The sequence below is a fragment of the Mauremys mutica genome, chromosome 7 (genome assembly GCF_020497125.1).
Source record: "Mauremys mutica isolate MM-2020 ecotype Southern chromosome 7, ASM2049712v1, whole genome shotgun sequence".
Taxonomy (NCBI): Eukaryota; Metazoa; Chordata; order Testudines; family Geoemydidae; genus Mauremys; species Mauremys mutica.
Window position 1 is genome coordinate 45,775,884 of NC_059078.1, and position 288,358 is coordinate 46,064,241.

The 288,358-nt window shown below is 46.8% G+C and overlaps 5 protein-coding genes and 1 long non-coding RNA gene across 14 annotated transcripts; 4 read left to right on the forward strand and 2 right to left on the reverse strand.

Annotated features, from left to right (window-relative positions):
- The first annotated feature begins 2,268 nt into the window (after window positions 1-2,268).
- Window positions 2,269-32,261, forward strand: ALAS1 (5'-aminolevulinate synthase 1). 3 transcript variants are annotated; one of them, XM_045023760.1, is made up of 11 exons: window positions 2,269-2,490; window positions 21,538-21,753; window positions 23,450-23,668; window positions 24,854-25,003; window positions 25,160-25,382; window positions 26,078-26,262; window positions 27,380-27,559; window positions 27,711-27,875; window positions 29,248-29,516; window positions 30,177-30,339; window positions 31,565-32,261. In XM_045023760.1, the coding sequence occupies exons 2-11, from the start codon at window positions 21,555-21,557 to the stop codon at window positions 31,723-31,725; spliced, it is 1,914 nt and encodes a 637-aa protein (XP_044879695.1). In that variant the 5' UTR covers window positions 2,269-2,490; window positions 21,538-21,554; the 3' UTR covers window positions 31,726-32,261. The 3 variants fall into 3 exon arrangements, with proteins under 3 accessions (XP_044879695.1, XP_044879693.1, XP_044879694.1); XM_045023758.1 differs by lacking the exon at window positions 2,269-2,490 and adding an exon at window positions 20,702-20,825; XM_045023759.1 differs by lacking the exon at window positions 2,269-2,490 and adding an exon at window positions 20,713-20,830.
- A 24,584-nt stretch (window positions 32,262-56,845) lies between these two features.
- On the reverse strand, window positions 56,846-66,565 carry TLR9 (toll like receptor 9). Its single transcript, XM_045023533.1, is given in 8 exon segments — window positions 56,846-57,324; window positions 57,327-57,558; window positions 57,561-57,839; window positions 57,965-58,079; window positions 58,081-58,804; window positions 61,264-61,363; window positions 62,755-63,000; window positions 66,509-66,565. Coding segments are annotated over 8 exon segments (1,938 nt in total). The 3' UTR covers window positions 56,846-57,139.
- A 3,632-nt stretch (window positions 66,566-70,197) lies between these two features.
- On the forward strand, window positions 70,198-96,042 carry LOC123374216 (hyaluronidase-4-like). Of its 2 annotated transcripts, none has more exons than XM_045023909.1 (4): window positions 70,198-70,282; window positions 90,002-91,010; window positions 93,156-93,245; window positions 95,127-96,042. In XM_045023909.1, exons 1-4 carry the CDS (start codon window positions 70,263-70,265, stop codon window positions 95,517-95,519), a joined length of 1,512 nt encoding a protein of 503 aa, XP_044879844.1. In that variant the 5' UTR covers window positions 70,198-70,262; the 3' UTR covers window positions 95,520-96,042. The 2 variants fall into 2 exon arrangements, with proteins under 2 accessions (XP_044879844.1, XP_044879845.1); XM_045023910.1 differs by lacking the exon at window positions 70,198-70,282 and adding an exon at window positions 81,549-81,591.
- A 4,324-nt stretch (window positions 96,043-100,366) lies between these two features.
- WDR82 (WD repeat domain 82) lies at window positions 100,367-241,079 on the reverse strand. 4 transcript variants are annotated; one of them, XM_045023904.1, is made up of 15 exons: window positions 240,501-241,079; window positions 225,972-226,069; window positions 221,937-222,003; window positions 221,592-221,691; window positions 218,952-219,068; window positions 217,303-217,458; window positions 215,422-215,491; window positions 150,949-151,026; window positions 128,923-129,101; window positions 126,307-126,402; window positions 124,178-124,282; window positions 107,798-107,923; window positions 107,501-107,651; window positions 106,643-106,764; window positions 100,367-105,488 (listed from the first exon to the last, which is right to left on the reverse strand). In XM_045023904.1, the coding sequence occupies exons 1-15, from the start codon at window positions 240,659-240,661 to the stop codon at window positions 105,321-105,323; spliced, it is 1,794 nt and encodes a 597-aa protein (XP_044879839.1). In that variant the 5' UTR covers window positions 240,662-241,079; the 3' UTR covers window positions 100,367-105,320. The 4 variants fall into 4 exon arrangements, with proteins under 4 accessions (XP_044879839.1, XP_044879842.1, XP_044879840.1 ...); XM_045023907.1 differs by lacking the exons at window positions 215,422-215,491; window positions 217,303-217,458; window positions 218,952-219,068; ... (2 more) ...; window positions 225,972-226,069; window positions 240,501-241,079 and adding an exon at window positions 183,537-183,576; XM_045023905.1 differs by lacking the exons at window positions 215,422-215,491; window positions 217,303-217,458; window positions 218,952-219,068; ... (2 more) ...; window positions 225,972-226,069; window positions 240,501-241,079 and adding an exon at window positions 181,746-181,880.
- On the forward strand, window positions 189,964-205,046 carry PPM1M (protein phosphatase, Mg2+/Mn2+ dependent 1M). The gene is made up of 10 exons (XM_045023911.1): window positions 189,964-190,323; window positions 196,529-196,652; window positions 197,647-197,901; window positions 198,739-198,851; window positions 199,703-199,787; window positions 200,486-200,604; window positions 201,588-201,651; window positions 202,077-202,184; window positions 202,819-202,967; window positions 204,349-205,046. The coding sequence occupies exons 1-10, from the start codon at window positions 190,094-190,096 to the stop codon at window positions 204,494-204,496; spliced, it is 1,395 nt and encodes a 464-aa protein (XP_044879846.1). The 5' UTR covers window positions 189,964-190,093; the 3' UTR covers window positions 204,497-205,046.
- Window positions 217,643-222,196, forward strand: LOC123374218. 3 transcript variants are annotated; one of them, XR_006581036.1, is made up of 6 exons: window positions 217,643-218,212; window positions 219,290-219,428; window positions 220,695-220,788; window positions 221,199-221,354; window positions 221,434-221,730; window positions 221,890-222,196. It is a non-coding gene; the product is annotated as an uncharacterized LOC123374218 (long non-coding RNA). The 3 variants fall into 3 exon arrangements; XR_006581034.1 differs by having other exon boundaries at window positions 217,644-218,212; window positions 220,652-220,788; XR_006581035.1 differs by lacking the exon at window positions 220,695-220,788 and having other exon boundaries at window positions 217,646-218,212.
- Window positions 241,080-288,358: the final 47,279 nt, after the last annotated feature.

Genomic DNA, 288,358 nt, shown 5'->3' on the forward strand with positions numbered 1-288,358 from the left:
CTGTAGTGCAGGGGAGGTGCAGCATTCCAAGGGAACAGGTGTGTCCATGTATCCTCTATTAGATAGATAAAGTCTTTGAATTAGACAGAGGAGCTGGGTTTTTCCACCAGGTGTTTCCTCTTCCTTCATGATTTGAGACAAGAGCATCACATTAAAACTTTCACAACCCTTTAATTAACTTTTGGAGCATTGGCTGGCTTCCCCTCGTGACCCTGGATGAGTGCATGGGTGTGGGCATGCACTTTCAGAGCATGTCTTTTCCTTTTAGGTGGATTTCCATGAACAAGTCTATAAACCTCGTACATTGTGTATGTGGCACAGCTGGAATAAGTCCCTAATTAAACTTATGTGATAAGAAAACCACAGCATCTCAGTCTCCTTCTATACTGGAATTAGGGTTACCAGAACTAGAGTGGACATACTTTCTATGGGCTAGATCCAGCAACTTTATTGGGAGGCATTCCATTGACTTCAACAGTAATTGGATCAGCACAGATTTAACCAAGCTCCAGTACTGCACAGGTTTTTTTTTTAAGCCCTTGGAGGAGAGCCCACCATCCTAGTAAAGAAGCTGAATGTAGATTTGTGCTAGAACTGGTCTGCCCAATTCAGATAGGGCAGTGAAGACTGGTGAGCTGACCTATGGAAATGGACAGCTAAATGTACCCCAAGGCCTCCAATTTCATTTCAAGTAGGGAGTCAAGATCATATTGTATCCATCTTGAAAACAGAGAAGGCAGCTCTGTCCCTGAGGAGCCTCCACTGGGGAAAGAGAAGCTGCTGAATTTGTCAAAGATTCTGAATTCCAAATCTGGAGAGAAAGAAATCAGAGGTTCCCACACTGGGAAAAAAATATTGCAAGTGTGATGCAACTTGGAAGTTCCCCAAAGAAACACAACTCTCATTCCTCTGAGCCCACAACTCCTTTTGAGAAGTAGCCCAGCCTATGAACTCAATGCAGTGCCCCTTTCTGGGATGAAAGGGAAGTGCTGAGTCCAGCTGAGCTGCTGGCACATAGGAGGCAAACCTAGCAGACAGACTAGATGTTCTGGAGCTGTGGGTTCAATAATGGATGTTTTAACCAGTATGCTGGGCTCCAGTTAAGTACAGTCACAGCTTGACCTGGCATAATCCACCCCACACCTCAATGAGATATAAACAAACTTTGGAATAAATAAGCTGTCAGTACACAAATTAATAGTTGAAAGAATCACTAGCACTTTCACCCCTCGATCCTGATTTAGCACATTGTCTCTTACAGGTACCTAGCCACAATATAATATTTACATGCCATTTCTCCACAGACCTTCTTGGTTAACTACACACAAACAGACCTTCAAATACCACCAGCCCTGGATACTGTGGGTTTCTTCACCCAGGTATTAGGTACAGTGTAGGTCACATCAGAGACTGCATATGTTTCCTCTGAACTGCCACACTAATATGCCTCAAATCCAACATGGCTGGGCCACTTCTAGAGGTGAACAGTAGTTCAGTCTTCATATGCAGTCAGCTCTTGGCCTCTGAGACTGCTAATCAGAGCTGTTATAACAGTGTTTTTTGTAGAGGAACTCCTGTCCATTTGGCCCTGGATTGAGACACACTCTCCCCCCCAAAAAATCAGTTCACCAAACAGTCATCAGATAACAATAAGCACTCACCTACTCCTCCAAATCCTTCCATAGCAGGATCACCTTGCTTCCATCCCACATGGGAACAGCTATCTCCAGCAAAACCATCCTCCCTTCTCCTTAGCATTACTAACTGACAGATTGTAAGATCTTCAGGACAGGGAGCACATTCTGTAAAGTGCCACATCAATAGGCAGCAACATAAAAGTGTTGCAGATCATTCATCATATTAACACCCTTAAGCTACTTGTGGAGAGGGACAGATTTGGATAAGCAGCTCTAAAGTGAAAGGGTTTATAGCCTAATCCCTTGAGCCATCCAATCCTCTACATAGCACCTGCAAAGACCTTTAAAACACTTTGGCAGCTGCCTAGATAAAAAGGCAATACTTGACTAGATCACCATCATTCTCACCAAACTGCTTGCCGCGTTACTGTTCCCCAATAACCACCCTTTCCCTGCCTCAGGGAAGTCTTACAAGTGATGTTCATTAGCGCTGCCTCCAGCCACACCTGTGCTGCTCCATTTCTTCAAAAGGACTACACCCTGCATAGGCCTGGCCCTTAGAAAGCAACCTTTGAAAGGGGGCTGTTATACTAACTAACTGCTGATCAGATCCCTGTGTATGATGGCAGATAAGTGCTTTGTAGGCCTGTCTCATTGTAGGACACCCCTACACACAGCCCAGAACTGAGGCAAGACATTGTACTTCCCAGTTGTTACAGGAAAAACATTTCATTTTGAGGATAATCTGTTTCAAGGCCATACTAGACCTAGGGAGTGAGAGAAGCCAACTCCAGAGGGATGGAAACTAGAGAACCTGGAAAAATAAGAGAGTTCAACTGACAAACAGAAGAAGGTAAGAACAAAATAATTTCTGTCAGGTTGCCTCTCAGCTGTATCCTTCTATCTGCTCTGGGTTATGTACCTTATCATGGTAAGTGCAAGGCCGTCTGTTTCTTATTGTACCCAGAAATCTAAGCTTGATGGCCCCCCTCCCCTCACCCTGACCTACTTAAAAGTCTAAAACACAAAGATTATTATACAATGTCACTCATAGGCTATTGATCAGGGAAAGGGAGTCCTACCTTTACAGAAATCTATGTGGTATTGCAATACAGTATTTACATCTCTGTGTGGCTTTGACTATATTGTGCAGAATCCTAATCAAGTTTTTTGGCTGTTTGATTACAAAGCTCTTCTCCAATGTGCTGGACACATTATTGCCTCTTTCAGTCTGCAAGACTAACTCATTAGTGCTGAGAGAGGTGCAAATTTGTTGCCCTCACACACACAAAAATTCACCTATATCAATTGTGTGACTTTCAGTGTTATGAGGACTAGAGTCTTGTCACGCTCACAATGGAGTCAGAATCTAGGTGACCCAAATGAATCTGAATGTTGTGCCTGTGGAAACACAGAGTTTCTGGGTACGTCTACACTACGGGACTATTCCGAATTTGCATAAACCGGTTTTGTAAAACAGATTTTATAAAATCGAGTGCGCGCGGCCACACTAAACACATTAAATCGGTGGTGTGCGTCCATGGTCCGAGGCTAGCGTCGATTTCTGGAGCGTTGCACTGTGGGTAGCTATCCCGTAGCTATCCCATAGTTCCCGCAGCCTCCCCCGCCCCTTGGCATTTCCGGGTTGAGATCCCAGTGCCTGATGGGGCAAAAATCATTGTCGCGGGTGGTTCTGGGTACAGCCTCACCCCTCCCTCCCTGAGCAGCAGACAACCGTTTCGCGCCTTTTTTGCTTGGTGAACTGTGCAGACGCCATAGCACAGCAAGCATGGACCCTGCTCAGCTCAATACCGCAATCGTGAATGTTTTAAACACCTCGCGCACTCTCATGCAGTCTATGGTGAACCAGGACCTTCAATCCGAGGCGAGGAGGAGGCGGATACGGCAGCGCGGCGATGACAGTGATGAGGACGTAGACACAGAATTCTCTCAAACCACTGGCCCCTGCGCTTTGGAGATCCTGATGGTAATGGGGCAGATTCTATCCATTGAACGCCGATTTTGGGCCCGGGAAACAAGCACTGACTGGTGGGACCGCATTGTGTTGCAGGTGTGGGACGATTCCCAGTGGCTGCGAAACTTTCGCATGCGTAAGGGCACTTTCATGGAACTTTGTGACTTGCTTGCCCCTGTCCTGAAACGCCATAATACCAAGATGAGAGCAGCCCTCACAGTAGAGAAGCGAGTGGCGATAGCCCTGTGGAAGCTTGCAACGCCAGACAGCTACCGGTCAGTCGGGAATCAATTTGGAGTTGGAAAATCTACTGTGGGGGCTGCTGTGATGCAAGTAGCCAAAGCAATCACTAAGCTGCTGCTACGAAAGGTTGTGACTCTGGGAAACGTGCAGGCCATAGTGGATGGCTTTGCTGCACTGGGATTCCCTAACTGTGGGGGGGCGATAGATGGAACCCATATCCCTATCTTGGCACCGCAGCGCCAGGGCACCCAGTACGTAAACCGGAAGGGGTACTTTTCAATGGTGCTGCAAGCACTGGTAGATCACAAGGGACGTTTCACAAACATCCACGTGGGATGGCCAGGGAGGGTTCATGACGCTCGCGTCTTCAGAAGCACTACTCTGTTTAAACGGCTGCAGCAAGGGAATTACTTCCCAGACCAGAAAATAACAGTTGGGGATGTTGAAATGCCTGTCGTTATCCTGGGGGACCCAGCCTACCCCTTGATGCCATGGCTCATGAAGCCATACACAGGCAGCCTGAACAGTGGTCAGGATCTGTTCAATTACAAGCTGAGCAAGTGCAGAATGGTGGTGGAATGTGCATTTGGCCGTTTAAAGGCGCGCTGGCGGACATTACTGACTCGCTCAGACCTCAGCCAAACCAATGTCCCCTATGTTATTACTGCTTGCTGTATTCTCCACAATCTCTGTGAGAGTAAGGGGGAGACCTTTATGGCGGGGTGGGAGGCTGAGGCAAATCACCTGGCCGCTGATTACGCGCAGCCAGACACCAGGGAGATTAGAAGAGCACACCAGGAAGCGGTGCGCATCAGAGAAGCTTTGAAAACGAGCTTCATCAATGGCCAGGGTACAGTGTGACTGCTGTGTTTGTTGATGAACACCCAGCCCCCTTGATTGACTCAGTCCCTGTAAGCAACTCCCCCTCCCCCTTCGAGTACAGCTTACTTATGCAAATAAAGTCACTCTCATTTAAAAAGCATGAATTCTTTATTAATTCATTATAAAAAGAGGGAGAGAAGTAAGGGTGTGGTTTGGGAGGAGGATAGGAGGGATGGAGAAGGCCATTAAAAAAAATTCACAGTAACGACATCCTTCTGGTTGGGCTGTCCACGGGGGTGGAGTGGGCGGGTGCACGGAGCCTCCCCCCACGCGTTCTTACACGTCTGGGTGAGGAGGATGTGGAACATGGTGAGGGTTGAGGGTGGTTATACAGGGGCTGCAGCGGCACTCTGTGATCCTGCTGCCGTTCCTGAAGCTCCACAAGACGCCGGACATGTCAGTTTGATCACGCAGCAGCCCCAGAGTTGCATCCCGCCACCGCTGATCTTCCTGCCGCCACCGCTGATTTTCCTGCCGGTCTTCCTGCCGCCACCTCTCATCTCGGTTGTCCCTCCTGTCCTCACGTTCATCCCTCCTGTCCTCACGTTCACTGGCCTCTTTCCTGTAATTTGATACCACGTCCTTCCACTCATTCAGATGAGCTCTTTCATTGCGTGTAACTTCCATAATATCCGAGAACATCTCATTTCGCGTCTTCTTTTTCCTCCGCCTTATCTGTGCTAGCCTTTGGGATGGAGGAGGGATGGTTGAAAAATTTGCAGCTGCATGAGGGAGATAAATATTTAGAAAGATACATTTTACAGAACAATGGTTATACTCTTTCACAGTGAACAGCACTATTCACCTAGCACATGTGATTTCCCTACAAGGTCGCATTTTTCATCTTAATAGTGAGTGCTTGCAGCTCTGGAGTTACAGATCTTACAGACACAGGTCCAGGCATCAGAATTCAGCTTGCATGCGGCCATGGTAAGCCACTGTCTTTCGGCTTCTGTAGTGATTTACCCCCTCCCCCCCAACGCATGGCTAATACCACGCTAGCTCCCTGCTAATCAACACCCTTCCCACCCCCCCACCCACTGCGTGGCTGGTAGCTTGGGGAAGATCGCCGGTGACCAAACACAGAAAAGATCATCGGCATTTCACTCCTCCCCTCCCCCCGCTTCGCTACGTGCAGGAAAGTTTTTTTTTTAAGCTGATGCAGTCCACGAACCCAGTAGAAAAATGGCCACCCCCCTTACTTAAATTCCTGATTTTTAACCAGGTTATCCTGAACGATATCACTTTGCTGAGGATAACAGAACAAGATAAAGAGCGGATGCTTCTTGAATGCCAGCAGTCACCGGGACCATACGCTGCTATGCTTTGCCACGCAATGATACCTGATTACTTGCTACATGCATGGCGTGGTAAAGTGTCCTACCATGGTGGGCGGAACAAGGCTGCCTTGCCCAGAAACAAAGGCTTCTGGAGTACCTACAGGAGCGCTTCATCGAGATGTCCCTGGAGGATTTCCTCTCAATCCCCGGACATGTTAACAAACTTTTCTAAGTAACTATACTGTCTGCGAATGCATCCCAAGTCCTCAGGGCAAATCAATCATTAAAAAAGGCTTGCTTAAAAAACAATGTTTGCTATTTGCAAAGGTACACTCACCAGAGCTCCCTTCCATGGCGTCATTGTCTGGGATAGTGGCTTGTGAGGGCTGGGAGGACGGTAATTCCGTCAGGGTGATAAAAAGCTCCTGGCTGCTGGGGCTCACGGAGTGCTGTGTGCTCTCTGCTAGGTCTTCCTCCTCTTCTTCATCTTCATCTTCCCCGTCTGCATAATCCTCAGCCATGGCAGAGATTACAACCCCCACCTCGGAATCCACGATCAGGGGTGGGGTACTTGTGGCGCAGCCCCCTAAAATTGCATGCAGCTCAGCATAGAAGCAGCATGTTTTTCGACCTGCCCCGGACCTTCCGTTTGCTTCTTTGGTTTTCTGGTAGGCTTGTCTGAGCTCCTTAACTTTCACTCTGCACTGCACTGAGTCCCTGCTGTGGCCTTTATCCGTCATAGCCTTAGAAATTCTTTCAAATACTTTTTCATTTCGTCTTTTGGAACGCAGTTCTGTTAGCACTGAATCCTCTCCCCAGATAGTGATCAGATCCAGTATCTCCCGTGCAGTCCATGCTGGGGCTCTTTTACGATTCTCAGGAGACTGCATTGTTAACTGTGCTGATGAGCTGTGCGTGGTCACCTGTGCTGATGAGATCTCCACGCTGGGGAAGCAGGAAATGAATTTCAAAACTTCGCGGGGCTTTTCCTGTCTACCTGGCCAGTGCATCCGAGTTCAGAATGCTGTCCAGAGCGGTCACTGGTGCACTGTGGGATACCGCCCGGAGGCCAATACCGTCGATCAGCGGCCACACTAACCCTAATCCGATATGGTAATACCGATACTAGCGTTACTCCTCTCGTTAGGGAGGAGTACAGAAACCGGTTTAAAGAGCCATTAAAATCGATATAAGGTGCCTCCTAGTGTGGACGGTTGTGGCGTTAAATCGGTTTTACGCTCCTAAAACCGATTTAAACGCCTAGTGTAGACCAGGCTTCTGTTTGAGCCAGTGACATATAAACTCCAACAGGAAGGTGTGATCAAGTCCTTTCTTTCTCTCAGGTCTTTGCTTCCCCTCCAGCACTACTCTGTTCCCACACTGCTGTCTAGCCATATCCATCTGCTTGTGGGCATGGGTGAAAAGATGGGCCTTGCAGTGGGCCCTGAAGATTATTCGGTTATTACAGAACAGTGGGAGGGAAGCATGCTTCAAAGGCATGAAACAGTAGAGAACAGCCTGCCAGCAACCCCCATATCTCTTAGGCTGCTGGGGACAAAGCTCAGATACCTCCAGTTGCCCTAACTGTGGCAGTAAGGATCTCTTAGGTCAGTCCCAGGACATTTAGAGCTTTATGGGTATGTCTACACATGCCTTCTACACAGCAACTAGATGCCCGCGGCTGGCCCGTGCCAGCTGACTTGGACATCCAGGGATTGGGCTGTGGGGCTGTTTCATTGCTGTGTAGCTGTCCAGGCTCAAGCTGCAGCCTGGGCTCTAGGATTCTGTGAGGTGGGAGGGTCCCAGAGCTCAGGCTTCAGCCTGAGCCCAGAAGTCTACACAGCAATGAACAGCCCTGTAGCCCCAGTCAGCTGGTATGGGCCAGCCAAAAAGGGTTTTTCTTTACTGTGTAGACATACCCAATATGTCTCAAACTCTCTAGGCCCCAAACCGATACTCAGCACTTCTCACTCCCTTCTGGACCCACGGCAAACATCAACTCCCCCTTTTCTTCTGGTTCCTAACACCTTGGCCACTTTGCTCCCAGGTCAGTACATGCGCCTTGCCAAATCCTGACAGACCCATTCCACTTCCTCAGCTGTTTTAAAAGATAAATAGATTTTCTTTAAGGTTTCCTTCCTACTACTGTGCTGATGTCTCCTGGCCTTACTGCCCTAGTGGTGATGCTGTGGCAAACCAGGTGCCTGCTACCCATCGCACTTCCCCATATTACCTGACAGGATGCGCTATGTGTGGCATGAAGCAATCACTGATACAATAGAAGGCCTGGGAAACATCATACCTACAAAGGGTAGCACCACAGGAAATATTGAGTCCCAGCTTCATAAGATCTAGTTCCCCACAGGACACGGTGGGGTGATTGAGGAGTGGGGGACCGTGGGGAAGAGAAGGAGGGTATCAGTTACATACAGGCTTGTCTTTCAACGACAGCAGCTTCAGTGCTGGTGCAAAGAACTGGCTAAGTTCCTTCTCTGTCCATAGAGGTATCTTTGTAATAGCAGAACTTTCCCATTGTCTTTTCCCTTCCATCCATCCAGACGCTGTATGTAAAATCAAACTAAAGTACAGAACAGCACCAGTGATAACCCTGATCACCAGTCCATACACAATGTAGCTGCAAAGATTGTTCTCCTGGTTCATTGCACTGACTTCTTCCCTTTGAATACCTCCGCAGGCTTCCCATTTTTTACCAGGTCATATTCGAGCTTTTCATCCACGTCTTCAAGGCCCTACACAATCCTGTCGCCTCCCTACTTATCAACTCTTCTCTTACTGGATCGTCTCTCCTGCCCTCTGCCAGTGCCAACCTAGAGCCCACACTTCCCATACAAACCCCTCCATTCCACCATCTCAGCTACCTCTTATGCTTGGAACCCCCACTAGACACAGCCACTGTACCCTTCTCCTTTAAATCCCTCTTTGCAATCCATCTATGCTGAGATGCCTAGAAAAAATTACCGGAGCCAGTGTTAGTTGGCTCGTGGGCCAGTCCCAGATAGTTGATATTTGTATACAAACAGAGAACTTTGCCTGATTTGCACTTCTCTCTCCCTTGGTGTGAGCTCTTCAGGGCTTATGATATAGTGTATTGAGTGCTATCCTAATACAGAGAACCTCCCAAATACTGGTGGCCAATAATCTACATATGGCATAACGCCTGCTGGGTAGCTTTAGTCCTTTAGGACTAGTAATGAGGGCATTTCATTTCTGAGTATTATGGTATTTCTTACACTGAAGTGGGCCAACGGTTGCATGAGGCTTTATAAGAAAGTTAGAGATTGCCTAAGAAGTGGTGTTGAGCTTTACCAGGGTTTTCCGTCAATTTGTATCTGAGTTTGGTCAGAGGAGAATATGGGATCCTAGAAGTTTACCGGTAGATGGAGTCAAGGAGTAGTAACTGAGTTTTTGCCAACTTAGAAATATTGGGCCAGAACCTCAGCTGGTGTAAACTGGCAAAGCTCCACTGACGTCAATTGAGATTCACTGATTTGTGCCACCATTCTCACCCAATATTTCTGCCTTATTAAGAACACTCATAACTTTCTGTAACACCTGGCAGGAAAACAAATCACTGCCACTTTCATATGAGATGCCAAGGTGGCATAGACAACCCAGAAGGGTTACCTATTTCCTGGAGGGAAAGATGTTCAGTACTTTAATGTATCTTCCTCAGAAGAAAAGTTGTACTACTGGTGACATAAATAGTGAATTTCCATTCACTTTAGGAGGAGAAATGCCTACAGAAGCACTCACTGTCCAACATGGAACAAATAAAGGAAGCAAGTAATACACACACAAAAAAAGGTACAAGCACAGGCCAAAAACAGTCCTGACAATGCTGAAAATTACACCCCATACTCGAAAACCCACAAACATGTCATTCGAGAGAGAAGGAAGAGAAACCGACCCTGCAACTTAATAGAGAGGAACAAACTATAGGGAGTGACTGTATATGAGAAAGTATGTGATAGAGAAAAAACAAGGGTTGCTAAAAGCCCAGAGAAAAGCATGCCTTCTACAAAGCAAGATGAGAAAATATCTTTTGCACTTCCTTTGGGGAACATCAAACCAACAAACTGAGAGTGCTGTGCACATTCCAACTCAGAAAGAGCTTGTAGAAAAAAATATGGAAACCCGAAAAAACAGTAAAATGATGGATTCAAAACTATTTGTAATCATTCAGGGTACTTGTGGCAACCAATTCAACAGCTAGCACAGACCCCACTTACTATATAGGTAACTACTGTGATATTGAAGAAGCATGGATCTTTCACAGCAGTGAATACTATTTACTGGGCAGAATCCTAAATACCCAGTAATATTTCAGCCTAGCATGCTGATTGCAAGGGTGTTTTGTGTACTCCTGCTGTGAAACTGTACTGCTTCAGTCTAATAAAGAGCAAACCAACCGTATAAAATGGAAGATTTCTGGTGAGAACAGTGTTCTTTTGACAGTGTTAAAACTATCTTTGTAATCTGGGGCTGTCAATGGGTATTTGTTCATTTCTCCACTGGGGGATGGGGAGCAAAGTGTTCGCTCTCTGGTGGCATGATATATATTTATTTTTAATGATGGATCAGGTATGGCTTACTTCTTTTGATGAAAGTTCCATTGTGTTCTGTACAGGGATCTGCCCTTCTTGGGAAAAGACTGACTTTCCAGATTTTGTCATTTTACTGGGTTAATCCACATAGAGGGATATGTTCCATTTCATGTGATCTATGAGGTAATAGGTGTCCACCAAGTTTGTTTTTAAAAGGTTGGTACTGAGTGGGTCATTATGATCTATTTTTAGTGGCCTGAATAGTTAAGCTGATGTGTCACGGGTAACATCGTTACTGGGTAGAATTTTGGATTTGAGTATTTCTCCTACATACCATATGTACAAAACCTTCCTCAACGCACAGCAAAAATATATGAAAAAAAGGATGCTTACTCCAATTAACTGACTTTCATCCTGCCAACTCCGCTACAATTCAGATGTTTAAAATATTATGGTCCATGTCCTGGATCATGAAAATGTGCATCAGACCATTCTTCAGTGTAACTTACACTATTACATACACTTGTCAAAATTGCCAGCATCACAAACTATCAGATCAGAACAGTTTTTTGACTGCGAGAAAGTCAACTACACTTCTAGAACTCAAATTCAAATGAATTTGAAGATCCAAGTCCAAAACGTAATGACTTATTTTGCGATATTCTGACCTTGCTCTCCACTTGTATATTTCTCCTGCTTTTCAGATTGAACAAGATTTATCAAAAATGAAAACACAATATATTAACTTCAATAACCAGAGTCATTGCTGCCACCAACTCCTACAAAACAAAAGCAATTGTCTTCCACTCTGGGGCTGCTGTCACCTGGGTAAGAGGAGAACATATTTGGCATGAATGCAATGATTCTGTTATTACTCCTTGTCTCCATCTACCAGTAAAACTCTGGGATACATATTATCCCCCTCCAAGCAAACTTTACATACAAATTAACTGCAAACCATGATCAAAACTTCTTATGCCATCTCTAACTTTCTTGTAAAGCATCATGCAACCGTGGAAACCATTTATTATAAGAAATTCCATAGAAAACTCAGCTGAATATTCCTGATATAGTTAGGGGTTGTTGTTGTTTTCCAAAATAGACCAAATTAGTATGTTTGTTTTTTTGTTTCTGGACCTATTATAAAGGCCATCATTTTCCTTGTATTCTGAATCTATTAAGATTCAAATTTGCTGTTTCTCCTTCTTATATACACGTACACATGGGTTTATGTGCCTCTAAGAACATAAGAATGGCCATACTGGGTCAGGTCAAAGGTCCATCTAGCCCAGTATCCTGTCTTCTAACAGTGGCCAATGCCAAGTGCCCCAGAGGGAATGAACAGAACAGGTAATCGTCAAGTGATCCATACCATCACCCATTCCCAGCTTCTGGCAGATAGAGGCTAGGGACACCATCCCTGCCCATCCTGGCTAATTACCATTGATGTACCTATCCTCCATGAACTTATCTAGTTCTTTTTTGAACCCTGTTATAGTCTTGGCCTTCACAACATCCTCTGGCAAGAAGTTCCACAGGTTGACTGTGCGTTGTGTAGTTCTTGGTGGTTCTGACTGCAAGACCTTTCTTCTGTAATCTAACCCTTTCTTCCTCCTCTTTGATACCCTATTCTTGGTTGCCATCACTCATTGCATCTTTACTAGGGCTGTCGATTAATTGCAGTTAACTCACACGATTAACTCCAAAAAATTAATCATGATTAATCTCAGTTTTAATCACACTGTTAAACAATAGAAGACCAATTGAAATTTATAAAATATTTTGGATGTTTTTCTACATTTTCATATATATTGTATTCTGTGTTGTAACTGAAATCAAAGTGTATATTTTTTATTATAAATATTTGCACTGTAAAAATGATAAATGAAAGAAATAGTATTTTCAGTTCACCTCATACAAGTACTGTAGTGCAATCTCTGTTGTGAAAATGCAATTTACAAATGTAGATTTTTTGTTTGTTTGTTACATAACTGCACTCAAAAACAAAACAATGAAAACTTAAGGGCCTGCAAGTCCACTCAGTCCTACTTCTTTTTCAGCCAATCACTAAGACAAACAAGTTTGTTTACATTTACAGGAGATAAGGCTGCCCTCTTATTTACAATGTCACCAGAAATGAGAACAGGCATTTGCTTGACACTTTTGTAGCTGGCATTGCAAGGTATTGATGTGCCTGATATGCTAAACAGAAGTCTTAAAAGAGCAACACTCTGATGCACAAACTACATAACCCAAACCACCAAAAAAGAAAAACAATTTCTGCTGGTGGCAGAATAATGGTGGCTAACTCAAATAATGAAAATGAACATGCATCGGTCTGTACTGCTTTGGATTGTTATCGAGCAGAACCCGTCATCAGCATGGACCCACGTTCCCTGGAATGGTGGTTGAAGCATGAAGGGACATATGAATCTTTAGTGCATCTGGCATGTAAATATCTTGCGATGCCGACTACAACTGTGCCATGCGAACGCCTGTTCTCACTGTCAGATGACATTGTAAACAAGAAGTGGGCATTATCTCCTGCAAATGTAAACAAACTTGTTCGTCTGAGCGATTGGCTGAATAAGAAGTAGGACTGAGTGGACTTGCAGCCTCTAAAATTTTACATTGTTTTAATTTTGAATGCAGTTTCTTTGTATATAATTCTACATTTGTAAGTTCAACTTTCATGATAAAGCCATTGCACTACAGTACTTGTATTAGGTGAATTGAAAAATACTATTTCTTTTGTTTTTTACAGTGCAAATACTTGTAATCAAAAATATAAAGTGAGCACTGTACACTTCGTATTTTATGTTGTAATTGAAATCAATATATTTGAAAATTTAGAAAACATCCAAAATATTTAAATGGTATTCTGTTCATGTTTAACAGCACAATTAAGCATGATGATTTTTTTTTCATCGCACAACAATTTTTTTCATTGCTGTCAGGGTTTCCTCCCCACTCTGAACTCGGGTACAGATGTGAGGACCCGCATGAAAAAAACCCTAAGCTTATTTCTACCAGCTTAGGTTTAAAACTTCCCCAAGGCACAAATTCCTTCCTTGCCCTTGGTATCACTGCCACCACCAAGTGATTTAAACAAACATTCAGGGAGGGCCACTTGAAGCCCTATCAGCCCCAAAATATCCCCCCAAACTTCTACACCCCCTTTCCTGGGGAGGTTTGAGAATAATATCCTAACCAATTGGTTACAAAGTGAGCACAGATCAAACCCCCTGGGTCTTTAGGACACTAAAAAACAATCAGGTTCTTAAAAGGGGTGTGTGTGTGTCTGTGTGTGTGTGTGTCTGTGTGTGTGTGTGTGTGTGTGTATTAAAAAAAAATCACCTCTGTAAAATCAGGATGGAAGATAAATTTACAGAGTAACAAAAAGATTCAAAACACAGAGGATTTCCCCTCTAGGCAAAATTTAAAGTTACAAAAACAGGGATAAACCTCCCTCTTAGCACAGGGAAAATTCACAAGCTAAAACAAAAGATAATCTAACACATTTCCTTGCTATTACTTACTATTTCTGTAATATTAGGTGCTTAGTTCAAATATGGCTTAGGGAGATGTATTTTCCCTGCCCTGGTTCCTCGCTGACCCGGAGAGAACAAAGGAACCCAAACAAAAACCTTCCCCCACAGATTTGAAAGTATCTTCTCCCCTTATTGATCCTTTTGGTCAGGTGCCAACCAGGTTATCTGAGCTTCTTAACTCTTTACAGGTAAAGGAGGGATTAACCCTTTGCAGGGTAAGGAGGGATTTTATGCTACCCTTAGCTGTATGTTTATGACAATAAAGATTAGGGCTGTCATGCAATTAATATTTAGGCCGAGATCGTGAAAATTACTCAATGCAAGCAGATTCTTGTGCCCACACAGAACCCCATTGACCTTCATGGGGCTCCACATGGGCACAGAGTTTGCTCGTATGGGAAAATTTGCAGAATCTAGCTCTCAGATTGTAAATTCTTTATGGCAGGGAATGTCTTTTTTTTTTTTTTTCCCTTTTCCTTAAAGCACTTAACACTGTTCTGGGGGCTGTATGAATAGGTCGTGCATTTTTAAGGTACTCTGCATTTTGCAGTCTAATGGAATAAGAACATGGATGGGAATTGGGAGATATGGGTTTGGCACTCAATTTCTGACATTGACTGCATGACAGTGGACAAGTCGCGTAACCGCTATGCATCTCTAAAACGGGAATGGCTCACTTTTGTAAAGCATCTTTAGATCTGCTAATGAGAGAGCTATATGTTCAAATATCATTATTCTGTGTATCCTCTTCTAACTCGATAGGGGTAGAGAAAAAGCACAATTGCTTTTACTTCAAAATTTTCCATATGGACCAATAGGGCAGAAAACCACTAAGGACAAAACCACTTATATGGAGGAGGGGAATGAATCCTATTAGTAGCACTGGGCCTGGGTTTAAGTTTTGCCCATGTTCCTGTGGAGCTAGTAGTTTATATACTGTCTTGGTCTATTAAAGCAGGAGGCAGGCAATGGTTTTCAGTCTAACCGTCTTAAAGAAGCTATTGAAATCTCTTCTTTGGAAGCACAAAAATCCCTCAGCACCTACCTCACTAAAAAGCAGGGTATAGAGGCTTTAATCACTAATAGGTGTATCTGACTGGAGTGAGAGTTGCAAATTTGCTATTCAAGTTTTTGTTTCCAGGAATATTAGACAAACCTGCCTTGAAAAAAGGGGCAGTGCTCCTATAGGCCTCTTTTAAAAAGGCAACATTCTTCTGAACTATTTTTACACTGTATGCTTAAAAAAAAGGTATCTTCAGCCGTGGTGTTTTCTGGATTCCTGCAGCATTCTGGTTGGCCCCAGCCTGGGATTTTCCCCTGCTGACTTGGGGCCAAATCTTGCAAGAAGTTGAGTGCCCTCAACTCCAGTTACTCAAATGGGGAGCAAGGCAGAATTTGGCCCCTGAATTCCAATTCACATACCAAAACAAACATTTCCTTGTATGTCGTTGCCTCATAAAGAATTGCTCAATATCTTGGATCAAAGTCTGACCTATGTTACACCTGTGCTACCCCAGTGAAATCAGTGAGTAGCACAAGAGGGACTAATGTCAGGGTAATCTTTTTATAAATGTAGCTAAAAAGGATCCAAAACTACAACCTACCTTTGCGTCTGGGAGAAGTGGGGTGTGGGGTGGCAGCTGAATTTTACAGACTATCTTTTCTAATTACAGGAGTCTTCATTTAATAGGTAGAGCTGGATGAGAGACCATTTTCTCATCCTGAGTTTTTGAAAAACTTTCCCATTCTGAATTGGGACAAAGCTGAAATCTCAAATTTTATGAACCAAAGCTCCTGAGAGTTTTGTTTGGGTCTATCAAAACATTTCATTTTGATCTTTTAACCTTTTCTAAATTTAGTAAAAATCTCAAAATCAAAATAGTTTTGACTCCATGCTAAAACTTTTTTTCAAAAATGTGAGGATTTGATAACTTTAAACTTTTTTTCCAGTAACTTTTTGAGTTGGGAAATGTATAAAAACTGACCATTTTGCAAACAGTTTAGGCTTTGACTCATTGACAGTTTTTGGTAAGAAAGGGATTGTCGAAAAATTTCCAACCAGTTCTATTAGTAAAGCTTTTTTTCCATCTTAGCAATAAAAGCAAAAAAAAAAAACCCCAAATGAACTTGTCACCAAATCACAATGAGCTTTAATTAAAACCCCTTTGTCACCTTTAATAAATTTCAGCTTTTAGTGTCAGCTTTACTGGTACTGGTTTCACCCACAACAGCTAAACTCTGGGAATACTACAAAATGCGATCACCTTACTTTTCTTTTTTTCTCCCTTTCTCTGTCTTCCTGCCTGCTTTCCTTTCTGCAGACAAGCAGGAAGGTAGAATAGTAGACGCATTCCCCTCCCACCTACTCTCATTAGACGCCCTGACCTTCCCAATGTGACGCATTCTTTGGCAGCCCTCCAGGACCCAGCAAGTGCAGTAAGAATCAAGTTAACTGTACTCCAAAACTATTTAACTTTGCTCAACTCCGGTCACTTACAACGTTAAATATTTTTCTTTCACAACAGATATTTTTATATTTAACCACCAGAATCAATGTTCAAATCATGTATGGGGAGTCTGACTTAAGACCACAGAATCTAGGAATGTTTAAAAATATAGCTGAAAGTTTCCTTGCTATTTGGAGATCTTAGTAACGTAGCCAAGGTCATTCTAACCCTGATCCAACTTTTTTTTTAACCAGGGTCCATCAGACCCTACCACTCTCCCCATTTTTGTTTAATTGACCAGATATCTTTGTGGCTTACTTTGCTTTATTTTTCATGGATTCAGAGACTAAGGCCAGAAGGGACCATATTTTTAAATATAAAAACAATAGTTGATGGATTGCAAATAGCACAGTGGGTTAGTTCACTAGCCTTTTATCTCTAGACCTGGAGATATAACAAGATGCAGCTTGTTGGGATTGAGAAGCATTGTAAGATTTTTTGTGAAGGCACAGAATCAGAGTAGCTGGTGGTAGTTACAACTTAGATTTGAGATGCACTGGCAGAACACTGCAAGAAATTTTTGCATGGCACTTGTCCTCACAGTGTATCCTGCTCTAAATACCACTAGTCTCTCTAACTTCATGAACACAATGTTTTTTATTTTAAAGGGAGTGTGGAAAGGGGGGAAGATGTGTAAATCCAACAAATCCGAATCAATATCCATATAAGAAAGTCCTATATGCATGATCTAAAATAATTCTTGTTTTACTTAGGGTCAGCTGCTTCAACTGTAGTTTAAATTCCGTTAATGTTTCAAGACATTAGTGGGAAGAAAATATCTCTTCACAATTAAATTTGGCAACCAGTATCCTCACAAGTGGGAAATATTTTCCCAAATAAATTGCAATGACGGAAAGTTTGATTGAAATTTTTCTTTTCTTTTTATTTCTAACTTTTTTTAAGCTTTAATAGGGAGAGGAAAGGTCACTAGTCCAGAATAAAGAGCAAGTCCTCTTTAAAAGAAGTGTTTAAAAATACATTCCAACTAACTCTCACATTTTGCATCATTTTAATATTGGAAGCATGTCACTACTGCAACTGGAGTCAAACTGCTTTCTGTACATGACTGAACTGATGAGGAATCATGGCCAGGGGGACCTTGTCCTGATAATACCAAGCAGTGAACCACTGTCCTGTTTTCATGCCCCCATCTAATCCATACAAAAATACCTTTTGAGGTACCATGTTAAATTAATTTCTGATATCCAAGACCGCTTTTTATTCAATAAAACAAGAAATCACACTTGATTTTGAACAAACTTTTGAATGCACCTAACTTTGAGTCTGACCCAGTAATAGGCTTTGATAAGAGACTTGGGCCTTGCATTCAGCTCATTAATTTACTTGTCGTTCTCATTTTGTTTCTCCTTGTGGTAATTTAAGTGTAAAATCGCCATTGATGGCAATGGACTGTAACCTGGTGGATAGCTTTGCATTCTACAGCCAAGAGTGCGTTCAAATCCTGTTTGTTTTATTGGTATCAAAGATTTTGACCAATGTAGTCTAAGATTCTTACTACTTAAGCAAAAAAGTCATTTAAACATTTTACATGTAGAAAAAACTTCAATCATAGAACATTATTGATCAAGAGGCCAAATTCCGTCCTGGACAATACTGATTTTTATTGGAGTTGCATAAAGTTTAAGTTGGGAGAGAATTTTGCCTTACTTTGTCCCCCGTTTCCCCAGTTCAGTGTTCCTGGACAGCTGGAAGATGAGTTAGCCCTGATTCTTAATAGCTAGCTCTTTTAATGAGACCTCTTAACCACATACCACATCATAAAGTTGAAAAGCTGGAAGTTTTTCAACAACTTCTGGAGTTGTAATATAGCCTCAGCCACTAACTGGGTGGTATCAGCAAATAGCCTGTCAGTTTTCCCAGTTACAAATGGGATTTTTTACTTTAAGGATCAGCCTGTAACATCTCCGTATCTCTTAGAAAATGTAAATTGCTCTGTAGGGACAGATTATCAAGTATTCAGGACCCTCAATTCTACGTACGTTTTTACACCACCCTTCTCATCACCATAATATCCAAGCACCTCCCCAAAGTGCATTAAGGTCACATTTGGTTCAGTTGGGGTTAAACTTTCAAAAGAGCTCAGCTCCCTTTTAGACACCTAAATTAAGTGTTCAGGCTTTTAAAGTGAGGTGCAGATCACTTTTGGAAATCTGGCTTCCTCATCTTAAGAATTCTTGATCTCAAAAAAAAGACAATATAGTATTAGTCAAAGTAACATTATATTCCATGAAATTATCCAGGCAAATACTTGTACTGTTGAATAAAAACAGAACCAAAACTGCATGGTCATTATCCCACCAATATTAATGATCACTTTCACGAGGCCAAAAAAATACTGAAAGTTTATGGAGTGCTTTTAAAAACCTAAATGCTAGTGCCAAGGAAATCACCAAATGTGATATATAAAAGGGTAGATTGCACTGATGATTGAAGTGACATATTTACTAAATCTTCAGAATAACTGAACTGTAAATTAAAAGATAATGCTGCAGTGGTCAGTTAACCATGAAAACAAACGACAGCAGTAAGTTATCTATCAATTCCCCCTTTCTTGCTCTGTCCTCACCCCTAGACAATGGTGCAGAGCTGCCTGTTTTCTCGTGTTAGCACATCAGAGTTTAACAAAAAGTGTCAATGTTTGAACAAAACAAATCCTTGTTTACATTAGCTGTAGCTTGAATGAGGTAAATAGTAAAGATCCTGTTATTAATGCTGAATACTATTTATTTCCTTAAACATAATTCAAAATGAAGCTCTCTCTTAACTAGGAACTGGGAGGAGTGTCTTACAGCAGAAGTAAACAATAGTTGGCATTGTTCTAGTGTGTGGGGGTTTTGTTGTTTTTAATCCAAGGACTTAAAGCACCCTACATGTAATAAGCCTGGCAGTGCGTTAGACTAGGGGGGATGGAAGGACATGAGAAGCAACAGTACATAAGCCAGGGTAATGGTCCTTAAAAGAAAAGACTGGATATCCAGTCTTCCTGTATCTATGAGCCGGGTTTTGAGGAGTGGAGGAGTCACCTATCTATCATCTTCCCTCATAAATTTGCTACACAACAGCATGGGCAGGTGCCATATTCCACCTATGTGTCTTGCTATCAAGTCTTAGACCTACATATGGCTGATGTGATATTTGTTATCCCACAAGTATCTGTCCATAGCACCTTTTATCGTAAAAGTTCAAAGCCCTTTATTTACTCCTTGCATGGTAGCAGTGCCGAGAAGCCCTAGTCGCACACATGAAGCTAGCTCACTACTAGCTCCATTTTACAGTAAATAAATCAAGCCCTTCAGTTCAGATATCTTCCCAAAACTGCACAGGGCCCCAGTAGATGACCCAGAACTAGAACTTGGGAGGTGATTCCCAGACCCCTATTCACCTTTAGGTCACATATTACATCACCACTTCTAACATGGAAACACTGAATCACAAAGCTGAAGTAATGAAGTGCATCTAAATGGCAGGAAATGTAGCCTGCAGCCTCCCTAGTTACTACCCTGCCTCTCAATGTGGCTAGTGCTGCCTCCAGGTGGCCCCATGGAGGGGAAGGGACAGTGCCCCTCCATTCTCCCCATACTAGCTTGAACCGGGGGCTGTTGCTCCCTTCTTGTGGCAGATCCACGTGCAGCCACCTTTCTCCCACGACCTTGTCCAGTCCCAAGGCCCTAATTTCCAGGCCAAGCCGCTGCCACTGAGCAGCCAGGTGGGTCCCCCTTTTCCTCGCCCAACAGGTCCTTGTTCTCTCCCCTCTTCTGCCCCTACAGAGGCAGCGCCTAACTGCATCGCACCTCCAGCTTCTGCCCCAGCTCTCCCCTTCCTGCCCCCCTTCCACCTGCCTCTGTCCTTTCCCCCCTGCCCCTGCCCCTCCGCCCCTGCCCCGCCTCTCCCCCCCCCCCCGCAGCCAGCGCTGCGCCACTTGCTCCCTCCTCCACACAGCGCGTAGGCACTGGCGTGAGAAGGCAGGAGATCGCGCGTGCGCCATAGCGCGGGAAGGACTTGTGGGAGGGGGTGCGCATGCGCCTCTGCCTTGTGTATGGAGGGGGTACAGCTGGGCGTCGTCCCGTAGTGCGCCTGCGCGGTGCTCGGGGTGATTATATAGGTAGCAGCGGACCGAGGACACCGCGGAGGAGCGTCGGAGCCGGAGAAGCGGATCGGTAGCGGGTGAGGTGGGGTCCTCGCGGGGCCCGGGACTGGGGACGCTGCGCCGCCCCGGGGAGCGGGCGGGGACGTGGGGGCGCCGGGGACCCCCGGGGGCACTCAGCTCCCTGCCGCTTTCCGCTGGCCCAGGGGCCTCTCCTCCGTGCGCCCCCTGCGGTCCTGGGCTCCCTCCAGCCTGCTGTGGCGGGGACACGGTCAAGCTGAAATCGTATCCGTTACAAATAGTCGGGCGGGGCGGGGGCTACAACTGCCCCTCGGGGCGACCGTAAAATCGCATTTCCGTGTTGGTTTTGCGTTGTGCTCCCTCCCCTGGGGTGTGCGAGCCCAGGGAAACCAACCCAAAGTAAACCCGGGGGGGGGGGGTATTTTAAGTGTTGTCTTATTACAGTAATCTTACAGTCAGTTAAGAAACCCAGCAGTTCCGTGAATAGGCTGCTGATGTCCATTTAAATGTGCCAGGGCTCTCCCTCCACTTCCTTTTGGAAGACTGTTGCACAACCCCCCTGTTAAGAAGATATTTCTAATACTCTACCTGGTTCTTTGCTTAAGTCATCCCATTATTATTAGTAAATACCACACTGTACTGCTTTCCATCTGCTGTAACCTAATTGTATTGTGTATCATTCAACTCTGAAGTAGTCTGGAATACGGTTTTATATGTAAGAAATGATCTAACACTTGCATTTAACATTATCATTTCTGTATCTTGCTACAGGATCAAAAAAAACAAAAATGGAAACTGTTGTTCGCCGCTGCCCCTTCCTGTCACGGGTATCCCAGGCTTTTCTGCAGAAGGCTGGCAAGTCACTGCTCTTTTACGCTCAGAGCTGCCCTAAAATGATGGAAGTTGGGACCAAGCCTGCTTCCCGTGCTCTGGGTACTTCAGTTGTTCACTGCCAACAAGCTGAAGAAACAACCTCATCCAATGATAGTCAGTGTCAATTTTGTGTTTTTTTTTATAGCTAGTTAATGATGTACAAGCTACCATACCCAGAAGCTTATTTATTTTAAACTAATTTTAAGCTTCCTCATCAAAAGGCTTTTTAGATTTTACTTACAACTGTATTTATGTTTACTATTAGATCCCATCCTTTTCCTTTCATTTGTCAGGTTATGATGAAAGGTTGTACAGTAGAACCTCTCAATTGCCCCTAATTTTGCTTTCTCCGTGACTGGCATGAACACCTCAAAAAGACTGAAATGTTTACCTGTAAACATCTCAAAATGTTGTCCTTACTTAGTGTTGCTTATGTTCTTATTCAAACACTTCAGATGTGATGGGTTCTTTTAAAGACTCATCTCTGATTTTAATCTGTCTGGTTTGTTAAACTTTGCTTTGAAAGTAAACTACTTAATCCTGTAAAATTCAGTGCCTTTCTTGTTGCACTTAGAATAGTGTTATGAGTTTGGAATTCCAAACTTTGGATTTGGTAACACATCTGAATCTTGGCTTTCTTGTAATACAGTAGAAGTGTAAATGAAATCAGTTTTGGTGTGTGCTACACACTCAACAATTGAATGGCAAATTGTGCGAGGGGGAACCTGGTTGTTAGAGGAACACACCACCTTCCAAAAACCTAGGAAATGCAGAGAATTATAACGCTCACCTTTTGCTGTGGGAGCAAACGTGAAAAGATATGCAGTATAGAAGAAGCAATGTTGCCTCTACAAGAGGAAAGTGAATTGTCCCTGGGGCTGTTGTAAAGCAGACAGTAAATTATTACAGGACAACTTTAGTTGGATATAATTTGCTCTTGTCAGACAACTTGCATGCTAGGTGCATTATTCTACAACATTCCTTCCTTTTAACTTGCATGTACGTGCACTACATTAATCTTCACTGGTAATGACCATAGGGTCACTTGTTCCATAAGATTTCCAGGTTGTCATTTTTATTCACTTGTTTTTCACAATAACAATCCTTGACTTGTTTAATAAATGCTTCCTGCTTAAGTAGACAAGGAAGAACTTTTTCAAAACACTTCAGGATCTGCCCAGCCAGAAGGAAACTTCTGGAAACTGTAACTGCCTGAGCTGGTGTACTCTAAATATTTTGCTTAATCTTCTCAAACACTTGTTGCTTAAAACTTAACATATATGGCTTCTTTGAAAATAATTGGACTATTTTAAAACTGAAGTTCATACTCTGCAAACTCTAATGTAATATCTGAGAGCAAAGTTCTGCTGATCATAACTATGTAATTGGTGCAAATCCAGGTCAGTAGAGTTCTTAGTCTCTTATGATTTGTGGCTGTTTATTGACCCTGGTTGAGAAAATTTCCCTAGAGGATTTATAATCTGAGATAATAGGGGAGAAGGGGCAACTGAGAAACTCAGCTGAAAAAAAATTTAAATTGAAATTAACTCATCCACAAAGCACACTGTCTCCTCATTTAGGGAAGAGGCAATAGTATTGCATTCTTCAAGAAAATTTGGCTTTAAATGTTAATCAGATACTGAGACTTCATACTTTTGTGTGATAATACAAGTACAGATGGCTCAGTTGAGCAATTCTGGCTGGCTTGTGGTTTAGTGTAATAGATAGTTGTCAGAAGTTTTATGTTCTTGTGCAATCAGATCACCCCAGTTTCTGTTTTTTAACCCTTGTTTTGTTTCTCCTATCCAAGAGGCCAAAAATTCCAAAGATGTGTCCCAGGAGAACATCAGTGGATCCCAGCTGCCTATTAGCCATCCACCTGCTGTTACTAGCCAGAGCACTAGTCCGAGCTCTGCCACTAAATGCCCTTTCCTGGCAGCTCAGATGAATCCTAGGAACAGTAATGTTTTCTGCAAAGCCAGCCTAGAACTCCAAGAGGATGTTCAGGAAATAAAGGCTGTAAGGAAAGGTATGTTTTTATGTATGCTGCAATAGATAGTGAAATATAGACTCTTGTAACACTCTGCTTGCTCGCACTAGTCTTAGAGATAAAAGCCAAGGCTGACACAATTGCGACCTTATAGGCCAGAGGGAGGGTCATGGGACAGTGCAACAAAAGGATTTTATTGCAGAATATGGAGATTTTAATTGTGCTCATGCAGTTCTGTTCATATTACTAGTTTGTTGTGGTATCTTATCTTATACCAACTCTTTATGTCTACTTTTTTTTTTGCAGCTGGTTTTAGTGAGAATTATGTTCTAATTGCAAAACAAATAATATATGTCAAGCTACAGCACTCTTTATCAGTTGGCTCTAAGAAATAGCTCTTGATATTGCTTATAAAAATTCAATGGTAAGACTTTTTGGTGAGGATAATGTGTAGAACACATTAGCATTGCTGCCTACATGAACATACTCAAAGAATTAAGCAGCTACAGGCTGGAAAGCGCAAAGCAGGACACTAGAGACAAGAAATAATTTAATAAAAACCACCTCCCTTCCACCCTGGACCATCTTCTCCTTAATATTTTGATTATAGTAGTGCCTTATGGCCCTGATCAGAAATTGGTGTCCCATTGCATGTGTCACTATACAAATAAGACTGTTACTGCCATAAAGAGAACAAAGTTACTTTCAGATTAAAGTAGTTTTGTCAAAGCATTGTGTTAAAGGAAGCCTTTTCTTTCACCAATACTAAGTCTTGCTGCTTCCTCTGGAAGAAGTCAGTTTGTTCCTTATCCATTCACTCCAGCTTTTCCAGTCTGCTGCAAGCCCTAGTAACAACGATCCATAGCAGTAGAACAGAAGCTTGGAATAATAGAGAAACACTTTTACCTACAACTAAAGCATGTGTTTGGCTCTCGTAGCCTACATACCAATTGGTCCCAGGCCATTATTGAATCTTCTGAATTGGACCTCAATTTTTGTTAGACAAGATCTGATTTCACAAGGTCTGAGGAAAGTATGACTTTCTCTTCAGCTTCTGAGTCTTATTGCTGTGCTTCAGTATCTCAACTAAGTTTATTTTGAACAATTTAAGATACTGGATTCATAACTTTTCATGGCATACAATCTTTTGTATTTTTGATATAAGATGGTGTGAAACTGACTTTAATAATCACTGGATTTCTTTGCAACATCTCAAATGTACAGAGTTTACTAAAACACCAGTGAATCCCACTGTGATAAACACCAAGACTTCTGGAGAAGAGCAGAATGGCTTGCTGAAGAAGTTCCAGGATATTATGTTAAAGCAAAAACCAGAAAGAGTGTCTCATCTGCTTCAGGATAATTTGCCAAAATGTAAGGATCGTTCTTTTTTGATTAGCAAAATAAATCTGAGTCTACTATTAGTCTGCTAAATCCATTTTTGCAGTATCCAACTGCAGACAGATCTTCTGACATTCAAAAGTGTTAATTCTTTCTTGTATTTAATAGCCTCTCTCCTCCTCCTCCTAGCTGTTTCTACTTTCCAGTATGACCAGTTCTTTGAGAAAAAAATTGATGAGAAAAAAAAGGATCACACATATCGTGTATTCAAAACTGTGAACCGAAGGGCACAGGTCTTTCCCATGGCAGATGACTACTCTGATTCCCTTGTCAGCAAAAAAGAGGTGTCTGTATGGTGCAGCAATGATTACCTAGGGATGAGTCGCCACCCGCGAGTGTATGGAGCTGTTATGTAAGTAGTTCTATCACTTAAATTAAAAGTAAAATGTTTGGTAACCACAAGGTATGCAATGATCTACAGGAAACTAACTCAAAGCTATGACAAGCTCAAATTTTTCCAAAAGAATGTAAATTCTAGGGAAGGTAGTTTTGTATAATTAAATTCCTTCTGCTGTGTAAAGGGTATTACTTTTTAGCACATGGATAATCCTCCCTTCTCACACATTCGACTACTGTCATAAAACAACTTAAAATATAGTTGGCTGTAGTGCTGCAGCACTTTAAGTGGTGAACCCCTGATATTCCTCCTTTCTGTATTAGTTATATGTGGGGGCTTATGGGAAAACTGCTGGACAGCATAATTCTTATGTCTCAGTACCTATTAAATACAGATAGCTCAGCATAAGGCAGTGGAGTCCTACGATTTTTGTAAGGGGCACAGCTAGTAAATAGCATTAGCTTTGAGCTCATGAAGTTCCTTACGAAACTTAGTTTTGGCCTCCAAGATCCTTACTCAAACTGTAAACAAATACAGTTGGGCACCTCTTGTACCCATTTCTCTTTAACTACTACTGCTTTTATGTAAGTTATTAAGGAATAGTGATTTGTTATAGAAGATAATGTCCCTTTTCCTGAATTGTTCACATGCAGCTGAGAGTCAAATAGTATTGATTAATGCTTCTCCCCCCTCTTGAACATTTCTTAAAGGGATACGTTGAAACAACATGGTGCTGGAGCAGGAGGCACCAGAAATATTTCTGGAACAAGTAAATTTCATGTTGATTTGGAGCAAGAGTTGGCTGATCTCCATGGAAAAGATGCAGCATTGCTGTTCTCATCATGCTTTGTAGCTAATGATTCCACTCTCTTCACATTAGCTAAAATGTTACCAGGTGAGATCTGATGTATTACATTGCATAGTATCCAGTACTACATTCTGCAAACAAAATACCCTGAAATTTCATTGAAAACAAACTTCTTTCAGATGATACCTGAGATTCTGACCATTTTTTGGTCATGAAATACCACTTTTTAAAAAAGCAATCTTCACTAATTTCTATTGTGGTGGCATCTAAACACCTTGATCAGGATTTGGAGCAGTGTTCTATATGCCATATTAGAAGTTATCAGGCTGCACCTGTATCAGACACAAAGTGGAGGTACAACCTATGAGCAGAGTGTCCAAGGTGGTGGTTGGTACATATCTCAGTTCCGTTTATTCTCTTTAATATAAAAGTGAAGAACTTTAAAAGGTAGGGAAGGATGGAGAGGAGCAGGGAGAAAGGAGACTGACAGTGGAGGGATTGAGGGAGAAGGACATGAGTAGAAGACAGAATCAACCAGCAAATGCCAAGTTCAAACTGTAAACGCAACCCGCTGATATCACAGGGGCTGAGGAGGTATTGGAGGGATGGGTGGCAGCAAATGATGCCCCAGTTGAAGGTCTTCCTGCCCGGTTGCTGTAACTTCCTGCTGTTTCCAGAGGCTGGTTTCACTTCTGGAAAGTCCTACTGTTTTCCCCACCCCATGTAGCTGCAGGTGAAAGAATGGTTTTTCCCCTGCTATAGTCCAGGATGTGGTTAACGCTGGTAAACTGACTCTTTCCAATCTTGTATCTGCTGTTGCTGGAGAAATGTCTACAGTTAAGACTTCTGTAACTTCCAAATGTAAAATTTAAAGTATATTCTGTTTGGGATTGGGTGTTTAAATTTGCATAACTGACTTAAGGCAAGTAAAGTTGTGAATTCCTGGAAATAAGTGTCTTAATTTCAGAAGCGCTCCTAAAGCAAAAATAAAAAATGTAGCTATTTCAGTGGGTATTGTCTTAAATATGTTGTTGCAAAGTTTCTGATTTAACAAAAATGTCTATAGCTACTCCTCTCTTCTGGGGCTAAAACACAAATTTACCAGCACAACCCTATTTCATATAATTTTTAGGTATCTGTACAATCATCTGTCTGCTCTTTCAGTACAGCCATAACTACTAGTAACCTTTGGTTGTCCCCTCAGGCTGTGAGATTTACTCAGATGCAGGAAACCATGCCTCCATGATTCAAGGAATTCGGAACAGCAGAGTGCCTAAGCACATATTTCGCCATAATGATGTCAATCATCTCCGAGAACTACTGAAAAAATCAGATCCGTCTACTCCCAAAATTGTTGCATTTGAAACTGTTCACTCAATGGATGGTAAGTCTGCTTTAAAAAGCATGTATCCTTTTGTTAAATAGGTGCCTTACTGAAACACATAAATTGTCTTTGTTTCTTTAAGCTACAAAATATACATATACCATCAAAAGCAAGAACTTGCGATTAATTGTGATTACTGTTTTGATTTCAGGTGCAGTATGTCCACTGGAAGAATTGTGTGATGTAGCTCATGAGCATGGGGCGATCACTTTTGTAGATGAAGTACATGCTGTTGGGCTGTATGGCGCTCGGGGTGGTGGCATAGGAGATCGGGATGGAGTCATGCATAAAATGGACATAATCTCTGGAACACTTGGTATGTGTATCTTCTGGCCTTTAGTTACAAAAGTGTATAAACTGTTTTTGTACAAATGCCAGCAAAGTTCACGCTGCAGACAAGATGAAGGAATAAAATGAACTCGAATCATGTCAGTAAACTGACTTGTTTCTAGGAATTGAAGCATGGGATTTTTAAAACAGCCTGAATGACTTAGGCTCACCAGTTCCATTAACTTTCAAAGGCACTTGTGCTAAGTCACTTAGGCTGTTTCAAAAAATGCCACCTGAAATGGTAAGTTAGCAAAATGACCCTAGTGGCATAGTCACTAGTCCTCTATCAGTGAATTCATATGAGAGAGTTAATTGTGGTGCAGTGCTCTATATTTAGATCTTAACTCTCCTTTGTGTAAGGTGGAATGTTCCTAATCCAGAAACCTGAGATGGGAGTTGTGTAAGGAGATTTGGCGAGAACTGAAAGAACCAATAAAATTCTTTTGGATGCAACGCAGACTGTTTTCTAACTATTGGAGTTCAAATACTGGAAACTGAAAATCTGCTTAAACTATGTACTTAAAATATAGAGCAAGAGTTGAAACTCTACCTTAGAAAAACATGTGGTGGTGATTTGGTTTAAGAATTTTATTTGCAATCTCAAACCTCAGCATGATCTAAACAAAAATAGTGCAATAGGCTTCAGTTTAATTTGGCTTTGTTTTGGCCTTTAACTATTGGGTAGTATCCTTTGAAATGGTGATTACTGTACATACCCAGTAGATTGCATGAAGCACATAAATAAGATGCAAATAGAAGACAGGAGTGAGGGCTATTTTTAGTTATCTCAGGAATAGCTCACCCACCTAAACCTGCTGGAGAGAAAAACCGAGGGAGTGGAGTACAAATAGTGGTCCCGAGTGTTTAAACTCATTGGAATATATTTTATTACTCCAATACTTACTGAATTTGTTTATTTTTGGGTAGGATTTACAGTTTTCTTCACTGGTGTTAAAATATAGTGCAAGAATCTTTTGTCCTAGGAATCAGTAGTAGGTGCTGTTTGTAAATTTTTTTTGTCTTAAACAATACTCTCATAGCGGTCACAAGGTTTCTTCATAACAGGTTGGGATTTTTCTGGGGTGGGGTGGAGTTGGATTAACCTTGTCTTGTGCTAATTTACCATTAATTTGGAAGTTGTAGAATAAAATTGAGGTGCTTTACTGTGTGCTAAATTATTGGAAAGACCTAATTGTGTTGCTCATAGGAAGGTCAGGATTTGGAGTCCTACTTCTCCAATGTTTTTATGTCAGGATGATCTCTGATTCCAAGAAAAAAATAAGTACAACTGTCAGATCCTGGCTTGCAGTTATCTTTTCTAAAGGATAGAGTAAATCTTGACTGTTTCTTATTTTCAGGCAAAGCATTTGGTTGTGTGGGCGGTTACATTTCCAGTACAAGTTCTTTGATAGACACCGTACGTTCCTATGCTGCTGGCTTCATTTTCACAACATCCCTGCCACCCATGCTGTTAGCTGGTGCGCTTGAATCAGTCAGAACTCTAAAAAGTGCAGAAGGGCAAGTTCTTCGACGCCAGCACCAACGCAATGTTAAACTCATGAGACAAATGCTGATGGATGCTGGACTCCCTGTAGTACACTGTCCCAGTCACATCATTCCAATCAGGGTAACTAAAGATTATGGTATCTTTTCTTTTTAAGTTTAGTGAAAGATGTTCCACAAGAATAAACTTGTTTGTATTACAGAAAATACCTGAAGCTGAATCGGACTTGCATTCTTACACAGCATGTAAAGTGCATAGCTTATTTTAGGTTTATATAGTATGAAGTAGGCTGAAGCTGAGGGTTTTCCTTAAATGACTAAAACCTGCTGTTCTTATTAAAAAAAAAAAAAAAAAAAAAAAAAAAAGTGCAGCAGGGTGTTAGCCAACAAACTGAACTGGCAAATGCTATAAGTTCCATTCACACTTAACTAACTTTCTGTGATGTACTTTACTATTTGTACAATATTCTAAATTTTTAAATATCTTCAGGGGTACAAAAATGCATACTAAAGAAATTAGTCATTGGAAGTACTCTGGCAAGAATACTAGAAGGAAGTTTTAAATTTCCCTTCTTATACCATGTTCTGTTCTAATAAGCACAGGGAGGACAAAATGATTAAATTCTGATTTTTGTGGGTAGTCCATACTTAAAATAGAATCTTCCACAGATTGTGGCTTTTTAACTAACTTTTCAAACCTAGAAGGTTGGTTGGGATTATGTATTCTGATAATTACACATGCACAATTCCAGTTACCATGAACTTGACCATTTTGTAAATCTAGGTTGCAGATGCTGCTAAAAATACTGAGATCTGTGACAGACTGATGAGTCAGCACAGCATCTATGTCCAGGCAATAAACTACCCCACAGTTCCACGTGGAGAAGAGCTGCTGCGTATTGCCCCAACTCCTCATCACACACCTCAGATGATGAATTATTTCCTGGGTGAGTGAATGGACTCCAACAGAGTTAAGAACTCTATAAAATGCTCTAGTGTCTTCATTCTGAAGATTTACGATATGATCCCTGATCTATTGCTAACTTAAAGAAAATATCTATCTACACTTTGAGTCCAGCTGGGAAAACTCACCTTGGAAGAAGGTGAACTATTGCTACAAATGAAGTGTTAGAAAGTGCTGTCAGTGTTTCCCATTGATTTGCCTTTGAGCATGAGTGGTGGTAGCATTTTGTAGCTTTCAGACAGAGGGCTGCAGTACAAAAGCCCAGAGCAATACTAAACCAGTCTTCAGTCATCTTCTGGTTCTTTTACGCATTGTAGTTTAAGGATTGTTTTTTTGTTAAATTAAACAGAGGTATTGTCTTATAGTGGGAGCTTGTTTAATAGTGCTGCTCTGTGATTTTTGCAGTTTCCATAAGAAATCACCTAGTCATCTGTACATTTAATCAATATTTGTTACAGCAAAGTAGCCTGGTTAATTTATACTAGTTAAAAGCTGGAAAATGAGATTTAGGACTCCTGGATTTTCAACCTAGTGAGTCTAGGCAGAGCTGAGAAGTCTGCACAAGTGAGCCTCCCAGCCCAGGTAACAGAGTTGGCATGGCTCACGCTAGTACTCTAAAACTAGCTGTGTAGACAGCATTTTAGAGTTGCAGCTTAGGCTGGAGCCTGGGTTCCGAAGGTTATCGTGGGGGGGAGGCTTCAGAGCCTGAGCCACGCCTTCAATAGTTGTATAGACAGCATTTTGTAGAGCACAAACCCAAGTCTGTTGACCTGTGCTGGGAGGCTTGCTTCCATGGTCTGCGTAGACAGACTGTGGTGGCCATGGGAAACTCTTCCATGATTTCAGTTTAGTAAACGGTAAAATGAGGTAAAGGCTGTGAACATGATGAAAGGCTTTAAGTGCTTTGAAGAAAGGCAATTCCATTTTATTATGGAATAAGAGTAATGGACTGTGGATGGATGGCTAGATTCATAACTTTGAAGGTGAACTAGTTTCAGTATTTGAGCTCCCTCAACACCTTTCTTTGCTAAGCAAAAATTGTCAGGCATTTCAAGTAGGTGGCTTTTTGTTGGGTTATTTTTACTTTCCCCTCACCTCTAAACATTGCAAGTGATGAATTACAGTACTCAGTATGTAGAACTCTTTCCAAAACACTGAAAGCTTATTAAAATCAGAATATTCTTAAATGTCTTCCTTTTGTCTAACAGAGAAACTGATGGCTACATGGAAGAACGTTGGTCTGGAGTTGAAACCGCACTCTTCAGCAGAATGCAATTTCTGTAGAAGGCCTCTGCATTTTGAGGTGATGAGTGAACGGGAAAGATCCTTCTTCAGTGGCATGAGCAAACTAGTTTCTGCCAGTGCTTGAGAGCAACCTGTTAACCCTGTCTACGTCTAGTCCTCTCTAATATCCAAATAGCCGGGGTAGCCTTTTTAAATTGCATATTAAATTATAACATTTTAATCAATAGTCTAAACACAGCTCTGAAAATAAAGTTCAAAACAGGGTGTCCTGCTTCTGTCCTTTTAAGCTCTTTGCTGTTGTTGTGTTAGCGTTTACAGAGAAGACTGTAGGATTAGTGGTCAGAAAAATAAAGTGGAACAAAAACAATCTCAATTATAATTTAATCCATTAGTAGGTAGTGTCTGACTTACCATCTTATACCAGTGTGACTATTTCAGTGAAAAATAGTATCATTAAATGGAACATTATATAAAGTCTGTCATCCTAGCCTCCCCCCACTCCCCAACATGAAAGGGAAAGTTGTAGTGAGAATTAATGTGGATGCAGACTTGACATGGTATAGGTCTTCCTAAGTTCAGGGCACTGAAACAGATTTAAGAGTGTAGTACTCTATTTCTTGACAAGAACTTTTTCCACCTTGTGTAGCTTATGCAGGTCTTGAAAAAAAAAAGTTGGGCCATGTGATTAAACATTTAAAAGTATAACACTTGTACAATAATAAAATTAAAACATTTACACACTCTTCCCAGCATTACCATCCCTCTGGCCTTGAATCAACAGGGAAAAAAATAAGCTTGCATATTGTCCACTTGATCAATTTCCCTGAGGAAATTGCACAGTGCTTTTTCCTTCTCACACCTCCAGAATTACTTCCTTATGCAAATACATACAAAAAACCCTTAGGCAAATGTTCTAGTAAATAACAGTGTCAAACATTCTGTGAACAAAGGTTTGGGATTATTTGATATCATTACATATACACAGGGTTGGAGTGATATAGTCAGCAAGAACAGCCTGGGGGAGAGGGAACAATGCATGTGGTATATGCCCCTCTACGGTGTATTTACTTTCCTGACTCAGCAGTTTTGACTGATAAGGGAAAAGTACACCTAGTTCATCCAATTTACTTAGTAGCAGTGATGCGTGCAAAGGTCTCCACCTAAATAAGGGAAAACTTACATTTAAACCCCACAATTTGCATTCTCTAATCCAAACAGACTGCAGCAGATCAATAGTGTAATAAAAAGCTCACATATCTACCATATATTATTTAAATCTGTTTGTTTCAGTTATTTTCTTTAATAAATACTGCTCTCATTAGAATGTTGCTGTATCACCACCTCTAAAATCAAAGGGCTTGACTGTTATGTAATATGACTCTCAGGAAAACCTTTATGAACCATGCCATAAACCAGGGGTCAGCAACCTTTCAGAAGTGGTGTGCCAAGTCTTCATTTATTCATTCTAATTTAAGGTTTCATGTTCCAATAATACATTTTTAGAAGGTCTCTTTCTATAAGTCTATAATATATAACTAAACTATTGTTGTATGTAAAGTAAATAAGGTTTTTAAAAGTTTAAGATGCATCATTTAAAATTAAATTAAAATCAGCTTGCATGCCGCTTTGGCATAACTGCATAGGTTACCTACCCCTGACATAAACTAATGTTCATTGAAAGTCTGTTTAATATAATGTGCCATGGCTGGCCAGAGGAAAAATCACAATATTTCACCATGCACACAAATACCCATGGAACTTAGATTTAATTCTTTAGGTGAACTGTCTAGAAAATCCAGCTGTCTTCCTTTTCCTGTGAAACTGAATATGAAATACAGACATTATCTGTGATACACAGAAATGATTTCAGAGTACAGTCATAGCCTACTATCATAGAAACAAAGGGTGGTAAAACAAATGACCTTAATGGAACTGGGATTCACTAGTCAGTGTAGCTTATACTGTATCTGCTTTTTTAATAAAGTAACAATCATTAATATTTTTAAATGATACAACATCCAAAATACAGTGGGGCCAGCAACATAGTGCCCCTTCAACACCATTGTGAGTTGTTGAGTCAAGTCTCCATAGAAAAGAAGAACATCAGTTTCTATAGAACCAACACTGCTGCTGGCAGAAAAGTGAACTTTCATTGTCCTTTTCCCCTTCAAATACTGAGTTGGCCCAACACTTTAGTGTGAACAAGTGTAACCCTTCTACCAGGTGCTGTCAGCAGCAAGAAGGGCCAGGTTTGTTAATCTAGAGATTTCTTCAGAAAACCTAAATAATAGCAGCTTGAGGCCCTGTCACCAGGGCAGTGCTCTGGAACTACTCCATACAAAGCCGGTCAGGACGCTGGGAGAGCGTGCCTCCTCTCTCTGAGCATACTGTCCCCAGGGCAAGAAGCTTACTCAGCTTTGACCTCCCTGGGTTTGAGCTCGGAGCATTCAATCCCCTTCGACATGGCACGCCTCCCACAACAAGTCTGCCTGTGTAGGGCTCCCGGGGAAGCCAGAGGGCCCTGCACCTGAACTCCACAGTCAGATGTGACTCTCAGCCAGCTGGTAAAACACAAGGTTTATTAGTTGACAGAACCACACTGCAGGACAGAACTTGTTAGCACAGAAATTAGTGACTTTCAGCCAAGTCCAGTTTTGGGGGAGGGGAGCCCAAAGCCAGGGGTCTGGCCTTCCCCCTGCACTCCAAGCCACCTGAGACCGATTCACTTCCAGCTGCCTGGCCCCTGCCCTGCCCATTGCTCCTCCTCCTGCCTTTGTCTTGCTTCCTGGGCCAAGAATCACCTGATCACATCCCCCTCCTGGGTCTCAGGTTACAAGGGGCGGGCATAGTATAGGTGCAGGCAGCTGGAGCAGCCCCACCCACAAAAGTCTCACACCCTTATTCCTACCACCTAGCCAGGGAAACTGAGGCACACACAGCATTCATGCAAAACAGTAAGGTTCACATACAACATAACAAGGGAAAATCCCCACTACGTCACAGCCCCCAATCCCAAATCCTCTGCTGGGCACCCTTGCTAGACAATATTCCCCACTCACCCACTAGCTCCAGAGGTTTAAAACAAGACAACATTATTTAAAGGAGGCAGTCAGGCGGGGAGACAGGGAATGGGACAATAAACTTGAGGAAGTACGCAATTAACAAATGAACAGCAAATATTAACTAAGATTCCCCACTCTCTGAAGTTTCGTGGCAATAATCTTAACCTTCTTCTCACAGTGGTGAATGGCTAATACATTCTAGCCACTTTCCTCCCCACCCTCTGGCTCCCCACTCATAGTTGGTTGTCCAGGGTTGGCAGAGTCCAGCCCATAAGGGCTGCCTCGGCAGCGCCAGACGCTCTTCCACCCTGACCCAGCTGAAGTAAGTTCAGCTTTGATTGTTGAGTAGGGAGGCCCACCCTGTAGTCCCTCAGTGGCTATTCTCTGCCACTTCAGGCCAAAACACCGGCCTCGGTACTGCCTCTGGGCCATCTACCACCTTAAAGTTGCTTCAGCTTTATACTACATCTTCAGAGCAAAAAAATCAGCAGTACATAAAATCCTGAGGATAAGAGCATTGTATTGCCCCATAACTGAAAACTTAACTGTTCACCAAAAGATGCTGGCAGACAGATCCCCTCTCCTGTGGAGTCCCTGTCCATTGGGAGTTCTCAGCTCTGGGCTGCTCTTCTCCTTGGTCACTAACAGTTGTCAATAGTGAGTTCCCTACTCTCTAGGGCTTCAGGCCCCAGAGCTTTGATAAGAGAGTCCAGGGTTTTGCTGTTACTTGTAATTACACTGCATTAAAGTGTACAGGCAAATAACAGAAAACCCAATATGAAAAAATGTACCATGTACCCTTAATAGTGACACCCTGTAGCTGACTATTCTCAGTCAATTGATAACAACATGGGTTTAAAATGGACAATATTTACATAGAAATAAGTATGTCCAAACTTGACAGACAATGATTTTCATTTATGAACACATATGTCAAAGACGGTAACAGCCACTTTTATGCTGATAGACTTGGTGCTTGTAAATGCAGGAGAGAAATCTGAGACAGACAAGCCACAATAGAGATGGAATCTGCAGAAAAATGTCATGGCTGGTGAATGTGAAGAACTGCAAATAGCATGCTGAAGAATAGGAAGGATCAACTTTCTTTGAGACGAAGAGGAGAATAAAGAAATATAAATGTCATTGTTCCTGTGCAAACAAAGCTTGGAAAATAAGGTTGCATAAATGAGGTTATATAATTCATTAGTTTGGTTTACAGATCCATGGGGAAACTAATTGGAAAGATATTAAATTACTAGACTAAAAAGCCCCGGGAAGGAACAGATCTTGGGGAGCATGTTTATGAAAATCTAAACGAACTTTGGGAATGTCTATGCAACAAACAACCCCCCCTGTCTCTCTTAAGTAGTTAAACTTTAAGAAACAAAAACGAGTACAGGTGCAGGAACAAAAACTGAATGCATGTGAAAAACACACTCTACATCCCACTGGAAAAAGGAATTTGCTTTATATAAACAAAAAATAATTAGCAATGCAAGGTGACTGTGTGCTGCATTATTGACCTTAGGTAGCACAGATGGGTTGCTTAAGTGGATACCACAAAGTTAAGTAACAGTAATAAGAGGGAAGGAGAGGGAGGAAGATTAGCCATAGAGGGCACAAAGGAGGAAAGTGGCTGAGCAGAGATGCGGATGTGTAGGTGGATGGTGATGCAGCCATACCTTGATTCATGGTCTTGCAGAATGCCACAGGAGAAAAGACCCCATCCCGACTCTTGATTCTGGAGAGGGTATTTGTCTCACTAGGCGCTGAGCTGTGTTCTTCATGAAGGATGATTTGGGCTGTTTCAATAGCTTTCTCTTGAAAACGGTTATCACTGCTGAGGCTGATTTTCTAAGGTGGACTGGAAGAGGGATGTCTACTAGCCACAATTTGGCTGATGGGGTGACAGTTTGTTTAGGATTTGAAAAGCAAGGTGACAGGTTGTACCAGAGGGGGTAATTTTGTTCCAGGACAAGCGTATAGGTGATGGAGATGCCATGGAGTGCTGCCATCTCCACCGAATAGCTGAGCAGATTCTTGCTGGATCCCAACAATATCAATTTAAGCTTTTGTTTTGGGATAAGCCAAGATCAGGTGATGGAGAGATTAGGCTGGCATTTTGCTATAACTGAGGCATTGTCTACATGGAAAGGTTGTACTGGTATAACTTAAGGTGTGAATTTAAAGCTCATTATACAATGCAATTCCATGTGTGGACACAATTATTTCAGTAAGAGTGTTTTTTTGTGGTTTAGCTTAAGTCAATTGGGAACAGATTTAAAATACACTTTAAAAAGAATGGCCACATATGGGGTTGCATTGGTCTAGTTATACTGGTTCATAAACAGATTTAAGTTAAACAGGTGCAACTTTCTCATGCAGAGAAAGCTTTAGTCCCAATTTTCATCCAGCAAGATAAGATCAAGTTCTTCCTCCCATTTTTTCCTTAGTAAAAGCATATTTGATTATAGGCATTTGTAATAATTGCCAGCAAACTGAGGCACCCATGTCTTCTAAAGGCAACAAGCTGACATCTATGTTTCCAGTGACAACAGTCTGTGCACAGATGTAGCCAAAAGGGGAGACATAAGCCCAGGAGTTGGTATTTTTTCTTAATTTAGGAGAAGGTTATTTTTGGAGGCACGTCTCCTATGCAATGAATACGATGAGTTTTCTGGTCCCATGGTCCTGTTTATAAAGTGGCCTTAGAAGAAGTGTGTTGGATTCCTCTTGGGTTAGGGCAGAAAATGAGAAGGTTCTTCCTTCATTGTACCTCTGAGAGAAGCTGTGCATAGCAACTGACTCTGTGCTGGATTCCCTCAGACCTGGCTGAGGATCTGCCACGTCTAAATATCACTGTGTCACAGACTTTGCATGAGTCACATTATTTCTGGTCTCGATCCAAGCCATCATTCATGTAGGCATATGCTACATGCAGTCACTCATCCACGAGCGACTCAGTGTGTTTCTGTTCCCTATTCTTGTAATCAGCTCTTGGAGAAAAATTTCTCCCTGTATGAGGGACCATCGGGGAATCAAATGGGGAAGCAGTAGATGTGATATATCTCAATTTTAGTAAGGCTTTTGACATAGTCCCACATAACATTCTCATAAGCAAACTAGGGAAGACTTGCATCCGACGAAGTGGGTATTCACCCATGAAAGCTCATGCTCCAAAACTTCTGTTAGTCTATAAGGTGCCACAGGACTCTTTGCTGCTTTGACAGATCCAGACTAACACGGCTGATACTAGGGAAGAGTGGTCTACATGAAATTACGGTAAAGGGGGTGCAAAACTTGTTGAAAGACTGGCTTAAAGAGTAACTATCAATGGTTTGCTGTCAACCTGTGGGGGACAGATCTAGTGGGGTCCTGCAGGGGTCAGTCCTGGGTCCAGTACTATTCAATATTTTCACTAATGACTTGGATACTGGAATGGAGAGTGTGCTTATAAAATCTGTGGATGACACCAAACTGGGAGCAGTTACAAGCACTTCGGAGGACAGGATTAGAATTCAAAACAACCTTGAAAAAATGGAGAATTCGTCTGAAATCAACAAGATGAAATTCAATAAAGACAAAAGTGCAAAGTACTTCACTTAGGAAGAAAAAGAAATCAAATGCACAACTACAAAATGGGAATGACTGCCGAGGCAGCAGTACTGCAGAAAGGGATCTGGGTGTTACAGTGGATCACAAATGGAATACAAGTCCACTATGTGATGAAGTTGGGAAAAAGGCGAATATCATTCTGGGGTGTATTAACAGGAGTGTTGTATGCAAGACATGGGAGGCAGTTGTCCTGCTCTCTCCTGCACTGGTGAGGCCCCAGCTGGAGTATTGTTACCAGCTCTGGGTGCCACACTTTAAGAAAGATGTGGAAAATCTAGAGGAGAGCAACAAAAATTATAACAGCTTTAGAAAATCTGATCTATGAGGAAAAGTTTTTAAAAATGACGTTTAGTTTTAAGAAAAGACGACTGAGTGGGGACCTGATAGTCTTCAAATACGTTAAGGGAGGATGGTGATCAATTGTTCTCTATATCCACTGGAAATAAGACAAGCAATATTGGGCTTAATCTGCAGCAAAGGGGAATTAGTTCAGGTATGAGGAAAATGTTTTTAAATATAAGGATAGTTAAGCACTGCAATAGGCTTCCAAGAGGGGTTGTGGAATCCCTGTCATTGAAGGTTTTTAAGAACAGGTTGGACAAACATCTGTCACGGGCGGCCTAGGAATACTTGGCTCTTCCTCAGCACCATGGGCTGAACTACACAACTTCTTGAGGTCCCTTCCAGCCCTGCATTTTATGGTTCTATAGAAGCTTGTGCTTTAGTCACTCATTGGCTTAAGAAATGGTACTACAGCACCAGGAATATAGAGGACAGTGTCTGCTTCCAATTGCCTCTGGTACAGATACAGTGGGGAAAAGTGAAGCTTCAGGGAGGTCTCATCTGTCTCTTCCACATGTGGTTGTAATGAGGCAGCACAACCTAATTTTGTATCAGATGCCGTATAGTGATAGTTGTGTGTGGGGGGCCACCTCTTCCAGCCCATCTCTGCTCTTCTGTCCTCTCGCTGTCATGGGCTACTTACCAGTTCTGCCTTCTGGCTCGAAGCTGCAAGGACCAGGATGTCCTAATTTCAGATTGATCAGGAAGGCTGGAAGAAGTGCTGTCTATGAGACAATGTATTTGTAGACAAAGGGATGCAGTGGCTTCTAGGGAAAGGCAAAGACTTGCAATCAATCAGTCAGAAGTTTTTGCTTCACTTTCCTTTCTCACTCTCTGTCTTTTCTGGTCTTCAAACAAAAAGGCGGGAAACCAGACATGGTCTGACAGAACAGGGAGCGGGGGGCCAGGATGGCCAGGTTCTACCCCAGCCTCTGGCACTGATTTGCTGTGCAATATTCAGCAAGTTACTTCACCTTTCTGTACTTCGGTTCCCACAGCTGTAAAATGAGGACAGTAATTCTTACCTACCTCTTGCAAGTATGCGGAGCGAGTCTCAATTAATGTCTGAAAACACTTCAAGCTCCTTAAGGAGAAGGGTGATATAAGAGTACAAATCACAACTTTTAGTATGAATAACAAAAGTTACTGTTAGAATTCCAAGTAAGTCTGGAAACTTGAAGCTGTTTACCTTGGTACGTCATTCCAAGAATGGATCCAATGACTGACAAGCACTTTGAGCCATGTGGAATTTGTCCACTGCATTTAAGTTGTTGATTAAATGTAGCCTTTTAGCTTGTCCTCTTGTAGATGGCAGTTATATTGCTGAAAAAGTGAAAACATTAATGAGACCACTAGTGAGGGACTCCTATGTAGAATACAGCAAACAGATGGTTTAATAGTGCACCACAATGCTATGCAATTGCCTCTGGCAACACCCAAAAGATAATACCCTACCTGATCAAAGCTGCAGGAGGAATTTGGCTGGGACACAGAGGTTAATGGATGCATTTCCCTTCTCCCCCTACCCCCTTCCTCACTCAAATGGCCAAGTCTGAAAGAAAACGAGGTGACATTCACTACCCAGCCCATGGTTCACAACAATTCAGTGGTAGAATGAACTTAGAATAGACAGTGTTGAGAACGACAATATGCTCTGTTGCTATTTTAGAGGTTGCCTTTACATACAGTGCAGCATAGGGAAAGTGGAGAGCACTTACAGATCTTTTCAGCAATGTCTGTCTTCGTGCGTCATTACCTTCTATTGTGTATACAGCTTGGTAACCGTCTGGAACCACACAATTTAACAAGCCAGGCTTTGTGCTCAGGCCTCCCACACAAAATGGATGGTGCCGCTGAACTTATTCTGGCTTGTCTTCATAAGAAGACAAGAACATAAGAAAGGCCGTACCGGGTCAGACCAAAGGTCCATCTAGCCCAGTATCTGTCTACCGACAGTGGCCAATGCCAGGTGCCCCTGAGGGAGTGAACCGAACAGGCAATGATCAAGTGATCTCTCTCCTGCCATCCATCTCCATCCTCTGACGAACAGAGGCTAGGGACACCATTCTTACCCATCCTGGCTAATAGCCATTTATGGACTTAGCCACCATGAATTTATCCAATCCCCTTTTAAACATTGTTATAGTCCTAGCCTTCACAACCTCCTCAGGTAAGGAGTTCCACAAGTTGACTGTGCGCTGCGTGAAGAAGAACTTCCTTTTATTTGTTTTAAACCTGCTGCCTATTAATTTCATTTGGTGACCCCTAGTTCTTGTATTATGGGAATAAGTAAATAACTTTTCCTTATCCACTTTCTCAACATCACTCATGATTTTATATACCTCTATCATTCCCCCCTTAGTCTTCTCTTTTCCAAACTGAAGAGTCCTAGCCTCTTTAATCTTTCCTCATATGGGACCCTCTCTAAACCCCTAATCATTTTAGTTGCTCTTTTCTGAACCTTTTCTAGTGCTAGAATATCTTTTTTGAGGTGAGGAGACCACATCTGTACACAGTATTCGAGATGTGGGCGTACCATGGATTTATATAAGGGCAATAATATACTCTCAGTCTTATTCTCTATCCCCTTTTTAATGATTCCTAACATCCTGTTTGCTTTTTTGACCGCCTCTGCACACTGCGTGGACATCTTCAGAGAACTATCCACGATAACTCCAAGATCTTTTTCCTGACTCGTTGTAGCTAAATTAGCCCCCATCATGTTGTATGTATAGTTGGGGTTATTTTTTCCAATGTGCATTACTTTACATTTATCCACATTAAATTTCATTTGCCATTTTGTTGCCCAATCACTTAGTTTTGTGAGATCTTTTTGAAGTTCTTCACAATCTGCTTTGGTCTTAACTATCTTGAGTAGTTTAGTATCATCTGCAAACTTTGCCACCTCACTGTTTACCCCTTTCTCCAGATCATTTATGAATAAATTGAATAGGATTGGTCCTAGGACTGACCCTTGGGGAACACCACTAGTTACCCCTCTCCATTCGGAGAATTTACCATTAATTCCTACCCTTTGTTCCCTGTCCTTTAACCAGTTCTCAATCCATGAAAGGACCTTTCCTTTTATCCCATGACAGCTTAATTTACGTAAGAGCCTTCGGTGAGGGACCTTGTCAAAGGCTTTCTGGAAATCTAAGTACACTATGTCCACCGGATCCCCCTTGTCCACATGTTTGTTGACCCCTTCAAAGAACTCTAATAGATTAGTAAGACACGATTTCCCTTTACAGAAACCATGTTGACTATTGCTCAAGAGTTTATGTTTTTCTATGTGTCTGACAATTTTATTCTTTACTATTGTTTCAACTAATTTGCCCGGTACCGACGTTAGACTTACCGGTCTGTAATTGCCGGGATCACCCCTAGAGCCCTGTATCAGGCGGGTCCGGGGCTCATCCCTCTGAGGGGAGGAGGGGAGCCACACCGGCCCGCTGGTCTCACAGGGGTGCTCTGTCCTGTCCCTTTAAGGCGAGGTAAATGAAGACAGAGTCAGTTGGGGCTCAGTCCTTTTGCTGTCAGGCTGAGCTATAGGCAGTACTAACGGTCTGGCAAAGGCCCAGGCCCTCTGGATCAGGGGCTGGGCGACAAACAGTATAAGGGCAGGCCTCTTGTGGCAGGCTGCCCGTAGCAAACAGTACAGGGGCTCAGGCCTCTTGTAGCAGGCCGAGCCAGTAGCAAACAGTACAGGGGCTCAGGCCTCTTGTAGCAGGCTGAGCCAGTAGCAAACAGTACAGGGGCTCAGGCCTCTTGTGGCAGGCTGAGCCAGTAGCAAACAGCACAGGGGCTCAGGCCTCTTGTGGCAGGCTGAGCCAGTAGCAAACAGTACAGGGGCTCAGGCCTCTTGTAGCAGGCTGAGCCAGTAGCAAACAGTACAGGGGCTCAGGCCTCTTGTGGCAGGCTGAGCCAGTAGCAAACAGTACAGGGGCTCAGGCCTCTTGTGGCAGGCTGAGCCAGTAGCAAACAGTACAGGGGCTCAGGCCTCTTGTGGCAGGCTGAGCCAGTAGCAAACAGTACAGGGGCTCAGGCCTCTTGTGGCAGGCTGAGCCAGTAGCAAACAGTACAGGGGCTCAGGCCTCTTGTAGCAGGCTGAGCCAGTAGCAAACAGTACAGGGGCTCAGGCCTCTTGTGGCAGGCTGAGCCAGTAGCAAACAGTACAGGGGCTCAGGCCTCTTGTGGCAGGCTGAGCCAGTAGCAAACAGTACAGGGGCTCAGGCCTCTTGTAGCAGGCTGAGCCAGTAGCAAACAGTACAGGGGCTCAGGCCTCTTGTAGCAGGCTGAGCCAGTAGCAAACAGTACAGGGGCTCAGGCCTCTTGTGGCAGGCTGAGCCAGTAGCAAACAGTACAGGGGCTCAGGCCTCTTGTGGCAGGCTGAGCCAGTAGCAAACAGTACAGGGGCTCAGGCCTCTTGTGGCAGGCTGAGCCAGTAGCAAACAGTACAGGGGCTCAGGCCTCTTGTGGCAGGCTGAGCCAGTAGCAAACAGTACAGGGGCTCAGGCCTCTTGTAGCAGGCTGAGCCAGTAGCAAACAGTATAAGGGCTCAGGCCTCTTGTGGCAGGCTGAGCCAGTAGGTAGAGGGGGACGGCTGCCACCCGTGAGTGGGGTGGCAGGGGGGACACAGGCCCACCCACTCCACTGTGTCCCGGCCCGGGGCCCTAGGCAGCGGTCGTCACCGCTGACGGTCAGTGGGGATCCTGACCGCAACACACTGACATGGGTTCAGTCTGGTCAGCAGCCTGACTGAGGTCAGCTGCCCCCGGGCCACTTCCACTATCCCCCTCTTGCCCTACCTGGTCCACGGCGTCTGGCCCCGGGAAGTCCCACTGCATGGGCTCGTCCCCGCCCGGGCTGGGAGGTAGGTCTGGTAGGCTCGTAGGAAAGTCCGGCCAAACCGGGGGCTCCTCAGGGTAACAGCACGACAGCTGGGGCGCTCCCCCGGGCTCCTCGTCGTAGGTGGCGCGGGGGAGCTCCGGCTGGTCTTCCCAGGAGCGAGGTAGGGTGCTCTCCGTCCAGTTCAGGCAGTCGCTCGGGGCTACTGTGGTTCCTTCGGTAGGAGCTCCCTCAGGCAGGTCTGCTCTCTCCGGTGGCTGAGCCCTGACTGAGCTGGGAAGCCCGGCTTTTATTCTTCCGGGTCGCCGCCTGACCCTCTGAGGGGCGGGCTCACCGTGCTGTAGCCCCGCCCCTTCCTGTGTCCGGGGCTCAACCCTCTCCGGGGAGGAGGGGAGCCACACCGGCCCGCTACAAGCCCTTTTTAAATATTGGCGTTACATTAGCTAACTTCCAGTCATTGGGTACCGAAGCCGATTTAAAGGACAGGTTACAAACCTTAGTTAATAGTTCCGCAACTTCACATTTGAGTTCTTTCAGAACTCTTGGGTGAATGCCATCTGGTCCCGGTGACTTGTTAATGTTGAGTTTATCAATTAATTCCAAAATCTCCTCTAGTGACACTTCAATCTGTGACAGTTCCTCAGATTTGTCACCTACAAAAGCCAGCTCAGGTTTGGGAATCTCCCTAACATCCTCAGCCGTGAAGACTGAAGCAATTAACCCATTTAGTTTCTCCTCAATGACTTTATCATCTTTAAGCGCTCCTTTTGTATTTTCATCGTCAAGGGGCCCCACTGGTTGTTTAGCAGGCTTCCTGCTTCTGATGTACTTAAAAAACATTACCTTTGGAGTTTTTGGCTAGCTGTTCTTCAAACTCCTCTTTGGCTTTTCTTATTACACTCTTGCACTTAAGTTGGCAGTGTTTGTGCTCCTTTCTATTTGCCTCACTAGGATTTGACTTCCACTTTTTAAAGGAAGTCTTTTTATCTCTCACTGCTTCTTTTACATGGTTGTTAAGCCATGGTGGCTCTTTTTTAGTTCTTTTACTGTTTCTCTTAATTTGGGGTATACATTGAAGTTGGGCCTCTATTATGGTGTCTTTAAAAAGGGCCCACGCAACTTGCAGGGATTTCACTTTAGTCACTGTACCTTTTAACTTTTGTCTAACTAACCCCCTCATTTTTGTATAGTTCCCCCTTTTGAAATTAAAGGCCACAGTGTTGGGCAGTTGAGATGTTCTTCCCACCACAGGGATGTTGAATGCTATTGTATTATGGTCACTATTTCCAAGCGGTCCTGCTATAGTTACCTCTTGGACCAGCTCCTGCGCTCCACTCAGGATTAAATCTAGAGTCGCCTCTCCCCTTGTGGGTTCCCGTACCAGCTGCTCTATGAAGCAGTCATTTAAAGTATCGAGAAATTTTATCTCTGCATTTCGTCCTGAAGTGAAATGTTCCCAGTCAATATGGGGATAATTGAAATCCCCCACTATTATTGGGTTCTTAATTTTGATAGCCTCTCTAATTTCCCTTAGCATTTCATCATCACTATTACTGTCCTGGTCAGGTGGTCGATAATAGATCCCTACTGTTATATTTTTACTAGAGCATGAAATTTCTATCCATAGAGACTCTATGGAACCTGTGGATTCGCTTAAGATTTTTACTTCATTTGAATCTACACTTTCTTTAACATATAGTGCCACTCCTCCCCCTGCACGGCCTGTTCTGTCCTTCCGATATATTTTGTACCCCGGAATGATTGTGTCCCATTGATTGCTCTCAGTCCACCAGGTTTCTGTGATGCCTATTATATCTATATCCTCCTTTATCACAAGGCACTCTAGTTCACCCATCTTATTATTTAGACTTCTGGCATTTGTGTACAAGCACTTTAAAAACTTGTCCCTGTTTATTAGCCTGCCTTTTTCTGATGTGCCAGATTCTTTTTTATGTGACTGTTTATCATCTGATCCGGCCCTTACATTGTACTTCTCATTCCTCTGCTCCTGACTATAACCTAGAGATTCTCTATCATCAGACTCTCCCCTAAGAGAAGTCTGTGTCCGATCCACACGCTCCTCTGCAGCGGTCGGCTTTCCCCCATCTCCTAGTTTAAAAACTGCTCTACAACCTTTTTAATGTTTAGTGCCAGCAGTCTGGTTCCACTTTGGTTTAGGTGGAGCCCATCTCTCCTGTATAGGCTCCTCCCATCCCAGAAGTTTCCCCAGTTCCTAATGAACGTGAACCCCTCCTCTCTATACCATCGTCTCATCCACGCATTGAGACTCTGAAGCTCTGCCTGCCTACCTGGCCCTGCGCGTGGAACTGGGAGCATTTCTGAAAATGCCACCATAGAGGTCTTGGATTTCAGTCTCTTCCCTAGCAGCCTAAATTTGGCTTCCAGGACATCTCTCCTACCCTTCCCTATGTCATTGGTACCTACATGTACCACGACCACCGGCTCCTCCCCAGCACTACACATAAGTCTATCTAGATGCCTCGAGAGATCCTTCACAGCAATTTTAACCTGGTGGGAGAGCGTGTTATAGCCCAACAGTCCCCAGAGCGTGTTCTACCACAGTCGAGTCTTGTATGTGTAGATGACACCAACACATGATTTAATCAGCTTACAGAAATGTGTTCCTGTAATGCCCGAAGCTGCTGTAGGTTTGGTGATATGGGTTATAACAACAAGGGATGTGTCCTATCGACACAGGCAAGACCAACCTGTGTTAGATAACTTGAGTGGCCTAACGAAGGGCTATCTTTCTAAAGTGGATTGGCTCCAACCCCAAGTGTATACGAGGCCACAGTAAAACACAGACAACAAACGGTTAGGCAGCTGGTGTGCTTCTACAGCACCTATCCCACTGGGTCCTGGTCCTTGACAGGGTCTCCTAAGGGCTATAAATAACAACAACAACAAACAACACAGAAGGTTCCAGAGGAAAGAACGAGAGATGAAACTGTCTCCAAGACTGACGGTGTGTCAAGTTCATGGAAGTCAGTGGTGTGTCAGTCATCAAAATGCTGCCTGGAGCACACACAACACACAGGGAGGGCGTTCAATGGTAAAAAAAAACCTATCCATAGCTTTGAGAGCAGATGGCCAAGGCACTGTGCACCATTTCTGATTTTATCCTCTGGTGTGGCACTCTTATGGCTCAGTGTTAAAACCTCCATGCTGTTAATAACAGGATTGGGTCCCTTTAGCTATCCAAGAGCTGCAATGTGGCCCTAACTGTGACCACTCCAGTTTTAAACCAGCAAGACTCTACTGCTTTCAGTGGCTTTATTCCAGATTCACACTAGTGCGAGTGACTGGAGAATCAGGATCTTTAGATATTGCTTCTGTATTTTTAAAGCAATAGGAATTTGAAGCAAGCACTCAAGAAGTAATTAGGTCATGTTTAGGTAATAATTGCTGGGTTAGTCTGCCATTCCCTTCAGTAAAAGAAAAGCAATGCAGCTGTATTCAGAGTAGCAAGAAGGTGCCTGTCAGAATTACCCAACAGCCTGAGATTGAAAATCAGCGCCGGATGCATATGTTTCCCTTTATGCATTATTATGCAAGGGCCTGGTGAGGTGACTGTTAATTGATCTGCATCTTTGCTATTGATTAACTTATCACCAGCCAGTGTTCCACTTCCTCACTGCAACAGGAAGCCAAAATGTCACTTTAAGCTTGGCTAATTGCTGGTCTTTTCTGGGAAGAAGGAAGTGCCATTGAGCGACTGTTGAAAGGCCGTCATGTGACCAGAGAGCAGAGCAGAAACTGCATGAAGCAGAGGCTGCCTAAACAGAGTCAGCTGGGGTTTGTTTATAATCCATTAAATGTCAGCTCAGCTGGTCTTTACAGCTGACATGCAATGGGATCAAAATGCCATTGAGAGAGAGTAAAGCCTGGTCTACACTACGCGTTTAAACTGAATTTAGCAGCATTAAACCGATTTAACCCTGCACCCGTCCACACAACGAGGCCCTTTATATCGATATAAAGGGCTCTTTAAACCGATTTCTGTACTTCTCCCCGACGAGAGGAGTAGCGCTGAAATCGGTATTGCCATGTCGGATTAGGGTTAGTGTGGCCGCAAATCGACAGTATTGGCCTCCGGGCGCTATCCCACAGTGCACCATTGTGACTGCTCTGGACAGCAATCTGAACTCAGATGCACTGGCCAGGTAGACAGGAAAAGCCCCGCGAACTTTTGAATTTAATTTCCTGTTTGGCCAGCGTGGAGAGCTCACCAGCACAGGTGACCACGCAGAGCTCATCAGCACAGGTAACAATGCAGTCTCCTGAGAATCGAAAAAGAGCTCCAGCTTGGACCGCACGGGAGGTACTGGATCTGATCGCTGTATGGGGAGAGGATTCCGTGCTAACAGAACTGCGTTCCAAAAGATGAAATGAAAAAACATTTGAAAAAATTTCCAAGGCCATGATGCAGAGAGGCCACACCAGGGACTCAGTACAGTGCCGTGTGAAAGTTAAGTTGCTCAGACAAGCCTACCAGAAAACCAAAGAAGCAAACAGAAGGTCCGGGGCAGGGCCGAAAACATGCCGCTTCTACGCTGAGCTGCATGCAATTCTAGGGGGATCCGCCACCACTACCCCACCCCTGTCCGTGGATTCCGAGGTGGGGGTGGTAATCGCAGCCATGGCTGAGGATTCTGCGGACGGGGAAGATGAGGAGGAGGAAGAGGAGGACGAGCTTGCAGAGAGCACACAGCACTTCGTTCTCCCCAACAGCCAGGAGCTTTTTCTCACCCTGACGGCATTACATGCTCCGGCGTCTGGTGGAGCTTCAGGAACAGCAGAAGGATCACAGAGTGCCGCTGCAGCCCCTGTATAACCACCCTCACCATGTTCTACATCCTCCTCATCCAGACGTGTAAGAACGCGTGGGGGGAGGCTCCGTGCACCTGCCCGCTCCACCCCCGTGGACAGCCCAACCAAAAGGCTGTCATTACTTTGAAATTTTTTTAGTGGCCTTTTCCTTCCCTCCTATCCTCCTCCCAAACCACACCCGGGCTACCTTCTCAGTTCTCTCCCTCTTTTTATAATGAATTAATAAAGAATACCTGATTTTTAAACGATAGTGACTTTATTTCCTTACAGCTTGCTTAATCGAAGGGGGAGGGTGGGTTGTTTACAGGGAATGAGTCAGTCAAGGGGGGTGGGGGTTCATCAAGGGGAAACAAACACAGCAGTCACCCCGTACCCTGGCATGTGATGAAACTCGTTTTCAAAGCTTCTCTGATGCGCACCACTTCCTGGTGTGCTCTTCTAATCGCCCTGGTGTCTGGCTGTGCATAATCAGCGGACAGGTGATTTGCCTCAGCCTCCCACCCCGCCATAAAAGATCTCCCCCTTATTCTCACAGAAATTGTGGAGCACACAGCAAGCAGCAATAACAATGGGGACATTGGTTTGGCTGAGGTCTGAGCAAGTCAGTAATGTGCGCCAGTGCGCCTTTAAACGGCCAAATGCACATTCTACCACCATTCTGCACTTGCTCAGCCTGTAGTTGAACAGCTCCTGCCTACTGTCCAGGCTGCCTGCGTATGGCTTCATGAGCCATGGCATCAAGGGGTAGGCTGGGTCCCCCAGGATAACTACAGGCATTTCAACATCCCCAACTGTTATTTTCTGATCTGGGAAGTAATTCCCTTGCTGCAGCCATTTAAACAGAGTAGTGTTCCTGAAGACGCGAGCATCATGAACCCTTCCTGGCCATCCCACGTGGATGTTGGTGAAACATCCCTTGTGATCCACCAGTGCTTGCAGTACCATTGAAAAGTACCCCTTGTGGTTTACGTACTGGGTGGCCTGGTGCTCCGGTGCCAAGATAGGGATATGGGTTCCATCTATCGCCCCACCACAGTTAGGGAATCCCATTGCAGCAAAGCCATCCACTATGACTTGCACATTTCCCAGAGTCACAACCTTTCGTAGCAGCAGCTTAATGATTGCTTTGGCTACTTGCATCACAGCAGCCCCCACAGTAGATTTTCCCACTCCAAATTGATTCCCGACTGACCAGTAGCTGTCTGGCATTGCAAGCTTCCAGAGGGCTATTGCCACTCGCTTCTCAACTGTGAGGGTTGCTCTCATCTTGGTATTCTGGCGTTTCAGGGCAGGGGAAAGCAAGTCACAAAGTTCCATGAAAGTGCCCTTACGCATGCGAAAGTTTAGCAGCCACTGGGAATCATCCCAAACCTGCAAAACTATGCGGTCCCACCAGTCTGTGCTTGTTTCCCGGGCCCAAAATCGGCGTTCAATGGCTAGAACCTGCCCCATTACCAGCAGGACCTCCAAAGCGCAGGGGCCCGCAGTTTGAGAGAATAGTGTGTCCATGTCCTCATCACTCTCGTCGCCTCGCTGCCGTAGCCGCCTCCTCCTCGACTGGTTTTGCAGGTCCTGGTTCAGCATAGACTACTCGATAATGCGTGAGGTGTTTACAACGTCCATGATTGCTGTCTTGAGCTCAGCAGGGTCCATGCTTGCCGTACTATGGCGTCTGCACAGTTCACCCAGGAAAAAAGGCGCGAAACGGTTGGCTGCTGCTTTCACGGAGGGAGGGGTGAGGCTGTACCCAGAACCACCCGCTACAATGTTTTTTGCCCCATCAAGCATTGGGATCTCAACCCAGAATTCTAAGGGCAGGGGAGACTGCGGGAACTATGGGATAGCTACCCACAGTGCAACGCTCCGGAAATCGACACCAGCCTTGCGGGTTACTTCCATGATATCCGAGAACATTTCATCTCGCGTCTTCTTTTTCCTCCGCCTTATCTGAGCTAGCCTTTGGGATGGAGTAGGGAGGCTTGAAAAATTTGCAGCTGCATGAGGGAGGGAAAAAAAGGAGATAAGTATTTAAAAAGATACATTTTACAGAACAATGGTTATACTCTTTCACAGTGAACAACACTATTCACCTTACATAGCACATGTGATTTCACTACAAGGTCGCATTTTGCATCTTAATATTGAGTGCCTGTGGCTCTGGTGTTACTGCTGTTACTGCTAATCACCCCCCTTTCCCTCCCCCCACCACGTGGCTGGTAGCTGGGAAGATCCCTGCTAGCCAAACGTGAAAATGCTCATCGCTATTTCACTCCTCCCTTCCCCCCGCTTGGCTACATGCAAGGAAGGATTTCTTTTAAGCAGCAGGCCACAAGCCCAGTAGGAAAATGGCCATCTCTGTCCCCTTAATTAAATTCCTGATTTTCAACCAGGTTACCCTGAACGATATCACTCTGCTGAGGATAACACAGCGAGATAAAGAACGGATGTTACTTGAATGCCAGCAATCACCGGGACCATACACAGCTATGCTTTGTCATGCAATGATACCCTATTACTTGCTACATGCATGGCGTGGTAAAGTGTCCTACCATGGTGGACGGAACAAGGCTGCCTTGCCCAGAAACCTTCTGCAAAGGCTTTTGGAGTACCTCCAGGAGCGCTTCATGGAGATGTCTCTGAGGATTGCCACTCAATCCCCAGACATGTTAACAAACTTTTCTAAGTAACTTTACTGGCCGCGAATGCATCCCAAGTCCTCAAGGCAAATCAATCATTAAAAAACGCTTGCTTTTAAACCATGTTTTATATTTACAAAGGTACACTCACCAGAGGTCCCTTCCATGGCTTCACCGTCTGGGCTAGTGGCTTGGGAGGGCTGGGAGGGTAATTCCGTCTGGGTCAGAAAAAGCTCCTGGCTGTTGGGGAGAACGGAGTGCTGTGTGCTCTCTTCCTCCTCATCTTCCCCGTCCGCAGAATCCTCAGCCAGGGCTGCGATTACCACCCCCACCTCGGAATCCACGGACAGGGGTGGGGTAGTGATGGCAGATCCCCCTAGAATTGCATGCAGCTCAGCGTAGAAGCGGCATGTTTTTGGCCCTGCACTGGACCTTCCATTTGCTTCTTTGGTTTTCTGGTAGGCTTGTCTGAGCTCCTTAACTTTCACTCTGCACTGCACTGAGTCCCTGCTGTGGACTTTTTCCATCATAGCTTTGGAAATTTTTTCAAATACTTTTTCATTTCGTCTTTTGGAACACAGTTCTGTTAGCACTAAATCCTCTCCCCATACAGCGATCAGATCCAGTACCTTCCGTGCAGTCCATGCTGGAGCTCTTTTTCGATTCTCAGGAGACTGCATTGTTACCTGTTCTGATGAGCTCTGCATGGTCACCTGTGCTGATGAGCTCTTCACGCTGGCCAAACAGGAAATGAAATTCAAAAGTTCGCGGGGCTTTTCCTGTCTACCTGGCCAGTGCATCCGAGTTCAGATTGCTGTCCAGAGTGGTCACAATGGTGCACTGTGGGATACCACCCGGAGGCCAATACCATCGATTTGCGGCCACACTAACCCTAATCCAATATGGTAATACCGATTTCAGCGCTACTCCTCTCGTTGGGGAGGAGTACAGAAACCGGTTTAAAGAGCCCTTTATATCGATATAAAGGGCCTCGTTGTGTGGACGGGTGCAGCGTTAAATCGGTTTAACACTGCTAAAATCGGTTTAAACGCGTAGTGTAGACCAGGCCTGAGAGACAAGGTGGGTGAGGTAATGTCTTTTATTGGACCAATGTCTGTTGGTGAGTGAGGGAAGCTTTTGAGCTGCACAGAGCTCTTCTTCAGGGCTGGGAAAGGTACTGAGAATGACAAAGCTCGATTCAAGAATCCTTTATTTCAGGGTGTGCTGCTTTAGCTGTCTTCCCTCTTATGAATTGCACCTTGCTATGTGAAAATAAGTAGTTAGCACAGTGATATTCAGACCTCAGTGGTTCAGGAACCAAATGAGCAATCAGTATTGCCCAAAAGACCCCCAATAGTGTGAATTCAGTGTTTCATTTACTATAGTACTAAATATTCATATTTAAACAGTATGACAGGAAATATTTAGTGTATATATATTATTCTCACAGCAAAATGACTGACCAAGTATTATTATTTAATCAACTACAATTGGTTAATAATATAGTAAAAGCCTCCTGATTGGTTAAAATTACACAGTGTTTTAAATGCTGCAAACAGCCGCAGGACACATTAAAGAGTCACTTGCAGCTCACAAACCTCAATCTATCACTGAGTTAGCATATATTCTAAAGGACCATTCAAGATGAAGTGACCTGTTAGCACCTCTGCAGTCAGTCATCGGACAAAAAGCAGGTTACCGCGTTCCAGGTTGTTGTAATAAGTCATAAATCCTAGTGTTGAGCAAAGTCATGAATTTAAGTGCCCAGGCTCGTCGTTTGAAAGTGTTGCACGGGTTACCTTTGAGGATCTATCACTCGATGTCTGACCCCTTTGGGATCACTTCTTCTCTTTGACATTTTAAAGCACACAGATTAAACATAGCAAGATGCAATTCATAAGAGGGCAGCCCACTAGAGCGCCACACCTGCAGTAAAGGAATGCTGCTTATTTCTAAAACTGCAGAGTCACTGCAAGTGCTTACTTTGAATATAAATCAGTTTAAGGACTCGCTAGGCAAACAGAATGGTTCTCTTTTTGGTGCTGTCCCTTCCTATTCCTAGGTCAGGGAGCCACCTGGTGGCCATTTTCCTCTCTTGATTTCCAGCTGCACTATTTTTATATAAATAAAAGTGTCTCTTGAATGTTTATAACGTCCCTTATAGCTGTTGGGACCAGATTTCTCAGGTGAAAAGCCAGGACCACTGGACAGGGTGCCAGTGTGTGCGAGGGAGTTGAATCATTTTTTCCTATGCAGCCCACTCACCATTTCAATGTCCCCATTCTCCCAAACCCATGGTGCCCTCTCCTCCAAACTAGTCCCTACCTCCCTGGAAACATGCTGTTCCCCTACCTGGTTGCAGATAGTATCAGTGCTGCTGCTGGCCCATCCATGCTCCTCCTTCCTTGGTCTGCCAGCCCCTCCAGGGAGAACAGTGCCTCCAAACCAGCACAGGCCCAGTAACAGGGAGGGCTCTAGGCATGTGACAATGGAAAGTAATCACAAAGGGCATGGCTTTCTTCTAGTACTCAACAAGGAACTTTGTTACAATAAGGGAAACACCCTGAGCCCTAAAGCTACCTTGTCTGGCTCTCCTTCAGTGCAAAACTTCTGCCTAGAACCTTTCCCAGCCCCTCTCTTGCCTGGCCTCCTGCTGCAGATTTAAAGGGCCAGGACACAGGGTTCTCACAGCTGTGTCTGTATTTCACTGGGCCATTCAGAGAACAGGTTCCTTGCTCTGGGAACACACCAGGTTCATTCTGCTGTTTCTTCACGGGTGACATGATTTTGGCTGGGGCTAGTGACTGTCTGACAATGACAGGAGACGCTCCATCTCTCCCCCAAATTCCAGCTAGGGCAGAGCTGAAGAGAGGGAGGGGAAAGGAGACAATTGTACCAGGGTCCAGAGCTCTGGGTGGGTCCACAAAGTCTACATAAATAAAGTGAAATGGGAGGGGGGGCCCCCAAACAAACGTGTTGTACTGGGGCCCCAAATTTCTCTTGACTGGCCTGCCTGGGTGGATCCCCTCTCTGACTTGCCCACCTCCTGGGGAAGAGCAGCCATCCCAGGATGCTTTGGGAGGCAGGCAGGCAGCACATTCCCCACAGAGTGAGATCAAGACAGCTGATGTTACAAATCTGGGCCCTGTCTAGGGACTTTACTTATGTTCTTTCCTGCTGTTATTACTCTAAGGCCCTGTCTATTTACCTATGGAAGAGGAATAAGCTATAGTGGGGTAAGACCCTCTTATATTGGTAGGTATATCTCCCCCTGAAGCAAAAGGACAGTGCTCTCCCATGGGGTAGGAGGGGTGGGCAGACCCTTAGCTGATCCCAGTGGTGCTGGGCTATAGTCAATGGGGCACACTGGCAGGTGCTGGCAAGTGAGGAGGAAGTTTGCTCTCCTCATACCATTAGGGATACACAAAGGAATCTGTCCCAAGGGGCCACTCACCCAGTGCAGGCCTTTGCAATCCCCGTGCACCTATCCCAACCTGTGCACCCCCTAAAAGGAAAGGGCTGTGTCACAACCGCTGCCACGGCCAATTCTCTAGAGCACAGATTCCTCCCCGTGAAATCTCCAACAAAGCACCCACCTCGCACCCCAGTGAGATGAGGGATCCACAGAGACTCTGGTCCTCCTCAGAGGGATTGTTCGCCCCTGAAACTCAAGCTTGCAGGGTCAGGAAGAGCCCCTCCCCCCCCAACCCAAGGCTCAAAGGGGTGGAAGGGCTGTGAGCTGCTGGGGTGGCTGTGAGGGGGAAGAGGGAAAAAGAGGGTGAAGGGTGGTGGAGGGTGGGTAGGGGTGTCTGGAGGGAAGGTGAAGGTCAGTGGGGCATGGGCAGGGGCTGAAGACCTGTGAGGGGGAAAGATTGTGGAGGTTATGGTGTAGCTGGAGGGGGAAGGGCTGGGAGAGGGGCATTAGGGTGACTGGAAGGCTGCAGGAGGGGAGTGTTATGGAGGAGGACGGGAAAAGCACCAGAAAGCTTTTCCCCAAGCAGTGAGAAAGGAGGTTCAAAGGGCACAACTCCCCCGGGAGGAGAGATGAGAGAAACTCCGGCCCAGGGGCAGGGAGAGAGATGGGCAGGGCTGGATTACAGTGCTGGCAGCGCTTGTGATGTTATTGGGAGTCTCATGCTCTTGGGGGTTTGCTTTGTTTTTTCCTCAAAGCCCCAGCTCATGGAGTCATGCAGTTATGTGAGACTCTGCTTTCACTTCAAACGAAGTAAGTTGCTAGCCCTTTGGTTGCAGAAAAAAGCTGGCAGCATCAGGCTTGCTTTATATACAGGAAAGCAGCCTTTCAAGTGCTAGCATCATCTGGGGGTATTGCTAAACCACCCTTGGCGAGGGGTGGCTTATCCCCTGATTCATATTGATGCTTCTGTAGACCCACTATCTCCTCTTTGGAATGCAGCAGATACCAGGGATGTCTAGAAGGCTGAGCCTGAGTCCCCTCACCCATTGCAATGGCTTCACTCACAACATCCCCCACACACACACGCACGCACACTTCCACTGGAAGTTAATCATGGGGATACTAAAAATATCAACTTGCAGGAGTCTTCAGTTACCTGAAAGCACATTACAATCCTGAACTGGTAAAGGCTCCAGAGCAACAATCAGCGAGTCAGCAACATGCTCGAGTTTAGCACGGTTAGAATAAAGCTGGACGGGGAAGAAATATTTCCATTTTTTCCCCTGAGTTTTAAGCATTCTTCTTAATGTTCACTACATAATATTTCCCAATGCACAAAACCCCAAGAGGAGATCAGCACCACAGCAGCTTGAGCTTGGTGGGTTTTTTTTAAATTGATCTTTTTCATGCTTTAAAATATATATCTACAAAGGCAATGAAAATGCACAGGCATCGTCGTGCACTGTTTGACTTGACAGGAAGTTGTGGCGTTGATATGAGGTATGTGAGAGACAGGTGAGAGCCATTCATCCTGCTATACTGTACAAATCGGTAAGGACAATCCGGAGGGCTGACATGAACCAACCTAAACCAGGAAATGTAGAGTTAAGGACAGAATTTCTTCCTTGGCTCACCACATAATCCAGTACACTTGGTATGGAAAAGTGGCTTCCTGTACTGATCTGAGATCCTCTAAGACACCAAGTCACAGAAATGAGAGTTATGACTGGAGCAGCAGCCTTACCTCTATACATTTCATTATGTTGGGCTTTTAGCATTAGAGCAACAAGAGTACTGTTTATTTAACGGTCTTTTCCTCCTGCAGAGATTCAGGTGCCCCAAACTTTACAGCACCACGTACACATCAGATGCCTCATATTCTTTGTGTCTGAACCCTATTGAAGCCTCAAAGCATGGAATCGAAAGGATTTCCACCCTCACTCTCTAGTCTTTTCCCCCGTGAAAACTGGTACCACCCAGGTAGGACTCCATGGGACAATGGAGGCCTTTATTTACATATCCCCATTGGTAGAACATGGTACCAACCACTGTTCTTCTACCCTCAACACCTGCAGACATGTAGCATTGTCTCGTCCCCTACTCACCTTAGCCAAACATCATTAATGAATCATCCTCCTATACCAAAGGTCAGGTATCTCTCTGCTGCTTCCCACTATTGCAGCTCAGAATCATTCACAGAGCCTAGTGCCATTGACCCATCCCCTTACTGGAGCACAGTAATACTGCTGCTTCCTTGCACTCAACTAGAGTCCAAAATCTCAAGCATTCCCCAACCTTGAGCCCATTCAACTCTCACTGTGGCACAGTAACCTCTGCTTCCCCAGCCCTGGCTATAATCCAGTAGAGTTGGTGTGTTTATTGTTTTGACGGCAGTCTGGCATTTTTGCACGCTTCCCAGCACAATAGTGTATGCGGAGACACAGCATCTCATTAATATTAGCAGTCAGGTGTGTCAGTCCTGGTTCTCATCAGTAGGTAGACAGTTCTCCCCAATAAATACTAACTTCCCTCAGATCGAGTTTGAAATCTTAACCAAATGATCAATATCATCTTTCTGTGCAAGATCTTTTGATGGTCATATGCGGGACAGCATATATTTTATGACCCTGTTGATAGGATCCAGCAAAGAGGACTTTTCCCTCACTCCAAAAAAAAGTTAAATTCTATTTGTCCATCTTAAAAGCTCCGGCTGAATTTTTTGCTGTACAACCTGTGGTTATCCTTGCCCAAGACTGTTCATAACTTGCCCTAAAAATACTGCTGCCCACAGGGCTTTTTGGGCCAGAACAAGACTGTCTTCCTACAGAGACATTTCCGAAGCTAAAGGTACTTGGATTTCTTTTGCATCTTTTCCAGCACCACTACATCCTTTTTGTCCTCCAACAACCGCTGCTGCGCCAGGTGAAAGGTAATTCTCAGGATGCTACTCACAGACTGGAACTTGGAAGCACAAAAATTATTTTCTTGCTTTTGTGGACTGAATCCCACAAGTTTTCCATCAAGGATCTCCCTGGAATCCAGTCTCTTTCTTCAAGACAAAATTTGAGCCGAGCGAGGCCTCTCTCTTCCATTCTGACTTGGAGTTTGTTATAGACCCAGTCGGTTACAGCTTTCTGATCTTTGTTGAAAGCCACAAAGGCATCATATTCCACCTCTTCGGCACTACTTTTCTTCACTGAGCATGCCTGGAAATGTGCCAGCACAGATAGAAGGTGTACCAGAGGTCCCAGCCAAAGAGGCATTCCATGGTAGGCACAGCCAAGAATGCCAAGGTGAAGAGCACAGAAAACCCAAACAGGCAGAGTGAGACAGAGTTTTCAGAGCAGAAAAGCAGTTCATGGGTGAAGATGCTCTTGCCCTTTACCTCGCATGGAGAGCCAAAGGTGACTTCATTAGTCAGGTTGGGTATTGTGATGTTCATGATGATGAAGTCAAACAGTAAATCGACCTGCAGCACAATGGGTTAAATCTGAGGTCCACTTCCATCAGGTTTGGAAGGCACTCTGCGAACTGATTCCTATCAATATTTTGGAGCAAATTGTAGCTTAAGTCCAAATGAGTGAGCATGGTCACATTGGCAAAGAAGTATTTGCAGATATCGTCTATCTTGTTTTTGCTCAGAAACAGCTTTCGAAGCTTGGCCTTCCTGGGAATGCTGCGGCAGGACAAGAAGGGGAGATCATTACCAGTCCAGCACCTCCAGGTTAGGCAGGAACTGCAGGTTGGTCCAGTTGAAAAAAGTGATGTGATTACTCCTAACACACAAGATCTTTACAGTCTTAGGCAGGTTTTCAAGAATCTGTGAAGGGAGGCCCATCAAGTGATTACTGGAGATACCTAACTTGATTAAATTGGTCAGATTCTGGAAAAACCTCAGGTAGATGTATTCATGCTCTCACATCATCTCTAATTGGTTTCCGTTGAACATCAGAACCTTTAAGGAGGTGCTGCTGATAACCAAATTACAAATAGAATCAACAGAGCTATGAGCCAAACTAAGGTACCACAGAGATTTGAGGTGTGCTATGAAATTTGGGTTGTGACCAATACCCTGCATCAAGAAGTGGTAACTGTTGTAACGGAGATCCAAGGCCTCCAGGAGGGGGAGCTCAGTAAAGGCAGTTTCAAAGTACAAATTAATTTTATTGTAGGAAAGATCCAGCATGAGGCAGTTGTTCAAGTGGGTGAACTGCAAGCCATTTATAGATTGACTTAAGCTATTTTGTGATAGGTCAAGGCACTTAATGCGAATCAAGTTCTTAAACATCACTGCTTTCACAGCCACAAGATTGCTTCCTGCTAAATTGAGAATCTTGCTGTAATTCTGGAAAATTTTAAACCCAGTTACCAGACTGGTGGAGTTCATATCAAACTTTGTATTTGTTGCTGCCTCTTCAAAGTCACTTTCTGTGTCTATTGACACAAGCAGTTGCCTGCTTAAGCCCAGGAGATGTGGTTCCCCAGACGTCCTGAACTCATTCCTATTGTTCAGTTCTGTGATACTATTCTTTAACAGATCAATGTAGTTTAATCTAAGAAACTGGCTAAAAATTGACATCTCAATATGGCTGATAAAGTTCAAGCTGAGGTGTAACTTAGTGAAATTCTTTAGCCCCATTAAAGGCTGTGTGTCCTCTTCAGTGAGCAATTGGAAGAAAAACCCATTGATCTCCAGCTCTTGCAATGACTCCAAGTATTGGAGGATTGGGTCAGGTTGAGCATTGTAAAGGTGTATTTCTTTCGGTAATTAAAGATAACAAAAGCTTTTGGAGCCTGGTGAGCCATTTGAATGCTGTGCTGCTTGTGATGGTGTTGTAGAGATAGTTATCAGTCAGGTTAAGCATCTTTAAGTTCCCCAAAGACCGAAATAACCAAGAATCCAGTTCATGCAAGGAATTGTCCAACAGCACCAACTCCTCCAGGGACCTCAGGGGAAAAAAGGAATCAGGGCGTATTTGGAAGGAACCATTGCACTCTGCACACAGGTTCAGCACGTGGTCACATCTGCAGTTCCCCTTCACATCCAATGTCTGGAGATTGGCGAGGTTTCCAAAAATCACATTTTGAGATGTGAGTAAAGGAGAGAAAGATTTTCAAGCCGGCTGGAAGGTTCTGTGGCACACTGGTCAGTTTGTTATAGTTGAGAGAGAGCAGGGTCAGGTTATCCTAGGTGGGACAGGACTCCTTCAGGAACAGCCACTGATGTGCTACAGGGATTTTTGTAGTAGCAGCTCATCCGTGCTGAGCATTCTCAGGCTGAGCAGATTAGTAAACACCTTGGGTTCCAGCCTCAGAATACTGTGCTTAACAAGTTCAGATGCTGCAGGGTTGGAGGTAGAAGTGGAATGGATTCTAAACTGTGTTCAGACAGATCCAGCTGTTTCAGACGCTGCAGTCCAATGAAGGCTCCCAGCTGGATGGTTATACAACACAGGACAGGTGAGATGCTCTGCCCTGGGGGTAGACAGTCCACTCTCAGATTCAGTTTGACCAGGTTGGGGAGATGAGAGAAGGAATCATTAATCTGGTTGTCCATTAGCAGCAGGATAATGATGTTAGCCACACAAGAAGAGGCAAAGGATGGGACGCCCTCCTGTGCTTTCTGCAGTCTATCTTATTTGGGCCTTTAGCGAAGCGACAACGCACTGATGTGTCACCTCCTGCTGGTCGTCTTGGGAATTAGCTCAACTCCAGCTCTGGAGCACCCTCTGCTGGCCAATGTCTTGCCTGCCTCTGGCCCCATGTCCCACTCAGACCCCGGTGCCCTTTTACCTCAGGGTTCTGCCCCAGCAGTACCCCCACACTCTGGGTCTCCCCTCCCAGGGGAACCCCCAATCCTCTAAGCCCACCTTGCCTCAGGGGCCACTGCCAGTCATCACCTAGCCCCCTCTCACTGGGGCAGACAGCAGTCTGTAATGGCCACTCATCATTGGTAAGGGGGTTGGACCAGCTGCCTCTGCATAACCCTGGGCTGCACCTCTGTAGCCCCAATACCTGCATAGGCCTTTATCAAGGCCTCAGCCTGGGGAGTTGCCAGGCTGGAGCTCCCCAGGTCCTCTTGCCCTTCCCCAGCACTGCTCTGCTCCAGGTACCCTATTCCCCAGCAGCTAGGTCCTTCCCACTCCAGGGCTAAAGTGAGATTTGTAGGAACTTTACACTTCTTAAGCACTAAGGGGGTAGGAAGACCGCCCCCGAATTTAGAGCGGCTGAAGTGGTTCCCCCACCCCCACATCCGGTCAGGAGACACACTGATTAAGCGCCGACCAGGTGTTTACCACTGGAATACGCAGTGCATAAAGCACCAATCAGGAGAGGGGGCGAGAAGTTGGATTGAGTTAGTACATGCGCATAATAGGATGATTTATGTAACCGATTATAATAAAAGGACGTGGAAAACCCCCGTTCGGGGCGCTCCACTGGAACAGACTGACGGACTTGGCTTCATTTATTGCTACATCTGGTGACCCCGACGTGATTCCCCCTGCTCACCGGCTGGAATAGCCTTCGGTGCACCGAACCTCGCTGGAAAGCCCCGTTCCGTGAGTATGGGGGGGGAACTGTCAGCTCAGCAGAAAGTTCATGCGAAAGAGCTGCAGGCTATCATACGACAGGCTGGCAGGCCAGTCTCCCTGGGTCAGTTAGAAGAGCTACTTGCTGAACTCAATCGCCAATGTCCTTGGTACCCGGATCACGGGTCACTGTCGGTAGATGATTGGATAAAGATAGGGGCGACACTGCACGCGGAGCCTCGAGCCGCGGTGCAGTGGCTCCTGCTTTGGCAGCGATGTAAGGAGGCTCTGGAGACAATCGGGATTGGAGCGTCCTCCAGGGCTATCCTTCTCGCTCCCGCGCCTTCGGCCCCTCCCCCTTACCCTCGGATCTTGCCCCCCAAGCCGCCTGAGGCGGCACCCGAATGCCATGATGCATGTCCGGGTGCGGATGGCTCTTCACGGCCGACTTCTCGGCTGTCCCCTTTTCAGGCAATGATACAGAGGGAAAAGGAGAAGGGAGAACTGAGCGGCGAGGAGATGGGGGAGTTATTAGCTGCGTTCCCAGTGACACATCGTCCTGGCAACGCAGAGGGAGAGGCTGAAGTGGAGATCACAGCCCTCCCCTATTCCGTTCTCCGAGAGGCGAGACGAGCGGTTACTGAGTCGGGATTGAAATCCACCTTCACCCGAGGCATGTTAGAAGGGATTGCAAATGGATATAGCATGCTCCCCCAAGATTGGAAGGATCTTTGTAGGATGCTTTTAAGCCCCGCGCAGTATGTTATTTGGGATACTGAATTTCAACAGGAAGCATTACAACAGGGGCGGGCATCGGGGGGGGCCTATACTCCCGAGCAACTGTATGGAGCAGGACAGTTTGCCAGCATACGAGAGCAGGCTGCGAATATCCCTCTCTTAACGCTCCAAGTTGTGGGGCGTTGTGTTTTAAAAGCCCTGTTTAAAGTACCGGTGACGGGAAAACCCTCCCGGTCCTTTACCGTCACCCGCCAGGGCCCTCAAGAGTCGTATGTGGAATTTATTAACAGACTACAGGAGGCTATTCAGAGGCAGGTAGATAATCCTGATGCCCAGTGGGAATTAATGAGGAAACTCGCTTATCGGTATCCCCCTTGAGGGGTTGGTGGATACTGCAGCTGACATTACAGTCATCTCCGCTCGGCAGTGGCCGTCCACCTGGGACAAATCCGAAGTGCCAGCCATTTGGGGAGTGGGCGGATTGCAGGCTGCTCAACAAAGCACCCGATGGATTGCTATAACTCCGCGAGAAGGGGGAAGGAGATTCTCCTTAAACCCTATATCATGGATATTGCTGTATCCCTATGGGGAAGAGACTTGTTAAGCAAATTTGGATCACATCTTACCATTCATGACTGAGTTTACTGCCCTTCCCTTTTTGGCTAACATATTTTGCTATTGCCTGGCCGAGTTCTGCCGCTCTCATAGCTGCTTTTTTTGACTGTCCGCCAAGCCCCCCTTTTTCTTGGCTGTCCGCCAAGCCCCCCTTTTTCTTGGCTGTCCGCCAAGTTTTAGCTGTGAGCGGTGTCCTTGACTGTGGCCAGTGTCTTATTTTTAGCTTTTTTTAGTTAATTCATTCTGTTCTTTTCGGATCCCATTGATAGTCATGCATTTTTTCATCAAAATGCTAAAATGCTTCGCCAAGGATTTATGATCCCCCTAATTCAGGCCCAACGTATTGTTTAAACCTGTAATCATTGTGCAAGTCTTCATCATTATCCCGAACTGGGTGTTAATCCCTGCGGCCTTCAATCCAACCAAATTTGGCAAATGGATGTCACGCTTTACCACCCTTATTCTCCCTGGAAATATTTACATGTTACCATTGATACCTACTCTCATTATATTTGGGCCACCCCCCAACAGGGCGAACAAGCCAAACATGTGATTAATCACGTTCTTGGTGCGGTGGCCGTTATGGGCCACCCCCGACAGATAAAATCCGATAATGGCCCCGCCTATATTTTTCACAGATTTGCGGATTTTTGCACGCAGTGGCAAATTAACCACGTTTTTGGTATTCCGTACAATTCCACTGGTCAAGCCATTGTGGAATGAGCCAATCGTACACTTAAAGAGTACCTAAAAAAGCAAAACAAAAAAATGGGGGATGATGGGCCATCCCTGGGCGCCAAGCAAAATCAATTAGCGATAGTATTGTTTATCCTAAATACTTTAAATATTTTTCAAAATTTTACAGCCACTGAACGACATTTTAAGACAGAAACCCTGCTCCCACGCCCATCTGTTAAATATAGGCAGAGCCCGGACCCTAACTGGTATGGCCCCGTTCCGTTGATAACCTGGGGACGGGGGCATGCCGCTGTGCTTACTCCCACAGGTCTGTTGTGGGTCCCTGCCAAAAATGTGCGACCGTGGCACGATGACGTGGCATCAAAGCCCCAAGAACCCGATACCCAACTTCAATCTGAACCTAACCGAGACCTTTCCAGCGTGCCGAGCCACAAAGACGGCACCAAAGGTTACCTGGGGGCAGGTGAAGCGACTGGCGCAGCAGGCTCAGCAAACGCTGGAGAATAACAAGGCCGAGCCTACCCCCAAAAATTTTACTGCTGCTATTTTTGCCTGTTTGACCACTAATTCTTTTATTATATTGTTGTGTTGTTTTTGTGTATTACTGGTTGGGGCCGAACCCGAATTGCATAGCCGCATGCGTTATAATATATGGGCTCGACTTGCGGTCCTTGCCAATCAATCTTCCTTTTGTTTACAGCAGGCCCCTGAGATGCATGGCCTGTTGGGCACCTGCCTGGTCCCAGTATGTAAGGGGCCAGGCAGTGCTGCACGTGCAACGGGGATGTCTAATTTTATAAATGCCACCGAAATTCAATATTTTTCTATGAGCCTATGGGGCCAGGCCACTTATGTGAAACCCGCAAGTGCCTTGTCCCTCTTTACCCCACGGGTAGCCAATCACGCCAATCTGACCTGTGTACGGATGATTAATTGCACACGTCACAGGCCCCCAAAAGGATGTTTGCGGGTGGGTACCCCAAAATGGAATTGTACACATTTTCAAAATGTGTCCAGCAATTACGGGCACATTTTGTTACCAGAAGGTTGTTTTTTTACGTGTGGTCAGAGGACCTTTAATTATATTCCGGCCAATATTTCAGAAGCTCAATGCTGCCTAAGCAGGCTCACATTGATACTCCCCACAAGGTCAATGTTGACTGGCTCCCAAACTAATGAGGCCCGCACCCGACGCCGGCGAAGCTCAACCCCCATGAGATCAGAATGTAATGCCAATGTCAGCCTTTTCAGTCGGGCTGAGTACATCTCTCTGGCTGTTTCCTTGGTGGGTCTCCCTGCGTTGGGAGTAGCCAATCACCAACAGCTTAGTCGATTGGCATGTGCCTTAGCGAAAAATATTAATTATACGTCTGCCGCCTTGGCCTTGCTGAATCAAGAACAGGAGGCGCTTCGCAATGCCATATTAGATAATCGAGCGGCAATTGCTCAGCCATGTGGGTTGTGAAGAGGTATATGGCATGTGTTGTTTTAATCTGACAGACAATTCTAAACGGATTCAAGCACACATAGATAACCTCCAAGAATTGGCACAACACATTCAGCAGGACAGGAACCCATCATGGTGGGATGACCTTTGGGCGTGGCTGCCATCCATGGGATGGGTCTGAACTGTTTTGCAATATGCTTTGATTGGTATCGCCTGCTTGATTGGTTTTTGTTGCTTTGCTCAGTGTATTCCTAATATAATTAGGATGTGTTTTACACCCTGTCGGCGCAAACCCCTGCCTACACCCCAAGCCGTCATGTATGCATATAAAATTATGAAACATGCGGACCAGGCACGGGTCGACAAAACAGAAAAGGAGGGGATGTAGGAACTTTACACTTCTTAAGCACTAAGGGGGTAGGAAGACCGCCCCCGAATTTAGAGCGGCTGAAGTGGTTCCCCCCCCCACATCCGGTCAGGAGACACACTGATTAAGCGCCGACCAGGTGTTTACCACTGGAATACGCAGTGCATAAAGCACCAATCAGGAGAGGGGGTGAGAAGTTGGATTGAGTTAGTACATGCACATAATAGGATGATTTATGTAACCGATTATAATAAAAGGACGTGGAAAACTCCCATTCGGGGCGCTCCACTGGAACAGACTGACGGACTTGGCTTCATTTATTGCTACAGAGATTCCTCAGTGCCTGGCTCACAGCCCCTTTATAGGGCCAGCTGTGGCCTGATGGAGCTGGCCACACCTGTGGTCAGCTCCTCCCTCCGCTGCTCTCACTCCTTTAATCCCAGCCACAGCCATCTCCAGAGCTGTTTTTAACCCCTGTTCTGCAGGAGTGGGACAGCCACTCCACTACAGGGCCATTGTAGCTGCAAGGCAAGAATTCTGAGAAGCCACATCTAGCAACGTCACAGGGTCACTGCTCCAGAATAAAAGTGTTCACACAGAGCTAAATCAGGAACAACTCCATGTGTAGACAAGTCCTTATATTTGCTAATGCAGAACTGTCCATTATGGAAAATTTACAGCTTCCTCTGCAGAGACTGGTACTGGTTTCCCTCAGTATCCATCAGTGGAGGAGATGGAGCAATGATCAGATCAACAACAGTCCTATGTTCCTACGACCAAGAAAGAGGAATGTAGGCAATACCATTATTGTCCTGAGATGCAGAAAATCTATCCAGCAGACAGCCTTTCCAGCACTGGGTCCTCCAGAGAGCTCCTACACACAGGCAAGTGAGAGCAGGTACTAGCAGGCAGATGGTTCCCACACTGGGCTGCTGGCTCTCATCAACGGGGCTCTCTCTCATGAGACATGGCAAAAATAAAATCTACATCCATTCAAGAGGCTGCATGTCACCCCTCTTCAGTCCAAGTTAATCACAGCTTTATTTGACGTGGTTCATCACCGCTACCCATGCATGGATGTTGCACTTCTCCCCACACACCTCCTGCGCCGTTCAATGCAAATTACTCCCCCCCTCCCCCACAAACTACTGGTCACACTTCTCCTTCCACACCCTTTTTCTTGGTATGGTTTGTAATGCTTGGGAGAAGGGACTTAACCCTTTGGTGAATGCTGGAAGGCACAGCAGCAGTTTTCAAACAACACGATTCATTTGACTGACACTCCACAAGAAAGTGCCTGGTTAGATCAGGCCACACTGGAAGTCAGCAATGGTACATTTCTGGCCACATAAGAGCCCCCTTTCCCTGTAAGACATTTCCTGCCTTGAGGATGGGTGCATTCCACTGAACAACATGGAGTTCCAGTACGAGGAGGGCCTCTGAATGGACAGGACTGCTCCTGAGTCCTCATTCACACTTGAGATTAAATCCCAAAGACTGTAACCCTCTTTACTCCCAGACAAGGTGCAAGGAGAATGGTCATACACCCCTCAGCACACAGTTACAGTTTCAAAGCCTCCCCAAAGCTAACAAGTACCTTTATCCAATGCCCACATTCTCTCTTTCCAGGTGCATCATCCAGGGCCTTTCCCAGCTCTGCCTGGGTACGTCCAGGTGTTCTTGTTTTCCAGATATGCCAACTATGTTTTATTACCCTGAAGGGTCTCATTTTCCATGTCTACCTGGCCTTTCTGGATGTAAGGGAAGAGCGTCTTTCTAGGCTGAACCTTGCTCATCATGAGCGGGGTCAGCCTGTTCTATTAATGCAAGGTCAGGAATAGGATGAACTATCTCGTTGTCAAACAGTGATGATGAGCCCATGTTAATAAATGAGCCCGCCAGGATGGAAATGCATGTCTGGGCTGGTAAACGTTGTCCCATGGGCCTGTGATCTAGCCCAGCTGCAGGAGCCCCACCCTGCCTGGTCCCAAGGGGATGGACGGGGCCCTGCGGTTATCTGTCTCTGTTCCTCTTTTAGAACTCTGCTCTTAAGTAAATACACCCATAAAAGGACTGTTCTAAGCTGCTTGAAATTTTTGTAACAATTGCTCATCTGAACGTCACCGTGAGCTGAGCACATCAATGGATCCATCCAGGTTCTGTTCAGAAAGGTGTGCTGCAATAAACAGTTGGTCCACAAGCAGCCCGCTAGGCACCACGACAGCACATGCAATCCCTCTCTTCCATGATGTGAAGAGACAGGAATAATTCTAAACACAATCTCATTTTAAAATGTAACAGAACACGGCCAAAACCATGAATAGATCGTTGTACTGTCTGCAGTGCTTGTGTCAGCAGGTGGCGCCATAGAGCTGTTTTCCATGAAAACCTGCTGTTGTGTCCTGCTTGAGAATTTCAAAGCTCTCTACCAAGGTATAGGGCTGCCAACATTGTATTTCAAAATCATTATTAAGAATAATAAGCAGCACTCACCTACATTCGCCAGAGATATTTCTTGCTGCTTTTTGAAGCTCACAGCAACTCCCAATTTTGTTGTACAGAGATGAAAAAAAAAATAAGAGATGTCCCTTGAAATAAGGGACGGTGGGCAACCCAACCAGTGTGATAAATCAGAGACCCAACAACCAGGCAGCTAGAGGCTGTGGCCATTTTACAGATGCGTAAATGGAGTCATGGAGAGATTAGAGATCAAATTTTCAAAAGCAGGGTTCTAATTTTAGGTGCCTCGAGTGTTGGGTGCCCAATGCGTAGGTCCAGATTTTCAGAAGTGGACAGGACGTTGAAAGCCTTGAGACACGTTAACGTAGATAGCTGTATTTATGTAGTAAAATGTGAAAGTTCCTCTTTAAAGACTTGTGGACTCCTGACAGAAAAAAAAAACTGTGAGAAACAGAAACAATTCTGCCAACTCAGTCTCATTTTTCTTCCCTTTTTAATTTTTGTTCAACCTTTGCATGAAAACAGGATCCTTTCTTTTATGAGAGTTTCATCTGCTGCAGCTGCTTATTCCCCTTATAATGTCATGATCCTACACTTGTAACATCATAATCACCATAGCAATTAACTATAGTATTAACTGTAGTAAATAGATTGTGGTAACTTCAGCTGGGACATATGCATCTGAAGCAGGGAAACTTTTATTGATCCAAGTTCCTGGGCTCAATTCACCACTGCCTTGACCTTTGTGCAGCCATTGACACCAGAACAACCAATCAGAATGGTAACACTTTTACACCCACTTTGCACTAGTAGGAGTGTCTATGCAATAGGCAGAGCAATGCGGAATTACGGTCTCTTTTGCATGCAAATCTTAACAGATGGTAAGTGAGAAATGAATACAGAAAAATATAGTTGTCCCTAAAAGGGATGTGTATAAAGGGTGAGCTGCACTGAAGTCAATGAAGGTATGCCCATTTACAGCAGATGCAGATCTGGCTTAATGCTTGTTGAGAAGTTCCATAAAGTCCTATTGACTCTTTAAATCAGGGGTGTTGTTCCCAAGCCAGCTCTTTGAAGCAGGGACTGGGACCGTCTTTTTGTTCTGCTTTGGTACAACGCCTGGCACAATGGGGTCCTGGCCCATATCTGGGGTTCCCAGGTACTATGGTAACACAACAATAAGCAGTCTGGAGAAGGAGGGGCAGTAAGGATACTTTGAAGTGAGGGTGGTGGACAATGATATCATTAGGAAATCTTTAGAGACAGGAGTGGTAAGAACATTAGGTGAATGTTATAGCCAAACCCTGCCAAAATTAGATTCCACTTTTCAAATGATGTGTAGTTCCCAACCTTAAAACTACAGGGCTTTAGCTGTGAGTGCTCAAGCGATCAGCTGCTGATTAAAATCACAGTTCCTTTTCTGTGTTGCTTTGTTTTCTGGACCCAGTGATGTGCCTTGAGAATGGCTAAAATGTCTTTTAATTTAATTCACTTGGCACCTTTTCTCCTTACTACTCTCAGCATTTTACAAACGTTAATTACTCCTCCCAACAGCCTCTTGAAGTATTACTCCCCATTAACAGATGGGGAAATCAAGGCAGGAGTTCAATGACTTGCTGAAGGTCAGAGAGTTAAGCCTGGCCTACACCTACAAATTAGATCGACCTAGCTACATTGCTCAGGGCAGTGACAAATTCTGTGCACTGTGCAACATAGTTAGGTTGGCCTCACCCCCACTGTAGATGCAGCTCCATCAATGGAAGAATTATTCTGTTGACCTGCCTCTCAGAGAGGTGGATTAACCAGGGCCTGGTCTACACTACAGGGAATAAGAGTGGGGAAAACAGGACAGATCAGGAGCTAGGAGAAAGTGAAATGACTCTGCTGGGTGATCCAAGAACCTGCCCAGGACAATGAGTTTGTCCCCAGCTAGTTGGATACTTTCCACTCCCCTCCAACTGCCCACTCTGTTCTTGGGAGCAGGGAGATGACTCAAATAGGTAGAAAGCCTGTTCTGTGAAGTGTTTATAGTCAGTGCCACTCAGCTGAAAGAGCACCACCCAACATCTAGCCAGGCCCTTTACTCACACAATCAAATTGTCCAAAACAGGTTTCCAGCCGCATTGATGGAAGAGGGCAGCTTTGTACAACCCAAGTGTCATTTCACAAACTTTACCTTAAGGAATTAGCAACAGGCCATTATCTTTAAGAACCAGCTATTAAAGAGAGAGGCAACACACACTGAATGAGCAGGTGACACTCCCATCCAGTTTAATTCCCAGAAGGATTCATACACGCTCTTCTCAAAACAGTATCAATGTTGTTCAAGGTCATTCAAACAATGCTTTGCCAATGAGGTGACATCACACAGCATGGACTAGAAAGCCCCAGAAGAACAATCCTGGCCAACAGCTTGTGAGCAATCTACAGGCAACACCTTCCTTGAATTTTGAATCACACTTGTTTGCAACACAGCATCCCTGCCTACAAAGTCAGCTGGTTCCACCAGGTCACAAGCAGAGAAAGTTGACTGAATGGCTACAATTCCTTTGCTCTGCTCTGCACTGAAGTGATTAGGCCAGCCTGTGTGTCTATGCGTGTGCAAAACATGCTCAGCCTTTTCTGCACCCACTTTGCTACCTTTTCATCCTCGCCCTCCCCCGGACGCTGCTCTCTCCCTAAGGAGAGCTACTTACCTGTCCCTCTAAACTCCCTGGTCACACGACCGTCCTCTCTGCAGCCCTTCCTGCCCCCGGGAGCCCCCCATGCCCTTCCAGGTGCAGGCTCTCCCATTTGCCATGGGCTCTATTGCAGGTGTCAGGTGGAGGCGCCGCAGAACACTCCCGCCACCCCCAGGAAAAGGAAGGCGAGGCACCAGTTCACAGGCAGGTGAGGGCTAGAAGTGGGCGTGTCTTGGAGCGGGTGGGCGTGGCCGGCAGGTGAGGGGCCGGCCGCAGGTAGCCGAGGCCGGCATGAATGGCAGCGAGAGGGGAGCGCGCGGTCATGCTCGGCTGAGCCCCGGAGCCGGAGGAAGAGATGGGGCGGCGGCGGCAGAGGTAACGTGTGCGTGGCCCGGCCCCGCTCCTGCCCCGGGGGGGGGCGATGTCCGAGCCCTCCGCAGAGCCCGGCTGGGGCGCGGATCCTTGGCCGGGTCCTTTGTTTGGGGGAGCAGCGACCCCCTGTTCCAAAGCCTTAAACCCCAGAGACTGCAACGGGGGACCCCCGCCAGAACAGACACAAAACGCAGCGAGCCTCAGCTTGGGAGTTTGTGGTAGTGCAATAGCCAGACACTCAGCTGCCAGCCTGAGGGGTGCTCCCTTATTCCCCATTGTCACCACCCCCGCCTCTCCCGGAGCCCTCTGGGCAGGGAGCCCTTTGTTGGGTAGGGGGATGGATCGACCCTGACTCGAGGGGACTGTGTTCCAGGATGGAGGGAGGGTAAGTCCATTGCAACTTGCTGTTGAGCTGGGGCTATATTGGAAACCCTTTAGGTGGCTTCCCCTCAATCCAGCCCGGAATGTCACAGCTAAGGCCCCGATCCAGCGTGTGGAGCCACTGACCTCAATGGGGTTTGGAGGTTGGTCCAAACATGGAGACTCCATAGGTGCAGGAGCTGGGGGTGCTCCTGCACCCCCTGGCTTGAAGTGGTTTCCATTAGATACGGGTTTTACAATTTGGTTCAAAGACTCTCAGCATCCCCACTTTACAAAAGTTCCAGTATCCCTGGCAGTCAGTGACACAGGCCCTGATCCGAACACCTCACACCAAAGTCAACTTTGTGGCAGAAAATCCCTGTGCTGTCTCGCAGCCCCAGGCTAGCCCTGCCCCAGCGAAGAATTGGTGGTGGGGCGTGTTAGCCTTTTTGAAACACCTTCAACAGAAATGGAATCTATTAAAGACCAGCTGGTTCTAGAGGAGAACCTGCTGGAGCTGGGAGAGTTCTCACTGGTACTTACTGCTGGAGGACCTATGGCTGGTCTGGATGGTTACATGAAGCCAAGATACTGATTGCATGTCCAGTCAGTGCTGGCCCATGCAGTTGTTGGGGCAGGCTGCATAGAGATGCAGAAGGCATGTTTTGTCTGTAGGTACAGGACACAGGGGATGGGCAATAAGGCATCACAGGATCTGGTTAGCCACAGCTGGACAGGGCCAAATGGCAGAAGTCAGATCAGGCTCTAGAATGCCCCACAGGTCAGGCACTGCTTTCCAGCTCCCTGGTTTCAATTAAGCTCATTTTAAAGATAAGGGCCAGTTGCAAACTGTGCTCCCAGCCTCATCCCATACACTGGGGGGGCCTGGGCGTCCATGGGGGTTGCCGCAGGTGCTGAGGGCCAGAGTCGTGCTGCAGTTCCTGTGCCCAGTTCAAAACCGATCTGGGTCTCACCACCATGGTTAGGGTAGATTTCATCCAGAAGTGAACAGCTACTGAGACAACTTCTGCCCTCGCGGCTGCTTAGAGTTCAGCAGGGCTGCAGGGGTGGGACTGAGTGCAGAACTTAGCCCACGAGTTCTCTGCAGTTAATGATGGTCCTGGTGCTGTTCTAACTCGGGGCAGTAGCCAAGACGTCATTCTAAATCCATCCACTTCTTGGTCACTCTGCTCTGCTCCCCTTCTCCAGGTGCTTTTAAACCTGGCTCCAAAATCAGGCACCATGAAAAGCAGAGGAGTTTCATCTGATCTTCCAGATGAGGCCCACCCCTAGTAACCTGGCTGGTAAATCACTGGAGTCTTGTACATGGGTGTACTGGTGATTCTGGAGAGCGGTCACTGTGCTCACAACAAGAGGAAGGGGAGTAATACAATGAAGTGTAAGGAAATGTTCCCCTGGAAAAGAACACTCTTCGGAGAAACAAGAAGAGCAATAAATAACCAAACCCCAAGGTGACAGCTACATTCCTTCAGGTTTCAGAGTGGTAGTCGTGTTAGTCTGTATCAGCAAAAGGAATGAGGAGTCCTTGTGGCACCTCAGAGACTAACAAATTTATTTGAGCACAAGCTTTCGTGGGCTGAAACCCACTTCATTGGATGCATGCAGTGGAGAACACAGTAGGAAGATATATACAGAGAAAACATGAAAAAATGGGTGTTGCCATACTAACTATAACGAGAGTGATCACTTAAGGTGGGCTATTATCAGCAGGAGGAAAAGAAAACTTTTGTAGTGATAATCAGGATACAAAAGGTTTTTTTTTTCTCCTGCTGATAACAGCCCACCTTAAGTGATCACTTTTGTTATAGTTAGTATGGCAACATCCATTTTTTTCATGTTCTCTGTGTGTGTATATGTATATATATATATATATATATCTTCCTACTGTATTCTCCACTGCATGCATCTGATGAAGTGGATTTAAACCCACGAAAGCTTATGCTCAAATAAATTTGTTAGGCTCTAAGGTGCCACAAGGACTCCGCATTCCTTTTACGTTCTTTCAGTCACTCAGACCCTAAACCTTTGGAAATGCTTGGGTGCTTTTAAGACCCTGCTGGAATTCTGCCAGAGGCCTGGGTCCCTACAGTTCAAGGGGCAGCCTCGGTGCCTGCTATAAAAGTATCCATGACTGTGTCCAGAGCCCTTCAGCTATTCAGGCCCAGACCAGCCTGTGATCAATTGTCAGAATCTTCCTCTGACAGCCGCCTGTATTCTCTAATCCTGGCCACCAAGCAGGAGTGAGGTGAGCAAGAGGGGATGCTAGATAGAATGAAGCTTTATGAGTGCATCTATTTTGTTTCCCTTGCCAGAGTGTTTGAGGAAGGCTACCTGCAGCCAAAATAGCTTGGGGCAGGTATTTTGCAAGAATGGTCCAGAATATTAAAAATATTAAGTGGAAAAAACCAAAATGCAGTAGGGAGTGGGGTTTTTTCTGGTTAAGGTATTTTACAGTTTTGCATAGGTCCTCTGCACATGGGGTGAAATCCACTTCACCCACACTGAGCCGGAGTAATTGCTCTGGCTTTATAGTTGTTGAAGTGTAGGGAGCTGGGGAAGCGAAAGCCATCCCCTCTCTAACCCAGAGCCAGGTGCGGAGGTCTCATTCTGGAGTTCTATCCGCTGGCTGCTTAATAAGAGTCTTGCATTTTTCAGCAGCCATCCCATGCATGTTTAAAGGCCCATGAGTAGCAGAGTCAGGAACTGAAGCCAGATTTCCTGGGTCCTGATCCAGTCACAGAAGCAGCTACTCTAGCTCAGCACACAGTAGATAAGAATTTTATCACAGATATTTGAGAGATTCAGGCAAATATCATTACCAAAGAAGTCAGGGCTTGTGGCAAAGGGAAAAAAAAATAAAAAAGCAGTAGTGATGAATTTTACATTACAGAGCTAGCATCTACTACAAACATGAAAGCGATTCCTTGCTGAATTTCTGGATAATAAGCATCTGTTTAATTTTGAATTAAAAGGAATCTGATGAATTAGGGTAAAGGATAGGGAAACTGAAAAGGGTACCAGGGTGTCTAAATAAGGTTAAATCTATAAAAAGAAAGAATCAGTGTCAGGGCAGGTGCTACCAAATTTTAGAGGCAGTATTAGAAATGCCAGAGGGTGGAGGTAATAATGGGCCTACATATGTGCAGTGATGGACCGACTCCTATTCTCTGCACACATGATTCAATAGGAGAAGCTAAGTACGGCCATGAGCCTGCATTTGGATCCACTGAAGCCAGCTGGGCTCTGCAGGGGCATAGAGGTCTGCCCACCTGGACCAATTGCAGCCTCAAGGCGTAAAGAAAGAATCAATGCTCCTACACTACTTCAGCCTGAGCTGCGTTTTGGTTTTGAGTCAAAACACTGTGGAGCTTGGCAGATTCAGGGTTAATCCAGGTGAAATGATGATTTGGGCTGAGTTTGGCATTGACCTTTGGGGTTTGTTTAAAGCTGAAACTCAAAAGGAGCCATAGGACCTTGTTGGTAGCACCATGGTTAGAGATGTATGCCAGCAGCATCACACTGTTTAGTTGAGTTTAAGGTGGAAAATAAGAACCTAGCAGCAGGTTTTGTTACTACATCAATTACTACTTTGATTTATTAAAATTTATTAAACTGGGATTGGCTTTTTTTCTTTGGGTCTTTTGTGGAATTTGCTTTAATGTTTCTATATTACTGAGATTTGCATCTAAAGGCTGTGCATGCTGATAAGCATTTTTTAAAAGGCTAGTGTGCATGCTGGAGAGAGAGATAACTTTAAAGGGGCATTTCTGTAGTTTAGGTTTTGAGATTATACCTAGGGAGGCAGAGGAAGCTGAATCTGGTTTGAATTAGATCCATAGGACCAAATTTTGGTCCCTGGCTAGATCCACATTAGAAACTTTTGCCCATATAGTAATGTTGCCAGTGTCTTTTTGTATGACATCACAATGCTGGCAAAAGCCTCAGTGTATAGGCAGTGATAGCAGCTAGAGTGCTTTTGCTGGTATAGCTTATTTCATTCAGGGACTGGTATAAACTGCAGAGGCAAAAGCACTCCTTTCCAGTATAAACTGTACCTACAGTGGGCAGGTTTGCCAGTATAGTTGCAAAACTGTACCTGCAATGCTTTTCTAGTGTAGACTAGACTCAGTTGAACAGGTGTAACTCCAGAATAACTCTGAAGTCAGTGGAACTATTCCTGGTTTAAGGCCCATTGTTTTAACATCTCTTTTAAAATTGCTCAGCAAGCAGTGGCTTTTCCTCTGTGTCTTTTATGGTTGTTTACTTCCTTGTATGTCAAAAGGATCTTGTGAGGCAATCAGAGATGTCAAAACTGTTCTGGTAACAGGGTTCATTACCATGGCTGCCTTTGGCTGGCTGCCTCTGCAGCAGAGCACAAAGCTTGCTGTCATCTAGTATAAATACAACTTCTTATTTCTCAGTGAGACACCAGAAGATTAGAAGTTAGGTGATTGCATATGACATTTTGAATTAGCTCAGATGCAAAACTTGTCAAGGTCTCCCAGCTGTTCCTCTCTGCACAGAACGCTTTGTTGTAGCCTATGCATGATGAGAAATAATTACTCATTCAATATGCACCCCACTGACCAGATTCTAAATCAGTTCTTAACCAACAATTGTAAGTCAAAGGTAGTGCTTATATTTAAGTTGCTACTTAGCTTACCTGCAATGCTTTTCTAGCATAGACTTGACTCAGGGTGACCAGATGTCCTGATTTTATAGAGACAGTCCCGATTTTGGGGTCTTTTTCTTATATAGGTTCCTATTACCCCCCCACCCCCATCCCAATTTTTCACATTTGCTGTCTGGTCACCCTAGACTCAGTTGAACAGGTGTAAATCCAGAATAACTCTGACGTCAGTGGAGCTGGGGGGATGCTTTCAGTACAAACCTGTAACTTGGGGCAGGTTTGCCAAGGTCTCAGGACCTGTCGTGAATGCATGTGGCCTGAGTTGCAGGAGAAGGCTGGCCCATTTGCGGGTCAGCATGAATCTGGGTGGTTTCAATCAAGTTTTGCTTTGTTTGAAAAAAACAAACCAATTTTTTCTGTGCCACTTCTCTGTGCTGGGCTCAGTTTCCAAGGGTCTGACTCACCCCATGTTCTGCAAACACTGGCTTCTGAATTTACTTTAGGGGTGGGGACATAGCTTTGCTCAATGATATGTCATCATGAGATATTACTTTGGCACATGGTAAAGGAAAAATAGGTGGGAACCCTCCTGTAAGTGCCTCTTTGATACTAAACACTTGGACATGCAATAGCCAAAACCATTTAAAAAACATAATGCCCACCTAAGTCAAGCCTGTTTCAAGTCTATTTCTATTGACTTCAGTCAGTATTGGATCAGACCCTCATCTTGTACTATTATGACCACATTGTGGGGAGAGCCTCCCACTTCACAGGGTCCTAGAGCCTGGGCTCCAGCCAAGCCCAGATGTCTATACTGCAACGAAACAGCCCCGCAGCCCGAGTCAGCTGGCATGGGCCAGACGCAGATGACTAATTGCATCTATAAGATACCTTTAGCATCTATAGGATGGAGAATGTCAAGATGTGAATGAACTTGAAAACTTCTCCAATTATAACTATCCCAAACCTCAAAGGTTACTGGAGCTGGAAAAGCTGGATTTAAATCCAACTCAATAAACCAGAGCACAGTGCCATGCACAAAGATCCTTCCACGGCGAAAGGGTTCTTCTAGGAATTGGCATTGACCTGCGATAAATGCCCCTCTTTGCCACAGGGTTAGGTTCAAGAATCTTTCTCTATTGGCTGAGTGGCTATGGGGACTGTGCAGATTTGGCCTGGATCATTAGTCACTGAAAGCAGTTACTATATGGCAGCTGCTAAAAGCCTTTTTGAACTCTTCTCCCCCGCCCCCCCCCCGCAAACACACGTAATCTAGCACTCTCCTAGCTATCACCTCTTAAAAAAAAAAAAACCAATTGCATCTATTACCCTATGCCTGCCCTCTGATAATAAAACCACCAGCACGTCACTGACATATTTAATGGAGGAGTACTAAAGGCCACCCAGACTCCGGAGAAAATAAAAAACAAGCAAACAATAATGATAAGTAAATAAAAAGATTTTAGAGTCTGTTTAACAGCATCGGATGGTCCAGATTTGGCCCACAGACTATTGACTATCTCTGTCCTAAGCCATTCATGCACCTCAAATTGAACACAGAAGTATGTTGGCAGCTAATGGGTAGCACAAAGTCCTGGGAGTTTATACTCATGCCAGCCTACCCAGGTAAGAAGGGATGGCATTTGCCTAAGCTTTCAGGATCCAGCCAAATAAAGCTCATGATCAGAATCCACCCTGGCGGTGACAAAGGCTGAGACCTACATGGGAGAGGATAAAGGCAGGTAAATCTGTTGCTGAATTTAGCTCAGCTCAGCTAGCTGGGCCCAGTTCCCAGCTAACACAGGCTGATTTATGGCTTTGCATCCCTACAATACATTGACTGTTTCCATAGGCAGGCCGCTGACATGAGATTGTGGGTTCATTGGAAACCCAACTTCAAGGGACACCTAGGAGGGGAGCGAATCCTTGAGGCCTGAAATCAAAGGCAATATTCAGACAGAACTGCTGCATTTGTCACCGCGCTTAGCCCCACAGTGCTGCTGGTGAAACCAAGGCACTGTTAGGGGAAGCGACCTGTCAGGTAATGCCACGAGACGATGGCAGAGCTGGGAAGACAACCCAGACGTCCTGACTCTACTTGACATGCCTCTTCTTTGCTGGGTGCTTTCCTTGCTCTGCTGCAGCCTGATCACCTAGCAGATTTTTATGCCTCACTCCTGGCAGAAAGCACTTGGCTACAGTCTCTCTCTGCTATTATGTGAAACTAACTCCCTAGACAGCTGCATTTCCAGACATCTGTTAAGAGATCTCCATTACAAAGGGAATCACCGGCACACAAAGGCAGCAGAATATTGTTGGCTGAAATTGACTGAGGAAATTACTCTCTCCCTCTAGAAATGTTTTGCATAACTGTGCTCTCCAAGATCCAGTAAGTCTCCATCCCTCCCCAGTCCTGGGGAGACAAGAGAACCACAACTGGACAGGAAGTTCTCCTTCCTGTAGCCACATCTCCCACCCCCAGCCCTGTGGGGGGGGGGGTCCACTCCCATGGAAGCGCATTGCCATTCACACTCCTACATATTTATTATCTGGCCCATCACTAGGAGCCCGAAGATTGCTTTCTAGTGAAGTACAAAGCAGTTGCAGGAGGATTCAAAAGTTGAGAGGCAGATCAGTCGCCCCATCCCCAAAGTCATGAGTGATTTAAAAACCAGATTCCAGGTTCTTTTTATTTGTCTTCTGCTTTCTCATCCTACATCTACGGCACTGGAACTGTGCTGCTTCCTACAGCAGCCACAGGGTTTTCCCATTCACTGTAGTTAACTCACCTCTCCAGGAGGCGGTCGCTAAATCAGTTTCAAAGTGATCAAAATGAACGTTCACTTTCCCAAGCCATCGTTTTATGCGGAGTTCTGGTGGACCAGCCGGGCCTTGTAGCAACTAGGCTAATGGGACCTGTGCCCTGGGGCCATGGCCAATTGGGGGGGCCTGGAAAAATGGATGCACCCCAACCCACTCCACTTCACCCATTACTCCTCCCAGGGAGCAGGGTTGGGGCACGGAGGCTTGCCTTGTTCCGCTCGCCCGGCGTGCCTGCCAGGGAGCAGGGCAAGCCCCCAGGCCCCGACCCCACCCCTGGGCAGGAGCACCAAGGGGGTGCAGAGGGGACTGCAGGTGGAAGGGGTGAGGAGGGGGCTCCCACTTGCTCTGGCCCAGGGCCCCATAAACCTATAATCCACCTCTGTTTGTAGCCTTCCAGTACATCAAGTGCACCTAGACTCAAACCTCCGAAAGCCAGGAAATAGAGTTGTAGGAGGCTGGCCTGGACTGTAACTGGGGTCTAGAGCAATCTGTGGGTTAAAATCAGCTCCTCACTGGGGAGCTGAATCTGAGGATACCCTTGCCCAAATGACTGCAAGTTTGCCCGTTAGGGCACAGCAGTCTCCAAGGTGATCTTACGATAGATGTGAATTACAGAGCCTTTAGAAAATTAAAAGATACTCACATGTGGGGGACTGAGTAATGAGAACCCCTTGGTCTAATGACCCCAAATTTTCACCACAAACACTACCCCAGCCCCAGCTGTGGCATACCAGTTTTCAAGACAATCTTCCTCTGTATGTGGATTTTACAGCACTTTTATTTTTAAAGCGTTCTTTATTTAATTTAATGGGGGGGAGGGGTTTGCATCTTGGGAACCCTTTGACTAAAGGACTTCAGCTTGCACCCCTAATCCTATCCCTTACCCCAGCATGACACATCAATGTTACATGGGGCAGTAGCATACCCCAGTTAAAATGGAAATTTGGGTGTAACCTTAACAGGGGTGAAAAATTCTCCAGCAATCCAGTCTTTTGGGTCAAAGTATATTTAAGGTTTAGTGTAGCTTGTGCACTGCTTGATTTTTCTATGGCCGTTTGCGGGGGAGGGGGGGGCTGTGTCTCATTTGCTGTTTGCTAAGACTGCTTGAAAAAGGGCCATACAACTAACAGAAAATACAGTACTTTGAAGAGTGAAATTGATAGATGTGAACACTTGCATCAAAGGGCATGCCTACCCTGTAGCACCCCCTTCTGGCCAGCACGGTTCTGCCAAGGCTGGCCTCACTTTCCCCTTCACTCAGGGCCCCTTACAAAGGCCAAACAGTCCAGATATTCAGAACATTCCCCTGCTGGTATCCACTTGATTAAGTCCTGCACAGTCTTGCAAAATAAATCTCAAACTTACCAAGTCTTCATCCCAGTCTCAGCTGGTCCCAGCCCCTCCTCCCTGAGGGTCTATCTTCCTCCCAACACCACTTGCCTGGAGCACGGCCTTCTCCATAGGCTTTCCCCCTTGGTGTCTTTCTTCTACTGCCTCAGGGCCCTGCAGGAATCTTCTTACTCCCCACAGTGCCTCCCCCTTTAAAAGACTCAGGTGCCATCCCTTAAGCCTAGTAGGGCAGCAGGTAATAAGCCCAGGTGCACTAGTGTAGCAATGGGCTACCAAGGATTTCATCTCTAGGCCACGTTTCAAATCCAGCCCAGTTCTGTAGCAACTGACGGTTGTTACCAGCCTGCTGTGCTTCAAGGGCCTCTCTGAAATCCCTCAATAGCGAGGAGAGTTAATGGACTGGCACAAATAAAATAGGCCAGTGCTGAGGTGTTAGCACTCCAGTCCACTAGACCCACACACCAACTCCCTGCAGCATAAAGGGACGGAGTGGGCAGGAGCTCATTAGCAGGGTGTGTGAATGAACATGTATCGTCAATGGGCAAGCCAGGAGCATGTGAGCCCCAGCCACGCACAGAGTCATTCACAAAGAACCAGCTTAGCTGTTATCCCCTGGCTTGAAGGGATCTGCACACTCTGGAGACAATGCAGAGAAAAGCCCCAGATTCCCTAGCTCAGCTTTAAATGAGCTCATATGCTTTGTTCTGACAGTGCCTGGTTCTACGCTGAAAAGGGACTGTGTCCAAACAGCACCGTCTTACTGAAATACCAGCTCCCCATGTGAGCCTGGAGTCAGCTCCACCAGTGTCAGCAGAGACAGAAATGCGATGTCACTGCTTTTCGTTCCTGTTAGTGGGGCTGGCTGGCTCATCGTTAGAAATAAACTTGGAAACAGAGCCCATTTGATCTGGGGTCCCTGGGAGCCGATATCCAGGGACCCAGGCCAATCAGAATCACTTATCACGGTCAAGCCAGACTATTTGAAACCCCCTTACCATCTAGAATGTGTCCAAAACCTGCCAAGCACCTAGAGCAGGAGTGGCCAACCTGTGGCTCCAGAGCCACATGCGGCTCTTCAGAAGTTAATATGCGGCTCCTTGTATAGACACTGACTCTGGGTCTGGAGCGACAGGTGCCAACTTTCCAATGTGCCAGGGGGTGCTCACTGCTCAACCCCTGGCTCTGCCACAGGCCCTGCCCCCACTCCACCCCTTCCCATCCCCTCCCCTGAGCCTGCCATGCCCTCGCTCCTCCCCCCCATCCCCAGCTTTCTGCATGCCACAAAACAGCTGATCGGGAGGTGCCAGAGGGGCTGCCAGTGGGTGGGAGGGGCTGGGAGTGGGGCGGGGGAGCTGATGGGGGGCTGCCGACGTATTACTGTGGCTCTTTGGCAATGTACATTGGTAAATTCTGGCTCCATCTCAGGCTCAGGTTGGCCACCCCTGACCTAGAGTGTATAGACTGAGCATTGGTTCCCTCTGTTTTTTAACCTATCGAGACTCTTGCGTACCAACCTATTCTCAGTCCCAGGCATGCGAGTGGGAGGGTCTCTTCCAACAGGCCACTTTCCGGGGAGAGCAGGGGAAAGGTGGGCATGAAGAGACAGCGCTGCCCTCCCCGTCTGCCAACCAGGGGCTGAATGAGTTGATCGTAGTGGAGTCTCTATGCAACTGAATGAACACACACACCACAGTCAAACATGAGGATAGCCCGGAGGAGGTACTCATAAACACAGCTGTTCTAGCAAGCACACAGACATGGATTGTACCACTTCAAAGGCAGGGGTGGGCAGCCACAGGTAGACCCCCTCCCCTGCAGTTCTGATGGTCTTAGCATCACCTACTTAGTGGCTCTCAGTGCAAAACTCATCTGCAAATGCATCTGAAAGTGGTGCAGGCGAGAGGCACTGAGCTACCTTGGGCAGCCTGGGAGCTGGGAAATCAGTGCAAGCCAGAGTGGACCCACCCTCGGAGCTGGGTTAGCAGGTGCCTTGATATTCCAGGTCTCAGCCTTTTTAAAAAAAAATAAAAAAAATTGAAGGACAGCACATTAAAGTGGTCAGGGCACTGCTGGGAGGAAAAAGGGGGCGAAGGGACAAGCTCACGGCCATGGCTGCAAAACCCCTCTGGTAGGTGAATCCATCTCTCTCTCTTTCTTTCTCTCCATTCATTTTCCTGCTGGGTTATTTTATTACATTGTTTTTCTTCAAAGGCAAGAGAGCGAAGGCTGTGCTTGAAACCTTCAGGATTCACCTGTCGGAGCTCGCACAGCAGCAGCAGTTCTCTTCCAGCTCCTGGACCAAGAGCAGCTGAGAATAAGATGGGAGAGGAATATTACCCCATCCATCAGCTGGGGGCGGGGGAGGGTGAGAAAGAGGTGCAAGTTTTGCAATGACCCAGGATGTTTCTGAGAGACTCTCTCTCTTTCTCATATATACACTCATCCGGCAGGTAGAGGCAATTTCTACACCGCTACTGCACTCTGTACAAGTGCGGTGCAGAGTACGTGAGTTTAAGAGCCAGGAGAAATTGGAAATAAGATATACAGTGTAGCGAGAAGGGGCTGGGGAAATTAGCTGCATAGATCAGTGGTGGAGTAAGCAGTGATCTAGAGTGCAAAGGGGGAGCCAGGGAGATTACCAGCCTCTCCTCTAAACTGTCTCTTTCTCTTCCCTGGTTGTGAACATGCCATAACTTCCTAGACTAGGCAATGCATTTTCCCTTCCTCTATAGATTTTCCCCCCCTCCCAGTGCGGTTTCCATTATCATTTGCTAAATATACGATGACACTCTGGCCATAGCTTCCTGACCTATGTATGACTTCCTCCCCCATAGGAATTGCAGATACATTTCTGGCTACAAACAGCTTTTTATTGATCCCCAAAGTGAGGGCATAGCAAAAAATCAGGGACAACTGTTTTTTAAAAAATTATTACTAGATGTGCAAATAATGTTGTTTTCTTGCAACATTTAAGCAACTTATCCTTAAACATTTGTCTTCTGGGGACCAGATTCTGATCTGATTCCCATTTTATACCGATGTAACTCTATTAACTTCTGTGCCCTTTCTCCTGATTCACACCAGGTTTTAAATAAGCTCAGATTCTGGTCCTGAATATCTTTCATGGACACCAGAAATATTTAATGTTGATTTTTTTTTTAAACCAGGAAAATCATACATCCCTCTAAACTTGAGCAATTATTGTTAAAACAACAGCTCTGTAGTTTTGTTTTTTCATACAATAATCTAATTAGCACATAGCAATTTTTCTTTTGAATCATTTTTCTTCTTTCCACCATATATGGAAGAAGCTGGGGAATAGGTGTACAGTAAAGGGCAGGAAAGGAAAGGAGTGAAATAAGAATGAAAGAGAAATAATTTTAAAAGGGATGAGATATTTGTTTGTTTCCTTTGTACACTTGCATGGAACAAAATTCTGCGGAGTAGTGCAGGACCTGGCTGTTCCAGCTGGTGTGTAGAGCATGTGTAGTATTCAAATCTGTGTTCTTCCCTGGGAAAAACTTCTAAAGAAGCTCATCCAGAGGACGGATGTGGTGGTGAAAAGCACAGAGGTTGTTAGTGGATAATGGTATTCCAGAGTTTTTGTGCAGCTGTCCCCTTAAAAACCATACACCAATGGCCCCAAACACTTCAGCTGCCGCTGCTGTTAGGTTGAGGTTGAAGCTATTCCTGTAAGAGATGTGCATGGAGCGATGGCAGAGGAGCTAGGGGATTTCCCACTGGAAAATGGGAGAGTTCTGAGGGTCATTTTGTGCATTTGTAATATAATCCCAGGCAAAAATCTTCATTATGCCTGGCCTTTAGGGGGAAAGAATCTGTCCCTGCATCCAAAATGCCGTTTAGAGAACACTGTTCTCTTCTCAAACTCACATGTGTGAGATGAGCGCCTTGAGAATCCAAGAGAAGAGCTTGCTTTACGTTCCAAAGTACAGGCCTGCAGTCACCCAAACAACCCTAACTCTGCTCCCCCAGAAGCACCATGCTAATAACAAAAACACCCACAAAGAGACAGCAGTATCCATCCATCACATAGGTCCATCTCATTCGTGACCCCCAAAGTACTGATATCTTAATGAGCCCATGTGATCGATGGGTGAGGTTGGATCACACCAACCCCCTACTATGGCCAGAGGTGTCTGGCCATGGACACTTTACAAAGTGATAGTGATGCCTAGATAAGCATGCATCAAAGTGATGGGTGTATATAATACAGATGTTCTGGAATGTACGGATATGTCTTAACCAGGTGTTGCCCTTCAACCCCACCTCCTGACACAAAAAAACTCACCTGAGTTTAATGGTGCTTTCAACCCTGACTAGCTGGCACAGCTGGGGTATGGGTTAGAGCCTGGGTTCCTTTTCCACTTGGGCTGGTAATCCGCCAGCATTGCAACGACGAAGCAGGCTAAATTACCTGAGTGCTGATCGTCCTCCAAAATTTCCCCCATGTACCCAGAAGGACAGACAAGTTCTCCCACAATTCACTGGGGAAGACTCATGCAGTTCAGTTTTCTGCAGCACACAGAACCCTGGGGGTGTATCCCAGAAGACCTAGCAGCGCACAGAGGGGAGTGGGGACCAGTGAGTGGAGCTGTGTCAGGAATTTTTTTATAAAAAGAAATTGTGTCAAAAAATGCAAATTCATCAAAACTGAAACTTCCCACAGGATCATGTTTTCAATGATTTATTTGATATCGGAAGGCAGATTGGGGAATGTCAAAATAGCCCATTTCAACATTTTTGGAAGGAAACATTCTGACTTTGGGTTCAAAATGACTTACCTTTTGAACTTTTAGTTAAATTTTAGTTATATTTTTAACTGAAACAAAACATTTCAAAGTTATCAAAATGAAACATTTTAAAAGACCCAAACCAACATTTTTCTGTTCAGGCACATTTTCAAGACTTTGACTTCCCGTCCCAGTTCAGGAGGGGAATATTTTTCAAATTCTTGTCGGTCAGGAAAACCATTTCCCACCCAGCTCTATCAGTGAGAGCATAATATACAGAACACAATAATTCAGGTTCAACTTTGTAGTGTGGCTGCTCACACCTGGGCTAGGCTAACTTAGGTGCTCAGTCTACCTGGGGGCCAGACACCTAGGCTAACTCTGCAGTGAAGACACCTGTCACAGCTGGGTCGTGTGCAGCCAGACCTAGTGGTCAGAGCTGGAGTCCACAGTCATGAGACAGGAGTCGAGAGTCTGCTGATTCAGGCTACCAGCAGGTCAGAAGTAGAAGACAAACGAGATCAGCACCACAAGTCGGTAACCAGAGTCGGGCTGGGGTGGGATGTCAGGAAGTCAAGCTCGGGGAGCAGGAGCAGGGAGGACACTAGCTGTTCAGACAGATTCCTGTTCCTGCTTCTGGCTTAAGTAGGGCCAGCAGGCCAATCAGCTGCTCTGGGACTCTGCCAATAGGATCTCAGGGTGGAGCCTCAGACTCGGGTTGATGGGTCCTAAGTAAGCAGTTATTAGCAGGCTGCCAAGTGGAGGGATGGAGCAGGGCTGATCCTGCAGACCAAGGTTTGAGGCCCAGGGTTTATGACAACACACTATGTGATAGTGCCAAAATAATTGCTACCTCCCCCTCAAAACCAGTCCAAAGCATTTCTCCTACACAAAGGACATTGGCTTAAATCCAGTCTGATGATTGTACATTGAGAGAGACAATGAGACACAAAGCCATTGGAAAAAATGTTCTGAACGGTGAAATCTGTAGCCTCAGCATCTCAAAAATGCCTTTTCTGAGTTTTGTACCAACCTTTCCAGACATAGTCTCCCTCAGGATGAATTGTGGTATGTAAAATTTCAGGTGGTTTGGATTGTTTTAAAGGCAGTTTGTTCATATTAAATTGGACTTATAGCTGGGAAGGAAGGAAGAGAAAGGAAGAAGAGAAAACCAGATATGAGTCACGTCACTTAATGCACTACTGAAAGGGCTCAGACACTTTGGCAATGAGGGGATGTTAAGGAATAGAATAGAATCTCTCCAAAAAATACAGCTTTGCTGTAGCAACCTTCCATTTGAGCATCTCTACCTATCAAAGGTGAGGATCTAAATCTTTTATAACTGATTTGGGATCCTCTGGCATATTCCAAAACCCCTGGTCTAGCACCACCTGTCACTGAGGCAGGCAAAGCCAAGGAGAAAGATCTTTGCCTCTTTTGAGGGGTACGTGAAGCCTTCCCAGACTGCTTGGGTTGCTGCTGGTAGCCATGCCTGGAAGCTAGTTGCTGAAATTGCTCCTTGTGGCCTTCCTTTGAGGAGATGATTGAACCTCCTTTAACGCTGTAGTTCTTGGGGTCTTTAACTTCTCTAAGATCTCGTCTGTCTTAGCACCAAAGATGGCAGTTCCTTCCAGAGGCAAATCCAGTATTTTTTCTTGAACCTCTGTGAAAAGATCTGAACTCCTGAGCCACAGATTTCACCACAGATTGAAGGACGCTTCAGATTTAAAGGGCATGCAGGTGAGTCTTAGCCTGTATCCCCCCATGTGAGGCCAGATAACCATTCCTGTGGGAGTGTATGTCTCCTCTTTGTACCCTCTGCCCACTTTGTACCCTCTCCTGCACTTCTCAGGGAGGAAGGCTCTGTGCCACCCCCTCATCCCCTGTCGAATCCCCCTGGCATTACAGTTACTGCTCCTGGAGCTCCTGCCCCAGGCGCAGCTGAGAGCAGCTTTTCCTCCTTGACTGCTGCTCATTCCACTCCTGGGCAGGTGTTTAGAAGCAGTGAGTGTGTGGCTGAGGGTGCTGAGCTTCCTGTCTTGCTTCTGGCTTTGCTGAGCATTGAGGTTGCTCTGGGGACACCCAGCACCTCACAGAATCAGGCCTTTCACTTTACGGTAGAATAAGACAAGAAAGAACAGGGCCCTGACTATTGGTATCCTGCACCTCAGAGCACTAATGGGCACAGAGCAGTTCATTCTCCCCAGCTAACCTACATTTCCACAAAGCTTTCCTAAGGGGGGGCGGGCTGGAGAGGGGGGGAAGAAGGTGGTTGCCATGGTTACTTTGCTATCATTAACTCCACCAGGAACCTGCCAGGGGTTCTGGGTCTCATCTGCAGGAGTCGCCGCTGCTCCATTACAGTTCGCATGCTGTTATTAAGCAGCAAAGGGGTCGTGCCTGCTGACACAGTGGCAGGAACCTCGGGCTGCTCACGGAGTAGTGAGGCTGCTCAAGAGCCATGGGCCTGTCACATGCAGCCATGGCCAAAGTGTCGGGCTGCCAGTCCCCCTCTCCTGCAGGACAAAGTAATCTTGGGCAGGGTCACACAGGCAGACTGTGCCTGGAATAAACCGATGGCTCTTTGATGTCCTGCACATGCAGCTAGGAATCCCGGTCCAGGGAAAAACAGGAGAGTCCTTCCAACTTTTGCACAAGCATTACCCGGGCAAGGCAAAGTCTCTCTGCTGATGCGGGCACTGAGCATGTGGCTTGAGGATGCTGGCTCAGACTCTCCTATGTTTACATGTATTCACTACACGAGTCTATTTCAGGGAGAGCTGGTAGCTCTGGGGATTAGCAGATAACTGGCTTATAGAATCTTTCACCTCTAGGGTGCTAGTTCGAATACAAGCCAACAGTGACTGCCAGTCACCACCAGCTGATGTCTGTTTGTTGGCATGGGCAAAATGAATTCAGTGACCTCAGGACAGATCCCAGCGGATAAGTGTCCCCATCATAGGGCCCACCAGGCCAGGTGGCCCTAACTGCCCTGTGTTGGGCTGGTTCATGCCACCTTTGTGAATCCCAGGGGCCAGCAAGGAGGAACTTTCACATTTGTAAACTCTGACAACTGCCATCCACAGCAGCTGGAGCTCAGAACCCCCCCACCCCAACTTCACCCCCTCCCAGTCCCTGCAGCTCATCTTCTTCTGCCTCACTGTTCTATGCAGAACACTGCGCCTGCACCACTGCCTTCTATCTTTGCTGCTCCACTGCACTGTTAGCTTCTTCCCAAGGCATTTTGATAGCTTTCAATTCTGCGTCTATTGGGTGTTTCCATGTTATCCTTGGTCTAGTCACCTCTTGATCGGGGGGTTGTAGTCCAATGCCTGTCTAGGTATGTCGTTCTGCTCTTTCCTCCATGTATGTCCTAACCGTCTCCATTTTCAGTCTGGAATTTCCTGCCTATCTGTTTGTTTCCTCCTCCTCTGGAGTGATTTTTTCTGACCAGCTGATGCTGAGATTTGTCTACAGAATCTTGTTTTGGAAAAGCTGGAGTTTAGATAGTAAGAGCTTACTAGGTTTCTTGAATACACGTACGTTATATGGGCCCCACACCACCCATGCAAGGGGAATTCCCAGCCCAGAACTGGGGGGGTCAGAATCTCCTTGCTCCCCAGCTGTTTTATTCTAATTAAGGCAGCTGCTCACTCTGTTCTCCCTGAGCCAATTGTCTCTGCTGCTCTGCTGAGTAAATCCTGCCTCATGGGAGCCAGGCAGGTTCCTCCTCAGTTCAGCTAATTGCCCTCACAACTGCAAAGTGTATTAAACCTGTCCTCCATTGCCTCTCTCTCGGAGAGCAACCTTTAGGACAGTTTCTCCCTCCTGCCCCCTAACCACCCTCCCTGCAGAGATAATCTTAGGGAAGGCTCACAGGAAAAGGCAGGAAGGGAGCAGCCCCGGGTGCATTGGCACACGGAGGTCCCAAGGACCAACACTGGGGGAATGGGGGAGAGCTGATGGATGACATATTAAAATAAAAGGCTACCTCTAGTAGAATCTGAACTTGCTACCCCCGCAGAACAAGGCAGAGGCTTCCACCACCAGGCTGCGCAATCTGTGCTAACAAGGCTGAAATTAGATACAGGTGAGCTCAGATTTTCTTCTCTAAGGGCTTGCTCCCAAAAGGCCTTCTCCTCTACCATCGACTGGGGTGAGAGCTGAGAACTCTCAGAGCCTGCCGGAGGGGCTCTTGGCACCTTACATACAGGGGGTGGAGGTTTGTAAAGAACACAGATGAATGGGGTTTGCAAAGTTCATTGTGAATCATCCCAGCGGGACCCACCCCATTAACCCTTTTGCTTTACAGGGCTGGTGTGCCCCTGTGTCTGGTGAGCTAATCAGAGCCTTGGTGGTACAGGGCTATGCTCAGCAAGCACCTGAACGCTGGTGGGGTGGCAGGCACCTGCACTCTGGTCAGTGGGTGGTTTGGTCTAGTAGAGCAGCAGGGCCTTAATGTCTTGGGGGCAGGCGAGGCAGAAACAGCCTAGTACAGGGGTAGGCAACATATTGCACATGTGCCAAAGGCAGCACATGAGCTGATTTCAGTGGCACTCACACTGCCCGGGTCCTGGTCACCGGTCCGGGGGACGCTGCATTTTAATTTAATTGTAAATGAAGCTTCTTAAACATTTTTAAAACCTTATTTACTTTACATACAACAATAATTTAGTTATATATTATAGACTTACAGAAAGAGACCGTCTAAAAATGTTACAATGTATTACTGCACCCAAAACCTTAAATTAGAGTGAATAAATGAAGACTCAGCACCCCACTAAGGTTGCTGACCCCTGGCTTAGCACTTAGCAGCCTGCATGAATTGCACTGCAAGCTGATCAATGACCCCAGCACCAGAAGAAGAGCATCCCTTGCTCATCCATGCACATCTAAATTGAATTGCTCTGCAAATTAGCTTACTTAGGAGGGCAGCCTGTGGCACAGAGGCAATTTGCAAACATAACGGTTCTTCTGGGAGCCCTTTTTCCACTCCAGGCCCAGGAGAACGCCAATGCTTTAGATTAGACAGATGCTTTGCCACTAGCCCCCAGTGCTGGCTCTGGGACCCGCTCCCACCCCCGTGAAGAGAAACGACACCCAGAAACGTGAGAGCCAACCCAGAGCAGGGTTGTATTGTGCTTTTGATAACACTGTCCCCATTTGCAGGGCTTTACAAGCACTCAAGAGATGTAGCCTTTGCCTTGGGATGCTGACGCTAAATCAGAGTGAAAGATTAGGGTCAGGCATGGGCGCAGCTGGCATCAGAGAGGAGACGGAGGTGGTGAGGCAAAGGGAGGGGGTGTGCCTCAAGAGGGAGAGATGGGGCAGGTAGGGTACCAGATGGGGAGCAAGGTAATAAAGGCGGAAGGGCCCATGGGAATTCGTCACCTAAATGCCTATGGGGATCTAGGCCAAGGTCCATTTGTGGAAGGAGGAGCTAAAGGGAGCACTGCAGAAGGGGGCTGGGGAGGGGACAGAGGGTGGAAAGCAGAGATGTAAGGGTCATGTATTCGTACAGCTCCTCAAAGGGGAGGAAGAGCAGCAGAAGCAGATGACTGCGAGAGCTGGGATGGCGTCCCCCATCCGCCCATGAGCTAATGTGCTGTCATTAGCTAAGTGCCTGGTGGTGGGGAGGAAAGAAGACCTGGCTGGAGGGAGGGATGGTTTGCTGAAGTATAGATTGCCTGGCCTTCTCTTCCCTGGCTGGGCCCAGCCCAGAGTGAGCTGTCGGATTCCTGCCCACGTTCCTGGACTGACTGACACTCTCTTCCACCCTTCTTACAGCAGAGTGGAGCAAACTGCAGTGAGGCCCAGCTCGGGCAGGCTCCTGGCATGGAGCTCACTGGCCTTCAGGCTATACAGGTGCCCCCTGCACCGCACCGTCTTGCTGCTTCTGCTCCTGTGCCCCGAGCTGCCCAGAGGTCATAACCTGAAGCCATCCTTGCCCCCCATTGTGACAGACCAGCCCTTTCTGGTGGCCTGGAATGCGCCAACGGCTCGGTGCTGGACTTCCTATGAGGTGCCCCTCAGTGTGGCCTCCTTCAGCCTCCTGGCGAACGCGCAGGAAGACTTCACAGGCGGGAACATCACCATCTTCTACTACGATCAGCTGGGTCTGTACCCCTACTACCTGAACAAAACCACGCCGCCTGTAGCCATCAACGGCGGCTGCCCCCAGAACACCAGCCTGCTGGACCACCTGGACAAGATGGCCAGCGACATCGCCACCGCCATGCCCTCTGCCTCCTTCGCTGGCCTGTCTGTGATCGATTGGGAGAACTGGAGGCCCCAGTGGATCCGAAACTGGGACAAGAAAAACGTCTACCGGACCATGTCCACCCGGCTGGTGAGGCAAAGGAACCCACGCTGGTCCGATGAGCAGGTGGAGCTGGAGGCTAAGTGGGAGTTCGAGACAGCTGCGGCCAGGTTCATGGCAGAGACCCTCAAGCTGGCGCAGTTGCTGCGCCCTGGCGGCTGGTGGGGCTACTACCTCTTCCCCGAATGCTACAACTACCATTACTGGGATGACTTTGAGAACTTCACTGGGGGCTGCCCCCAGGTGGAGGTGCAGCGCAACAACAAGCTGCTGTGGCTGTGGGAGCAGAGCAAGGCACTCTACCCCTCCATCTACATGGAGGAGGTGCTGAGAGCCTCCCCGCAGGGCAAGAAGTTTGTGCAGGCCAAGCTAAGCGAAGCTCTGCGCGTGGCTCAGCTGCCCTCCGTCAACCACTCCTTGCCTGTCTTTGCGTATGCCCGGCCCTTCTACAGCTACACCCTGAAGGAGCTAACCCAGGTGAGATACTGCCCCTCCTCCTCCCCACTCTCTGGGCATAGCAACCGCTGGGACTAGTCAACAGTGGGGATTGAACGCAGGACCTTCAGCCCTGACAGCGCTGGGAGCTGGGAAGGAGCAGGTGACTCTGCTTTGTGCATCAGGCAGGCCTGAGAGGGTGGGAGGGGGACCGTCAGGCATTTAATTCCGTATGAACAGTTTAGCTTCATGTGATGAGGTTTCCCCCCAGCCATTCCACTGTCCCCATCGGAGCTGATCCCACATTAAATGCCAGCCATTGTCCACAATAGGGTCAGGAATCCTTTTTAAATTCTGCTATCCCACTAATGACTAACTCCCAGTCCTGGTTTGGGCATGAATCCCTACTCTACCCCAACTAGCAAACACCACTTGCTAGCAGGATTCCAGCCATCCCATGAGCCTGGCCTAAGCCTTTGCATAACTGAACTAACAAAGGCAAATCCTTCCCTCCCAAGGAGCAGGATTCCTCGCTGCTCCTTTTATCTCATGCTTCACAGCAGCTCATCTGCACAGCGCGAGGGATCAGTGTGAAGCCGGCAGGATTGGGGGTAACCACTGCTCTGCCCATTAGCACCTGACAGTGCAGAAGCCCCAGCTGCTGCCTAAATAAGGGCTAGTCTACACACTGGCACCACTAAAGAGCTCAATGAGGGGTGTAGCTCCCAGCGCTGGGGCACGGTTTACACTGGCGCTTTACAGCACTGCAATTTGCTGTGGTGACAGGGGAGGGAGAGAGGGGTTTCACACCCCTGAGCAAGAAAGTTGCAGCGCTGTTAATTGCCAGTATAGACAAGCTCTTAGTTTCTTTGCTTGCACTGGAGAAATTCCCCAGAAATTCCCATGGTTCAGCTGGTGGCTGGGGCTGTTTCTACCACCTTTTGCTTAGCTTTGCTTTTCTGCATGTTTAACTCGAATAGTGTTAAAAGTGATTCTAGACTTGTTTACACTGCAGCTTTGCCACAAGTTCAGGTGAGCATCGGTGAAAATGTTTGATTAAATACAGTAGCCTCTGTGTAGACCCAGCCTGTCCATCTAGGGTTCTCCATTCGCTCCCCCACAGTCCCTGTTCATTTGCTGTCTCACATACACTGCAGACGGTCAGTCCTTCAGAGCTGAGGTGTGGGGAAGGAGTATAAAGATGGATGGTCAAAGCGGGGCAGTTAACATAAAATCCCTTGCTCCGCCAGCCATCACCCCACTCTTCCACCAAGCCCCATTTGCTGTTTGATGCCTTTAAGCACTGTTAGATTAATGTTAACTTTTATGCATCTCTGCGCTGCTGGCATCTGGCTGGGACCAAGAGTGGAAAAGCCAAACCAGGCTTTCCAGGGCTCACAAGATTTCCAGCTGAATCTTGCAAGCCCCATGCGTTGGACAAACAGCTATCTGCATGGAAGCGCTGAATGGTTCAAGGTATTGCTATTTACAACCAGCCAAAAGAACATGCTCAGGGGGATTAGGAGGTTACTGGTTCAAATCTGGTGCAGATAGGGACCGACCGAAAGTTGTTTCTAGTTTCCCCCCTCAGCCCAGGCCTTAGTCACCACCTCTGAGTCAATGCTAGGCGCCTATTACCCTACGCTCCATTTCCCAGCACTTTGCCCGGACCCTTGCTCAGCCCCGTCCTGTTTTCATGGTGCGGTGGGGGCTCTATATAGAATACAGCCGGATGTGCCACCGGTGCCGTTCTACACCGTACAGCAGCCCAGTCCCATGGCAGCACCATTAGTAACCCCCGTTCTTCAGGGGCTCCTGGTACTGGGTCATAAAAACTCACTCTGGGCTGCAACCTGATGTATTAAGTTTGAAGGAGCCCTTCTGCCTTTCCCTCCCCTGAGGGCCTAAAGTGGTTTGGACTCACACTCAGAACTCTGAAAGGGAAGAGGCCTAGCTGCTATCCTGCTCTCGAGGGGGCTATCACAACCCCAGGGAGGGCTTGCTCTGAGCACCTGCCAGGCAGCAACCCCACTACACAGGCTGTCGCTGCTGTTCAGCAGCATAACAGGGAAAGGAACTGAGTCATCTGGATGCTCATGGGCCTGGCTTTACCGGACTCTCTCAGCTGCCCAGCCAGCTTTTCTGTGCTTGGCGTTCTCACTGCGCTGCTGGTTTCTCTTATTACAGACAGACCTTGTGCACACGATCGGGCAGGCAGCAGCCATGGGGGCTCACGGCATCGTTCTCTGGGGAGGTGTGGAATATTCTCGCAACCGGGTAATAAAGACTACTGGTGGAGTTACCACTGGTTGTTCGCGTGAGTGGGGGGGGGGTGGAGGGAACAGGGGGTATGCATGAACACCTGCATCTGGGATTGGGGCCCTTTACTTACTCCCCCAAGTGAACACCCCTGAGCTCCTCCCTGCCTTAGCAGCAAGGGGCTGGATGCACCTCCCTCCGAGCACCGCTGTTACATACAGCTGAGCTGGCCCTAGAGGTGCTTGGAGGGGACACAGGACAGATCCAGCTCCCAGCAGTGGCAGCAAACTGGCCAAGGACTGAGAAGGCTGTTGAAAGTGTGCTCCCTGCACCAATGATCCCTACACTTAAGGGCTGAGGTGGGGCCCAGCAGCTGCCAGCTAAATGCCAGTTGTTGCTAGAGAGCAGGTGACATTTTTTCACTAGAGCATGGACTGAGACCTGCCAGCTCATCACAGGGGCAAGCAAACAGCTCTCAGAGGTTAACTGCAGCCTAGTACGCTGGCCTGGAATTGGAGCAGACAGCATGCCATGAAGGGAGCCACAACCCATTAATTAAAAAGGAAAGCTGATGTTCTACTTAAGGCACTGAACTAGGCCTCAGGAGAGCTGGCTTCAATTTCCTGTCACCCTGAATTTGATCCCAACCAAAATACACCTCTACCTCGATATATTGCTATCCTTAGGAGCCAAAAAAATCTTACCACATTATAGGTGAAACTGTTATATTGAACTTGCTTTGATCCACTGGAGTGTGCAGCCCCACCCCCCAGAGCACTGCTTTACCACGTTATATCCAAATTTGTGTTAGATCGGGTGGTGTTATACTGAGGTAGCGGTGTACTGGAACAGCTGATAAGGGACTCAAAGAATTTAAAGGAGGGTAATATAACCACTGCCAAGCAACATGGTTTATAGAAAATGGCTCTTGTCATACTAACTGGATATTAACTTGATACTGTATTACAAGTTTAGCTGATAGAGTTGATGTTCTATACTTAGACTTCTGTGAGGTATTTGACATGGTACCACCTAGTATTTTGATTAAGAAATCAGAATGATGCCAAATCAGCATGGCACATGTTACATGGATTAAAAGCTGGGTGGCTGCTGATTCCCAAGTTCCAAAATGTAATTATCATCAAGCATGTATGTTTGTAGTGAGGTCCTGCAGAGAGTGGTTCTTGGCCCTACACCATTTAATATTTTTATCAATGACCTGGAAGAAAACAAAATAATTGATGAAAGGGTTAGGAATAGGAGGTTATATTACCTTTCTATTTGGCAATGAAGTAATTTCAGTGGGACAGCTACTGGAATCCTGTGCCCAGTTCTAGTCTCCTGAATTCAAGCCAGATGTTGATGAATTGGGGAGGGTTTAGAGAAGAGCTGCAAGAATGATTGCAGGAGTGGAAAATATGCCTTATAGTGACTGAGCTCCTGGACTCTGTCTATTGACCTCATCACAGAGAAGGTTAAGGAGTGACTTGATCACAGTCTATAAGTACCTACATGGGCAACAGAAATTTGATAATAGAGGGTTCTTCAACATAGCAGACAAAGTGATAAGATCCAGTGGCTGAAAATTGATGCCAGACAAATTCACACTAGAAATAAGGCACTATTTTTTAATAGGAGGGTAATTAAACATATCAAAGGTTGTGGTGGATTCTCCAGCACTGGAAGTTTTAAAGTCAAGCCGGGATGCTTTTTCTAAAAGATCTGGTCTAGTTCAGTCATAGCTTTTGGACTTGAAACAAGAATTAATTCAGGGAAGTCCTAGGGCCTATGTTACATGGGTGGTCAGACCAGCTGATCTCAATGGTCCCTTTTGGCCTTGGAATCTAGAATAGCACAGCCTGGCTGCGGTGAGTAACTGCTTTAATTTTCCTTCTCCAGCCCAACTGTGTAAAGATCCAGAAATACCTGACTGGCACCTTAGGCCCTTACATCATCAACGTGACCACGGCAACCAAACTCTGCAGCCAGTTTGTCTGCAACAACCATGGCCGCTGCCTTCGCAGGAAGATGGATTTGGACAGCTACCTGCACCTGGATGCGAGCTCCTTCCAGATCCGAGTGGACAAAGCCGCCCATGGACCGCACGTGTCCGTGAAAGGAGCCCTCACCACGCAGCAGAGGGACAGGATGAGACAGGAGTTCACATGTCACTGCTACCAGGGCTGGAGGGGGGAACACTGCCATTCCCGGGGTCACAGCAACCAGCTCTGGGCATGGGACTTGTGCATCCCCATGGTGGTGATGTCTGCAATGTGGACGTGGGGCATGTGACCCACTTTTGCAACCAATTATTTTCAATGTGAATTTGTGAAGCCTGTGATGTGACGTGAACCCTGGAAAGAGGAAAACCAGCAGCAGGTTCTGTGCGTTGGCAAGAGATCTGGAAAGTTTCCAGACATTTGTGAATGCCACCAGCTCCCATGACCCCCAATACCTGACCCCTCCCTCCCCAACAGGGGTCACGCAGTGTGGGTTTTCCCCAGCTTTCTTTGCAATATTTGTAGGGTGCTATTACATTCCTCACTTAGTTCAGTGACTTTCGACAGCACAGAAGCAGCTTTAAAAATATGTATGGTGCAAATCTTCCTGAATCACAGCCAGACAAAGGACAGTTTTCTATTGCTCCTTTTTAAAATATCATATTGGTCAGGATTAGTTGTTTACAATAGTTACCAATGGCCACACTCTTGCCTCTTCAAGAACCAGAAACATTTAAAGTCCTTCCTATTTATATGCAGAGTGGATTTATCCTACTCAGATTGTTTTTAGGTGCCTTCCCAATGTGACCGGTGCTATTTTAACTCCTGGATGTGTGTATGGTGCTGCATTCCCTCTCTTTGTTAAGAGTCTGGGTTGATTATTTTTAATTAAATATTTTCCATGTGAATACCATGTTTGTGGTGTATAGGCCTGGCCCCTGGCTGCTCCACCTAGCCTGGAAGTGCAAGCTGCCCAGGAATGATTTCCAGCCTAACTTGGAGCAATCCCCTTGGAGATGGGCAGGGAAGCTGCTAACTGAAGAGGACTCCTGTCCACTAGGAACTGCCCTGAGACTAGGAAGGCGACTTTCCAAGGGCAGTCAGCCACCCAACTCCCTTTGAATTTCAAGGGAACTTGGGCATTTACCTCCCTTAGGCACCTTTGAACAGCCGAGCCTAAACTCTCTTCCCACAAGGTACCTCCCAACTAGCAAAGGCTGAGGTGATTTGAGTCGTATGAATTCTTTACTCACCTAACCAGGAGATTGCCTCTGACTCTATTCTAGGCAGTCCAGCATCAGAAGATGCTTAGGCCATGTCTACACTACTAAGTTCTATAGGCGTAACTACATCAGTTGGGGGTATGAAAAGACTACTCCCCCCAGCTGACATAGCTATGTCGGCAAACCCCTCAGCCTGGACACAGCTACGCCAGCAGAGAAGAGAGCTGCTGCTGTCATAGCTAATGTCATTTGGAGAGGCGGTGTTCCAACACTGGCAGAAACCCCTCTTCTCTTACCATCCATTACATCCACACTAGGGGCTCCCTCAGTATAGCTAGGCCAGTAAAGCATTTACAGCATAGACAAGGCCTCAGTTGCTCCTCTCCCCTCCCCTCAACCCACAAACAGCACTTCCAGACTGAGAATGCAAGACTTCCTTTCCCTTTGCAGACTGCCCCGGAGCTATCACCCCCACGGAGAGACAATGAAAACATTCCACCGAGTTAGCCACAGCTGGCATGTTTACACCTTCTGTCACTCCATGGTATCAGGGTGTGCTCAACATAGGCCAGTCCAGGAGACATTAGGAAGCATCGAGGAGGTGACAGGGCAGAAGACATGAGATCCAGGCATTTATCCTTACAACAAAAGAATGGAGGTATCATTTCCCACCGCGCTTTAAATTTTCAGCAGAGACTCAACAGAGCACATTGAATACAGCGACTCCTCCACATTATCCTGGACACGGGCAGCCGGGCTTGGGCCTTGAGCCAGTCTCTTGCTACCTCCACACCTTGTCTGCACCGGGGGAATTGCTAATTAGAAGCAATTGGCATAGCTGCACCAGACCTGAGCCTTAAAGGCTGAAAAAGGCAAGCTGGAGATACTACACCTGTTGCGCTAATCAGTTTATTCCTGCTTGAAAAAGGGGTAAACACCAAATTGGTGCAAACCCTGCCTTGCCCTTGTCTACACTTAGAGTTCATCTGGACTCAGATTTAAAAGCGGGGAGTTAGACATGTTAGCAGACATTCTATAACTCTAGAGTAGAAGAGACAGCACAGACTTTAATGTGAGTTAATTGGTAGAGAGGAACCCAAGCCTATAGCGTAGGATTCAGCTCCACCAGTTTAGAGCATGTTAAAATCGACAGGGCCTCATCTACACTAGTTTTAGAACATGCTAACCAGCACCTTTGAATGATGCACCTTCAAACTCTAATTGGCTTGTCAACAGCCAGCTGCTCAAACTTGGCTCTTCCTGAGGGTAAACCCAGTCAGCTCAAACGGCAGTATTTTAGTCACCCTGGCCACGCCCTTTAAAAGCATGGAGAACTGTGAGTGGAGGAGCAGGTCTGAGCCACCCCTGGGAACTAACAGGCCCAAGTTCAAGAGGGAATTTGGAAACCCACTGCAGAGGAGGCCCTGCCTCTACCATGAGCTGGCATCTGCTCCCTCTCTGTGCACTGGTGCTCACACTTCTAGTCCCAGGCCTTCCAGGAAACTGGAGCAGGGTTAATAATGCATTGACATGTTTAGAGTGATTAGTTTGATCCTCCTGGTGTTTTGCTGCCTGAATGCCCAGCCTCCTTTTCACAAGGATTTCAAATACCCATTTGACAAGGGGCCCATGGTTTTACTACTCACCCATCTGCTCTGTCCTCTCGTCCACACCAGGCACCGCCTTCTTCTGCTGCATTCTCTGCTGCAGGTGGCTGAGCCCCGCGGAAAAGCCTGTCCACGCTGGCACACTGACTTTGCTGGGGGATTGTGTGGGAATCAGAGCGCACCTCAACTGTGTTACAGCGTGGCGTGGGAGTGGAGCGAATGAGTGGTCACAGCCACGCTACTGACGAGTTACACATCCTGGCCCCAGGAAACTACATGAGTCAGTCAAACAGGCTCCATCCACAAACACTGTTATGTACAAGGTGATGGTGGATCTGTATATACAGTGACAGTGAGTTTCCAGGTTTTCCTCCCAGGGTGGGTGCCATATTAGTGTCCTTTTGGTCCTTACAGTGTCAACAACAGAGCTTCCTCAGAACTAAGCGGACAACAGGTGAGCTAGAACAGACTCCAGCTCAGCTACCCATCACTACACCGCACAGCTAACGAGTCAGGCTAGTCCAGCAGCGCCTCAAGCAGATCTGTTATGAAAATGCCATTTATAGCCTGAGTCTCTTAAGCATTCTGCTGTATGGGAACTACAGCTGGGTCAGAACTAGCCCAGTTCTATTTGAACGGCTATAGCCCTTGGGATGCTGCTCATTAAAGGACAGTTGTCCAGACCCTGAGATGGACCAAGGGTCCTTGCAGTCTTAGGGTCCTTGCAGTCTTATCCTCAGCCTGCCTTTTAAAATGCTATCCAGTTGTTAAGGGGTAGCTTTGTACAGCCCTCTCCCCCAGGGGGAACTGTTCTGTTACAGGACGTTCAAGAGGCAGTCCCCCATGAATCACCAGCGCAATAACTACAGCATCTGGTCTAGAGAGATGACTGCCATGAAAGTGATTCTTCTCCAACCCAAAGCTGGGTAAGCAAGGTGTCAATTAGAGCAGGGAGCTGGGTAGTTGACATTAGCCTAGTTCAGGAAATAAGTGGATGGACAGAGGAGCTGTAAAAGCCAGAAGATCCTTGAAAGAGCATGCTGACTTGAAGCTGCAGATACCCAGAGCTCTTTGGGGAAGGGAATATATCCTCATATACATTTGTTCAGGGTCTATCACAACAGAGACCCAGTCTTGAGGGGTGCTTTGGTCATTACTGTAATAGAAAATATTGAACAAGAGTTCACCCAGAGACTACGACCCGTCAGAGAAGAGTCCCACAGAACATAGTAGTGAAGGAAATTGAGTTTTTAAATCAACCCACAGAATTCTACAGCAGGGACAATTAAAAAAAAAATCAAGTTCTATAGGGCCATTTAAAAACTCTGTTGAAAAAACTCAAGTCCCATGGGTTTCTTAGGTAATTTTCACCTGGGAACTAGCCACCTTCTTATAGATTAGGTAGATTTTTAGAGAGGATGTAGAACAGACATGAATTATCCTACTTCAACACTGCTAGCAGCTAAAAGTTACCCTGACTGGGAGACAGGGCCGGCTCCAGACCCCAGCGCGCCAAGCGCGCGCTTGGGGCAGCATTTTGCCAGCAGGGCGGCAGGCGGCTCCAGCGGACCTTCCGCAGTCATGCCTGCGGGAGGTCCACAGGAGCCGTGAGACCAGCGGACCTCCCGCAGGCACGACTGCGGAGGGTTCGCTGGTCCCGCGGCTCGGGTGGACCTCCCGTAGGCATGACTGTGGAAGGTCCGCCAGAGCCGCCTGCCGCCCTCCCAGCACACCCTCCGCAGGTGCGTCTGCAAAAGGTCCCCCGCAGCCGCGGGACTGGCAGCGTGCCCCCTGCGGCATGCCGCCCTGCTTGGGGCGGCCAAATTCCTAGAACCGCCCCTGCTGGGAGAGAGAGTTAACAATGATTTAAGAGGCGCAGAGGAGAAGGAAAAAGGATTTCCAGAAGTCAGTCTGGTTTGGTTTCTCCCCTCCCACCCCAAAGTTTTCTACCGAGGAATTTAGCTCTGACAATGTTTTGAAGAAATATAACTAAATTCCATGTTTTTACAGCAACTTGGAAGAAGATGGCAAATAAACTAGCAAATCTGAGTGAAGAAGCTGTTAAGGGGAGAAAAAAAGACAGAGGGTTTATATTACAAATTGCAGCACGACAGTGTAGACTTCATAACTTTCATTTCATCCCTGGGTTACCGTCACTGCACCTAGGGCTTTTGCCAGGTGAATTATGGGCCCAATCTGGTACCTGTCAAGTGGGAGTGCACCAGGCCCTACCCGGGAAGGAGTGTGTTAGCACGAGGCAGGGTGCGATAGCTAGAGAACTTCCACTCAAACCACAAGCAGTCAAATTGTTTTAAAAATATTTTATTCTTTAGAAAATACAGTGTTGAATACAGTGTGTTCTGCTTCTCCTTGCCCCAAGCTCAAACCCACACTGCCGCCCAGCCTGCTCCCTCTCTCCCCCACAGGCTGTGTCTGCCACACAGCTATCGCTGGCTCAGCTGCGCAGCGGCAGCTCTTGTGCACATAAGGCAAAGGCTGCTTCCAGCACATGACCTGGCAATTTTATCACCATGACCTAGTGGTAAAATCTCCAGAAGCTGACAGAGTCTTGTCTAGGACTGCCCCTGCTGCAGCTGTAGAGGCCGATAGCACCAGTAGGGAATTTCCCCCCTAAAAGTCCTTAGTGTAGACAAGCTCACAGTACTACCGATGTGTGCCTTTTGGCGTTTGGGTAGGCACTGGAGGACTTGAGGGCTGCTGGGAGTCCCAAGAAATCCCCCATCCTCCTACGGAGGCGGCTCATGTCCAACTGCCCTTAACCATGCAGTCGGCAGCTGAGATAGGCCCCAGATCAAAATCAATTCAATTTGGTGCTGGTTGTACCAAGAATTTCCTTGGCTTTCACCATTCGGCAACATCTGGATGGCCTATGCAACTCCCAGGACAGACTGGAGACCAGGTCTTTGTAGATTTGGTGTCCACAGGACAGAAGCCAGCCCGGTAAGTGTCCTAGCAGGAGGAATGGGCACCTTAGTCCATTGCTCGCACACACGCCAGCTCTGAGTAGGCCTGGCTAACCCCAAGAATGTTCAGGTTGGTGTAGCCCACTCCACAAAGGGCCGGGGGCTACAGAGCTGCCCAAGGTAGGGACTGATGGAGCTATTCAGAGGACAGAGTTCATGCAATGAGCTCTGTGGTCCCACTCTCTCCCCCATCCCTCTCTCTTGGGAAGGATCAGATAATGTAACTCCGAGGCTGCTGTGACATCTACAAAGTAGCCTAGGGAGCTGAGGACAGGTCCAACAATGTGCCCTCCCTAAAAAAAACAACTTGAGGGCAGAGTGGGGGTAGGTGGTTCTTCCTCCAACTCACCCAAGAAAATGGGGGTGATGGAGGGAACTACTGCAGACAGCCCCATTCAGGAAGTGGCAGATGATCTTCAGGCTACATGACTCCTTTAAGTTCCTCAATAAGCCTCCGAAGATCCCAGCCACTCTCCATGCCTAAGGCCTGCCAGACATCATTCCCAAACGTCTGGTGGTCAGAGTCACCAACTCCACCGCAGGCACAAATTTAGAGTGGGGAGAAAAGTGGCTACATGGCTACCCCTTCATCCCACATGATTCCAGCTACTCCAGGACCAGAATTTGCCTTAAGCATGGGGTTACTTTATGGAATAAGTGGGGCGAGGAGGGGAAAGTACTAATGCCGGCTATGGGTTTTCTCTTCCTTTACTGAAGTTCTGATAGGTCCTATAGCTACATTTGATCATGTATTAGAAGAGTATCAACTGGACCTTCGCCATTATTATATGGCGATGTTTTGCATCAATAGAGCAAAACAGTGGGATCAAAACTAACTGACAAGCCCAAATAACATATGGTCTAGAGACAGTCTGAGTGACCTAGTTTACATTGTAGACTCTTTTCTAAAATGGATTAACTTTTTTCTAAATGGGGAAGAGACTTAGGTGACAAGTCAGTGAATAGGTCAACAGCTACCACCACCCCAGATACTTAATGCCTACAAGATGACCAGGTCTCCATGTCTTTTCCTGGGATCAAGGGTGGCCAGAAGCATGTAATCAAACACTTCCCATGAACCTTCTATGCCCAGATGAGGATGCGGAAATCAATTCCTCGCCCAGGGAAAGAGACTAGAACTCTCCTAACACAGCTGTTCCAGCACTTGCTGTCCTGGCCTATTATACGCTCCTGAAAAGTGGACTGTGCGCACATTCCTGATGGAATGGGATAACATGAGGCACCAGCATGACAAATTAACCCTCTGCCTTGACAGAACTAATACAGATCACTTATTCACTGGATCTCACCATGGCAGAGGGATGCCCTGGCAGGTGTTAGTGTCCCACAGCACAATATAAAACATGGGTCGAATAGGTCCTTGCATGCATAGGATACCCACCCCGTATGTGGACCCTTTCACATAACTTTCCCAAAGGTATAGATGAACGGACAGTTCAGCAACATCCAGAAATGTCAGCAATGGCTGTGCAATTAGAATGGGTGCCACAGAAGATGCAATTACATCACTCCACGAAGAAAGCAGGTGTCTAGGTCTGTAAAGCCATTGGACCTCTAGAGAGCAGGGAGAAAGGGATACTCCCCTCCCCCCTCCCCCACATGGCTGGATATTTCATGGTTTGGTCACAAGAGAATCCCGCTGACTAGTTCCCATTACTATTGGCAGGAAACGAAAGAGTTCGACTGAAAAGCCAGGGAGGTGAAAACCCAGCTCAGACTGGGACCTGCTGGATAGTCTATGCTAGGGAAGATGAGCAAGGCCCCTAAGCTAAAATCCCTGGCAATGACTGCTTATGTCTCCTGCCAGGTCAAGACTTACCCCTAACCTGCTGATGGGCATCAGGAAGTCAGCTGCCCCAGCGCTGCCATGATCAGTTCCAGGCGGTAAGGCCAGCAGCCAAACTCTTGGGGACTAAAGGACTGCTGAAAACCTCGCAACAAGGAGACAGATGGGCTGAGCCGGGAGCTGGTAAAATCCCTTCCTCACCACCTCCCTGTCTTGCACTGTAGACCCAAGTCACCACCATTTCCTGCCTGGAAGGGATGAGCTGACCTCAATCCAGACTCTTCCTCCTCAAGGATTGGGATGATCCCTGCTGCAGAAAATCAACCTGGCTGACACCTCCTTTAAAGTTTCCATGGCAGCCAAGAGAACAAAACAAACAATGGCTTCGAGTCTAATGGAACACCACACAGTTCTACTGTATACAGAAGGCTGAGCCCCCTCAGATGTGGTACAAACGGACGAGTCAGAGGCTGCCCAGGGGCTGGAATGATGTGTGCATTAAATACTGTGACCCACAGGAACAAACATCTACTAGGTGGATTTTCACAAGCCACAACTCTCCCCCTTTCGCGGCAGTGGTCCTGATGCTCTAATGCATGTGGGCCTGGACAGCACACGCTCCTTCCCCATCACCACCACAGCTCACCTCACCTTTCCTCATGGGCCACAGCTCTCGCCTGTGTCCCTGGGAAACATTCTTACATAGACACCTCTTTGCCCAACCTGGTTTACGTGGATCTACAACAGTCTTTTTCAGGCACCAAGCATTCCCGGTCAGGGTGAACGACAGCCCTGCTAACCAGAGTGCAGAATGCAACAGATAAACCTGCTAATGTTAATGTTCTCCCAAACCAGCAAAGCTGCACCGTTAATGATCAATGTGACCGTGTACTGTAGCCCACAGTTATAAGTGGCTACCCCCACTGCCCTGGTAGACGAATGCAGCGCTGGCATGAAGGATGGGGATGCAACTGCTGGGCATACTGAAGGGTTAAACAATCGTGTGAGGATGAATGGGTTGACTGGGACGCACAACGTACACCTGGTTGGCTGTGGGTTGCTACCCTACGTTCAGAAGTCCCTGTGGCTTTGGATGGTGGATTCAGGACTGAATGGGTGTCAGAGGTTCAGGAGTGGAGCTTGGTGAGTCAGGGCAGGATGCTAATGCAGCTGTAGGGCTGGGAGTGAGTGTCATGAGATATGTTCCTGCACCAATGCAGTATGGTGAGGCAGCCCAGAGCCAGATACTGGAGATCATGGGTCCAGTGGATCTGCCTGGGTTCAGATCCACTGGACCCATGATCTAGGGAGGTGGCTGGAGCTGCAAGAGGATCAAATCCCAGGCAAAGAAGAGCTGCCAGCAGGAGTTGATGGCTCAGGGCTAGCCTCCCTTGTCCTCTCAACTCAGCTGTCATGAAGCAAACCTTTCACATATCACAGGTAGGATACAGCTTGAAATTCCTTTAGTAGATCAGAATCCAATGCCACAGACCTAGGGCTTCTCCTGGGCTGCTCTGTAAGCCAGAGAAGCCAATGGGTGGAAATGGAGATGACTAGAGGAGCCTTCATACCTGGATACACAAATCCAAGTCAAACCATGTACTGTGAAATACACAGAACAGCTCTCCGAAAGCCACTGCCTTTCCACCCAGAGGTGAGGAACTGCCTGGCTTTCACTCACCTAGACAGCATGCCATTGCTCTTGGGGAGGTGGGGGGGGGGGGTCACTGATCACAGACCACCTGCCCGTTGAGTGCGTTCATGCCAAGCCTGCCAGCCTCAGGGTGAAGTTGCCCTGCTGTGGCTGGGAATGCCAGGGCAGCATTCCTGCCCCATGCTCCCCAGATCCCACACACCAGCAGAGCTGGCTGCCTCCCCAAGGGGGCCAGCCATCTGGCACGTATGTACCAGGGCACTGGCCAGCTGAGGGGACCGTTCCATAGAGGGGAGTTGTCAAGATTTAGGGACTTGGACACAGATAGCAGAGGTCTGTAGCAACACATTCAAGGGGAGGGGGAAACCCTTTGGTTTTCACCATCAAATCAACCCCAACCAGGATTTCATTCCAAGGCCACTGCATAACACGGCTTATTGGTAAGTGAGCCCTTCAGTCAGTGCAGGCACCAGGTAAACCAGGTCACAAGGCAGGTGAAGTCGCAAGAGCATCGGTTTAAATCTCATTTCAGACTAGAACAACCATTTTGCTTAGGAATTACACAACAAAAGAGCGAGGGGGAACAGAAAATAAAAACACGCACAGATCCCTCCCCTGCCCCAGATTCTTTGGCCCCCCCCACCCCCCAATGAAGCCAGGTGTTAATGATTTTACTAAAGAAGAGAGGGAGGGAAAGCCTCTCCGGGCTCAGCGGGCAGGCTCAGAAGTGGAGACGTGGATCCCGTCGACACGGCCCTTCTGGGTGCCATCGGAAGTTCACAGTCCTATTCCTGACCCGGCTTCCTGCCCTTTGGGATCTAACTGTCCTCGCCGTTCTCCCCCGGCCCTTTGATCAGTCGCTTCTGTCCCCGTTTCCCCACGGGGCCCTTGGGCTTGGCGAACGCCTGCTTGAAGGCGTGCTGCTTGGGGTGGACCTCGTCATACAGGAACTCTGCAGTCAGCTCTGCTCCATCGTCAATCTCGATCTGGCACACAAACGGCACGGGGGGGGGGGGGGGGGTTTAACTCCACAATGCTGGTTCCTGATGCCCTTGAGCCACTGTGGGGAGAGAACGGGAGCCTTCTCCCCCCCAGCTCTGAAACAAGAGCCCCTCACTGCTGCCCTCTGCGCCTCAATGACCCCTGGAGAAAATCAACTCCCTCCTTTCCACCCACAGCGTCCTCTCCACTCTCACATCCGACTGGGCTTAGGGAACTGAGACTTCCTGTTCTTCAGAGCTATATGGCTTCCTGGGGCGTCACTGGCACAATCACCATGCTCCAGGCAGCCTTTGGTGGGAAGCAATTACCTTGGCCCCATGCCACCAGCCAGCCTCTCCACCAGCCATTTAAAAGGCGGCCGCTCTTGGGAGGGACTGTGGCAACTGATGTGACAGACAACATCCCTAACACACACACATCAGTGCAGGTGAACGCTAGTTCAGATTTGCACCCGCTATGAGGGGATGGATCAAAGGGCACCAGAGCCTCGCAGTGAAAGGTCGTGAAAAGCAGGAGGAAGGACGGGGCAGCTGACAGCCTCACATGGCTGAGCTGGTGCCTGACCCCGTTTGAGACGAGATTTCAGGCCAGACAGAAAACCCATCTCAGACCCAAAAATAAGCCCAACCTCCATTGATTTGATGCTGGTTTTTAAATCAGACATTTGAGATGGGAAGAGACTTATGAGGTCCTCTAGTCCAGCGTTTCTCAACAACTGGTCTGTGGACCAGCGTCGGTCCCTGACATCTCCCTGATGCAGCAAGCTAGTCTCTGGGATCAAAAAGGCTGAGAAGCACTGCCCTAGTCTACCCCTGAGGAAACAGTCCTGCATTGGCCCCTTTAGTATGTTCTCCTATATGCTCCCCAGGCCACTCTGAAATGACTGAAGGGATGGGGATTTCGCTACTTCTCAGACATCAGTAGGACAGTGCCCTTGGATGTTCACCTTAAATGTTCCCTTGCTCAGCTCTCAGGTGGGTTCCCTTTGGAACACCCGACAACAAGTCCACTCCCTCCTCTTTTTTCACGCCCTCCAGAGACTGGCAGAAAGATGTGAATCTGCTCTCTCCATTGTCCAGCTGGGGGGCATGACCTGCTGGCCAAGTGTTAGGAGACAAGGCAGGAAACACGGATTTACCTTCTTTATGATCTCCAGGGAGAACTCCTGCTCCACAGTATCGAGCAGCCGGCTCTTGCAGCTGGAGTACAGCATACGCTCCTTAATGCCGCACTTGTACCCAGGCATGGAATAGATGAACACTGCAAGAGAGTGCAAGACGGTCAACATCACCCCAGACTTAAAAGTTGAGGAACATATGCAAACTGAGATCCAGCAGTGAGAATCCAGTCCTCAGCCCTGCATGCTCACAAGAGTGCCACACATGCAGTCCCATGCCAAGCTTGCTACCATAGACAGGACTGAGACAATCAAACCACCATGGAGAGGAAACCCAAAAATCAAGAGAAAAAGCCTCCTCCAGCCAAACAGCTTCCTCCTCCTAGGACTAAACATTCTGGTGCCTGCAACCGGACTGCCCCAGATACATCCTTGGCATTGGCTTCCATAGCACTTCTTCAGCAGCAGTGTGGGTCAGGGGCCCTGGTTTAAGGGGTCCTCTGCTGGCATCCGAGGAGCTGGTGGCAGGTGAGTGAGCAAACACCCTTTCTTGTCCTTCCGCTGAAGAGAAGGGGTTCAAGATCCCAAAACAACTGAGGATAAGAACAGCATGGCAAGAACAAAACGAATAGCCATCTGCCTGCCAGGACGACAGCAGGCCAGCAAAGGCATCTGCCTACTGACTCATTCACTGGAATAGTAGCGGCCCGTGTGGAGGGGAAGGTAGGCCTTGCTCCAGCCAGAGATTACACAGGAACACTGCACTGCACACATGAGCAGAACGCAGAATAACACCACGTCTGCCTAGGGCAGGGGGAAACCGTCTGACCCAGGCATTCCCTCTCCTAGGGGGGTACAGGTCGAGAAGGCTGAGCTTACCCACAGATTCCAGGTAGTCTCCCTCATGAGAGTGCTTGTACAGGAAGAAATGATAGCGACCGGAGTCCTGGGGGATCCTTTTGGGGAGGTCTGCTAGCTCCGTGGCATTTGTATGGACCAGGTCTATAGTCTCCCGCTCGAGATCCAGTTTCTGGTTAAAGGGGAAGGGAGAAAGAGTTCAGCATAAAACACTGAAATCAACGCTCAGAGGCTCAGCAGACGCAGGGAGAGCCCAAGGGCCGGGGCAGGAGCTGGGGGAACTGAAAAGCGCAAGGGCGACTGCCACTGCCTCCTTACCAGCTGGATGTAATTGATTTTCTTCTGCTTTAACAACTGGATGGCCTGCTGCGCATCAGGCTGCAGTGGGAAAGCCAGGCCCTGCAGAGTCTGGTGTTTACTCTCCACACTGATCTCAGTCTTCACCTGGAAGCAGAGACCCCAACGTCAGACTGGACCGAGACAAAGCCAGTGAGGAGGAAGAGGAGGAGGGGGGTGGGATAAAGGGAACAAAACCAAACACAAACTGTGCTACTCTAACCCAGCCAGAATGGGTCACTCACAGCTCACTGAGCAACAGGATCTCCTGGGCAGCCCTCGCCAGGAGAGCAGCACCTGCCAGGATGGCATGCCCACAGGGATGCCCACATGCCAGCTGCAGTGCTTTCCAGGCTGATCAAAGCTGAGCAAACACCCTTTGCTTTGCCTCATTGAGAACCTTAACCCCAGGGAGAAGGGTCATAGCCTACCTGCCATGGGAGACAAGTGCATGTTGTATGAAAAACCAGCCCCCACACCCCAGAGAACATAGAGGGCCAGGGCAGCAGTGAGGAGTGATCCTGAGCAGCACACGGACACCCAGTCAGCAGAAGCACTCCAGAATCCATGCCACTGGCCAAGAGATTGTACACTCCCATCCCAGACAAACAGGCATCCACGTGCCGTGGCCCCTCGAGGCTGCACTATTGCAATATGCTGCCCCTGGGGAGGACTCTGAAGGCCACCTGGAAACCAACAGCTGGTGCAACATGGAGCGTCCCACCTGCATAGTGCAGCGAACCATCCGGAGATCAAACTAACTCTGCCGGACCAGGTACATCTCAGAGTCCTGCCACTTATCTCTCAGGTCCTAAATGGAGTTGGGCAGAACTTAGACACTAGGCACTCACGCCCTGAAGCAACTATATTCAATGGGGACAAGGAGGTCATTCCCACTGGTGCCCGGGACAGGGCACTCTCCAAAGAGGGCCCTCAGCTATGGAATTCACCACTGATGGAGATCACATTGAGCCTGGGGCTTGTCACTGTTAACACAAGCAGGAAGACAGGCCACTTTCAGCACCTCTGCTCTTAAATTTAAGGGGATGACCCCGCTAAGGGTTGAGGAACTAATCTCAGAGATTGCACCAATAAGGAAGCTGCTGAGAAGCAAAGGGAGAAGGGGTAGAAGATTTCTCTTCCCCATCCTTAGGATTCACTGGAACGTTAAAGCTAAGCAACAACTCAGACACCACCATCACAAGCACCTTAAGACATACCATGTAATAAAGTAGGTGGGTTATTGACCTAGACACCCCTCATGTCCCTTATTCTCATTTGAACGTCTTCAGAATTCAGTAGCACCAGCCTGTTGCCCAGGATCGAGAGAGAGGCAGGAGAGATTCCAAGCCTGCTGCACCATTGAAACCGATACATTTACATGGACATACAGGGGAGCGTCCTAGCAAAAGTCACAGATGCCACAATGCCAACAAAATTCAATAGTCCTCTACCTTCACCAAAATTCTTGGGTTTCTAATAAAAATACAGCTGTCAGACAGCCAACACTAAACCAAACACTGGGCACTGGGCTGCTTGGCCCCTTTAAGGCTTCCCAAGGCAGGGGGATTCTTTGGTTTCAAGCAGCCCTGCTGTTCATTCTGGAGGGCTGGTCCAGAGATTTATGTGGCCATGTGAAGTGAGAAGCAAGGACCACAGAAAATCTACTCTGAGTGCCACCTGGAAGCACATCTTCCCACAGACTTCCAGGGCATCTTGTTCACGTGGGCTGCTGTGTGTTCAGAGAAAAGTCTTGATCAGTTTTCCCCACAGCTAATCTCTGCCTAAGTGGATGAGTGGTGAGGAAAGTTTTCACTGGCGGAAGATGCCCTCAGCTTGTCATTGTGCATGAGAGAGACAATCAAGCACATGGGATGCTGCAGCTGTCATTGGGGGACTTCAAATGAAACAGGAATGGGAAGCGACTATGGTGTTTTCTTGATCAAACTACTTCCATTCTCTAGCATTTGGGGCCCACATTTCTCAGCCACAAAAACCCCTTGTTGCACAATGGCTTTAGCCAGTTTTGCCATGCAAGGACATCTTCAGTAGAGCTCTGAGGAGAATCTGCTTAGGGTCTCGTGAGACGGCAACATCCTTGGTTGCCGGGTCCTCCAGTGCCATCCCAGGACTTGCTCTGCAACTCTCCAGCTTTGTTCTGTGTTTGTACAGCACCTAACACAATGGGGTCCTGGTCCTTGACTGGGGTTCCCAGGTGCTACTGTAATAATCTCTCCTCCAAACACCCACTGTGTTTTTCAAATTTTGGGGTGTTATGACATAGCAAGATTTTGTTTGCAATTTTTAATTCTCAATATAGCCTTCCAATAAACAATCGACTGTAGCATTTGTGCACCATTAGCTCTGGATAAGAAGTGGTAGTGCAAACCCATCCCCCAAATTCCCACTGAGGATGCCACAGGTGATGGGGAAAAATCCCTCAGAGCAAGCCCTGGAAAGTGGAGGTAAGCCACAGGCACGTGACCGTTTATGTTAAAGGCTTACAGTGGACCACCCTAAGAAGCAATACTCTGCATCAACAAATCCACTCTCCAGTGCACCCAAATCCACTTCAAAGCGGGGGGGGGGGGGGGAAGAAGGAGAGGAGGGAAGCAAAAGAATCAGATTTTTTTTCCATTGGAAATGTAACTTCCCCCACCAGGTAGCTTACTCTTCACATCTCTCTCAGCACCGTGAGAGGCGCTGCTCAGAGTACAGCTTCCATGTGCAAGTGTTTAAAAAGAAGAGACAAAAATCCCACTCAGGAGAGGAGGTGAAGAATGAGAGGAGAAAGAATCCCTCAGACACAGCTCAAAGCACAACACATGGCAGGCAACACAGCGTACCTCCTCAGAGCTGGGGAATTCTACCAGCGCGGGGCAGCACCAACAGCCCACTACTATCTGTCACATGGAATACAGGGAGACGGAGCCACATCAGTGACAGAGAAGACAGAGGAGAGAATGGCTCTCTGAAAAGCCTCACACGCCCGCTTCAGCTTGGTGACTAGAGGTTGCTAAGCACTGAGAGTACCGAATGTGCTCTAAAAGCCATGTGTGGAAAGGCTACCTCCCGTTGGGGCTGTTCCACTTTATCTGGCGCTGGTTGTAAAGTGATTTCCATTGCGACGCCCAGATTCAGCTGCTCACAGCTTTCTGAGAACACCCATCTTTCAGGCTCAGGCTCTGCTTCCAGGGGAAGGTATTTTACTTGAGGAAAGATGGTTCAGCCATTTTTGAGTGAGGAAAAAAAACACTCCTCACTTTCTCTTAAAAAAACAATGACTTTTTAAAATAAGTACAGCCAAAATGGCTTAGAGCCGACGGATGAAAAGTGCCATGGAAATAGTCACCTCTGAGTACCAGCACACAGCCAGATCTCACAGGGACATGGGTTTGATTTGGTGCAGTTATCCACATTTGCAAATTGCATGAGCAGCCACAGTGACCTTTGTATGTGCTAATCTTTATAGTGCTGCAAACCAGCGAGACTGTGTGCGCTGCTATCTGTTATGGATAACACTGTTAAGCACTTTTCAGCCATAGTGCTTTATACAAGGGAGGCAAGTAGCATTATCCCTTTTATACAGATGAGGAAATTAAGGCACTCGAAAGATGAAGTGACTTGCCCACGGTCACACTGGAGGTCAGGGACAGAGCAGGAACTAGAACTCAGGTTTCTCAAACATACACTGAACGTATTGCCCTGAATTACTCAGAAGTGACCAGGAACTCTTCACAAATGTTTCAGTAAAAGTATCTGGTAAATGACAATCCCCCACTCCCCGCTTTCCACCCCAAACGTGGCCCCCTTGGGAAAATGTGCCCAGCAGGGCTGGAAGCATGAGGTCCCACTTCTTCCTCCCCTAAAATGATTCTCTGGCCTTCACAACCCTTATTTATCAGAGGGGTAGCCGTGTTAGTCTGGTTCTGGTTATTTAGTGACACCTCAGAGAAGAGCTACAGGGATGATCAGGGGAATAGTGGGCCTATCCTACAAAAGGAGAGCTTGGCTCATTCAGGCTAGCAAAAAGAAGATTGAGAGGTGATATCACTGCTCTCTATAAATACATCGGGGGTAAATATCAAGGAGGGTGAAGAGCCATTTAAACTAACGGACAAAGTTGGCACAAGAACAAATGGATATTAACTGGCCATCAGCAAACTCAGGCTGGAAATTAGAAAATTTCTAACCATGAAAGGGGTGAGGTTCAGCTCACTTCCGTTTTATGTCTTATGGTCCTAAAAGCTCCTGCTTCAAAACTTCAGCAGGAGGGGTCAGACTAACCCACTCCACCCAATGAATTCTGTTTTTTATATTTCCTTTCTCTGAAGCATCAGGGATGGCCATGGCTGGAGATGGTACACTGGGCAGGGAGGGACAGGGCTCTGAGGTGACACCAGGATTCTATGTCTCAGGTGCTGGGCTGGCTGGTTCTTGTCCACATGCTCAGTGTCTAACTGATGGCCACGTGTGGGGTTGGGAAGGAATTTCCCTCCAGGTCAGATTGGCAGTGACTTTGGGCATCTTTCCCCTTTGCAGTGTGTGGGGTGCAGGTCAGTTGCCAGGATTATCGGAGAATAACTCACTTCATCATCTCCCTGCCACAGCGGGGGCCTTGGTCCCTCCTATTCTCTACCTGTGGCATACAACAGTCTAGTCTCCCGCGGGCTGTAATACTTTTGTCTAATTTGGGTTGCCGGGTTTAGTATGCGGGTGGCTGGGTGGTTTTTAATGGCCTGTGAGATGCAGTAGGTCAGACTAGATGCTTTGGCGATCCTTCTGGCCTTAAACTCTATGACACTCCAAGGTTAGGAGGTAGCAAATATGACCATGAAGCAGCTCATTCCCTACAGAAAATAATCCAAAAGGAATTGGGAGCATGGGACTGAGTAAAGCAGGCATAAGATGAGATTTCTGAGCAAGACAGAGGCGTGGGGAGAATGCACAAAATATCCAGAGGCCAGCCTACCATCTCAGTGCTAGAGTCCTGCAAGCAGGAGTCCTGGGAGCATGGGGAGAGGAGAAATCAGATCAGCAACTCAGAGCAAAACAGAGGGTAGCTCCCCATACATTTCTCAAACTAACGAAGGGGGTGGAGAACACTGACTAAGGAAGGGGGGGTGTCTGGACAAAGTACGGCACACAGAGGAGATTGTTTTAAAGGAGAGGAGGGGAATGGACACACTGGAGGAGAGAGGCCTACCATCTCACTGCTGGAGGCCAGGGAGCGCAGATCCTGGGAGCACAACAAAAAAAAAAAAAAAGCACAGGGAAAAACATCAGCACCAAGCAACCCACCTCCAGAAGGGAGAGTCCATTCACACCTGCTAATGGGATTATGCATGGGTCGGGTGGGGACTGACAAAGCTAATGCAGAGGGAGGTGGAGGATGAAGACAACTAGAGAAGAGGACTCTGGACACCTTCAGCAACTCTTTGTTGTGGCCTTCTTGGCTCTTCAGTCATCACTGACCCCTCACACATTTTGGATGATTCTCTCTAGAGCAGAGGATCCCAAATTGCAGTCCATAGCTCAGCTGTGGTCCAGAGCGCCTCCCAGTGTTCGGGGGAATTAATGAAAGCCAAGAAATAGGCGACTGGGGAGTTAGAAGGGGAGGTGGATCCATACAAGGATCTCTCTTATGGAAAAAAAATGTTTCAGGAGCAGTGATCTAGAGGTCTTGAAGAATCAAAGACCAAACATACCATAGTGCCACAGAAGGCAGATGATCTTCAGGCCAGGGCTGAGATTTTTTTTAGTGGAGCAATGTTAGGTTCTCCATAAATAAATACTGTTGGGGGTCTGAGTACCATCTCCTGCCCAGATCGATGCTCACACGAAAGGGTGGCATCTCCACAGGCAGGACTAGCATGAATAGAGAGCTAAGGATTCAGCATAAGCTGTAGAAAATCGGTATTAAAAAATTGTAATGCCCTTTGATTAATCGGCCCATCGCTCTCTCAAGAGCTACCCAGAGCATCACCATCCGAGACCTAGATCCAGGTACATTAGAATGGGATGAATATCTTAATCCAGGACATCAACACCCCACAAATGTTGCCACCAGATAGCTCTTTCGCTACTAACTTCAAACAAAGGCTTGAGGCATGTGCAATATGTTGTAACGAACAGTCTAGTGCAGGGGTGGGCAAACTTTGTGGCCCAAGGGCCAAACCTGGGTATGAAAATGGTATGGCAGGCCATGGATGCTCATGGAATTGGGGATTGGGGTGTGTGTGGGGGGGATGAGGGCTCTGGCTGGGGGTGCAGGCTCTGCGGTGGGGCAAGAAATGAGGAGTGCCGGGTGCGGGAAGGGGCTCCAGGCTGGGGGTGTGAACTCTGGGATGGGGCTGGGAATGAGGGGTTGGAGACGCAGGAGGGTGCTCCGGGCTGGGATCGAGGGGTTCAGCGGGCAGGAGGGGGATCAGGGCTGGGACAGGGGGTTGGGGCATGGAGGGGGTCAGGGGTGCAGGCTCCGGGCGGTGCTTACCTCAAGCAGCTCCCAGAAGCAGCGGCTTGTCCCCCCTCTGGCTCCTATGCTGCGACCTGGCCAGGCGGCTCTGTGCACTGCCCTGTCCGCAGGCGCCGCCCTACAGCTCCCATGGACTATGGTTACTGGCCAATGGGAGCAGTGCAAAGGGGCGGTGCCTGGGGCAGGGAAAGCATGCGGAGCCCCCTGGCTGCCCCTATGCATAGGAGCCAGAGGGGAGACATGCCACTGCTTCTGGGAGCCGCACGGAGCGGGTCAAGCCCCCGACCCCGCTTCCCGGCTGGAGCTCGAGGGCCAGATTAAAACATCTGGAGGGCCAGATGCAGCCCCCAGGCCATAGTTTGCTCACCCCTGGTGTAGTGTGTGCATATCACTGCCCCCTACTGAACGGAATGGGCACTGACTGTGTTTCATAGGCTCAACAATGCTAAAAGAGATGCACTGTCACAGGAACAGCAGGGATAAACCCAGATCCTTCTGCTGTTCCTGTGACGTTTCAAGTGGCCATAGCATACAGCAAATTGGCAGCTTCAGTGGCCATGGATGTTACAATATTATAGAACCTAGGAAACTTTCAGTTTCCAGCCACTAACTCAAAAGTGTTGGGCTGAAATTTTCCATCGCTGGTCTCTGCCTGAAGGTGAGAGAGTTGCAACAAACTTTTATCAAGAGATTTTGAGTGGAGGGAAAATAAATACACTTCTTCCATTTAAAAATATTCCAAAATAATAATTTAAAAACATACTTTTAGACAGGGCTACAGGACAAATGTCTATGACCATGCCACATTTCATGGAGCTAGTGCTTAGCTTAGTTAAAAAATGGTTTGAATGTAACCACTATATTAGTGTTTGAAAATTAACCGCATGTTAGGTAAGGTGCTTAATTCTAGATGGGTGCACTTCAAACAGATGCAGTGAAGTTAGGGAAGTGGGCACGTTGATTCAAAGAGCATACATGCTTGTCTGGCAAAACTAGAGGAGCTATAAGCTTCAGAAAGCAAATTGGTGTGGAAAAAGGAATTCACTAGTACAATACCTCCAGATTCTAATTTTCCCTTTAAATGCATAGGAAATTACCGAAGGTGAAGGGGATCAACGTTAATGCAACAGTAAGGCTGAAAGATTGAATGCTCAAACGTCAGAAAATCCCAAAAGGTTTAAGGTTGCTCTGGCAACGTTAAATCTACCACATACCATAATCACAGTATTCTCTCCTCCTTTCCCTTGTTAAATGTAAGCCTTAATCTATTATCTGTAGACACCATTAAACATACAAGATGTGCAGTAAGGCTGAGTTTACTTTATATTTTGGAATTTCTGACTTGGAGTCTTTGCATCAACGCCACAAAGTTTGCAAGATCGATGGTTTTTGCATTTAATTATCAGTTGATTAGATCCACTCCCAACTAATGCAGCCCTGGCTGGTTTTGAATCCATACACAAAACTGGTATTCCAGAGAGACACTGGCTGTGGCTTCATTAAAAACAGGTGTGGGGTTTTAAACTACAGGATAACAAATGTGCGTTAGCTATCGCACTGTAAAACTGTAGCAGAAACACAAGGCACCTGTAGTTTTTATCATGAGGACGCTAGATGGGACCAAACCTACACCCCTCATCTGTGGTTCATCTCACCTAGCTACCTCAAACTAAAAACTACAACACACTTTTTTTGGCAGTGAAAACCAGGCCTCCATTCACCTGTTCTCTACCACAATGCCCAGTAACTGACAGGTGTGCTCTAATAAATCAAACAGCCTATCCTCACTGCTGCACCTTCTACATTCAGACCCCAACTGGTTTTGGTTTGAATTCTTTTGCCTTGTTCCCACCGCTCTTAAGCTATTTTTATTGCTTATGGGATACCACAGATGCCTCAGATTCCAGGTATATTATAACAGCAGAGAGTGCAGGATTCCTACCCTGTACAGATGGGATGTATGCTGACTCTTGCTACAGACCTATCAGCAGATCCATTAGCAAACAGCTATATAATCTTTGCTTCCTGCATGTCAGATATAATTCGACCCAAGCTTAAGGCCATGGCTGGCCTGCAAGCTGCATGGTATTTTAAACTCTAAAAATGAAATCGTATTTTGTGACTGTGTAAGTGGTGTTCAAACCCTCAAATGCTTTCACTTTTTTTTAGTCTCCCCACTGCATTTAAAAAGCAACCTAATAGCAGCTTCTTATGGACAAAAGGAAATTAGCTGTTTCCATGTATTTCACATGAGCAGCAGAATAGTCACGTAAGATGCATGAAAACATTTGAGGTCTCACACCTTATAAGAAGTTTCCCATGCTTTCTGCAAACCAAACATGCACAGAACTAATCCTGTCAACATGAAACCCATGGATATTTTGCTTCTGTGAATTCTAGAAAGTACAATTATATCGATGTTTCTCATATCTTTTTGCCTACATCCTCTTCTGGGCCGTGTGCTTTACACTTTCTCAGGCTGAAGCCTTCAGTCTTACCTTCTGCTGATTCAGCCTGATGGGTTTTTTTTTTTTTTTTTTTTTTTTTTTTAATACCTGCACCTTGCAGAGTGGTTTGATGTGTTCCAGACATTTTTTATATGGATAGTCTTGTACAGACAATTTTTGCAGAAATGTGTTTTAAAATAGCATGTAAATTGAGCACAGATTTGAAAGTTAATATGTCTGGCCCTAGCAGCAAGAGACTCAAACTGTAGTTTATTCTACTGGAAAGCCTACTTTGGCTTGGGCAGCAAACTATACTATCGCTTGCCTTTCTGATGAGATAACGGTCTCTCATGAGATAACTACCTGAGATGAGATAACTACCTTAGAAGCCCACAGTCAATCTCTCACCACAGACCTCTATCAAAGCATTAACACATTCAACTAAGGCCTGGTCTACGCTGGCGAGGGGATCGACCTAAGATATGCAACTACAGCTGTGAGAATGGCACAGCTGAAGTTGATGTATCTTAGGTTGACCTACCTCGTGTCCTCATGGTGCAGGGTCGACTGCTGCCGCTCCCCCGTCGACTCCGCTTCCTCCTCTCGCCACAATGGAGTACAGGAGTCAACGGCAGAGCGATCAGGGATCGATCACTACCCGCCGATCCAGTGGGTAGTGTAGATGTACCCTTTGGCTCAGCCTCTGGCTTGTTCACCTGTTCCATGGCCCATCCTCTTGTCCTAGAGCATTATTTCTGTGGCTGACATCCTCCCCTTTGACCGGCAGCTCTGTTGCTTTGCTCACTCCCTTCATCTGCCACTGCCTTTGAAGAGATTCTGTTCTCTTTGTTCAGCAGCTTGGGCCCCCCTTCTTTGACAAGCAGTTAAGTGTTGTGTCTGAGGTCATTGTCACCGGACAGGGTCACTTGCTTATCCAGCACTTCTCCTTGCCCCAGGTTTCTGGGCAACAAGCCTTTCCCAGTCTGAACCAATGAACCAGAGCAATGGATGACACTGCTGATGCTGGTTTGAAATTATTTCAGTGACGCAGGAGGACTTATGAACAACAGGTGAGGTCCCAGAAGACTGGAGAAGGGCAAATATACCTATCTTTAAAAAGGGGAACAAAGAGGACTTGGGGAATTACAGACCATAGGCTTAACTTTGGAACCTGGAAAGATACTGGAACAAGTTATTAAACATTCCATTTGCAATCACCTACAGGATAACAAGGCGATAAGGAATAGCCAGCATGGATTTGTCAAGAACAAATCATGCCAAACCAACCTAGTTTACTTCTTTGACAGGGTTACTGGCTTGTGGGTGGGAGGAGAAGCAGTAGACATGATGTATCATGATTTTAGTAAGGCCTCTGACACAATCCCACATGACATTCTCATAAGCAAATTAGAGAAATGCAGGCTAGATGAAATTACTATTAGGTGGGTGCACAACTGGTTGAAAGACCAAACTCAAAGAGTAGTTATCAACAGTTCACTGTCAAACTGGAAGGACATACCTAGTGGGTTCAGACAGGGATCAGTCCTGAGTCCAGAACCATTTAATATTTCATTAATGACTTGGGTAATGGAGTGGAGCATTCGCTCAGAACATTTGCAGACCAAGCTGGGAGCACCTTGGAAGACAGGACTAGAATTCAAAATTGGTCTGAAATCCACAAGTTGTAATTCATTAAAGACAACTGTAAAGTACTTCACTTAGGAAGGAAAAATTAAATGCACAACTACAAAAGGGAATAACTGGCTAGGCAATAGTACTGCTGCAAAGGATCTGGGGGTTCTAGAGGAACATAAATTGAATATGAATCAGCAATGTGATGTAGTTGTGAAAATACAGCCCAGAATATAAGCCTTAACAGGAGAATCGTTATGTAAGACATGGGAGGTAATTATCCTGCTCTACTCAGCACTGGTGAGGCCTCCGCTACAGTACTGTGTCCAGTTCTGGGTGTCACGCTTTAAGAAAGAGGCAGACAACTTGGAGAGAGTCCAGACAGCAGCAACAAAAATGATAAAAGGTTTAGAAAATCTGCCTATGAGGAAAGATTGGGGAGGAAATGGGCATGTTTAGTCATGAGAAAACAAGACTAGAGGGGACTTGATAACAGTCTTCAAATATGGTTTAAATATCCTCTTATAAAGAGGATGGTGAACAATTGTTCTTTGTATCTAGTGATGGTAGGACAAGAAGTAACTGGCTTAATCTGCAGCAAAGGAGATTCAGGTTAAGTATTAGGAAGCTTTAACAATAAGGATCGTTAAGCACAGGAAAAAGCTTCAAAGGAAGGATGTGGAATCCCCATCTTTGGAGGTGTTTAAGAACAGGTTGGACAAACCTGTCAGGGGCGGTCTAGGTTTTCTTGGCCCTTCCTCAGTAAAGGGGCTGGACTAGAGATCAATTCCAGCCCTACATTTCTGATTCTAGGAAGCTGAACACCAAACCCCACTCCTGGCACCAACACCACCCTTCTATTTATGGAAGTTTGTCTAATTTTGAAGGATCCTCAAGAATATGAGAGTTTTTTCCAAACAGATTAATGTAAGCATCACTTGAACCCCCCCAGAAATACAGCCACCTCTGAGGTGGAAGGCAACAGCAACACCACACAACAGATTTGGACCAGATATTATTCAGTCACACATGCATTGGAACAGAAAGTGAACAGAACAGAGATGCATTTGAAATTGTATCTACAGGAAAAAGGAAGAAACACACATGGGAAACAGTGCGGGTCACAACACACCCCAAATCCCCCACTTTTTTTTTTTTTTTTTTTATGGTAACAGTGCCCCTTGTCACCCACAGAATTCTAGAGAGTTTAATAATTAAGCTTTGTGGAATTTGTAGTCAACTTTTTCCTGGTGGACTGTACAATCAAGTCCCAGCTACTACTTATAGCTGCCAGCCTTGATCTTTAATTTACACATTTTCTTTGTGTTCCAGGATCAAGAAATTCTCCACGCCTAAGTCCAGCCTACCTAGAGCTCATGAGCAACCTGACATAGTAGTGGCATATGTGATTGAGAAAGATAAATGAAGGGAATGATTCACTGTCAGGCTTGCAAATTACTAATGAGTAAAACCAGATACATGTAAACAGGGGCAGCTCTAGGATTTGCGCCGCCCCAAGCAGGGCGTCACGCTGCGGGGGGCGCTCTGGCGGTCGCCGGTCCCGCGGCTCTGGTGGACCTCCTGCAGACATGCCTGCAGAGGGTCCGCTGGTCCCGCGGCTCCGGTGGACCTCCCGCAGGCACGCCTGCGGATGCTCCACCGGAGCCGCGGGACCAGCGGACCCCCCGCAGGCACATCTGCAGGAGGTCCACCAGAGCCGCGGGACCAGCGGACCCTCCGCAGGCATGCCTGCGGGAGGTCCACCGGAGCCGCCTGCCACCGCCCCAAGCGTGCGCTTGGCGCGCTGGGGTCTAGAGCCGGCCCTGCATGTAAATGGAATGCAATAAGTGCGCAGTTACCTGGCTTTATGATCAGTGTTCCCTCACAGGACATGTTTTTTAAATTTGTATGGGTGGGGGAGTCAGGAAATTGAAGTTCTGGGTCCCAAAGCAAGTGTAACTAAGTCACATTGTACGTGGATACACATGCACACACCTTTCCCCCTAGCATCTCAAAATGCTTTACAAATATTACATAATTCAGACAGACCCCCATGTGGGACAGAGTATTAGGCCTTTTTTAGTAATGGATAAACTGAGGCTCAGAGGTAAAGTCAAGTTTTCAAGCGCACAGAGAAGAAGTGAGTGACAGAGCTGGAAACCAGGAGGTAGATCCTGTGCTAACCACTAGACTACCCTTCCTCTCTAAAAGGAGAATGGTATCTAGATCAATGAGCCAAGATACAGGTGCTTTGGGAGCCATCATTTAATTTCCTGGGGTTTGTGTCTTTAAAAACCCCAACCAAAACACCGCAGTGACTATTTACATTCATGCAGACAGCATTTTTTGTTGTTGTTCTAATATTTCAGTGGTTCGACTTCAGAATTCTACACAAGGGACAGTGTATCCTTAGAACGTGAGTCATGACACACCATGCACCTAGCAGGACACTTATTGAATACATGCCCCCTTATTCAATAGGGGAAAGCAAACACCAAAGACAGCAATCAGAAGATGAGCAGCAACAGAAAGCACTTACCTGGGCAACTTTATCCCGCAAGACACACCCAAAAAGCACTTAATCCAACAACACTGAGCGAGCCAGTCGGGCAAGCATGACAGAGGCCAGAAGGAGAGGGCGCTACATGCAAAGCTGCAGAGCCAATACTAGCTTGATGCTCTGCCGGAACACACTAGCAGCATGTTGCGCTCTCGTTTGCCGCCGCATTTAGCTACAAAGCTAACGCTGATCAATTTCTCTCACTACACTATATTTGCCTCTAATCAGCTTCTCTTCTATGTATTTAAGTGAGAGATTTCTGCTTCCCTGATGGAACCCCTGTCTCTGCCTGTTTGTCTATTACACATCATCTGCAGGGTGTCTTGATGCTATTTACTGCACATAAAGTAACGTGTTCGGAACACCTTTGGCATCAGCCCCCATCACCCAATACAGCTGTCCCCTAACCCCCAAGAACATAAACCAGACCTAGAGAGACCAATAATTAAGGGGCTCCCAGCATCCTCAGACCAGGAAAACGGCGCGCAAGCACCATGCTCTAAGAGCTACAAAACCTGGGCTACGCTGAACTCCCAATGGGAAGGATTACCAGTGTCATGGCCCCCCAGAGAAAGCCATGCCACTGCCTCATGATAAGCTCCAGGCTGTGGATCAAAAGCTACTGTGAAAGGGGCAAGTCAGAGACTATTTAGGGCTTTATAGATGGAAATCAACATTCTGAACTGCATCCAGAACCAGCACCCTGTTCAATCCCTCCACATTTCAGCATCAGGTTACAGGGAGCAGTGGCCTGACTCAGGAGACAGGATTCTCTTTGGAGCATGTCAGCATCACCAACCCATCGAAAGGGCAAAGAAAGGCTGTAGCAGAGCTGGGAGCCTGATATCAGGAGTAGGGGAAGAGATCAGAAACACTGATAGGTACATTTTACCACCAAGCGTACTACTGTAATAGATCCTATCCAACAGATGGGCTAGAATCTCAAGTGCTTTAGCTGAACAGCTCGGTGAGGGTAAAGCAAGGTCTCTTCTGGAGACCGCATCACAGACTGATGTGCTGAGTGAAAGAGCATGATGCTCAGGGGGGACAAGAGGATAGACACCTTCTCAAACTAAGGATTATAATACAAAATGTGTGTGTGGTGCTGAAACATAACTATAGTTCTGGCTCCAATCCTATTGGAGTGCTAGAGGGGAAAGGAGAAAATTACTCCAGGGGAAGAGGTGATAAGTGTGTGTATCTGGGGAAGGGAATAGAAATGGGGGAGGTCATCAGGATTTGTATAAATTTTGGAATTTTACCTGGGCTGAGCTCCCCAGTCTCAGCAGCACCCCAGAACCTCAAGATGCCTTCAACATGCCCTGCAAAGCTCAGGCAGCTGAATTCAGACCCTGCCAGGTCCACCAATAACCTTGAGGGAAGAGGCACAATCTAACATCTGAGTTTTCAGAGGACACAAATTTAAGGCAGCAGCAAATGTGGAGGAACACAGCGAACAAATCCAGACTGATCTGGAGAGATTAGGTTTATGGGCTGCGGGAAGCAATAGGGAAGGGAACAATGGGGCCAGAAGCCGATTAGCGACCGCAAATCTGTAACACTGATGTCACCACTCTAACAGAGACTGGTTTGAAATAAAAATCTGAAGGGAAGACAGACAGGTGAAGTGAAAAGCAGAAAAGTCAGAAGGCTTCTCCCCACAGTGCATTGGTACAGACTGAAGAGGCAAATATCTGATAGACTGGCTGAGAGATCACTGGCAGAAGAAATCTCCAGCCTTGCGTCTATCAGATAAATATTGGAATTGGATCATGTTGTATTCTGCTCCTCTTATATAGGGTAGGCTTCAGAAACACAGACAGGTAAGAGGAGGGATAGCTCAGTGGTTTGAGCATTGGCCTGCTAAACCCAGGGTTGAGAGTTCAATCCTTGAGGGGGCCACTTAGGGATCTGGGGCAAAAATTGGTCCTGCTAGTGAAGGCAGGGGGCTGGACTCGATGACCTTTCAAGGTCCCTTCCAGTTCTAGGAGATTGGTATATCTCCAATTATTACCTTTATGCTCCCTACTTATCCAGCCCTGCCTCTCAGATCACCCCTCCAATAATGCCATTGTTTATGGAGTGCTTGTCTCTCTCTGTTAAGTCTCGGTGCCATTTTTACGCTGCCTCCTATACATGGGGAGCCAGAATGGCTTAAATGGAATGCTCCCCTCATCCCACAAGCCTCTATTTGCCGAATGAAATTCCTCCTGAAATCTCACTCTTCCCAGGATGTCCTCCATAAGTGCCTCAATAACATTCACTGTCTCCTCCCTACATTATCTGCATGCACATGCCCACACACAGAACCACCACGAAGTACAGAGGCCAGGAAAGTATCCACTTGATCGTACTGCTGTCACCCCATTCTTCCTCGGCCCAGTCCCTCCTTTTGTTTCACATCCCTGCCCATCATGTCACACCTAAAAGTTTCGAATCCGAGCCCCTTGTGACAGGACTGTCTTTTCAGGAAGTACCTAGTACATTTCTGGGTGCTAAAAGAGAATGGTGTTAAGCACATTTCAGAAAAAACATGGCTGAAAATCATTTCTTCCTACCCTTCCCCTGGAGTACAAGTTCTGGGTTCTGCTTGATAACAGTGCTAATGCCTACAGCAGTGTTCAGAATGCAGCCTCCTGCTCTGCTTTGGATGTTAAACCATCATTTGCCAACCAACTACAGCAGGGGAAATCAAACAGAACTGTGAGCAAACGTGTAAGCATATAAAAGGCTTCAGTGAGTTTATTTTGTGCGTTAGTTTTAAAGAACATGGATGGCAAATTTTGCTTTCAGAGATTTAGCCAAACATAAAATGGCAGTTGTAGCTTTAAAAATAAAGGCACAATCATTTAAAGTGAAACTGGCTCAATTACAAGGCAGCTTTGCCATGTTTTGATTGGACCCTTTTGCTTTGGCTGCTGGTATTTTTCGTTTGAGTCTTTCCTGTCTGTGTCTCCCTGCACTGGCTGGGTGTGGCTCCCACACCAAGGCCCACGCAGAATCATAGAGTGTCATACCCACTCCATCTCTCTGCCAACACAGCTCTAATTCCTACAGTACATTTGCTGGCATTTTGTAGAGTCTAGTTGTGTATATTCCAAGTGAGGAGTCAGCCAGTCTTTCCCTGGAGAGGCTACTTCACAGCTTAATGCATCTCCCTGTCTGGAAGCAACAGCTCCCAGCATTAACTGTTTTGCATCCATTGCTGATACAAATCCTTTCCCCATCTCTCAAACCCAGCCTCTCACCTCATTAATGCGGATTTGCTGGAGCTCCTGTTCAGCTGCAGTCAGTGGGGCTGGGGCAGAGCAGGACGACACATGCTTCTGGTAGCCACTTAGTGAGATGTCTTCCTGCAGCCACCAGACAAAAGTGGGAGTAAATGTCATTAGCATAATTATTACAGAATGAAGATCGCTCCCTCCCCTGACCACAATGTTCACCAATGCATGAGAGACGGAAGAGAATGCTCTCCTGGAAGTTCTACACTACCGCTGCTTTAGACTCTGACCACACAATCCATTACAGTGTGATCTCACTTGGTTCCCCAGGTTTCTCAAGGAAGCACAGCCTGTAAACAGGCAATATAGGGGCTCGACATTTTTGGCCACTATAACAGGGGGCTACTTGATACAATAACAAAAATCACAGAATGAGGCTCACCTATCGGTCTCTCAAAGAGTCAAATCTTTGAGTGCTCGGGGAGTTCTCACTCTTCCCAGGAGCACATGACAAAAGGACAGTGATCCAGTCAACATGGGGTATCTTTAGAGAAATGGCAGCTGTGCATGCACTACTGCAAGCTGTGTCAACACCTCAGCTAAATCATTACTACTATTAGCTCCATATAGCAGGTAACACATTGCGTAGAGTAGAGTAGCACATCCATTGTGGCACTATGACCTATATGAAGATGTAGATTTGATCCTCGCTCAGAAGAACTTACAGTCTACACCAGTTGTACACTGGGAAACTTTACCAAATATTAATTATTCCAGAATAACTATGATATAAATAGCTACTCACTGAAGTTTCCAAGCATAGACAAGCCCTATGTCTTCTTTTAGAAGTTAAACAAAAATCTTAACTAATTTTCTCCACATTTCAAATAATCCCCCATTTGGAAGTGGGTTCTCCTTCCAGCTGCCTGACTGCAACAGAGTTTACAACCTGGGCAAATCTGCGGCAGCTGGAGATAATCCATCTGTAACAGGTACTTATCCCAAGCTCTAGTCACAGAAACAGCTGACCCGCAGAATTCAGGCTGGCCGATGCCAGCAATTGCAGATACTCCCAGCTCACTAAAAAGTGAGCCCCATCCCCCATCATGTCCCTTTGGGAAAAAACCCTTGAAAAATAAGCCAGTGTTGGAGCATGCTCTGAAAGTCAGAAAAACGTGGGCTATGTTGGACCATGATGGGTGGTGGCTATTAGTACAGGTGGCTGCAGTTAGCAAACAAGTTTTACTGTATAGCAACCTGGTTTCATTTATTGAGACAAGCTGCCACCTTGTGGCGTTATTTAAAACGGCACCTTTATAAAAAATGTACATCCTCCCCCCCACCCCATCTCTTCTATAAATGTAATAATCGGTTTTCTTTGATGTTCCACTAGATTAGCAGAAAAGAAACCTTCTCTTCTGCTTAGTGCCAAGGGGCAATATGATTAATCATTTTATAAATGATTTCTTCATTCAAACAGAACAAGGGCTAAGGAAATTGCCAGGATAACCCTGAATGGATAAAGATACAGCCTGTAGGCAGTGATGGGGTTAAAGGAACCAGCTCTCCCATGGGTGAGCAGACTGAAAGCAGCCTGTTCCCAAGCTGCCAAGGTAGCGACCCACACAAATCACAGCACCTGCTGCTGAGCTGAACAGGGAAAGTCAAAGATCTTCATCAATTTCACTTGTGTGCAGGCACTTCAAGAACAGAGCGCCTGCAGGCGCTCTTTAACCTTAAAAGAGCGAAGACGGACTCTAAAGAAACAAGGACAGAGAGCAGTAACAAAGGTGGGAAAAACCCAGTAGTGATCCAGGAATATTTTAACCCCCATGTGCGGTATCCCAGGCAGTTTTGGCACTGGTTATTGCATCAAGCCTGATCTACACCTAAAACTAAGCTCAACCTAGCTACAGTTGCTAAGAGGTGTGAAAAATTCACACCCAAGAGACACAGTTAAACCAACCTAAGTCCTAGGCCATCAACCTAGCTACCACGTCTCAAGGGAGTGGATTTACTCCAGTGATGGAAAAACCTCTCCCTGTTGCTGCAGCAAAGGTCTACCCCACAGTGCTCCAGCGGTGTAGCCATACCCTGAGATGTTAACCAGAAGGTGCTGTGGGCTTGCAGTCCATGCCATGAGCAGGTGTCCTTACCTTAACTGTTCCAAACAGCTCATCCTTTATGTGTCCTCCTCCAAATTCTTTTTTCACAGTTGCTCGGGTCGCTGCATACAGCATCTTCAGTCTAACCTGGACAAGTAGAGAGTGAGCAAGATCTATTCAGTGAGGCAGAAAGTTTAACAGGATCTGAGTCTGGGCTCCTGCCCTCTGCTAATTCAAGGGCATCAATTCTGCAGCTGCTGAAGTGCTAGACTTCTACCGATGGTGATACTACAAGGCATTGGAGAAGATAGAACTCCTCTCATTAACAGGAATCCACCCCTATCTGTCAGCAACTGCATCATCCCAGCTAGGCAGTCACATTCACTGTCTTACGATGTATTCCAACAGACTGTCCTATCAGTCTGGGGTTTCACTTCCACACAGCTATAGAATTAGTAATGACAGCTGAGACCCACAAGACGTCATTGAGATGCTAGTCAACCTAATTCTGGAACTTTACTGGCATGACAAGCCCAAACATTTCCCCTCTCTTTAAAAGGGTTAATCTCTACACACAGATCATTTCTAATAAGTGCTCCAAAACTGCAGTTTGGATTTCAGTCCCCCTCTAAACTGGATCCTTTATTTGACTGATCTCCCTGTTTAAAATTCCGCTTTAAAGCAACAGGAGAAAGCTATGGCTTGGTTTTAATTGAAGCTCATTGTTTCTAATCTTACCACATCTAACTCCAGAGAATAATTTCTCCAGGCTGTTTTGGTTGCCTCTTATCTTGCTCTTTGAGCCAGAAACAAATTGCCTTCCTCCCCATGCCCACACACACCATCACAACCAACTTCTTGATTTCTTCTGTCTATCCCACATGTAAAGACTGCTTTACTAGCCTTTCCCTCCTCAACTCACCACCCCCCCAAAAAACCTGCGGTTAGTCAGTGGCCCCCATTACAGAAGAATTTTGGATAGTGCTCTGGACATCCCAGAATGGCTTAAATGCAGCCAGTAGTCACCTTACCACAAAGCAGAACCTGACTCAATAGCCAGTGGTGACAACAGAAGTAGGATCCTGGCACTCCTGGGGGAGAAGGGTTCTGTAGTGAATTTAGTTCTGGTGGCAAGTGTCTGATGAACTGAGCCAAGCCAGCACAGGCAACAGCAATGACAGCTTTAATAATACCATGTAGCCTCTAGATTGTTCTTTTCATCAGATCTCAGAGCACTTTACAAAAGGTCAGCATCATTATCTCTATTTTACTGATGGGGAAGCGGAGGCCCAGCGCGGTGAAGTGACTTGTCCAAGGTCAGCCAGCAGAGCTGGGAATAGATCCCATATCTCTCGGGTACCGTCCAAGTGCTCTACCCCTAGGCCACACTGCCTCCCAGAGCAATCTGCTACTGTGATTCAATCTTATTTCATTCTAATTCTCTACAGCTGGCTTGAGATGACCTTGGGTTAAGTCACCAGCTGTCACTTTCCCTCCTCTGAAAAGTGGGAATGAGAATACTTATCTTACGCGGGGGAGGGGGATTGGGGCTTCAAAAAATGTTAGGTGCAACAGGGTCAAATACAAACATTAATATCTTGACTGGCCACAAGGTGTCACTGTGGCACCAGAGTAAAGTTTTTTTCTTGTGGCATTTGATGTGTTCATAGAGTAATACAGACTGGTAATTGGAGAGGGTGTACAGGAGAAGGAGTCTGGCCCACATACTTAGGGTCTAACTGATCGCCATATTTAGGGTCAGGAAGGAATTTTCCCCCAGGTCAGATTGGCAGAGATCCTGTGGGGTTTTCACCTCCCTCTGCAGCATGGATCATGGGACACTTGCAGGTTTAAACTAGTGTAAATGGTGGGTTATCTGTCACTTGAAGTCTTTAAATTATTATTTGAGGGTTTCAGGAGCTCAGCCAGAGGTTAGGTGTCCATTACAGGAGGGGATAGGTTAGGTTCTGGGGCCTGCAATGTGCAGGAGGTCAGACTAGATGATCATGATGGTCCCTGCTAGCCTTGAAGTCTGAGTCAACCCTGCCGTAAAACTCTGCCTGCATGCGGTTACATGTCAGATCTCAAGTAAAGCAGGGCCAGGCTGGATCATGACTTGGGTGGCCAGAGGATTCTGTAGGTAGCTCTCTTCCCTCGAGTCAGCACTGGATCGACCCGAGCAAGCTGGAAGGGGACACTGCTGACAGGAACAGCTTGCAAATGAGAGCTAAAACTCGGGTCTTGACCACTCATGGTGGCACTTTTTGCCAAAGTAGGAGTGTAAAATCTTGGCCAAGTTTCCTCATGGATAATTACATTCCACTCCCTACAGGCTGGATTCACTCCTTGCCTGTATCTGTCATGTAGTTTACAGTAGTCTGTTAAACAGTAGCCAAGCTTTCCCCCGGAGGAGAACTGATGCACGCTACAGAACAGAGCATTTGCAGAGCACGTTAGGGTCCATCTGGCTAACCAGTGTTACACGGAAGTTAGATGATTAGCTCTGCTAAGCGAGTCTTCAGAAAATGATACACTAACCTTTGAACAATTCCAATAATTAGTCCTTAAATACAGCTTTCCATCCTCTACCCACCACACAAACATTCTTGTGAGTGCCAGGAAAATTACAACCCTGCAAAGAGGAATTTAGAGAGACCAAAGGCTTACAGGAGAACTGTCAGGGGACCAGGAGATGAAGAGCCACTCAAAGCCCTGTGCATTCTGGGTGTCCAACCGGTAGAGGATATAACATGGCTGTTGTTCATCCAGCAGCGGCAGCACGAAGGAGTCATAGTCTTTATCCCAATGGCGAGACAGTTCTTTGTAGGCTCCCAGCACTAGCTGCTCTGAAAGGAGGAAGAGAAGAACTATGAATTACAAAGCAAAGGTTAGTACAGGCCATGGGGCTGCATGACTCATTGCTCTAATGCCTTGCACTCCTGAGAGCTCAGATGCTGCAGCCCTATTCTCCGCTCTCCCACCTGTGAGATCTTGTGCAAAGCAATCTAGAAGCTATTCCCTTATGTGCTTTAAAGTGTGGGGGACCATGTGCTCTCAGAGCCTCTGGGGGAGCGGAGTGCATAATACCACCACCATAAACATGTGCGGATGTTTCAAAAGTCCCACCCACTAGGAGGTAACGGGGAGGAGCAACGTTACTTGGTCTACCCCATTCCACGATTTCTGAACACAAAATTAACATTGGAATACGAAGCTTTTCCCATATCGGGAGAGCAGGGCTCAGGAGTTGCAGTTCCAAAGATTTGGACGAGCTACCTGTTGCATTAGAACAGGCACCAACATGCTCAGGTTTTAATTAATCCAAATGGCAACTGCTCCGCATCACCTTCTGCATCCAATGGTGTCTCCTGTGCTGGAACGTGCTGGGTGGCTGCCTCCTCCCAGAGACCTTCCCCACAGCGAGATACAGCCTCACCCAGTCTCTCAATGAGCACACATTACAGCAGGCGTTACCGGGGAGGAAGACAAGTGGGAGATGCTGCAACTACCAGGGCTGAGGAGTGGGCACACAGGCCAGTGCCAGCTAGGGTGGAAAGGCTAGGACACCACAGCCCCACTATAGCCACTGTGGGCGTGTGGCCAGCACAGACCAACTTGCACTCCTCCCAGCTACAGGAGGCCACTGCCAGCAGCAAGGAACTGATCGGTCAGCAATCGCACCAGCTGCTTCTCCATATTGCAGAGCAGTTGATTTCCAGGAGGCCCAAAGGCAGGCTGGAATCCCATGCATAGCTAAGCTCCCCTGGAATCTCCTCTCTTCCAGCTGCTCCTCATACCTATACAGCCTCCCTGGCAGACGTGGTGCGTGTGGCTCTCACAGGATCCCCCCTGTGCGATGCTACCAGCGTTCCCTAGCTCTGCAGACTGATCAATGTGTGGATAGCTTCCTTCTCCCCACAGCCACCCGGAACCCTCCCTGCTCGCTATCCCCACTCCCGCCCAGGGTCAGGTTCCCCACCCCTCCCCAGGGTCCTGTGGTCACTGGTCCAGTCCCTAGGCTTTCGGCTGAACAACTATGGAGGTGACAGGGGAAGGCAGCAAAGAGTTTGGGGCTTGTCGCTACCACAAGCCAGGGCTGGCAACGTATTCTCAGAAACCTCAACTTCCCCTATGATGCAAAAAAGGGAGAGAAAACACCACTGAAATACGACTGCCAACATCAGCCGCTTCCTGCCCTTAGCCTGCTGCTGTGGCTTGGTCCAAGCACACGTACTACCATCTAGGGGCAAGGGAAGTTATGGGCACATCTCGCTGATGCAGCGGGCCCTGATCTCACCGCTGCCATTTTGATGGTGCCATGGTGCCACGCAGGGCAACACGCTGCACCTCCTGCGCTTCCTCTTCCTGCCGAGCTTGTCGCCAAGGCCGATGCCACACCACACAAAAGGCGTCCAATGTGCCTGGGAAGGAAAGCACTGAGCATGCAGGGGAGGGGGAGCAGGGCAAGGCACCATTCAGGAGTGACAGCCAATGAGATGCTAGCTCACAGAACTGGTGTTTCCCTTCCCCATTCAAACACCCTTCTGCGGTGTTGCAAGGAGGGCGACCGGGGGCCATGCTCAGGGCAGGTAGTAGGGTCTGGGGAATCAGTGTAAAGGAAGGGTTGGGATGTGCAGGAACACACTGTCCCCCTGTGCTCAGGGCATGACCACATCTTCACACGAGCAAGGCACAGATTGAGGAGAGGTGCTGTGGAGAAAGGCAGGGTGGGACCCACAGATCAGCTTTCATGTAGTACCTCCAAGTCAGACCCCAACATACACCACTAGGGCCTTCCAAGGCAGCAGGGCTTCAGCAAACAGCCCCAGCCAGAGCCCTTAGGGAAAGGGCTCACATGCAGCTAGGGAGCATTCCTGAGCCCTGCAGCCACCCTGGAGAGAGATGACGCTGTCAGTGTGTAACAATACAGTGTGTGCAAAGAAAGCAGGGACTGTCTTCTCAGGGCCACAGCCGCCCCAAGGGGCAGAGCAGTCTCGCCTGGCAAGCTGCAGCCATTCAGTCCCTACGATAACCCAACCCCATCAGACTCACAAGTCGAGGAGCCTTTGTGTTCCAAAACAAACGACATGCTCGTGGCTAAACACAGTCCGCTAAGTGCAGGGTGCTGGCGGGTGGTGAGCCAGCGCGCGAAAGGCAGCACAGAGCCTGCAATTTGCACTTCACTCACGTCCAGACCTTCCAAGAGAGGCCACAAACAGTTTTCTGTCTTTTTTCCGGCTTCTTGCCGCATCCCAGGACAGTTCCCATTGGCTTCAATGGGAATCTCGAGCCGGCACTGGCTGAGGGAGATTTCTAGGGATTTCCATTGCTCCCTCACCCGGGGCTCCAGTCACTTAGTGACGTGCCAGGGCATTGTAAGGTTCCCACTCATGCTGTGATAACCCTGGAGACTTGGGTTTCCCAGAAGCTGAAAGCAAAGCAGCCTCTGCAGGGTTGTCAGGAAGCTGGGAATTGGATGAACACAGCTCCAGGCGGAGCAGCCTACCTGCTCTGCCCCCAATATCCTTCCAGCGCTTTCCCAAACAACCACCATTGATATCCCATGGGGTGGGGAAACATGGCCACAGGCATCTCCCCTGTGTCTTGGGATTCCCCAGGAGGATCTTCAGAAAGCCACCAAGGAAGAAGGTGGAGTGCACCTCCTGAAAACCACAAGGGTAGCTGGCAAGGGGAACACACTCCGGGTCCATCCAGAAGTGCCTCCTAAACCCTGGTTTCAGAACACTGGGGCACCCAAACAGCCATCCTCTAGGGATTGTGGTGCATTGCTGCTAGGGGACCTAGGTATGCTCCCAAGCTACTGCCTGAGCAATTGTGGGGCACCTCTCCATGTAGGGGTTTGGGAGACAGTGGCCTATGCCAGGTGGGACATGGATGAACCTGCTGGATTGAAGAACGGACTCACAGAAGGGAGCCACCCAGTCCAGGAGGATTAGCAGGAGCCCTGAGGCTCCCACCACCTTTGAAGATGCCCTATCTAAAGCAACAGTTAAAGGCTATGTTTGTGTAGGGTTTGCGCTTCTCCCCCACTCCCCATCCCACTGTACAAACACCCAGCCCCCGCATGTGCACTGTCAAACTCAGCAGGACTGGGTTTGAGGATAAATAGAGGTTTCATACAGCCCTAATTTCCACCTACCCTCGCCACAGCTGCATCCTCCGGCATATAATCCCATCCCACATATCCACTGCACTTGACACTCCAAGGGACCTAGCAATTACAGTTCTTCTCCTGAAATCACAGGAATTCAAATCCACCAAAAATGTATTCTGTTTCTACCATGCACGTCAGAAAAAACAGGTCCAGATTTCCAGAGCCATTTACACACACACACGAATAATTACTGCACACAAATATTGAAACTGCTTGCAAAACAGCAGTCGTGCAACTACGCACCCCTTTGACCTGTGAGTTTAGCAGTCCTGGACTCTCAGTAAGTTACAAGTGGCACCATGCCACAGCACTGATAACGCATGTGTGTGGGGGCAAGGGAGAGAATATTAAGTGGACAGTTACCCCTGCAGCTTGGCCCACATCCAGTGACTTTCAGCCCATCTCCAATACATCACTTGATTCAAAACAAACGTGCTCACAGTATAGTTTGCTCTTGCTTCTAATCAGGAATAGGAAGCTTTCAGGTTTGCAATCAGTTCTGCTTTACTTTTCCAGCAGGGTTCATGCAGGGCAGCTGAGAGCGGGTTCGGGTCCCAGTGAAAAAAGGGCGGACCAGCTAAATAGGGTTGACAAAGCCAGGCCCCAGGCCCCCTTCCGGACAGCTGGGCCCCAGTAATTTGTACTGGCTTCCCCCCCCACCCTCGTCAGCCCTGGGTTCATGTGATCTGTAGGGTCAGGTCGGCAGATTTCCAGATTTCCTTTGCTTGCAGGGGGCAGGCATGCGTGTTCCTCAGCCTTTACCCTCCTCATCCAAGTCTCTGGTACCAGGACATCCTCAAACCGCTCTCCACCACAGCTGAATTAATCACGCACACAAATCACTGTTCCGCTGCAGTTGCGGAAGTCGCAACTCAACCTGTTTGTTCCCAGCTGGCAGATCAGCGGGAAGATCTCAGAAGAGCTGAACGTTTCCCCAGGGAATGGCACTACAGTAGGCCTGCACAACATACGGCCCGCGGGCCGCATGTGGCCTACGTGGGCTCACTGTGCGGCCCGCGGAGGGTGAGTAGGCAAGCAGGGGGGTGGGGCAAGCCAATGGCTGGCCAGCCGGCGGGTGGGTGGGGTGGTGAAGAGGCCACTGGCAGGCTGGGGAGTGAGGGTGAACCAGTGGCAGAGGCAGCGGCAGAAGGTAAGAGGCCAGCGGCGGAGGGAGCAGGCAAGCCGGCGGTGGACAGGCAGGCGAGCTGGCAGCGGGGGGGGGCAAGAGGGGGGAGTAGGCAAGCTGGGGGGCAGTGGCAAGGGGGCAGGTGAGCCAGTGGCAGGGGAGGGGGGCTGAGGAGGTGAGCGGGCAGTGGCGGAGGGGCTGAGGAAGCAAGCAGGTGGGCAGTGGTGAGCTGAAGTGGTGAGCGGGCTGGGGCGGGTGAGTAGGCAAGCCGGGTGGGTGGGGGGCTGAGGAGGCGAGCGGGCGAGCAGTGCAGGGTGGCTTTATACTGGGGGGGTGAGGAGGCGAGTGGCGAGTCGGTGGCTGACTTGTTCTACTGATCTTGTCTCATAAAAATTGGTCCTTTTTGCTGCTTTTCTCTGGACTGGGGGTTGTCCCAGTGCTGCAAAGAGGGTGTTCCCAAAGGAAGGTGCTTGCTTCTAACCCCCTCCCCCTCAGGCCATCAGTATGTCTGCTCTTCTCTAGTCAGCCCACTTGACAAGTTTAATTGTTCTTGGTCTGGCTCTCAGCCCTTCTCCAAGGGTTGCAGCTGTCTGGAGGTGCTGCCTTCCACATCTTCCTCAGTCACACCTTGTCCATTTAACAGGGCAATTGATTACCAAGTGGGGGGAAAGATCTTATTCTACTCCTAGCAAAAAGACATTTTCTTTTACCTTAATTATACTACCTTAGGGGCCTGCTATAATATATTACCAAGGTTCAATACTGCTGTTTCGGCGAGGCAGCACTGGGGAAGGAGAGTTTGTTTCCGCAGGGTGGGTGGTGGTGAGGGGGGTTGTTTCAGTGGGGCTGGGCAGCACTGGGGGGAGGGTGTTTGGGGAGGGGGGCAGTGGGTTTCGGCCCTCAGCTGTTTTCTTTGGAGTAATATGGCTCTTGCTGCTTTACGAGTTGTGCAGGCCTGCACTACAGCAATAAAGAAGTCAGACTGGGGAGAACTACTAGGGCACCTATCCATTCACTCACCCCCTTCCGTCAACACAGAATTGTTCCTCACAGCAATGTACCATCCAGTGCTTTGTCCAGCCTCATGGGGAATGACTCAAACAATGGCCAGCCCCGTCATCTCCTCCAGGAGACTATTCCTCAGTCCAGCAGAGCTCCCCGTTATAGCCTCTCCGATATTCAACCTCACTTAATTTCATTCTGCTACCCCAACACCCTTTGTCCTACTGACAGACGCGCAAGTTCCCACTTTGTCCTGCACCCAGGCCATTTGGTTCCTTCCTCCCAAATGATCCCTTCACGCTCTAATCATCTGTGCTGCTACGACATAAAGAGTCTCTGGAAGTGACCACACACACACACACACCCCTCAAGTCTCTAAAGTACGTTTTTTCCCCACAGCTACGAAGTACACAACTATCTACAGTACTAGATAGAGGGATCACGCTTCACATGCAGGCCTGTCTATTTGAGCAACTGTCTCTATCCCCAGATAACCAGGTTCTTGTGTTAACACAGCTCAATTCGTATGAAGGAAGGAAGCAGGGATGGGGAGGGGTCCAACAGGATGTTCTCAGAGAGGGGTCCTGGCTTTGGAATTTGTTTCCTTTCCTTTGCTCTGCTAGAACCTGGATCAGGGAAGCATTAGAACATACTGCCAGACCCACCTGTATCACCCTTAAAGGTGAGGTGCTGATGACTGGGGGCTGGGTGAAGGAGAAGGGAGTGTTTGGAGTTGAAGAAGGTCCCACCCTTTAAGTTTAACAGGCATTGCTCTCTCAGAGAGAGTTTGCTTAATAATTGTGTTGTCTATTTTGGAGTCAAATTAAATAAAACCCACAAGTGCACCCCACCACCCCATCAGGAGCTGATGGATTTTACTGGTTACACTAATACTGATCCTAACATAAAAGGGGAGAACAATTCTGGATGCCAAGTCAGGCAACCAGGAAGATATAGCAGGGAACGGAAACCATAAGCAAGCACAGGACAGAGAGCCACTGCCAATTTCAAATCAATGGAAATTAGTCCATTTAAAAAAAAAAAAATCAGGTGTGGCTCATTTGGGTACTGAAATTTTAAATATTTTTTCAAGTTCCATTTTTAGACATCCTAAAGGGCTTTCTGCTCCTTTGGAAGGGACTGAATGCAGGTCAATATACTCAAGTCCAGCCCTACATCCTCTCTGGGCACATCCCTTCCTGCAACCTCCTCCATTTCAGCTCTGCAGCAGCTGTCGATGCTGAACCCCTTCTCACAGCGACTGGGGTCCAGCATGCCTATGAATTCCCACGGAGCAGTGCACAAGAGTGAGGTCATGGTACTACCACAGAAGAGACAGTGCAAGTGAGCATCACCAGTGAAATGAATGATACGCAAAGGGCTGGCAAACGCACAAGCTCAAAGAATCCCTTTCTGTTATAGCAGTCGTGGGGACAGAACTTTCAGCTGGGAAGTGTTTTTTCAATTGGACAGTGCCCCTTTGACTACTTCTGCTGGCTCCAGGAGGAGACGCCAAATATTCTGAAAAATTCTGCATTAACTCAGAAAGAGAATGGAGAGATTGAAAATGCTGAAAAGGAAAGGACCAGGCCAGCCCTTCCTTGGTCCCCATGAGATGGGGGGCTCTCTTCCAGCAGCAGTTGGCCACAGCCTCAGGCAAAGTAAACAAAAACACATACTGACAGCACTCACACCCTGTAACAGCAACCAAGAAAACTACCTAGGCACATGAGACTAGATCAGACACAGAAGATCACCAGTGCTAGCCAGTGTGCTGTATGGGGGTCTCAGGTTAAAGACTGTCCTGTCACAGAGCCTGATCAAGAGCCCACTGAAATCCATGGGAGTGCAGCCAGTTTGGGTAGCGAGTGAACCTGAAGTGAGGCCAGAGACTCCAGCCAGTGGGAGAAGCAGCAGCCAAAGCAAGGTCCTCTGGACAGTCATAGAACTTTCTCTGCCAGGTGCTCATTGGCTGTTTGTTCCGACCTTCTCCCTCCCTCCTTGTCCTTTCACCTCTGCGTCACACCTCCTGCCCTTACCTACAGGATGGTAACAGCAGACAAGAGGCACCTGCTGTTTGGTCTACAGGGAGCACCTCCAAACTCCAGACGTGCAGAGGTGAAGGGACAGACACCCACCGGGCAGCACAGGATTCGGAGGGCTGTGGTGGGGACTGAGTATGTTGGATCCCTTGTCTGCCTTTCTCTCGCCAGAAAAATGGGTTGCACAGGGCAATTTTTTCCCTTTAATTTGCAGACCAGCTCTCTGGACAGGTAGCTCCATCAGTCAAGTGAGGCCCTGCTGGCTCTGCAAGTGCGAATAGGCAGGAACATGATTAGAAGTTGTAGAGTGGCTGGGACTTAACGATGGACTTGTCTAATTTCAGGAACACCTCAGTCCCATCTACACTGCCACTTTCACCATTTAGTAACCGCGCAGGGGACAACCGTGTTGGAATTGAGTCCCCTGGTTTGGTTACAGATGTAGCATAGACTAGCCTGAAGCTCCAAGTGTTTAGGCAGCAGACATAATCCTGAAGAAGAAGCTGACAGGGAGCCATTCCCAGGGCTCCCACACCCTCCAAGGCACCTGTCAAACAAACATGGGCGTTTCCAGGCTTGAAAGGAAACTAAGCCACAGGAAATCTGGTCAGGGAGAACAGTGCATTACAAGTCAATTTCCTTAGGAGTCCTGATCTCACCAATACACAATTGCCAGTGTCAATAAGAGAAGACATTTCAGGTGCAATTCGCTAAAGTGCTCAGCATTGGCCTAACTCTGCTCCCATTGAAGTCAATGGTAAAACTCCCATCGATTTCTAGGGCAGCAGAGCTACGTGGATGCTGAGTGTTTCCTAAAATCTCACCCTCTGTTTTTATTAATCCTGGTTTCTACTGGATGGATTTTTGGGGCAAACAAGGCGGCACCGACTTCCAACTATTCAGAAGTCACGCTGTCCCTGATCCTTGTCTCACCTTTAGGAATTGCCACCGGGCATTAAAACAAGCTGTTGAAACAGATAGACAAGAAAAACTGGCAAATCAATAAGTTATTTTCTTTGGTGTATTTTAGCTTCAAACTAGCACAGCATATAGGCCTGAGATTCACAAGATCTGAACTGTACTTAAAAAAAAAAGTATCAATCCTTATGTCACTGGTCAGCAAGTAGCTACTGCCGTTACTAATAAACTGTTTATTCTGCAGGTGTTACTCTGGAGAAGTATTTTAGGAGGAAAAGGAGAGATTAATTTATCAACCTGAAATGGCCTACAATAAATCACCTGCTAGGGCAGCATTTTAATTTCTCTGCAAAATTAACCGACAGTAGGTGGGATTTTCTAAACTCTGCACATGCAATCATCCACCCAATGTGCACTGCACAATTGTCACAGATAGATATGGAAATCGAGTCGCTTAGCATGCAAGCAGCCAGAGAGATGCATTTGAGGAGTATCTGCACACTTGATAAGATTAGTCCATAGGTGTGACTGTTGGCAGAAACCTCAGTTTCCTCTGAGCTCTCTCTCTGCTTTGATGTTTTAATGATGCCCATGCTAATTTCAGTCCCTGCTGTGCCAGTTTGCCTTTGCTGCTGCTGCTGGAGTCTCTACCACTGCTGCAGTCAGATGCATCACTTATCTTCCACTATTTACCATGCTTTCTTCAATTGCTACCGTAACTAATGTGATTTGCTTTAAAAGCTTCCTTCTCTTAAGATCGCTCCAGTCTAAAGAGAGAGATCAAAAAATGAGAGCAGACTCTTAGGGCTAGGACACTGCATGTTTTTATGCTTCACTGGGCCTCAGACTTAAATAGCTCCTTCTACCTCCCAGACTGGCAGCTCCCCATCTCCTTCCTTCCAACCCTTAACTGCAGAAAAGCTCTGCTATTGAGCTAAAGGCTGCGTGACTCCACCCTGGGCCTATGGCTTGGCAAAGGCAGGCAATTAATCGCGCTGATTCTTACAGAGACGATTTGAATCATCCCTTCAGTACAATGTTCACTACTAGAACCCAGCCTGGAAACCAATAGGTGGGTATTAACTAGGGCTGCCAACTCTGACTAAAGCTATTCCAGGACATTCCTTCTTCCCACCACCCCCCACATGACAATGTTATTTTCTTAAAATATCCTATTAAAATCTCCCAGATTGCTTTCAATAGTCACGGGAAGGGCTATGCAGATTTTGGGAGACTCCAGGCTAACCCCGGAGGGTTGGCAACACTACTATTAAATACCAAACAGCAGTGGAATGCCCTGTTCCCACCTCCGTAAACAACGGGTTATAGATGGGAGGGAAGAAACCAAATGGGACTGGGGCAGTGGAGCAAGTGAAAAACTTCTCAGACAACAGGAGCAATCCGTGGGTTGACAGCAAACCTCAGGGAAGCAACGAAAGCCTGATGGCATTAAAAAAAATAAAGCCAGGACACTTGTTGGCACATTTGTTAGGGTCAAGAAGCCGAAATACACTCACTCTTCCCCCAGTGCCATTAATGCCAACTTCTGCCTCAAGCAGGTCAGAGAGCAGAGGGTTTTTCTGCCCAGTAACTGCGTGCTGTGAATGGAAGAGTAACGGCGCAGCTGAAAACTAAGCAGAAGAACAGTTCTGGTCATGTGTACATTCACCATTCCTTTTGCCTTTTCACTCTCAAACATTCAGTGCATTCGCTGTGATGCTCCACAGCATTGTTTGCTCCCAGGGAACACAGGGCACATGCTACCACCACAAGGCGGCAATTTGGATCAAAGCAGTTAAAGAGCTCTACCTACCTAATGGTAAGCCCACATTTATCGTGCACTTCCTACTTCTCAGAGGGGTAGCCGTGTTTGTCTGGTTCTGTAGAAGCAGCAAAGAATCCTGTGGCACCTTATAGACTAACAGACGTTTTGCAGCATGAGCTTTCATGGGTGAATACCCACTTCTTCAGATGCAAGTAGTGGAAATTTCCAGGGGCAGGTATATATAAGCAAGCAAGAAGCAAGCTAGAGATAACGAGGTTAGATCAATCAGGGAGGATGAGGCCCTGTTCTAGAAGTTGAGGTGTGAAAACCAAAGGGAGGAGAAACTGGTTCTGTAATTGGCAAGCCATTCACAGTCTTTGTTTAATCCTGAGCTGATGGTGTCAAATTTGCAGATGAACTGGAGCTCAGCAGTTTCTCTTTGAAGTCTGGTCCTAAAGTTTTTTTGCTGCAGGATGGCCACCTTAAGATCACCCATGGGAAGGAGACTCTGGAAAAATTCCACCACAATTTCAACAGCTTCCACCCCTCCATCAACCTCAGCCTGGACCAATCTACACAGGAGGTCCACTTCCTAGACACCACGGTGCAAATAAGTGATGGTTACATTAACACCACCCTATACCGAAAACCTACTGACCGCTATGCCTACCTTCATGCCTCCAGCTTCCATCCCGGACACACCACAAGATCCATTGTCTACAGCCAAGCACTGAGATACAACCGTATCTGCTCTAACCCCGCAGACAGAGACCAACACCTAGAAAATCTCCACCAAGCATTCTCAAGACTACAGTACCCACACGAGGAAATAAGGAAACAGATCAGCAGAGCCAGACGTGTACCCAGAAGCCTCCTACTGCAAGACAAACCCAAGAAAGAAACCAACAGGACTCCACTGGCCATCACATACAGTCCCCAGCTAAAACCCCTCCAACGCATCATCAGGGATCTACAACCCATCCTGGACAATGATCCCACACTTTCACAGGCCTTGGGTGGCAGGCCAGTCCTCGCCCACAGACAACCTGCCAACCTGAAGCAGATTCTCACCAGCAACTGCACACCGCACCATAGTAACTCAAGCTCAGGAACCAATCCATGCAACAAACCTCGATACCAACTCTGCCCACATATCTACACCAGCAACACCATCACAGGACCTAACCAGATCAGCCACACCATCACCGGTTCATTCACCTGCACGTCCACCAATGTAATATATGCCATCATATGCCAGCAATGCCCCTCTGCTATGTACATCGGCCAAACTGGACAGTCTCTAAGGAAAAGGATAAATGGACACAAATCAGACATTAGGAATGGCAATATACAAAAACCTGTAGGAGAACACTTCAACCTCCCTGGCCACACAATAGCAGAGCTTAAGGTGGCCATCCTGCAGCAAAAAAACTTTAGGACCAGACTTCAAAGAGAAACTGCTGAGCTCCAGTTCATCTGCAAATTTGACACCATCAGCTCAGGATTAAACAAAGACTGTGAATGGCTTGCCAATTACAGAACCAGTTTCTCCTCCCTTGGTTTTCACACCTCAACTGCTAGAACAGGGCCTCATCCTCCCTGATTGATCTAACCTCGTTATCTCTAGCTTGCTTCTTGCTTGCTTATATATACCTGCCCCTGGAAATTTCCACTACTTGCATCCGAAGAAGTGGGTATTCACCCACGAAAGCTCATGCTGCAAAACGTCTGTTAGTCTATAAGGTGCCACAGGATTCTTTGCTGTTCCTACTTCTCGTCTACACAAAGCAGCACACCTCAGCCTGTTTCCACTGAGGAACTGAGTTTTAAACACATCCTCGCAACATGGATATACTCCCATTTTCTATCACTGCAGCCAGGTGACCCGAACAAACATTTCGAACATTGAAATGAAAATCTGGGGCCCTGCAGGGAAAACCAGGCAGATGTCTCTTTATGTGGTTTGTAACATTTAAAACTGGACTGGATAAGCAAGATGATGTGCCTTAGGGTATGGCTACACTTGCAGGTGTGCAGCGCTGGGAGTTACAGCTGTCTTCGTACAGCTGTGTAGGGAAAGCGCTGGTGCGTGGCCACACTCACAGCTACCAGCGCTGCAGTGTGGCCACATTTGCAGCGCTGTTGGGAGTGATGCATTATGGGCAGCTATCCCAGCATTCAAGTGGCAGCAACGTGCTTTTCAAAAGAGGGGCGTGGGGTGGAGTGTGACAGGGAGCGGGGGAGAGAGAGAGAGTGGATTTTTGGAGCCGACACTGTGTATCAGCTCCCTGCCTTGCAAAATCTGAAAATTTCCCTGACCCCTCATTTACTCTTAACTGCAAACAGCCTGCAGACCAGATAAGCAGCTGCTCCAACAGACTCCCTTTCTCCCCCCAAGCAAACACTCATCCCCCTGCCTGCCTCATTCACAGCAAGGTAGTGGGTTATCTCAATTGATTGTTCACAGTCAGTTACAGATTGATCACAGCAAACAGGAGCTGTGTTTGTTTTTTTAGATAAGCAGCTCCTGGAGCCCCGAGTTCACAACAAAACAAAGAGAGGCATCATAACAAAACAAAGAGTAATTTAGTTAAAAGCATTCTGGGATATCTCCTAATACCCTGGAGGCCAATAACAGCGCTGGTGTGTGGCCACACTTTACGAGCAGCACTGCAGCACCAGTGCTGCAATCGTTATACCCCAAGCAGACCCAGGTGTATAGCCAGCGCTGCAGCCAGGGAGTTGCAGCGCTGGATGTGCCCTGCAGGTGTGGACAGTTACTAATTGCAGCGCTGGAAAGCCTCCACCAGCGCTGCAACTCTCAAGTGTAGCCATACCCTTAGAGAGCAATGCTGCATTGGACGCTGGCAAGCAGGTTCCATGAAGCAAGAGGAATTAGAGATAGAGAATTAACCCATCACTCAATTACCATGAGAAACAACCAATGTCCCCTGGCAGAGCAGAGATCTCTGCAGGTGTCCTAACCTGGGAAGCAGCCATTTGTTAACATTTTACAAGAGGCATACACAGCTGAGCAGCAGTGGCTCTGCCCCCTATCACTGGGAGCTGACTCTCACCACTCCAGCAGGGCACATTCCTCTCACACATTGTTCCTGGGGCCAGGAGGAACAGAGTCTGGCTACTTAAATGCTGATCACTCCTTCCCCTCAACCCATATATGCACACAGGCCGCAGGCTAAGTCACCAAGCACAAGCTAGTCTGTCTGCAGCCAAGAGAGCTGCACTGCAGTAGCTGTGGATGGAGAGAAACAAACCACTTAGCTTTAGGCAATACCTCTGACTCTCTCAGCATAAGTTCAGAGTTAAGGCCTCATTATGCATCCTCTTGCCACAATTACTTGCATCTTGGACTGGGGGGAACTGATGCTAAGCATTTTAACCCTTGGGAGGACAGGCACAGAATTCAGCAGTGATAGCAGTGACATGCTGCCTCACTGGCTGGCAGGCAGGTAAAGGGATAGACAAAGTATTTAAAAATAAAACTAGGGGGGACGGGGGACCATGTGCTCCCACAAAGACTAAAGTAATAGGGCACAATGGATTCCTCCAGCTGGGATTCATGGGTGGCTGACAGTTGCTTTGCCTCATTTGCTGGGTCTCCTGTGATCTCACACACATTCCAGTTCATTCTGTGACGATGCTGATCTACTCAGAGTTCCTTAAGAATCAACTTCAAACACAGAGCTTGAAAGAACTCAGATCCCTTAGCATTTTTGTCCAGAACCTCCAGGTCCAGATCTCAAGTAGGCTGGAAGATCTGCTTCTTTTCTCCCTGGACAACGTTCTGCCAGGCCTAGCATGGATGGGCAAGGAAGCAAGGAACCTCCATGAGCAGGAACTGAAAGGTAGCTTGAATTTCTGTCAAGGTCACAGGCTTGTCTGATCTCAAAGCTAAGTGGGTTTTGCGGTTGATTTATCTATTCTAAAAAGAAACAGGAGACTGACCCCAGTCATTTCAAACCTAGCAGGACTGCCTCTATTGTACTGGCTTCCTCCTAGTTTTCCTACTGTTAGTGTGCGCTGGAGTTCTGTGTTCAACGACCACTAACAGTCATGACTGTGCCAAGTGGTGCTTCAAGAGACAAGTAAAAGAGAAACTTTGCTTCCTTAAAAAACATGCAAGGGTTTGCCCTGGGGGAGAGGAGGTTTCTCCCTTTGCCTACTGCCTTCCCCACCACTTGCTTCTCTCCCCCTAACCCTCACTTCTCAACTTCACATGGTCCCCACTGCTTCACACACAAGCTCATCCCCAGATTTCCTTCCTTAGTCCTGCTTCCTTGGGCTTGTCATTTTGCTACGGCTGGTCTCTAGTAACAAGGATTCTGTTATTTTGGCCAACCAGTTTCTGCAGTGACGGCTCTTAAAATACATCACAAGTGACTGTTCAAATGGAGCAGTGCAACATTCGGAAAGATTTCAACTTCCAACAGATTGGGCTCTGGGGAATGATAAAACTTTGATCAAGAAGCACTGCAATGGAGCTAGAAGGCAGATGGAACAAGAACAGGAGTCAAGTACCAGAGGGGTAGCTGTGTTAGTTTGGATCTGTAAAAGCAGCAAAGAGTCCTGTGGCACCTTATAGACTAACAGACGTATTGGAGCATGAGCTTTCGTGGGTGAATACCCACTTCGTCAGATGCATGTCCGACGAAGTGGGTATTCACCCACAACAGCTCATGCTCCAATACGTCTGTTAGTCTATAAGGTGCCACAGGACTCTTTGCTGCAAGAACAGGAGAGGCAGCTGGGATAGAATTGAACTGTGCCAGGCTTAAAGCCCACGGTCTGTGGAGATGTGAGAAATAATAAATAAAGATGCTTCCCCAACTACTGCATGACTCAACTGGGGAGAGGTTTGCACAGGCTAAGCATTTTTCGGAAAGCCTAATCCATTACACAGCATGCTATTTACATTTGGGAGAGTGCTTTGCTTCCTGACCCCTTTTAGATTTGCTCACCGAATAGCCATCAGCAGGCTGCTTCACTTTTAATTACCTTAAAAGGCAGGCGGTCCACAGCTTCGGTCTCCTGCATACAGAGCTGAGCGGCTGTTCTGCAGTGATGTCTGCAGGAGGACGGACAGACCTCAGAACAGTGGCAGGAGAACACTATAAAGCAGGGGTCGGCAACCTTTCAGAAGTGCTGTGCCGAGTCTTCATTTATTCACTCTAATTTAAGGTTTCATGTGCCAGTAATACATTTTAATGTTTTTAGGTCTCTTTCTACAAGTCTATAATATATAACTAAACCATTGGTGTATGTAAAGTAAATAAGGTTTTTAAAATGTTTAAGACGCTTCATTTAAAATTAAATTAAAATGAAGAGCACCCCGGACTGGTAGCCAGGACCCAAGCAATGTGAGTGCCACTGAAAATCAGCTCATGCCATAGGTTGCCTACCCCTGCTATAAAGAGAAGTCATTAGTCTCATGACAGCCTCTGGAGCCATCCTGCCTGGTGTTCCAAGCAAAGTCCCAGGACGCAGGGACGCCCAAACTCTAGTCCTGGATCTGACACAGACGTTGGGCAAATCACAACCTCTCTGCCTCAGACTCCCCATTTCCGAAAAAGCACAGAATTGTCCGAGAAGCAGGGAGTGGAGAGCTCTTTGGGGCATTACTAGTGTTACTCAATACTGCTGTGTTCAGAGCTACTGTGGTCAGGGGCTAACTTAAACCTACCTTCTGCACAGGGTGTTGGGCACTCCTTGAAGATGAGAAGTGCCAGCTAAACACTAAGTATTATTATACCCCAAACAGGACAGCCGGTGTCAGGGTAAGACTTTGGTAGAAATTCAAACTCTGCCTAACACCTAGAAGCAATTCAAGCAGAACCCATAGTGCATGATACAAAAATGCTTTGCAATAAAATTAACTTTCATAAAGTTAGCATCTTCCATCTAGCCCAGTGGTTCTCAATCCACAGGCCACTTGAGGCCTAATCAGCGCACAGCTGTGACCCATGGGACATCCTCGGGGCCATACAGATAGCATATATATCAGGGGTCTCAAACTCAAATGACCACGAGGGCCACATGAGGGCTAGTTCATTGGCCCGAGGACCGCATCACTGACAAACTCCCACTTGCTGCCCCCGGCCTGCCCCCCTTCCACCCTTTCCATGAGGCCCCACCTTTCCCTGCCCCCATTCCAACCGCTTCCCTGAAGTCCCCACCCCAACTCCGCCCCCTCCCTGCCCCCAGAGGGTGCATGGGAAGTGTGGCGGGGTTCAGGGCAGGGAGTTGAACTTCAGCAGGAGGTTGGGGTGAAGACAGGGGGCTCAGGGTGCAGGGGGGGTGTGGGATGCAGTAGGGGGCTCAGGGCAGGGGGTTGAGGTGCAGGGAGGGGGCTCAGGGCAGGGGGTTGGGGTGCAGGAGGGCTGCCGGCCCCGGCCCGGCAGCAGCGCACACCAGGGCCAGGGCAGGCTGCCGGCCCGAGAAGTAGCTGGAACCATGTCCCTGTGGCTTCTGGGGGAGGGGGGGATGCAGGGCTCTGCGTGCTGCTTGCTGCGCCTCCAGGTACCTCCCCCGAAGCTCCCATTTGGCCGCGGTTCCCTGTTCCCGGCCAATGGGAGCTGACGGGGGACGGTGCCTGGAAGCTAGGGCAACACACAGATGGAGCTCTCTGCTTCTCCCACCTCCCACCCCCACCCCCCGGGATGTGATGCCAGCTGCTTCAGGGAGCGGCGCGCCGCTCGAGGGGGGCAATTCTGCGGCTGTAGTTTGCCCACCCCTGGCCTGGAGGTGGGCCAGGGGGGCGGGCGTGGGCCACTTGGTGGGCTGCAGGAAATAGCCCCGTGGGCCACATGCTGCCTGTGGGCCACGTGTTTGAGACCCCTGATATATATTGTGTGGATGTGGCCCACATAACAGAGAGAGCTGCATATGCGGCCCGCAATAGTAAATAGGTTGAGAATCACTAATCTAACCCACAGAATAGCAAACATGATATGACAGCCAACCCCAAGTTCAAAGAGACAACGAGTGGTAAGTTCTAACTTTGCAGCACAAAGCGCCTTGCTGGGGAATAGCATCGACAGCTGCCCAGCCTCAGGGTCAGCTAGGTAGAGAGGGGGACGGTGGACGCAGGCAGGTAGGGTCAGCCTGGCACCGTATCAATCCATTTCTCTGCTAACATTTCCATTAAATTTCAGGCCATTTTAGCAATGCCAGCCTATGACAGAATAGCTGAACGTGCCTGCTTTCATTACTCATTTGCTGAGCTTGCTAACCAAATATGAATGGAGCATAAATATTTTTAAATAAGCGTCACTGCACTAGATGTGCTCAGGACAGCAATGGGTTGGTTTTCTAATATGCTCCTTTCTCCCTAATCTGGTAACTCAGACACCATTCCTGATGCAGACACACTTGGAATGGTATTGCAACCAAAGATGGAATGCCCCATCCTCAGCCTCCTCCCTTCCCCATTCCCCTATGCCAACTCCCATTTAGGCCCCCAACTCTCCTCTCAGATCCACACAATAGATCTCGATCCTCCTATTCTGCTCTCCCTACATATGCAGAACGGGAAAGCAGAATACTAGAATACGGCCTCCAGTTATCTCGTAGGTATCACTTTCAAAAAGGGGAAATCTGGACCGAAGACTACCCTAGTTATCCTAGGCCTCCAGCACTCTAGCACCTCACCATTTAATTTCTTATCCTAAAGAGTCCCCTGTGAGGCAGCGTAGTGCTGCTAGCCCCATTATGCCCCAGTTCCCCACATGGACAGACAGAGGAAGTGCTTTGCCGTAAGGTCAGACAGGGAAGTCAGTGGCAGAGCAGCAATTCAATCTAGGTCTTCCACGACCCAGGGAAGCATCTCAACCACGAGCTCCTCCTCATTGCAGGAGCTCCCCCTTTCTGACTCCTTAAGAGAATTGAAGAGGCTATCCTCAGCCCAAGAGTCAAACCCAGTATCAGAGCACTGGCTCACTAGAAGGACTCAATTGGCAGCAATCATACCTTCATCAGTGGGTCTTGCCGCTTTGTGCATGATAGATAGCGCCAACTGCTATTATCCCTCAACTCAACAACTCCTAGTAAACTGGTTAAATAGATCTCTCCATTTCCTGTAACCATCCTGCTCAGACACGGTCAGGCATTTCTGATGGGTAAAAAGCCGTTTGCCAATTTTCTCCGCTGTACTACAAGAGCTACACACAATTTAAGGACTGATGATGATTCCAGGTTAGCTGCTAGCAATTCTACACAATCTCTGTTGATCAGATTCTAAGTCCCATGGTCTACACCTATTCCCCTCTCTACTGTCAGGAACTTGGGCTATACACAGTCCCCCACAAAAATCACTCTCGGAAGATTCACACAGGAAAACCAGAACTCCTGCCCTGCAGATAAGGGGAGCTCACAGTTAAATCCTCACATGCAGTTCCCCATGGGGTCCTCAAGTTCTACAGCAACACATCATGCAGATAAAGATATCCCATTCAGTCTCTGCAGTGATGACATGAGTACAGCTCTCATAAGTGGTGACGAATGTATCCTCACTGAGATCACCAGTTGCAAATAATACAACACTGAATCAGCTGCACTGACGGGAAAGAGTGGGCACCCTGCTTATGCATAAACCTTACTGAATTGATCTTACCAAGAGCCCCGTGAGCCAGGCAAGGGTTATCCCTTGATACAGAGAAGGAAATTGCAGTGCAGAGAGATTAAGAGCTTTATTTTCAAAGATGCCGAGAACACTCAGCTCCCACTAATTACTCTGAAGGGGTGGGCGATCAGAACTTCTGAAAATCAGGCCCCAGGTGACTCTGCCCAAGGTCACAGTGAGTCAGTGACAGAGCTGGGAACAGAACTTGGAACGCCTGACTTCCAACCCATGGTTTAGTCACAAGACCGTCCTTGTGGTTCCCAACGTTCAGCCTCTACCTGGAAAATCCCTGGGTATTGCAACACACCAGGGCACATGGAAGCAAGCAGAATCTGCTCAACATTACCAGCATGACTTGCACTAGTTCCTCACCCAGCATGGAAAGAATACAAAACTAACACCGAGCACAGAGAGAGACTGACTCCCATATGAGAGGTTGAAGGGGACAATGGAACATCCTGGTATAACTGGGTATGATAATCTTAACAAGAGAAAGCAAAACAGCTGATTGGTCATAAATTCATTACTCCTCCTGCTCCATGGGTAGCAATAACTAGTCAGTTTCCTATTATGCACTCCGGGTCAAACTCTGTGCAGCACCTCCACCAGGTACCCCAGCGAAGGCCTCAGCACACAGGTGGGGGTGCAGAGGTGGCTTTATGGGTCTTAGGGTCTGATGTGGGGGGGAAAGTAGCCCCTTGTGCGAGTCTGAGTACACCCTAGCTGCTCTAACTTACGCAGCGCAACTCATATAGCACCAAGAGCTATGTGCCTGCTCTCTCCTGACCCCTGCACATCCCCTTATGCTGGGGTCTGCACAGAGGACAGCATAGGGCTGTTTTTAGTGGCCCTCTGCAGTGTGCACACCACAGGAGCCAGTCGCAGCTCCTTTTCAGCCCCTCTATACAGATCGAGAAGTATGTAGGAACTGGTGAGGCGAGGCACAGAATCGGTCTCTAACATTTACCCCCACAAATTCATTGAGAGCTACAGTGCAGATTTCATGCATTTCCACATGCCCTGGCACTACTGCAGAGAACACACCCTTGCGATGCTGAGGGATCGAGCATACAGAGCACTGGCCAGAAGAGAACACAGATACAGTGCACACTGCTGTATTCTATTACAGGATAAACAGACATCTTTCGACAGCTGATTTTGAAGTCTCCACCTGATGGAGCCAAAGACAAGCCTGCCCGTCACCCCAAAGAGAAACATGCCCTGAACCCTGCTGCCCTAGCAAGAAGCTAATGGACTGGCACGGATTAACATCTGCAGTGCAGGTTTTACAATGGTCAGCTAATCAGTAATGCAGCCTGCTCTGGGACATATTGCAGTTAGGGCTATGGAAAACCTACCAAAAAGGTTCTGTAGTAAGTTAGCAGGCAAATCAATGCCTTGTTCCATTTATTTATTTCATAAATATGAGCTACCGAAAGTTACCTTTTGATATCTCAAAACCAAAACATGCCACAGATTGATTTGCTCCACTCAATTTTAACCCAAAATAGAAAGAACAGAAACTGGAAAAAATTCTAAAGGACAAGAAACCAGGGATGTGAAAGCCATAGAACAACTGCGACCAGAAGAAACGCAGTCTAGGATCTGGTCCGAGTGAACACCTTCACTTACTCTCTCTACATCTGGGGCCAGCTCCCGAGCAGCTGTAAGTCGCAGTCCTCCACTGACTAAGTGAAGCTGAGCCCATTTACACTAGCAGAGGATCTGGCTCCGGCATTTTGCTCACCCTATCCAATGCTGCTGTCAGGTAATGGAAGGAGAAAGCAGCCATTTGGCTGACTCAGCCCTGGCCCACGCTACAAACATATGTATAAAGACGCCGCTCAGGGGTGTGGACAAGGCAGTTATACCAACCAAACTCCTGCATAGATAGCGCTATGTCGGGAGGGCTTCTCCCATCAACTGAGCTGCCGCCTCTCGGGAAACTCTCCCTTCAGCACAGCGTGACAGCAGCACAGCTGCACCGCTAAGTGTAAACAAGCCCTCAGGGATGTTGCTCTTCTGAGGTTATGTCTACACTACAGCTTATGTTGGCATAACTTCTGTCTCGGGGGGGTGGGAGGGAATAAATCACCCCCAAGTGACATAAGCTGCACTGACGTAAGCACCAGTGTGGACAGCGGTATGTTGGCAGGAGAGCTCCTCCGGTTGACATAGCTACTGCCACTGGCGGGGGGCTGGAGTAGTTAAGCCGACGGGAGCGCTCTCTCCCAGTGGCTTAGAACGGCTACATTCGAGAGCTTACAGCAGCGCTGCTGCATTGATGCAGGTCCGCTGCTGTAAGCTCTCTAGAGACTAAAGGCACAGCTACACTAAAGAGACTGCTGAGGAAAAGCTCAAGCACCCCAATAAGGAACAAACTCCCAGACTAGGAACAATCCTACACCCACTCACCGCCTCACTGAAAAAGGCTACGCTAACGGTCCAAAGCACTGCCATTTACAAGTATTACTGCAGCATCTGGGGCAGTTATCCTGCTCTTGGATGTTTCTATAGCACCCATCACCCAGTGGGGTCTCCTTCCTGTAGGATTCTTTCAAGGGCAGCTGGCAAAAGCCCCAAGGAAGCAGAACAGTCTACTCCAGCAAAGCCATATTGTCAGGACGCAGCCGCAACATCCAAGAGACCTGACAGAGAACAGCAAACCAGATACCAGCACTGCATCAGGCCAGACTGACTGTGAACCCCTTACTGCCACTGCGAAGCGGTTACTGGCTGCCTGCACAAGTGACTGCTCCCCAATGGAAACAAGTGGGTCCCATAGAAATACCACTGAAGAAAATAAAAGGCATCAGAATTCTGCTCTTTTAAAATGTCAGCTGTGTTCACTCCGCACCCGGCAGTCTATTCTGAGCAGCCGCATTCCAGGAGCCCCTAGCAGGATTTTCCATCGGCTGCAGCACGGTCTTCTCCGTTATAGCAGGATCGGCCACACCCATGGAGAAAAGACGCTGACAAGGGAGGGAAACAAGGTAGCGCAAAGAAATGGAATTAAATAGAACTTACCATCTTCAATGACGACTTTGATGAGACGGATCGAGCCATTCCGGGCCTTGGCAAAAAAGTCCTTTAACTCTGTGGTGGCTAAAAGAACCAGAAACATCGTGATCAGACTTAGTAGACAAACCAAATGTTATTCTGCTCTTCAAACCAAGTAAGGGGAAGGTGGGAGGGGACAAAAACTAAAAAAGAACTAAATGGGAGAGAGTAAAAAAATCCCTGATGGTAAAAATGGACAGAATAAAAACAAAGCAGCTGATTTCACTTGCTGTGTGACCTACACTGTGGAGGATACGAAGTCCTGTCTCTCAGAGGTTTCAGAGTTAAATACTGGCAGGGAGCACATGTGATCCAGAGAACTTGATACTTGGACTGGGTGAACATAATCACCCAAATTTAGATGATAGTTTGGCTGGGGCAGGGAGGGCAGGCTCCAGTGTCAGTTTATTAAGTGTGCAGCGCAGGGGAGGAGGGTGGCTGGAAGGTGTGATGATGGGCAGAGGCAGCTCTGTTGTGTTCAGACACTTGCCTTGGTTACGTTTTGCTTTGGATGCTGTATGCCAGAGCGTGTGACTTCCAGCAGGAAGGCTGCATAACACAGAAGCTGCCAGAATGTTACAGGAATCGGAACTGTAGCCACTTTGAATTTCACTCTCTGCTTGTCCCAACGTGACCCCTCAAGGATGAGCTGTGATAAACTTTGGGAACTGAGGACTCAGATTCTGCAGAATGGAGACCTGTTTGTGTGTTAGGCTTTCCCCCAGGGCCTGAGCAGCTTTGGTTATAAAAGAATAACGAAGGCCAGTTTGGCCTAATCAATTGGTAGCAGGTTTAAAACAAACACAAGAAAGTATTTTTTCATGCAACGCATTGTCAACCTCTGGAACTCCTTTCCAGAGGGTTTTGTGAAGGCCAATACTATAACAGGGTTCAAAAGGGAGCTAGATAGATTCATGGAAGATAGGTCCATCAATGGCTATTAGCCAGGATGGGCAGGAATTGTGTCCCTAGCCTCTGTTTGCCAGAAGCTGGGACTGGGTGACGGGGCATGGATTACTTGATGAATTCCTAGGATGCCTTCCCTTCCTCCCACCAACCAAGGTTACCGGTGACTGTGGATACTGTGATAGACCCAGGCCAGTTGGGTCCAGCAGAATAGCAGAAGGCAGATATACTGGCCACTGGATTAACAGTTTTCTGTTCACTGACTGACCAGAGCAGGGGCTGCTCCAGGCTAATGAGAACACCTGACTAATTAACCTGCAAAGAGTCAGGTGAGGCCATTAAGTTAATGTGACCACCTGACCCTAATTAAGGCCCTGCTGATACTATAAAAAGGGCTCACTCCAGTCAAGCAGAGGGGAGCCAGAGGAGAGGAAGTGCGGCTGAAGGGCTGGTTAATGAAGATACCCCCAAACCATCGTTAATGGAGCCCTAAGGTAAGGGTGAAGAAGGAGAGCTGTGGGGAAGTGGCCCAGGGAAATGTAGCAACTCTGGCAGTGAAAGGTTGGCTGCCAACAGCTGCTACCATTAGGGTCCCTGGGCCGGAACCCGGAGTAGAGGGTGGGCCCAGGTTCCCCCCAACCCACCACTACAGGAATATCTCCTGGGAGGGGAAGTCAGGCCCCTGTCAGGACAGGAGGCTAAACTGTTCTGAAATGAGCTCCCAGGGACAACAGAGACTGTGGGAGTTCTCTCACCAACCTCCTTGCTGGCCTATGATGAAAAGGGCTCAGTAGACTGTAACCCTGGCCCTAGAGAGAGAAGGGCTATGTGGAGGGTCGCAGTGAGCCACTGAGGCTACCATAAACCGCCTAGAAGCGCAGGATCCAAGGGAGCAAGGTCAGAGCTCTGCCACAACACTTATCTAGTTAGAATCAAAATCCTAGGGATGCTAGCAGACAACCCCAGTCATTCATCCCAGAGGATCCTCTAGCACTTTATATGCTCTCAAACATACAAAGGAATTGCTCCACCCCAGGCCTCACTGAGAGGACACCATCTGAACTCACCAGCTGTTTAACAGCATCCAGCAACATTTGTAACAGCAGCTTAGGGCAAGAAGTGGAGAAGAGTCCCAGCCCAGTAATGACCAGAACTAGTATTTAAGCTAGGAATCTGGGGCTGGCATCCCTATTCTTGCTTGATATCTTAATAAAAATGAGCAATCAGAGCTTTAGTTACATCTAACCTGCAAGAAAGCATTTCCAGCAGACAGCGCCCCAGCCTACCTCCAACACAAGGGTTTTCTGCTGGCCTTTGAAATGCTACATGTTGGTTTCCAGGTAAAGAAGCCACCATAAATATTCAGAGAGGGGAAAGACTTGGGTTAGAAAAGGAAGTGTACCATACAGCAGTAACCTGGCCAGTATCACATCACTACTGCATGTGGCCAGTCATCCCTAGTGCACAGAGGGAACCTGGCTGCTCTGTGGAGTGATAAGACATGCCAGATGGGTAGCTGGGATCAAAGGGTACCTCAATACTGCAAAACACACCACAAACCAGGGCAGTGAGTCTCTAAGCCTGGGTCAACTGACTCAGGCTCAGACTACAGAGCTAAAAACAGCAGTGTAGACATTCCCGCTGGGGCTGCAGCCTGGGCTGAGAGACACACCCACCCACGGCCCTACACCGGGTTCCAGAGCCCAGGCTCCAGCCCCAGCAGAAACATCTACACTGCTATTTTTATCCCCATAGCACAAATCCAAGTCAGTTGACCCGGCCCAGATTTGCTGCTCTGGTGTGTTTCTGTGTTGAGTTTTTTTTTTGGTGCAGTGTAGGCATGTTCTAAGGAGCTTAATGAAGTATTAATACAAGCCTAGAGTTTGCAATTTTACTGAGGACAGATTGACAAAAGGGCCAGGGAATACCACCAACTCTGACTGCCCATTATATTTACTTATAGAAATGTAACAATGTCCTAAAGCCTGCAGCCGAATGGATCATTAGACTGGATCAATGGGATTTTTAATGCATAATGTCAATGGACAGTCACGGTTACAGGCTGCCTTTTCCAGCCTGTTCAGTTTGATTGGAGGAGGATGAAAGAAGAGGTTACTTTAAGTTCAAATATTGACTCTTCTGGACTTCTGGCTGAGGTTTCATTTGTCACCAATCACAGGAAGTGCCTACAAGGCTTACTTGTCTGCATTAGAGACTGACCACTCTGCTTTGCTCTGCTCTCTTACAGCCCAGGGTCAGAACTGCAAAGGCAGCTTCCCTTGAACTCCACAGAGTTAACCTCAGAGGCACTTATTAAACCTGAGCGACATGCAAACTGGATGTCTGCAAAGTCTGGCCCAACACCAACAGTGTTTCTAGGCTTTTTTGAGGGTGCCGTGTCTCAGAGATGGGACCAAACGGAAAGAGGGATATTTTGGACAAGAGTGGGAGGTGAAAGGAAAGGCCACTACTGTTCCAAGCATCAGGTCTTTCTAAGCACCATCTGGTCTTCCCCGGCTTAATCTTTCACTAAACATGCCAGCCAGATGGTCACAAGCCCAGATCTGTATTTTATAGCACAGGTCCAGACTGCTTGATTACGATGTGGAGCACATGCTCTTTCCCTACATGCTTCCAGGGACAAGGAACTCTCTCTGGTCTTCAAACCACTGGGAATCAGCAGCAACAACAATGGTTCTAGCTGGGGAGGACTTGTTTCCTCTCTCAGGGACATGCAAAGATCTCTGGAGCTCACCTTTCAGCCAAGTGCCTATGGTATCTCCACCAATATTGGGAAGGGCCTTTAATTTCTTCCTCCCACCCCTCTTCACTGAAGATGCACCACTCATGTTAGTTATCGGGTATATCCCAGTCCTTGCAATGGACAGCCCTTTCAAGCAGCCCAGTTAGTGTCTATATTACTCAAGTGCATCCTGTTTGGTGATTTGGATGCTGTGCACAAACACATTTCTAAGCACTTCCTTGGTAGTCAGCCTAGAACACATCAGTGCTGTAAGTGTCAATTATATGATTCTTCACCAGTCAGCTGTGCTGGTAAATCTCCATTTTGTTCCTCATGAGCCACCTCAATATCAACACTTAGATTTGTCAAGACCAAATTTTCCCCTCCCCTCCCTGGGTCACACTGCAAGTGCTCATTAAAAACCTCCTTGCCAAAGATAGATTTTAATCAGACTTTGTAACAAAGGGACTTGTTACAAAGAGGTGGCCAACAAATGCTTCAATATCCACAGGTAAGTAGCATTACAAAGGAAGCTGTCACAATCTCACTTGTTAGCAAAGAGCTGCACTGAAAGGCTGCTGGTCATGCTGAGTGCTGGCTCCAATTCCCTTCCAGCAGGGGCCATATCTCTTCCACTTGTTCCTGTTCACACAGGACCACCAGACACCTGGGTTTTACCGTAGAAACACTGCAACAAACTTTAATCCATTCCCACAGGGCTTCTTCCAAAACCTCCCGGGCAAGGAACCGCTTTTGAAGTGCAGTGGGAACTGGTGCAAAGGATTCTGGTGCACATCTCAGAACCATTTACAAGGGAACACATGGAAAGAGGTTGAGAACTCATTTGGAAATGAAACATTCACAGAAAAGCTTAGTACAGGATCTTCCTTGCAGCTGCCCATCAAACATGCCAGGGCTTCTCTTCTCTCTAATCCACAGGCAGAACTCTTGTTAAAGCAAATGCTAATTACATGCCCACGTGGACAGGCAATAACAGCCTAAAGCACTAAAATGCATTAAGATGTTACTGTTTATGTAAATTCATAACAGCGACAGTTTTCAGATGCCACAGATTAATTAATAGAAATTTCTCAGAGGCCACTAACTTCTCTCTCCCTCCACTTCCCAGTTGGAGGGAATAGGAGAGAATTCTCCATCAGGCTGGGGGCTTGGCTACACTTGAAAGTTGCAGCGCTGGGAGTTACAGCGCTGGTCATGCAGCTGTGCAGGGCCAGCGCTGGTGTGTGGCCACACTCACAGCTACCAGCGCTGGTGTGTGGCCACATTTGCAGCATTTACAGCGCTGTTGGGAGTGCTGCATTATGGGCAGCTATCCCAGCATTCAAGTGGCAACAACGTGCTTTTCAAAAGAGGGGGGTGGAGGGTGGTGTACTGTGACAGGGAGCGGGGAAGATAGAGAGTGGATTTTTGGAGCCAACACTGTGTGTTAGCTTCCCTGGATTTAAAAACCACAAAATGTTCGCGAACCCTTAGTCTTAATTGCAAACAGCCTGCATCCAATGCTGTTTCTCTGTCAAGCAAACTGCTTGCCTCTCATTTGATCGTTCACAGCCAGGTACAGATAGCTCCTGTTTGCTGTGATCAGTGTTTGTTTTTTAGATAAGCAGTTCAATGGAGCTCCGATCGGAGTTCACAACAAAACAAAGAGAGGCTGCATAACAAAACAAAGAGAGTAATTTAGTTAAAAGCATTCTGGGATATCTCCTTATTCCCTGGAGGCCAATAAAAGCGCTGGTGTGTGTCCACACTTGATGAGCAGCGCTGGATCACCAGCGCTGCAATCGCTACACCCCAACCTGACCAGGTGTACAGCCAGCGCTGCAGCCAGGGAGTTGCAGCGCTGGATGTGCCTTGCAGGTGTGGATGGTTACTAATTGCAGCGCTGGAAAGCCTCTACCAGCGCTGCAACTTGCAAGTGTAGCCAAGCCCTGGGACTTTGTGAATTACAGCAGTTATAAGCCCCTTAGAAATGTACGGATTTGAAATAAACTCCAGAGACTTAATGATTGCAGGTTGGGGTGTATAACTGGGTGGGGAGAGCTCCATAATTAAGATCCGTTGAGATGAAATAGAAATGCAGGCAGTGTGACTGGGGGCAGGGGACCCCTAAAATTAAGGTATTTTAGGGGAGACAGGAACATTATAAGCCAAATGGTACTGCAGCCAGAAAATTGCCCAAAGAAACTGGAAACGCGCTCTGCATAGCTGCAAGATGCTCCTTCCGTTTCAAGAAGACTGCTCACACTTTCAACCTACCCCAGCACCAGCTCTGCTGTCAGAGACAAGCTAGTTTTAACATATTCGCCACATGAGCTTCCTCTGATATTTTTATTACCTTTCCCATACCTGAGCAGGCTGTTTCCTTCCTGCCCTGTTTGTGGCAATCTACCACTCAACAAGATCCTCTAAGGGGATAAAAAAAAGATATATACAGTTGTACTCACTGGAACCCATGAAAGTGAACATAACACCTCAGTAAGTCTTTTCTGACCCAAATTTCTATCACACTGGTAAAGCAGAGAGATAGTGTCTAGCTTAGGTATTTATATAGCTCTAATCACTGAATGACCAGGAGAGCTCTAATGCAGAAAAACAGGTTTTTCTTCATTCTTCATCCTAAATAAACCTTACAGTTGGTAAAAGGTGCTGACAGCCCTCAGAATTTATCCATTCTATTTAGCTGCAGATCAGGTACTTAGAGTCACTTAAAGTAGAGTGTATTATTTTTCTGGTAAAAACTGTGGGCGAGCTTTCCAAAAGCACAAGAGTGACTTTGGAGCACAAATCCCATTGCAAGTCAGCGGATTTGTGCTCCTAGATCACTGGGGCAATTTTCAAAATCTCATCATGGCTCTGAGGAAGGTCAAATAGCAAATAAACCAGAGGGGAAAAGGAAAATGTTAGTTAAGAGCATTTTCAGTCTGAGCGCAGAGCGCCTGAACTTGACCACTTCTCTTAGCAGCCTGTAATAAAATTTGACAAGTGTCGGAGGTTGTCCCACTCATCTCACTCCCTAATAAGTAGGGCCCTACCAAATTCACGGTCAGAGGATTTTAAAAATTGTAAATTTTGTGATTTCAGTATTTAAATCTGAAATTTCACAGTGTTGTAATTGTAGGGGTCCTGACCCAAAAAGGAGTCGTGGGGAGGGGGGTCACAAGGTTATTGTAAGGAGGGGTTGCGGTACTGCTACCACCACTTTTGTGCTGCCACTGGCAGCAGTACTGCCTTCAGAGCTGGGCAGCTGGAGAGCAGTGGCTGCTAGACAGGAGCCCAGTTCTGAAGGCAGAGCCATTGCCAGCAGCAGTGCAGAATTAAGGGTGGCATGGTATGATATTTCCACCCTTACGTCTGCTCTGCTGTTGGCAGGGTGCTGCTTTCAGAGCTGGGTGCCTGGCCACCAGCCGCCGCTCTCCAGCCACCCAGCTCTGAAGGCAGTGCAGAAGTAAGGGTGACAATACCACAACCCCCCTAAAATAACTTTGTGACCTCCCTGCAACTCCCTTTTGGGTCAGGACTCTCAATCTGAGAAACACTGGTCTTCCCTATGAAATCTGTATAGTATAGGGTAAAACCACACAAAAGACCAAATTTAATGGGGAGAGACCAGATTTCACAGTCCATGATGTGTTTCTTCATGGCCGTAAATTTGGTAAGGCCCTACTAAGAAAACATTCCTGAAAACCTGCTAGGACATTACCATATTCACCTAAAGTTCTTGATGAACTTCGTGCAGAGCAGTGACTGCTCTAAATAATAGGATGTGTGAACTACAGTGCCTTGTATTAAATGAGAATATTGATATAATAGGCACCACAGAAACTTGGTGGAATGAGGATAATCAGTGGGACACAGTAATACCAGGGTACAAAATGTATCGGAAGGACAGAACAGGTTGTGCTGGTGGGAGAGTGGAACTATATGTGAAAAAAAGTGTAGAATCAAATGAAGTAAAAATCTTAAATGAACCAAACTGTACCATAAAATCTCTATGGATAGTAATTCCATGCTGCTTAAATAATAAGAATATAGCAGTAGGGATATATTACTGAGCACCTGACCAGGATGGTGATAGTGACTGTGAGATGCTCAGGGAGATTAGGCTATTAAACTAAAAAAACTCAATAATAATGGGGGATTTCAACTATCCCCATATTGACAGGGTACATATCACCTCAGGACGGGATGCAAAGATAAAGTTTCTTGACACCTTAGATGACTGCTTCTTGGAGCAGCTGGTCCTGGAACCCATAACAGGAGAGGCAATTCTTGATTTAGTCCTAAGTGGAGCACAGGATCAGGTCCAAGAGGTAAATATAGCTTGACCGCTTGGTAATAGTGACCATAATATAATTAAATTTAACATCCTCGTGGCGGGAAAAACACTACAGTGGCCAAACACTGTAGCATTTAATTTCAGAAAGGGGAATTACACAAAAATGAGGATGTTAGTGAAACAGAAATTAAAAGGTACAGCACAAAAAGTAAAAACCTTGCAAGCTGCATGGAAACTTTTTAAGGACACCATAATAGATGCTCAACTTAAATGTATACTCCAAATTAAAAAACATAGTAAGAGAACCAAAAGAGAGCCACCATTGCTAAACAACAAATTAAAAGAAGCAGTGAGAGGCAAAAAGGCATCCTTTAAAATGTGCAAGTTAAATCCTAGTGAGGAAAATAGAAAGGAGCATAAACCCCAGCAAATGAAGAATAAAAATATAATTAGGAAGGCCAAAAAAAGCATATGAGGAACAGTGAACCAAAGACTCAGAAAGTAATAGCAAAAAAGGTTTTTAAGTATAGCAGCTTCTTGCATCTGATAAACAACCAGTGGGGACACTGGACGATCGAGATGCTAAAGGAGCACCTCAAGGACAATAAGGCCATTGCGGAGAAACTAAAATTATTTGCATCGGTCTTCACGGCTGAGGCTGTGAGGGAGATTCCCAAACTTGAGCCATTCTTTTTAGCTGACAAATGTGAGGAACTGTCCCAGATTGAGGTGTCATTAGAGGAGGTTCTGGAACAAACTGATAAACTAAACAGTAATAAGTCACCAGGACCAGATGGTATTCACCCAAGAGTTCTGAAGCAACTTAGTTATGAAATTTAAGAACTACTAACTGTAGTCTGTAACCTATCATTTAAATCAGCTTCTGTACCAAATGATTGGAGGATGGCTAATGTGATGCCAATTTTTAAAACAGGCTCCAGAGGTGACCCCAGCAATTAAAGGCCAGTAAGCCTGACTTCAGTACTGGGCAAACTGGTTGAAACTATAGTAAAGAACAAAATTGTCAGACACATAGATTAACATAATTTGTCAGGGAATAGTCAACATGGTTTTTGTAAAGGGAAATCATGCATCACCAATCTACTAGAAATCTTTGAGGGGGGTCAACAAGCATGTGGACATAGTGTATTTAGATTTTCATAAAGCCTTTCACAAGGTCCCTCAAAGGCTCTTGAGCAAAGTAAGAAGTCATGGGATAAGAGGAAAGGTCCTACCATGGATAAGTAACTGGTTAAAAGATAGGAAACTCAGGCTAGGAATAAATGGTCAGTTTCAGAATGGAGACAGGTAAATAGTGGTGTCCCTCAGGAGTCTGTACTGGGCCCAATCCTATTTAACATATTTATAAATGATCTGGAAAAAGGAGTAAGGAGTGAGGTGGCAAAATTTGCAGATAATACAAAACTATTCAAGATAATTAAGTACCAGGCAGACTGCAAAGAGCTACAAAAGGATCTCTCAAAACTGGGTGACTGGGCAACAAAATGGCAGATGAAATTCAGTGTTGATAAATGCAAAGAAATGCACATTAGAAAACATAATCCCAACTATATATATAAAATGATGGGGTCTAATTTAGCAGTTACTACTCAAGATAGATCTTGGAGTCATTGTGGATAGTTCTCTGAAAGTATCCACTCAATGTGCAGTGGCAGTCAAAAAAAACTAACAGAATGTTGGGAATCATTAAGAAAGGGATAGATAATAAGACAGAAAATATCATATTGCCTCTATATAAATCCATGGTAGGCCCACATCTTGAATACTGCATGCAGATGTGGTCACCCAATGTCAAAAAAGAGAGACTGAAATTGGAAAAAGGTTCAGAAAAGGGCAACAAAAATGAGTAGGGGTATAGAACAGCTGCCGTGTGAGGAGAAATTAATAAGACTGGGACTTTTCAGTTTGGAAAAAGAGGTGACTAAGTGCAGACATGACAGACAAAATAGATTGACAAAATCATGACTGGTGCGGAAAAAGTAAATAAGGATGTGTTATTTATTCCTTCTCATAACACAAGAGGTAGGGGGCCACCAAATGAAATTAATAGGCAGCAGATTTAAACAAAACGAACAAAAGGAAGTATTTTTTCACACAACACACAGTCAACCTGTGGAACTCCTTGCCAGAGGATGTTGTGAAGGCCAAGACTATATAACAGGGTTCAAAAAAAGAACTAGATAAATTCATGGAGGATAGGTCCATCAATGGCTATTAGGCAGGATGGGCAGGGATGGTGTCCCTAGCCTCTCTTTGCCAGAAGCTAGGAATAGGCAACAGGGGATGGATCATTGGATGATTACCTGTTCTGTTCATTGCTCTTAGGGTGACCAGACACCAAATGTGAAAAATCGGGATGGGGGTGGGGGGGTAATAGGAGCCTATATAAGAAAAAGACACAAAAATCGGGACTGAATTAATAAGGACCAATCAGTGAACAAACAGGGCAGCCATTTCCAGACAGTAATACTAAACTGAGACGCTTGAGATGAACCAGGAGCCATGGGCCTGAATGCTTCTAATGAAGAGCTGCTACAAGAACAGGGGCCAGACAGAAGAGCCTAAGGGACAGAGGGCTACAAGTAAAATGCAGAACACAGATTCCCAGGAGATACCTCTGGCAAATCTATTTGCCGTCATTAGAAGCTGAGTAAAAAGGCTGTTTTTCAAAAGCCTTCTAGACAACCCACTGTTCCAGTCTGAGAACTAACACACACTGAATGTAGTCAGAAGAACAGATATAACTTAGATAATATTTTCACCTCAAGGTCCCAGAGACACAGACAAGGTTTTCATCTCGAGGCCAAAAGACCAAAAACATCAAAACACTTGATCACGGCCTTGGATAGACCAAGAGACTACTCACACTTGATACTACATGATTGCACTAACCAGAGAATGACATAAGAGCACATCGAGCCCTGCTGAAAGGGTTGCTCAGCCTACAGGGGTACGTCTACACTGGGAAGTGTGATTCCAAAAAGGGGTAGACAGACTTGCACTAGCTCAGCTCTGCTCCACCTAATGTGCCAAAAATAGCAGTGTGGACGTTGTCATATAGACAATGGCTCAGGTTAGCCTGCCTGACACCCTGGGTCTAAACTCAAGTGTATGCCACAACATACACACTGCTATTGAGCTAGCGCAAGTCAGTCTATCCAGACTGGGAATCACACCTCCCAGCTACAGTGCAGACATATCCTTGGAGCGGGCAGAAGGTCTCACTGCCTCAGGATGCAGGCGCCAAGGCATAAACAACCTGGAGACCTTAGAACTAGATCCACTGTGATTAGTGGCTAGAGTGTCCCACCAAAAGAACACAATAAGGGCTCAGTAAAAGTGAAAGCCCCAGACCTCCGGCTACCTGAGGGACAGATGTGCTGTGCATGTTCCATGGGTGAGATGCTTATTAGACCAAGTGCAGACAGAAGGCAAGCTTGTTCCACGCAGAGCGGAGAGAGACACAACTCCCTCATTTTGCACTGATCTCTACATTCCAGGGAGGATTAGAAGCCATGACCAGCTCCATTTGTATTTAGTTTGCCACCCAGACCCATTGGATGGTTAAAAATAAAGAGAACAAATAATTGCTCAGTAAGTGGAAAGCTGCACCTACAACACAGAATCCTTTTCCCAGAAGCTGATACACCTTCCCTCTATCATTTAATACCAAAGGAGCCCTTTCATAGACGGGTTCTCTCTTATATAGACTACCAAGGCTTTGTTCATCAGTCCACTTAGATGCCATTTACTCCGTTCATTAGATATCTGTGCTTGGAAACACCTTCCTCCCTCACAATTCACCTAACCTATTTGATGGTAAAGATATAATCTCTCATTTATGACACCCTCATTTCCATGACAACAGACCAGTCTCCCAGTGTAACCAGTACCAGAGTGATGAGGACTACTTAGAAATGCCTGTATTACCATAGTAAGAACACAGGTTGAAGCATAGGCCATGCCCAATGTTCACTCCACCAAGTGGGGACACTCACCGATACAAAGATGCCCCAAGCCATTATGTGCCCCTTCAGAGGAGGACACAGGTCCAGGTATCCCCAGACCCACACCCAAGGCTCATGGCACACAGGTAGATTGGTGCCCAGAGCTTAGCACTCCAAGAACAGCAAACATGTTAATAAATGCCCCAAACTTCCCAGACACATGTACCAGTAAAGTACAAGCACCCTGCTCTGCTCTGGTTACATTCCTTCTAGACTCACTCTTCTCACACATACGCCTACTGGGGAGAAAGGGAGCTCGGTTTTGTTTGCACAAGCTTCACCATCAACCCCTGTCCCAGTGACAGCTCAATGCTTCTGGATCAATAATACATGCTCCCTGAAATGGATGCCTTTCTGAATGCGTCGAGTCACTCTGTCCTCTGACAGGTAACTTAAGCCTCCGGCCATCAATCTTTCATTTACTGGACATAATCCTCATATTAGAGTGACTCCAGGCAGCTGCTTTCATTTCACATTCACAATCTCTGAGTTCGGGGCCAGAGATACACTGCTCCCGTGCTGCTGGAGAAACAGGGCCTGGAAGGACAAGAGGCAACACAATGCACTGAAGACAAATTAAATCTTGTACCACATCTTTTCCCAGGGTATGTTTACACTGCAATAAGGCATGACTGTGGCTGGGCCAGCTGACTCAGGCTCACGGGGCTTGGGCTGCAGGCCTATAAAACTGTGGTGTAGAAATTCGAGCTCAGGCTGGAGTGTGGGTCCTAGCAAGGTGCCAATATGCTGTTTGGTGTCTCAAACTGGGAGCACTCCCATTGTACAGGGTCAAGAATGGAAGCAGCTGTTGGGTTGTCAGGGTGTTATCAGCAAAGTTACTGCAGTAGCCATAGGTCGACTTAAGATTGTAATGTAGACATGCCTTTGATAGCCATTCCCATATGGAGACCACATACAGCAAACAGTGAAAACATTCCAAAGCTACTGACTGCTCAGCTGTACACAGAACAGGAAACTGCATGTATTTGCACAAATTGATTTACCACCACAAGAGGTTTTAGGAACGTAAGGTTAGTCAGTCCCAACTTACCTGCCTGATTTTTGTTACTCTGAACCCAGTCCCGCCCACTTTCCACCATATCTCTTACTCCTCTCCTTTCCTTAAAGGAAATCCACCTATGCTCTTTGCTTTGGTCCCCTTCCTTGGTGAGATATAATTGCATTTTGTATTACCCCTTGGATAGGTCTTCACTGCAGAATAAACTCGAGTAACTGGCAGCCAGGTCTCAACACCAGTTAGCCTAGCCTGGGTGTGAGCAGCCACACTGCCGAGGCTTATCCAAGTTACTGTGTCCTCATGGCTGCTGCACTCATCTGTGTGTGTCACTAGGACCGCTGGGGTTGCAGTATGCCAAGCCACTCTGATTTTTTTCCACCGTGAACTGTGAGAGAACTGTAGGGTGACCATACATCCCATTTTGGCCGGGACAGTCCCTTTTTTAAGCCCGTTCCCAGCAATCCCAACTTTTTTCCCCCACAAAAGGAATCATTTGTCCTATTTGCTCTTACTGACTTGCTAAGTTGGCAAGAGCAAACAGGACAAATATTCACTTTTGTCAAAAAGGTGGGGTGTGGTTTAGAGGGGTAGAGTGGAGATGCCAGTCCCCTGCAGGGGGATTGGCGGGGGGGGGGGGGCAGGAAGCAGTGTTCCAGCATGCGGGGCCCCCGCAGGGTTTCAGCAACCAGGCAACAGCATCCTGTGGGGGCCCCACAGGGTTCCAGGGACTGGGCAACAGCCTTGCAGGTGGGGATGGGGGGAAGCGGCGGCGGCGCAGGGTTCCAGCAAGGGGCAACAGCCTGCCAAGGGTGGGGGGGGGGGAGAGGAAGAGGGGGCATGGTTCCAGCCATCGGCAACAGAATTGAGGGGAGACGCCTCAGACGAGTGGCTCAGGGTGTCCTGTTTTCTCCTTGGGAAATATGGTCACCCTAGAGAATTGTCTATCCTTCTAGGCACACGGGGAATTGTGCGAGGGCACTGGAGGACTAGCAGCACTGGAGTGATTTAGCCTGCATCCTCACTGCAAAGGGAGTGAAAGCAGAACCCAAGCTCTAGCCCACACCCCCAACTGGACCAGCTAGCCTGGGTTTAAAGCACCACTTATCTAAGATGAGAGGGGTGAGTGTACGGGAACAGGGGTAGGGGCAACACCCGGGTAAGAGCTCATGCTAACTCTGCGGTGAAGTCATACCCTTTGTGTGAACAGTTCTGCCCAAGTTTAACATTCACTAGTGCTCGTCAACGTTTTTTGAAAGAAAAGTACTTTCCTCAAGAAGGGCCTTTTTTCCCAAAACCAGGGTTTTTGCAAGTTTTCCATTTTCCAAAATTTTGCAAAGTAACTCGATAACAGAAATATTGCCCGTTCACTCTGCAAAATGCTATTTCATCTGAGTGCTTTCATATTGACAGTTCGGACTGAAAAAATCCCATTTGATGTTTAAGCTGACCAAAGTCAAAAACGTTTTCCTTTTAGAAAACTACTGATTTTGAAAATAAAATACAACAAAGAATACAGCAGCAAATTGAAAAAAATCTGTGACGAAGAAGAATTAAAACTCTTTTGAATTTTCCATGAAGTTTGGTCCTATTTTGTTTTCCTATAAGCTCAAATACATACAGCTCCTTTCCTGACTTACAAATCACACCCCTAATTCACAACAGGTGACTGGTTTAGGAACTATTTACCACTAAATGACTAGCTTTCCCTTGCATAAATTCTGATAGCCCTGTCACCTCAACTCACCTCTTTTCCAATCAGAATTAGTTCTACCTTTCCTCAGTTGCCTGACACTAGTCTGGCCCACACAACCTTCATCAGGGCTCAGTCACACTCACTATAGCATCTGTATTGCGTTTGTTGGGGAATGGAAAGAGATTACAAGACAGACTCATGCTGTCTCAAACACAGGCCGAATGAGACAGCTTCAGAGAAGAGCAAAGAAGTCACCCCAGTATATACATTACTGCCTGAACTCCAACCCTGTAAAACAATCTCATCGGTTGCTAGCCATTCTCCCTCCCAAAACTCCTGATAGTCAAGCAGTGACTGGGAGCTCTGGATCAGATGTCAGGCACCCAGGACCCAAAGGACAGATTCAAGTTGTGATCACATTTCACTTAAAGGTTCTCAGCACACTCTTTCCAGGGGATTTCCTCTCCTCTGGTGCTGTATGTGCCTTCACAGGGTTTTAATTATTTACACATCTACAAAATTACAGCTCGATATCAAATGAAACACTTCTTTGGTTTAAAACTTCTCTCAATTTCTGAACCATTTGCGTATTATCTGTACACGCTAAATGGTGCGCACAACCACCTCTAGGTGCCCAATGTACAAAATAAGAGCTGCACCTGGTAGAGTCTTGGTATGGACAGAAAAAAAAATGGACCTACCTGTCAAACAGGTCAATTACAGACTGCATTTCTGCATTTGCACAGAAAGAGACCCATTAGAATGCCTGAGATGGGAGCACATACAGCTATTAGGTTTGAGATGAATCCATGGTAGGATCTATTGCAAAGTTACCCACTGTGAAATTCTCTCATTTATGAGCTCCACAAATGTAAATGTTTCACACCCTGTGGCTAGGAGGCGGCAGCTGCGGTTTATTGAGGCAGGAGTTTCTACTTAAACCAAACAGGGGACTAGAGGGCTCAAGAGACAGGTAAAATTGGGCTGTGGGAACTTGGCAGATGGGAATGTGAGAAGCTGAAGTGTTTAGGCTTCAAGGACGGGCTAATTAGGCTGTGAGCTGTGTAGTGAGATGCTGGCCTTGGGCTGGTTCTCATCTGCCAGTAGGCAGTAAACAGGATAATAAATCAGAAAGTTGTACAGGATGACAATTACCCTATGAAGTTATAGCTGTGCTTGTGTGTATTTTATTAACCAATTAGCAATTGCTTGATTGCCTGCCATAATTGTATATAAGAGCATGCTGGAGAGAAATAAATGACTTTGCTACCAATCACATTGATTGTTGGGCTCTGTCCGTGCCCGCCTGAGAGGCACCGAGACGCAACAAATGGTGACCCCGACGTGATTCGAATCGAATGATGATAGTGTCGGTGGCCTAGTGTCGGTGGCCTGTTCCAGGCGGAGGAGCTGCGGTGGGGAGTGCTGGAGAAGCCCCCGGGCGTCCGAAAGGAGAGGCGCACCTGGGCTCAGAGGTGAGCGGCTATAAGCTGCTGGGCATCCGAAAAGAGAGGCGCGCCTGAGCCCGGAGGAGAGCGGCTATAAGTCGCGGCGGGGAGTGCTGGAGAAGCCCCCAGGCGTCCGAAAGGAGAGGCGCACCTGGGCTCAGAGGTGAGCGGCTATAAGCTGCTGGGCGTCCGAAAAGAGGGGCGCGCCTGAGCCCGGAGGAAAGCGGCTAATATGGGAACCGCTGTATCAGCTGAAGAAAAGATAACACAGAAGCCTTTATTGCACATTATGAACCGACAGGGGGAAAGAATCTCCCCTGCTGCACTACCTCACTTGTTAAGGAAAGAGGGGGAGCTGGAGAGGCTCCTCCTGACCGCCCTTCGGGCACAGGACGAGGTGCTCTGCTGGAAGCGAGCCCTGGATGGGAAGACGTTGGAGTGCACGGCGCAGGCAGAGGCTTGTGCCGTGGCCCCGGAGGTCGTTCGGACCTACAAGCAAGTAAGTTGTTTTGGCAGGAACCTGGAGAAGGCATCCTACGCTGGCTGGTCTGAGCCAGGTACAGTGCCGAGAAAATCGTTATGCCTCTCCGGTATGAGCAGCAACAGCTGGGTGTTCTGACACAGGATTCACAGATTAAAAGAAGCCAAGCAGGGAAAGTAAAAGAACAGAATGAGTTAATCGAAGACAGCTCATTCTTTTTTTTTTCGCCCCGGTCAAGGACACGCCGCTCAGCTAACGGAATGTGTTAGCTGTTTCTTCTCACAGGTATGGAAGAGCTGCCCAAAGGTCCTAGCAGCCCCCCCCCCCCACTCCTTGGAACCAGGAGACTGATTGCCTGGACCCATGATTTTTACTGCAAAAAGACCACTTCACATCAAGAGAATTTTTCTACTGATGATTGGCCTATATATATATATATTTTTTTTTTTAGCTTTATTGTGCTTTTAAACAGCAGGAAAAAAGGACAAGGTGACGTGCTAGCTAACCTCTCCCTTGTCCGCTGCAGCCCCCATTGTGTTATTGGATTTTTTTTTTTTTGAAAGAAGCAAAATCACTATAGGATAATGTCCTGATAATTTCCCCCGTAGAAGCTGAACCACGACGGTGGTGGAACAGAAGAAAAAATATTCACATCATTGATATTGCCAAAGTCCAGAAATTCCTGACTAAAAGGACATTGAGAACTGACCCTGGTGAAGAAACAAAGAATTGTACACTGGCAGGAAGAAATTTGGGACTCCTGCTGAGACATGTGATATTAATTGGATTTTGGGATTTATTCTACAGGCTGCGCCCTGTGTTTTGGATAAAATTTTTAGCATGTATTGCCCTCCCTAATTGGATTGTAAATGATATTGCCCTTATTTAGTTTTTTCTTGTTGGAGCTCTGCTGATGGCCATTCGGAGTGATTTTAAGCACCAAGATGGCCCACTGCCCTTACAGATACATTAGGAGTACCATCTGATTTGGGGCTGTAGAGATATATCTGGACACTGTCTGGGTGGAAGTGTGAATATTTGCAGTGCTCCTCCCCAGCATGTGGACCAGTTGGGGGGTGAGGGCTCTCACATCCCGAATCCTGCCGGGTTCATGGGGAGGATAATGTGGAACTAATTACCCCAGCTTCCTAGAGTTTTATTGTTTTTTGTTCTTAAAGTTTGAGAAAACTCAGCCAAAAGGTTTGTTGAGTATTCTCAAAGGGGGGAGTTGTAGGGTACTAGGCATAAATTTAGGTAATTTGGAAGAATGGCTTTGAATTTATGTGACCCTAAGTACCTTTATGTAAAGTGCTTTTGTTAGCCTTGCTAGATTTGTAAATTTTGTGTTATGTGCTGATATTGGCAGTTGTAAGACTGCTTGATATTAGATGTAGCCTATATTAAAATAGATAGGCTGAAAGCAGATGCTGTGATTAAAGTTATATGTATGAGAACGTAGCCCCCACGGTGGGAAAGTACAGATAATTGTTTATAGAATACCAGAAGGATGGGGGCTAGTTAAAAGGTACACCCTCTTAGCTAAATTGGTAGTAAAATAAGTTGGTATCCTTGAAAGGAACGGTTTAGCAAGAGGAAATAAGGATCGGGCCCAGGCGGGCAGGCAATAAATAAAGAGATTACAAAACTGGTTGGAAACTTGTGAGGGTGTAGTGGAACGAACAGGTAATTGAGCACAAGCTTGGGAATTTCAAATATTATGGGGGATACTTGGAATGGTGATTTAAGTTGAGTAAAAAGTTAATTCTGTGGTTGCTAGAGGGATCAGCAGTTGAATTTTGTAAAGATGTTAAGAGAAAGTTTTTGGTGTTTTTAAAATGTTTGTAAATAAATTTAGGCAAAGAAATTAGTTTGCAATTGTTTGCTTATAAACAATTTTGTTGCATTAGCTGAAGAATGTATATAGTGCTATGTAATTGAAATTGTATTAGGTCCTAAGGGTATATAAGTGGTGATGTTTTCCTTCAGTGTTTAAAAATAGAAGTTATAAGTAAGAAACTTTAAGCTGTGAATAGCTTTGAATTTAGAAGCAAGCCAGAAGCAACTGTATTAATGTAAATGATTTAATTGATGAAGTGATTTCCCTGTTTTGCCTGAAATCAATAAGGGTATTTGTATATTTTACGTAATGATTGATTGCCCAGTAGGGGTAGATTTGCTTTTGTTTTTTAGATATTATAGAAAATTGATGCTAGCTGCATAGCATTTAATGTACCATGCATTTACTATAGAGTGTAATTTATGTTTTGTGTTTTATGTTTTGTCTTGTGGTGTTTGTTTTCTGGCCAGAATTGTTGTATTATTTTTAATGAAGATTTAAAATGTGGTTACATGGTGTGTTTTCTTTATTTCCCCCCCCCCTCAGTGTCAGTTTGATCACCTGACATATGAGGGATGAATTGGTAACAGAAATGTGTCACAGTTTGGTGAGCAATAGAGAATGGGGGAACCCTGCAGAATTTACACCATCTATTTGTTTTATCCTTGTTATTTTATGTTTGTTTTGTTTGGTGCTGTTGGTGTTATGTGTTAAGAATTGCATGGTTATAGGTGAGCCCTATAGAATAAGGAAATACTATTTGGTTCTGGTTCTGTTTTAATGCTAGGGATGCTGTGTAATTTTGCTGCTTGCCTTTTGTATTTTTTGCTATTTGTGTGGCCGCCGTTGCTGTTGTGTGGCACGCACCTTGGCGGGACCCTCCTGGCCCCCTGGGCCACTTATGTTACCTGGAGGAGGGATGTATAGGTAAGAGCAGGGCACTGCGGAAGATATTGTTACGGTTTAGTTAGGCAGTTGGTGTTTTTATTTGCCCTTTATTTTTGGCTTGTGTAGATTGTAGTATTGATATTATGAGTTGGGAATGTTTTGCTATTGCCTTTCCTTGTTTTGATTTTGAGTAAAGGGGGGAGATGTGGGAACTTGGCAGATGGGAATGTGAGAAGCTGAAGTGTTTAGGCTTCAAGGACGGGCTAATTAGGCTGTGAGCTGTGTAGTGAGATGCTGGCCTTGGGCTGGTTCTCATCTGCCAGTAGGCAGTAAACAGGATAATAAATCAGAAAGTTGTACAGGATGACAATTACCCTATGAAGTTATAGCTGTGCTTGTGTGTATTTTATTAACCAATTAGCAATTGCTTGATTGCCTGCCATAAGTATATATAAGAGCATGCTGGAGAGAAATAAATGACTTTGCTACCAATCACATTGATTGTTGGGCTCTGTCCGTGCCCGCCTGAGAGGCACCGAGACGCAACATTGGGCTACGGAGCCTTTTACAGCTTTGGTTCACCCCATTCTAAATCTAGCCTAAGTCACCAAAAGTTGTGGCTGTCAGATCCCATGGGCTATGTCAGACATGGTCTCAGGCTAATTCCTTATGGACAGATGTCTACATCACAACTGGTCCTCTTGCTAGTAGTCTCAGCAGAAAGGCCAAGAACTGGACGTAGCACTGAAGCTGACCTATCCTACTATGCGAGGTCAGAGCAAGCCACACTGGCAGGGTATGGGTGGCTGCTGCTGCTTGTTATCCCTACTCTGTGGGCAGGGAGGGACCTCTGGCTTCAGAGTTATCAACATGGGACCCTTCCCTAGCAACAAGTCAGCTTCACTTTTGAAGACCGCAGCGGCCCTATTTGTATGTTCTGACCACAAGGAGCACCTGTCACAGCTCCTGCCACGTGAACTACATGAAAACATCCATCTATATCGCCAGCCATTCTTGTATTTTTCTAACTCACACCAAGGAGGTCCATAAACAAAACTGTTCTTTGCAATACACTGGGCTTGCAAGCTATTATGAGATATCATCCTCCAGACTTCTCTGAAGAGATGGTCTCATTTCAACTTGCAGCGATTTAGAGCTTGGATTAAGAATAACTGAGAAGAGCAGACACTTCATTGCACTGAAGGAACTGTGCAAGTTTTCCACACAGATATGTCAATGCCCCTCAGAGACAACTTGCAACTCACCCTCAATGGCACACCATGTGAACTCCTTCCACACACACAGCTGTCAATACCTCAATCCCAAACTGTAGCTGGGTTCTACAATGTGTGTCTTAACTAAGGACAACCTAGATCTCAAGTCTGTTTTCAAAACAAGATATAGATGACCCAGATTTATTCTGTAGCAAAAACAAGCTGTGTTGTATATTTGCCGTATTTCTGATCCACAAAGAGAAGCTGTTATCCTGATTTATGCTTTGTGCCTCCTTTGTGCACGGGACATGCATTTTTTTAGCTTCTTGCCTCAGTTCCCTTGTAACCAAGCCCACACTGCATTATGGGGAGCACTGACAAATAATTAGCCCCAGGCATGCTTCCTGAAAGGCAGGAGTTGTCAGATGAGGAATGTGGCAAAGTAACTGGCTGGACACATGAATGACTCCTTACTTCTGCCACTTGGTGATTTTACAAGAGGAAAGCAAGGGACTAATTTTCATTTGCTGCCTCAAGTCACACACACTGCTTGGAAATCGTAACAAGGATTTTAAAGTGCTGATCAGCAACTTGTCTGGCAGGCAGTAAGCAACTGTTTCACTTTTTTAGACTGGCTTTCCTAGAATTTTTCCTAGTTTGCCTGAAGCAACCTATTATAATCCTGCATCCATACACAGATCTGTCACTGCATTGTCCACCCCCACCACAGGGAACAGCAGACTCTGTATTCTATCACCTGATGAGAACACCCCCTTCCCACAAACCCAGCAAATTCCTATGGCTGAGAATAGAGGAAGTATAAGATACTACTATACATGACCAAAAGAAGAGTGCTTTGACTAGACTGGAAAGCTGAAGTCAATCAACTTCTCCTTTTCACTATGAGCAGATAAGAGGAAGTGTTCTCCACTCCATCTTGACTATGACTGACTGCTCTACTGTCAGAGGGTGCTTCAGAGTACAGTTTATACCAGACAGGCTGGTCCTTCTTTTCAACCCTCCAGCATATCCATCATAACCTCTTGAAAGCAGAGGCCCAGCACTGAACATACATGGACAAGTCATGCCCCTAAGTAAGGGAAAGGATGTGCCAGTCATGTTACATTTATAGCAAGCAAGGGGAGGAGAGATTCCTGGGAGGCGCCTTTTTGCAACAGAGTATTTTGCGGAGTTTTCAAGGCCCATGGGTTGACGTCTCTGATCTGACCGTGAGCACTGAGAGCTTTGGTACAATGAGATGGGAAACAAAGTCTGTGATATTCTCAGCAGTGCACAAGCAGTTGGCATAGACTCATAGACTAAGTCCAGAAGGGACCGTGGCGATCATTTAATCTGCCCTCCTGCACATTGCAGGCCACAGAACTTCATGCACCCACTCCTGTAATAGGACAAAAAGCCTCTGGCCGAGTTACTGAAGTGCTCAAATCTTGAAGATTTCAAGTTACAGAGAATCTACCATTTACTCTAATTCAAACCAGGAAGTGACTCATGCCCAACAGTGCAGAGGAAGGCAAAAGAACCCGTGGTCTCTGCCAATCAGATGTAGACAAAAATTCCTTCCCGACCCCAAATACCTGTAGAAACTCAGAGCCCTCCCCATCTGGTGTCCCATCTCCAGCCATTAGAGATGTTTACTAATAGTATTTGCAGATGGGCCACATGCCACGGTCGGCAATCTCATCATACCATCCCCTCCATAAACTTATCAACCTGAGTCTTGAAACAAGTTAGATTTTTTTGCCCACACTGCTCCCCTGGGAAGGCTGTTCCAGAGCTTCACTCCTTTGATGGTTACAAAACTTTGTCTAATTTCAAGCCTAAACTTATTGATGGCCAACACTGGCCCTTAATTTAAATAATTCCTCTTCCTCCCGGGTATTTACCCCTCTGATGTATTTATAGAGAGCAACCAGATGACGGTTGGTGTAAAATACAGTATGGTCCTTGTCCCTTTATTCCCTCTTGGTTTCTTCCATTCTTTTCCTTCACTTTGTTTCCCTAACCCATTCTTTGGTGGGTTTGTTGTTTTTAGTTTTCCTTTTTCCTCCCTCCCAACAAAGAAACCAGGGTTGGAGCTCAGAGCTTTACAATAATCTCTTGCAGCCATGTATATAAATAGAGCCAGGTGTCAATGCTGGACTTAGTTCACATCCAGTCTTTCAGCTTACTACTCCTGGGGCCCTATTCTCCCCCACTAGGATAGGAGTAAGTCCCACTGACATCCATGGGAATCACTTGAATCTATGGGTGGAGAACATGGCCACCGGAATTTCTTATGCATTAAAGAGCTCTATAGTCATTTCTAACTGCCAGGCGGTGGATGTCAGTGGACCTGAAGAGCCATTTGAACTTGCAAGTCCTCTCAGCATCTATCAGGGCTGGTGTCAGAGCCTGGCCATGAGTGGCCCGCGTGCACTGGTCAGTTACCAAGTTGCAATCAGGAGAGGAGTTGCAGAGCCAGAGTCAGGAGTTCACAGCAAGGAAAGGTCTGGAGCAGAAGCAAGCAGGTAGTCTGCATCATTGCTCAGACAGCTCCCTGAGATGGCTTCCTGGTTTGTATACTGCCATGGGCCAATGAGTGGGCTGCAGGGGCTCACTATAGAGGCTCCACTGGGTGGTACTTCCTGCAGTATCTAGACTCACAGGGTCCCCCAGCAGAAACCCAGTTTGAGCTTCTGTGTTGCCACCAGAACTGCTGGCAGCCCAGAACACCCATAGTCCCACGCTTTAGTCCTGCAGACTCGTACAGCGTCTATGAAAGCTACTGTTTAGATGGACAGCAGTGAGGTGGTGGAGAGGGGGACTGACACAGGAACAGGAACCAGCAGCCACGGGGGAGGCCATCTAATTCTCTCTGCTTGCTTTCTTTTCACGTTCATTGGTCTTTCACCGCAAAACTGATAACATGCCAGAGTTGCAGCAGTTTCTAGGGAAGTGTGTTCATTGTGGGATTAAATCTGCATTTTCAGTCTCACTTAAAGAGTAAAAATTGGGGGAGGGAAAATATGCTGTGTTCAGGTCAGAGTATGTTAGAGCCTCTTTCAAAACCCAGTGACGTTGATGGAAAGCCTCCCAGGACATCAGTGGGCTTTGGATCAGGTCCTATATGAAAGCCATCGTCTCTTTTAGTAAGATATATAAGATCCACAGATTTTAAAGCATAAAAGAACATCTAGTCTGAGCTTCCTGCATAGCAGACCATAGAATTTCTCCTAGTAATTTCTGCATCAAGCCCATAACTTGACAAAGGCATCTCATCTGGATTTAAGAATTGCCATGATGGAGAATCTACCACATCCCTTGATAAGCTATTCCAGTGGTTACATATCTCACTCTTTAAAGTTTGCATGTGATTTCTAACTTGATCAGAAGCTGGATACTCCAAGTAAGTCATTTTAATGACCGGCAGGTTCCCATTAACAAGGGACAATTAAAGTGAGACAAACCTTATATAGCCACAGCTTCATAAAACCAGGAAGGTAGCCCCAGATTCAAAATGAGGTCAAACTTCTTGAAAAGTCAGCAATGGAAAACTCAAAGGACTCTCTTTCTTCCAGGACACCCAGCTAGGCTGCTTTTACTTCAAACTGACCACCCCGTCAGCCTGTATTTAATTGTCACTTCCTCCTCAAGCCCTCATGTGGAATTTCCATAAGACAAGTCACAAATGAAGTCCAATGGATTATCTGAATCCTGTAATAAGAGATCTTTTCTTATTTACTCTGTGCCATCTGGCAGCCCAACCCTGTCCTCTAATGTCGTAGGCATTGACTGTGGAGTAAACAAAGTAGCATCTATTGTTTCAGCAAGGCAGGTACTGCAAGAGCAAGCACTAGAGAAAAGTCACCGTGAAACCCAATGGGATCAGAGAAGGAAAGTTATCCTCAGCTACAAAGAAAAAAATATCTACATAATAATTTGCAGGTCCCACCTAAGTTATTCTTGGGAATAATTTGTTTTGCTGTGTTCAGCTTCCACAGCAGAAGGGGAGGCGTGCAAGTCAGAGCAGTCTGGGGGCTGCTCTAACTTATGCCAGCACATACAGTTCCCTAGGTACTATATGCCATCTGGAGATAAATAGAGTCCAGTCACTCCCTCTCCCTGATCATGCCCATCCCATGCACTGGGGGCTATGGGGAAGGAGGCATAGTAGCCAGCTCTATGCCTGCTGGCAACTCCTCCCCCAGCAAGGGACTTAGGGGAGCATATTTGGGCCAAGATTCCACCCCATTATTTCTGCAGCCTTCCTTATATGCAGACATGTCTCTCTGCTCCCCTTCCTTGCGGACACAAATTTAGAACCGTCTCACACAAGCCTGCTGAGCTGGCACCTTGTATCAGTGCCGATTTTTAGATATTAGACATGCTGAATCAGGGAACGGAGGCCCTGAAAAGTTTTACCTACCTTGAAGAAATTATTCTCACGTCACTTCATGCTTTCTGCTCTGCTAGTATTTGGCCCTGGCTCAGGGCCTTGCCCCAACTGCTGTGTTCTGCCAGATTGAAAAATCATGCCTATAAATCTGGGACTAGGCAACAGGGCGGGTAAAGGTGGCGCCTGAATCCCTGAATGCTGGAGTCCCCACAAAAGAGAGCTGAAGACAAGTGCTGAGATAAGCACTGGGAAAATGATTTTCCACTAAGCCAGCCTGGCACTTAGTAAAGATTCCCCATATCTGTTCATTTTCCATACAGCATGTAATGAGGAAAACCATGAGTGGTCACAACGGAAAATAAGGTCAGGATTTCTGTGGCATCACCAGTCACTCCATTCTGGACAGTGTGAGCATCCTGAATTAGTCTAATCTGGTACCAACTGGCCATTGCTAGCTGGCTGTTTGTAGCCCGTCCTGAGCTGGCTGACACCTATCCTATAGCAGTACTTTGAAGAGCTGCCCCTTACCGCAAAGACCAAACCGAAAACATTCCAAGAACAGGGAGGATCTGGAAAATTCCTCCTTCTTTGCAATTACCAGCCTCAGACATTCACAAGAGAGGGCAACACTGGCATCAGATTCAAGCCATCACCATTTCTGATATGACATTATCCATTCTTTACAGGAGGAAAAAGACGACAATAATAGTACCATGATGGGAAGTCTCTCCACAGCAGTAGAGGACAAAAAGATATGAAACACTCAGCAGATTTCCTTAAAGAACTGCCACAGCCTGAGCTCGGTGTCTCAGGCATTTGATAAGCAGATTTGTATTTAAAAAGGAACTGTCTATCTCCTGGAAGCTTTAACATGAAGCACTGAACGTGCGTGGATCCATTTGTCATTTACTGCCTCCCGAAGGACAGATGACGACTCAGGTCAAATGGCACTGGGTGCTTTAGCCTGCAATGGACCGAGAGCGCTAAGCCTTTCCCACTCTGCCACCTTCTACACTGGGGTAAAGAACGCTGTTGGAAGTTCAGTAGCACAGTTTGCATCCACATAATTCAGTTTTGAAACCACACTACAAGCTTGTCCCACAATAACATCTGAGACTTGTTAAGGGAGATAGTTTCAAACATGATTCTGATTTGGTTCCTGGCAGGACAATCTGGAGGCACTAACCCTGATTTCACTCTCACAGCTAAATCCTACCAGGGGAAACTCTAAACCAGGTTAGCTTTCCCCAGGCCACACAGTGCTAGAGGCAGGCAGCTGCACCACTATATGCTACGGACTAGACAAAATCAAACTTGGTGGGATACAAAGGGGTTCTACCCACTGATCTCTTCTGTCACTGTGGTGCTAATCTGCAACTACTTAAAAAGAAATTCAAACCTCCTTCCTGTTAACTTGCAGGTTGAAGAGGGAAAGGGTGTGTAACTGGGTTGTAAGGAAGACAGGAAGTGATGATGTGCATTGCCCTGGAGAGAGACCAAAACAGCATCAGGTTCATGGCTGACTGTAAGGGAGGCACTATGAGTCACTTCTCAGGAACGCCACTGGCTGACCACACCAACGCCTGAGAGATTTCAGAGGGTGGGGGGGAAATAAAATGGACTAACTTTGGAATTAACTCTATTCTGCCCAATGAAGAATGCACCTGGTCTGAGAGTTGAAAGAATAAGAGAAGGGGGGAGGTGCTAGGCTTAATCTACTCTCGTATTTTTCTTTATTTCTGTGACCTACTGGGCTACATTACAATGCTGTGCACATGACATGGGATATGGAGCTTCTCCTCCCCCTCCCCACCCAGGTCATCAGCTCAAATTCAGCCCATAATGGCTGCAACTCATTACAGTCTGATGGCTGCTTACTAGCTTTTAAGAAGAGAGCTGATGGGTTTCACTTCTGTTTCTGGTAGCAGGGATCCAGCATCTAAATTCACACCAGGGTCGGCAGCCTTAGCTGAGATGTATAGGACTGGATTGGCCATGGACTCCCCTCTTATTTCAGATGAAGGAGGCAGCACTCTGGCAGAGCACCGTGGATAGCCCATGACAAAGAGGAGTGTCCTAGACACTGGATAAGAACATTGATGGTTATGCCAGAATGCTGAGATCCAATATAATGAATCACAGATCATTGCATCAGGACATCCTAGAGTAACAAATATGCAATACCCTCAATAACTATTTCTCAATACAGCTCTTTCTGGAGCATACAAAGGGAGAGATATTTTTGGCTTTGTCCTTGAGTAACAGAAGTTTATACAGGAAGAAAGTGGTTGAGCCACTAAGTAACAGCGACCATAAATTCAACACACTTGCAAAAAGATCACGCCAATGTGTTTAATATAAGGAAACATTCAATATTACTGAGATCTATTATATTGCCCAGTCTACCCAGGGTAGAGGAAGAAGCATCACCGCTTGATTCATTAAAATCAGACTGGACAAAACACTGAAGTATATACTTTAGAGAACAACCGTGCCTTGTCCAAGGGGATGAGCAGGATGACCTCAGAGGTTGCATCTCTAACGACTATGCTCTCATATTGACGGTGTTGCTTAAATTATGCAACATTTTAAGTCTTGATTAATACTGTAAGTTAGTTGCCAGGTAGAAAAACAATATAAAGTAATGAAAAGCTCCACACAGCTAGGACTCTTAAATCTGAATACAATTACCATCACCTCCCATGGCTATTTTAGTCACTCCCCCTCAATTGTCTGGCTATTCTTTCTGAAGCTGCCTTCTTCATTCAAGAAGTCAGCTGCCTCCAAAGAAGTTCTAGAGGACATTAAAAAGATGATTCTTACTAATTTCCAACAAACAGCTGCACCCTCAGGCTAGTCAGGGCTCCAAGGAAATTCTAGGGGACATGGGGGTGATACTTAGAATGCTTCCCTTGAAGTAAATATGGCTCCAGAGCTCCACAGCCATGTTAGGGGGCACTGTGGTAGTGGAGGGGAGACACAAAACCAATACCTTGACCACACATGCTAATTAAAGATCCATGGCACTTTGTGCTAGAGTAGGGCTGGTAGCTCCAATGTGATGACCAAATTCTAATTTAAAGAACTATATTCTGACTATTGAAATTCCCCCAACTGAACCCCCAGGGGAAGGCATTCCTTCCTCTTGCTAAAACAAACAAAAAGCTGAGTAGGTTTGCTGTTGCAGATTGGTGGTCATGTTCCCCCCACAAGAGGCACCTGCAAATCTGTAAAAGGTGAACACACAATTGGCACTTATACAGTAGTGTAAAGAACTTTGGAACAAAGTTTCTAGAATATCTGGTTGGGGCCTTTGTTCTATCAACTGGGATGGGACTTATCAAAGGACCAGGAGTACACCTGAAGTCCAGGAGGTTAACTCTGGCTGGTCACATGGAATGTTTGGTTGGCCATAAGACAGATAGCCTCAGCAACTAGGGACACAGTCACAAACATATTTTTTGATTGCATTCTCAGTTGTTAATGCCCATTCAGGACTTGGATCTGCTTTGGAGGGACGTGATTTGCCCAAACTTGTACAGCTGAATAGCTGATCTAAGGGCTTCCTGTAGATTACAAAACCACTGTACCAGTGCACTGCTCTATGCCATCGAGAGCTGTCCATGCTAGAATATTTGTATTAGTAGCATAGACAACCAATATAGTGATTGTTTCCAACAGTAATAACAATGGTCTGATTTAGCCAAGTTTTTAAACACTCAAGGACGCAACACCATGGACATAAGAATGGCCATACTAGGTCAGAACAAAGATCCACCTAGCCCAGTATCCTGTCTTCCGACAGTGGCCAATGCCAGGTGCCCCAGAAGGAATGAACAGAACAAGTAATCATCAAGTGATCCACCCCATCACCCATTCCCAACTTCTGGCAAACAGAAGCTAGAGACACCATCACTGCCCATCCTGGCTAATAGCCATTGATGGACCTATCCTTCATTAATTTATCTAGTTCTTTTTTTGAATCTTGTTATAGTCTTGGCCTTCACAACATCCTCTGGCAAAGAGTTCCATAGGTTGACTGTGGAACAGATGGATAGCTGGGCCAAACCAGAGCAGTGCGGGGCCATGTGAGTACCAGGCAGGCAATGTGAGTGAGCAGAGCTAGGCATCCAGGATTGGGAGGAGCTCTCCTAGTCTGGGAGGGCTGCAGAGTTCTGAGCATGAAGGACCCCAATGAATCCCAGACACAAGATGAGAGTGTTGGAGCCTGTGGCTGTTGAGCTGAGGAACTGGGGGAAGCAGTGAGTCGGATGTACGTCAGAGCTGCTGGGATGTGAGTGAGAGCAGTCAGAAGGTTGTTGGGGTATATGTGGACAGCAAGGGGCATTCGGGGGTCTGTGAGAGAGTTGGAAAAAAGGCCATTCTGGGGTCCCTATGGGGTGGTGTCACTTTAAGGAAGATGCCCCTCCTCAATTTCCACAGCACAGAGGACCCCAAAATTCTTTAATCTGGGCCTGATTAGATATTAGTGTATCTTTAAGTGACCCTGCTGGGACAGTGTCTCATGCAGTTTTGAGAGATGTAACACATTTTATCATCAAGTCTGGCTTTGTGTGCCTGTCTGCTCCCTGGAAGTTCTTTGTAAAATGTTACAAATAAGAGAACAATAAAAGGTGTGGGAGATTAATATTTCAACTCCTCCCCTGCCCTCCATCCCAACATTAGCAAGGCACTGCTGCCTTTAGTTATGGATCAAACCCTGCACTCTCTTCAAACTTTCACAGCCATGACACATCTAGAGTTGAAATGAGACCCAAGTAAATCTAAACACATGGATACTATTTAAGCTTCAACTAGACTTTTATGGGACCACGTTAAAAAAAAAAAAAGACACACAAATCAAGCAGCCACCTGCTTTGCAGAAAGGGAAATGGTTCCCAAGATTATGATTCACACTGCAGAGCTAAATGTGTTGTTATGAGATAATGGAGCAGCAAAGGAAAAGCAAGAACATTTCAGATGGACAAAAGTTACTGATAAACAGCTTACTAAGCACAAAGACAGGACACTAAGATATCTATAGGATGCATTTGCACCCATTTTCTATAGAACAAAATACTGGCAGGGAATATTTATAGAAACCATAGGAGAGAAGATCCTGCAGCCATACCAAGCTCAGTGCTGTAGAAGGGAAGATGCTGAAGGCTTAGTGAGAGGCAGGATGTTTAAGCCATCAAGGACAGATGGCTATAAAGCCTATAGACTTGCCAGGGCAAGATACTACTACATACACACGTCCAAGAATATAAAAGCAAGATGCCAGTGCAAACAGTGCAGCACATACAGGGTCTGTACTTGGGCTTGTAAGTGCTTTGAGGCAAGGACTCTCTTTGGTCTGTATCTGTACAGCGCCTGGCACAGGGGGGTCCTGGTCTACATCTAGGGCTCCCAGACACTACCGCAATACAACTACTAAACAGCAGAAACGTGACTGCCTGTAGGAGGACCGAGTGGGATACACAACCTCCCCAGGGACATCTGTTGCTGTGGGTCTACGGGCTGTATAGGGCCAAGATCTGGAGAAGGGGCGCTGCTGTGGGTTGGGCAGTACAGGGCACATGGGGAGCCAGGTGCGTCGAGGAGACATGCAACCCCCCTAGGGCAGAGATCCTGCTCCAGGCTCCACAGGGTCCCGCTATAAGGGCATCAGTAAGGGAGAGAGTGGGCTGGGGGGCGCAGCCCGGACCCCAAGGAGCCGCGGCAGCCCAGGCAGGGCCAGGGGAGATCCGGACGGGGCGGGGCGGTCCGGCCCGGCCCGCGCGGGGGCAGAAGGTTGCGGCCCCGCCGCCCTTACCGTGGATGCCGGTCTGGTGAGCCATGGCTCCGCTCGGCTCGGCTCCGCTCCCGCCCTGGCCGCTGCGTCCCGGGCAGGAAACGGCTCTGGCAGAAACACCGCCCGCTTCCGGGTTCCGCCGCCTCCGCGGGGCGGGGCCTGGCTGGGCTCCGCCCCCTGGGCAGGGCGGGGCGGGGCCGCGAGGGGCCCAGACCCTGCTCAGCCCAGAGAGCCGGGGAGCCCTCGGGGTTGCGCGGGCTGCGCCGCTGGCAGGGCCGCTATGGGCGGAGCACCCGGTCTCGCTTAGCCAGCTGGGCGTGGGCCCTAGGGGGCCCCGGTACACGGAGAACGGCCTCGTGCCAGCGGGGGAGGGAATGGGTTGTGCTGGGCGCTGTACACACACCTCGTCCCAGCTCCTACCCTGCCCCGTGCTGGACGCTGCACATGCACCTTGTCCCAGCTAGCCTCCTGCATGCTGTGCTAGGTGCTGTACACACACCTTGTCCCAGCTAGCCCCCTGCATGCTGTGCTAGGTGCTGTACACACACCTTGTCCCAGCTAGCCCCCTGCATGCTGTGCTAGGTGCTGTACACACACCTTGTCCCAGCTAGCCCCCTGCATGCTGTGCTAGGTGCTGTACACACACCTTGTCCCAGCTAGCCCCCTGCATGCTGTGCTAGGTGCTGTACACACACCTTGTCCCAGCTAGCCCCCTGCATGCTGTGCTAGGTGCTGTACACACACCTGTCCCAGCTAGCCCCCTGCACTCTGTGCTAGGCACTGTACACACACCTTGTCCCAGCTAGCCCCTTGCATGCTGTGCTAGGTGCTGTACACACACCTGTCCCAAACAGCCCCTGCCCCACGCTGTGCTAGATGCTGTACACCTTGTGACACAGCCTCCACCCCACCCTGTGCTAGGTGCTGTATGCATCTTGTCCCAGCCCCTCCCCCACACTTTGCTAGGCTCTGTATGCACACCTCATCATAGCCCCTGCCCCAGGCTGTGCTGGGCGCTGCACACACTCCTTGTCACAGCCCCGGCCCCACACTGTGCTGGGCACTGTACACACATCTTGTCACATCCAGCCCCTGTCCCACACTCACCCGCGAATAGAGACCAACACTGGAGCTGGCATGTGCCTGGCAGAGCCAGGAATAGATCCCTGGGTTCTCAAGTCCCAGGTGTCGGGTGCCCTACACACTAGGCCATGCTATTGCTCAGACCCTGCCCCGCGCCTGCTCAGGTGAAGGGGCACTGGGAGGCTGAAGCCAGGCCCAATAGGCTGTACCCCAGATCGGTGCCCACTGAACTTAGATATCTGCAGCATTGACAGGAGAGCTTCACTATAGTGGGACTAGTAGAAAAAGTGAACCAACATCTCAGCCTTAATATAGCCCTCAATAGACCCTGCTGGGAGCTGCCTAATATACGGAAACCTTGACCCTCAGGGCCAGTCCCAAAGGTGCCCCTTCAAGTCCAGCCCTCTCTCAGAGAGCAAACAAACTGGTCTCAGAGGCCTGGACTGAGGAGCAGCCCTAGCTGAATTGCTGGCCAGGGTGAAAAATGTTTTCAGCGCTGCCCCCTCAGCCAAGCAAAAAAAAAAACCCAACCCTACCAGCCAGGCAACCAGCGAGCAAAATAAAGAGGGTGGCCAATCAGTGGAGAGGAAAAAGAAAAAGCCTAGCAGCACAACTGCACTGCACCCCGTGCAAGTCAGTGTCCCGCCTGCCTACCCTCGTCCCAGCGCTGCTTGGGCTGATCTCTTCCTCTAACCACCTGGTGACACATGGGGGGTATCGCATCATCACCTGAGCTCCCGGCATTGGTCCCCATGGAACCACGTTTGGGGGCTTCTCCTGGATAGAGCTACAGCTGCACCCTCCTGCCCCAGCATCTGGCCTGATGTGTCCACTTCCAATCCTGGGTTGGGTAAAACGCCCTCTAAAATAGTCCCTGTAAGTGCCCAGCAGTCTTTGCTAGCGGCAGCACCATTAAAAGTGTCAGATACCCCATGAGGCTCCCCTGCTTGATTTCCAGAGACTCTTCCCCCAATACAGCTGCTATTTTAGATTCTGGGAGGAGTGCTGTTTTCACAAGGCCTTCCCTTGGCATTGCTAGCCACCTGTGACTGCACATCCTGCCAGCTGGGGTTACTTCAGTGCCAGTTTTCTCTGCAGGCTCCTAAACTGACTTTCCTGACCCTACCACCACATCCTTGACCTTGACTTCTCCAGATCCACTGGGCGGTTACACAGCTGAGCTGCTCTTCTTCCCTTCTCAGTCTTGCTGTGGGCCAGCTCATGACCACTCCTGGCTCTGACCCTCTAGGGTTCTAGCTGCTGCTGCCTCGTGGAGATTGTTCCTTGATCTTCCCTTTGCAGCCTCTATCCGGATGCTCACTATAACCCTTCCTGGTCATGATTGCTGAATGTCATACTGGGCCCTCTACTGACCAGATACCGATCTGGGTGTCTTTCTCCTTCCTTAGATAACTTGTGGCTTGATTCAACTCCTCCAGCTCATCACAGGGTTGAAGACACCTACTTATGAGAACTGAGTCAATCCCTCACACCTGTGGCTCCAGGGAACCTAAGCATTTCAATCCTGATGCCTGGCATGCTTACATATCCCCTCCTACCTAGCCTTGCAGTCCCTTCTGCCTCTGCTCCAACTTTTATAGCTGGCTGCCAGAGGGGGCATGGCTTGATGCATCTGTCACGCCTTCCTCTGCCAGCCAGGGGAAAGGAAGAAGCATGACAGGTGCTATGGGGATACTGGGCAGCATTGCTAGCTTTGGGAGGGAAATTGATTAGTTGTGGGGCAGACTGGCAGATGTCTGTGCATGTTCCATACACATTTCATCCTTAAGTGGAGGTTGTGGAGAAAAAGCAGCAGCAGAAGGGGAATAGGGGCACAAGAGGGGAAGGAGGGCAGAGTAAAGGGAGAGTAGGGGGCAGAGTAGCAGTAGGAGATGTTGACTCAAGCTTCTCCCCCAAGTGGGTGACCTAAGGGCAGTGATGGAGAGTTGGGATGGAATTGAGAGGAGCTGGTGGATTTTGATAGGGAGAGGGGTCCAGTAGGACACTCCCTTTGACATGTATGCATATTGCATGCAGATTTAATCTGTATTGTAGCCACATTTTTAAGGCTTTTTGCCTTACCAACATGGTCTCTGGTCTAGATAAGGACGTGAAGAGTCTGAGGAGAGACCCTAAGATTCCTAAGGAGAGGAGGCTGGGAACAGACGGCAAAAGAGAGAGTGTATGGGGGAGGCAGAGAAGAGCAGTTGAGTAATCCTGCCAGGGCAATATGGTGTCAAGAGAAGTTGTAGGAAGACATAAGACAAGGACAACACTGGAAAAAAAGGGGACATAAGAACAGCCATACAGGGTCAGAACAATGATCCAGGTAAACCAGTTTCCTGTCTTCTGACAGTGGCCAATGCCAAGTGCTTCAGAGGGAATGAACAGAACAGGCAATCATCAAGTGATCCATCCCCTGTTGCTCACTCCCAGCTTCTGGAAATCAGAGGCTAGGGACACACAGAACATGGGGTTGCATCCCTGACCATCTTAGCTAATAGCCATTGATGGACTTATCCTCCATGAACTTATCTAGTTCTTTTTTGAATCCTGTTATAATCTTGGCCTTCACAGCATCCCCTGGCAATGAGTTCCACAGGTTGACTGTACATTTTGTGAAAAAAGTACTTCCTTTTGTTTGTTTTAAACCTGCTGCCTGTTAATTTCATTGGGTGAGCCCTGGTTCTTGTGTTACGTGAAGGAGTAAATAACCCTTCCTTATTCACTTTGTTCACATGAGTCATGATTTTATAGACCTCTATCATATCCTACCTTAGTCATCTCTTCTCCAACCTGAGAAGTCCCAGTCTCTTTAATATCTCTTCATATGGAAGCTGTTCCATACCCCTAATCATTTTTTTTGCCCCTTTCCGTACCCTTTTCCAATTCTAATGTATCTTTTTTGAGATGGGGTGACCGGAACTGCATAATATGGGTGTACCAAGGAGAGTCTCTCTTCCCTAAAATTTAGAAAGGCCAAATCTTAGAGCACAACATGCAGTTTGCACTCTCCCACTCCCTTCATCTTCACCTCCAGAAAAAAACCCACTGCACGCAGAGCAGGTTCTTTGCTCTCTCTGAATGAACAGCACAAAGATGCTCAAATCAGCTAGCACCACCTACTGGCAGTGACACCAGCTTTGCTGCTTAAGGAACAGGTTGTAAGTCACAAGACATATTACTCTCTTCCATGGAAGAATGTGTAGGAGGGGACATGGGAAAGAAGAGGAACTTCACAGAGGCCTTGTCTGTATTCAAAAACTTCCACTAGTGGAACCAAATGGATCTGAAATAGATTCAGTTAAACTGCTGAAACCGCACTGTAGATGCACTTAAACTATTTTAAGCCCTTGCCCTTATACCAGTTTAGCTTAATTCAGTAAATTACCAAATTAATACAAGGTGGGTGAGGTAATACCTTTTATTGGACCAACTTTGGTTGGTGAGAGACACAAGCTTTCCAGCTTACACAGCTCTTCTGACCTCATCAACAGAAGCTGGTCCAATAAAAGATATTATCTCACCATCTTGTCTCTCTAATATCATTGGACCAACAGAGCAACACCTACACTGCATACAAATTAATACTTACACAGGTGACAAAAACAAAGGAACAGGGATTATCTTTGTATTGTGCCTGTATAGTGCCTAGCTCTCTGGCGCTCACTGGGGTATCTGTACGCTGCCTCTGCCTCACTACCATAGTCAAACAAGCATCCTTCTCTGCTGCATTACCACCAACACCTGGAAGAAGTCAAACAGAAAGAATTTGTATAATCCAATATGCTTTTCACCATTTGTTTTCTGCTCTTGACTCAACTTGGACAGTGAAAAGAGTTTCCCTTTTTGCCAATAGTCACTTTCACTTCCTGGTCCTAGCAGAGTGGTTATTTGGGGTTTGTGAGAGGAAATGTCAAGCTAAAGAAGAGGATGTTTTACTTCCAAATAGGAAAATGTTTGCAATAGCTGATGGCAGCATTTAGCTCAAACCCCACATCTGGGTGCAAAATTATCTGACATGTCTCTTTAATTGAATCTTTTTATTTTGGTAGGCTTTCATGCACCTCTAGGAACAATGCAAATATAAACTGCAAGCCTCTGTGTTTCATCATTCTCTCCCCAGCCCTCACAAGTTTCACTTCTGCTTTTAAGTTTCATCAGAATAATTATTTTTAGTATATGTATCACAGCAACACCCAGAGCAGCCTTTGCTCTCCCGCAATCTTGGACTGGTCTGGTCCCAGTCCCATTCTCTGGTGTAGCCCAATCATTTACATTGGCCTCTTGGAGATGTCTTTTCGGGGACACAGAGAAGTTAGTAAACACACAAAAGGGGAGAGAAAGGAACAGCAGGGATAGAAAATCCAGTTCTGTCTTTGATATTGACATTCCATTGCAATCTCACTGCTGAAAAGTTTGGGCCCAGCACACAGTCTTATTAGCCACCGCAAGACCTGGCAAGCTGGTACCAGCATCTGGCCGTTGGAATCATTGCATTGAGCTGCCTTTCTGGTCACAAGCTTACATCAGTGCTGCAAAATATACAGTTTTGTCTGGCTAAGACAGACTTGGATTAGGTAGAAGGAAAAAGGAGAGGGATAGGAAAGAGAAGAAATAAGGTGGGAAGGAAAGGGACATACAGGGGAGACAAAGTCTCATGTCCCAGGTGCTGGTTGGGATTTAGTCAGAGCCAGTGGAGGTGATAATGTCATCTGAGTCCCTCTGTCTGGCCTGCTCTGCTCAGGACAGTTCCCAGGATTAGGACAAAGAAGGCACAATGGTGTTATGCTGGATCCTGGGGTCCCCCGTGTGTAGCTCGCTCTTTCTCTTGTCTCTGTCACTCAGCTCTGCAGTAGCCAGATTTCCCCCAAAAGTCCTTCTTGGGGACCCCAAATGGGAGTGATGGGTGGAATAGCTCAGCCCCTCATTACTTTGTTCACCAGTTAGGCCTAATTTCAGACACAGCAATTTTGGTTTATTGATTTCCGGTCTCACACTGTTCTTGTTTACCAGGCATGATCTTAACACGGCTTGAATTATATCTGTCGGCCTTTGGTTTGGACTAATTCAGTCTTTCTGTCTCTTTTTTAGCACTTTTCCCCATCTACATTTGTTATTATAGGCTATTGTGATCTCGTATGAACGTTCACTTACTTTTTACAGCTCACAATTAGGGTACTTTGGAGGCCCAGGACGAGTATGATCATCTAGGCTGTGCCTTCACTTGGAAAAAGGGGCATTTTTAACCAATGTCACAATCCTAGTGCAGACAAGGCAGTTGTAGTTTTAAGTTGCATGGTGTTGAGGCAAACTCTCAGCAATACAGCTTCTGAGTGAAGACAATGCCAAATTCCTTGTTTTCAGCTGTTTCTCCTTGAAGCCTGGAAAAGCAGCAAGAAGCAAGGGATAAAATCCTAGTGGAACTGAAGTCAATGGCAAAACTCCCATTGACTTTATGGGGGCCAGGACTCCACCCCAGGAGATGGATTGGGCTCGAAAGAAGAACTACTGGGTGAAGTTCTATGGCCTGTATTGCACAGGAAGTTATGCATGGGGACATGTCTACACTAGCCTTCACAAGTGGGATAAGTATCTCACATTAATCAGCACTCAATAAACTCTAGGTGAAAATAGGCTAGTGATGAAGACAAGGCCAAGGAGGAGATGAGCCACTGCCACATCACCAGCCAGTTTTCCATAGGCCATTATCGAGTGCTCTGGGGGCCACAAGTGGGGACTGCTGGTCTAGTAGGTAATGAAAATGCACAACCCCAAATGTATATTAACTGCCCCATTTTCCATGGTGGGAATCATAACAAATGCTCTTGGGAAACATGGGCATTCAACAGCCAGGGGAGGCATCTATGTCAGATCTGGTGATAATACTTAGCACTTAGATAACTTTACAGACATGACTTAATCCCCACAACCCTCCAGTCCCCTGAGGTAGGATGGTAAATATTATCTCAAAGGGGGTGGCACAGACAGGACAATGCAACAGATACAGAGCTGGAACAGAGTCCTGCAATGCAGCAGGATTGGGCGCTAAGAGATCCAGGCCTGAAAATCTGCTTGGAACCCATACAGCCATGAGTTAGTGAGAAACCAATATGTTCTCTGGGCTGGGGAAGGAAAGACTGTAGACGTGGGGTGGAAAGCTTTGTGTAGGAGCCCGGAGAAGAGCAAGCAGTGTGGGAGTGGAAGAAATTGCTCAGTGCTTCGGGGGGATCCAGTAGTTTTGGAGGGTCAGAGGCCTATTTAATTTTAATTTGCCCCTTTATTAAATGACTTACCCAAGCCCATAGATGTAGTCAGTGTCAGAGCTAGCACGAGCCTCAGGAGTTGCTGACTCACAGTCCTGTGATCAGACCACTACCCTTTTCTAACCTACATCAAGGACCTCCTTCGTTCTGGTTTTGTCCTTCAGTGGTTGCTCAAGTTTGTACAGTGCCTTAAATGTGTCCCTTTGACATCATCTTTACTAGCCATCAGGAAAACAGCTGTTCTACTGTTCCCTGTAGTGTCAAATATCACTAGGACCAAGGAAGTCTGCTCAATGGTTAGAGCACTAGACTAGGACTCAAGAGATTCAGGTTTGATTCCTGGGTGGGCAAGTTACTTCCTTTCTCTCAGGGCCTCAGTTCGCCACCTGCATAATGATGATAACACCACTCCCCATTTGTTAGTCTCTAATAGGGTGACCAGATGTCCTGATTTTATAGGGAAAGTCCCGATTTTTGAGTCTTTTTCTTATATAGGCTTCTATTACTCCCCACCCCCGTCCCGATTTTTCACACTTGCTGTCTGGTCACCCTAGTCTCTAAGGTGCTACAAGGACTCCTCGTTGTTTTTGCTGATAGAGACTAACATGGCTACCTCTGAAACACTCCCCTTGTCTGTCCAGTTTAGAGTGTAAACCCTTTGGGGTAGAGACTGCCCCTCCCCATGTTTGTACAGAACCCAGCATAACAGGGCTGTATTCTTGCTAATGCAAATGACCAAAGTCTTCCGTTAAATAACAAAGGGAACAGCCTGTGTGCGGTTCTGGGTATTGTGGAGGCTTGTGCAGAGCGTGGGGGGAAGCAGGGGGCGGAGTTCTTGTGCAGTCAGCGCGTGTGTGTGGCTGACTCACAGACACTGAGGTCACTGATTGCACAGCGCCCTGCATTAGCATTTATGATTCGTCCCACAGCAGCCAACTTCTGTTTTGGTCTCTGAGTTGTAGAGAGCAGTCGCGGGCAGAGCACGAAGCTGACGTGGTTTCCTCCTCGCGCTCCTTTTTAATGTCTTCAGTCTGGTTCAAGAAGCATTTTCTGAAAAGCGGATCCTCAACAAACCCAGGGAACACCGAGTCCCTCGGGCGGGGGGCGGAGCAGCAGCTGCCAGCTGCCTCCCTGTACAGGCGGCCCAAGTTCCTGCGCGGAGTCTGCTCCGGGGAGAGGCTTCCGGGCAGCCGGCCTATTTACTGCCCCCCCCGGGACAGGCCGCTGCAGTGGGGGACGGGCTACGCGGAGTGAGTACCCTTTGCTCGGGGTTGCTGGGGGAGAATCCGGTGCTGGCGGAGCCTGGAAAGCGCGTGTGTGAGAATATAGGTCTGCTTACAGCTGGGCGGGGGAGCGGGAGCAAAACTGATGGAATCAGCAGCTTTAATGCCACAGCAGCTTTATACTGAGTGTCCTGAAATCCCAGCGTGAAGCCTAGGAGGAAATGCAAATGCCGGCACTTCATCCTATACTACGGCTTTTGTCCCCTCCCTGTGTCTCTTGTTGACCCTGCCAGCAGATCTAATGTCTAACTGGCTATAGCCACCAGCCACAGTTCTAGTAACTAGGGTTTGGGGCTAGAAGTGCTGGGAGTCCTGACCCCTGTGGGAACGTGCCAGGCTGTGCCAGGGACACAAAAGCAGGACGGGGTTAGAAAGATCTGCAAGTTTACTACACCACGGTGAAATAGGAGCTTTCTGAAAACGTGCAGAGCAGTCAAGTCAGATCTTCCCCCCCACTGCTACAGAGTAGGAAAGGGAGAGGGTTCTCCTGTCAGGGGGTGTGAGCATGTCAACAGAAATAGTGCCTGCATGCTGCTGCTCGCACAGCCCCTGGGGCCAGGAGATGGACTCCCCGAGCTCCCTTAGAGCTGCAAAAGGTGCAGCAGAGGCAGAGATGATCAGAGAACGACTGCCCAGTTAGGAGCTGCTTGGACACAACCAGTGTTGTCTTCTTGGACTGCCACACAGCAGGGCATCAGCAGCTGGTGCCAGGCCAAAGACTTCTACCCTGAAGGCTCCAGATCTTCCCGACTGCTAGAAAGGCAGCAAGAGAATTAGGATGCCATAGTATTTCCATTTCTCTCCTGCCTGTCCTCCCAGAGGACTCAAAGCCCTCTCCAGGGATCCCATCTCTGGTGAAGCTCAGGGCAGGAAGGGAAGAAAAAGAAAGGCACAGTCACTTGAAAGTGCAGGGAGAAGTTTACAGGCAGAATGTAACTATCGCTGTTGGAGTTTGGCCAGGGTACCAGTGCAAGAGAGATGACACTTTCTGGCAGCAGAGAGCTTCTTAGCCCATGAGGGCCGCATCAGGTTTCTGAAATTGTATGGAGGGCCGGTTAGAGGAGGCTGTGCCTCCCCAGCCAGGCGTGGCCCCACCCCCTGCTTCTCTCCTGATGGCCCCCCCGGCACCCCTGCTCTCTGTCCCCTGACTACCCCCAGACCCTCTGCCCCTAACTGCCTCCTGCTGCCCCATCCAACCCCCCCTCCTTCCTGACTTCCCCGCCAGGACCTCTGCTCCCATTCAACCCCCCTGTTCCCTGTCCACCCCCCAAACTCCCCTGCCCTCTATCCAACCCCTTCCTACGCTGCCTGGAGCACCGGTGACTGGTGGCGCGGATGCTCCAGGACAGGCAGCCGCGCTGCGCAGCACAGAGCACCAGGTCAGGCCTTGGCGCTGCGCTGCCCCAGGAGCTCACTGCTCCACTGCCCAGAGCATTGCACTGGTGGCGGGGTGAGCTGAGGCTGTGGGAGAGGGCAGTGATGAGCTGCCAAAATCTTAACAACGGGTTCCCTATAAAAAGTTCTGATTTAACAACGGGTTCCCTATAAAAAGTTCTGATTTAAGGGATGTGCGACAGCATGTATTTTTTGTACCAATAGGGTTACCATACGTCCATATTTTCCCAGGAGGTGATTAAGAACCGAAAAGCCTGACATGTCCAGGAAAATACAGATGTATTTTAACCCTACCTAAAGTTCTTTTTTAAAAAGATGGGGCTGAACTAGAAATGAGCTCCGTTTCACATGTGTGGGTGGTGATCAGGGACAGTCTCAATTTTTGGGTCTTTTTCTTATATAGGCTCCTATTACCCCTCACCCCCGTCCCGATTTTTCACACTTGCTGTCTGGTCACTCTAGGGTGTGCACATGTGTGGGTCCCAGCTGCTCCCTGCCCCCCCCCCCATTAAAGCAGGTGTGCAGGGTTACTGCCCTGGGAACTGCAGGGCACCAGTGGATGTGGGGCTGGCTGCAGATAGGGGTGTGGGGCAGGGCTAGCTGGAGGCAGGGAGTGACACGGGCTGGCTGTGGGCAGGTGATGCAGACGGGCGGGCTGCGGGTGGCTGTGGGCAGGGGGTGGCTGCGGGCGGCTGTGGGCAGAGGCTGGCTGCAGGCAGGGGGTGGCTGTGGCAGGGGCTGCAGGCAGAGGCTGGCTGCAGGCAGAGGGTGGCTGCGGGTGGCTGTGGGCAGGGGGTGGGGCAGGGGCTGGCTGCGGGCAGGGGGCGACTGGGGGCAGGGGGCTGGCAGGGGCTGGCTGCGGGCAGGGGCGGCGGTGGGCAGGGGGCGGCTGCGGGTGGCTGTGGGCAGGGGGTGGGGCAGGGGGGTGGCTGTGGGTGGCTGGGGGCAGGGGCTGGCTGGGGGCAGGGGCTGGCTCGGGGTCGCTGGGGGTAGGGGGTGGCTGGGACTGGCTGGGGGCAGGGGCTGGCTCGGGCTGGCTGGGGACAGGGGGTGGCTGGGGCTGGGGGCTGGGGCTGGCTGGGGGCAGGGGCTGGGGCTGGCTAGGGGCGGCGGGGGGCAGGGGCTGCGGGTGGCTGGGGGCAAGGGGCTGGCTGGGGGCAGGGAAGGTGGGGGAGGGGCGCAGATACTCACACGGGGGGGGGGGGGCTGGGAGCAGCAGGACGCAGCCGGGGACTCACCAGGCAGCAGCAGCAGGAGCCCCAGGGCCAGAGGTCCAAAGAGCAGGAGCAGCAACAGGGCCAGGAGGCAGCTCACACGGCTCTCGCAGCACAGCGCAGCGCCCCCCGGCGGCCGGGAGGAGGAATTACAGGCTTCCCAGGCAGAGCCCGTCAAAGCTTCCCTCGCAGGGAAGCTAGTTAACAAGCGGTTCTAAAACCACTTCTAAATTTAACAACGGGTTCTCGGCTCCAGCTCACCCCTGGGAGAGGGGGAACAGCAGGGGAGGGGCCAGGGCAAGCCTCCCGGGCCAGGAGCTCAGGGGCCGGACAGGAGGGTACCGCGGGCCGGATGTGTCCCGTGGGCTGTAGTTTGCCCACCTCTGCCTTAGCCTGTACTGGGGCAATGGCTTAGTGGGCGGGGAAGAATGCCCCTAGTGAATCAGTAGCATTGCTTTGTGTAGCACACAGGAGATTTCCCAGCCAAGTGCTCTCCACACCCAGTGCTGCTTAGCTGGGGAGATTTGACATGATTATAGGCAAAGGTTCCATGGTTGTAAGTAAGAGCGAAGGCAAGGGCTTAGCCCACCTTGCAATGGTGTCCTGTAAAGCTAGCCAAACCAGGCACAGGTGAATGGGGAGACAGGCAGCCTCTCAGGTGCCAGGATCCAAGCTCATCACAGAGCAATGTCAGCACCCCTGCAATTGCACTCAAATGAAGAGGGAGCCACTGTGGTCCTTAGAGGATCCATCCCCCCAGCTTTACTCATTCACGCATTTCCAACAGGCCTCAGCCTCAGTTCCTGTGCTGTCATCACTCTTCGACTATTGAAGACAAACCCTGAGCTGGTGTAAATCTGTTGGTGTAAATACACTACTTCAGTGAAGCTACGCCTGCCTCCTTCAGCTGAGGAGCTGGCCCTTCCTTTTGAATGTTCCTCCTGTCCTCTGTGGTGACTTTGTTTATATTGAGTTGCACAGGTCTACTAGAAACCTCAAAGCTGCAGAGAACTGGTCAAACGAGGCTCTTCAGAATAATTCCTAGCATTGGAACAGGCAGGCCGGGCTGCGCTGTGGTGTTGTGTGAGCCAGACTTGCAGGCAGGAGGAGGAGACATTAGTTCTTTGCTCCAAGGAAAACAGCAGAAGAATTCTGATCATGCAAATGCCAACTTGAGGAAATAAATCAATGAGGTGCTCGCTGTGCCAGCCAGGACTAGCTCAGCCCCCTCTTCCCCCCCGAAGAGCAAAGCGACTGTTTGGGCTTTGGCTGCTTTTTAGGGTTAACAATACTGCTGGTTGCAGAAGCTGTTCACTTCATCCCTGGCCAAGGAAGGGCCAAGTTCTCTGGCCTACTCTACAGTGTAAAGGGAGCGGAAACCTACCTTGAGTCTCCTGCTGAGGATTCCCCTGGTGTGGGCTGAGTCCCCAGCAGGTGAAGAGCGGGTGGAACTGGCTCCTGTGCCCCTTTCTCAGTGTAGTGGGCGTGTTTGGGGTGGGGAGGTATATGTCTTGGGCAGATAAGGGGAATGGCTGGAGCACAAAGCTTCTTAGGGCCCCAGCCAACTGACATAATTCAGAGCAGCTCCCAGGCAGCTCTAAAATGTGCCGGAGCCGGGACCAGAGCTAAAAATCAAGAGTGTGTATTGGTTCCATCTTCCCCTCTGCTGTGCCAGGTGTAAGCAGAGAATCAGGCCTGAAGCGTCTGGATGGTAATGACTGCCTGTTCCACTCCATAGAAGAGCAATGAGGGCTTAAAAGCGGTAAGACTGGCTGGACAGCTCACAGATGATGAGACTCCAGTAGTCTTGTGCTGCGACTTTACTGGGCTTTATCGTTGGGCCACATGTTCCTGTGGCTGGGCAGAGCAACTTACAAAAACCGTCTCCAAATCCTTACCTGAGCGGGTTCATCTCGGTGCTCAACACGAACAGCCCTGCACCACCCAGGGAATCCTTTGGGGGTCAGTTATACTGGCATTACAGCTGCTTTGTACTGCCAGGGTGGTGCAAGGCAGTGTAGCAAAAGCACGGGTCTGGCCCTGTTGGTGTTAGGATGTGAATACCAGCCAGAACATGGAGAGAGAGACCTTTAAAAGAGGGCACACTGGGACAGATGCAAGCAACCACAATGACCATGCAGGGACATAGACACAGCACAAGTCCTGGCGTAGGTACTAGTACCATGCCTGCCAGAAATGCCAGTGCTCCCGGAGCCAAGGTCCCAGAGAGCCCAGGCTCTAACACAGACACTCCATGCTGTACACATAATAGATTATCACACTAAAATTTTCCGTATCTCCAATCACTTGCTGACATTTATGCTCTTAATAAAAAGCTTTCTCCCTCCCAGTTCAGCGCCTTCATTGTTCGTGCAGTGACTGCATAATGACCCTGTTTGTTAAATCACGGTCACATGACACAGAGATGACTGAGGTTGAAAAGGGAGCAAGCGTGGTCTAGTGGTCAGAGCACAGGATTGGGAATCAGGAGATCTGGATTCCATTCCTTGCTCCACCTTCGCTGCGTGACCTCGAGCAAGGCCTACGTTTCCAAAAGCCTGCACTGTTTTAGGTGCCTCTGGTTTAGGGTGGCCAACTTGAGACATGGTGAACTGGTTTTCAGAGGTGCTGAGCACCCACAATTGCAACTGACTTTAGAGAGCTGGGGGTGCTCAGCACCCTGAAAGTCAGACCTTATGGATCTCAAGTGGGGCACCTGAAAATAAGTGGACACCTTTGGAAATGGAGGTCTTAAACTTTCTGTGCCTCAGTTTCCCCATCTGTAAAGGGTGTGTGTGTGTGTGTGTGTATCTAATGATACACACACCTCTGAGGTGGGACTGTGAAGCTAAACTCACTGAATGTTTATAAAGCATTTTGGAATTTTGAATGGAGGGTGCTAGAGAATTGCAAAGTACTATAATTATACATATAATCATTCAGGCTTTGCACCAGAATGGATACTGGAACCACCACCTATGTACACACCTGCACTACCAAAAAGGGCAGTGACTGTGTGCAATGACTGACATCACTGACTCCTAATGCCTGGGACACCTCCATCTCCAATAAATGACTTGGGGCTCTTCCTGGTCATTAGTTTTCTGTATTTGCTCAGACTCCTAGGCGATCCATCCCTAGAATTGACTTGCCCTTGTGTGCTTCACAAAGCATTTCAGAATCATGATTCACTGTCCCCCAAAACATGAGACTAACTTTAAAATAATGAGATTTTAAAAAGCTAAGTGTTGGATTCTTTGTATTTGCCTTCTGGCAGTTGAGCCATTGGGGATCATGTTTCCCAGTTTTTCTCTGCAGACAGGAGGGCCAGAAATACAGTTTTTTAAACAAATGCAAGCTGAGATTCTCACTATCCTATGACTCCAGGAGCTGGGGTTTGAAGAACAGCAAATGCCATCGGACTCATGATAAAAATCACAAGAGTTGGCAACACAGCAATACTATAATATTCCCCAGAGGCTCTTTACACAAGTGTCTTGGACCTCGCATAATGCCAGGTGTGTATGTCATTTCCCAGTTACTTGGAGTGTCTGTCTCCTCAGAGTCATCAATGCAGAGAAATCGGAGTTCAATGAGGACCAGGCGACATGCTGTCAGATATCTGTCAGGAGGAGGGAGATAGGCACTGAGGAGGAGCAGGACTGGTTGATTCTTTGCTCCAATCAGGTGATTCCATATGTTCTGTCTAATCTACCTGTATCGCATGTATGGATGTATGTCTAGTTCCCCACTCACCCTGGAACCTAGCTGAGTTGTCTGATCCTTCATACGCATCTGTTTGGACGATGAGTACCCTTGCCTTGGGGTTCGGCTCAGGGAGCCTGTTCCAGTCCCCGTGGGAGGCAATGGAAAGCCTCCCCTTCTGTGGGTTTTGGATTAGGCACTGAAAGAGGATATCTGAAGAAGCATGGCAGTGCCCTGGGGTGGAAGCAGCCACAGGCCACATAGCCAGAGATGGTGAAACCTATACTATCTAGATGGTGCGAGGACCACCTGCTCTGACTGTACAGATGGCATGAATCTACCTGCTGCTGCCTTTCAAGAGTCCCATTGCAGGAGACAAGCTGTTCTCAGTGTATATCCCATTGCCGTCACGTGGCCAGTTGCTAGTAAACAAATATCCTTGATATCCCTAACTATGTGGCTCTCATTAACTACTCCAACCTGTTTTGCCATGTCAGTTACCATCATTGGGCTGCTGTCAGTGGACTGTTTGTGTCTGCATCGTAGCCATGTGGGGAAAGGCAACTGTGGATGGCAAAGGATGACCAGCTCCTGCTGTGAGTGAGAAATGCTGCCTCATGGTTTTTAGCCATGCAGTGAGAGCATTAATGGTTTTGTTGGTTGGTTTTGTTAATATCCTGAATTTCCCATGAAACACTACAGGAGGCATGAACTCAGCATTATCCCTGCAGAGCACCACTGCGATTCTGTGCCAGGAGTAAAACAAGAATGTTCAGAAAACTTCCCGGAGCTCAGCAGTCTGTATGTTGGGGAGGCCAAATGATGTGCTAGTGAATCTGAAAAAGACATGGGTTATGTATATGCCATGCTGGCAGGACACATATATATGTATATATAAAATCTGTCATCAAAAGTTCCAGGCTGTGCTACTACCTGCACAGAACCCCTCTCACCTTCACTCTTCTTCTCCCACTAGTATCTGATTGGTTATTACTGGGCCCTGTTTGATGGCCACGGTGGCCCAGATGCAGCAATAATCGCCTCCAACTACTTGCATTACTGCATCAAGCAGAAGTTGGAGGAGGTGGTGGAAGGCATCACTGAAGCTCAGCCCCCCATGCATCTGAGTGGCTGCTGCATTTGTCCCAGCGACCCCCAGTTCGTGGAGGAAAAGCAAATCCAGCAGGAAGATGTGGTCATTGGAGCACTGGAGAACGCCTTCCAGGAATGTGTGAGTGATCCTTCCATTGGTACCCAGAGTATTGCACCACTGCTGCTCCTCCCATGCCCAGTATCAGGGATGGCCACAATCAATGAAGGCAACTGCTCAGGCCCCAGTGATACTCAAACTGGCCCCGTTTCTCCCTCCATCACTGCCGCTGGAGGACAATTCTCCTCATCTAGCACAGCGAGGCCTAACTCTTATCTGGTGTCCCACAAACCAGTCTGCAGTCACACTGCCCAAACTTGGATCTGCAGCCTCCTGCCGACCAAACACCTCCCCTCTTGCTTGATCTCTCTAACGCCACCCAAACACGCAGCGGTTTAGGCAACCCCTCTATCCACACTCTTAATTTGGTTTAAGAGCAGCTTATTGTAGTTTAGCTTAAACCTGATCCTAATTGACATAAACTAAACTGAAGTAAACCTGGTCCAGACCAGACTGTGTGCCCACACAACTGTTTTCACTGGGTTAACTGAATCCGTGTACATCCTGCCTGAACTAGTGCAACTGCACATATTGACAAGCCCTCAACTGGCCTCTGTTGAGACATTCAAGGGTATAGAGGAGATAGGTGCCCAACTCCCATGGATTTCCAACAGGAATTGGGAGCCTAACTTTGAAAATCTTCCCCTCAACCTGCTACAACACACTCAGGTGTCCAGCGGTTCTGAGATCTATCACGTACTAGGGTCCTGTGATGCTCTGGCAGCCAGAGCAATATCTTCATTCCCCACTATCGTTTTATCAGTTCTGTAGTCACTATCCTGGATTTAGTCTGCTGCCCTTCCTAAGAGCCACACTGCCACAGATCAGGTCACTAACTGGAGTTGTTCACACCAACAGGATGAAGTGATTGGTCAAGAGATGGAAGCTACTAATCAGTCAGGTGGCTGCACTGCTCTGGCTGCCCTCTACCTACAGGGAAAGCTCTATGTGGCTAATGCTGGGGACAGCAGGTGAGTTCAGCCCCCAGCTCATGGTGGATTTTGCAGGAGGCTCAGTGAGTGGGTACAGCATGCTGGCTTACGGGGTGCTGAGCACATGAATATGGCACACTGGGTTACCCCATCAATGGGTAAGATATATTCCTTCAGGCAGTGTGCAGCCCCTACAGAATTCCCTTGCATCCACAACGTGACAGGGTTACAGACAGACTGGCAGGGCTATTTCTAACTGGCAATGTGCAGATAGCATTGGGCTATTGAATATGAAAGGAGCTGCCAAGCCAAGGGGCCCCAATGGCTTTGTTGGTTCTAGATCCATTAAGCTGCAGCTAATACCACCTCCAGCTGGGCTAGTGTGACAAAAGCATTGTATATGTCCCTTCTTCCTGATCCTGGCCTGTGGGTGCATTCAAATACAGAGCAGGGGAGGATTTTAGAGTCTCCTCATCAGTTGTGAGTCCATTGCTTCCTCCAACAAAGTTGTGTCATTCTTAAACTGACCAGGCCAAACTCTGCTCTAGTGTAAGAATGCAATTGCAATGAAATTCTGGAAGTTACATCAACACTGAATAAGGCCAGTTGTGTCCATCTGCCCATACACCAAATTCATTCCTGGTGTAACTTTGACCTCAGTGGACTTTCACCTTCTGACACCAGTGATGAATTGGGCCCCAGGTGTTTTGGTGTGTACCTTACCCCGGGGAACAAAACACTCAGTAGGGATATAAGGGAGGAGGGAGCAGAGAGCGACTACTGCGGTTACTGACTCAGAGGAGGAGTACTGTAAATGAAGATTAAATTCAAGGTAAGAAGGCATTTTCCTGATGGCTATAAGCTTAGAACCTCCTCTCTTTTCCATGCAGGGCAATCCTTGTTCAGAAACAGAGCGTCATGCCCCTGAGCAGTGAGTTCACCCCAGAGACAGAGCGGCAGAGAATCCAGCAGCTGGTGAGTGGTGCCTTCTTTTAGCTGCCTGCATGTATTGTAATGATGAATGTGTGTGCCTGTGAGATTGTACAGGTGAGCATGTGCCTTTCACCAGCCACTGCCTAGTCAGCGCCCCCAGCATCAAAGCTCCTCCAAACGTCATGGATCGTCCAGGCTGTCAAGAGCATCATTTGTGGTGCACTGCCTCTTTGGTGCTGGGGAACTGGTAAATGCAGTATGATCAAATTAAGAAGGAGACCACCCCCTAACACCAGCTCAAGCTGGTGGTAAATGGAGCTCAGAAAATAGGGGTTCTGTCAGCCTGCACTTCAGCCATAGTAAATGCCATACTGGAAGGTAAGGGGATCAAGTCCAGACTCTACAGCCCCCAAGAAGGAGTAATGATGGCTGAGCCACAGCAGATCCTAGCGAATAATACCACTACTTAGCTCTTACATCGCATATTCAATATGTAGATCTCAGGCATCTTAAACTTAAGTGTCATTATTCCTGTTCTACTGATGGGGAACTGAGGCACCGAGCGATGACGAGACTTGTCTAAAAAAAAAAAAAAAAAGTCACATGGCATGTCAGCAACAGAGCAAGGAACAGAGCATAACCCCACTGCTGACTTCCAGCCCTGGGCTCCATCCACGAGTCCGGGGAGAACGTCGTCCTTAACCCTTGAGATGACACTTCCATTTTGATTGCTTTTCTAGGCCTTTCTCTGCCCCAAGCTCCTGGCAGACGAGTTCACCCGGTTTGAGTTTCCTAGGAGACTGAAAGGCAATGACGTAGGCCAGAAGATCCTGTACCGGGATTACTCCATGGCTGGCTGGTGAGTCTCCAACGTGTAGAGATACCCTTATAATTGCACTCCCTTCCCCGGGTGTCTGTGAGCTAACTTTTGGCAGTGAGGAGATGTGCAAAGAAAGGGGAGGTGCTGGCCTGAACCCTCTGATCCTGAATGCTGCTTGTGAGGGGACAAGTGAATTTAGCACTGGTGACAGGAGTTGGACTGATGCACTGTTGTGGTGGAGAGGGGACGTCAGGCTCCAGGGTAAGCTGCCCTGCCAATGGGCCTCAACATCTGCCCAGGGGCAACTAGCCTTGAGGAGGGAGTTTACGTTAAATTCTGGACTCCTCTACTGCGAGTGCCAACAAGGGAGACTTGAGTGAGGCAGAATCCCAGCCACCAATTTGTTTTGTCACTGCATAGCTGTCAGATGGCAACCAGTGCAAAATGCTTATGGCCAGCTGATTCCCACATTCCATCCCCCAGCCCTTTTCCTTGCACAGAGTAGGTTGGTGTTTGTACTGGCCACATGCAGTAAGGATAGAGAGACACACCTGAGTTCAGTCTCCCTGGGCACTGCTGTTGCCTCACAGGAGGCTGCTTGCCAGCCATTGGCAAGCCCTGTTCTTGTCTAGCTATGAGGAAGGGCAACGATGGATTCAGGACAAAGAAGTGACGGTCTACAGCATAAAAGCCATTCTGCACCTCATCTCTCTAGGTATATGGCCAGGAAGCCCAGTCTTGGTGCACCAGCAGGATGCAGATGGTGAGAAATGAGAGGGGAAGGGTCTGGTCTTGTCACTGAGGAACTGGACCAAGCCTCAAGAGAGCTGGGGTCAAATGCCAGCTTTGTCAGAGTCCTTGTGTAAGCTCAGCTGTATCACTTAGTCTCTGTGCCTGTGTCACAGGCAGTGTTGCGAGGCCGAGTTCACTGTTGTTGAGAGGCTCACACACTGGGTGATGGGGCCCCAAAGAAAAGCCTTGAAGTAAATGAAATGCCAGCTGATGACATATATTTATTCTAGGGGATATAAGACAGTGGAGAAAGCTGACCTCAAGTACCCTCTTATCCATGGCCATGGGAAGCAGGTAACTGAATTTGCTACAGACCCCTACCCACTGGGAGGGCAAGAGCCTTACAGAGAGCAGGATGAGACCCTAGGCCTGAAGAAGAGCCCTGAACCCAGCCCCACCTCCTGCAGATTGAATCTCCATAGCACCCCATGACCTTTGCACCAAACCAAGGTCTAGTGGATAGGTGTATTCATGTCAATGAAAACATTCCACAGGCATTTGGCCCCTCTGACTTTTTGCTCATATTGGGCCAGGCAGAATCAGACTCTGTCTCAAGGGTTCTCTTCTCTCCCATCAGTCCCATGCTCTGTGCCAAGCGGCATGTCCTGTGGCCTTTATGCAGTTCTGCCTGGGAAGGGACACTGACACCCAAAGTCACAGAACTCCTTCAGAGCACTGAGTTCTGGGTTGCTCTGACACATGGCTTTGTTCCGTTCCAGACGCGCTTGCTGGGGACCCTGGCTGTGTCGCGAGGGCTGGGGGATCATCAGCTGAAAGTTATTGACACAGACATTGAAGTTAAGCCATTCCTCTCCTGCATCCCCCAGGTAAGTGACTAGGGGGAAGTGAGGATTGTGATGGTGAACATAAGAGTCTAGCTGCCAGAACTAGGGATCCCACTTTAGCAGAACTGGGTCATGGAACCTCCTTTCTGAAGCAGCAGGACTCAGCCTAACTTGGTATTGGTTTGCATACTGCACAGCTTCCAGCAGGTGGTATTAATCCAACAGCACAGGTTGGGGCGGAGAGGACAGGGATAGGGAAAGTTTCACATATATTGGTCTGTTTTCATAGCCCAGGATTCTTTCAAAGGAGCAACCCCTTGCTCATTCTAAGCTTACCCATTCAGTGGTGCAGTCACCAGCCTTCTATAACAATCCACTAGAGTGGTGCTAGTGCCCCAGCTTGTTATAAACCATGATGACTCATTTAGTTTGGGATTCAAATGCTCTTCAGGCTTCCTGACTATGGCAGAATAGGCCTACCCAAATGGACATACCCTAGCCATGTGCCTTTAAGAAGTTCATTAAGCATGACCACCCTTAAACAGGGAAATCAAAGAAAGATAGAATTTGCTTACATTTTTGAGGCCAAACGTACTAGAAGAAACATGAAGAATACTATTTGCTATGAACTAGAGCTGATGGGGGAAACCTAAGTAAATCACTAACTGTTCTCTAGGTGAAAGTGTTTGACTTTGCTTCACATAACATTAAAGATGATGATGTCCTTGTCCTGGCAACTGATGGCCTTTGGGACATTCTGTCCAATGAAGAGGTGGCCCAGTCTGTCAGGAGCTTTCTTGACGAAAACAGAACAGACCCATACAGGTAGTACTGATCTTTTCTAGCTGTTACTACCCCATGGAGCTGGCATGGAGATGAGGGCCTCTCTCTCCCCTTGATTTGGCTGTGGGACTGCTCATGTTCATAGTTAAGACAGTTTTGAAGTCACAAATCACTCTACTCTCTGGCTAACATGTCTTGCCCCTGTCTGTTAAATTCAACTCCTATAGCATTAGCTGCTGTACTCAAACCACATTGGCTTATCCTCCCCCTCTCTTATGGAACATTGTGGCCCTTCTGTACCATCAGCCAGTGTAGTCTGGTCAGATGTTCATCAGCATTCCTGTAGCTATCCAAACTCGCTGCTTATTCCCAAGCCCATGGACCAGTCACGCTTCTGGAGACTGTAGATGTAGATACATGGGGAGGTAACATAGCTCAATGGACAGAGCATGGGCCTGGAACCAGGGGACCTAGGGATTCCTGGCTCCATCAGTCAGTAAGCCACTGACTGACCTTGGGCAAGTCATGTCACCACTTTGTGCCTCAGTTTTCTCATCTGTAAAATGAGAATATTGATCTCCTTTATAATTATGATTAGCATCTGTGACAAAGCTCTGCTTGTCTCTGTGGGTCCCCCCTTTTCTGGCAGTTTTCACCAACCTCAGTGGCTCTCTGTGACCCTCCATGTAGCCCTTCTCTCTCTAGAGGCAAGGGTCACAGCCTACGGAGCCATTTTCATCATAAGCCAGTGAGGGAGGTGAGAAGCTATCCTCCCTTGCACACACTCTGTCTCCCAGTCTCGGTGATTAATTGGAGGGGGCAAATGGGTGAGCCCGGACCCACCCTCTACTCCGGGCTCCAGCCCAAGGACCCTAATAGTATCAGCCAGGGTAGCTGACCTTTTAGAAACAGGATGCATACAATTCCCTGGGCTACTTCCCCCCAGCAGCCCCCACTTCACCCTTACCTCAAGGCCTCCTTCCTTGTGCCTGATATAGCGTGTACTGCTCAGTCTCTCCAACAGGGCAACTTCCTCCCACAGCTCCTGACATACATGCCCACCTGACTGAGAGGTTTTTACTAGTTTCAGACAGCTCCAGATTAGCTTCAGGTGTCCCACTAACCTAGCTGTCTCCACTGCTTTCTGGAAGGATCTTAATTAGCCCCAGGTGTCTTAATTCTGGATGGGTCTTAATTGGCCCCTAACTTCTACCTCTGCGTTGGAAGACCTTTGGGGGGGTTGGGGAAAGCCATAACTTTTTGCCCCTTGTGAAATGGGGAGAATGATGCCTCCTTCATGGGGATGATAAGAGAGTGTCAGTCAGGCTCCAGGTTATGCTTTGAACAATAGCAGTGCCATCTATTAAGTCCTTGAGAGAGAGATCCATGATAAACCCAAACTAATCTGGTTTTCTTGTTGCAGGTTTTCAGAACTAGCCCGGTACCTCGTGCACACAGCAAGGGGGAAGAAGAATGGCCATCACTGGATTTTGGATGACAACAGCCCAGCATCCTACGATGATATCTCTGTGTTTGTGATCCCACTATACAACAGAGATGAGGACTGTTAGTGTTGCGAGATATGAGAGAGAGATATTCATATATCCATGTAATGTTATAGGTCTTTGAGGCCTGGTATTAATGACACGTGCTTGACAGGAATGCATGCATTTCAAGTTAGCAACCGAAGCAACAACTTAAGGTGAAGGTCTATTAGAACTCTATGCAAAAACAATCTTATGTTCCAAGAAAAATACGGAAAGTCATAAAAAAAAAAGGAAACAGTAGATATAAAATTGTATAAGAATTGGAGGAAATTCAAACGCCTTGAATTATGGCAGCCTGCCCAAGATTCTCTTTGGAATTGTGCAGGTAGAAGGCTTAGTAAACAAAGGCAAAGAACGATGACAACAGAATGGACTATAAGTGGATGGCTATGATTTCTGCAGATCGGAGTAATTTATTGATCCAGAGAGTTCAGGTTTTGCCAGCTCCCCGCATCTTATGATTTTATCCTGACGGAAGGAAACTTGACTAACCCTTGGGCCCATTCTGACCTTTGCTCTCTGGTATAGTATGTTTGGGGTGTGAATGTGGAGTGAGTAAAGATTTGTTTTGTAATCAAAGAGCATTTAGAGTATTATATACCAACTCTGTGTCTGGTATCTGCTTGCCCCCCATCCTGTAGGGAGACTTCTGTTGCGGGTCTAACATTAGCATCATACAGAAGCTCTACAACTCTTGCATAATAGGGTTTTATGAGTAAGTAGCACTAAAGGAGACAGGTGTACTTCAAAGAACACTGTATGCACACTTACTAGTCAGAGGAAGAGTTACTGTATAAACCAGGTACTGGAACTGTGCCAGCTTGAGGGGAAGAGAACTTTCATTTTGCTCTACCCACTGACAAAACAAAACTGATACTGGCCCAAGTCTACCATTTCTGGCTCTCTACTTCTGTTACACATCCCCTCATTCCCTTCCAACCTCACAAGAATGGACAAGGTCTGAGGGGTAGTACTGGATATCCAAGAACATCAATTGTCCTTTTGAGGCTAACCCAATGTATGATTTAACTACAGCACAGCAGGGTCAAGCTAAAATGGGGATTGGCTCACTGAGAAACACCAATGAACAGGGTGATAATTACCACAGCCTTTGAAAGAAGTTAGAAACAGTTAAAAACTTGCCCTTAAGATGAATCATTGAACAATAGTAAGACATCTCCAAAGGAGAAACAACCAGCTTATGGTGCCACCAATTTCCTGACTGTACCTGTATTTAACCCTTTCCAGAGAAGCCAGTCAGTTACTAGAGTTGCTTTTGTTCTTTAATTCACATGGATTCTTTCTTTTAAGCACAGTTCTCCCAGCTTGTCTACAGTTGAAACACTACAGCTGTGCCACTAGTGCTTCAGAGTAGAATCTCCCCCCCTTGGCACAGGATGGGTAGGGAGCTCATAAGTTTTATTTCTGTAAATTGGGGGCTCAAGCAGACTACAGCAGCTGAGTGTTTTTTGTGAAGGTTTGTATACATTACAGTCCCTCATAGAATGCAGCAGTTGGCTAGAGCCACGTTCATGCCTCATGTATCAGGCATTGCTCGAGTTTGGGATTTACACTTCACTGGAAGAGCAGGGGAAGCTGCTGGGAAGAACTGTAGTGCTAGGTGTGGGAACTATGCATATCTGAGGCATCCAAGTGCTGAAGCAACAGCATCAAGGTCCTCCATATCAGTAGAGTGCCTCCACAGCCAATGCCATTTTAAATGGAAGATGCTGTTTGGTAAAGGAGCCCTGAATAATCCAATATAACAAAATAAACTTCAAAGATGTACAAGAAGCTTCTTGTATAAAAAGACATACATTCTTCACATATATAAGACAATTTGAATGGTATATTTTGCAATTTAATGTACATAATTGCTATAATAAAAATTATCTATATGTAAATCCATAACACTTGCTTAAAACAAAAGAGCATTGTTCATGAAACCCAGGCCTGTATAACCTCAGGGCCTTCAGCTTTCATCAGATGCAAGTGGCTCAGCTGGTTCACTTAATGCATAGATTGAAAAACCTCAAGAGAAGAGTCAGGCTGCTTGAAGTAGAGCTGATGATTGAGATGGTGGTATTTTGTCACTGAATCAATGCAGAGACCAATTCCCCAGGATGGTGGGAAGATAGTACTTTCAGCACCATAGTCTATCTTTCAGAGGTGACAAAACTGCTTTTGTAGGCTCTACATCTACGATTCAGCTCAGATTTGGGCAACTATTTGTCTTGCTGAATTCCCTAAGCTCTTTTAGGATTATCTAGCCTAAATATCTGCATACTCTTAAATAGATGGTGCATTTCACAACCGCAACTGCCAGATTTCTGTGACAATAAAAAGTCTCATATACTTTATAGAGTGCTTTAAGCTCCACAGGGATAAGAGGAACTAACTGAAAAAATATTTCTGAACAGATTCCTTTCACCTAAGAAACCTGTTACTGCATCACTTCCAGTCAGATGACCCCTCCTCCTTTTCATATCTTTTAACAGCCATTTCAGATGTAGAGCAGGACATTGGGGAATTGCACAAGCAGTGTTAGGGGTTTTCCATTAGCAGACATGCCTTACTTTAGCTACAATCTGTAATAGCTTTCAGGTGAATTCAGTAGGGAAATTTATCTTGACAAGTTGTTCTTTCCATCCTGCTTATGGACAGCCATTATCATAGCACCACATTTACATAACATTGTATGAGCAAAATGTAATAGATTGGCAGGTTAGAGAAGTTAAAGAATCTTATTCCTGACCATCTGAACAATGTGTTAGGATAGGTAAGAGGCTCAGAGTAGCCATACTTTAGAGGGAGAACTTTAGAACTCATTTCCCAGAATCTGTTTTTCCCTGTTTCTTAAGTTAAACCAACAATAGAATTCACCTAATGGTTTAACAACTCAGATTTAACCCACATTAGCTTAAAACAGGTCTTTGTCCTTCTCTAGCAGCCAAACCGTGTTAAGAGGTTTGTGTCTCCCGCTAAATTCAAGCCAACAGAGAAAGCAACAGGGGCTCATGCTTTTAAATCCAGAGGTCACAGGTTCAATCCTAAACAATCACCTGACCAGGGCTGCAATCACACACAGATGAGAAAAGAAGTCCCAGTACAAAACTCATGTCTAGTTATTCATGGTACTGGTATATTAAAAGGCAAGAAAAGCATCTTAGACAGTACAGCAGTAGCTTAAGATGTCGGTTTCCATTACAAACACTTATAAGTGGGTAGAACAAACTCTTCAGAGGCAGGGAGCATTTTTAATATAATAAAATAAATCAGTGATTTTAAATTAGTTTTCCCCTTCCCCTCCAAGCGGTAAATAAATATGCACTGTAAAACTAATCAAGTAGTAAACGCAGAACCTACATTACTCAAAAAGAAATCAGTCTACAAAATATTTATTTGATAACAGCCACAACACTGAATTGTCCATATCTGCAGTATTTTATGGCATCTCATAATTTGACATTAATGTATTTACACACCTCCAATAGATGGTCACCACCTAAAAATTAAATTCACAAAACCAAGCTCACAACCAAGAATAGTCAATAGGACAGCAGTTGCAATGGACAGCCTCTCTCAAAGGCAAACAGGATCCCAGCCTGCTACCCAGAAATCCTGTTGCAGATTGTTAAAGTGCAAATATAGCCAGAACTGTGATCAGAAGAGATAGGGAAGCTACAATTTATTCTCAGTTGCTTATCAAATCTGATTAGATTATGAATCAATGCCACAATCCTGCAAACTTTTGTACACATACATCAATGGGATTATTCACATACTTAAAAGTTAAGCACCTGTGTAATATTTGCAGGATTGGGGTACAGACAGGATTTTTTTTATTTTTTTTTTAATAAATATGAACTGTCTCCTTTGCAATCTCATATATGGATCTGAGAAGAGGTCAAGCTGGGCTCCTTTCTACTACTATTACTGACACCACCAGTAATGAAGATTTGGAATCAGAACTTCCATTGATTAGTGCCTGAAGCAAAACAGAATCCAGCTCCCTCTCCAGGATTTAACTCTGCTGGGCCAACGAGAGTCAAAGTGACAGGGTATAGCCATGGAACTCTGACACAGTAGGCTGGGTAAGGTGGTGCTATTTTTAGATGTACTTTTCTGATTATATCCAGTTTCCCCTAAAAGTACTGAAGTGTCATTCCTAATATTCTTTAGTTTTCAAACCCTGCATATTCCTTAAAAGCCTTTTTCCCTGTCTTTCAGTTTGCTCTATGAAAGCTAATGAATGCAACTGAATCTGCTTTTTTAAAAGTTTCCAGGTAATTGTTCTGGCAACACAGTCAGTTCTCTTTCCGTTTTTTCCTAAAACCCTGATCGCTACATTAAGATTGTGAGAGACTCATGCAACAAAGAAAATAAGTCAGGGAAAAATATCTAGTTCCCTAGAGATAAAAATACTACCAATTTTACACTGACAGTCAGTGCCGCCTTGCGTATGATCCTGCAAACTTCTCTTGACCTGAAAACGTTTGATGTTTCTGATGTGCAAATTCTTCGATCAACATTTCAGCCCTCTATAGTGTTAAACATTCCACGCTGCAAATACACATTGAGAGGGTTACAATGCAGCTGGGGATACCTAACACAGCCTTATGAAAAGTGTTTATAGCAGGTTTGCAAGTGGCATTTCACAGAAGAAAAATCTTCTGAGTCTCTTCCCTGCCTAAGTAATATCTGGTGGGGACTAACTGTTCATTTCACTCATCTAAAAGCAAAAACCTGAATGAGTTCGCTTCAGGTTATCATTGTTTCAACCTCAATTTTATTTTAATTTTAAACTCACCACCACCACCATAAACATGCTAAGTTATAAACCTCTGCAAAATATGGCTGCTCACAGAAACACTAAATGGCAGCTATAGCACCAAACAGCCCAGAATGCAACAAGAACAGGCTGAAAAAGAAACAGTTGCAGAAGCCTAGTCATGTGTGAGAACAGATGTCCATCTCCCTTTGCCCTTGGCTTTTTGAGGTGAAATCAGCACAGTATTAGCCAGTAGAAGGGATGCTGGTGCAGCCATACAAAGGAATCTCTGATCTGGAACTCCTGCAGCGTAAGTGTTTGGCGAGATCAAAAGAAAGTCAGTCTGTCATCCCCACCAAGTGAGTAACAGACGAACTCGCGTAACACAGAACACACCACAGAATCGGCTTTAAACATGTACAGTATAATTAGCACAGAGGCACATCACAGAGTCTAAACAGCATTTTTAGTCACAGCATAGATTCAAACAATTAATTTCTCAGACTGTCTCATGCACAGCAGCCCTTTTGATGACATACAGTGTCTGCCATAGATAAAGCTGCAGCACAACATGCACTAATACCTCAAGGGGACTGGCAGTGACGAGAAACCCATTCTACACCCCTAGCCCTTGCTTATGGAAGTGTGTGTTATGCTAACAGTTGTAACAAGCAAGGGTGGAGCAGAGAAAATGGTGGGCTGTACCACAAACCCATACATTATTCCAGTGGAACATGCTCTGCATTAGATGCGAGGCCCTACAGTAGAGATGGAAACTACACAACATAGAGCATCAAGATCACTATTACCAGAGGTGTAGCAAATTATTTTCAGGTATGAGGGGACACTAAAATGGCATCCAGGATCAGCCTATTCCCTGTTTAGATTGCCACCTTGACAGTCTCTTGCATTTTTGGGAGGTTGAGGTCAGCAGCAGAAGACAAAGAATGGATTTTCCAAGCAAATGTACCTAGGGTGTATGCTCAGCCTCTAGGTTGCAAGTATTTGGTTAAGATGAGAGCACAGTACATAGCTCCATGGACATTGTACTTTTCCCATCATGCTAATGGAGATGCATCAGACCAATTTTACAATGTGATGACTTAGGAAAAGAAAGAAAGTGGAACAATACCAGCTGGTAGGCTTGGTTTACTTTTTGCATTGCCCAAAAATGGACAGCAGAGTGCAGTATATCCAACAGAGGTATAATACTTCTGCAAGGGCATTCTTTACAGAAATGCCAGGGCAAAATACAAGAAAAAAGGGATATCAGACATCTCAAATTCTCCATTTGGCTTTGGATAACACCCATGCGACTTAGGTGAGCCACAGTCTTTTAAGCAATTGTTGAGAACTTGCACAATGTGTGAGTAAATACATAATGGAATAAAATCTTGTGTGTGGACGTATTACTAACAAAAGGGATACAGGCCTGGACCCAGTTTGGGGAGAATTTAATGGAACTTATTTACAGAACAGGAGGAGAAAGCTGCATCAATGGAAGGTAAACAGCCTGAACTCATCCCACAATACTGGCCCACATCATACTCTTTAATACCTAAAAGTAAAAAAATATGACCCCTCCCTATTATCCTCCCCCCAAAATATTTACAAGTAGGATCAGCAAAGATGATACAGAAGGAAGATGTATTGGAGACTACTGCAGTTTCAGTCTTTATTTTAATTGTCTTCCTGCTGACAGACTCCTTTATTGCTTGGGATGCCCACTGGACCTCTTCAGTACTCTGTGTGCCTTGGATGATGAATGGCACAGAGGCTGCTTCAAGCTTCCTCTGCCAGCAGGCAAAACCTGTATGGTCTGCCAGACACTAGACCACCAGAAATTGATGATGGATGCCATGATGCAAATATGCAGCCTTTGCCTAAGTGTTCAATAGCAAAAGAAATCTCTGTGCATCTGACATTTGGGTTAAAAACAGTCAGTCTGCTTGTATTTGGCACAAATGAAGTTTGTATTTGTAGAATTCAATAGTGACGCTGTAGAGATCCCAGGCGTGATAAACATGTAGGTATGGGACAGAACTGTACGTCCCAGTCACCCACCGCAGTTTGTCTGTAGCCTTGTGTGTTTACAGTAAGAGAACGAAACACAACAACACCTTAGAGACTGCAGCAAACTTCATAAAAATCAGACTGTTATTTCTCCACCACGTTCTCAAAAGTAACACTGTGCCAGTTACAAGTTCTGCTGGAACCTATTGGACTTTGACTGGAAAGTAGCTACATGTTGCACCCAGCTTCTGGGTACAGCATGATCAGACTCAAATGAAGGAGTCCTTCTGAAGGAATGCAGAAAAAAAAAAAAAAAAGACATACAGGAACGTATGTGGGTATGATGGATGAGAACATACAGTCCAGGAGGAGTAGGCAGCTCCGACACCATCTTCGCAAGAACACGCTGCTATTAACAGTATGGAAGCCACCCAGTGGGCATTGTGGTTTCAGAATTAGTCATCTATGGTTGGCAACCAAAAGGCCTAAAAGAAGAAGAAAATGTAAGCATGGCGCTAGAACAGGCGCCTGAAATTCCCCACCCAGTAAGCCCCAAAGCAAGCCAAGGAATCTGATACATGCTACCAGCAGTTTAGGATTAGTATCCCTGCTTGGACTGGTTTGGTTTGGGAGGCATGTCAGGCTGATGCTGCCAAAGGCAACTGCTCATTCTATATCTTACACACAATACATGGGCAAGCTCAGGCCTAGCAGTCCTCCCATACCTTCCTAGACTGTTAAGAACTCTACTGCCTAGCAAGACTCTAAGACTGAACCTGAACAGGACCTTAAAGCTCGCAGTGTTTATGATAGAGGATCATGAAATGTCAGCCATATTACGGTGGTGTGAAAAAGCCCATATTTCTGTGTGCATGCACATGCACTACTTGTTCTCAATGTGTCCATATACATTGTTCCTTTCTGTCCCCAATGTACTGCCACACTTCCATCCACCTGCCAGGCTGTGGGAATCACAGGGAGGGCAGGATGCAAGTTGGACTGGCTCTTCCTGAGCTTAGGGGAGGACCTAGCAAAGGATGACTACCCTCTCCCACACAGTCATCCAGGGCAGCCCAGGAGACAAGAATTAGAAAATTCTGAAAACCAGCCACTTCCCCAGTGCCCCCGGCCTCAAGCACAACCTCTGCACCAGAGGCTGTGAGAAGGGAAGCGTATGCATGGCTGGGCACTCCCCCAGCAGGGGACTTGTGGGTGGTTTCCACTCCTTTGGCACTGAGCAGCGCAAAGGAAATGAACAGGGCAGAGAATCTACTTCAATATTAAATTCTGGCCCACTGACCTACCAGAAATAAGGTGTTGGAACCTCAGGCTGAAAAGGATGGACTTGTGTTCTTACCATGTTGGAACATGCACTGGCAAAGGTCATGAATTTGGGATTGAACTGCAGACAGGTTATAGGACCTGTGTGTTTCCCATCCAACACAGCCACCTTCATCCCACTCTCCCCATTCCAGACATGAATTTTTCCATCCTCTGAACCTGTGGGTTGGAGAAGACATAACAAAAAAGGCCAACACAGCAGACAAAGTCAAAGTATCACTGGTAAACTGTAGTTGAGGCACCAGAAGAGTTATCAGACCTACAGGAATCAAATCTCTGATTGCCCCCCACAACAAGTTGGGGTAAATTTTCCCTTCAGACTTGCAGGTACAAATTCTGCTGACTTTGAATGGCATTCTGTATGGGCAGCATTTTTAAAAAGGTTGCAGGGCCAAATGCTGCCCATACAGAATGCCATTCAAAGTCAGCAGAATTTGTACCTGCAAGTCTGAAGGGAAAATTTACCCCAACTTGTTGTGGGGGGCATACTCCTCCTTGGTAGCGATATGGATTTGATCAGAATAACTCTTTATATACTCAAGTCTGATGCAGCCTAACAAACCATCTCATTCCGCAGAAGATGACAGTTGGCATTAGCAGAGTGAAATCTTGCCTACACTTAAAACGCTAGTAGTACAGTAGCAGCTGCACCAATGTAGTGCTTCAGTGTAAATGCTACCTATGACGACAAGAGGGATTCTCCCATGGGCGTAGGTAATCCACTTCTCCGAGAGGCGGTAGCTAGGTCGACAGAAGAATTTTTCCATTGACCTAGTGCTGTCTACACAGGGATTTAGGTCAGCCTAATGACGTTGATCAGGTGTGTGGATTTTTTCACACCCCTGAGCAACATAGCAAGGTTGACCTAATTTTCTAGTGTATACCAGCACTATGAAGGATAGAGTTTTGCTATGCATATTAATGGCTTGAAGACCAATATCAGAGGATAAAAGGCATTGTTAAAAAGGTAGCTGTAGTGCCAAATAAAACTCCATGGCATCCTAAAAGCCATCTGATTACAATCCTGCAATTTGCAGATCATGAAAGGCCTGGTTTTCAGCAAGCTGTGCACGTATCTATGCATCTACTTGGAAGATGGAACACAGTATTCATCTGCACAAATTCTCAGTTCATACACAGAGAAAAGGTAAGCATCTTACTAGTTACATGCAGAATCACATCAAAGATTCACACACGTGCACAACAGCTTGCTGAAAATCAGGCAATAGAAGTGCCATCTAGTCACTGAAAATTGTGCAGTCTGCAAATAATCAAAGAGTATGGTAAACCAGATTTCAGTGAGTTACGCTAAATGTGACTGGCCAAGCTTGTTAAAGACATCTCAACTCTCATGATCACTAAATACATGTTTTTATAACAGAAGTCTACAAATTTCCATTTTAATGGGACACCTTGAATTTTTAAAACTGACCTCTTTTCAAAAATATTTTAGTCTTTGGTATAACCCCCTTTACATAAGATTATCCTGATTGTTTAACAAAATCCCTAAAAAGTTTTTTTCTGTTTCCTTTTTGTCTATATGGGCTTTTCAGGAAAGAAACCAAGTGGACACCCAGGGTAAATTAGTCAAACTGCACAAAGTAAAAATGGGAAAAAATGCATTATTCTGGAGTTAAGCAGTTGTAGGGACAAAGTTGAGAAAGAAGTGAATCTGTCCAACAGCAGGAGGACTGAGGATACCAAAGAGTTAGAGAAGGGATACGTTTCCTGGCAAGAAGGGTAAAACATGCAGAACTGAGCTGACTCCAGGAGGATAAAATGAGGGTCTGTAGGATCAGAAGGGAAAAAGAAAACATTCACCAGAATAAAGAACCACCACCAGAATGGTCTTTCCTGAGAGACCGAAATACCATCCTAGATTTAACTTTAGTTATTAAGGAGAATTTATGGGCAGGTTACTGATGACCAGCTAGATTTCAATAATTAGCATAGTATACAGGGTAGTTTCATGTATATATGAAGAACTGAAAGAAAGTAGTGGGGGAGGCAGTACAATATATAGAGAGAGATAGAGATGGTAATTGGCCATGTTGGGTAGTAAGTTAATAATGCAGTGTTATAACTGTGCATGTAGTAAATAGATTATCCAGAACTACCTACAGTCTAGCCATAATCAGCCAGTTAGTTTCTTGTAATCATCACTGTAAGGAGGATCTTTAGGAGGAATATGAATGTGGAGACGGTGGACTTGTTTTGCAGATCAGCTTACATTCACTGAGGGCAGTGTATCCTAGGATATCCCAGCTGATACTGTGCAGATTACCCTACACAGGTAGCCCAAAAAGGTAAAGAATGTAGTCTGCAGATAGAATGAAGGGAGGCTGCAACATTCTAAACTACTTCAATTGGTTTTTCCTACTACACAACTTTACCCATGCTGCTCTTCCGATCCATCTCAACAGCAGCCTGAGGGGACCAACTCTTGGGGGTGACAGTAAGAGGGAAGTTCAGTCAGTAGCCCATTCTATTCTTCCTCTCAGCTGAGATTGCCAGCCAAGCTATCAATTAGTGTCAGCTGTAGTGGTAATATATGATGCAAACACTTGGCCAGCAGGAAACATGGACAGACCTACCTACTAAATTAAACATTAAAGTACATTGTATTAAATGACAGAATTTTGAGAGTGTTTTAAGTGTCTCCCACAGCATACTGAGGAAAGCATTTTGTAAGTCCTAAAATAGCCTGTTGCAGCCTTTAAACCAACTTTCAGTTTAATTATATAAATACCCAGTTTCACAGCACTGAAATTGCCTTGTAATAAGACCCACAATGGCAGGCTACAAGGGGGTAAGGATATCTTACCAATCATTATGAACTGGGAATCTGGTGTGAATGATGCCTCCAACGTGACAGCCTTACTGTTGTTATAACCCTACAATACAAAAGAGGTTAAATTCCTTCAAGCCTGTGGCAAGGGGGACATGTCAAACCATTCTTCTAGCTGAAGAACAGGAGCCCCTCCCCCAAGCATTACAGACTGCACTATGCAAAGCCCTCCAAGTACTACAGGAGGGGACAGAGCACAGATGTAAGGATTAGAAGTGGGCAATAATTTATCAAGGTACTAAACCAAACACTTTCCCCTCATTAGCAGAGCTTTGAAAGCTCATTAAAGGGAGTTAAATATCACAAGTAATTTCTAAAAGGGAAGAAGGAGAGAAGTTTTCAAGTGAGTCAAGGATAAGGGCTTGTCTACACTACAAAGTTAAGTTGACATAAGGCAGATTACATCAACCTAACTCTGGAGGTGTACACACTACAATGCTCCTCCCACCGCTTCAACACACCTGCTATGCCGACCTAATAATACCACCTTGACGAGAGACTTAAAGCTTAGGGTGATGTAGTTAGAGCGACGCAGTGTCAGTGTAGACACTGCATTGCTTACTTCAACCTAAGTGACCTCCAAGACATGTCCCACAATGCCTGCCATGGCTGGTCTAGTCACCATTTTGAACTCTGCTGCCCTGCAGCCAGGTATACAGACATGCACTTCCTCCCCTTTTACAGCCCCAGGAAGTTTTTAACTTGTTCTTTCTATGAGAGCTTGCCAACAGGAACTGCCCAGTTGACCATGCCGGCTCCACACTGCAAACACGCTCCTTCCTGGGGTACACAGGAGGCCCTGGATCTCCTGGGTCTGTGGGGAAAGGAGGCCATGCAGTCACAGCTCCACTCCAGCCTTAGAAATGTTGACATCTACAGGCACATTGCTCAGGGCATGGAGGAGAAGGGCTTGTAAAAATCAAAGACCTGTGGCAGGCATACCAGAAGCAAGGGAGGCAAACAGTTGCTCTGATGCAGAGCCGCTTCAATACTTGCTCCATATATCTTCCAGGACTACAGCAGTATCCAAGGCACATTACCCCGCAGGAGATTAAACACAACAACAGCCTCACAGTCACGCAGCTGCGAGAGCCTCATTGGTGTATGTGCTTGTGAATCCCCGTTCCCCCGCCTTTAAAGATACTTTCCCCGGCATGTATGAAGTTTACCTCAGCATTACATAGATAGGTTAGCATGGGTGTGGAATAAAAATCACTGTTTTTTCCTTATAGCCTTGTATTCATAACACACAGCACAATACCAAACAGCAGTGCAGGGTCCGTGCTTTCTGACAGAGATGGCTGGCTTGCAGGTTACCAGGGCAATTGAATACCCATGGAATGATGGGATTGGAAAAACCTGCATCATGTAATGCTGAACCTGCCCCCAAGAGGCAAACCCTTCCCCAAGACACCCTGTGACCAGTTGTACAGTGGGATAGCTGCCCATGGTGCACTGCTCTGTGTCAATAGAAGAGTTGCTACTGTGAATGTGCTCCATTGACACAAGGAGCATAGGGTGGACATGCAACAGTGGTTTAATTACAGAAATGGCTGTACACCCATGTAATTTAAGTCGACTTATCTTGGGCCTTGTTTACACTACAAAGTTAAATCAGGGGACCAATAAGCAGCAAGTTAGTAAAGAAGCCCTCTCCTTAACACTTGTCTCATCCACAGGGCATCAGCTATCTCTATTACTGAAACTGGAAGGGAGCTCCAAGAGACCTGCCCCTGGAATACATGGAACTGGGGTGTTTTATCCTCCAAGCTAATAATCCCACATCATCCCATCCCTTACAAGGACGTAGCAAAGAGAGAGCAGTTTCCAAGAAGGCAACCAAGATAGCATGCTCACCCCAAACGTATGCAGTACAGCTCCCTTAAAGGCATCAATCAGTCGAAGGAACCCTCCGTTGGTTGATATGAGGATGAGCTTCCCGTCGTTACTGAACTTCAAGCCTGTCCACTCACAGGTTCGATCGTACTGCATCTTGAATGTAGCAAATGGACCCTTCCATAAATAAATAAAATATAAAAAAAAGTGGTGGTGGGAAATGATTTGTATGCATGCGCACCCAAACATTTACTTTGTTGGTAAAAAAATAATAGTAAAAAAAATTATATCTCCAGCACAGGAAAACATTTTAGATTCCTAAAAGGAAACGAACCAGACTGATATTGAACAATCCAGTACTGGCTGCCACGCAAAGGATGGCAGGGGAGAGTAGCAACAACCTGTCAAATTGTGATGCAGTTGTGTTCTGACATGCCACGATTCTGTCATCTCCAATAGCAACCAAACCACAACAGGAAGTTTAGGAAACTTGTGGTTTCACCACCATAAAGGAAATGACAGTGAACAAACATCTGGTTCACCACTACAGTCACCAGAGAGAAGAATCAATTCTCACATTACATCTGATTATACAGAGACAGATTTAATGTACAATACAGTGGCCATTTGCTAACAAGGCCGCCAAACCTAATTTAAACTAAGGGCTGGAGCATCAGCACTGTTGCACTCATCTAAGAACAGAGCTGTTCTCCACCTATTTGCAACTACTGTCGTCCAGTTACAGTTTTCCTTCTTGCTCTGATGTTGCTGCTAGGTCCACCTGACCTAGCTGTTCTTCCAGTACAGCCAGCAAGGAGGAAGAAACACTAACTGCTGCTTCCCACGTGTTACAGGAAGCCTGAAAAATGGGTTGAAGTTCCCACCTGACTCCTATCAGCCTCCCTACACCCAGAGGCATCATCAGCATAAGGTAACAATGCCATTCAGCTCCTCAGTGATGATACCCCATAGGCTTGCTCCCAAGCTCTCCGTCTAGTCTCTGATACCAGTTCTCCTGGGGCAGAAGACAGAGAACAAATGGATTGTGCACTGGTAGATTGCTACACAGAGTGGGGTCTGAAGCACAATGTGCCTGGCCTCTGAGGCAACAGCTCAGCCTGAACCTCAGAAGGTGGACCAGATTCATAACCAGTCTTGGAGATACTGTTATCAAAGACCCTAAATGATGCAGGAAAGCGAGGCTAAGGAAACTGAGTATAGTTCAGTGCTGAGTATGTTGGTGAGGGAGCACGAGGATGCAAAGGCATATGACAGGGGACAAAACGTGTTGGGAGAGCAAGTGTCTGAGAGGAAGAGATAGGAAGGTGAGAAGTGGTTGAGTCAGGAGACGGGGCATAACCCAGGACAAATGCTTTTTATTGCTTTTAAGTTGATCTGGGGACTCCGATTTTATTAATTCTCTGGCTCTGGGGTTAACTAGAATGAATTTAGAGGCAAGTCCAAAATGGGATTTAAGGATCTGGTGGTGGCACCTACTTGTACAAGAAACTCTTATACAAAGCTCTCTTCATATATTAAGTATTAACTCCTTGGTGCTGCTGGCTGTAGCACATGCTAAGATGTTTCAGGGGATGCTCCAAGTCCAGGGTTTAACATGCTGTTTCTTGTAAGCTATAAAGTGTCAGAAATGCATCTAGCTTGTCTCTTACCTTGTCAAAAGAGCGGAGATCGTAAAGCTTCACCATTTCAGAATTGACTCCAGCAGCAAAGATGAGGCCCTCTGGATCAAAGGAGCATACAGGCTTCCCCTGAAGATGCATTAAACCCTAGAATATGGAAAACAGTTAAATATGGATTCAAGTTGGGAATACAGGCGTATGCACTTAAGTCCATTCCTGACAGCTCCCTCAGCTGTGCACAGATCCAGCAGGGCAGTCTGCTGGTAGAACAGCTGGGTTTTCAGTTGTCATTCTTCGTTCTTAAGAATCTTTCAAAAGGTGGCTTCTCATGTCCCACACTGGCACTAGCCTCTCAATTCTGTACACAGAGTATCAACAAAGAGTTTGGAGAAGTGGCTAAGTGGCCATCCATCCAGAAAGGGTATGAGGAACTAAATACATGGCCTCAACTCATCCCTAGTGGCAAGTGATGATCATGGGACACCGTGAAGGGGACAATCCTAAGAGGTTAGTCAATTTAATGCATTCTAAAATTAGAAGGTTTAGAACAGAGATGAGAAAGACTTTACATTAACTTCACTATTTAGGTGAAATAATCCAATTGCGTCTGCGAGGAAGGAATTGACTGGTCTAAATTACTGCTGAAGAAGTTTAGGAAAACAATTCAGATACACCCCCTGCTCACCACCCATCTACATCTCTTATGGGAAAGAAACTTGCATCACAAGAACAAAAGTAACCAACCAGAACAAGATGTGCTGCAGAGGCAACATACTGCAATTCTGTGGGGAAGGGAGACGCATCTTGTATTGGTAACAATTATCACTTCTGAGAGTTTCACAGAGCACTCCTGCTGGAAGTGATGGCAACACATGGCTGGAGGTTGTGGGGCTAAAACACTGACCATTCAGGAAGATGAGCACCCAGGTGCAGCTCTGACAAACACTGTCACTGCCCATCTATGCTGATTTAATACAAAAACCTAACCTTCCAAATGCTAGACGCAAAAACTGTTAAACTAAAAAGATCAGATTCCCACACAAAGGTTAGCATAACAGTAATGGACAAATTCTCTCACTCTGCACAAACTTTGCACTGGTTTGACTACAGGTGTTACATTAAATAACTTAGATAACCTAGTGCAGCTTTGTTTAGTGACAGGTTTCAGAGGAGCAGCCGTGTTAGTCTGTATCCGCAAAAAGAACAGGAGTACTTGTGGCACCTTAGAAAAATTTATTTGAGCATAAGCTTTTGTGGGCTACAGCTTCGGGCTGTAGCCCACAAAAGCTTATGCTCAAATAAATTTGTTAGTCTCTAAGGTGCCACAAGTACTCCTGTTCTTTTTGTTTAGTGGACACCCTTACATCGATTAAGTTAAACTGATGCAACATTGTGTTTAGACAAGCCCTCTGCATGAACCTGCAAAGCGGGAAAATTAGACTTTTAAAGAGAGAGTCTTAGGGAAGACTGGTAAACTAAGATTTTTACAATGTCAAAATTACATAAAGTCGCACACAGAATGGAAGTGAGATGTGGAGAAAAATGTCATGTCAGCAACATCTGCTGACTTCCCACGAAGACCAAGTTAAAGTTTAGAAAGCAAGAGGCTCTTACCAACATGCACACTACCAAAGAAAAGTGAGGTTTCTGATTTAAAGGGCTTATTTCTTAGGCAGATATAACTATGTTGTGAGTAAAAAAAAAAAAAGTTTTCAATTTGTGCTTTACAGCTGATCCTCATGAATCAGTGACTGTCTCTCTCTGTACTCCCAGTGAGAATGGAGGCATGTTTAGGACCTGCCAGCCTCTTCCACAAACATTTTTCAATACCACAAACACTGCAAGAGTCAAGCTGTGTGAATGCCAGGTACTTTCAGTGTCCATTTTATGAGAAGGCCTATTCAAGTTTCTGCTTTAGAAGGATTTTACTATGAAACCAGAAATACTAAGTACAACATAATGGAGGTAACTGGTAATAACCAGAGATGTTAATAAATATAAAAATGTTATAGTAAGCTTTAGACAGCATTTTGGAGAATTGTCAAATTAATTATAACATGCTCAGCACTTGAAACAGTAAGGGCTTATCATAGACAAAGTTGCAGTGTTAAGACAGGGTGAATCTTCCAGCTTCACTAAGTTTAACACAGCTGGGAAACCCTGGAATCCTCATGGCTCTGAGTCTGCTTGTGTATTTAACTGCTTAATGTTTTTCATTTTAAAACAAACAAAGCCAGAGCATTCAAGGGGTCCCATTCTGTCATTACTGATTCCAAGGTACATGAGAGACTTCTAGAGAAGACTGAAGACTTTTGAGGCTACAGCGTCATTAATATACTGACAACATCCAACTAGCGTCTTGTTTCATCAGCTCCAGGAGTTGCTGTTTTCTTGCCTTTCCAGCACTTCCCCAAGATAGGACCCTGGAGGAAAGTGAGTGAGGACACAGTGTATGCACAAAATGAATATTGAAAGAGGGATTCTGCCTGAGATGATTTCTTTTGAATTCCAGGAGGTGCTGATGGGGACCAAGAAATACTTCATGATAATATAAAAACCAGACCACCTATTTAATCTACAACCCATTTTTCATCATTTCAAACTAGAAACTCTTTCTTGCACATTTCATGACAACTGTCAGCAGACAGGCAAGTGAATTTGGTATCCCACCTGGCAGTTTGGAGACCGGAGATCCCAAAGTCGGATGGTTTTATCAAGTGATCCAGAAATAAAGGTATCATCTACTGGAGACATGGACAGGGCAACAACTCTGCAATATAGAAGATTAGCTGTATCAGGTATTACACAGGTATGCAAGAAAGTTAGCAATGTAACTATTATCCTCTTGGCTTCACACAAGTTCAAAATACTTAACATTTTTTATGGCATGAGAAGTAAAGTGAATTAAGTCTATCATGGTTTAGGTTCATTACAACACTGCTTTAGCCTCTCTTGTTCTGTTTTATAGCCACCAAGACCTTGATCACCGAAATGTCCCCTTGTCACATCTCTTACCTCTTGCTGTGCCCTGGAAAATATCGGATGTATTTATTATCATGTAGGGAAAGGTAACGGATTGTATCTGCAAGAAAATATAAGAAACACATAAGCATGTATCTCATAATAAACCTTCTCCAACAGATAGCAACAATGGTCTGCTTTGTCTTCAAGAGGGATGTTAAAATGGGATTAACTGAATGAGAAACTGAAATCAAGTAGTCTGGAAGAAAAACAAACAGTAGAACTAGTGAGGATGTTCCCAATGGTTTGGAGATAATACGAATACTTCACATAGTGTAAATGAATTGCCATGAGACATGTACAGTTTTCTGCTGCAAAGTTATTGAAGCAAAATAAAAATCAAGTAACTGTCAAGTTTTTATTCAAGCATTTCTCACAAAACTACAGCTTTCTAAAAGTTGGTGCCAGCATTTCCTGTTAGAAAGCGAGTACAGATTTATCAACCAAATGCCATAGTCCTGTTAATGCAGCCATGCAGGAAGAACTGTCCCCAGCTAAATAACCACTGCAAAGGTGTGAACTCTGCCACTCAAAACGACAATGAGGCCATGTCTATACATACAGCATCTGGTTAAGACGCTCTATGCCAATAGGAGAGAGCTCTCCCGTCGGCATAAAAAAAAAAACACAAAACAAACAAACAAGAGCCCATCTCCATGAGTGTCGTAACCTATGTCAGTGGAGAAGCTCTCCCTCCAACACAGTGCTGTGCACATTAGCTCTTTACGGTGGTATAACTTCTGTCGCTCAGCGGTGTGGAATATTCACACCACCGAGTGACATAAGTTTTGCTGGCATAGGCTGTAGCGTAGACATAGCCTGAGATGTGAACGTCAAAGCCAGGCTGGGACCATTTAAATATTAACTGCTAAGCACAGGCATTAAAAACCAAACTCCTCAGATGGAGAGGCTTTTTTTTTTTTGTTTTAAAAAGCCAAACACTTGTTGCCTTTGTGCTTTCTTTGCACCTCTTCCAGACTGGAAAAAGCTTTGGGGGTAAAGGAGGAATACGTGATGAGAACAGAAGAAAGGACCCTTTTAATCTAACAGCAATTTCTTTACAAAAACATAATATAGCACGGGACAGAACTGATCACAGTATTCTGAAATCAGTAATTCTTTTAAGTGGCCTTCACTGAATATAGATTGCAGTACTAACAGCATTTTTTCTTTTGGAAGATTCTATGGAGATTTTTTCACCACAGATCAAAAGCATTCTGTAGAACATAAGCCACTTTAGTACAAGTGTTGAGAATATGAACCACTTTTACTTGCACATACATTTGTGAGTGGAGACATGCAAATAAGACCAAATTAAGCCTCCAGCATCAGCAGGTAACTTTTACTGGGGGAGACAAAAAGAAAGAACGAGGGAAAAATAAAAGCAGCTAACTCCCTCCCAATTTTTTTCTTACATACACCCTGTTTTAGAAATATAGATGGACAAAAAGACTGATGTTCTAGCCCTTTTTTTGTTGTTTGTTTTTTTAAGCTTTGACACCTGTTGAGTGTTTATTCAGGTTGACATGTTCAATACTGTTACATCGACAAGTGGTGCTGAGACTGCAACATAAATAACAAATCAAAGGTGGAAAATTCTGTTTTCACCTTTGTTATTGCAATACTAGCTGGTGTGCTAAATGACTTTTCTGCAAGGCAGGGTGAGGGTAATGAATCTGTCATCTGTAGGGAACATTCTTGACATCTGGAAGGCTAGAATATTTTTCTAAATGCCTTTTTCTGTAGAATACATGTTACGTGGAAAATCCCTCAAATCCATCAATTCTTGACAAAGGTTTTCCACCGAGTCAGCTGAGGTCAGAGTTCTGCACGGTCCCCCAGAGTTTGGCAAGAGAAATTTAAGGGTAACTGTGACCAAGCATGAATAGCTCAGACTGAGGCACCATTCTGAAAGGCTTCTTCTCCTTTGAGTACCTCCAGATGATTATCAAATGACATAAGTCAATCCACCAAAATCAGCAGTTTTACATCCCATTATTGTTAGTACTTACCTGCTTTTACACAGCAATTTTAGTGCATATTCCTAGTTTTTCTGCTAAAAGCTGCAGTTACCTGTTTCAGAAGAATGCAGGTGGAATCTCACCTTCTTCTGCTAAATACAAACCATCTGTGAAGCATGAGTGGGTGATCCTTTTAGCCGACAGTGCTCTGTCCCAAGCAAGGCAGTGGCCTGTACAGTTATCTCCTGTACCGGGTGGTATCATAGACCCTCAAACTGTACAAACTACTACCTCAGCCTGGAATTAGGCAAGAACAACCAGGTTTGAAGCTCCTGAGGAACCCTTCAGAAAGAATTGGATCAGAAGCATATATGTACTTGTGTGCAAATACCAGCATTTGTACAGTAAAGGAATGGCTTCATTTCACCCTTCTTTCTGTATATGCAACATCCTGAAAAGTTAACATCCTGTACACTTGCCCATAGTTTCATTCATTAGGGACTATGCAGAGTATGGACCAGCATATGGACCACCACAGGGAGGGAAGCATACCAGTTCTCAGGCCAGTTTACAATTACCAGTAATATATTTTTCTAATCCATTTCTATCACCAGTGCATTTGCTTTAAAAGCTAATCAAAGGGAAAATGACTACAAAATGATAATCAACTTCAAACCATCAAATTACAAATACCACCTTAATAAAATGGATTTAAAGAAACTAAAATATTGTACCAACTCAGAGCTTCTCTCAATGAACGATACCACAGTGGGGATTGATGCAAAATTAAAACACTATCATTACAATGAGACAGTCAGTAAATGCACAAAATAAATTGTAACCATGAGAGAAAGCTATAGGAGGATCAGAAAATTGAATGGGAATTTCACCAAGAATGAAGTTCTCTAAGGATTCCTGACATTGCAGCACAGCCATTTACACCAGCTGTTTCTGACACAGAAGAATCACCACTTTGCTGAGGAAAGAGTGTGTACCTGTGGGAGTTGATGAATTAAATAAAAATTTTTAACACCCAACTAATCCTTTCACCCCAGGCTCTGAAAGTAACTTTAATTCACTCAAGATTATGAAGTGCAGTTATGATGAAAAATGACTATGAAAAAAATGACACTTTGAAACAGATGGGTTGCCCATGCATATTATACTGGGAAAGCAGAGGGGCTAATGGACAAAGCCAAGATTGGACACAGAAGAGATGTGTTCTACACCAGGCTTAGTTAGTGATTTGCTATGTCACCTCAGTTTCCTGCCCTCCATTATGTACAAATAGGGACTATACATCCCTATCTTTGTAAGGCACTTTGAGATATAGAGGTGAAAGATACTATAGAAATGCTACCTATTGTTTTGAGTCATCTACTTGCTTTGACAATTTTTTTTGTTAAGCTACTCTTTACTCCTGCTGGTACTGCAAAGCCAACACAGCCATAAGAGCACACCTGCATGAGCTGGAATGGAACCCACAGAATTGTTAACTAAGTTCCAGATACTGAATCTTAATCAGCAATGATGCACTAGTCAGAACAAAGTTTGCCTCCTGATCTCAAATTGAATTTGAAAGGCTGTCAGAAAAGAAAAACAAAGTTTTTAAAATGTTAGCTTGAGCATCATTTGCTGTGGAGTCACTGAAGGGGGGGGGAAATCTTCACAATGGCAATTTTCAAGGCATAACTATTCAAAGTTTCACTAATAAGGTAGTAAATATGCTTATTTGAAACAGTCACAGAGAAGCTAAATGATTGGACCAATACGAAACAGCCAGTCAACAACAGAATCAAGAATAGAACTCATCTCCCTTCAACTATCAAATCATATTAACTCTGGTTATTATAGCAAAGGGGAACAGTAATTAGCAACAATAGGTCATTATATGTTAGGGAATGACTGAGTTATACTTTAAAGATGAACATGTCTGTTTGCCACCATTCTAGAGGTTGCTAAGAATGAGCCATTCATGTCAGTCAAGACCAAAGCTTTCCCCGGCACTCCACTACGGTTTATCTGGGTGTGCCATCTAAGTGCAGAAAGATTATACATGGTCACTTACCGTCTATTTTGTTGGAGCTGTACACCACAGTGTTGGCAGCATGTGTGTATCTGATTAGGTCCACTCCATACTTTTTACTATACAGTGTTCTTTTTGGTCTGTCAAAAGAAAATACAGAAATAATTGTCTACTTCAACACACACGAGCTCAAGCTGCAACCTACCAACTATCAGTTTACTTTTTAGTAACTTAACACTATAAGTCCTTTGAGATATCCAGGTCCTTTTATATGAGGAAGGAAAACTGTTGAGATCTTTAAAACCAAAAAAAACAGAACCATAAGAGACCTTGTTACATAGTGCACTAATGGATTAGTCTCCAACCCCTAGGGACCTATATTAAAACCCTAAGATAATTAATAGGACTCATTTTAGTCTCTAGTGAACAAGATATCACCACAACAGTCACTGTAGAATTTGACACATTTGTCAGCTCAGGAAACATGTGGAATTGCAACTACAGGGGTGTTTTAAACTAGGAATGGGCAACAGTTGACAAAGTTGTGTGGTATAAGCTACTGCATGAGACATTAAACCTAGTACAAGTTATGGCAGTCTGTTCCTTGCTTTCATTAGTGTTACATTCATGCACACACCCCCTAAAGTGTAACTTGGATTATTTTCCAATACCTTAAAAGAACCCAAAGCTCTCTTTTTCATTCGTTCTTAAGCAGTCGAAGACTATCTGCTTTAGGAAACGTTTTGGGAACATCTTTGACATTTCTTCCACAAGTTAAAAGGCCAATACACAAATGCAGCAAAAAAAGTCCTGTGGCACCTTACAGACTAACAGACATATTGGAGCATGAGCTTTCGTGGGTGAATACTCACTTCGTCGGATGCATGTATTCACCCATGAAAGCTCATGCTCCAAAACGTCTGTTAGTCTATAAGGTGCCACAGGACTCTTTGCTGCCTTTACAGATCCAGACTAACACGGCTACCCCTCTGATACAATACACAAATGTTATGGGGGGGGGGGGGAGAGAACCCACACATACTATTTGCTTCTAGCACTCCCAAATTTTAGTAACCTCTATCTAAATTTTCTCTGATAGCCTAAAAGTCAAATTCTGACATGTCAAGAGCCTCAGTAAATGCCTGAATATATGCTAGAAGAAGTTTTTCCATTACAGATTAATTTGTTTTGTTTTCAGAATACAAATGGACAAACTTTAACTGCAACATATTACAGTGGAAGGTTTCAGTTTCTGCCTACAACCAGAGGGAACTCACGGAGGTAGATTGTCTGAAACTGAACCATCTGACAACCACCACAGTTTATGTATAAACAAGTATTCATTCAAAGTTTCCATAGATACTGAGTGAGACTTCGTATTAAAACTCCAAATTCCAGTAATCAAACCTGTTACTAGCCCACTAAATCTTCTCCCAATTCCATGTCCCTCTAGTTTTCCTTGGCTGCACCACTGATCAAATTCTCAAGCATTTTTTTCCAAGTGTTAGAAGTTTAGCCTCTCCACTGGCTCCTCTTCCCCATCACATCAAATGTAGACGTTTTGTCCACTCTTTAGAATACCAACTCAACTCAAGCCAGGCTGGGAAAAGTCATATTGCTCAGAGACCTAGAACAAGTACAAGCCGGAAAGTTGAATGACTTTAGGCACAGTAGCATAGAGCTGCTAGAGGGAGAGTGACCAAAGGAGCTAAACTGGAGTGCAGCAAAGAGTTGAGCTGCTGCACAGACAAGGAGACCCAAAATGACTAAGCAACAAAGAGTCCTGTGGCACCTTATAGGCTAACAGACGTATTGGAACATGAGCTTTCGTGGGTGAATACCCACTTCGTCGGATGCATGTGAAAATGACTAAGCAGAGAAATAAAATTGAGCTGCCAGGCAGAGGAGAGGAAATGGGCCTAGTTGATGTTAGCTATACAAGTAGTGCCTTGGGAGAATGGGTGGGAGGAGTGAAATACTTGAGCATGCCCAAGACTATGGACTGGTCTTCACTGCAGGCATAATTTGAAGGCATTTTACCACAAGGTTAAGTGTTAGGTTAGCTTGCCCACCAAGCCAGTGTAGGCTTTGAAGTAAAATAAACTTGACTATTTGCTGCTGCAAAACAATTAAATTTGTTTTAGGAGGGAAATGGCTGCTCTAATATTTTGTTACAACTTGGTAATCAAACTTCGCTGCTGTTCCCAGAATCAGCCAGTTTAATTTGCAAGTTAATAATCCCTGACTGCCACACGATTTTATACATACATTTGTATTAAAAAATATACACAAACTGTCAATTTGAAAAATGCCTGGATCACACTTTTTTTTTAAATCAAAAAAACTCTACAAGCAGCCTGGATCTGCAGATGGTAATACTGAAGTCCCTGAGCCAATTAAATGGAACGCTTAATATCCATAGGGTTTCTTTTAAAAAAGATGAATGTTTTGTGTAACTTGCACAAAGCATGAGAATCTGATAAGGGCTGTCCTCTTGTAAATTGGTGCACGACCTCTAGAATTAATTCACTGAACACATTCAACTTTCCTTCTTATACTTGTACCAGGTCTCTAAGCAATACGATTCATATTCGAATGACTACTCTTTGGCTCATGAAATGTACAGAAACAGAAATTGGCATTTTGTCCATAAGAAACGCCTATTATTAGATTACTCCATAGAAACCCAACAAGGAGATCCAAAAGTTTGTCTTTTTTTTTTAAAGACAAAAACTGGATTATAGTCACAAAAAGTAATTTTAATTCTTAGAGATTCTGAAATATCCTGCCTCTTGAAAGCCAAAAGTGGCCTTAATCCTGAACCAAACAATACAAACACCCACAAAGTAAAATACTTTAGAAGCAATTACAGTGTGTCCTAGGGATATTCTCAGAACGAATACAGTAAGATAGGCTTACTGATGGAGCTACTGACAAGCCTGTACCTGAGCAAGAGTCAATGCACATCAGTTCTGTACACCTTCTCGGCTCTCTGAGCTAAGAGGTGAAAACATTATCTTCTGGATGCAGCAATTAATATAGCAAAAATAACGAGGCATCCTTGTGGCACCTTAGAGACTAACAAATTTATCTGGGCATAAGTTTTCATGGGCTAAAACTCACTTCGTCAGATACATGGAGTGAAAAATACAGTAAGCAGTATAAATATTAAAGCACATGAAAAGATGGAAGTTGCCCTACTTGGGAGGGGGGGGGGGGGGAATCAGTGCTAACAAGGCCAATTCAGTTAAGGTGGAAGTGGCCTATTCTCAACAGTTGACAAGAAGGGGTGAATATCAAGAGAGGGGAAAGTACTTTTGTAGTGCTAACGAGGCCAATGCAACCAAGGTGGACATCGCCCGTTTCCAACAGTTGACAAGAAGGTGTGAGTATCAGCAGATGGAAAATTACTTTATAGCGACAAATCCACTCCCAGTCTTTATTCAGGCCTAATTTGATGGTGTCCAGTTTGCAAATTAATTCCAGTTCTGTTGTTTCTCATTGAAGTCTGTTTTTGGAGCTTTTTTGTTGAATGGCCACTTTTAAGTCTGTTATTGAATGTCTAGGGAAATTGAAGTACTCTTACTGGTTTTTGAATGTTACAATTCTTGATGCCTGATTTGTGTCCATTTATTCTTTTCCCTACTATCCGGTTTGGCCAATGTACATGGCAGAGGGGCATTTTGCTGGCACATGATGGTATATATCACATTGGTACATGTGCAGGTGAATGAGCCCCTGATGGTGTGGCTGATGTGGTTCCTATGATTGTGTCCCTTGACTAGATATGCGGACAGAGTTGGCAAATAAATGTGTTAGTCTCTAAGGTGCCACAAGGACTCCTCGTTGATTTTGCTGATACAGACTAACACAGCTACCACTCTGAAACCAATTAATATAGGTTATTCTTGAGATTCAATTGTTATGCATCTTTATACCTCAAAGTGATGCTGCATTCTTGATCACCTACTAACTTGTGCTTGCTAACCTGGATCTCAAAAAACATTGTCCATATCTTAAAGTGTGAATTTGTTTTGAAAGAATTTCAAATTTTACAGTTTAAGTAAAAAAAAGCTAACTAAGCTAAACTGATGCCTTTCAGGCAACTGTAAGCAATTTTGGAGGTATCCATCCAGGGATGCTGCGTTGTGAGTCAAACCACTGCAACAAAAGGTAATGATCAATCATTTGAGTTGTCACCCATTTGGGCCATGCAACAGAAACCGAGACAGGGGCTAATATAGCCCAATTTAGGTGCATTTATTGGAACAGGCAAATATGCAGACACATTGTTTACCACGATTACTTGCCATTTCTCACATTTCAAGGAGACTATCTCCTTTGGAGACTTTGACATTGTTGACCCTTAAAAGCTTTGTTGCTTTAATTATGCTGGCATAAAATTGCAAAAGAATCCTAGTGTAGAAGCAGCTATACCAAAATGAAAATGTATATGCCTGTAGAGCTTACTGAGGTCAGTCAAAGTGAAATAAGCTACACAGGTATAAAGCACCTCATACCAATAGTTATGCAGACAGAAGCAGTAGTATATGCCAGTTAAAATAAAAGCAATCCCCTCACCAACAGTAATGATGGTAGAATTTAGTGAGTTTAGACCTGGCATTTCCAAAAGCTAGGCAGCACTATGCTGGAACACAGCAATGAAAGAGAATCATCCTGTCCTTATTTTCAAAAACATATTATTAGGGATAAAAACTTTGAAAGGAAAGAGGAGTACTTGTGGCACCTTAAAGACTAACCAATTTATTTGGGCATAAGCTTTTGTGGGCTAAAACCCACTTAATCGGATGCATGCAGAGGAAAATACAGTAGGAAGATATATATTCAATAACTCAGACATAGGTTAGGGATTTGTTATAGAAGTGGATGGGTGAGATTCTGTGGCCTGCATTGTGCAGGAGGTCAGATTAGATGATCATAATGGTCCCTTCTGACTTTAAAGTCTATGAGTCTATATAAACACACAGCATGAAAAAAATGGGTGTTGCCATACCAACTCTAACAAGACTAATCAATTAAGGTGGGCTATTATCAATAGGAGAAAAAACACTTTTGTAGTGATAATCAGGATGGCCCATTTCAAACAGCTGACAACAAGGTGTGAGTAACAGTAGGGGAAAAATTAGCATGGGGAAGCATTTCTGGCTCCTTGGAGGCAAAACTGTAGGGAAAAAAAAAACAACTCATCTACAGGCCTGATGCTGTCAAGTTTCACCATCGTACAGCAACCATCATTCACAGTTTCTAGTGCTTTGAGTCCACACTATGGCCTAGTGATAAGAGAAATAATCCAATATAGCAATGTACAAATTATGTATCTTCGAGGCTACTTTACAAAAACAAGTAAGGAGAAAACTGGCTTACAATCAACAGATGCCTTTAAAATTGCACATATTTTCAAATTCACAAATGACAGTGGATATGCAGGTTTTAAAAAAAATCCTGTAACCAGCAGGCAACCTACACTTCCAGATAATGTTTTGTCAAAATAAATGTAATTACCTTTCAGCACTGCAATATCAAACTGTGGATTTTCCACAATTATGTTAATCTAAACAAGTCCACATCAGGTCATGACACGGATAGAAACTAATAACCCAAATGTAGATGCATTCCAGGCCCATCAAGCTATTGTCTACTGATTTGAAGTATACTCCTGGGGGAACTCTGTGGCAATAATTAATATATATTTATATTTATATATTTTACATCCAATATTTTAAAATTCTGCAAAAATCTATTTATCAAAAACACTATATAATCATGTCAATTTCAATTATTTTGGTAATTTATTTCAAAGTACCTGTCAGCATGGATGCCTAACAATACAGAAACACACAAAAATTCCCCCAGAAGTAGAGGGTTAAAGAAACCCCTAAGATGGGGTGGGCTAACTTTTTGGCCCGAGGACCACATCTGGGTATGGAAATTGTATGGCAGGCCATGAATGCTCACCAAATTGGGGGTGAGGGTGTGGTGGTGGGCTCTGGGGTGGGGCTGGGGATGAGGGGTTGGGGGTGCAAGAGGGTGCTCCATACTGGGACTGAGGGGTTAGGAGGGCGGTAGGAGGATCAGGGCTGGGGCAGGGGTGCAGGCTCTGGGCAGCACTTAACTCAAGCAGCTCCCAGAAGCAGTGGCATGTTTCCCCTCCAGCTCCTATGCGGAGGTGCGGCCAGGGAGCTCTACACAGCCAATGGGCTGGGGCAGTGTGTGGAACTTCCTGGCAAGCCCTGGAACCCACTTCCCGACTGGAGCATCGGAGTGGGGCAAGCCCCGGACCCCGCTCGAGGGTCTGGGGGACCAGATGTGGCCCCCGGGCCATAGTTTGCCCACCCCTGCCCTAAGACAATCCAATTGCTGTTTCTCTGCCCCGCCCCACCCCCACGCCACTGCCCTCCTTGGCTCAGACACTCACACCCCCTATTCCCCAGAGTCCAGGGGAAAAACCAGCCTGATGCTGGGTCCTGGGCTTGCATGGAGTTTCCTGCACACCACCATCTCCTTCTTTCAGGGCATGCTGGCAACTGCAGCTGCCAGGAACCCTCCAGCTCTTTCCCCCCACCCCCCACAGCAGTGTCTCCTGGGTCCAGTGGCCCTTAGCGGTGTCCAGCAGCTCTGCAGTCCATTTATGAGGGGGTGGGGGAAGGAAATTCTGCACGCACAACATTAATTTCTGGAAAATTCTGCATTACACAGTGGTGCAGAATTCCCCCAGGAGTAGAAGTGGGACTAGGAACAGTACAATCATGTACAGTCACAGTAACTGCTCATCAGCACCAGCATTAGTGGAGGATGTACAATTAAGATGTAGATTTCAAAGCTAGTGGACACCATCCATGGTATTAGGGTATTAGATTTTTACTTGAATTTGAAAGAACGTATAGTCTTAGTTTAGGCTCAGACAGGCCGTGACAGTAACAGTTTAATTTGTATGAAAGCAAAGACATACTACACATAAAACCAAGTGATATACTAAACCAGGGGTCTCAAACATGCAGCCCGTGGAGTTATTTGCTGCAGCCTGCCAAGCTCCCCACTCCCCCAGAGTTATTTCTTGCGACCGCCAAGCTCCCGTCACCCGCTGCCCCCACAGCACGCTGCGTCCCCGCTCCTCTGCCTACCTCCAGGCACTTCTCGCTGCCAAATAGCTGTTTGGCAGCACTTTCCAGGAGGGAGGGGGGAGGAACGGGGAGCCACGCGCTCAGGGGAAGACATGGAGAAGAGGCAGGACAGGGGGAGGAATTTGGGGAAGAGGTTGGAATAGGGGCAGGGAGGGGGGGAGTTGAGGTGGGGACTTTGGGGAAGGGGTTGGAAATGGGGGTGGGGAAGGGGTGGGAAGAGGCAGGGCAGGGGCTCATGGAAGTGGTGGAGTGGGGGCAGTGCCAGGGACAGAGGGGGGGGGACTTTTGTATCTTTATATTAAAAGGTGTCAGTGATGTGGCCCTCGGGCCAATGTACTAGTGCTCATGTGGCCCTCGTGTTTAGTACAGGGATCTCAAACTTAAATCACCACAAGTATAAAAAGAATCCACACAAAGTAGTCCAAAATAGAACAACCAGAATGCAGAGAGATGCCATTCTACAATCACAGCAGTGACAATAGTTCATTTTAATTTCCTTGACAGAATAAAAGCACAGCCAAGTAACTGGAACTATCATGTTTTCTTGTCAAATAATCACACACCACCTTTCCCTACTCATATGGAGTAGCATTTTATTGGACAGGCCCACACCTCCACTCTGCTATTATTGCCCTCTTCATCTACTTCCCCTACAAGGTGGTGTATTTTTTCCTCTAACCAACTTATGAATGACCAAAGTAGGCTGCAAGGCATACATGCCACTCCACTCCTTCCATCACTGAATTCCTAAAAACTCACCTCTACATTAAGCTGCACAGCATATGATTTGAGAAAATTCTTTTAAAAAAATTAAAAACACTGGAGACAACCAAGATGTGCTCATGCTTAAACTGAGCAAACACATGACCATATATGTAACCCTAGTCATTCCTTGTCCCATCCACACCTTACTTTTGGTCACCCTTTTGTGTCACATCAAAAGATCTAATTAGGGACCACGTCTTTGTCTTCTGTAATGCTCCATGCTCAATTCTGGGCCCTATAACAACCATAAACACTATCTTTGGTACACTGCTCATATTAGCAGAAAACCCACATCAGAAAGAGGCATTTTTTGAGAAATACTAAGTAAGTGCACAAGGCGGTTTACCTTTTCTTGAAATAATTATATTTGGGACTTATGGTTTGGCTCACTTTGATCTGAGTCTTATAGTACATGACTCATGTCTTCCATCTACAGATGTTCTGTTCCCAAAACACAGTAATTTACAACTGATTATTTTTTATATATATTTTGTCTTATACCAAATCAGAAAGCGCATTTTTCATGAGTTCTGTAAATTTGTTATTTATTCCCATGATGGATGTTCTTGTAATCTTCCTTGGAGCATGCAGTAGATGAATTTTATTCATTTCTGTTATTGAATGAAAATGGCTATTCTCATTGTCTACATCCATATTTGCTCAGTTTTTGAAAACCATCTCCATTCACTCAATCATAGAACTGGAAGGGACCTTGAGAGGTCATCTAATCCAGTCCCCTACACTCAAGGCAGGACTAAGTACAGTATTATCTAGACCATCCCTGGCAGGCATTTGTCCAATCTGCTCTTAAAGATCCCCAATGATGGAGATTCTACAACCTCCGTAGGCAATTTATTCCAGTGCTTAACCACCCTGACAGTTAGGAAGTTTTTCCTAACGTTCAACCTAAACCGCCCTTGCTGCAGTTTAAGCCACTGATTCTTGTCCTATCCCCAGAGGTTAAGAACAACAATTTTGCTCCCTCCTCCTTGTAACAGTTTCAAATACAAAAAAAATTATGTCATGTCCCCTCTCAGTCTTCTCTTCTCCAGACTGAACAAACCCAATTTTTTCAGGTTTCAGAGTGGTAGCCGTGTTAGTCTATATCAGCAAAAACAACGAGGAGTTCTTGTGGCACCTTAGAGACTAACATTTATTTGGGCATAGGCTGTCGGCTGTCCCACAAAAGCTTATGCCCAAATAAATGTGTTAGTCTCCAAGGTGCCACAAGGACTCCTCGTTGTTTTTGCCAATTTTTCAATCTTCCCTCATAGGTCATGTTTTCTAGACCTTCTGATCATTTTTGTTACTATTCTATGGACTTTCTCCAATTTCTCCACATATTTCCTGAAACGTGGCACCCAGAACTGGACACAATACTCCAGTTGAGGCCTAATCAGCACGGAGCAGAGCAGAAGAATTACTTGTCATGTCTTGCTTACAATACTCCTGCTCATACATCCCACAATGTTTTCTTTTTTCCCCCCCAACAGCGTTACACTAACTCATATTTAGCTTGTGATCCACTATGATCCCTAGATCCCATTCCACAGAACTCCTTCCTAGGCAGTCATTTCCCATTTTGTATGTGTGCAACTAATTGTTCCTTCCTAAGTGGAGTACTCTGCATTTGTCCTTATTGAAGTTCATCCTATTTACTTCAGACGGTTTCTTCAGTTTGTCCAGATCATTTTGAATTTTAATCCTATCCTCCAAAGCACTTAAATCCCCCCCCCCCCAACTTGGTATCATCCGCAAATTTTATAGGTGTACTCTCTATGCCATTATCCAAATCATTGAAGAAGATATTGAACAGAACTGGACCCAGCTCCGATCCCTGCGGAACCCCACTTGTTATGCCCTTCCAGCATGACTGTGAACCACTGATAACTACTCTCTGGGAATGATTTTCCAACCAGTTATGCACCCATCTTATAGTAGCTCCATCTAGGTTGTATTTCCCTAGTTTGTTTATGACAAGATCACATGAGACAGTACCAAAAGCCTTACTAAAGTCAAGATATACCATATCTACCGCCTCCCCCCATCCACAAGGCTTGTTACCCTGACAAAGAAAGCTAACAGGTTGGTTTGACATTTGTTCTTGACAAATCCATGCTGACTGTTATTCATCACCTTATTTTCTAGGTGTTTGCAAACTAATTGCTTAATTATTTGCTCCATTATCCTTCCAGGTACAGAAATTAAGCTGACTGATCTGTAATTCCCCAGGTTGTCCTTATTTCCCTTTTTATAAGATGGGCACCATATTTGCCTTTTTCCAGTCTTCTGGAATGTCTCCCATCTTCCATCACTTTTCAAAGTGAATTGCTAATTGGCTCACATCTCTCCTCAGTCAGCTCCTTAAGTATTCAAGGATGCATTTCATCAGGCTCTGGTGATTTGAAGACATTTAACTCATCTAAGTAATTTTTGGCTTGTTCTTTTCCCTATTTTAGACTCTGACCCTACCTCATTTTCACTGGCATTCACTATGTTAGACATCCAATCGCCACCAACTTTCTTGATGAAAACCGAAGCAAAGAAGTCATTAAGCACCCCTGCCATTTCTACCTTTTCTGTTATTGTCCCCCCCTCCCCAATGAGTAACGGGCCTACTCTGTCCTTGGTTTTCCTATTGCTTCTAATGTATTTGTAGAATGTTTTCTTGTTTCCTTTTATGTCCCTAGCTAGTTTGATCTCATTTTGTGCCTTAGCTTCTCTAATTTTCATCCCTACATACTTGTGTTATTTGTTTATATTCATCGTTTGTAATTTGACCGAGTTTTCACTTTTTGGAAGACTTTTTTTAGTTTCAGATCATTGAAGATCTCCTGGTTAAGGCAGGGTGGGCTCTTGCCATACTTCCTATCTTTCCTATGGAGTGGGATAGTTTGCTCTTGTGCCCTTAATAAGGTCTCTGAAAAACTGCCAGCTGTCTTCAATTGTTTTTCCCTTTCGACTTGCTTCCCAAGGGATTTTACCTACCAACTCCCCGAGTTTGCTGAAGTCTGCCTTCTTGAAATCCATTGTCTTTATTGTGCTGGTCTCCCTCCTACCATTCCTTAGAACAGGGGTAGGCAACCTATGGCACAGGTGCCGAAGGCGGCATGCAAGCTGATTTTCAGTGGCACTCGCACTGCTTGGGTCCTGGCTACTGGTCCGGAGGGCTCTGCATTTTATTTAATTTTAAATAAAGCTTCTTAAACATTTTAAAAACCTAATTTACTTTATATACAACAATAGTTTAGTTATATATTATAGACTTATAGAAAGAGACCTTCTAAGAACGTTAAAATGTATTACTGGCACACGAAACCTTAAATTAGAGTGAATAAATGAAGACTCAGCACACCACTTCTGAAAGGTTGCCGACCCCTGCCTTAGAATCATGAACTCTACCATTTCATGATCACTTTCACCCAATTTGCCTTCCCCTTTCAAATTCTCAACCAGTTCTTCTCTATTTGTCAAAATCAAATCTAGAACAGCTTCCCTCCAGTAGCTTTCTCCACCTTCTAAAATAAAAAATCGTCTCCAATACATTCCAAGAACTTGTTGGATAATCTGTGCCCTGCTGGGTTATTTTCCCAACAGTGTCTGGGTAACTGAAGTCCCCCACCAACACCAAGTCCTGTGCTTTGGATGACTTTGTTATTTGTTTAAAAAAAAGCCTCATCTACCTCTTCCTCCTGGTTTGGTGGTCTGTAGTAGACCCCTACCATGGCTGTTTTTTTATCCCTTGTTTTCTACCCCTTTTATACTTACCCAGAGATTTTCAACAAGTCTGTCTCTTATTTCTATCTCAACCTCAGTCCAAGTGTATACAGTTTTAATATACAAGGCAACACCTCCTCCCTTTTCTCCATCTCGCTCTATAGCGGAATCATACATGTTTTAATTCTAGTTTGTAGGTAAAGATGCTAACTACTCAAAAGGGATTCACAAAAAGCACAGTAGAATCCCTTCTCCCTACATAATACTGGCAATGTATTCTAATGGAATGTCATCCCGTTTTTTAACTGCATCCAAAGAAGTGGGGTTTTTTAGCCACAAGAGCCTATGCCCAAATGAATCTGTTAGTCTTTAAGGTGCCACCGGGCTCCTCGTTGCTTTTACAAATTTTTAAAGTTATTGAGCATGTACAGTATACCATCTTCAACTATGAAATGAAAATATATTTAAAAAGTTATCTTTTAAAATGGCAAACTGTTCTAGATGTATGTCAAAATGGTTTCTTATTTCATCCCATTCATTTAAACCCAAACAAGGTATTTAACATGCCCAAATCAATTTTTTTCTCTCTGGCTTAGATTTTCAATAGAAAGACTCATCAAGAAATGAGTCTGCAGCAACGGGTAGGAATTAATGGTAAATTCTCAGAATGGAGAGGGGTAACTAGTGGTGTTCCCCAAGGGTCAGTCCTCGGACCAATCCTATTCAATTTATTCATAAATGATCTGGAGAAAGGGGTAAACAGTGAGGTGGCCAAGTTTGCAGATGATACTAAACTTCTCAAGATAGTTAAGACCAAAGCAGATTGTGAAAAACTTCAAAAAGATCTCACAAAACTAAGTGATTGGGCAACAAAATGGCAAATGAAATTTAATGTGGATAAATGTAAAGTAATGCACATTGGAAAAAATAACTCCAACTATACATACAACATGGTGGGGGCTAATTTAGCTACAACGAGTCAGGAAAAAGATCTTGGCGTCATCGTGGATAGTTCTCTGAAGATGTCCACGCAGTGTGCAGAGGCGGTCAAAAAAGCAAACAGGATGTTAGGAATCATTAAAAAGGGGATAGAGAATAAGACTGAGAATATATTATTGCCCTTATATAAATCCAAGGTACGCCCACATCTCGAATACTGTGTACAGATGTGGTCTCCTCACCTCAAAAAAGATATTCTAGCACTAGAAAAGGTTCAGAAAAGGGCAACTAAAATGATTAGGGGTTTAGAGAGGGTCCCATACGAGGAAAGATTAAAGAGGCTAGGACTCTTCAGCTTGGAAAAGAGAAGACTAAGGGGGGACATGACAGAGGTATATAAAATCATGAGTGATGTTGAGAAAGTGGATAAGGAAAAGTTATTTACTTATTCCCGTAATACAAGAACTAGGGGTCACCAAATGAAATTAATAAGCAGCAGGTTTAAAACAAATAAAAGGAAGTTCTTCTTCACGCAGCGCACAGTCAACTTGTGGAACTCCTTACCTGAGGAGGTTGTGAAGGCTAGGACTATAACAATGTTTAAAAGGGGACTGGATAAATTCATGGTGGCTAAGTCCATAAATGGCTATTAGCCAGAATGGGTAAGAATGGTGTCCCTAGCCTCTGTTCGTCAGAGGATGGAGATGGATGGCAGGAGAGAGATCACTTGATCATTGCCTGTTAGATTCACTCCCTCTGGTGCACCTGGCATTGGCCACTGTCGATAGACAGATACTGGGCTAGATGGACCTTTGGTCTGACCCGGTACGGCCTTTCTTATGTTCTTATGTGTAGCCAACATTAGGCATATTTCTCAAAGGAAAATGCAAGGCCACTCCATTGACTTCAAAGTTGGACCCATATACATAACTCATCTGTAAGTATAGCTATCCAATTTTACTAACTAAATCTTGAAAAGCCATTCATTTACTCACCAGTGAAAGTAAAGATTTCTGTGGTCAGTGAAAAGTCCTGGGCCATCAATTAATAAAGAATTTTAGCTCTTGTAAAACAAAATTCTAGTCCCCATAGATGTGAAAATCACATTTGTAACCTTCCAACTACGGAGCAAAAGTCTTCCAGTCTATATCTACAATGCTACATTTAGGAGCTGTGAATCACCTGTTTCAGCTCCATTGCAGGTAGTAACAGTGAAGGCTGTAGTGTAGATGGGAATCAAGTGCTTTATCACAGTGCCATGACAGAATTGAATAAAAGTAATCTTACTGCTGCTGTTGCCCCATCATTTTCAAGTCCTAATTTTTCTGGTTTTTTTTTTTTTTTAAAGTTTTATACACTCATTCTATTCAAAAATAAATAAAAAAACCCCAAAACCAACATCACCTATCCCAGGGCAGAGAAGGTTCTCTAATCCCCAGACACACAATTACAGTATTTTCAGCTACTGCTCAGAGCTCTGCCGAGCAGCAGCACAGCCAAGCACATAGGAATCTCTGATCAACTTTACTTTTGCAATGAAGAAAATTGTGGACAGCAACAAAGCTAACAAAGAATGTCAATTTCACTCAGGAGCTTCTACCTGGGGGAAACCTGAGCATCAGCAACACTGGGTGGCTGTCTTCTCCACCCCGGGTCTTTCACATCAGTGCTTTAGCTGGGTAGCTGGTAGCTTTAGCACTCTGGCTAGCAGGTATACATTAAACCCGTGCTAGTCTCCGCCCTTCCTGAACCCGCCTTTTCTCCCCGACAGGCTCCTCACCTGGGAGAGCCGATAATCCCAGGGGATCGATCCCTCCTGTTCCACCCGCCCAGTCCCCCAGGGCAACACCCCACTAGGCAGCGCTACGGCGAGGCTAAGTACCACCCACGGGCACGGAGGGTCCTGCAGTTGCGCCTTCGCACCCCCACCACCACTCACCGGCCACCCTCCCCACTCCGCTCACCCCCCTCCCGCAGGCAGCGCTCCCCCGGGCGGCCCGCCACTCACTTGCCCTCCTGGCAGTCGTAGAGCACGATGGAATCGTCGTCGCTGCTGGAGATGACGGTCTCGCCGTTGGGGCTGAAGTCGAAGCAGTTGATTTTGTCCGAGTTCTCGCGGAAGACCTTGGCCACGCGGAAGCTCCGCAGCACGTTGTCCGTTAGCTTCATGCCGCGAGGGATGGGGCGGCGCGAGCGGGGCCTAAGGAGCCGGCCGGGGCCCAGCGGGAGCCGGGCACGGAGGACGCCGGTGAACGTGAGGAGCCGGGCGGCGGCCTAGAGCCCGCGGGGCCTGCGAAGCAGCGAGAAAGGGAAGCCGGGCGGGAGCCTGACGCGCGCGGATCTCCGGGCAGGGGCGGCGCGTCGCTGGCAGGCGGCTTCGGCACGGGCGGGCAGCGCCCTCAGGCGGGGTCGGCTCAGGCTGCGGAGCGGCGGCCCCTGCTCATTGTGTCCGCCATCTTCCTGCTACAGGGACAGACCCTGCCGCTCACGGGGGAAGAAGGGGGCCGGCAGCAGGGCATTGTGGGGCGGACGAGGGGGGGGTCTTGTGGGAGAGCGGAGGAGCAGCGCATTGTGGGATTGCTGAAGCGCGAGGGTTGAAGAGGGGCAGTGCATTGTGGGATGCCGAAGGGGCACTCGGAGAAGGTGCAGTGCATTGTGGGATAACGGAGGGGGACGTCACACACCGCCGGCTGGACCTGACGGCCATTTTGTGTGTGGCAGCGGGCCCTGCTCCTCCCCCGGCAGCTGCTGGGCCCGGGCCACTAAGCCCCCTTTCGGCCTCATAAACTAAGCTACCAAGCGCCCCCCTCCCACACACACACCTTATAGCTAGTCTATCAAGCTTGCCCTCCGTCTCAGCTGCTCAGCCCCCTTCCGGCACCATAAACTAGTCTCCAAGCCCCTGCCCCAGGCACACTGCAAACTAGGCCACCAAGGTCCCAACCCTGGGCCACTACGCCCCCTTCCTTCCCCATAAGCTGGGCCACCAATCCCCCCCCCCCCCCAAATTCGACCACTAAGGCCAACTACCACCCCACAACCCTGGGCCACAGAGCTCCTGTCCCCCCCGGCCCTCAAGCTAGTCACCTCACAGCCCCATCCACCAAGCCTCCCATCTCTCACCATCAGGAGTTGGTTCAATAGAGGATATTACCTCAGCCATCTTGTCTCTGGAACTCAGGAGTCAGACATGTTTGCTGCCTTCGAATAGACACTTGGTCCTCCATATTCAGATGTAGCCACTGATTTGGGGGGGCCTGGATGAAGTCAGTGGGAGCTGTGGAGGCTTAGCACCACTAGAAATTAATGCCCTGGGCTCTGAAGTCACTGGGGTGGGATAGCTCAGTGGTTTGAGTATTGGCCTGCTAAACCCCGGGTTATGAGTTTAATCCTTGAGGGGACCATTTAGGGATCTGGGGCAAACTCAGTACTTGGTCCTGCTAGTGAAGGCAGGGGGCTGGACTTGATGACTTTTCAAGGTCCCTTCCAGTTCTAGGAGATAGGTATATCTCCATATATTAAACACATATACACCCTTCTTTAGGAAAAATTGGCTATTTCTGTACCTCAGTTTCCATCTCTGTAAAATGGGCCTAATGATAGTAATTCACCTTTGTAAAGCACTGTGAGATCTACAGCTGAAAAGGACAAGGGGTTATACTTTAAATTAGTGCTCAGTTTAATTTGTAATCTACCCTAGTTACAGTGGGTTTTTATGCCTGGTAATTTGGTAAAATTCAGACATATCAGTCTGCTTTTATTTTCCAACTAACAATTTAAGGTGCGGGGGAAGGGGAGAGACTTCAAACTACTGTCCTGATTTCATTCTTGCTTACCTTAGGGTAACAGGTAAAGGAAAGGAGGCTTCACACTACTGATATGATGTCATTTCCAGCCACCATGTTGGAAGCTGACAAGATTGCAGCAGGAAGTTTCTTCTGAGGATAGGATGTTCCCTATAGTTGACTTATATGTACAGAATCTTCTGGGCTATTGTATCTCTGTGATCTTCACAGACTAATGGCTTGATTCACTCTATTTACCTTCCTTCTCCTTTACAAAAAACATATAGAGCATTTGCCTCTTTCCTAGGGCCTGATCCAAAGCCCATTGTGGACTTGAATAATGCTCCTAGTGCTTCCATGACAGATATCACAGTTATGATGCAACATAGTGATGCCATGGAAAAACAAAATCACTTCTTAATGTAATGTGTTCATCATGTGACATTCTGAAGATGTGATGACACTTTTCTGGCCTGACACACTTTTTAGGACATGCAAAATGATGTTGCAATCAGGATGTGTGATTGCGTGGGTAAAATAGCTGCAAAATTAGAACTGTTTGCACTGGCAACTCCAAACACTGAAAGAGCCGCTCAAACTGTCCAGAAAACCACAAAGAAATCTACAGAATGTCTACGGAAGTGGTTCCCAAACTTTAACAACCTGTGAACCCCTTTCACTAAAATGTCAAGTCTCGTAAACCCCCTCCTAAAATGAGTATTTCCAGAGATTTTCTCCTTTACCTGAGTATAAATTATAAAAGCAGTGATCTTGGAAATATAAAATTTGTTTTAATGACATGCTTATTACACACTATTATTAATTATTATTTATCGTTACAGTATTTTTATTACATTATGAAAACAGCAACATTCTTCCAACATCTCACTTTCGTAGCTTTGAATAAGCCTGTTATAAGACAAGGCTCCTATGTTTCATCAAGGAGTATCAGATATGAAACAAGCATGAAGGAATTTAAGAAGCCAACTTAAAGAGTTCCTCCTACACAAGCATTCAGGTCTTGAGCAGTCCAGGCAAACAATGCACGTTACAACAAAGCTTAAACTTGTTCTTCATAATAATTTAAAAAACAATACTAGCTCCCTATTTAATTTTAAAAACAGCAAAAAATATCCACCTCCCTTTCCATTTCTTATAAGGAGTCTTGAAGTTTAATTTTCCTCAGTGTGATAGATATGCTTGCTTTGATCTACTTAGCTCTTGGAAGTCCAGGGGCTCTGGGCTGCTGGCCCCATGGTGCCTGGGCTCCCTAGGGACAGCTCTGTCCGCCATTAGGGAATTTTTTCCTGAGAACCCCCTGTAACATTTCACAAACCCCCAGGGGTTCACGAACCCCAGTTTGGGAACCATTGGACAGAAAACACATATTCTGAGTTTTAGGAATTTCATCCCGATCGCTTTCTTGACTGTGGTCATTTGTATGTAAACCAGGCAGTCGCAGTGTGACTCAGACCCACAACCTTTATCACACTCTCAGCAGGGCTATTTAAATATAGTTACAAACTTGAGCTGCTTCCTCTTCCAGTCTTCTTCCATCATCTCTAAAATAAGTAGAACCTCATTCTAATCTCTTCCCAGGTCTATGTTAATGCAAGTCCATTGATTTCAGGAGTTACTCCTGGTTTTTACCAGCATGAGACCAGAATCAAGCCTTTAGAAAAATATAAAATAGAAACAGTACAACTTTCTAATCCCAAACATTGGAAGCAGGAAATAGAAGAGGAGTCTTTTTGATCACATTAAATACTCTTATTGTGTTGACTTCAGCTAGAAGTTTCAGAGTGGAGTGTATTAGGAGTTTCAAAGGGAGAGAGTTGACTAGAAGTCTAAAAGAGGATTATTATTTATTGTTTGTATTGCAGTAGCAAGTAGGGGCCTTGGTCATGGATTAGGTTCCCACTGTGCTTGGCACTGTACAAATAACAAAGAGGCCCCCATCCCAAAGATCTTACAATGTAAGTATAAAGAGGCAACTGTGTCAGCCGAGACAGTATTTATTTCCCATCTGCAGCTCTTTTATTACAATATTGTCAGTTAACTAATGTAGAAGCGATGGTGATGTCACAGAGATTTATGACTTTAGGGGCATGAGCAGCAGGAGTAAAAAATGAACCTTTAAGAAGCACAAATCTAAGCTTCATATAAATATCCCTATAAACAGTATGCCGGAAGATACATGTCAGCAGGAGAATGGTTTCAACTGGAATGTTTTTTCAGAGATTTCCATGAGGCAGCAGCACTTTAACAGCAAATCCTCTATGTGTTTGCAATAGGACTGTGTATTTAAAGCCCATAATACAGCCAATTAGTTTGGAGTTTGTATGTGTTTTATGTTCTTTTGATATTTCGGGAAGATATTCAGGTGGCATAACAATAGGTCATAGGTTCTCAACTTTTGTCTTTCTGAGCCCCTCTCTCCTCCCACATGCTATTAAAGCTCTGGGGCTAGGGGCCCTCAGGGCTTCATCTGCAGAGGGGTCTTGGGGTTCTGGGCTTCAGCCACAGGGAGGGGGGTAGGGAGGCACTCAGGCTTCAGCCACAGGGTACCAGGGCTCTGAGCTTTCTGCCCTGCTTTGCAGACCCCCGCTTGAAAACCACTGTGTAACAGGGTTCACGATCCACCCCTCTTCCTGGGGCCCGCTTGCTCTTCACAATAAGGCTAAGAGTCTTCAGGGTTGTGCAACACCCGTGTCTTTATTTACTTAAGGTGATCCCAAGCTTTACAGACAGAGTCAGCCTTCAGCTAGGAGGTGTCCAGCTTCCTGACTGATTGACTTTTCCCTTACTGCCCCTTGCCTTTATAGCCCTTGGCTTGTCAGGCCAGCAGGTGTTGCCATCCTCGGGCTGGCATCAGGCCTTTTCCATCAGCACCAATCTGCTTTCCTTGATTGGAGCTGACTGGGCAAGGGCTAATTAGGTGCTTTTGCACCAGCACCCTGCTATATACCTCCCCCCGTAAGACAATGCCAGGCCTGATCTTGCTCGGCCCCTCTTTTCTCGGCCTCGGGTTTTACTCTGGGGATGGCCTCCCTGCCCATCTGGGTGGTCCCCGGGCTCAACCCTGTGGGGTTTTGGCATGCCCCACCCACAAAAGGTGCATTGGGTAGGGGGTGGGCCACCCCACAAGTCCACTTCCACCCAAAGGTTGTCATACCAGTCGCAACCTTGGGCAGGTTGCCCCAGACATTCTCTTTCCTTCCCTGGTGAGGGAGACGGATTGACACCAACTGCCCTGAGGCTGCCCTGTGTCTCCAGTTCAGGGCCACTCCCTATTGGAATTTGAGCCTCCCCCTTTTGGGTTCCTACACTCTCAACTTTCTTTGGCTTCTCTTCCTCTATCATGGGGATTCCCTCCCCTGGGTGGTCCCGTCCTGGGACCTCTGTTCCCTCTTTGGTCCCTCCCATAGGGTTCCTATCCTTGCTGTGTTGTCTAGGATTCCTATCATTTTCCTATTGAGGGAGTGGGGAATCCCTTTTCTCAGGGTTTTACTCTTGCCTCCTCCCTCCATGTTCTTCCCTCTTGCTTTCTCTGTTGGTCTCCTCCCCATGCCCTCTTTCCCTTTTGGGGTGGGGTTCCAATCCAGCCGCGGGGTAGGGCAGCCTCTCTATTACCCCCACTCGCTTCCAGGCAAACCTTCCCTGCGCCTCCAGGGGTACCAGGGCCATGGGACAATACTCCCCATCCCCGTGGATGCATTCCACCAGCATCCTTTCTCCAGGGACAAGCCAATGCGGCTTCACCAAGCGCCGCTGTATGAGGGAGCGGGCTGAGGCCATATCCACTAGATTCCTCTAGGGCTTTCTCCCAACCCACACGGGGATGGTGGCTATTCCACGCCTCTTCTTCTGCCCCGCAACCTTGGTTCAACCACAGAATACAGCAGCCCCACAGTTCATCACCAGGCAGTCATGGCTCTTATGCCCCAGGTGTCCACAGTGCCAGCATACAAGCTGTCCCAGGGTGGCTAGGGGTTCCCTTGTGCTCCTCTTGTCGCTTGTCCGAGCGGGATGCTCACGGAGTTTCTTGCCTCCCTCTGTGTCTCGCAGGGTCAAATGCTCCCTCGGGGGGAAAACTGCCTCTGCATATTCCTCCGTCCTTTTGACCGTGGCTTCTCCAGTGCCAGGCTGATGTCATCGCACCCAGACCCGCATGCTATCAGGGAGGCACTGCACGAACAGTTAGAGGATCACCTGATCCATAATCTGCCCCATTGTTTGGACGTCGGGCCTGAAACACTGCGTCACTCAGTTCGTCAATTTCTGGGTGAAGGCCCGGAGGAGGGAAATGAACACACACACAAAGAAATGTAAATACAAGCAGAACCCCATTTATCTGCTCTAATTGAGACCAGGGCCAGATCAGATAATCAAACATTCGGATAATTCAGAGAATGAGAAAGTATGAGGCTGCAGCACCATCTAGCGGCCACAGGTGAGATCTCCCTCTTCTGGACCTGCATGCTACTAAATCGCCTCAAACACCCCTACCACACATATTTTCCTTTAACATCCTCTTCTTGGCACATGGTGTTGTTTCATCTTTAGAGCATTATTACCCCCCATGGCCAAAGTATTGCCAAAGGACTATTAATTATTTAGCATCCAAAAACACACAACATGCCCTGAAGATCTTACAATCTAAGGCAGGGGTGGGCAAGCTTTTTGGGCCAAGGGCCACATCTGGGAATAGAAATTGTATGGCAGGCCATGAATCCTCACAAAATTGGAGTTGGGGTGTGTGAGGGATGAGGGCTCTGGTTGGGGGCATGGGCGCTGGGGTGGGGCTGGAGATGAGGAGTTTGTGGTGTAGGAGGGTGCTCCGGGCTGGGACTGAGGGGTTTGGGGGTGGGAGGGGGATCAGGGCTGGGGCAGGGGGATGGGGGGAGGCTCAGGGGTGCAGGGTCCAGGTAGCACTTATCTCCTGGAAGTAGCGGCATGTCCCTTCTCCGGATCCTACGCAGAGATGCGGCCAGGTGGCTCTGCACACTGCCCCGTCCGCAGGCACCGCCCATGCAGCTCCCATTGGCCATGGTTCCCAGCCAATGGGAGCTGCGGGGGCGGTGCTTGGGATAGAGGCAGAATGCACTACATGTAGGAGCCAGAGGGGAGCCATGCCGCTGCTTCCGGGAGCTACATGGAGCGGCCACCGACCCTGCTCCCTGGCTGGAGTAACGCATATGACATGAGTTTGCTTGTGGCATTCACGGACATCCTCATCACTGTGGAACGCTGCTTTGGGGCTCAGGAATCAAGCACTGAGTGGTGGGATCACATCATTATGCAAGTTTGGGATGACAAGCAGTGGCTGCAGAACTTTTGGATGAGAAAAGCCACTTTCGTGGGACTGTGTGAGGAGCTCGCCCCCACCCTGCAGCGCAAGGACACAAGATTGAGAGCTGCCCTGACGGTAGAGAAGCGGGTGGCTATTGCAATCTGGAAGCTGGCAACTCCAGACAGCTACCAATCGGTCGCTAACCAGTTTGGAGTGGGAAAGTCGACCATTGGAATCATGTTGATGCAAGTTTGCAGGGCCACTAATCGCATCCTGCTCAGAAGAACCGTGACTCTGGGTAACATGCATGACATTGTGGCTGGCTTTGCACAAATGGGTTTCCCTAATTGCAGAGGGGTGATAGATGGGATGCAGATTCCAATTCTGGCACCAGCCCACCTAGCCTCCGCGTACGTTAATCAGAAGGTTCTCTATGGTTCTCCAAGCGCTTGTGGATCACAGTGGGTGTTTCATTGACATTAACGCAGGCTGGCCCGGAAAGGTGCATGACGCATGCATCTTTTGGAACACTGACCTCTTCAGGAAGCTGCAAGCTGGGACTTTTTTCCCAAGCCAGAAGATCACCGTAGGGGAAGTCGAAATGCCCATTGTGATCCTTGGAGACTCCTCTTACCCTTTAATGCCATGGCTCATGAAACCCTACACAGGGAGCCTTGACAGCAGCAAGAAGCAGTTCAACAACAGGCTGAGCCGGTGCAGAATGACTGTGGAGTGTGCTTTTGGCTATTTAAAGGGCCGCTGGCGCGCTCTGTATGGGAAGCTGGACCTGGCCGATGACAGCATCCCCGTGGTTATATCCACGTGCTGTACCCTCCATAAAATTTGTGAAGGGAAAGGTGAACGATTCACTCAGGCATGGAACTCGGAGATTCAACACCTGGAGGCTGAATTTGAATAGCCAGAGAGCAGGGCTATTAGAGGGGCCCAACATGGGGCTGCAAGGATTAGGGATGCCTTCAGGGAGCAATTTGAGGCTGAAAGCCACCAGTAATGTATGGTGCCCTGCACGGGAGTGAAGTGCAGTGGTTCCAATGTTAGTAGGAATCTGTGTTTGCTACATGTGATACACTGACTTGCAATGCCTCTTTCTTTCCTGGGCTAAGGTATATTTTACTTTATGCAATAATAAAGAATGTTTTCAAAGCCAAAAAATTCATTTATTGAAAAGAAACACAACTGCTTGGGAAACAGAAAGGGCAAGGGGATGGAGTGGGGAACTGTACAATCACAGATTTGCATATGTCCTGTCTGGAGTGCTGTGCAATGAGTGCTGCACTTCAGGATGGCTATACTGCATGATGATTAGGGTTGAGTGCAGTGGGTAAGGGTCGTAGTTTTCAGGGTGGGTGGTGAAGCTACAGGTGTTGGAGGCAGCTGGTGGTGATAAGAAGCCAGATGTTGGGGGAAATGGGTTGGAGGTGAAATGGGGGCACAAGGGAAAGAGTTTTGGAACAAGGGCTGGGGGGGGGGGGCACGGTAGTGCTCCGCCTGCATGTCTATAAGTGCCTGGATAGAGTCTGTTTGGTGCTCCATTATGCTTATCAGCCGATCCGTGCTTTGCTGCTGGAGCTCCGCGCTTTTGTGCCGGCACTCCTCGTTCTTCTGGCGTATCCTCCTTTCACTCTCCTGCCACTCCTGCACTTTTTGATTTTCATTACTTGAATGTTGCATTACTTCATGCAACATGTCTTCCTTGCTTCTACATGGCCTCTTTCTGATTCTTTGGAGTCTTTCAGCCGGTGATAACACGGACGGCTGAGATCTCAAGGTTGCATCTGTAAAGGCAAAATGCAACACTTAACAGAGGCAGCATTGTTCACACCAGACAGAGCAATGATTCCCCCATACTTAAGGGCAAGCACAGTCTACACAATAGCATAATTCGCCCATCCCAAAGCGAGCGCACATAACCCACGGGAGCCCCAAAATGGTGAGTAAGCACAGGGTCAATCATGACTGATTGTTTCACGGCCGTACTGTCCTCTGGGTTTCTGTGCCAACAGCGGCAGGGGCCCCTATACTGAACAATGTCCCCACATTTTCCACAGGAGTTCATCCTGGAAGATATCTCACTGCTGAGGGTGACCTGAGAAGCAAGGGAGGGTCTTCTACTGCAATGCAGCTTCTGCCCTGGCCCATATGCAGTTTGCCTGTGTACAGCAATGGTCCCTCTGCCCCTCACGGCACAGTGGCGCGGACATATTAGCCTTACTGGGACAAGGACCACAGTGGCTCTCCCAAGAAACCTGCGCAAGCGCATTGCCCAAGTTCTGGATGAGACCTTTGAGGAGATCACTGAGGCCGATTACTGCGATGTGAGAGAGCACATCAACGCCCTATCTAGGCATGCATGCAGCCCTAATCCTCTTCGCCCCAAGAGCCCACACCGAATAACTTCCTTCCCAAAATAAAAGCCGCTTACCGGGAACCTTCTCTGATGTTTGTCTTTCCCCAAGCACCAGCCGCCGTGACTGGTTACCTTCCTCCTCCTTTCTTCTGGCTTGAGAACAGCTCCTGGCTGAATGCATCTAGGGATTCCGGGGTGTCTTCCTCCTCCTCAGCACTCTCACTCCCACTTTCCTCCTCCTCCTCCTGCCTCGTTGAACTGGGCTCTGAAGTGTCAATGGTGGTACTCAGAGTGGAGGTGGGGTCACCCCCAAATATCGCGTCCAGCTCTTTATAGAAACAGCAGGTTGGGGGTGGGGGGCAGCACCGGAGCGGCAGTTTGCCTTGCGGGCTTTGCCATAAGCATTCGGCAGCTCCTTCACTTTAACCCTGCACTGCAGAATGTCCTGGTCATGGCCCCTTTCCATCTTGTCCCTTGATATCTGCCCAAAGGTATCGTAATTCCTATGGCTGGAGTGCAGCTGGGACTGGACAGCTTCCTCCCCCCAAACACTGATGAGGTTCAGCACCTCGCCATTGCTCCATACTGGGGATCGCCTGGCACATAGAGGCATGGTCACCTGGAAAGATTTGCTGAGAGCTCTCCACACCTGGCTGAGCAAACAGGAAGGGGATTTTCAAAATTCCCAGAGAATTTAAAGGGTGGGTGTCATAAACAGTTAGTTAAGGGTTAAGGTCTCTTTTACCTGTAAAGGGTTAACAAGCAGTACCTGATGAACACCTGACCAGAGGACCAATCAGGGACAAGATAATTTCAAATCTCTGTGGAGGGAAGTTTTTTTCTGTGTTTTTGTTTGAGAGGAGTCTCTCTTTGGAGCTAAGGGAGTCCAGACACCTTTTCAAGTCCTCCAAGATTTCTGCAGTATTGTTCATCTATTCAGGCTAGTAAGTGTTAAAAAGGCGAACTAGTATTATAAGTTTATTTCTACATTTGCAATTGTGTGTTTTGCTCAAGGAATATCTTTATTTCTGTTGCTGTTACTTTGCTTTTACTGAGAAAGAAAGGAGGAGGGAGAAATCTCTCCAGGTTTATAAGTTAGACCCTGTGTATTGTTCCATCCTGGTATTACAGAGATAGTGTACTTTCTTTTTGTTCTTTTAATAAACTCTTTTCTTTTTAGGACTTGATTGATTCTTCTCTTGGTTGCATTTTCAAGGGAAGGGGAGGGGGAGGTGAGTCCCTCTTTGTGTTGAGTCAAGGATTTGACTCGGTGTGTAATCTCTCCGGAGCAGGCTGGAGAGGGGGAAGGGGGGGAGGGGAACTGGCTGTTTCTCTCTCTCTCTGGTGAGATTCAAGGGGTTTGAATCTGGGTTCCCCAGGGTAAGTTTTGGGGGACAGGCAGTGTGTTACCCACTTTAAACTTAACTGGTGGCAGCAGAACCGGATCTAGACTAGGATTAGTTTAGAGGAGCCCATGCAGGTCCCCATCTTGGAACCCAAAAGCTCCAAGTGGGGGAGAAGACCTATGACATGGTGGCAGAGGTGGGATTTTTAAGAACCAGGAGCCATTGAGAGCTGTTTCTCCTACAGCAGGAATGCAGGCTAGAAGGGAGAGATACCCTGAAGGCAAACAGACAAGGTTTTTCTAACAAGGGATTGTTAGAAGGAATTTTCAGCTAGGCTGGCTGGAGGGAATGAAGTTTTTATAACAAGGCTTTTGTTAGAAGAGACCCCTACTGAGAGGTACTTAGAATTTGCAAGAGGCACTTGCTAGACCGGTTTGTCTAGTTCTTGTGAGCCAGGAGGGGGAAAAAAATTTTTTTCTCTCGGTCAAAAGCACAGTAAGTAACTGTGAACAAGCAACATAAGCATCACACAATTGCAAATCAAAAGCTTTTGTTTCTTGCTATTCAGTCGCGAGTAGACAGGGTAGGACTTGGGAAGGAAGCAACCCAATTCCCTGACTGCAGAGGGGTGTGGCCAGCACCAGAAGGCACAAACATGAGTGGCAGTGAAACAGTTAACAAACTGGAACTTGCTAGGTTACAAATGGAACTACTGAGGGTAGAAATGCTCAAGGAGGAAGCTGCCCACAAGAGGGCGCTGGAGAAGCAAGAGACTGACCACAAAGCCAAAGAGGATGACCACAGGAGGGAGATGGAAAAGCAAGAGGCTGACCACAAAGCCAAAAAGGCAGCCAAAGAGGCTGACCACCGGAGACAAATGGAGTTAAAACAGAAAGAACTGGAATTAGCAAGGTCTAACCCACCTGTTCCAGCCCAACCCAACAACCCTTCTCCAGGCACTGTTCCCCAGCCCAAGATATTTCCCACCTACAGGGCAGGTGATGACACTGAGGCCTTCTTGGAAAATTTTGTAAGGACCTGCCATGGGTACCACATCCCTGAAGACCAGTACATGATAGAGCTGAGGCCACGGCTCAGTGGACTCTTAGCAGAAGTGGCAGCTGAAATGCCTATGGACGACATGAACAATTATAATCTGTTTCAAACAAAGGCAAGATTCAGGATGGGGCTAACACCTGAACATGCCCGTCGGCGGTTCAGAGCCCAAAAATGGAAACCAGATGGGTCATTCCCCAAACATGCCTACTCCATTGACAAACATTGGAATACATGGCTATCGGGAACAAAAACTCACAATTTTGAAGAGCTGTCACTCCTTATATGACTGGAACAGTTCTTAGATGGTGTTCCTGAGGAAATAGAACGGTACATCCTAGATAGAGAACCCAAAACTATTGTCCAGGCAGGAGAGATTGGAGCCAAATGGGCGGAAATAGCAGAAAAGAAAAAAGCTACCACCCAGGGGAGCGAATCTAACAAGGGACAAACTGACAATAAATCCTACCACCGGGGGCCAATCAAGACTCCAGCTACAACCCAAGGAAAACCTCAAACCACCTACAGTCCCACCTCACCAGTCTCCAGCAACCCACCACGGCCCAGTGACCCGTCAGCTGGGCGATGTTTTAAATGTAATGAACTGGGACATATAAAGGCCAAATGCCCCAAGAACACCAATCGAGTACAGTCCATTACACCATCATCACACCAAGGATCCCCAGGCCCAGATATCTCTCAAATACCCCTGAAGCGCAGGGAAACCTTGAGAGTGGGCGGGAAAAGATTACAGCGTGGAGAGACACCGCGGCAACCGTGTCAGTTATCCACCAGTCCTTAGTGGACCCAAAATTCATCAACCCAGAGGTCAAAATCACAATTTCTCCATTCATGTCAAAATCTGTAACCTTACCTACAGCTGAATTGCCTGTCCAGTACAAGGGCTGGTCAGGAAAGTGGACTTTTGCTGTCTATGACAATTATTCCATCCCCATGCTACTGGGGGAAGACTTGGCCAACCATGTGCAGCTGGCCAAGAGGGGGGGAGTGGTCACCCGCAGCCAGGCCAAACAAGCTTCCACTCCCATCCCTGTTCCTGAGCCGTCCACCAGGACCCCGTCTGTGTTACCAGAGACCCATTCAGAGGTCGTGGAACTGGATCCCATGACAACAACTACAGCAGCCATAGTACATCCAGTCCCAGAACCGGAACTGGAAGAGCAACCAGCGGCAAAACCATTGCCAGCACTGACTCCAGCGCATCCAACTCCACCACCAGAGGGCGCCAACGGGCCCGAACTGGCAGAAGCAGCAGACAACCCTACCCAAGAGGCTCAGCCAGAGCCTGAAATATCACCTAGTGCACCAGCGGAGAGCGGTCCACAGTCAACGGAAACAACCTCATCACCTACATCGCTTCCAGAGGGATCAAGCCCAAGTCCACAGTCTACAGAGGAACTAGTGTCTCCAGCCTCAAGGGAACAGTTCCAGACTGAGCAGGAAGCTGATGACAGCCTTAAAAAAGCATGGGCGGCGGCACGCAGCAACCCACCGCCTCTCAGTTCTGCTAACCAATCCTGGTTCGTTGTAGAACAAGGACTTTTATATAAGGAGATTCTTTCTGGTGGACACCAGGATGGCTGGCATCCTCAAAAATGGTTGGTAGTTCCAACTAAGTGCCGGGAAAAGTTCTTAAGCTTAGCCCATGATCATCCCAGTGGCCATTCTGGGGTGAACAGAAGCAAAGACAGGTTGGGAAGGTCCTTCGACTGGGAGGGGATGGGAAAGGCCGTTGCCAATTATGTCCGGTCTTGTGAGGTGTGCCAAAAGGTAGGAAAACCCCAAGACCAGGTCAAGGCCCCTCTCCAGCCACTTCCCATAATTGAGGTCCCATTTCAGCGAGTAGCTGTGGATATTATGGGTCCTTTCCCAAAGAAGACCCCCAGAGGAAAGCAGTACATACTGACTTTCGTGGACTTTGCTACCAGATGGCCGGAAGCAGTAGCTCTAGGCAACACCAGGGCTAAAACTGTGTGCCAGGCCTTAACTGACATTTTTACCAGGGTAGGTTGGCCCTCCGACATTCTTACAGACTCGGGAACGAATTTCCTGTCAGGGACCATGAAAGACCTGTGGGAAGCTCATGGGGTACATCACTTGGTTGCCACCCCGTACCACCACCAAACTAATGGCCTGGTGGAGAGGTTTAATGGAACTTTGGGGGCCATGATCCGTAAATTCGTAAATGAACACTCCAATGATTGGGATCTAGTGTTGCAGCAGTTGCTGTTTGCCTACAGGGCTGTACCACATCCCAGTTTAGGATTCTCACCATTCGAGCTTGTGTATGGCCACGAGGTTAAGGGGCCATTACAGTTGGTGAAGCAGCAATGGGAGGGGTTTACGCCTTCTCCAGGAACTAACATTCTGGACTTTGTAAGCAACCTACAAAGCACCCTCCGACACTCTTGGGCCCTTGCTAAAGAGAACCTAAAGGATGCTCAAGCAGAGCAAAAGGTCTGGTATGATAAACATACCAGAGAGCGTTTCTTCAAAGTAGGAGACCAGGTCATGGTCTTAAAGGCACAACAGGCCCATAAGATGGAAGCGTCATGGGAAGGACCATTCACGGTCCAGGAGCGCCTGGGAGCTGTTAACTACCTCATAGCATTTCCTAATTCCTCCTTAAAGCCTAAAGTGTACCATGTTAACTCTCTAAAGCCCTTTTATCCCAGAGAATTACAGGTTTGTCAGTTTACAGCCCAGGGAGGCGATGACGCTGAGTGGCCTGAAGGTGTCTACTACGAAGGAAAAAGAAATGGTGGTGTGGAAGAGGTGATCCTCTCCACAACCCTAGAACGTCTACAGAAGCAACAGATCAAGGAGCTGTGCACTCGCTTCGGCCCTTTGTTCTCAGCCAACCCAGGACGGACTGAGCAAACGTACCGCACCATTGACACAGGTAATGCTCACCCGATTAGAACCCCACCCTATCGGGTGTCACCTCATGCCCAAATTGCTATTAAACAGGAGATTGAAAACATGCTGGAAATGGGTATCATCCGCCCCTCTACCAGTGCATGGGCATCTCCAGTGGTTCTAGTTCCCAAACCAGATGGGGAAATCGCTTTTGCGTGGACTACCGAAAGTTAAATGCTGTAACTCGCCCCGGCAACTACCCAATGCCACGCACCGATGAGCTATTGGAAAAACTGGGACGTGCCCAGTACATCTCTACAATAGATTTAACCAAGGGGTACTGGCAAGTACCACTAGATGAACCCGCCAAAGAAAAGTCAGCCTTCATAACCGATGCAGGGGTGTATGAATTTAATGTGCTTCCATTCGGACTGCGAAATGCACCCACCACCTTCCAAAGGCTGGTAGATGGTCTACTAGCAGGATTGGGAGAATGTGCAGTTGCCTACCTCGATGATGTGGCCATTTTTTCTGATTCCTGGCCCGAACACCTAGAACACCTGGAAACGGTCTTTGAGCACATCAGGCAGGCAGGACTAACTGTTAAGGCCAAAAAGTGTCAAATAGGCCAAAACAGAGTGACTTACCTAGGGCACCAGGTGGGTTGAGGAACCATACCCCCTACAGGCCAAGGTGGAGGCTATCCAAAAGTGGCCTGTCCCAAGGTCAAAGAAACAGGTCCAATCCTTCTTAGGCTTGGCCGGATATTACAGGCGATTTGTACCACACTACAGCCAAATCGCTGCCCCACTAACTGATCTAACCAGAAAAATGCAGCCAAATGCTGTTAAGTGGACTGATGAGTGTCAGAAAGCCTTTACCCAGCTTAAGGCGACACTCATGTCTGACCCTGTGTTAAGGGCCCCGGACTTTGACAAACCCTTCCTAGTGACCACAGATGCATCTGAACGTGGGGTAGGAGCAGTTCTAATGCAAAAAGGACTGGATCACAACTTCCATCCTGTCGTGTTTCTCAGCAAGAAGCTGTCTGAGAGGGAAAGCCACTGGTCCATCAGTGAAAAGGAATGTTACGCCATTGTGTATGCCCTGGAAAAGCTACGCCCATACATTTGGGGACGGCGGTTCCAGCTACAAACCGACCATGCTGCGCTAAAGTGGCTTCATACTGCCAAGGGAAACAACAAAAAACTTCTCCGATGGAGTTTAGCTCTCCAAGATTTTGATTTTGAAATTCACCACATTTCAGGAGCTTCCAACAAAGTAGCTGATGCACTCTCTCGTGAAAGTTTCCCAGAATCTCATGGTTAACAACTGTTCTTAAAATGTGAAAAATCTCGTTGGTTACATACTTAGTAATATCTGTAATAGTGCATGTGTTTTATTAATCTGTTTATTTTAAAGTTCTAGGAGGAAATCACCGCCAGTGTGGGTCCCCCACTGTCCGCAATTTGGGGGGCGTGTCATAAACAGTTAGTTAAGGGTTAAGGTCTCTTTTACCTGTAAAGGGTTAACAAGCAGTACCTGATGAACACCTGACCAGAGGACCAATCAGGGACAAGATAATTTCAAATCTCTGTGGAGGGAAGTTTTTTTCTGTGTTTTTGTTTGAGAGGAGTCTCTCTTTGGAGCTAAGGGAGTCCAGACACCTTTTCAAGTCCTCCAAGATTTCTGCAGTATTGTTCATCTATTCAGGCTAGTAAGTGTTAAAAAGGCGAACTAGTATTATAAGTTTATTTCTACATTTGCAATTGTGTGTTTTGCTCAAGGAATATCTTTATTTCTGTTGCTGTTACTTTGCTTTTACTGAGAAAGAAAGGGGGAGGGAGAAATCTCTCCAGGTTTATAAGTTAGACCCTGTGTATTGTTCCATCCTGGTATTACAGAGATAGTGTACTTTCTTGTTGTTCTTTTAATAAACTCTTTTCTTTTTAGGACTTGATTGATTCTTCTCTTGGTTGCATTTTCAAGGGAAGGGGAAGGGGAGGTGAGTCCCTCTTTGTGTTGAGTCAAGGATTTGACTTGGTGTAGCAGGGTGGACCCTGCTCCTGCTGAGAAGGGGTTTGAAAATTGGCCTGACAGGGCCTGAGAGCAGTGGCTCTCAAGGCTGAGCTGATTAGAGAAGTGGCTGCAGCTGGGGGCCACGCCCCAAACTGAGAAGCAGGGCCTTATAAGAAAGGCAGGGAAGCCAGGAGCCGAGACAGTCTCTCTCTGGCTATAGAGAGAGATGGGCCTAGCTGCTGGGAAATAGAGACCAGGTACCTGAGTGCAGCAGGGCTGGGGAAGGCTGAGGAGCCGGGGAGCTCCAGCCTAGAAAGCCCCAGGCTGCGGCCTAGCAGTGGGCCAATAGGTACTGTGGGTTGCAGAGGGTGGCCCAGGGGTAGGACAAAGCAGCAGGTCCAAACCCTCCTTGCCAGGGATGAGTTGGCTGAGACTGCAGTCTGCCCCAGAGTGTGGTGCTAGACAATGACTGGCAGTAGCCAAAAACTGAGGCAAGGTAGGGATAGAGGGTGAGGGTTCCCTAAGGAGGGGAGACCCAGAGAGATGGGGGTTTACTGCTAGGGGGCAGCACCCCATGTAGAAGGGCACCGGGTCTAGGAAGGGACACGGGGCCAGAAGAACAGGTGGATCACCGGCCTGCAGAGGGCTGGACTGAGCTAAAATTCCAAGAGCAACCAGCAGGAGGCGCCGCAGGGGTGAGTCGACCCGTTTACACTCGGTGTGTAATCTCTCCGGAGCAGGCTGGAGAGGGGAAAGGGGGGGAGGGGAACTGGCTGTTTCTCTCTCTCTGGTGAGATTCAAGGGGTTTGAATCTGGGTTCCCCAGGGGAAGTTTTGGGGGACAGGCAGTGTGTTACCCACTTTAAACTTAACTAGTGGCAGCAGAACCGGATCTAGACTAGGATTAGTTTAGAGGAGCCCATGCAGGTCCCTATCTTGGAACCCAAAAGCTCCAAGTGGGGGAGAAGACCTATGACAGTGGGTCTGACGGTTTCTCACCTGAGATCAAAGTGATGACCAGAGTGGCTAGAACAGGCATTGTGGGACACTTCTGGAGGCTGATCAGAGTGCATTAACAGACCAAGGCATCCACACTGGCGCCGCGGCGCTCCAGCGGGGACGCATCAAACGTTATTCCACTCGCTGAGGTGGAGTACCAGGAGTGCTCTAGCCGTGGAGTCAGAGCGCTCTACATGCCTTGCCAGTGTGGACGGGGAGTGAGTAGTGCGCATGGGGCTCTTTTATTGTGTACTAACTCACAAGTGTAGCCAAGCCCTTGGTCTAAGCCTTCTTCCTAAGCTTGGCTGTTTATAGGGTTTCTTTCCATTACTTTCTCTAGCCTAGGTTTTTAGTTCACATATAGGGCATGGCTACACTTGCAGATGTGGAGTGCTTTGAGTTAAACCAGCCTTCGTAGAAAACAATAGAGAAAGTGCTGCAGTCTGTCCACACTGACAGCTTCAAGCGCACTGGTGTGGCCACATTTGCAGCACTTGCAGCGGCATTGGGAATGGTGCATTATGGGCAGCTATTCCAGCATGCAAGTGACTGCAACATGCTTTTCAAATGGGGGTGGGTGGGGTGGAGTGAGACAGGGAATGTGTTGTGTGTATGTGGTGTGGGGAGAGAGTGGGTTATGGGGGGGCTGAGAGCATGTCAGCATGTTGTCTTGTAAGTTCAGACAGCAGCAGACCCCCCTTTCGCCCCCCCTCTCTCTCACACAGCATTTCACAGAAATGGTTGCTTTGTCTCGGAGCAGATAAGCAGCCAGCTGTCAGAAACAGAGCTTTCAAAGGGCACTTCCGCATATTCAAGTCAAAACAATGACAAGAGTGGCCACTTAAGTTAAGGGGATTATGGGACGTTTCCGGAGGCTGATCAGAGCGCAGTAATGCAACACCTCGTTCACATTGGCGCTGCAGTGCTCCAGCAGGGGCGCAGCAAGTGTTATTCCACTCGCCAAGGTGGAGTACCAGGAGCACTCTAGCCACAGAGTCAGAGCACTCCACATGCCTTGCCAGTGTGGATGGGGAATTAGTGTGCATGGGGCTCCTTTATTGCGCACTAACTCACAAATGTAGCCAAGCCCATAGTCGTGTTCTCCCCCTTTATATCCTGTTTGGAGATAACTGTACTTGCCTGCCAGCAGGTCTCAGCAGTACTTACCCTGAATTGTAATACAGGGTTTAAACACCTGAGCCTAGTGTGAGGCAACAAAAGAGCCCCTGCATTTCTATAGAGTGTCTTAGGGCTTGTCTACACATACGGCACCACAGGGGCACAGCTGCAGCGCTTTAAGTGAAGCTGCTACTATGCTGACTGGAGAGCTTCTCCTGTCAGCGTAGTGAATCCAGCACCACAAGAGGCAGTAGTTATGTCAGCAGGAGAAGCTCCCCCATTGAAATAGCGCTGTTACACCTGGGGTTAGGTCGCTAGAACTACGTTGCTTGGGGGGTGTGGATGTTTCACATCCCCATGTAATGTAGTTATACTAATGTGTGTTTGCAGTATAGATCTGGCCTAAATCAGGCACCCTATTAAAAGCCCATTGAAAAACCTGAAATAATTAAATGATGAAAACCTGCTCTTACATTTTAAGGCCCAGATCCTCAAAGGCATGTAGGTTCCTAACTTCCATTGAAATCAAGTTTTTAACAGGGCACAGGAAAATGATTCCCCTGGCATGTTTTAATTTGCAGGAACCAGGCCCTAATTATCTCCTGTTGGCCCAAAAGGATGATTTATCAATACCATCAGAAGGTGATTTACTTAAATACCTACAATACTTAGCCAGGTTTCAGAGTTATGTAACACTGTGGGTCATGAAGTGATATTTTGTTACTCCCTTTTTATCTCTCCTTTCTGATAATTGGAACTCAATCTGTCAATTTACACAGTGTTGGAATTTATCTGGCAAAATGACAGCTTTAGATTATGGACAATGCCTTTACAAAATTGGCTAATTGATAGTAACAAAGGTTTAATTGCTGCTGCTTGTGTAATATTGATCAAATGCAGTTGGTGCCTCTATTGCATTTATAGGCTCAGATCCACAGAAGTATTTAGAACTTTACCGTAGATCTTAAATACCTTTGAGGATCATTCTGTAACCCTTCTGCCCCTCTGAGTTGGCAGCAACAAGGGCCGGGTTCAGTATCCAGGGGTTCCGTTTCAATAACACAATGCAAAACCGGCTCGAGCCCCCACCCAGTGACCTGGGACAATTACCTATCACCCCCCCCCCCCCGGGCGCCTCTAGGAGGCAATACTTCCCCACTCGCAAGCACAGAGTCCGAGTGTAGCAAAATCCTTTTAATAAAGGAGGGAAACAATGCGGCATCACGTTGGAGAGACACCACAAACAGGACTATACACAAACCATAAGCAAAAAAACCCCACTTCCAAGTACATTTGGCACTGTCCTTTTCCCCCTTTGGGTCTTAAGTCCAATCACCCCAAAATCCAACAACCCAAGAGTCTCTGTCTCTGGTCAGTGCCACCCCAGAGTTCAAAAGTTTATCTGCAGAGTTTTACCCCCCCAGCCTGGGTGGAAATGGGGGGGGGGGGCGGCACACACAGGGTGTTAAAGGACACCTTACGTGGGCCAGGGCCAACTGCCCCACTTCTCCGTGGAGTTCTGCTGCAGCCTTCACCACGACTGGCTCCACTCCATCAGCTGTGCCGCTCCTCCCGCCAACCTGTGAACCGCATCAGCCGTCCCCGCGAACCGCTCCACACTGCTCACTGTTCCACAGGCTGCACCAACGTGCTGCAGACTGCTCGGCTCTGCCAGCTGCTTAGCAATCAATCTTCAGGCTCCCCCACTCAGTGATCTCAGCTCAGTAAGCTTAGCTCTTTTAGTGATTTCAGCTCTTAGTGGTTTCAACTTGAGCCCCAGTGCCACCTTGGCCCAACATGAATTCAGGTCAGCAGCCTCCAGATGGACTCCTAAAGGATTCAAAATTAGCTCTGCTCTTTAACAGTGGAGAGAGGAGGATGTGCAATTGGTGTTCCAGGCCCTCAAAAGGGGCCCATACCATCAGGTACACACACCAGTCCCCAGCCTCTCTCCCTTCACTGGGTTTTGGAACCCATGTCCCTTGTCTAGCAAGTACTATTTAATGTAGGTTGAATCATTTCTGTCATAAAGCAGTCTCATAGTTCCTCATTCACATAATTAAGGTAACAGCACTTTTTTCTCCTTCCTGCCCCAATAACAAAGAAATTGGGGATTCCACAGTGTGAAAATAACCATCCCATGCTGCTGTGTGTTATGCTAAGTGGAGTGGGTTTACCAATGCAAATGCACATTCCTAAAATTCCTTTGCCCACTCCTCATAATGTACCACCAGATGTCAGGGTAGATCTCATCCTGACTCTGCTTACAATTCTATGCCACTGTTGTGGCATCTAAGATGCAAATAGGCACATACTGAAGTTTACTCAGATGAGTAGTCCCATGGACTTCAATGGGACTATGTAGCGGGGCAGTTACCCTGCTCCTGGGATAAAAGGAGTGAGAGCAGCTGAGGGAGGCTGGCTGAATAGCTAGCCACGATAAGAGGGCGGTGAGTAAGGAGCTGTGAGAGTCTCACTCCAACCCTGGAGTGAGAAGGACCTCGCTGCCTGGGAGAGACAGGGTACCTTTGACAGAGCAGTGCTGTGGAAGGGGCAGGATGAGCGGGAAGCTCAGGCCTGACTACCTCCTAGGCTGAGGCCTGGCAGGAAGGCCTCAGGAGGTACTGGAGCTGCAGGGAAAGGCAGCAGGTCCAACCCCCTAGCCAATGATGAGTGGCCATTGCAGACTGCAGTTTGCCCCTGAGTAAAGGGGCTAGATGCAGTAACCACTGAGGCAAGGTGGGCATAGGGGAGCTTGGGGTTCCCCTGAGGAGGGCCACCCCAAAGTAAGGGGCACTGGGGTCCGGGAGGGACACAGGGCCAGAGGTAGTGGAGATGAGGAAGCAGGTACAGGTAGGGAGAAACTGGCCAGCAGGAGGCACTCTGAGGCTGGAAAGAGCTAATTCCTAGACTGACCAGGAGAAGGCACCATGGGGGTGAGTCCGTGCTGTGCTATAGACTTTACATACATATATTCTAGTGTGTAAAGTTTCTCATGTGCATAAGTATTTGGAGGATGAGGGCCTTGGTGATTTTTCACCATGTGTTTTCCTTATCCCATCACTTCATAACTAAAGGCTTGTGTGAAAGACCTGAACACTAGGACTCAACATCTTGATTTCTTCATGAATCCTAAATAAGATTAGGACAAATATTTTAAAAAACCCAACAACTTGCCACTTTTGCAGTATGGCTATGGTTTAACAATATTTCTAAAGTTTATAGAAATCTCTCGCTGGAAGGTGCCAGTGAAGTGCTAAATAGTAAAGTATGTTATTACGATCTAATAGGCTCTGGGTTTCTGTCCCACTGGGGAAAGGCTCTCTCTCTCTCGCTCTCTTCTATTCTAGTCTGATTTTTCTCTTTCAGAACTTTATGGATCTTCAGCTTGCTGCATATGACTGCTAGCGTGAGAGGTATTTAGTAATAGAAAGATTTGAATATAAAAACAGTATTCTCTCTCAGCAACATGAGGGGCAGTAACCACTCTGCCTTTGAACAGGTAGTGCTTATTACTCATTAAGGCCCTACCAAATTCATGGTCCATTTTGGTCAATTTCATTGTCATAGGATTTTAAAAATGGTAAATTTCATGATTTCAGCTATTTAAATACGAAATTTCACAGTATTGTAAGGGTCCTGACCCAAACAGGAGTTTGGGGGGGCGGTGTTGCAAGAGGGGTTGCGGTACTGCTACCCTTACTTTTGTGCTACTGCTGGCAGGGTGCTGCCTTCAGAGCTAGGCACTCAGCCAACAGCTGCTGCTCTCTGGCCACCCAGCTCTGAAGGCAGTGCAGAAGTAAGGGTAGCAATACCACAACCCCCCTAAAATAACTTTGTGACCTCCTGCAACTTCCTTTTGGGTCAGGACTCCCAATCTGAGAAACACTGGTCTCCCCCATGAACTCTGTATAGTATAGGATAAAAGCACACAAGATTAGATTTCATGGGGGCATACTGGATTTCATAGTCCGTGACATGTGTTTTGTGGTCATGAGTTTGGTTGGGTCCTATTAATCATCATGTAACCCTTCTGCCAGGTGGAGCCAGTAGCAACAAGAGCCAGGTTCAATATCTAGGGGGTTCTTCTTAAGAATACAACACAGACCTGGCTCAAGCCCCCACCCAGTTATCTGGGAAAATGAAACACCACCCTGGGCACCTTTAAGAGGTAATACTTCCCCTCTTGCAAGCACTGAGTCAGTAGACAGCAAATAACTTTTTTTTTTAAAAGGGAAAGGAACTAGGCGTTAATTTGGGGAAACACTGCAAGCATGATTCACAAGCATATGCCCATAAGCAAAACACCCATCCCAAAGTATGGGGAAAAGGCATGGTGGGAGCAGTGCCTAGGGGGAAAGAGGCATGAGGGGGGAGGGCCATGGTTCAGGCCCCAGTGGCCCACACACTCTTCTAGGAAGCTTCGGACGCTCCTGGTTGCAGGGAAGGAATCAAGCAATGCCTCTGCTGCACCATTCTCTGATGCTGCCTGCTGCTGCCACCATGCCATTATCCACTTTGCTGCTAGCCACCACACAGTCGGTCACTCCATCACTATGCCATCCCCTGCTCCGTCACTGCATCGCTCTACTGTAACCTCTGCACTGTCTTGAAGTCCCACCACTTAACACAGCTCTCAGTGATGTCAGCTGTTAGTGTGGGGGCCTTGCTAGTAGTGCGGGCTGCTCAGTCTCTTTCATTGGAGACACTCCCCAACAGCACATGTAAGGTTTAGAACTTAGAGCTGGTTATCAGTGATTTCAGCACTAGTGATCTGTAACAAACCAGAAGACTCCCAAATGAGTCTAATCAGTGGAGACCAAAAGGATTGAACAGCATCTAGCACTCTTTGGGCAAAGACCACACTACCAAGTACAAATACACCTCCCCACCCATTCTTCCTCCCGTGGTCTTTGGCACCCCTACCCGCTGCTTAGCAACTGCAGTTCAATGGAGGGTGACTCATACAACAAGGGCAGTAGTTTCCCCAGGAATTGAAATTAGGGGGGGTGTTTGAATTTACAGGGGGGGAGGGTGTCAGGACCGATGAGATATATAAAAGATATGAATAAAGTAAATGTTTTGTTAGGATAATGCAAATTTAACATAAGGATAATGCAAGTTACACCAAAACATAACAGGTCTAGATTTCTAAAAACATAATTTTTTTTAAAAAATGTATTTAATTTAAATTGACTTTTGAAAAATAAGCCATCATGGGATAAGAGGGAAGGCCTCTCATGGATCAGTAACTGGTTAAAAGATGGGAAACAGAGTAGGAATAAATTATCAGGTTTCAGAAGGGAGAGAGATAAATAGTGGTATCTCTGGGGGGTCGGTACTGGGACCATTACTGTTCAACATACTCATAAATGATCTGGAAAAATGGGTAAACAGTGAGGTGGCAAAATTTGCAGATGGTACAAAACTGTTCAAGATAGTTAAGTCCCAGGCAGACTGCGAAATGTTACAAAGGGATCTCACAAAACTGGGTGACTGGGCAACAAAATGGCAGATGAAATTCAATGTTGATAAATGCAAAGTAATGCACATTGGAAAACAATCTCAACTATACATACAAAATGAAGGAGTCTGAATTAGCTGTTAACACTCAAGAAAGATCTTGGAGTCATTGTGGATAGTTCTCTGAAAACATCCACTCAATGAGCAGTGGCAGTCAATGATTCCCAACATTCTGTTTGCTTTTTTAAAAAGAACAGAAGTACTTGTGGCACCTTAGAGACAAACAAATTTATTTGAGCATAAGCTTTACTTCATCGGATGTAGCCCACAAAAGCTTATGCTCAAATAAATTTGTTTGTCTCTAAGGTGCCACAAGTACTTCTGTTCTTTTTGCGGATACAGACTAACACGGCTGCTACTCTGAAACCTTTTCTTTTTTAAGAAAGGGATAGATAAGAAGACAGAAAATATCATATTGCCTCTACATAAATCCATGGTATGTGTACACCTTGAAAACTGTGTGTAGATCTGGTCACCCCATCCCAAAAAAATATATTGGAAATGGAAAAGGTACAGAGATGGGCAACTAAAATGATTAGTGGTATGAAACAGGAGGAGAAATTAAAATGACTGGGAATTTTCAGCTTAGAAAAGAGATGACTAAGGGGGGATATGATAGAGGTCTATAAAATCTTGACTGGTGTGAAGAAAGTGAATAAGGAAATGTTGTTTAATCCTTCACATAAGACAAGAACTAGCAGTCACCCAATGAAATTAATAGGCAGCAGGTTTAAAACAAACAAAAGGAAGTACTTCTTCACACAACATAAAGTCAATCCGTTGAACTCTTTGCCAGGGGATGCTGTGAAGACCAAAACTATAACAGGATTAAAAAAAGAACTAGATAAATTCCTGGAGAATAGGTCCATCAGTGGCTATTAGCCAGGATGGGGAGGGATGCAACACCATGCTCTGAGTGTCCCTAGCCTGTTTGCCAGAAGCTGGGAATGGGCAACAGGGGATGAATCACTTGATGGTTACCTGTTCTGTTCATTCCCTCTGAAGCACCTGGCCTTGACCACTGTCGGAAGACAGGATACTGGGCTATATGGACCATTGGTCTGACCCAGTATGACCATTCTTTTGTAAAAATTAATTATACTAATAAAAATGTTGAGTACAGAAACTCCCCAACATAATGACCTCTCAAGATAGCAACAATGTGAGATGATAACCTTGGCAAATAATGCATTTTAAAAATTGTGGCCTACTAGGAAACATATTTATATAAGTTTCCATTCCCAGTCACAAATCTAGCATTCTGGAGCAAAGTCACTAAAATATAGTCCAACAAATGAATGTTTTATTTAACATGCTTCTTATTTAAGCCATCAGAGGTGCTTTCATGTGAGTATACCTCCCAGGTGGGGGGCAAGAAGGTACCTTACTCGTTCCTCCAGCTGCTCACTCTTTGCTCTGGCCACGGCTGTTCATTGTGGCACCGTTCACTCCACCTCTCAGTTGCCAATGGCCCTGCACAGTCACCGTCTACTGCCACCTGCCACTGTGACCTCTGCAAGTTGGTCTCTTAAGGTTCCACCCAGCTCTCAGTGATTTCAGCTGAGCTCTCAGTGGGGGAACCTCGCTGCTAGTGCAGTCTGGGCTGTCTTTTACACAAAAACACTGTACTCACAGGAACACTGTCCCCACAGCAGGACTAAGCACTTAGACCTGATTATCAGTGATTTCAACTGCAATGGTCCCTTAACAGGACAAAAAACTATCTATGGAGGCTAATCAGCTCTGTCTTTAAACAGTGGAGAGGGACAGGTCCCCACCCTCTCTTTTGATGCCCTCAATCAGCACAAGCTAAGTACAGTTCTACTTCCCTTTACTCATACAATAAGAAGAACAACATTTCATTCCCAACCCCACCTCCACCTCCCGCATTCAAGTGATTTGTAACCCAACCCCAGCCAAAATCTATCACTTGGGCAACACAGCGCTGTTTGCTGGATACCTAGGTAGATTAGGTGTGAATATAAATACAATCTGGTCCTGAAGCCTTCCCCCCCAACCTCATCATTAGCTGTCAGGGAGAGCTCATTTAGAGTTTGCTTACAAATCATCATTTGAAATTATTAGGTTGCCAACCTCACTGAAATGAATGCACTGACATTGTCATAAAACACAACATCTGTATAAGGAAACTAGTCCGTGTTCATACTTTTCAAATCTATTATACTTTCAGATACATGTATTTTATCATACACTGTATATGCTTTTAAAGTGTGTATTAATGTTTCAATTTCAATTCAAATTTCCAAACAGTCACTAAATTGGCATGTTTCAGAGTAGCAGCCATGTTAGTCTGTATCTGCAAAAAGAACAGGAGTACTTGTGGCACCTTAGAGACTAACAAATGTATTTGAGCACAAGCTTTCGTGGGCCCACTTCATCGGATGCATAGAATGGAACTTATAGTGAGGAGATATATATATATATATATACACATACAGAGAACATGAAAAGGTGGGAGTTGCCCAACCAATGCTAAGAGGCTAATTAAGATATGCTATTGTCAGCAGGAGGAAAAAAAACTTTTGTAGTGATAATCAAGATTGTCTTAAATGGGCTGTTTGACAAGAAGGTGTGCAGATACTTAACATGGGGAAATAGATTCAATGTGTGTAATGGCTCAGCCATTGCCAGTCTCTATTTAAGCCTAAATTGATTGTATCTAGTTTGCATATTAATTCAAGTTCAGCAGTTTCTAGTTGGAGTCTGTTTTTGAAGCTTTTCTGTTGCAAAATTGACACCTTTAAATCTGTTACTGAATGGCCAGAGAGGTTGAAGTGTTCTCCTACTGGTTTTTTAATGTTATGATTCCTGATGTCAGATTTGTGTCCATTTATTCTTTTGCATAGAGACTGTCCGGTTTGGCCAATATACATGGCAGAGAGGCATTTCTGGCACATGATGGCATATATCACATTGGTAGATGTGCAGGTGAATGAGCCCCTGATGGCGTGGCTGATGTGAATAGGTCCTATTATGGTGTCATTTGAATAGATATGTGGACAGAGTTGGCATCGGGCTTTGTTGCAAGGATAGGTTCCTGGATTAGTGTTTTTGTTCTGTGGTGTGTGGTTGCTGGTGAGTATTTGCTTTAGGTTGGGGGGCTGTCTGTAAGCAAAGACAGGCCTGTCTCCCAAGATCTGGGAGAGTGAGGGATCATCTTTCAGGATAGGTTGTAGATCTTTGAGGATGCGCTGGAGAGGTTTTAGTTGGGGGATGAAGGTAACTGCTAGTGGCGTTCTGTTATTTTCTGTTGGGCCTGTCTTGTAGTAGGTGACTTCTGGGTACTCTTCTGGCTCTGTCAATCTGTTTTTTCACTTCAGCAGGTGGGTATTGTAGTTTTAAGAATGTTTGATAGAGATCTTGTAGGTGTTTGTCTCTGTCTGAGGGATCGGAGCAAATGCGGTTGTATCTTAGAGCTTGGCTGTAGACAATGGATCGTGTGGTATGTCCTGTATGGAAGCTGGAGGCATGGAGGTAAGTATAGCAGTCAGTAGGTTTCTGGTATAGAGTGGTGTTTATGTGACCATCGGTTATTAGCACAGTAGCGTCAAGGAAGTGGATCTCTTGTGTGGATTGATCTAGGCTGAGGTTGATAGTGGGATGGAAATTGTTGAAATCATGGTGGAATTCCTCAAGAGCTTCTTTTCCATGGGTCCAGATGATGAAGATGTCATCAATGTAGCGCAAGTAGAGTAGGGCTGTTAGGGGATGAGAGCTAAGGAAGCTTTGTTCTAAATCAGCCATAAAAATGTTGGCATACTGTGGGGCCATGCGGGTACCCATAGCAGTGCCACTGACTTGAAGGTATATATTGTCCACAAATGTGAAATAGTTGTGGGTGAGGACAAAGTCGCAAAGTTCAGCCACCGGGTTTGGCATGTAACTAGTTCACAAAACTGGGGGGGGGGGGGGAATTCAGGGGGGTGTAGGGAAATCACTGAACAAGGGTGACTACATTTTATTCTTCTTCGAGTGCTTGCTCATATCCATTCCAGTTAGGTGTGCGCGCGCCGCGTGCACGCTCGTTGGAAGATTTTTACCCTAGCAACACTCGGTGGGTCGGCTGGGCGTCCCCTGGAGTGGCGCCGCTATAGCGCCAGATATATACCCCTGCCGCCCCATCCGCCCCTCAGTTCCTTCTTACCGCCCATGATGGTCGTTGGAAGTGTGGAGAGCGGCTTTGCTGACCTCCACATCCCTAGCTTCTCATAGTTATTTACTCTTTATCATGTATATAGTTCAAGTTCTTGTAGTTATAGTTAGTTTTAGTACGTATTTTCATAGTTAGTGTATATAGTTAAGCGGGGGATTGGGGGAGTAGCCCCCTTTCCTCCGACCCGGTGCGGGCTCATGCCCAAGGCACCGGGATTTAAACCCTGCTCGGCGTGCCAGAAGCCGATGCCGGTGGGGGATCCTCATGACTCCTGCCTAAAGTGCTTAGGAGAATCCCACCTGACAGACAAGTGCCGAATTTGCAAGTCGTTCAAGCCAAGAACGAAGAAGGAGCGGGACTTCCGACTAAAGCAGTTCCTTATGGAATCGGCCCTTAGTCCCATGGTGCTGGCACCGACCGCCCAACAGACCGCATCGGTGAGGAGCGTACCTTTGGCACCGGATCGCTCCGGTACCCGAAAAGGACTCCCGGCACCGGCATCTGCCGGCACCGGCTCCCCGGCACCGCTCCCTTTCCCCGACGGGGAAACGACGTACTGCTCCAACCCCATCCTTGCAGAAGGAGCAAGCATCAAAGTCCGTCCATCGGACCCCAGTAACTGCTGCGGCACCGTCAACACCGGCACAGCAGTTGGCAGCTCCTCCTAGCGCGGCACCGTCGATTCCGGTACTGCAAGGGCCATTGAGTCCGGTGCCACATAGCTCCCCGGCTCACGCTGTGGTCGAGCTCGCTCTCCCTTCTACGCCGGAGACCTTCTCAACGGCAAGAGAGCTCATCGCGCTGACGGAGTCGATGCAGCCTCAACCCCCGGCACCGCCAGTGCGGGTTATCCAATCCATCGGCAAGCCGGCCCTCATAAGGCCTCCAACGTTGGTCCACCGCAGAGATGTCTTTCCAGGTCTCGGTCACGTTCCTGCTCTCACCGTTCCCGCTCCCGGCACCGCTCGCAGTCCTGGCACCGCTCTCCATCGCGGTACCGGTCGTACTCGCAGAGATGTTCAAGATCTCGGTCACTGGACAGATACTCCTGGTACCGATCCAGCTCTCGGTACCGATCTCGGTACCGTGCGTCCCGCAGTCACTCCCGGCACAGGGACTTGAGATCCCGGTCGACCTCCCGGCACCGGCACGGTAGAAGGTCCTGGTCTCGTTCGCGGCACCGACAAGACCGGTACCACTCACTGGTACCGCCCCGGGACCGAACGTCAGCAACAGCGGTACCTTACCAGAGTCTCTCGGCCCCGCTGTGGCCTTCGAGACACACGTCAATGTCGTCTCAGGCTGGGAGTGCTTCTTACCACCAGGACCGGGCATCTGATATTCTGTGCCACCATCCAGAGGCACAAAGCCAGGAGCAAGGTCCTCATCAATGGGCCTTTTGGACTCCGTGGGCATATCACGAGGCCCAAGGTGCCCCACTTGTGGCTCAACGCTCCGGCCCCTCAGAGCACAGGGTTCCTGAAGCGACAGTGAGCCGTCCTCCTCCCGTGGGCACGGACGAGGATCCACTTCAATCTGCAGACCCTGAGATTCCACCGGATGCAGATGGTGCTCCGCCGGTCCATGACCCACCTCAGGACCCGTTGGTACCGGGCCTCTCCTCCTCCTCCTCTCCTGATGAGGCAGTGGCAGGAACATCCTCCTCTGGTCCTCTGCCTATTGATCTCAGGGCCCATCAAGACCTCTTGCGGAGAGTAGCCCAAAACATGAATTTGCCAGTGGAGGAGGTTGCTGAAATAGAGGATCCTGTCATAGACATATTATCGATGGATGCGCCCCTTCGAATGGCTCTCCCGTTCATCCTCACTATCCAAGCCAATGCAGACACAATTTGGCAATCCCCAGCTTCTATAACACCTACAGCTAGGGGAGTAGAGAGAAAATGTATGGTCCCTGTTGCATCGCAGAGGAGCATGGACAGAGTCTGACAACCCATGTGATCATAAGCAGAGAGTTCTTTATTCATTTCCAGCATGCTCTTATATCCCATTATGGCAAGCAATCAGACAATTGCTAATTGGTTAATTAAATATACACAGCCGCAGCTGTAACCCCATCCTAATTAACATCCTACACACCTGTTTGACTTATCATCCTATTTACAGTTAGCTGGCCGATGAGAGCGCGCCCAAGGTCAGCCCTTTATACACAATTCCCAGCGTTATCGGCTCGTCCCAGAAGCCTAAACAATCTCAGCATTTCACATTCTATTCCCAACACCTCCCCCCTCTACCCAAAATCAAAAAGGAGGGGAAAAAAAGGGGTAAAAACATTAGCAAAACATTTCCAACTTATAACAACATAACACCACAATCTATCACAAACCAAAATTAAAACTTTATAAAGCCAACCTATATAACCATGCAATTCTTAACATAACCCCAACAACACCAAACAAAAACAAAGCACAACAAATAAATGGTATAAATTCTACAGGATTCCCCCCTTCTCTATTGCACACCAACTTGTGGCAACCTTCTATTACCAAATCATCCCTCAGATGTCAGGCGATCAAACTGACACTGAGGGAGGGGGGGTCCTAGAAAAAACACAACATAAACCACATAGAACGCAAAAAACAATTCTGGCCAGAAAAGAAACAAACAAACACCACAAAACAAAACAACACCACAAAACACATAACATAAATTTAACTCTATAAATAAATGCATGGTACATAAAATGCTATACAGCTAACACCAATTTTCTTAATATCTAAAAAACAAAACAAAACTACCCCTACTGGGCAAGCAATCATTACATACAATATACAAATACCCTTAGTACCATCAGGCAAAAAAAGAAAAATTACATCATCAATTAAATCATTTACAATAATACAATTGCATCCTAACTTACTTCTAAATTCAAAGCTATTCACAGCTTAAGGGTTCTTACTAATAACTTCTACTTTTAAACCCAAAAAAAATCACCACTTATATACCCTTAGCCTAATACAATTACAATAACATAGCACAATATACAATCTTCAACTAATACAACAAATTATTTATGACCAAACAATTGCAAACTAATTTCTTTGCCTAAATTTATTTACAAACATTTCAAAAACACCAAAAACTTTTCTCTTTAGCATCTTTACAAAATTCAACTGCTATTCCCTCCAGCAACCACAGAGTTAACTTTGTACTCTGCCTAACATTACTCGCTAGTAGTTAATTACCTTTTCTATCAACTACACCCTCAAGGTTATCAACCAGTATTCCAAGCTTGTTGTCTGTTGCCCGCCGCCTGGGCCCGATCCTTTTTTCCTCTTCAAGCTCTCTATCTATTGCGTGCCTGCCTGGGCCCGATCCATATTTCCTCTTGCTAAACCGTACTAGCCCCTACCTTTCTGGTATCTTCTGTGAACAACTATCTGTACTTTCCTACCGTGGGGGCTACATCAAATATCAAACAATCATACAACTGCCAATAATCAGTACATAATACAGAATTTACAAAAATCTAAAAAGGCTAACAAAAGCACTTTACATAAAGGTATTTTGGGTCACATGAATTCAAAGCCATTCTCCCAAATTACCTAGATTTATGCCTACAACTCCCCCCTTTAAGAATACTCAACAAACCTTTAGGCCGAGCTTTCTCAAACTTTAAAAACAAAAAACAAATAGGCTCTAAAAAACAGGGGTTAGGAATGGGGGGGGGGGGTAATATCATTTACAATCCAATTGTAAAATAAACCCCAAAATCCAATCAATACCACATTTTTTAGCAGGAGTCCCAAATCTTTTCCTGCCAGTGTGCAATTCTTTGCTTCTTTACCAGGGTCAGTTCTCAATGCCCTTTTAGTCAGGAATTTCTAGACATTGGCAATATCAATGATGTAAGTGTTTTTTCTTCTGTTCCACCACCATCGTGGTTCAAGTTCTACGGGGGAAATTATCAGGACATCATCCTATACATTCAGGCAAAGCAAAAATTATCTCAATCAATTAAATCATTCAGGGAGGATCAAACAAAAAGGATCCTGGCACAGCTAACAAGCAGTTGTCCTCCAGGGGCTCAGGGTGTGTACATCTTGTGGCTCTTCCAGACATTCCATCCACCACTGCAGCAGACATCTCTGATACTACCACAGTTGCAATTGCTTCACTGCTACTGCTTGCAGCCTCAAATCCCGAATGAGCAGTGGTAACATCGTGGACTAGTTCAGGAAATAATATTTCAGGCACTGCTTCTAAAGGCTTTAAAATTTCAGCCGAGGTTTCCATAGGCGTTACAGTTTCTGCAATGATTTGTGCGTCAAATGCTGCAGCTGTAACAAGCACAAATGTTTTTTGAGCCCCAGAGCTTTCAATACTAAAAATGGGTGAGCCAGCATCTGCCAGCTGCACAGCTAAACTCTCTTGCTGCACTGGAGTTGAATAAAATTTATCACCGTTTGCAAGTTCCAATTTTCCAGATTCAAACAAATCCTTTTCCACTTCCGTCCTTAGCTCAAACTTGGTTTCCTTTCGCTGATTGTCATTTGAGCTTGTCGCAGTCAGTAGAAATGTTTGTTTTGCTTCCATAGGCTCCTCTTCGTCTCCCTTTCCACACACAGGCAGTTCTTGAGGACACATGTCGCTCTGTAGAGGGGCCCCATTTACAACTGCCCCTGGGCATTCTGATACTAGGTTAGATGGCGCATCTCCTACATCATTCTGCATGGGGGCCTCAGCTGCAACCGCTTCAGTGTGCTCTGATTCCAAGGTAAACACAGTATCTTCTACCTCTGTCATCCCAGGTGCCTCAGTTACCCCACTCTGCATTGCATCCCCAATAAAGGCTTCCTGAGTGATTTGCCGCCCATCGGATCCCTGAAGCCGAGCAGTTCGGGTGGGCTTGCGCAAAGTGATGTCCATAGCAAAGGCAGTTTGGGGAGGGCCAGTGGATCCAAACCCTCGAGACCCGCGGTCAATCGGGGTCGATCGGGGCACACATCCCTTGAAAGGTATTAACTGAGCAAGACGTGTACCAGCAGTTATAGTCACAGGGGGACAGAGGGCACGTACCATTATCCCAATATTCCCCGTATAGTCGGCATCAATAAGGCCAGGCAAAACAAAAATACCTTGTTTCGATGTCGACGAACGGCCAATCAAAAGGGCACTCAGTCCAAATCCTAATGGACCATCGGTGTTGGAAGGAAGAACTTGAACCTCGTCAGTCTCTAAAACTACATCTGTCGCCGTGGCCAAGTCCACTCCGGCACTGCCACGGGTTGCTCCGGTGAGGTGTTCCAGGCAGCCGGGTTGGCGGGTGGAGGCACTTGTGTCGTCGCGCTCCTCCGAGGGGCGCTCCGTGATCCGTTTCCCGGCAGCGGTGTTCCATCCTTCGTGTAACGCGCCCAACAGTCGGCGGCGCGATGTCCAAACTTATCACATCGTGTGCAAGCGCCAGTTGCAGCTTCAGGTGACACATCAGAGGCCCGCTGCCCATTTTGCATAGGGCAGTTCCGCCGGAAATGCCCGGGTTTTCCACAACCAAAACAGGGGCCGGCTGGCCGGGTCGGTCTTCTAGCCCCCCGCTGTCCCCCGAGCAGGGGTTGTAACGCCACGGCCAGTGCAGAGGCCTGTGCCTTAGCATGAATTGCTGCCTTATCCGTCTCCTCAAGCATAGCGGCCCTACCACATGCCTCAATCATTTCCATCAGGGTCGCAGTCTTGGGCAAGGTGGCTAATATACGGCGGCAAGTGGGATTTGCATTCTGGGTGGCAAGATCAAGTCCAACTGCAGTTCTGGCTTCTGGCGTCAGATTGGGAGATCTATCAATAGCCTCTCGAAGGCGATCCAAAAAGGTGGAATACGGTTCCGATGGGCCTTGTGTAATTTTAGCGTAGGGAGGGACCGGCTTTCCCATCTGGGGCACCGCTTTAAAGGCAGCCAAAGCTAGTTCCTGTGATTGCTGCAGGATCCGGGGCTCAAGGCGAGCTTGCAAGTGCGGGTCAACAAAGCGACCGGCTCCCAAAAACATATCAGCAGTGGCCAGGCGCCGAGGATCATCATCCGGTAAATCCAAATTGCGGACAAGAGCCAAGTCAACTCTCTTAGCCCAATCATCTTTCCACAACAGTTTCTGTGTAGGTGTAAGAAGCATATCAGCTAGCTTAATCGCATCGTACGGACACATTGCTTGGCCAACAAATACCTGTTCAATGATGGACTGTACATACGGATTATCTAGTCCATAAGCCATGATCGATTTCTGTGCCTCACGGATCAACTTCCAGTCCAAAGGGGCCCACCGTCTATGATTAGGGTGTTGAGGGTCTGGCGTAATCACCGGAAAGGCCTCGGGTGTTAGACCTTCAAGGATGGCTTCTCTTAAAACCCCATGCCAGCGCTGTACCGGATCCGGAGGGTCTCCAGTTGGAGGGTCCCCGGGGCCAGGCGGGGCGGGGGGGCGAGTTGAATGAAAGCACTTGTGAAGATGCGACCGCGATGATCCAGGTGGAAAACTTTCCAATTGGTCCAACTTATCACACATATGCTGCAGCTGTCGACCCTGGCGCTCCATCTCCTTATAGAAGGCATCAAACTGAGTAAACTGAGTAAACGTAGTCAAATCGGGATATGGGTTTGATGGCACACGTTCCACCCGAGCCTCCTCTGTCCCCCCGCAATCGTGGCACCCCCAGGCCCCGTGGACACGGCATGGCTTTGGAGGGGGTGCATACGGCAAGGCTGTCTCCATAGGCTCGGGCGTATCGGGGGGTAACGGGACCGTAGCAGGATCAATCATGTCGGGGCCGATAGCCACATTGGAGGGTAGTGGGGCCGTAGCAGGGGCAACATCATCCATAGAGTAGGGGTTGGAAGCCAAAGGTATCACCGTGTCCTCACCACCGAAAAACTCTCTGGCTCCAACCGGCAACACAGAAGGCATTCCGGGCGTTGGGCGGCAAAGCTCAGAAAGGGCCGCCTGCACTCCTGCCTCGGCCGCGAGAGTTTCTACTATCTCCTTCGCCTTATTCCATACTGGACTCGGGGAGAAGGCCTCCTTATCGCCCCGAGCCACCAACTTCCAAAGCTCGGAGCCTAGCCGCTCCCAAACAGTTTTATCAAAAATTGTACTTGGTTGAACAGAAAGTCCCCTTCTCCGTCCCCACCGCAGCAGACGGGATAACGTATCAGAGGGGAGCTTCTCTCCCTGCCGCTCCGCGATGCGCATCAAATATTCATGCACCGTCCTTTCTTCCGCTGATGCAGCGGTTCCCATGTTAGCTGCTCACCTCTGGGCTGGGGTGTGCCTCCCTTTTCAGACGCCCTGCGGCTTGCCGCTCGACACTGAGCTCAGGTGCGCCCCTCTTTTCGGACGCCCTGCGGCTCCTAGCCGCTCGACACTGAACTCAGGTGCGCCCTTCTTTTCGGACGCCCTGCGGCCGCCGCTCGACACTGAGCTCAGGTGCGCCCCTCTTTTCGGACGCCCTGCGGCTCCTAGCCGCTCGACACTGAGACTCAGGTGCGCCTCCTTTTCTTCTTTTCAGTTCAGGCCACCAACACTATCCTCGTTCAATCACGTCGGGGTCACCATTTGTTGCATCGCAGAGGAGCATGGACAGAGTCTGACAACCCATGTGATCATAAGCAGAGAGTTCTTTATTCATTTCCAGCATGCTCTTATATCCCATTATGGCAAGCAATCAGACAATTGCTAATTGGTTAATTAAATATACACAGCCGCAGCTGTAACCCCATCCTAATTAACATCCTACACACCTGTTTGACTTATCATCCTATTTACAGTTAGCTGGCCGATGAGAGCGCGCCCAAGGTCAGCCCTTTATACACAATTCCCAGCGTTATCGGCTCGTCCCAGAAGCCTAAACAATCTCAGCATTTCACATTCTATTCCCAACAGGTCCCCTCCAAGGGATATGAATATCTCTACACCCACCCACCTCCCTGCTCCCTGGTTGTCCAATCTGTGAACGAATGGGAGCGTCATGGCCAGCAAGCACCAGCTCCTAAGGCGAAGGAGGCTAGGCGCATGGACCTCCTAGGCCGTAAGGTCTACTCGGCTGGAAGCCTCCAACTTAGGGTGGCAAATCAACAGGCCCTCCTAAGTCGCTATAATTTTAATACATGGGTGTCTGTGGGGAAGTTTACAGAACTCCTTCCCCAGGAGTCCCGCGCAGAGTTTACGGCCCTACTAGAGGAGGGTAAAAAAGTGGCGAGAACTTCTCTCCAGGCCTCTCTGGATGCAGCGGACTCAGCAGCCAGAACGCTTGCATCCGGGGTAACGATGAGACGCATCTCTTGGCTACAAGCTTCAGGCCTTCCCCCAGAATTGCAGCAGACAGTTCAGGATTTGCCTTTTGAGGGCTAGGGCCTTTTCTCGGACAAAACCGACCCCGGGTTGCAGAGCCTGAAGGACAATCGAGTCATAATGCGCTCATTGGGTATGCACACGCCGGTGACCCAACGAAGGTCCTTCAGGCCCCAACCATACCGCCCTTATAACCAACCTAGGCTGCGCCAGGATACGACCAGACGGCTTGGCAGCGGGAATCGGCGGAGACAGTCTGGCCCTCAGGGAAACCAAAGTCAAGTGCCCCCTAAATCACATACGGGGCCAAAGCAAAACTTTTGATGGGACGTCCAAGGACGGCCCACCAGTTTCCCTGCCAGATCCTTCTCCCACCCTCCCTACCCGTCCCTCTTCAGGGACCCCTCTCACGAGCAATTCCTCTTACAAGAGGTCCATGCGCTCCTAAATCTGGGAGCCATAGAGGAGGTGCCAGAGGACATGAGGGGCAAGGGGTTCTATTCCCGCTACTTTTTAATCCCCAAGGCAAAGGGCGGTCTACGACCGATCCTGGACCTGCGAGAACTCAACAAATTCATGATAAAGCTCAAGTTCCGCATGGTATCCCTGGGGACCATCATCCCATCCCTGGATCCGGGAGACTGGTATGTTGCCCTCAATATGAAGGATGCGTATTTCCACATTGCCATTTACCCGCCGCACAGACGGTATCTCCGTTTTGTGGTCAACCAACAGCACTTCCAGTTCACGGTGCTTCCCTTCAGTCTTTCCACGGCCCCGAGAGTCTTCACCAAATGTATGGCCGTAGTAGCTGCCTCCTTCCGCCGTCGTCAAATACACGTCTACCCGTATCTCGACAATTGGCTCATTCGAGGGACTTCCCAGTTGCAAGTATCACAGCACCTGTGTGTCGTCAAAGACCTCTTTGGGAGGCTAGGCCTCATGATCAATGTAAAAAAGTCTACTGTCATAAACAGATAGTTAAGGGTTAAAGTCTCTTTTACCTGATGAACACCTGACCAGAGGACCAATCAAGGGACAGGATAATTTCAAATCTCTGTGGAGGGAAGCCTTTGTCTGTGTTCTTTGTTTGAGTTGTGTGCTCTCTTTGGATCTAAGAGAGGCCAGATATGTCTCCAAGTTCTCCTGGAGTATTTCCTACTATCCAGTATAGTGAGTATTAGAAAGGCGAATTAATCTTCTAATTAATTTCTGCATTTGCAATTGTGTGGTTGCTGGAGAAATATCGTTATTTCTGTTTGCTGTTACTTTGATTCTTCTGAGGAAGGAGGAGGGCGGGCGGGGGGGAAAGCCTCTCCAGGCTTCTAAGTTAGACCCTGTATTTTTGCATCCTGGTAATACAGAGATAGTGTACTTTTTTTTCTCTCTTTAATAAAATCTTTTCCTTTTAGAACTTGATTGATTTCTTCCCTTGTTTGGATTTTCAGGGGAAGGGGAGGGGGGAAAGTGAATCCCTCTTTGGTTTGATTCAAGGAATTTGAATCCAAGTATCTCTCCTAAGCACTAGGAGAGGGGAGGGGGGAAATGGTTTGTTTCCCTTTGTGTTGAGATTCAAGTTTGAATCTGTGTTCCCAGGGAAAGTTTTGGGGGAACAGGGAGTGGGTCAGACACTTAAAAACTGACTTGTGGCAGCGAGAACCAGATCTAAACTAGAATTTTAGTTTAGAGGAGTCCATGCAGGTCCCCATCTTGTGAACGCTAAAGTTCAAAGTGGGGAATAAACCTATGACATCTACCCTGACGCCAACGCAGAGAATAGACTTTATTGGAGCAGTTCTGGACTCCAATCTGGCCAGGGCCTGCCTTCCTCTGCCATGTTTTCAGGCAATGTCTTCGATCATTCGAAGTTTTCAATCCTTCCCGACAACGTCGGTGCGCACCTGCCTTGGTCTATTAGGCCACATGGCGTCCTGCACCTTTGTGACCAAGAATGCGAGGCTGCGACTTTGGTGCTTCCAAACCTGGCTTGCTTCTCTATACCGTCCACACAGAGACAATATAGATTCGGTGATGACTATCCCCAGGACGGTTCTCGACTCCCTCACTTGGTGACTGGACCCCACTGTAGTTTGTGCAGGGATGCCGTTCCACCCTCCTCAACCCTCGGTGGCACTAACGACAGACGCATCTTCTCTGGGTTGGGGTGCCCACCTTGGGAACCTTCACACTCAAGGCCTCTGGTTGCCCCAGGAACTGACCTTGCATATCAACGTCAGGGAGCTGAGGGCAGTCCGTCTAGCATGCCAGGTGTTTCGGGTCCATCTCCAAGGACGCTGTGTATCCGTGTTCACGGACAATACGACTACCATGTTTTACATAAACAAGCAGGGCGGGGCGCGCTCCTCCCTACTTTGCCAAGAGGCCACTCACCTGTGGGACTTTTGCATAGCCCACTCTATCGATTTGGTAGCGTCTTTTCTCCCAGGAGTCCAGAACACTCTGGCAGATCGACTCAGCAGGTCCTTCCTGTCTCACGAGTGGTCGATCCGTCCCGACATCATCCATTCTGTTTTCCGGAGGTGGGGCTTTCCCCGCATAGACCTCTTTGCCTCCCGAGAGAACAGGAAATGCCAGGTGTTCTGCTCCTACCAAGGACGCTCCCCGGGCTCCCTCTCAGACGCATTCCTGATCCCGTGGAAGAGGCACCTCTTTTATGCCTTCCCACCATTTCCGCTCATTCACAGAGTCCTACTCAAGCTCCGCAGGGACAGAGCCCACCTGATCCTCATTGCTCCAGCGTGGCTGAGGCAGCATTGGTACACCCTGTTGTTCGACCTCTCAGTGGCAGATCCGATTCCCCTGCCACTGTGGCCGGACCTCATAACGCAGGACTTCGGCAGGCTTCACCACCCAGACCTGCAGTCCCTTCATCTCACAGCATGGCTCCTACATGGTTGAACCAATCTGAGTTGTGTTGCTCTGCTTTGGTACAACAGGTCCTCTTGGGAAGTAGGAAGCTCTCCACTAGGATGACTTATCTCGCCAAGTGGAAGTGTTTCTCGCACTGGTGCGATCAGAGTAACTTAGTCCCCGGACAGGTTTCTATCCCTACTATCCTGGATTACCTTTGGTCCCTCAAAGAGCAGGGCCTGGCGGTCTCTTCTATAAAGGTTCATCTGGCAGCTATTTCCGCCTTCCACCCAGGCGAAAGTGGCCATTCATTTTTTTTCTCACCCCATGGTTTCCAGGTTCCTTAAGGGACTGGAACGATTGTACCCCCAAGTCCGTCGCCCAGCCCCCACCTGGGATCTAAACCTGGTCTTGACCAAGCTTATGGGGGCCCCCTTCGAGCCTATGGCCACCTGTTCCCTGCTGTACCTTTCCTGGAAGACGGCCTTCCTTGTCGCTATCACCTCGGCGAGGCGAGTCTCGGAGCTTCGTGCCTTGACGGCTGATCCTCCTTATACGGTCTTCCATAAGGACAAGGTACACCTGTGGCCACACCCCTCTTTCCTCCCTAAGGTGGTGTCTGCTTTTCATGTCAATCAAGACATCTTCTTCCCAGTTTTTTTCCCGAAGCCGCATTCATCGCGCCGGGAACAACAACTGCATACTATGGATGTCCGTAGGGCTCTCGCCTTTTATATAGAGAGAACCAAACCCTTCCGGCGTTCACCTCAGCTCTTTGTAGCGGTGGCAGACCGCATGAAGGGCATGCTGGTCTCTTCCCAACGGATCTCTTCTTGGGTGACATCCTGCATCTGAACGTGCTATGAACTGGCTCACATTCCCGCTTGTCATCTCACTGCCCATTCTACGCGGGCGCAGGCCTCTTCTGCCACCTTCCTGGCTCATGTCCCCATCCAGGAAATATGTAGGGCGGCTACCTGGTCATCGGTTCACACCTTTGCCTCACACTACACATTGGTCCAACAATCCAGAGATGATGCAGCCTTTGGCTCAGCAGTTTTGCATTCTGTGACATCTCACTCCGACCCCACCGCCTAGGTAAGGCTTGGGAATCACCTAACTGGAATGGATATGAGCAAGCACTCGAAAAAGAAAAGACGGTTACTCACCGTTGTAACTGTTGTTCTTCAAGATGTGTTGCTCATATCCATTTCAAACCCGTCCTCCTTCCCCACTGTCGGAGTAGCCGGCAAGAAGGAACTGAGGGGCGGATGGGTCGGCAGGGGTATATATCTGGCGCTATAGCGGCGCCACTCCAGGGGGCGCCCAGCCGACCCACCGAGTGTTGCTAGGGTAAAAATCTTCTGACGAGCGTGCACGTGGCACGCACACACCTAACTGGAACGGATATGAGCAACACATCTCAAAGAACAACAGTTACAACGGTGAGTAACCATCTTTTACCCTTGCACCCAATCCCAAAGTGATTTGCTATCCAACAACAGCCAAAAGCGATCATTTGAGCAAAGCAGCTCCAGCAGGCTGCACACCTACGCAGAGACAGTGTATGTGATACGATTAAGATGGGTACCGGCCGGTGTGGGGTGAGTGTACCTGCCTCACTTGGGGAATAGGAGCAGGCGCATGAGCCTTACATTCCTATTTCCCCCAACTCAAATCTGCACATATGGGCTTAGCTGCAGGGTAGAGTGGCCCAATGGCCAGAGTGTTGGCGTAACATGCTCTAGTGGCTGGAGCGCAAACAACGTATTCCTACTGTCAGGGCAGTGCGGCCCAATAGTCAGAATCCATACAAATATCCCTCCCACTCAGGTTAGTGCAGCTTAGTGGCTAGAGTCCATGAAACATGCCCCTACTGCCAGGGCAGTGCATCCCAATGGCCAGAGTCTATGCAAACACCCTGCTTGTTCAGAGTAGTATGGCCTAGTGGCCAGAGTCCATGAAACACACCCCTACTGTCAGAGCAGTGTGGCCCAATAGCCAGAGTTCATGGGGGGCTGTTGGCAGGATGGCCATTGGTCCAGGTAGGGGGGTCTGGGCCCACCCAAATCCACCAGGCCCTAACCCAGTGCCCTAGTAGCAGTAGAACTACCAGCTCAGCAGAGAGTCCCACTGAAACACACCAATCTTACCTCAGAGGGAGGTGCCACTCTGACACCACCGCGGGTCACTTGGAGTCTCGGGCGTTGTAGTCTAGGAGGCTTGGGATCTCCTAGTTCCCCAGCACCGGCCACTCCATGGGCTGCTGTAGTCCACATCTCCGCTCACCTCTGGCACAGGCTGGAGGCCATCCACAGCAGGAGCTCCTGGTACACATCCTTCCCCACCAGCATGTCCTCCTGAGTGAGCTGGGCTTTTCTCTTTTATACTGGTACACCTGAAGTATGCCCAACAGGGAGAAGGGGGCATGGCTTCCTCAGCCCACAATGTGCTGTTAACCCTTTCCTGTCCAGTGCGGGGCGAGTGCACCCTGTCACAGTGTACCTATGCGAACAAGGTTGGTTCCTGGAATATTTTTCCCCAGCTCATCACTAGATGTCAGAGGAGAGCTCATTCAGAGGAGAGCTCATTCATAAAGAGACTGTAGTTTGAAGGCATCTTTCATCCTAGGATCTGAGAGCGCTTTGCAAAGGTGGCTGAGTTTTGCTAACCTCGTATAGTTAGGTAAATGAAGGCACAGAGGGGTTTAAGTGATTTGCTTCGGACAAGATAGTGGCAGAGTCAAGACTAGATTTGGCAGGTCCTTGCTCTAACCACTAGGCAACCTTCTTTAGCACACTAGAAACATGGCTCTTAAATGATCATTAGTCCCAGTTGAGATATAGTAGAGAACCCAGGGAGTTACAGAAAGGAGGGAGAGTAAGATGGTACAGGTCTGTTGTGCAGCATTGGTCTGGGGAGCTTGAGGAAGGATTATACCACACAATCCCTCCATGAAATCCCCACACTCTGAATAAGCACTTGCAAGGAATGCACAGAGAGGGAAGGTGAGGTGATCCCCAAGGAAACTATAGGGTGTGTGTGTCAAATCGAGCTATTGTACACAAAACCGATGCTGATGCCTGGGAAATGCTACACACATCAGTTCTCACCTCCTCTGGGACTCTAGTTGACATTAGTCTGCATTCTCTGTGGAAGGCAAGGAGACAAAGGTGACCACTTACAGTGCAGAGAGCACTCAGGAGAGCTGCACTGTTTCTTTCCTTCACTACATACGAAGAAGGTGTTATAAGAATTGGGGCTCCCAAGATCTGAATGAAATACTGCTGACATGAGCATACATCCCCTCCAGCCTACTCACATGCTTGCCTAGCAAGTACATCTTCTGTCAGTCACCATGTGTTCTGGGCTGCATTTGTCTCACAGGCCCAGCTCCTCAGAGGTATTTAGGCACCTAAATTGCAATGAGAGTTAGGATACCTTTGAGGATCTGGACTACAGGGACCATTGCAGTAGCCACTAGGTGAGCAGGGAAGACTGGAAGTATCGGTACCCCCTTGTGCATCTTACTCTTAAATCTGCCTGCTGTCTGCTAGGTCTATCACACCCTCAAACCACAACTGCAGATATTTTTCCTGTTATAAAGTGTATGGTAATTTTGATGTAAATTAATATACATTTTACAAAAAATAATTCCATATAATTTTTTCATTTAAAAGAGATTAGTCTTTTAAAAATCTAACCCTCCTCGAATAGTGCTGGGTTCTTACTAGGACCAATACTGGGGCCAGTACTGGGGTCTGTATTGAGACTAGTGCTGCAATCTTACTGGGTCCAGTACTGGAACCAGTACTGGGGTCTTACAGGACCAGTACTGGGACCAGTGCTCAGGACTCTACTGGGATCAGTACAGGGGTGTCTATTGGAACAAATGCTGGGGTCTTGCTGGGACCAGGTCTGGAACTAATACTGAGAGTCCCCTGTACTGGTCCTAGTAAGACTCCAGCACTGGTCCGAAGACAGTCTCTAGTACTGTTCCCAGTACAAACTCCAATACTGGTTCCAGTAGTGGTCCCAATACAGACCCCAGCACTGATCCCAGAACAGACCCCCCCCACTGGTCCCAGTGATACTCCAATAGTGGTCCCAGTACAAACCCCACACTGGTTCCAGTATAGATCCCAGTAATACTCCAGTACTCATCCCTATACTTATCCCAGTAAGACACCAGAATACTGGTCCCAGTATAGACCCCTGTGCTGGTCCCAGTAAGACCCTTTCTAATCTTGCAGCTGCACTTTGCTTTCCTGTAGTGAAGGTGTCCTCCAGACATGCCCCGTACTTCTTATCTGCCCTGTGTTAACCGTCTTCTTCTGGGGAGTGTGAAATGTGGCCATAAATCATCATGTGCAGCTGGAGCCAGGAAACTCTCACTGTTCCAGCGCAGGCTGCACAGGGTGGAAATCCTGTCCCACAAGGCCACTGATTTATGCTAAGGATGTGAGACCAACCGAACCCACATTGCCATTGAAAGAGGCTGTCTAACATGGCTTTTCACTGAGATAAATTGTTTCCTGTCTCTGTTATTCTGAGCTGTTTTCCCTGCAGCTTTTGGCTCATGCCTGGTTATATTTATGCTGTTCTTGCTTCACCAGGATTCACCCCTCTTCCAAAGGGGTCAAATTCTGCCATTGGATCCATGGTGCCGATCTCAGATAATCACCTTGGCAGCAGCACTTTGGGACTGAAACACGGGTATAGCCACTCTGAATCAGGCTGGATCTCCTGTCTGGTGCACTGGGGCCAGTAGACCCCAAAAGGGATGTTTAATGCAAATCACCACTCAGCTAGTTCTGCTCCCTTAACGCTTGCTGCAGTGAAGATAAGTTCAGAACTGAAATTAGTTTTGAATTGAAGTGAAAGTTATTCCAGTCTTTAAGTAGAAGCAGGCCATGTTGATTTTCACAGTACTCTCAATGAGATACTACTACCAGTCAGATGAATCGATTCCATGATCTGGTGGGAATTACAAATGAGAGGGAAGCACCCTATTTGATCATATGGTCCACTGCAGAACTATTCTCTACCTGATCGTTCTCTGCCATCCCTGGCCACTTCCCCATATTTATATTCAGCAACAGTTTTGTTTCATGTTGTGACGAAGTGGGTCTGTTCTTAATGTTTCCTCTGAATACTGTGTGGGTGCTTCAGTTTCTGGCCGACACTCTGTCTCCTGGCAACTAGTGCTGCAAGGGGATAGCTAAAGGTGTGGGAGAACAAAGAGGTCAGGTGACCTCCTGGCCCGGGAAAGAGACAAAGGCCAGAAAGGAGGGGCTGGAGGGGGGTTCAGTTTGGAGCTGGCTGGGGACAGGAAGTGAGGGCAGACGGGGTTGTCTGGCTCGCTGGGCCCCAAAATGGACCCGGCTGAGGGGTCCCATTCTCTGTACCTACAAGCTCTGTTTTACACCGTGTTCCTGTCATCTAATAAACCTCTGTTTTTCTGGCTGGCTAAGAGTCACGTCTGACTGCAAAGTGGAGGTGCGTGCAGGACCCTCTGGCTTCCCCAGGGCGCCGCCTGGGCAGATTCGCTGTGGGAAGCGCACGGAGGGGCAAAGGATGCTGAATGCTCCAAGGTCAGACCCAGGAAGGTGAAGCCGTGTGAGCTTCTTGCCCTGAAGTCTGCTCCAAGGGAGAGGAGGCTCCCCAAAGTCCTGACTGGCTTTGTGGGGAGCAGTTCCAGAGCATCTCCCGGGGACTCTGTGGCACATGACACTTGTGGCAGCTGTCCATCAAACAATAAAAGATTAGGAAATCCAAAATTAAGGATTACACTTCAACTACAAATAGGGCATGATAAATATTTTATCTTTACAAAATCTGACTCATCCTTCATTCCAAACAAAATATTCAATAACAGTATTTCTGGATTCTGAATACTGAATCAATTACTGTGAAACTGTCGTTTTTATCCCACTTCATAAGAGATACCAAGGTTGTGCACACGAGAGGTCCTAATGGCATTGTGGTAACTGTGAATGAAGCCACCCTCATATCTATATGTCTGTTGCTGCCCTATAGATGTCGGTTACATCCCAGTAAATCTGTGGTGGGTGTTATGTGAAGTGTATTGTAGCAAACAGTGGTGGCCAATATACTAGCAAAAATGAACAAGAAATAAGAATGCAGACAGGGATTTACATTGCATTGTGGGAAAATTTGGATCCTTCCTAAAAGGAGTTAGTGACCATCTTATAATTACAAGAGAGCCCTTATAAGGCATTGCCATCCTCAGTACATATGCCCCTAGCACAGTGGTTCTCAGACTTTTGTACTGGTGACCCCTTTCACATAGCAAGCCTCTGAGTGTGACCCCCCCCTTATAAATTAAAAACACTTTTTAATATATTTAACACCATTATAAATGCTGGAGGCAAAGTGGGGCTTGGGGTGGAAGCTGACAGCTCGTGACCCCCCAAGTAATAACCTTGCGACCCCCTGAGGGGTCCCGACCCAGTTTGAGAACCCCTGCCCTAGCATGACATAGGATGATCACAGCAGTTTGCAATTTTGTCAAGGCCTAATCAGTTTCATCCTGTAAGTGTGGTACTCTGGATCTCAGGAGAAGAGGAATACCTCCCTGCTCTGCTGACTCAACAAGCCAGTTCTTATCTCCAGTGCCCTGGGCTTGTGGACCACACCTGCCAGAGGGAGCTTGCCCCAGGGCCACCCAGAGGATTCAGGGGGCCTGGGGTCTTCAGCGGCGGGGCCCCGTGCCACCGAATTGCCGCCAAAGACCCCGCACTTCGACGGCCAGTCCCAGGGCGGAAGGACCCCCCGCCGTGGGTCTTCGGGCCACTTTGGCGGCAGGTCCCGGAGTGGAAGGACCCCTCACTGCTGAATTGCCACCGAAGACCCGGAGCGGAAGAAGCTGTGGACCTGGGCCCCGCGAGAGTTTTCCGGGGCCCCCAGAGTGAGTGAAGGACACTGATCCAGGGGCCCCAAAAAGCTCTTGTGGGGGCCCCTGCGGGGCCTGGGGCAAATTGCCCCACTTGCCCCCCCCCCCCGGGCGGCCCTGGCTTGCCCCATGTTGCTTTGTTTACATGAAGCAGCAGGAGCCTGGCCTCACAACAAAAAGAAAGGAAATTCCAAAATAAAAATGTCATCTCCTTGCAGTGAAAGTGGCTTACTGCAGCTCAAGGAAAGGTGCAGTGTCAAACACCTTGATGAAAAACCCAGCCCTATGGAAAGCACAAGCGAGAGTTATACCTGTCTTATAGCTCAGTTCATGCGCATACACTACTACTCCAGAAACCATCTCAGTGATCAGCACCCAAACAGTCTGAACTCAGTCCCTACTTTTAAAGCCCAATTCAATTATTTTGGGGCTGGCTCCAGCTTCCATTGAAGTCAGTGCTAGTCCTTCCTTTGGCTTTAACGTTAACGGGTTTTTATATGTCTTATTACAGGCCAGACTGGTAGCTCCTCTGCCTAGTATTAAGGTTGCCTGATACTTCCCATTAGAAAACCCTGGTTTTAGTTGCTTGTAACTTTGCCAAGCTTTAACTCTCCAGGTGAAATTTCCATGCTAGCTGTCTGCCTCAGGCTGGCATGGTTCTGAAAATTTCAGCCAAAACAGGCATTCCCGCAGAACATTTAGATTCCATCAAATCAGCATTTTCAGATGGAAACCTGTTCCATCAGACAACTTTTGACCACCTCTACTTTTGACCTTAACCTCTGTGCCTCAGGTTGCCATCTGTAAAATGGAGATACCAGCCCCACCCCCTTCCCCAGGCATGTTGTGAGGATAGATTAATCAATGTTTGTGAAGCGCCATAAAACAGCCCACACAGAATGTCACAGGGTGGCTGGCCCCTCAAGAGGAGATGGGCCCTGCCCACCTGTGACACAGGCTATTTGGCTCCCCAGATGGAGGAAATGAATTGAGATGTGCAACAGATGGTTATGTGACTAAACCAAGCCTTGGGGGTGGAGGGAGTGTTAGAGAAAGAGAGGCTTGTGGACAATCGAGGAGGACAGGCTGAGAGCTGGAGCAAAGAACAGGCTCCTCAGGAAGGAGAAGCTAAGTCAGTTGGAAACTAGTGGAAAGATGCTGCAGGTACTCTGAGAAACCAGGAAAGCAGCAGAGGCTGGTGAAACGACTCCAGGTAGGAGAA

What these genes read in the sequence shown, in the direction of transcription:
- ALAS1 (XM_045023760.1), top strand. Translation starts at nt 21,555, where the DNA reads ATGGAAACTGTTGTTCGCCGCTGCCCCTTCCTGTCACGGGTATCCCAG. An exon ending in AATAAAGGCTGTAAGGAAAG is followed by an intron (nt 23,669 to 24,853) that starts GTATGTTTTTAT and finishes TCAAATGTACAG; the next exon opens with AGTTTACTAAAACACCAGTG. An exon ending in TCAGGATAATTTGCCAAAAT is followed by an intron (nt 25,004 to 25,159) that starts GTAAGGATCGTT and finishes TCCTCCTCCTAG; the next exon opens with CTGTTTCTACTTTCCAGTAT.
- LOC123374216 (XM_045023909.1), top strand. Translation starts at nt 70,263, where the DNA reads ATGGGGCGGCGGCGGCAGAG. An exon ending in ATGGGGCGGCGGCGGCAGAG is followed by an intron (nt 70,283 to 90,001) that starts GTAACGTGTGCG and finishes CCCTTCTTACAG; the next exon opens with CAGAGTGGAGCAAACTGCAG. An exon ending in CCCTGAAGGAGCTAACCCAG is followed by an intron (nt 91,011 to 93,155) that starts GTGAGATACTGC and finishes CTCTTATTACAG; the next exon opens with ACAGACCTTGTGCACACGAT.
- PPM1M (XM_045023911.1), top strand. Translation starts at nt 190,094, where the DNA reads ATGTCTTCAGTCTGGTTCAAGAAGCATTTTCTGAAAAGCGGATCCTCA. An exon ending in TGGGGGACGGGCTACGCGGA is followed by an intron (nt 190,324 to 196,528) that starts GTGAGTACCCTT and finishes CTGTCTCCTCAG; the next exon opens with AGTCATCAATGCAGAGAAAT. An exon ending in AGAACGCCTTCCAGGAATGT is followed by an intron (nt 197,902 to 198,738) that starts GTGAGTGATCCT and finishes TCACACCAACAG; the next exon opens with GATGAAGTGATTGGTCAAGA.
- WDR82 (XM_045023904.1), bottom strand. Translation starts at nt 240,661, where the DNA reads ATGAAGCTAACGGACAACGTGCTGCGGAGCTTCCGCGTGGCCAAGGTC. An exon ending in TACGACTGCCAGGAGGGCAA is followed by an intron (nt 226,070 to 240,500) that starts GTGAGTGGCGGG and finishes TTCTTTTGACAG; the next exon opens with ACCAAAAAGAACACTGTATA. An exon ending in CCCTGGAGATCATAAAGAAG is followed by an intron (nt 105,489 to 106,642) that starts GTAAATCCGTGT and finishes TTTGTGTGCCAG; the next exon opens with ATCGAGATTGACGATGGAGC.